This window comes from Lygodium microphyllum, chromosome 21, assembly GCF_053477565.2.
Source record: "Lygodium microphyllum isolate KBCC chromosome 21, Lygodium_microphyllum_v1.1.10, whole genome shotgun sequence".
In the NCBI taxonomy this organism is placed as follows: domain Eukaryota; kingdom Viridiplantae; phylum Streptophyta; class Polypodiopsida; order Schizaeales; family Lygodiaceae; genus Lygodium; species Lygodium microphyllum.
In genome coordinates this window covers 85,909,612-86,197,969 of record NC_141155.1, presented here as the reverse complement: position 1 = coordinate 86,197,969, position 288,358 = coordinate 85,909,612, and the positions used below count along the sequence as shown (strand labels likewise).

At 41.7% G+C, this 288,358-nt stretch overlaps 1 protein-coding gene across 1 annotated transcript; it reads left to right on the top strand.

Annotated features, from left to right (window-relative positions):
• The first annotated feature begins 59,288 nt into the window (after positions 1-59,288).
• LOC148018239 (uncharacterized) lies at positions 59,289-164,550 on the top strand. The gene is made up of 11 exons (XM_087661794.1): positions 59,289-59,619; positions 60,448-61,126; positions 61,221-61,293; positions 91,233-91,284; positions 127,855-128,036; positions 141,189-141,321; positions 141,449-141,588; positions 163,382-163,456; positions 163,543-163,640; positions 163,743-163,822; positions 164,125-164,550. The coding sequence occupies exons 1-10, from the start codon at positions 59,490-59,492 to the stop codon at positions 163,813-163,815; spliced, it is 1,635 nt and encodes a 544-aa protein (XP_087517920.1). The 5' UTR covers positions 59,289-59,489; the 3' UTR covers positions 163,816-163,822; positions 164,125-164,550.
• The last annotated feature ends 123,808 nt before the right edge of the window (positions 164,551-288,358 follow it).

Genomic DNA, 288,358 nt, shown 5'->3' with positions numbered 1-288,358 from the left:
AATGACCTGTGCAGAAATCTCTATGTTGTTGATGTAACAAAGCTCTGCTACAATAGGCCGAATCTCTCTCTCTCTCTCCACACTTATGCGGAAGTGCTACTCGAATCCATCAGCTTCTTCCATGGCTCCCAAGAAACATCGAGATGCTGAGCGAGATCATGCTCAGAGAACTCCCTAAAGTGAAGAGATAGTCATTGTTGAAGAGCAAGCGGAAGTTAACCCTAAATCCATTCAAACCAAAGGATGGGTTATTCCACAACAAATTGAGCTTGCAACCATAAACCATAATCAATGATGGATGGCCGAACGGAGATAATCAGATTAGTATATAAGAAAAGGATCACAATTAGTTAGAACTTACTTAAACTTGTAAAAGCATGCTAGTATTATCAAATGCTTTTTAGGTATCAAATGCTTTTTAGGAAGGAACACGAAAATTGATAAAGGGGATAGATTCTATGCATCGTATGCATTGACAACTGTGTTAAAAATGTTTTATGGTTATGATTTCTTTTGGATTTGTGAATGATGAGTTATGGCTCTTATGATTCCAGACTTGCACAGCCAGACGAGTTGTGGATTGTGGTGGTTCAGGACATTGAGATCCCCAACCCAATGATCCCTAACACTCTGCGGAGTGGAGGTCCTACACTCCCAAAGTAGGTAGGTGTTTTGATATTTGATCACTCGAGCACCTGAGAAGGCAAAGGGTTGAGTGATAAGTGCCCCTGTTATGTAGGGCAACGTCGAAGGCTCATGGAAGCTTAGAGGGGCTCTGAGCCAATAAATTCCCTATTGACCTCGAATGGAGTGCAATCACATGCATCCCAATACTGAGGGATTGGAAGGTCCTATCCTAGGCTAGACGGTGTCTTTCTACGGAAAGACAATTTTGTATCACTCTGTGGAGTGATGGTAAAATAAATTATTTGATTTAACACAATATTAGTGAGTTTGGGAATTTCCCGATTCCCATATTTTGAATACTAAAAAGGTGGCACCTGGATAACATGCCCATAAGTTTCTCAAAACCATATGATGTGACCTATCATTGGAAAGCGCTTAAAAAGTGGAATCTATAGAGCTATAGAGCGCTCGATTTGGAGTTATAGTGTTCAAGTTATGACAAATCCAAAGATTTGACCACGTGTCCCAAACTTATGGAAAATTTCCATATTCTCCAATATGGTGTTATTTTTGAATTGTTTGTTATATGCTAAAGTTTAACAAACCCAGTTTAATGGAGTAATAAAATGAAGCTAATTTTATATGTCCAAACAATGTGGTAGTATGCTTTGCTAATTAGAAAACTAAGCAAACCCCATCGAGGAAAGTGGGAGGCTTCAATCCTAACGATTGGATGCCTATGGCTAGGTGGACTTGATAAGTCAGGTAACTTTTCAGTAACTTTCCAACATTAGGTAGAGCTTGTTAAAAAACATGGGATCTAGAGCATGGCAGTGGCTATGGTGGATCAAAGAGGAAGGTTAAGCTCATGATGACATAGGCAAGACTTGACTTGTTACACAAGTGAATTAGGTTCCAAGATTGAGACTTGGACTCATAAACACAATCTTTGTATAAGACAGACACTAATTGAAATGTGAAAATATCATGATATTGCATTCATCATATATCAAAAAGTGGTAGTCAAGTACAATGCTTTATAGTTGTTGGATGGGTAGCAGTTTCCCTTTCTGTGCATATGGGATTCAGTCTACCTACATGTCCTAAGCCTAGAACTGCCTCATACAAAGAGGCCATAGTGGGTGTGATTGCAAATATCTCAACACCCCTCCCCAATCACAACCAAAAAGTACAGAGTGCATAGAGGCTTTAGTGAGAGCAACACCTGCAAAATGTGAGCACACCATAAACATGGCAAAACACTAGAGGCTATCGCAGAAAAGGCTAAGTGTGGGTACCACAAATATGGTGGACATCCAGAGGCTATAACAGGGGCTTCACAAAGTGTACAGAGGCTCTAGTACAAGGCTACATGAGGAGTTTGCAAGCTTACGACAGGAGCATTTTAGGCTAGGCAATACAAGGCTAAAAAAGTCAATAAAAAAGTAGGTCAAGGACCGTGAGGTCCTTGCCATTTTCAACATTTCTTTTTACATAGATCTTCAATTCATTGTAAGTCTTCTTGTCAGTGTAGTCCAGCTTTCTCTTTTTGATCTTGTACTTGTTCTTCACTTTGCTTGCAGCTTCAGTCTTCATGTCCATGTCCCCCTCAAGCAAAGACACCTCATTCTTTGGCATGTTGAGTAGAGTGTCTGGAGCATCTTAAGGTCTTCAGATAAGATCATTGATTGCTCTTTAGTGTAGGCAGCTCCAACATTATTTGCAAGTGATGCAAACAAGACTTCTATGCACTGCAAGTGAGCAACAAGAGTAATGTTGCTTTGCATCCACATTAAGATCTTCTTGTTCGTCATTGTCGTGACCAAGGATCAACAGAAAATCAACTCCAAAATTCTTAGATTTTATCAGTGGAAGAGCATATTACTGTGTGTCAAGAGACACAAGTAATGACAGTGTGAAAACACACTATGTAAAGACTATGTCTAAATTGATGTTGTGAACTTGAATCTTCTTAGTTCAGGGTCGTCGATCCTTCTTTGATCTTTCCCTCCTTCCCCTCCTTGATTTGATGCTAGGACAGCATATTAGAGTGGAAATGGGTTGCTCCAAGTGGCAGGAGAGAGAAAATGATGAGATTTTTGAGCTTAGGTGAAAATGGTTGTGGAGTCACAATTAGGGTCTCTGATAGTGGCCTAGTTTTTTTTTACATTGAAAAAACTATACTTGATGATTTTTGAAACTTTTTTTTATGAAAATGAAGCTGACTTGATGCTCTATCAAAGCCCTGTGAGCATCTTGAATATTGGTTATAGCTCGTCATGCGTAGAAGAGCGACATGCATATTTTTGTCAGCAATCTAAAAAATTTGTAATGCCACGGCCAGGAAGTAGTACTCTCAATGATTTGTGCGATGGCACACTGCACCTTGAGTTGAGGAATGATTCTCTAGAAGAAAGCAAGAGGAGATATGCTTTTTATCGAGAGATCCAAGGGCTCCAAGCAGGGTATGTCCTGCAAGTCACAATTGCAAGCTATGGCTATGACTGAGAAATTCTACAATGCTGAGCCTATGGTTGCCTAATGTCAGTGATTGAGGTGACAAGAAGAAGCTCTGGAAGAAGAAGAACACTTTTCTAGAAGGAAACTCTGAGAGATTTGATCTGTGGAGTGGGATATAAGAGCTTCAAGTTGACAGGGTGCAGCTGGCTATGGCTGCCATGGAAGCTCAAGTGAAGGTAGCGTTGAGAGATGAAGTCATGGGCTGGAACTGAGCTAGCCAAAGTTGAAAAGGGACTGAGAGAGAGTAGAGAAGACCTAAGCCAAGCTGAGCCATGCCCGACTGGGCTCTGATACCATGTTGAAAAACACGGGATCTAGAGCATGGCAGTGGCTATGGTGGATCGAAGAGGAAGGTTAAGCTCATGATGACATAGACACGACTTGACCTGTTACACAAGTGAATTAGATTCCAAGATTGAGACTTGGAATCATAAACACAATCTTGTGTATAAGACAGACATTCATCAAAAAGTGCTAGTAAAGTACAATGCTTTATAGTTGTTAGAAGGGTAGCAGTTTCCCATTCTGTGCATATGGGATTCAGTTTGCCTGCATGTCCTAAGCCCAGAACTGCCTCATACAAAGAGGCCATAGTGGGTGTGATTGCAAATATCTCAACAGAGCTGATTAAATCGTGACCCTCCCAATATGGGTAGGATTATACGAGGTTTAACATCGTTTTAGGGGGCCGGAACTAAGATTTTACCTTATGGGTAGGGGGATCGAGTTACACTCTCCCTCGACTCTCACTCTTTTTGAACCAAATGTAGTGTTAAACCTCACTCTTGCCTTTGATTGATTACAAAGTGGTCTTTCTTATGTGGGTGTTAGATTGCTGTTAGGGGTGACTTATCTAGGCTTCCCCTACGAATTAGAATTGAGATTCCCATGTTCAACTAAGTCCAAGGTTTCCCATAGGGAGATGGGATGGTGATGTGCATGGATATGAATTTTAGTCAACTACTAAGAGGATTCCTTTGGGTCTATTGGAGGAGGCACCTCACATTGGGGCTTGTAGGATTGGAGCTAACGTTAGAGCCTTTTTTAGTGTCTCATAAGCATGCTGTAACATTCCTCGATACACTCAAAGACAATCAACAACTTTTATGGGGGTCAAATAATCAACACATAGTTCAATACGAATTGTTAGATAGCATATTGTGTGGTCGAGAGAAACCACTGAACTCCCTAGTAATCTACAAGTGGAAGTAGGTAGACTATAACCTTGAATATCAAGAAATTGGTAGCTATGCCATTTTGGAAACCATGTGTCCTAAGATACATCCATGCTTTGCCCAGAAGGGGCACTTCGAGGGGCTCAAGAAGAAATCATATTATCTACAATGTCCAAAGACTTCTCAAAGCTTTTCTTGATGCTCTTCTAGTTGATGTGTACGTAGAGATCATCTATGATTGAACACTTCAAATCATTTACAAAGCATGTTCTTCAAGATGACATATGAGACATTGGAAGGTTGTAGGGATGTTAGTTAGATCGAAGGTCATTACTATTTATGCAATACTCCCCACTCCATTGCAAATGTTGTATTGTGCCTATTATGTGGATGAGCTTGCACCACTTGATTGTAGCCCAAAATTCCGTCAAGGAGTATACAACCTTTCCTAGCATATGCTCAGTGTAGGATAATAAATAATTATCTCTTTTTGTAATTGCATTGACTTTTTTATAGTTGGCACATACCATAATGTTTCTATTTTTCTTCAATATAATGGCAATAGGAGAAACCCAATCCATATGCTTAATTTCATAAATGAATCTCACATTTAGACACTTGTTTATCTCTTATTTAAAAACATGTGAATGTTTTGGACTCATTGCATACATCCATTGTTTAATTGGAATCACATCTAACACCATGAGGATGTTATGAGTAGTGATTCTAGGGTCTATTCCCTTAGTATGAACCATGAAAATATATATTTCAACTCCTTTTAGAGGTTCACTAGATTGGTCTTTTCCTCCTCGATTAGGTCATCAACTAACATGCATGGAGGCTTTTTTCTCTCCTTGGATAACTTGACTTTCTTTACTTTGGTGAGACTCTCTATTCACTCATTTTTTTCAATCTCCTTTTTGGGTGAAGCACTTGGTGAGATCCTACAGATTTTTCTTCTTTAGTGTGTAGAGAAGAATTTTATTAGAGTTCTCTTTTTCTACTTTTCAGCTTCCAACTTCTTAGTAGTGTTTTTTCTTTCCTCCTTCAACTTTCTACACCTCAATGGATTGAAAGGTTCCCCTTACAGCATTAAGACCTACGTGGCAAATGGATTTTTGGATCACTATTAGAACTGATTTCTGAATTGGATTTGTAATTGTGCCCTTTGCTAGATGAGGGCTGTCAGGACCTAAAAAGGGCCCAACACTAGCTCTATGGTACTATCCGGGCCTCTACTTTACACCCAAACCACCCCTCATGGCCTCGCAGACAAGAGCATCTAAGGGGTATACTACCCTAACCTCTAATACAAAACTTTGCATTTGTATGGATTGTAATCCAATAGATAACCCTTCCCACACTCCTCAAAGGGAATCCCTATACATATTAGTGTAATACACCACCTAAGCACAAGCAAAGGGAGCACGCCTCGGCTTATTGTTGTGGCCCCGCTATGGCTCTCCTACACCTCGGGGATTGGCCCCAAGATGCGCTATAAACACATAAAGCACATTCTACACATAATCCACTTTTTAATGAATCGATCCAGGAGATAATAGATAGCTCTCCTCTAAATATTCCCCAAGGATCTCTCATCTCAGTCCACCCCCCTCTCTCATACATTAATCCATGGAAACATACAACAACAAGAAAGAGGAGAGAGGAGATAGAAAGACTAGAATTTGATCTCTTGATTTACTACATCATTGTCCAATCATATTGAAGTGTTGGAGAGTATGGAAATTCAACATCATCTTGCTGCCTTCTTCCCTCTACCTTTGATGCCAAAGGGGACAAAATTTGATTTTTTATGCAAAAATTGGGGCGTTGAAAAAACCGATGCCCCCTCCCAAATGATTCATGTTTGTTAGTTTTGCCTCTTTATTGAGGCTTAAGACTTAAGCCTTAAAACAACTAGCTCAAGTTTGGAGTTTTCACACTACGTCAAGAACTGGATTTTTGCCGAACAGAGGCCCAAACGATCTTTGATTCCTTTGCAAACCAACTGGACTGGCATGAAATTTATTAAACTAGCCTTCGTCACGCACTTTTCGGCTCTTAGATCACATAGTTGCTTTATAATGCCAAACCTTGAGGGGATTAAATGGGGGGTCAAACGGACACCGATCGATGAACTGAGACTTATGTTGGTTTCATGGCATCGAACTCCATCTAGAAAAATTTCAGCTCATTGATCCACACTCATTTCATTTTGCATGAAAATTTAGTCTTTCACACCTCCCAGTCACTTTTTTGCTTTGAAAACGGGTCCAAAAATCTAGCTCTCATTGGCGACCAAGGGATAGAGCAACTCAATTAGTCAAATCCCACAAAGTGATCTGCACAAACAACAACCATAAAAGGCATCAAGCTACCACAAAACAGAATACTCAGCAAAGCAAAAGAACAACTCTCACCCTACCCCTTGACTAAATCAATGTCAAGAATCGTGTGGTGGGAGGACTTGCTTGAGCTGCTGCACCAAACACACATTGTATACACAAGACGAAGCTCACTCAAGAACACAAGAAGAGAGATGGAGGCCAGAACATTTTCTTGCTTATTTTTTCTTCTTCTTCCACACATTATACAATGTACACAAAGTATAGATAAGATACAACATAAAGGAAAATGGCCTACTAAGTTAAAAAGTGCATAACAAACTACACTAATTGACTGGCGCTATATCTTTGCCACAACTGTAGGTAGGTGTAACAAACTAAATATAATAAGTGATAAGTCAGTGGCCATGTGAGTATCATAATGACCACCAATGTGCTAAGTGTAGACGTGCGGACCCATCTAGGTGGTCCATCATCAATGACTGCACGTGTTGAGCTTGCCATCTCAACAATCAAGGCATGAAAATCCTCAAGGGATAGGCCCAATATAATCTGATAGAAATCCAAAGCGAGTCACTAACCAACTGCTCCAACATAGATTAGCTAAAAAGAACTACCAAAGAAGTGGTGGTATGAACTATATATCCAACTTACAACAACTGGACCAGGAACTCCTATCAGGCTCTTATAGCCTTGCCATCGTATATTTTCATTTAACATATTTTTCTCTTTTAATATTTCCATACTCGTGCGTGTAAAAAGGAGGGAGCTAAGCATAGAGTAACCCAAGGAGATCAGGGCATCGGCCTCAAGTCCTGGCCTCGGTACCCAAGAACCTACCAAGTCCTCGCAAAGGTGATAATCCTTTTCTTGCACTCACTTTTATTTTCACTCCAACCTTTCTTACTTCTTTCTTCTTCAACTGGATGTCATCCCTAGGAAGACAAAGCATCGGCCCCAAGTCTAACTCATCCCCTGAACTTAGGAGGCCTTCGCAAGGCGATAATCAACTACTCTTAGAATGTTTTTTCCTTTTATTTTCTATTTTAGGGGTTATGACCCCTTTTACACACCTCTCTATTTTGTATATTTCAAATATATTCAAACTTTTCTCTTCTTTTTATTAGGCAAGATTCTCTAAGTGCTACACTCTAGCAAGGACTCCTAGAATAGCTACCTAAGCAAGCTAGAAAAATAGGGTCACTAGAGTCTCCTTCTAAAAATAGGTCTTTCAATGCCTAACAATGTCTTGATATGAGGTAGAAAACTACTCAAACCTCCCCTAGATATGCCTAATCTAACCTAGGACTTCATGCCTTGATTTCTGGTCTCCAACAAAAGAATAATTCTCCCCCAATACATAAACACATAGCATAAAGAAAAGTACTCATAAAGGAAAATCATCACCTAGACTTGGCCACAACAAGCTTCTGTGCAATAAGAGGCTCCCTCCAAGTTCCACTAAATCTGTCTAGCATAGTAGTAAAATAAAACCCATTAACCACACCCATACTAAACTAACACATGGCCCTCTTGGCCCAATGAAATGTGACATTTCACTATAGAATAACTAGCCCTGTTGGCCTAACGAGATAATCCACATAACGACCATTCATCATTATACTGTTGTGGGAACTCTTACTCCACTTGAAGTGGGCTGACTAACTGGAAGAGGAGAAGTACTAGAACTTCCTAATAACAAACTATGTTTGGGGCTAGGGTTACTAAGACCCCTCCCTTGTAGGGACATTAGACCACTCCTTTGCAGATAATATCTCCTAATAATTTCAGCCTGCCGTCTAGTCCATTCAGCTCTTTCTTACTTCTAAAGCTCGGCTTGATGGTATTTTGAATCTATCTCACTACCTTTTGACATACACTAGTAACTAGTCCCTATTGACTGAGATTCGTAGACCGCCACTTATTAGCGGCTCTCAAAAAATGCACCACCTATTTTCGAGACCTAAAAGAGACCTTACATTGGCTCTATAGCACTAGCCAGGCCTCTACTATACACTTAAACCACCCCTCACGGCCTCATGGTCAAGAGCGTCTAAGGGATATACTATCCTAACCTCTAATATAGAACTTTGCATTTATATGGATTGTAATCCAATAGATAACCCTTCCCACACTCCTCAAAGGGAGCCCCTGTGCATATCAGTGTAATACACCACGTAAGCACAAACAAAGAGAGTATCCCTTGGTTGATTGCTGCGGCCCCATTATGGCTCTCCTACACCTGGAGAATTGGCCCCAAGATGCGCCATGAACACATGAAGCACATTCCATACATAATCCACTTTTTAATGAATCGATCTAGGAGATAATAGATAGTCCTCACTGAATATTTCCTAAGAAAATGAATCACTAACCTTACAGCCTAGGGTACCTCACACTTAACGTAGGTCATCATTTATGAAAACAATTGCTATGCATCCAGGATGATACCATATGGTGCATGCAATGCAATTGCGTATGATTTTTAGTACTCAAATAATTTCTTTCTTGGCAACTAGCATTGTGAAAGTTCAAAAACATGTATTTTCATGCCTTTCTTATAAACTGCAATTGCCAATTGCTCCTACTAACGTTACCAATAGCTGTTGCCGCCGCTGACGATCCTTCCAACCTCAATCTATGTTTCTTTACACTCTAGCATCGTCCCATGATCAAAATCTCTCATCTCAGCCCACCCCCTTCTCTCATACATTAATCCATGGAAACATACAACAAGAAGAGAGAGGAGAGAGAAAGACTAGAATTTGATCTCTTGATTTACTGTATCATTCTCCGATCAAATTGAAGCATTGGAGAGTGTGGAAATTCAGCATCTTACTGCCTTCTTCCCTCTACCTGATGCTAAAGCGCACAAAAAAAAAATTTTGGGGTGTCGAAAAAAATGGCGCCTCCCCCCCCCCCCCCCCCCCCCCACTGTTTGTTAGTTTTGCCTCTTAATTGAGGCTTAAGGCTTAAGCCTTAAAACAACTAGCTCAAGGTGGGAGTTTTTACACTGTGCGAAGTGAATTTTTGCCAAACAGAGGCCCAAACAACCTCCGATTCGTGGAAGAATAGATGATCAGCTCTATGACATCGAAATCTATAAATCTAGCCTCCATCATGCACTTTCTGGCTCCCGAATCACAGATGCTTTATAACACCAAATCTTACAGGGATTAAATGGGGGGTCAAATGGACTCCGATTGACAAACAGAGACTTGTGTTGGGTTCATGGCATCAAATTCCGTCTAGGAAAACTCTAGCTCATCAATTTGCAATTGTTTCATTTTGCATAAAAAATTGGTATTTTGTGCCTCCCGGGCACTTTTTCACTTCAAAACAGGTCCCAAAATCTAGCTCTCAAGGGCATTTCACTTGGTGGTTGTAACTCAAATTTAACTCCAACATCGTACAATGCAACTACTTTTGCTTGGCTAATCCCTACTCCTCGTACTCTAACACCTTTAGGTAGTCAAGCCAAGTTTGTTCATAGTCCATCTTGAGTACTCCATCAATACGAAAGATAGATGCTTCTCTAGGCTGATAATTTACAATGATTTTCTCTATCATATGCCCATCGGTATCATAGTTGATTATGTCGATTTCATTGTCTTTTCCCTCTAATTTGCAATTAGTGTAAGTACTTTTAGTGTTTGCTTCATCAAAATATTCATTGACAAAAAGTGCATTGTGCTCTAAAGTGTTGCTCTCATCTACAAGGGTCCAATTATTCAAGAGGTTTAGGTCATGCTCCTTGGTCCACTTTTATTTTTGAGCATCCAAGAGTTCTTCTAAAGGTTTCAATTTTGCATAAGGGTTGTTTCACAATTTTCTCTTTAGAAATTCTAAGATGCTCTTCAATTCTACTTCATTGGCAACAAGTACTTGATAGGTCATACAAGGAGTTATGCTTGCACTTCTAGCTAGCATGCAGATTGAAACCAACATTAAGGCATTGTTTGAGGAGATGTCCACTACCCCATCTTTCTTTTCTATGTTTCTTACTCTATCATCAGATCATTTGTAGTTATTCTCAGTCTTCAAAAAGGGCAAGTCAATGGTGGCAAGAATGTGCATCCAATCTTACTTGTCATTAGGACAAGGGATGTATTTTGTGAATAGTCCATATTTTGGTGTGGTTTTAGATTTACCTTTCAACATAGCTAGTATAGCATCTAGTTAACTAATGAGGTTCTCCATGCCTCTGTCTCCGTCTCAATTTTTATTGCTTTTGTGTGATTGCCAAAGGACATCAAGCTATTTACCTAGTCCTTGATTACACATCCATCCCTCATCCACAGTCCTCATACATGGCCTTCCTAGTAGGATATCACAATCAACTTCCTTCATGACTATGAAGCTCATTAAGAATTGGATACATGCCATCTTAATAGGCCAATTGTTCAACACCCCAAAAGAACTTCCTTTTATTTTGTTGGAAATCTAACATTAAAAGGAGCCATTTTCATCGATGGGTTTCCCCAAGCCTATAAATTTGTATGGTTCAAAACACTAATTCTCACCCTAGTACCTATATTTTCCATTATGGTTGTGTCACCCAAACTAGAAACGAGGAGAATTGCATGCATTTTGGCTCCTTTCTAGAAGGCACTGACTTGAAAAACTCTTGGCATGGGCTTTAGGGTTAGGCTTGGTATGCACTTCAACACCATGCCCCTCATGATTCCTACTTCTAATTGTACTAGTTGTTCTAACCATTTCTTCAATGCTTTTGAAAGTGCATGACTTTACTTCAATAGTGGTTCAAGTGGCAAAGAGACTAGTGTTAATTCTAAAGAGGCCAAAAAATTGACATTCAGTTCTCTATGCTTATACTCTCAAACACCTTATTTTGATGGCTTATTATCTCTATGCTTATACTCTTGAACACCTTATTTTTATGTCTTGGCTCTCACAACTGGTGTTGATCTACATTGTAGCATGACTCTTCATTAAGTTCTTAGAAATTCATATTCGCTCTAATCCAATGTATGTGGGGGACAAAGGTGGGGTTATGATTGAAAGAGTTAGAAATTGGGTGGGGGGCCCTTGTACCTCCCCTTCCTGGGAGGTCACCCATTCTAGTATTGTTTACACCAATGTGTGCATAACTAGAAGTTTCCCATATGCGGGCTAGCCATCTAGTCCCCCAAAACCTTAAGGTGATGGATGACCTCCAGTCTATCCAATTATGGACATCTTCCTTCATTTGGCCTAGGATTCAAACCTAGTCTCAACAGGGGTGGTCTGTCACGAGGACGTGAAAATTTTATTCTTTTCTTATGTTTAATTGACATTTGATTAAAGGATTAATCAAATGTGCAATTAAAAGATGCACATATGTTGCACATGTGAGGTGCAAGCTACTTTTTCACAGTAGAAGGCCGAAGGACCCTGTGAAAAAGATGGGTGTCAAAGGCAAAAGTTGTAACAAGTTACACTTGTTAGATTCTAGGTGAATTTTGGTGTCTGTTTGCCCCTAGGACCATTAATTGGCCATTAAGTGTCAGTGGTGGTGACACTAGGGACTAGGCATTAATTAATGGATTAATTCTTGTCCAAGGGTCAATTAATGCATGGGACCACTTTGGGTTGCAAATGCCCTAGCCAATTAATTTTTGGATGGGCAAGGTCAATTTTCTGGGCATGGATTAAGGGCTGAATTAATTTTTTAGAATTAATTAATTTTGAAAATTAATTAAATGACTGGAAATTACTGAAAATGGATTAAGAAAGTTGCCACTTAGCAAAACTTTCCCTTGCAAGTGGGGGAAAGGCTAAATAGGGCTGAAGGGAGAGGAAAATCTCGCTTTTTCATTTTGGAGTTGTTGGAAAGAGGTGTTGGACTGTTGCTGCCAGCTTTTGGGGCCATTTCCTAGCCATTGGAGACCATTTTGGTTATGGAGATTGCATATTCTTGACCTTGGGAAGCTGCAATTGCTGCTGATGCACTTTCTCCTGAAGATCACAGTCTTTGATGCTCCTATTGTTGTTGGTGCATCCGTTTGGGGCTGGTACAACAGGGCAGCTGCTGTACCACTGCTGATTTTGATCAGTTCTTCGCGACAAATCTCAGAATTTTCTCTCTCTACAGCATTCTCTCATCATTGACATTGCACCGATAGTGAGCTAGTTTTCTCTAGCAAGTGTTGATTGCATTTCCAACACCCCCTCTCAAGCCACACCTTGGTTGAGGTCCTAGTGCCACCCAAGCTTAGCAACCTGAGCCTTGATACCATGTAGAAATTACACAGCACAATGAAAAAAATATGAGTAAGGAGTACAGAATGCACAACAAAAATAAAAAGAATAGAGACTACTTTAATTTCAAAGGAATTGATACAAAGATGGCTTTATCCACCCAAATGCTTCCACTGTGAAACTTAGATGGCGATCCATATAGATGATAGGTGAAGAGCTTAAGGATAGCTAGAAGAACTCTGACTAGGTGAAAGATTGATTGGCGATGGATTTAGAGGGTTCTTCCTTTTATAGCACAAGAAGATAGTTTAGTCAGCATATCCAACCATATTATGAATCTTCTCTAGTCAGTCAGGGAATATTCCTCTTACCATTGGGCCATGGGTGCTACCCCCGAACCCCAAAATAGGGGCCCTTAATAACTCCCACACCCCGCAACTAGATGCATTGTACCTCGAGTTGCTACCAACATAGCTATTCTATCTAATCCAAAGGCTAGATCCACAAAGGTCACCTTCTTACCATCCAATCACATTGACCTCATCTGATATACAAGTTAGAATCCACCCAATGGCCGTGGCTCTCCTCATAGGGGGCTTACAACTTAGAGCACTATGGATCATTAGTGGAACCTTATGAGGGTGGGGCATTGAGCATATCTAACACCCCCCCTTAGTGTCCATCCACAAGTGAACTACATTCTCAGCCCAATGAGAGAGTCTCTAAAGATGAATTCAAAGGAGATCCTTTATAAGAGTTTTGGTGAAAATATCTGCTCCATTCTCCTCTACTTGATAGTAGACCAGCTCTACCATCCCATCCTCAATCAAGTCACACATATACTAATACTGGATCTCAATACGTTTGGTGTGTGTATGAAAAAATAAATTTTTGAAAATGGTGATGCAACTTTGATTGTCACATCTTAGCATTGTTGGATCTTCATCTTGTACTCCCATATGCCGTAGAATTCTCCTTAACCATACTACTTCACATGTAGCAAAGTTGCCTTATACTTGATTTAATAGAAGACAATACCAAAGTTGGTTACTTCTTATTGATCCAAGAGAAGATTCCTAAACCTAAAGAAAATAATATCCAAATTTTGACTTCTTGGAATCATTGTCGCCTACCCAGTCTAAGTCACAGTTCCCTATAAGAGTACTTCCAAAACTGTATGTGATACTATAGTCAAGAGTTCCCTTCAAGTATCTAAGCACCTGCATCCTAGCTTTCCAATGACTTTCTCATGGTTTGTTTGAGAACCTACTCAAAACACCAATGGAAAAACTAATATTTGGCTTAGTGTTACACACGTAGATGAGATTGCCAAGCAACCTCCTATACCTCCCAATGTCTACTAGTGCTGATGTATCCTTCAAAATCAAGACTCAAAGGCTTTCCAGTCTAATGTATCATATCTTCATAGTCACTTGTAATAAGAAGGTCATCCACATATAAGACAATCACTACATACTTTCCACTATCCTCGTAAACATCCAAGTTAACATCTGAGGCACATATTTTGAAATATAAACCTAGAAAGAATTTATCTATCTATTGGTACCATGCTTGTTCTAGGGGCTTATTTCAACCCAAACAATTCCTTCTTCAACTTACAAACTTTGTTCTCATAATTGCAGGCCTCATACCCTAGTGGGGGCTAAGCCACATACACCTCCTCCTTGAGGTCACCATTCAAGAACACTAATTTGATATCCATTTGGTAAATTGGCTACTTCTTATGAGCAGCCACTGCAAGTACTGTGCGAATAGTGGTCATTCTAGTCGGTGGAGAAAATGACTCTTGAAAATTGAATCCTTTAACATATGAAAATCCATGTGCAATTAATCTTGCTTTGTACTTTTCTAAGCTACCATTAGCCTTATACTTTACCTTTTAGACCCACTTAGTGCCAATAATCTTCCTCTTTTCTAGCTATCATACACAGCTTGCATAGCTAATCTCCATCCTAGATTGTTAAGTGCTTCTTCCAAGTCTGTTGGTCCATCTTCCTTTTCCTTAACTATAGTAGGCATAGGATTACTACAATCATAGAGCTACTTCACCCATCATGGCAATGGCTTTTCCAATGGCCTGATTGTAGGTTGCTGAAATTTTTCCTCATCATTTGAAGATGATGCTTCCTTTGAGAGTAAGGATAGCTCTCAGGATAGGCTCATAGTGGACTACTTCTTTGCTAAATGATAAAGTGGAAGAACTTATGTTCTCCTCCTCGAGTCTATGTGATTTGCTCGTTAAAAACCACATCACAGTTTGCTATGATCTTCTTTGCCTCTTGGTCATACAATTTATAAACCTTTTGCTCGTCATTATAACCCAAGAAGATACATTTTGTGCTATTTTGATCCAAGTTGTTTCTCTTATCCTATGGAACATGTGCATAACATTCACATCCAAAAGTTCTAAAATGTGAGACAAATGGTTTCTTACCAGGATAGGCCTCATGAGGGGTTTTGCCCTTAAGAACCTTTGTGTACCTCACATTGAGAATGTAGACTATAGTATTAATAGATTCTATTCTAGGAAATCACTTGCCCTTAAGCATGTACCTTGCCATTTTCACAATGGTGTGATATTTTGGCATTCAACAATGCCATTCTACTGAGGTGTATGAGGTATTGTCCTTTGACGCTTAATCCCTTTGCTCTTGCAAAAGTATTCAAACTCCTTTGAGTTGAACTCACCACCACCATCTATTCTAAATTTCTTACACTTTTTCATGTTTCATTATCAACAATTTTTATCCATTCTTAAAACTTACCAAAAGCTTGAGCCTTATCATGGAGGAAGTACAGCCACATCTTCCTACTGTAGTCATCAAAAATCAATATAAAATAAGATCCTCCCAATGAATTTATAGGAATTTTATTGTACAAGTCAACATGCACCAACTCTAGAGGAACCTTCTCTATGTTCTTAATTTCTTGTGAAAATACCTTTCTTTATTGCTTACCCATCATATAAGCTTCACATGGTTCCTTCATTTCAATTTACTGCAAGTGAGTAAGCAACCATACCTTGCTTATGCATCTCCTTCAACACTGCAAAACCAATTTGACCAAATCTTTCATGCCAAAGTTTACTTGTGTCCACACCAATGGTGGTTGTAAGAGCACTTAGCTCATAAAGGTTGTTCCTCCTTTCTCCTTTCCTGACAACTTTGCCAACACTGTTGATAATTTCTGCACCTATCTTAGTGAAGCTCACCTCTAGCCAAATTTAGTTATAGAAGCAACTAATAGTAATTTCTCTTTATCTTTGGAACATACAATACATTTGAAAGATTCTTGAATTCACCATTTTCTATAACAAAGAAAATAATACTTGTGCCCTCCGCAGGACATTTTGCATCCTTCCCAGCCATCATAGTGATGGATTCTTTTAGAGGCTTTATAAAACTATATAGACCTTTCTTGTCAGTCATGTGACAGGAGGCACCACTATTTGATACCCATGAGTCAATGTTAGATATTTCTTGCACTAAGGAACATACTTCCTTGATGGTTGCCATGAATAAATCTAACTATGCTTTAGCCAAATTGATTGTCTCCTTCCCTTTAGTCTTTAAGAATCCATTCTTTTTATCTGCCTTCTTGGCATGACAATCTACAATTGCATGTCCTTTCTTATTGTGGTGGAAGTACTCTCCTTGAAGCCTTTTCTTACCACCCTTCTTCTTTTTGTCACCATTGGTAGAGGAACCACCTTTGCCTTTCACATTGGCAACGAATGCAACATCTCCACCACTACTACCTTCTCAGGATTTAAACCTCAACTCCTCCTCCATTAGTAGTGCACAAAATTCCTCAAATGTCAAAGCATAGGGTCCCACCTGAGTGTTTAGGGAGCAGTTACCAATCCATCAAAATTTGGTGGACAAATCCCAAGACACCTCTAAGCTAGCTCCTAAATAACTAGTCTATCCTAGTGCTAGCCATCTGGTAGCACAGATTCTTGATCTAAGTGATGAATAATTCAATTGTCTCTCCTTTAGTAAACTTCTCTGTTGCTAGTTGATTCTCCAAGTTCTAAATCTTTGTTTGATTCCACTTTTCGTATTGGCTCTTTAGTATGTTCCAATCCTTTGATGCCTTGGTTGTGTTGAAGGCACACAGTGCATCTACATTCCTTCATTTCCAAGCTCATAGAATATCTACATTTGGAGGAATCATAACACTCAAATTTGATGGGTCGGGGATGGATCGTGGTTCTAGATCAGTCCCCCTAGCATTGTCTCCACTAGAAGATCATAAAAATCAAGGATACTTGTGATTTTAAACTTCCACCAAGTATAGTTTGTACCATCTAACTTGCCTTCACTGAAGGTTGGTGGATGAATCCTTAATATTTGAATTGTCGATACAGTACCACCATCATCTGACGCGCCAGCACCGCTACTTGATGTAGCACATGATATTTCTCCTCTTCATTGTTGAATCCCTTGCCTCTCAAGTACACTTCAGTCCTCAAGCCCCCTAGGCTCTGATACCAATTTAGAAACTAGGTGGGGGGGCCTTGTACCTCCCCTTCTCGAGAGGTCACGTGTTCCAGTATTGTTCACACCAGTGCGTGCCTAACTGGAAATTTCCCATAATTGGGATAGCCATCTAGCCCCCAAAACCTTAAGGTGATGGAGGACCTCAAATCTATCCAATTATGGACATCTTCCTCCATTGGCCTAGGGTCCAAACCTAGTCTCAACACATCCTTACTACACCAATAGTGAGCTAGTTTTCTCTAACAAGTGTGGATTGCATTTTCAACAGAAAGGTCATGTAGTTCATTTTTTAATATGATATCTCTATTGTGAAGATGTACATGTGCTTCTCCCACCTAGCTTTCCACCTTTACCTCTTGCTCTTCTAAAAGCCATCACTAGAACTAATCTAAAGTCCATAAGGATAGGATATCCTTCCTCATCATACACAACATGTGTGTTTATATAAGGTCCTTCTTTGAGTGGCTCTTCTTCCATGATAGCCACTCGACCAGATATTTCCTTTGCAGTTTGTATTGAGGCACGCTATATGGCTACACCTGGCAAGAAGCATTGGGATAATGTGAAGGGTATCACGAGATACTTGAAGGGCACATGAAATATGTGTATTTTCTATGGCAGCTAGGATATAGGAGTTGTGGGATACACACACTCCAATTATGCAAGACATGCAAATAGTAGGAAGTCCACTTCCGGCTATGTATTCACCTATGTTGGAGGTGATGTCTCTTGGATGTCCAGGATTCAAAAGTGTACGGCTCTCTCTACCACTAAGACCGAGTATGTTGTAACCATTGAGGCTTGCAAGGAGGCCATATGGTTGGGCCATTTGGTTCATGACCTTGGGATGGATTCTATACCTACGCTGCATTTGGATTCTATAAGTGTTATTTAACTAGCCAAGAATTCGATCTTCCATACGAAGACGAAACACATTGAGGTGAGGTATCACTTCATACATGGGGTCATGGAGGATAAGTCTGTTGACCTTGTCAAGATCTCCACTGACAAAAATCCTGTCGATCTGCTCACGAAAAGCCTCACTGCTTAGCACTTTGCCTTCCTTAGGAGATTGATGGACATTGGATGAGATGACATTTTTCCTCATCCTATTGTACATGTGTACATTTACTGTCTTTTCTTTTTCTTTTCACTCCTCATTGGGGCTGATTTTCCTTTAAGTGGGAGGTTGTTGGGGGTAAAGGTGCCTCTGCCTAGCCGCTTGTGTATTACTATACTGACAGTATCCACCGCTGCACACTGCAAGTGGGCACCCATCACCTCACTTTATTCTTTATTCTTTTAAAGATATTTTGAATCAAGGAAGGCCCGGTCACACATTGTGACTATTGGAGTTTCCATTTGGTCTCTCTCTCTTTCTTGCTCTTACTCTCCCGCCATAGCTCTTCCAAGCAAGCTTTGATCCTTCTCACCTTTTATGTGGCATTTTGAGATCTTCTAAATATGAGTATCCATGGTCTACACAATAAGGATAAACTAATAGGTTCTTAAGGTGACCTAACTTGCTAGATTCTCAATACTTATTTAGTCAAAGTTCTCTAATTAATTATCTTGACACATGCTATTGACAACAATGAGATATGTATGTAGTTGTGGGATACTTGAATTGAGTGTTCTATTGAGATGTCAAGCTCAACATGAACTAACACTCACGTACTTGGGTGATCGTATCCACATTTATATCACAAACGTGGTTGGTACCTATATCAGGATATTATTCCACTAATACATTACAATAAATTAGTCCACCTACCCAAGTTACGGGATATCTATCTAGTCATATTTTTACTAATTGTGTTCACACTATGGACCGCTTGTATATTGTGTATGTTGTACTTTCTATTATTACTTTGTAGATTGGTATACCGGAGAAGAAGAAAAAGAAGAAGACTATGGTTTTTAACTTTCTATCTTATGTCCATTCTATGTGTGTTGAGTGTCTTGCAAGACCTCAAGCTCCCTCTCTTTCCCCATCTTTTTATGGTATTAGAGTGGCGTTCAAGTCAGGAGCTATGAGCCGCAAGATCAAGAGTCCATAAGAAGGAAGCCTGGCTATGGAGCACACCTATTGAGACATCTATTATACCATTTTTGATTGACTAGAATCTTCAACATGAGCTTGCAATACTCAAGGGGGTATAATAGATCTCTTATCTGATACTCTATAATTAGATTTATGTTTCAGTGCATTTTGGCCTCCATTCAAGAGTTAGAGGCTATTCATGTGTGAATTTGGTAAGATACATGGACTTTGAAAACCTCGTCATTTTTCAAATGGGTTGCAAGTATTAGGTGTGGTAGATGGTATTTGGATACTACCACACATTATAGGTATTGCTCAAGGTATGCTTATGAACTAAGTTCAGTACATGTGATAGTTTACCTGAATTAGTAGATTGTTGAAAAAACTAGATTTTTGGGTTTCATTGTATAATATTTGAGAGATTTAGGTTATTGGGATTGCATTGAAGGAGATAATGCTGAGACTCCATTGTTATCAAAGGAAAATGCCATGCTTGAGCAAGCCAAGGTATTTAAGGAATGGAACCATAGTGCTTGAAAAGTTATGTGCTAGTTTTCCATTAGTGTTTTAGACAAAATTATTTGGCATATACATGATGCAAATAGTCTTACATGTCAAAAATCGTGTGGTGGGGGGACTTGCTTGAGCTGTTATACCAAACACACACCATACACACAAGAGGAAGCTCACTCAAGGACATAAGAAGAGAGATGGATGCCAAAATATTTTCTTACTGGTCTCTTGTTCTTCTTCCTCACACAATACAATATGCACAAAGTATAGATAAGATAAAATATAAAGAAAAGTGGCCTAATAAGTCAAGCAGTGCATAAGTGACTATACTAATTGACTGGCACTATAATTATGCCAGTTGTAGGTAGGTGTAATAAAATAAATATGATCAATGATAAGTCAATGGCCATGTCAAGAGCATAATGACCACCAATATGCTAAGTGTAGATGTGCAAATCCATCTAGCTAGGTGGTCCATCATCAATGTCTCCATGTGTTGAGCTTGCTATCTCAACATTCCCTCTCAAGATCAACTGTATCTCTACAACTCCAAGTAAGCTTTGAAACTTTTGAAGCTTCTTTGCACCTAATTTCTTTGTGAAAATGACAGCTATCTAATCTTATGTGTTGATATATACCAAGTCAATATCTCCTACAAGTACCTTCTCTCTCACAAAGTGATATTGTACCTCAATGTATTTTGTTTTAGCATGGAACACTGGGTTCCTAGCTAACTATATGCTACTCATGTTGTCACAGCGAATGACAACTAGACCATCTTCCTGCACATCCAAATCACCCAATAACTTTTGTATCCATATCACCTCATATATTGTCATAGCAACACCTCCATTCATCCTCTGCACTCGATCTTGCTAGAACATGCTCTAGATTCTTGCTTCAACCCATACAACCATTTTTTAACTTGCACACATATGTGGGATACTCTAAATCCTCATAACCTGTTGGTTGCTTCATATACATCTCTTCTTGTAATTCACCATGCAAAAAGTAATTCTTAACATCCATTTGTTGCAAATTCCAATCTTTTGCTACTAGTGCCAAAGTAACCACACATCTAACAATTGCCATCCTAGTGAGAATAGGCTTTTGCAACCATCCTAGTCTTATACCTGCCAACATAACCATTTGCATTATGCTTGATTTTGTAAACCCATTTACAGCCAATCGCTTTCTTTCCCTTAGGTGATGGTACCAAATCTCGATTCTTATTGGCTTCTAATGTAACCATCTCCTCATCCATTGCTGCATGCCAATGAGCATGAGCAACAACATTCTTAAAAGAAGTGGGCTTAACATCCTCAACCACCTTTACCATATAAGCATAATGGTGAGTTGCATAACCTTCAAACCCAATATTTTAATAGGGTATCTAACCTTTCTAAACTTGTGTACCACTGGATCACTCAGTGGAGTCTTTACATTACCATGTGCTCTCTGTACACCTGGTGTGCTGACTGAAGGAATACCAAGCTCATCATCCAAACTCTCTAAATGATTGGAATTTCCATCAAATCCCAAATGACTAATAGATGTATCATTACCATTTGACACTTTCTTCTTTCCTTTGTCTTTACTTGCAACACCACTTATAAATGTACCTAAAGATGTGGGGATACTCCTTAGTCTCCCAAACCAAGGGCTACCTATAGATGTAGTATCAGATGGTGTTTTTGGTCCACTAAGACTCCATGATTCTTGCTTTTCTTTTTGCACATAACTATCATGATATCATCATCATCTAATGCAATTGGTAATCATGAGAGAGACCAACTCATCAAAATCTAGAAATGGCTTTCATACATATACAAAAGTGACAAATTATTTTCAAGCCTTCTCACTATTAAAGGTTCCCAAAGTAGATTAAACCAAATCATCATCATCAGGCATTATATCAATCGCTACCAAAGCATCTAGATATTTTCCCTTTATTCAAAGTATTCAACTCGTACTTGAGTTGAATATTCTGTGCCTATGTATTTACTAAAAACATGTTCTCAAAAATATACTCATTAAGAGATATTTTTCCTTTCTTCAAAGTATTCAACTCTTAATTGAGTTGAATATTCAGTGCCTATGTATTTACTAAAAACATATTCTCTCCAAGGTGCATGTGAAGTTTCTACATTTCTGATATGTCCCAGCATATTATGGATAGCCAATACATCACATTCTTGTCCTTTGTATCCCATTCTTTCTATGCCTTTAATTCATCTGCAGTCATAGGGTTACTCAACTCTAGCTCCTTTTCTTCACCTGAGAAACGAACTCATAAAGACCTTTTAAGGAAGTTTGTCGCACAAAATTCCATAATGGGTAGTTGTTCTTGTCCAACTTTTCAATGATAGGATAACCATTGTTCTATGCCATTATCACAAAAATGATATAAAACAACAAGCAAGTCTTCTATAGCTTTTAACGGCAAGTGCACAGCAATATGCCAAGCATCCTATACATGTAATTTGCAACTTGTTTGTATATAAAACTTATGTTTTCTTCGTGGAAAACACCTCAAAACTTACAGATTCGAAATTTGTAACTTGTGCACAGCAATATGCCAAGCAACCTATACCTGTAATCTATAATTCTTTGTATATAAAACTTATTTTTTTTTCATGGCAAACAACTCAGAACTTATAGATTTGAAATCTGTAACCTATGCACCCACTTTCGATCAACACAATTGAAATTGCAGTATACCCTGAAGTCGTTGTTTCCAACCTTGCAGCCCTAAAACGGGGATCGAAATGACCTCAGGGCCTATTTGCAAAATATATAGTGCTATGTTTACATACCAAATCTCGCAATAATCTTGAATTTTCACTCTACTCTACTTCCAATGCCTCCACAGGGACTATTTTTAAGAGAAATATGAGAAAAACTGAAGAGCTTCTTACTTCTTACTTGGTTCCTTGAATCCTTCCTTCTTTTCCTTCACTTCAGCCTTCAAAACTAGCCCCTCTCAATGGTGTCTCTCTGATACCATGTCAAAAATTGTGTGGTGGGGGGACTTGCTCAAGCTTCTACACCACCAAACTCACACCATACACACAAGAGGAAGCTCACTCAAGAATATAAGAAGAGAGATGGAGGCCAAAACATTTTTTTGTTGGTTTCTTCTTCTTCCTTCTCACACAATACAATGTACCTAAAGTATAGATAGGATACAACATAAAGGAAAGTGGCCTACTAAGTCAAACAATGCATAACTGACTATACTAATCAACTAGCACTATAAATATGCTAGCTATAGGTAGGTGCAACAAAATAAATATAATAAGTGATAAAGTCAATGGCCATATGAGAATCAAAATGACCACCGACATGACGTGTAAATCCACCTAGGCAGGTGGTCCATCATCAATGTCCACACATATTGAGCTTGCTATCTCAACATTATAGAAGCCTAGAATAACCTAATCAAAATATTTTGTACAAATACCAAAGCTAGAAAGCTAGAGTCTAAGTTTGAGTTAAACAATGTTAAGCGTGGCAATCTATCAACTAATGACCATCCATTGAAGATCAAGAGTATTTTTAAAGCTATTGGGTCTATTAAAGTGCATGTTGATAATGATGATATAGTGGCTGCATGTTTGGATGGCTTGGACAAGGAGCACAAGCAATTCTCAACCTCCATCAACACAAGAGACACTATTCTTGATTTTACAGATCTAATATCTATATTGATATTAAAAAATAAAAACTTGGGGTTTGCTATATCTTCATCATAAAACAAGATTACTTATAATAAGTGCTCTACTCTAACACAAGTAGAGGTAGAGTTTGTAGTGTTAGAGGTCACAATGGCAGTTGTTATAGGCAAAACCAGGCACAACCTCATGAATCATAGAAGTAGTCACATACAAGTGGCTAAGGCCACAATCTCAAGGTTGGGGGAGCCATAGAAGACATGGCAGACAAAATGCAAGTTATGGTAATAGAGAATGCTATAATTATGATCAAAAGTTTATATTTTATGTAACTATGTGGAAATGAGAAGAGGTGAAAATAATAGAAATGGGAGAAGACAACATAATAATTATGCATGAACCAGTAATCAGGTTGATAATGAGAAGTTGTTTTTATGCAGTATGTGATGAATGCAATAAATGCAGATGCAATAGTAATGATTGATAATGAGAAGTTGGTTTTATGTAGTATGTGATGAATGCAATAAATGCAGATGCAATATTAATGATTGATTATGTATGGTATGTGGATTCAGGTGCTTCTAACCATATGATGTCACATGGAGAATGGTTTAGACAAATAAAAAGTTTTGAAATTGCCTAGTTTTATGAAAACATGTGACAATACAATGCATCCTACTGCTCATGTTGGGAGTGTCCCACTCTTTGTGTAGAATAAAAAAGTTAAGTGTTTGGTTAATGTGCTACATGTGGCTAACATCACAAGGAACTTGATTTTTATTGGGCAAATGATTGAGCAAGGATTTCAAGTAAATCTCAATCAAAATGACTATTTTGTGGAAGATTCCAAGAATGGATGCAAACTTATTACAAAAGTCAAGCGGATTGGAAGCATATTTACCTTGGATGTAAATGTATCCAAGCTGAAGACTGCTATGTTTCCACAAGGTGTAGGAGTTGTGGCTAATATTGAAATTTAGGATAAATGTATTATCCATGTAAATATACAATGGTTGAATAATATAAAGTTATGTGAAGTGGTAATTGGCTTGTCTAAGTTCAAAATGGCTAGAATGTAGAAAGTCTTGAACACACCAACTTAGAAAACAAACAAGGTATGCATTTCCTCATTATAAACATATAAGTAGGCATTTAATTGATATTGTACATTTAGATGTGTGGGATCCTACAAATATTGCATCAATGGCTAGATGTAAGTATTATTACGTAACATTTATTGATGATCATACAAGGAGGGTATGAGTGTATTTCATGTAAAAGAAAATTAAGTTATTCTCTCACTTTCAAGATTTTAAATGTTTTATTAAGAAACAAACAAGTATATAGATTGATTGCCTAAGGTCCAATGGAGGGGGAGAGTACCTCTCCAATGAGTTCAGAAATTTTCTGAAACAGCATGGTGTTCAAAGGTAGTTTACATGTAGGTACACTCCACAACATAATGGTATTCCTAAAAGAAAGACCATGCACATTCTAAAAATTGCATGAGCCTTGATGGGGTTGGAAATAATATACTTCATTACTATTGGGCTAAATCTATCTCTACAGTTATATATATTATGAATAGGATTCCAATTGCTACATTACATGATGTGACATCACACGAGAAGTTTTCTAGTAAGAAACCAGATTCGTCACATGTTAAAGTATTTGGATGCATTGCATATCTACATGTTCTTGATAAGCTAAGAAATAAGCTAGATCCTAAAGCTAAAAAGTATGTATCTGTTGGCTATTCCCTTTTGATGAGCAAAGGATTATATGCATTATTAGGCAGTTACCCACAAGTTATAGGTGAGTGGAGATGTTGTATGTGATGAGATGAGTAGTTGGTATGCCACTGAAAAACAAATGATTGTAGATGATGTAAAAAAAAGGCGATTGTTGCAGAGAATGTGATCCACAATCATAAACATTGAGTGGGTCTACAAGAAGCAACCTCTTCTAGTAGGTTTACTAAAAGACTATGGAGTGGCAAGTTCCATGCAAATAGCACCCCTTCAAGTGCAGAAAATGTATCACACAAGGAAATATACAAGTGATCCATAGTATGAATATGCTAAATACAAAGATGACTAGATAGATATCCTCTAACTTAGATAGGTGGACTAATTGATATCCAACTATAAAGTATCACTAGGATGACATACCGATGCAGGTACCAACCATGTCAGTGATATGAATGAAAAAATGGTCATCCAGGTATGTGAGTCAGCTCATGTTGAGCTAGACATCTCAACAATTCCCTTCAAGCTTAATTCCCTGACCTTAACTCCAAGTATAAGCTTCAAAAACACCAAAGTTTTTTTGCTCCTAAGGCCTTGGTTATACTATATGCAACATGCTCCTCTATACTCACATATATGAGATCAATATCACCTGCGAAGGCTCACTCTCTGATGAAATGGTAATAAACCTCAATGTGTTTCATGTGTGCATGAAACAATAGGTTTCTAGCCAACTAATTCTCCTCATGTTGTCACAATAAATGATAACTCTCTTCCCTGTCTATATCTCCAAATCCTCAAAAAGTAGCTTTCACATCCAAGCTACCTCACATGCTACTATATAGAAACACCCTTGTACTCTCCCTTTGAACTCGATAATGCAATAGTGGGTTGTTTCTTACTACTCCAAGTCATAGCTCTAGTCCTAAAGGAATACACATAGCAATTGGTTGACTTCCTATTAACGCACTACTTGCACAATCTGCATCAGTATAACCAAATAACTCCAGAGGAGATCAATCATAAATATATGTATGTATCACATGAGTTCAACATAAGGGATTTTTAAAATACTATTTTTACACATTTTTTACATACAAAAGGATCCCATATAAAGGGGTTACTTATAGATTGAATAGAAAATGGTTATGTTTTATTAGAGAAAAATTCACAAATAAGGATATTTATAAATAGGCCTTGAATGCACATGATATAAAGGGTATACATATAGTGAATTCCCTGGGAAATAATTGTACCACCAAATTAACCTCATAAAATATAGCATAATCTAATGTAGCCTTAAGGCATGTAAGAAGGGAACCTTTGTGATCTATCTTAGGAGTTGTGAAATTGATTTTTTGATCCCTATTAAAATGCTCAAGATTATTAGAGTTGTAGCACAAACCTAAGTTTTAGGTTGCTTAAGTCAAGGCCTATCATTCAATTGTACTTCTTCACCAATGCATCAACTAGTCTATGGCCCTTTGCTTACCGTCTCCCAATTATGCAATATGCTCACCCGTGACAAATTGATATTCAAGTAGGTCAACTAGAGAGGGGGCCATGATTGGCAAGGTTATGGTTCTGGGACAACCAACTCATAATGGCATAGATTGGATTGAACAAGACAAATCCAAAATTGTTGAGTCAATGAGCATGGCCAAGCATCATCCTCCTTAAGGACAAAGGCCTTTGAACAATTCTCCCAAGCCAAGTGAGGGTCAAATGGCATGCATCGAGGTGAAAAGGCCATTTAAGGATGGATCAAGGTCAAGACCAAATAGTCTTTAGAGTATTCCTCACAACCCAAAATTATGGCTATCTAAAGGCATCAATCATGGCCGTCTAAAGGAGTCAAACCCAAAATTATGGTTGTCTAAAGGCGTCAACTCATGGCCCTCTTTACACTGAGTTAGCAAATAGTGTTTGACCTTTCTGGCCATGATATGTTAAGGCCAAGTCCCTTAGCCCACTTTATACAAAATTGTCAAGTGGAATGCTTTGAGGCCTATTGTTAAGACTAAAAAGCCTTCTGCCAATCTTTGGGCCAAATCGTGGCTTAAATGGCCTTTAAATCCTTTTATCTAAGGCTCTCTGCACACTAGGTTGAATCATGATTTCAAAGGCTTTTGTTAAGGACCTCGACTCGTTAGGCCAAAATGGCTAATAAATGGCATGTAAGGCCTTTTTTCAAAGGACCTCAGCATGTTAGGTTGAATTATCAATTAAAAACCCTTTAAGGCCTTGTGCTAGGTTTGGCACAAAGGCCTCTTAACCTATGTTGGGGAAAATCATCAAGCCCTTAGCACACATTGGGCCAAATCGTAAAATAAATGGCCTTCTAAGCCAAGGAAAAAGCCTATCAATCCCAATTTTGAATCATCAATCACAAGAAAAAAGGCTTTTGCATTGAATCATGGCATAAAAGTCCATTAAGGCCAAATCTTCAAGTTAAAGGCCTTAAAGGCCTAACATAAACCTTATTGCGATCACTTCATCCTTCCATCCTCTTTGCTCCAAACTAGAGGGGATATGAACTCAACAAGGGCCACATAAGAAATTGATTACAAATCCTTAGTCTTGGATTAGTCCCTCTTCAATGGTCATCATTGCATACCTTTTTGTCCCCTAGCCCCCCTATATTCCTAGGCTCCACCCACTTTTTGTGGTGGACAATACCTAGAAAGGAGGGGGTCTCCCTTTCGTTTCACCTTGGTAACTAGCCCATTTCATCCTCCAAGTTGGAATCACCAATCTTCCAAAAGTGCCACATCAGCAACTCAGATTTATTTTTGCTCTAAAATTTTACTTTTAAAAAATTCATAAAATTTGGATTTCTTTTTCTTAAAATATATCCTATTATATTGCAAGTTGAAATACTCATTTTCTTTATTATAATTTTTTGAATTAAAGGCTCTCTAAATCAGTTCATCCTCTAAGTAGGGGTCACCACTCTTCTAAAAGTGCCACATCAGCAACTCAAATTTATTTTTTTCCTTAAAAATGACTTTTAAATTTTCACAAAATTTTCCTTTTTTCAAAAGGCACCCAATCATATTGTAAGTTGAAATATTCATTTTCTATACACTTTTTTGCATTGAATTCCCTCAAAATCAACTCATATTTTTTAATACCCACACATGTGATACCTTGACAAGTTATTGAAGTTGTATATCAATTATATATACACAATGAAGCCTCCCTCCAGATCTGAAGTAGCTATTAAGAAAGTCAAGGAGCTATTAAATTCATTAAGTGTACATGGAGGCAAGGTAAAAACAAAAAAAGACTAGAAAACATCAGGCCTAACTTATGACATAGCACATAAAATATGAATGAGTGGATTGAAGGCGAAGATATTCCTTAGCAATATGATTGGCAAGCTAGTAGTGTTAAAGTGGAAGTTGTGAAAAGATTTATGCAAATGCACTATAGATTTGGAAAGAGACCCTACTCTTAAGAATATCCAAGTGGCATTCTTTTAATAAGCTAGTATGTATAATTCTAAAACCATCAAGAGATCGTTCCACTCAACTTCAATTTCATACAATGGTCAATGTTTTTACAAAGCTAGTTGCCAATGCATAGGGAGAAACCAACATCACCCACTACATGGTACACCTTCAACTCTACTACTTGCATGTTCTTTAATATTTGGAAACGTTGATGCGCCAAATCTAATGTTAATGCTCCATACCTTTGCAGCACATATTGTATTCTCATGGATCATATTTTTTAGAGAAATATGGATCTTTGGAAATGTGGAGGATCCAAGGTATGGACAAGTCTTGTTACTAAGCCAATGGTACATATTTCAAGAACACTTGTCATGGAGGTGGTCACATCAAGAAAAGCTACCTTGTAGAAATGTTTGATTGGCTTTATAGATACACCATTACATTGGAGAATGCTAAGGCTACCACATAAGCTAAATCTCTCAAGCAATAAATCCATGGTAACCCTAATACTAGGTTTTATATAAATAGAGCTCTTTTAGTTTATTTCCTATTTCATACTTCTATTGTTATCTTCTCTTATTTTCTTTTAATCCACCTCATGGCCTGTAACACGAGCAAATTGTGCGATGGCATTCACTATCAAGCCAAGGCCAAGGACAAGTTTTCACTTCTCCATCATGGTAAGACAAAGAGATCCCCAATTTTAGTCTCGATAGGATGACTCCAACAGTAGCACAACCTCATCATCTCCATGTCCCCCCCCCCACCCACCCCCCCTCACAATCCATCCAAAGGCTCAAGGACCCTCCCTCAATCGACCTTGGAGACTTTGAAAATAGCTCGCAAGCAAGAGGACTCTTTCAAAGAGGAAAAATCAAGTGAGGATGTGGAAGTTAACAACAAAGATCTAGAGAACAATGAGGTGATGCCTCTATGGATCAGGAATGTGAAAATAATGATGATGACGGCAACATTGAGGGAAACATCAATAGGCCCCAACACAAGATAGAATGGCCTAAGGCTAGTGTAGATGCAACAAAGGGGTGGTCAATAGGTGGTAAAGGTTCCATTTGATGCCCCAAGCTAAAAACAAAGTGAGTGCTACAAAAGCATACCCTATCACCCTTTTTGAGGACGCATATCTATACATGATTCATGTCAAGCAAGTGACCATCATGCTCAAAAACATATAGTTAGGTAGATGGATCAAAGAGGAGAGAGATTAGAGCTCTCGAGGACCTAGAGTTTTTGTAACACATTGCAATGTGATATACTTTGTGAGCTTTGACATGTAATTAAAAATTTTCTTTTTATTGTGCCTCAGATAAATTATATTTTATTTATACATGAGGGTGTAATGATTAAATTTGCAACGTCAATTGAAAACTCAATGATTAAGTAGAACAAGCAATCAATTATCGAGCCAATGGCCTAGTTAACCTTTCTACTTTTCTGAATGACAAGTTAGCATATATTTTTTTAAAAAAAATAGTCAAAAATTTGTCGTTTGACAAGCCAATTTCATCCTACCTATTCACACACCGTTGTGTCTAGGGCATCCTGCACTACTCAAATCACCTTTGGATCTCATTTTTGGGCTTTTAGAGCCAAAACTAAACACTTTGGCCTATCAAACCACAAAATTTTTATCGATAAACTTTTAATCATAATTTTTACATCTATCATCACTTGAAAATATTACATATCATGTAACATTGGTTCATGAAATACTTCAATCCTAGCACAGTCGAATGTTAAAAAATGGACAATATGCTCGAGACATAGATTGCAAGAAAAAATAATTATATTATAATGCAAAGTACAAATGATTTTTTCAATACAGGGCTATGATTAGAATATTAAAGCTCAATATAATTTTTAGGCCATTTTCAGGTGCTTGATTTTCTCATGGGCCTCCTTTTGTCTCTTCATGGCCTCTAACAACAATCCTACATTGACGCTCTCTTGCATGGTGACCTAGCTAGCTCCTATGGCTTTGCCAATCCCCATAGTCTATGGTATCCTCCCGTGTAAGTGCTTACCCAAAATGTGCTTCACTAACTCCTTTTTCTTTAGAAGAATGAGAGAGAAATAGGTGTCAAGATTGTGGGAGAGAAGGAAAGAGTCTCACTTGAAGCTTTCTTGCTTGCACAATGGGGGAATACACACAAGGGTGGAGGCTGAAAACAGTTTTCCTCTTCTTAGTTGTGTAAGCCAAAAGAACTCAAGTACAAAGAAATAGAAGAACCCTATATATGGGTCTCAATCCAAACTCAACTAACTAAGGTGGCATACTAACTGAGCCACGAACTAGAGTAGATAAGGATAGCTATCATGTAGCTATTATTCATGGGTGGTGTACCAACCACGTCTGCAACTGACAAGTCAGTGACATAAATACACAACGGTCACCCTGGCATATCACGAGTGGAGCTCGATATCTCAACAATAGGGGCAATAGAGAGACATCTCTCAATATTCATCTTTATTATTCAAAATACTCAAAGTACAAAGTACATCTAACTTAGGTCTAGAGACTAACCACCACTGACTAAGTCTAACTCTAGTTAAGTCAACTATCAACTTATTCAAGACATCAACATGATTGAAAACTACACACACCCAATTGTCATGCCGATAGGTAATAGGTAAACTAAGCTTCCTCCCTCTCAAGCACAAGTCACTTCATGTATCCCAAGCAGTAATCTAGAATGAGTGAACTTCTCTCCACCAAGTGATTTGGTAAAGATGTCAACCACTTGGTCTTCAATCTTCACATGTATGAGGTCTATGCTACCTCCAAGCACCATTTCCCTATAATGAAATGATAATAGATCTCTATGTGCTTTTACTTGACATGATAGATCGGATTGCTTGTCATGAGCACACTGCTTATGTTATCACAATACAACTTGACTAGTTTATCCATACGAATCTCCAAGTCATCCATCAACTTAACCAGCCAAGCAACCTCACATGCAACTAATATTGTACCCCTATATTCTACTTGTGTACTTGAGAGAGCCATAGTAGGTTGTTTCTTATTACTCTAGCTAACCATGCTACTTACTTCCAAGGCCAAATGTATATCCACTGGTTGATTTGCTGTCATACACACAGCCAGCCCAATTTGCATCACTATAACTTGTAAGTGCAATAGGCTTACCATGCTCATAGAACAGCCCATAAGACAATGTATCCTTCACATATCTCAAAATCCATCTCACAGCATCTAGGTGAGGTTTCATTGGCTAGTGCATAAACTGGCTTATCAAACTAATTACATAACTCAAGTATAGGCTAGTGATAATCAGTTATATCAAACTGCAAACCATCTATCAAGGCTAAAATAGCTCTTTGAGAAAGAGAAATCCAAGACAATTAATAGTCTCAAGAATAGCTCAAGGTAGCTTGTGCCAAACTCCAATAGATTGTTGATACAAGCTTGATTAGAGCCATTAGATAGACCAAAAATGAAGTGGAAAAGCCTTTGGAGAGGCATTGACAAATCTGATTAATGAATTGGCAACTTCACTACACTAAGAAGTCAGCTTAAGGCGCAAGCAGATGTAAATAGGTACATAACCTCATAACAATAGAAGCTATATAGCGAGGCCATACAGATAGCTTCCACCTCTAGTACTGAGGATGTAACTAAGTTGAGAGCATAGTTGATCTTGGCCAATGCACCTCTAAATTATCTAAATTTTGGCCTTCATGTGTATAAAATTTACCTCTTTTAAAAATATTAGAATTTTGGTGAAAAATGGGAATGCATGCAAGTGTAAGATTGAGAGTTTGGCTCTCTTCCTATACACATGGTACAATGGGAATGCCACAAAGTCCTACAAGCATTGAAAATGAGTAAAATGTTAAGAAGAAGGATGAAAGACCAATTTACACCCAACTTTTTAAAAGTTCAAATGGAATATAGAAGAGTATTTTTGTGTGTGCAAACTTGGAGGTTCTGCCTACTATATAATTGTCCTATACTCTCTCCATAAATTGAACTTCAACAAGAGAGTGTTGCTTAGTGATGAGTGTTCTTGAGTGCTTGAGTGTAAGAGGGAGATTCTCCTCTCCTCTTGTTAGTTCTCTATTCTCTTCTTCTCGTCCCTTCCTTGCTTGTAGTAGAGACTAAATTTTTGGCTCAAAGCAGTGCAAGTCAAGGGAGCACCACTAAAGTGCATGCTTAAAGCAGAGTTTAACTAGATCCTCTCCTCTTTGGTCTAAAATAAAATGAGGGAGGAAATTCCTTTTGTCTTATGTTCTTAGAGTAAAAGGAGTACAAGGGTAGGGAAGAAACAAGCAGGATTTGAGTATTTTAGATGAGAACAAGAAAAACCATGGGATGAGCAATATGTCTTGAAGAAATAGGAGGTCCACCCATTCTTAAGCTTGTGTTGGCATGAGACAAAGATGGAACATTGTTCATTCTTAAGAGCTCAATTTAATACTATTTTAATGGGATAGTGAAGACCTTTGTTGATAATATTGCATTATGCTTACTTTCTCTAGTACACTAAACATATTATACCCAAAATGCATAACATCTAGTTTAGTTTTAGATATATAGGGAAATGTAGATTATGAGTGTTGAATCAAATTAAAGAAAGAAAACCATGACATTGGATAAGATTTAGGTTTCGTACAATCATTATTACTTTCTTTTCATCAATAGCATATTTTGGCATCGTTTGAGAAGGATTGGAGTGGAAGAATACTTTTTCTTTTAATCATATTAAGATAAAGTCACTCTTTATTGCATTTGAAGTTGAAGATCAAACTTGGGGGTGAAAATAAAACCAACATTGTAGAGAAAACTATAACTTAAGAGACTTGAAGGCAATAAAGGAAGTCAAAGCATTAGAATCTATTTTTGGAAAGAAATAACCTTTTTGTACCTCATGCTATTAATTTAAGTACCACTTGTCCACAAGGTGCATTTTAGTTTATCCCATGTATTAGTTGTGGACAAGAGACCATCATATTTTTTTAGAAATTATGTATAGTTGGGCTCACCCTTATGCAACTTGCAATATCTCGAAATGTTTATTCAAAAGACTCATAACCAATATGAGGATTGCACACAATCTCTATTCTCTTTTACTTAAACTAGGTCCAAGTAAGCTAGATTGTATGCATAAATTGATATGACTAGTCAAGAGCCACAAAAAGGGGTGGGCTTCCAGTTTTAAGAGGAAATGTTACAAGGCTAAGTTTACTTGTTTTTTGAGTTGATTTTTGTTGTTTTTGTGAGCTAAATGGTTGATTTTGTGATGGATTGATTGATTTTGGATGTGTTGAAAGTGTTTTGAAGAGTGTTGGGATGCATTGAGAAGGTTTGAGAAACTCATGATGGTTTTTGGTTGAGATATAATATTCTAATAGGTTCTATGATGCATCTATTTGGTTTTGATAGGGCCTATTTCGCCCCTCTTTTGGTCTGTTTTCTTTTTATTTGTGAGGTTGAGATTGTGAATGAGTCTTTTGAGGAATGATTGAGAGAGTACTATAATGTTTTTGATGGTTTGAAGTGATTTTTGCTTGATTTTTATGGTTTTTATACCTTCTATAGACCTTTTGTATTGTTTTGTAGAGCTTCTATATCTCTTTTGTAAGCCTATGTTTACTTATACAAGTGTTCTAATAGACAAATGTTCTTGGGGAATGTTTGGTAATCTTGTAATAGGAAGAATATAAGCTCAAAGCATCTTGATGAAGTAGTAGAAGTAGCTAAAGAAGACTTGAAGTGAAGACTGAAGTGATAGTAGTACTAATGAGCTTCCAAGGGACACTATAGTGGCTCTGGTGACTCTTCATATCAGGTATATCTCTTAGGAGAGATATCCATAACCAAGAGAGAATAATTGAGAGAATTATTGATTATTCCAATGTAGTATTAAGAGAAATCATATGTGAGAGAGATAGAGTATGAGAGATAGTCAATTTTTTATAATAAACATTGTATCTATAGGAGAGAGATGTGATGCCAGGAGGCATATTTCATGGTGGATTCCGTGCCACGGTGGATTCCGTGAGGTTTTACGGTGGATTCCATAAACTTTAATGACCAGGGCTCATACACAAAGTGGATTCTTTGTGTAAGAAGTTGATGGGGACGCCTGTCCTTTTTGGGTGTTTCATTAATTTAGTGTGTACATGGGTGATTCCATAGCGGGTGATTCCGCAAAATGCATATTAAATTAATAAACGTTTATGAGTTTTGAGTGCGCACTCGTAATAAATTAAGGTTAGGATTTATTTCTAACTAGTTGATTTATTTATGTAGCTGAAGACTACTAGGTATTCACTTTTGTCGGTTTAATTGTATTATTTTACTAACGATTGTGAATGCTTCAATTGATGTGTAGAGATAGCAGCAGTGGCGGAGGAAAGCATTGAAGGATAGCGAGTATTTGATTTATGGATTATATTTTGATAAGCGCCATGCCTATATTTTTTCATGCCTATTTATTGAGGCATTGATTAATTATTATTATTTTGTATGCGCATGGGCGCACGGTTATGTTATTTCTATTTGGACATTGTATTGGGCGTGCCAGACTCTTTGGGCACCATCCATTAGCTTTATTCCTATTTTTGTGTAAAAGCAAACTCAAAAGCTAAAAGCTTGCTATTTAGTAATTTGGGCTATTATTGAGCATGAAGATGAAATATACATAAAATACATGCTTTGTGGAGCGCTTACACAAGGCATGGGGGGAGATTGCACCCAATTGGTCTGTTGCTCTTGTCGTTCATGCTTTTTACCTTGTAATTTGTGCAAAAATTAGAGCTCATTGTTCTTGGGGACCTTCTAGCATTCACTACGTGAGCATACAACGTCCGATCTGCACACCAAGATGAGACAAAGACTAACAAGACTATGAAGATGATGAAAGAAGAATACTATGTGATAAATTTCATTCAAAGTTGATCTTTCCTTTGTGACATTGTGGTTCTTTGGTGGTTTCTATGAAGAATATGTTGAAGATTTGTTGTGATAAATCCGTGGAAGATTTACTATATGATATTGCGTGAAGATTTGTGAAGATTGATGTTTATTTTTTTCTTGTGGTTGATTAAAATATGAAGAACATGCTTTTTGGTGTAACAAAGATTTTCTTACAGTAGATCCCCTATTTTTTTTGTGTTTCTCTCCATGTTTTTGGTGCATAGTGGAGGAATATTGCCATCAACAAGCGCCAACAGAGGTTGAAAGTGTAAGAAGTTGCACTATTCAAGAGAAAGAAAAGTAATGGAAGATTGTAGAATTCCTATTACTATTGAAGAATTGGAGATCTTCATTGCCAAAGCTACTTTCTACAAGAAGTGCATCCCTCAATGGCAAAAGCATGTCACTATCCTAATGCAGGATCTATGTGAAAAATTGATCCCACTGTCTTCTGAAGCTACTAAAAGATGGATCACTATAGCCAATTGTTTCCGACAAAATTGAAGAGTAAAGTAAAAAAAAATAGAATACCCATCCATTGTAGATTTGGCCTTCATTGAACAATTTCCTGACATCATCAAGTGGGAGATTGTGAAGAAGCTTCAAAAGTCATGATTAGAAGAAGTTCACAAGAATAAGAAGAAAAAGAGTTGAAATTTGTTCGTGGATGCTTAACAACAAGATACATGGGATGCTTGGTACACTAATAACCTTCTGTTTGTCCAATTGGTAACTCATTAGAAGCTAGTAGACAGAGTGTTCGTCACAACCTATGCTATTGAAACCCTTTGAAGTTGGTACTATCAAGGCAATGGCACTATGGCAACCCTCACAAGAATGAATGTTGATACCTTTAGAACCAAATATCTTGCCCTCTACAATGGAATGAAATTTGAATTCAAAGATGTTGAAAAGAAGGAAGTAGAAGAAATGTTAGCAATATAGCCCTCCAAAGACTAAAGCCCTTCTAATTCCCTTTTGTTGAGAGTACAAACAAATTGGGTGGATCTAGCTCCTTGATGAATGACACAATCAAGAGGCAAGCACTAGAACAAATCCAAAGGTATGTGAGAAGAGAGAAGGCAAAAATCAAAGCTGAGAATAAGCTAGCAGTAGAAGACTTCTTTGATACCCTTGTGGCACTCTTTACAGAAGTCCCAATGGCAAATTAAGGTCCACTTCCTAGCCGGATCCATCTTGCAAATATTGATGTGATAGGCCAACAAATATAGTCCCATTGCCAATCTTTAAGGGGGAGTACAACAAAGGCCCTGATCTTCATGTAGCTAAGTTTATGGTAGTGTGTGTAGCTAACAATGTTAGAAACCATTGTTTGGTGATATTCCCTGCCACTTTCAAAGGCACAACATTTCAATAGTATGAGAGACATGCACAACATGAACTTTTGGTACATGGGACGTAACCTAAAGATGACTTTCCTCACTAAATTCGATCATGAAGGTTTTGAAGAGTAGATGCGAGAGAAGTTCATGAACTTAAGTCAATCCTTTGGTGAATGGGTGGAAGCATATATATCTAGAATGGAATCCATAAATAAGAAATAGACCAAATATCACTTGCATGAAGCCATCTAGAAGGGAGTTTTTCTTACAGGCCTACAACCAAAAGTTCATAAGTTTATGGAGCTGACAAGACCAATCAACCTCCAAGCTACAATGAAAGATGCAAGACTATATGATGAAGTTGAACCAAGGCTATCAATGACCTCAAGAAGAGGAGACTTGCCTTCTTCCGTGCGAGGAATGATATACCCACCAAATGGAGTCCCAAGGATTGTTCCCTACCCCACCTCAGATGCAAATAGTGTTGCAATACAATGCACCGAATCCATTGGTTCAACCACAACAATAGTGGCCTCAAATAGTTCCCCAATGGCAACTCAATAATAATAATGGAACCATACCAACAACTGAAACCAACAACCACCAGTCTCAATAGGAGCTCTAAATTAGAATTAGAACAATAGAGGATCCTCAACTCAACTTGTCTATGCAGTGATTACATAGACTTTCCAAAATCCTACTATGAGTACTCCAAGAGGAGAAAATTTGAAGGACTATTTGTCCAATTCAGTTGCAAGCATCAAGAAAGAGTTGATGGATGTGATTATAGAACAGTTGCAAACACTAAAGGTAAATACCACCAACATATCCAATATTGTAGGATGTGGAAGAGATGTGATATGATCTAATACATGGTGCAAAAAGTGCCATCAAGCAAGACATCTAGCCACTGAATATACCCGAAAACCAACTACTTGTGAAGCCTTCTATTCGTACCGTTTAAGAAAGAACCACACAGAGGATATCTGCTCTCTGAAAACGAGATGCATCAAAGAAGGAAGCAAGATTCAACTTTTTGGAATCCAAGATAGCAACTCAAGATATTAGACCAAAGCCTAGAGAGGTCATTCCTACTTTTGGCCCAAGGAGGTTTCCCTCTCAAAGTTATAGAGGATGACAGTTTGGCAGTGGCTAGAGATCAGAAGTGAAGTGTTACAGATGCGAAGAAAAGAGACGTATCTCACCAAATTGTCCAAACCCTAAAAGGTCCATGGACTACAGGCCCTTATGCAATTGATACAAAGGAGAAGGATACACTACAAAAGACTATCCTAGTCTAGCCCTTGTGAAGGCTAGTGCTACTGAAAGTCGGACAAAGACCCCTAACTTGGTAGAATTCAAAGTTTCTACAATCACGCAAGCTAAGAAAAAGGAACCACTCGTACAAAAAGAAAATAGTCCTCTTGCTAAAACTATGAAGTTCAATCTTCCAAAAGACAAACAGAATAGTGTAGTATAGAGTAGTCCAATATTATAGAAGGATATAAAGACAATCCAGGAAGTAGGACCAAAGGTTCGAGAGATAGATGATGTAGAAGTACACCCATTAATTGAAGAAGTTCAAATATTGCCACTACTAGAACAAAAAGGAAACATGAAAGCCAGTGTTGTCCCATTCTCTAACTGGCTAGAGAAGCCCATAGATCTTATCAAAGAGTGTGACTTGGTCAAAGACATGGACACCTTCAAACCAAACCTAACATTTCAATAGTTGTCACTTATATTGTCTCCCAACTGTCGAAAGAAATTTAAAAAGCATACTGACAAGAAGACATAGCCTAAGGATTACCCCCACATCTACCATCAAGTCCAATAAGGCCCTAAAGCTTGTGAAAGAAGTGGATGTGGTTAACACCATCCTGGATCTTGGTATCCCAAAGATTGGTGTTTGGATTGAAGGATATTTTATCGCAGATACATTGATTAATGGCGGCTCATCAATGAACATAATGATGAATGTGACAATAAAGAATCTAGGCCTGCAAGGCATGCAGCCTACATAAAGGCTTATTAGACTAGCAAACTAGAGTAGAATTAAGCCTTTGGGCATTCTCCCATATGTAAAGACAACTCTCACGAAAGAGACTATTGGCTGACCTATTTGGTGGTGAAACTAAATTCTTATGGGACTTCATATCCTCTTTTGTTGCTAGAAAGACCATTGGTTTTTGAAGCAAGAGCATGAATAGATTGGTTCAAGGGGACCCCAATCCTAGGTAGAGGATCCAACAAGGTGGTAGTAAAGTTGTATGGCTGGCAAAAAGGTAATCGGTTCACTTCTATTTATGTAACGTGTCGCCCACGAGCTTTCCTTGGTGGTACGCTCTTAGTAGCCCATCAAGAGATATCCTAGGAAGCGCCATCCAAGATTTTGATAAAACCCTCGAAGTTTGCTAACTACTCTCACTTGAGTCTACCCTACAGTGGAAGTTTCGGCCCCTCCCATGAGGATCGACTTGAGTTTTTTTTGTCAAATCTATTACTAGCGGCTAATTAGTATTAGCGGATTCTAAAGTGCCGCAAGTCAAGCTTTCTAGTTTCTAATGGTCCATCAAGTGTGATTTTTATCCCTTCTTAGGAAAGCTCTTGGCTTACCGAGACCACCCAACCATAGGCCTAGATCCGTCATCCTCCCACTTCCCTCGAGAGAGTAGTTTGAGTTATCTAATTACCTAACCACTTTAGGTTCAACATATAAAAATAGCTTCTTTGAATTATCTCCTAATACAAATTTGTTACACACCATTAATTTACGACATAAAAACAAAGTAAAGTAATTCCTTCTTAATAGTTCCTTTCATTTTTAAAACATCAGAGATTTCATTTGATCAACACATACCTTCCTTGTACTCGCTTAGGTTCATCTTGTGCAAACCCAAGTTACCCCTTGGAATTCACGATTAAGAATTTCTCAAAGAGATTATATGTAGGAATCGAAAAAAAAAATCTTATTTTTACGCATATAGCTTTTGTTGCCTATTCATGGGATAAAGGCCTGCTAGCTATTTTTATTTAAGAAAAAAAATAGTACATGAAGATCCATGATGGGTGCTTGGTTGATGGTATTTGTGGCTTTGTTTGTAATCGCGGTACTTGCCATTCTGTTTATAGCAATTTTGTCCACATCATTATTGGCAGTTCCTGCCTCCACGACCTTTGTAACTTTCTTCGCCGGGGCCATGGTCTTTAATCACGAGATCACAAAAAATATGAATTTGGCGAAGGAGCTTGGGAGTAGTTAGATTGTCAAAATTTTGATTGACAAGGGAAAAGGTGATCACCAAGAATTTCGAGAAATCGAGAAGAGCCTTGATTCCACATGGGAATAAGATAGAAGTGATGGAGGAATTTAATTTGAGAGCTTGTGGAGTGTCCTCCTTGTCTTCTTAACGAGAAATTCCAGTGCTCGCACTTCTCCTGCACCACTCCCTCTTGCTCTATACTCCTAAGAAGGGCCTTTCCCCTCTTGCTCGAACTGTTCTTAACGGCTCCCCATGCCTTGTATTTATAGCTAAATTGAATAAGAAGGGTTGTGGCTAAGAAGAAGAGCTCTTTATGGAGGGGATCTTGGCAAAATCAGTAATCTAAAGCTTCCAAGATGCAATGTGATTCTAGCAATTTGATCTTGGAGGTCGAGATAAGTTGCCAGAGATAACACGACTAATTCGCCTGGCTCTCAGATGCTCTTGCTTTGTCCCAAGCCTCTCGTCGAACTGAGAAGAGGGGGAGATTGTTGAAGTTAATTGCTAAATCTCTGGAGTTGAATTAAGGCTTTTAGGTACAGAATCAGAGATGCCGAATTGGGAGGGATATTGCGCTATTTTTTCCCATTAAAAAAGGGGGGGAAGGGGGGGGTGGCAACATAGATCATCGTTATCTTCCTCTCTTCCTTCTATTTTCTCAAGTTTTTTAAGCTTTAAGGCTTAAAGCTTTTGTGATTTCTCTCTACTTACCAAGTTTTAAATGTGTGTAGTCAAATTTGACTTATGGCTCCTAACTCTCATTTGCGCAGTCACTTCTGTGATGGATGGTTACTGTCTTTGTTAATTCAAAAAAATTTCGAGTTACAATCCTTGGGTCTTTTTGTTGCTCAAGATCTTCTCTATTTAATGATTTTAGAGTTCTTCAAGTCCATTTCTATGAGAAGTCATTAAGATTTCAAATTAAGGTCAAGATATCACATCCTGATTCGTGGTCTATCCAAGTGGCATCCTCTTCAGGGTAGTCTTTCCACTGGACGAGATATTCTCTAAGGGTTTTACTTCTTAGATTCTTCTCTTGCATGTCAAGTATCTTTTTATGTTGAAGTTCGAGGGCTCCTTGATTGGGCATTACAATTTGTTGGTCATTTAGCACATGGTCTAGGTTAGGAACATATGCTTTCAATAGACTGACATGAAATACATTATGTACTTTCAAGTTATTAGGGAGTTGCAGCTTGTAGGCATTTGGCCCTAGACACTTCAGCACCTTATATGGCCCACAATACCTAGGACTTAGCTTCTTGAATTCCCCCAACGATAAGGAACTTTTCTTTGGGTGAACTCATACAAAAACCATATCACCTTCTTTGAAGATGCGTTCTTTTCTTCATTGATTTGCATATGCCTTCTGTCGATCCTTGGTAGCTTGAATATCTTGCCTTATAGCTCTCACCTACTGGTCCATTTCTTCCAGCATTTGCCTATATGCTTGTATCTATAGGGTAGGATCAAAATAATGTAATTGTGTAAGACAATCTTGCCCATATAGTGCCTGAAAAGGAGTCATTTGAATACTTTGATGGTATGATGCATTGTAGGCAAATTCAACTAAGGGTAGGTATTGGATCCACCATTTGGGTTCCCTATTATAATAAGCCCTTAGCATGTCCTCAATAACTTGGTTGACCCGCTCTATTTGACCATCAGTATGGGGATGGTAAGCAGTAGTGAAGCAGAGATGGGTTCCTGGAGCTTTGAACAAACTCTTCCAAAAGTTTGAAGTGAAGAGAGAATCACGGTCACTGATGATTCTTTGGGGTAATCCATGTAACCTAAAATTTTCCTTAATGAAAAGCCAAGCGATATTGGAAGCCTTGTAATTGGTTTTTACAGAAATAAGGTGTGTAACTTTTGTTAGCATATCAATAACTACCATTATGGAGTTATATCCTCCTTGTACCAAGGGTAATCCAACTATGAAGTCCATGCTGATATACTCCCATTTCATTTGAGGGATATCAAGTGGCTAGAGCTTTCTTGGAAACTTGACACAGTTGTCCTTAATTCATTGGCAATTTAGGTACTTAGTGACATACTTGAGTACATCACCCTTGAGTCTTTCCCAGTAGAAGCTTCTTCTAACTGTATTAAGAGTCTTAGCATAACCAAGATGGCCCAAAAATAGGGAATGGTGAGCTTTGTAGAGTATTTTTCTTTTGAGTTTCTGACTTGCAGGAATACATAGTCTTATCCTTAATAGGCAAGCTCCTCGTCTATGGGAAAATCTTGATACTTAGTCTTAAGTTTTGGATTTGAATCCTTGACAAAAATTTATCTTAACAAGTTCTGATAGCTTGGATCCTTCGTTGCCTCTTCTCTAGCCATTTCTATGAGAGGGTTAATGGGCATTGAAATCATTATGGCAAGAGTTTCACCCTTAGAGGGTTCTTCTAGGATTAGAGCATTAAGGAATGATTTACTGCTTAGAGCATTTGCAATCACATTCTCCTTTCATGTTCTATACTTGATTTCAAAGTCAAATTCTTGCAAGGTCTCAATCCATCGTGGTTGTCTCATATTGAGATCTAGCTGAGTAAAAATCTACTTTAGTCTTGTATGATCAGTGACTAGAGAAAACCTATTACCAAGCAAGTAATGTCTCCATAATTTAAAGGCATGGATTACAACAAGTAATTCTAGATCATGTGTGGCGTAGTTTCTTTCATGGAAGACTATTAGATGTCCTTCTTGGATAAGCACACAACCCAAAGTGAGAGAGCTTGCATCAATTTTATGACTTTGAATTCTTTGCTAAGGTCGGGTAGCCTTAAGATAGGGGCAGTTACCAAACTCTACTTAAGCTTCTCAAAGCTAGATTGTTAGGCAGATGAGCATGTAATGGAGAGCTGCTTTTTGAGAAGGTCAATGAGAGGTGCAGTGATTGAGGCATAGTCTTTAATGAAGACTCTATACCACCCCGTTAGCCCTAGAAAGCTTTGCACTTCCTTGACCATTGTCGAGGGTGGCCAATCTTGTACTTCTTGGACCTTGGCAAGATCCACTGAAATGCCATCTGTCGATACTATGAATCCTAGATATTCAATCTGCTTCTTGAAGAAATCACATTTCTTCTTTTTAGCATATAGTTTGTGGGCCCTCATTGTTTCCAAAACTATTCGTAGTTGTGGTTCATGGTCTTTTTCATTCTTGGAATATATTCGGATATCATCAAGGAAGACGAGGATAAAGTTGTCAAGGTAGGGCCGGAAAATGTCTTGCATCAACCTATTGAAGGTGGCAAGAGTATTTGTTAACCCAAACAACATCACAATAAACTCATAATGACTTTACCTTATGTTAAAAGCAATTTTAGGGATACCTTCCTCCCTAATTCTTCTTTGATAATATCATGATCTGATATCAATATTTGAAAAGACCTTTGCTCCCTGGAGTTGGTCAAGCAACTCATCTATCCTAGAAATTAGATATTTGTTTTTCACTGTCACCTAATTTAATCCATGGTAATCGATACAAAGGCGGAGTGTTCCATCTGAAATAAAACTGGGGCTCCCCATGGTGAATTACTTGGCTAGATGTATCCCTGGTCTAATAGCTACTTGAGTTATTATTTCATCTCAATGGCTTCAGGAATTGACATTCGGTAAGGTTGTTTGGCGATGGGGGTAGTGCTTGGAATGAGTTGAATTTCATGATCTACTTCCCATGCTGTTGGGAGCTCTATCAGGTCTTCTAAAAAAACATCCGCATATTCTTTTAGCCAAGATGGTTGTGATCCTTCACTTCACTATCCTACTCAGCCTTGTTGAGCTTAATTAGATAGATGAGTAATCCTTTCTTCGATCCCTTTACTATTCGTGCAACTTTAGCCAGTCGAACCTTAGGGTTTCTTGCTTCTCCCTGAGTGGTTACTTGTTCTCCCCTTGAGTTATGGAATGTGATTTGGCCCTTTCTGCAATGGATATGGGCATTATTTGGAATTATCCAATCCATTCCTAACAAACACTCATAAGCCCCGAGGTTCATAATTTGGAAGTTCATCTTGGAAGAATTGCCACCCAAGCTAAATTCTACCTTGCTAGTTTGTTGTGTTGATAGAACTTCTTTGCCATTTGCTAATTCCACAGGCATTCTAAGTGCGAGAATAGTGTTTATACCTAGTTTTTTTGCACATTTTGGTGATATGAAAGAGTGGATACTTCCATAGTTGATTAAAATTCTAAAGGGTTTACCTCGATAATCTGTTGGTGTTTGAATTACTGAGAATTGGCGATTTGGACCCTTCTTATTGAGAGTGTAGTGTACTCTAGCTCTTTCCTTATCAGATTCCATTGTGGGATCTTTATTATTACTGATCTCCTTTGGGTTTATTCTAGCAACCTTTCCCCTGGCATCTTGGCTTTGCCCACGAAACTGACCTTGGCCAAAAATTCGAGCACTGCCTCTTGAAATGTCCTGGTTCCTTGCAATAGAAACACCTTGGAGTATCATTGCTCCTTCCTATGGGTATAAATCTTCCCATGGCATTTGATTTGGCCTTCTTCACTTTGTTTGGTCGGTACTGTCCTTGGGCTCTTTTTGCATATCCTTGGAAGTTGCCCTTATTTTGATTGTTTCTGCTCCAAGTTTTTGTATTTCTTGGCCTTTTGTTCAATCTCCTGAACTGTTGGAGCTACTCGAATCAATTCATCATGTAAATCCGATGGTCTCATTGATTCAAGATGCGTATTCAAGGTTGGATTTAGACCATTGCAAAATTTAGATACTTGATATGAAACATCCATCGCAAGTGCATATTTTAGAAGTGTTATAAATTTGGAGTAGTAGGCTTCTAGGCTTAGGCTTAACTGCTTTAGATTGAAGAACTTGTTCATCTTCTTGACTTGATATGTGGGTCGAAGATATCTCCCACGTACCGCATCCTTAATTTTGTCCCGAGTGATAGCGCCTTTGAGCATTCTTTCGTCCTTGCACCATTGTAAATTAACACAATGCACTTTTCTAAATTTGTAACTAAAATGAACCCGATCGTTAATTGTAAAAGGAACCCTCACCATTGCACGAGCACTTTGGCTCAATAACTCACCTAATTTTCTAAAAACAATCCACAGTGCACCCGCACACACGCTACAGACACTATTAATCTTTGTAATTAAAAATAAACCCCTCAAAGTTATGCATGCACGCACTTTGCACTAAAGATCATGTAATTTTTGACAATGAACTGCATTTTTTAGAGACCCCTAGTCCAGTCAATCAAATCAATCTGAGTAGGATTGGGATGCAAATTCAATTCCCCATGCATTAAGGGTTTAATTACTAATGAATTGCAACTTAATTTATCACTGGTTAAAAGGAATTTGGTAGCAATCACCCATTCAATTCACCGCACCTTAGGTATACGCCCAAGTCTACGGGGATTGGGATTTCTTAATCAAAGATGACGGTCATATTTGTCTACGTTTATTCTGATGGTTAGAATCTGTGATTCTGTTTTGAGTCTAGTTTGTGTCAGGGATACGGTGTGTTTGATTTTTTGTTCTTTTTGAGTGCTTGATTACGAGGTTTCAGGGTGCCTGATTGTCTGCATTGCATGAAGCTTTTGGTCGCATGAGTGAATAAGTCATGTCGAATTTTTTACGTAGGATGTGGATTGCTTGGGGAAGTCTAGTCCGGTCCTGTCTGTTCCTTTGTTTCTTTTTCCTGATATTTTTCTTAGTGGTGGCTTGTTTGGGTCTTGCAGAAATTTTCCTATTTTTCTTGGTTACGTGTGTGTGGATATCCTGTGTAGTCTGAATGGCATCTTCCTCAACTCTCCAAATTGTGGTCTAGCATGTGCCATTGCCAGTGCATGACTATTCCCTTCTCTTGGAGGTAGATTATATTCGCTGTGCTAGTCTCCGTTCATTTGTAGTGCTTAAGTTTCCACCAGTGGACAACAAGCTTTGTTACTCTTTCTTGGCGTCATACAAAAAACAAGTTGGGTTGGTCTATGACTACCGGTCTATGGATGGCTATCCACTACCAATATCAGTGAAGCATTATGTCTGCCTCTTTCAGCTTCCTTTGTACCCATTGGCAATCAGTTTGCCGTTGAGGAGATCCCTTTACTTCTTCAGAAGGAGACATCTATCCCTTTGGTGTCTAGCAAAGTTATTACTAGTTCTAGGGTTTCTATTGCTCATATCTCCTCTTTGGTGTGGAAGCAGCTATGCTAGTTCCTCCAAGATAGGTTCATGTCCGAAAATCGTGCTTCCAAGTGTCTATCTCAAAGGAGCTTTTCACTGCCTCTGATGCTAGGAGGCATATTTCATGGTGGATTCCGTGAGGTTTTACGGTAGATTCCGTAAACTTTGATTACCGAGGCTTATACACAAAGTGGATTCTTTGTGCGAGAAGTCGATGGGGACGCCTATCCTTTTCGGGCGTTTCGTTAATTTAGTGTGTACATGGGTGATTCCATAGCGGGTGATTCTGCAAAATACATATTAAATTAATAAACGTTTATGAGTTTAGAGTGCGCACTCATGATAAATTAAGGTTAGGATTGATTTCTAACCAATTGATTTATTTATGTAGCTGAAGACTGCTAGGTATTCACTTTTGTCGGTTTAATTGTATTATTTTACTAACGATTGTGAATGCTTCAATTGATGTGTAGAGATAGTAGTAGTGGCAGAGGAAAGCATTGGAGAATAGCGTATATTCGAGTTATCATCTATATTTTGATGGGCGCATACCTTCTGCATGGCGCCTATATTTTGTCGCGCCTATTTATTAAGGCGTTGGATATTTATTTATTATTTTTGTATGTGCATGGGTGCACGATTATGATATTTGTATTTGGACATTGTATTGGGTATGCCTGACTCCTTGGGTGCCCGTCTATTAGCTTTATTTCTATTTAGCACTAAAGCAAACTCAAAAGCCAAAAAGCGTGCTATTTTGTAATTTGGGCTATTATTTGAGCTTGAAGATGATTAATACATAAAATACATGCTTTGTGGAGCGCTCACACAAGGCATGGGGGAGATTGCATCCAATTGGTCTCTTGTTCATGTCGTGCATGCTTTCTACCTTGAGTTTTGTGCAAAAAGTAGAGTTCTTTTGTTCTTGGGGACCTTCTAACGCTCACTACACATGCTTACAGCATCCGATCTGTGCACCAGCCTCTGTTCAGATCCTTGAGGAAGCCAAGTTTAATTGGGCCACTTTTATGATGGTTAAGATGGATCAACATTTTCAAAGAGTCAGAAAGGGTCAAGGTAGTAATGTTTCTTATGGTGTTTTTCTTCAAAAAATTATTACCTTTGCTCCTCCTCATGGTGGTGTGCCAGTTGGATGATCCTGCTCCTCTTCTGAAGCAATCTCCACCTTTTGTTCCATCTCCTCCTCCATGAGCCCCCTCCCAGGTTTTTTCAAACTAAACGCAGACGTACCACTGGGCTGCCTAGTCCCTCTTCAGCTTCAATTGCAGATCCTCCTGTATAGGACACTACCCCTCATGTTTCTAGCAGTTTCCTCCCTTCATTCATGTCTTTTCCTAACTTATTTGTTGCCCAAATGGATGGACAGCTAGATTAGTAGATTCCATCTTCATTACAGATGATGCTAGCTGGACCTATGCTTTCCCATTTGATTTTTAGTGTCCAGTCTACATTGGAGACTTCCCTTACTTCCTATCTTCAGTCTCTTTACACAAGGGTTTATAAATCATTGTAAGATAAGGTTGATTCCTTGACTAGTTAGTTGAGCAAAGATTTGGTGGACTTGGCATCTGAAAAAGCTACCCTCAGTGACATTCATAAACAAATGATTGAAGCTACTACTTTGATGGATTCCCAGAAATCCCAAATCAAAGAGTTAGAAACTAAAGTAGCTACCTTGGAAGTTAAGACCGTGTCTTTAGCTAAAGAAAATATGCAACTCTTGAGGACATGATAGAGTCATCTCATAAGTTGGGTACTTGTGAGGGTCAGTTGCAGCATTCCCAAGTCATTGTTGCATCTCAGAAGAAGCTTATTGAAGAGCTTAACTAGAAATTTACTACTCTCTCTATTCCTCCTCCACCTCTTGTAGTTTCTTTTGTCTTATCTTCTAAAGAGGAGCTTGACTAGTTGCAGCAGAAGGCTAAGTTGTGTGATGGGTTTTTTGCTAAGGTCGACTGCCTTCAACATTGAATAAACTGTGTGCAGGATGACTTTACTCACTATGCTGAATTGGTGTCACCTCCCCCCCTTCTTTTGGATTAAGTATAGTCAGCAGAGGTTTGCCTTACACATTTCCTTACGCAATGTGAACTTGGATCCTCTAGAGGATGGGTGGTCAAATCTATGGTTTGTAGTCTTGCTGAGAGCTGTCTTTGATAGATTTGTGGATGAGCTAGTTTCACATGAAACCCAGTTATTGTCTTTTATGTATTTCATAGGATATATGCAAATTCATGAGATGAAGAGGATCTAAATGTTTATGTGGGGGATGTGTCATGTATGTTCATTCAATGGAACTCTTGTTAGCAGAAAGCTTGAAGACTTATCATCAACAAACGTCCTGGTGTAGAGGGCATGCTTGGCTTCGCCTTTGGAGGATGATGCTTTAGAACCTTGTTGTTTATGAAGTATCTTTCATAAGTCTGATATCATTGCAAACTCAATTGTTGAGCTATATCGTTGATCATCCATTGTTTATTGATTCCTTTTTCCAGGCCCTTAATTTTCATTATTCTATTTACCCGTTGGATCCTACTAATCTTCTTTCCTATTCTCTCATGTCCTATCTCTTTCCATTATATGTTTCCCTTCTTTCTTCTAGCTCTGATACTATTCCTCTTTTATCCTTTACTCCTTTTGGATCCCCTCATATTCTTGTTTTTACTATCTGTCCTTTTATTTGCTGATCCTACATTGTCTCCTACTCTTGTTGAATCTTCTCCTATAGTTCCTCCTATTCCTTCTGTTCTCTTGGTGGAATCCCTTCAAACGTATTTGATGGATTCTCTATCTTTTCCATCTTCCTTATCCCCTCACTTACCTTTATTTTATGATTTGTCTTATCCACCTTTGCAATGTTCCCCTCTTATTCCATTACCATTTCTATCTAATCATATTAACCTTCCTCTCCAATTAGTGCTAAATACACCTGGATATGACAGTGACATTCTCCATCGAAGGCAACAGACATTGCATGATTTTTTGATAGGACCGATGTTTAATTGGCCTTTTATTCCAAGGTCCTGGGAGACATCTGCTACATATTCGACTTCTTATCTTCATTTTGCTCGAGTGCATGTTCATTATGAGGATATCTCTGTACACCTTGCTGCTCACTTTTGTTGGTATCTTGCTTTTATGCATAAGCAATCTCATCTGAATACTCAGAAGAGTATCCCACAATTAATCATTCATAAATCCAAATGTGGATGTGACTATTGCTCAAATGGATGTCTTGTATTACTTTGCACAAGATTTCCCTACCAAGTTCATTATTTTGCTAAAAGAATGTGTTGTTTATAATTCCCACAAAATGTCCCTCAGTATTTTATAGATGACAGTAAAGCTCTGGAGCGTCTCAAGCTTAGCATGTAGTTTAAAAAGAAATATCTTTGTCCTACTTCAAAGTGAAGTCTTTTCTTGCTTGTATAACCTTTTCTTAATGGAAAATTTTTTCTTTGGTCTCCATTTTTTGGGGGCATTTGCCATTCAAACTATTTGATATTGTGTCTATATGAGTTTTGTGTATGTTCTATGATGTATGTGTGGTGTAGTATCCTTTACGTGGAGTTGAAGTTGAAGATGGACTTGATTATGAGAAGCTTCTAGATGGTGATTCGTGATTCTATCTGATAGATGGACGAAAGCAACCTCTTATATCCTTTATGAAATTGTCATGATTTTCTGTTGTTTATAATATGTGTTAATGGATAAAGGGTTTTCCTTTCGTTGTATTCTTATTAGATGCAGGTTATAAGTTGGGGTCATGATTGGATAATGTTATTGAAGATGCTTAAGAAGATCGATTTGAGCTCTTTGATGAACTTTTATTCTCTTTTTGGTAGGTCGTGAGAACGCTCCCTTATTAAGTGTGGGGATATGTTGAATGTTGAAATGATCTGTATTTTTTGGTTCATTTTTGTTGTTTTTGTGGGTTGAATGGATGGTTTTATATGATGATTGAATGTTTTGGAAGTAGTTTAAGAGTTTTTTGGATAGGGTGGAATGGTTTTGATAAGCTCATGATATTTTTCAATAGAGATATGAGGTTCTGTGATGTTCCATTGAGAGTCTATTTGGTTCTAATAGCTTTTGCTTTGCTTCTATTTTATTTTGTTTTTCTTTTGTATAGAAGGATGGAGTAATGATTGATGAAGTTTGAAGTTGTTTGAGAGCTCATTGAATGGTTTTTGATTATGTTGATTGGTTTCATTTGAGCTGGATACTTTTGTTGACCTTCTATAAACCCTCTATTAAGCTTTTGTAGAGCCTCTATTCCTGTTTTGTTCTGTTCTATATGTCTCTGTAAGTGTTCTATTGGATGAGGGTGTAGTATGGGAAAGTTTTCTAGCTTTGGAAAGAGGTGAATGCAAGTTCAAAAGAGCTCAAGGAAGTGGAAGAAGTAGTTGCTAAAGACTTAAGAGAAGGCTAGAGTGAAGTGACAGTAGTGAGTTGTGAAGAGTCATTGTAGTGGCTCTGGTGACCTTTCATATCAGGCATACCTCTTGGGAGGGGCATCTACGAACAAAGAAGGGTTATTGTGAGTGATTATTGAGTATTGTAGTGAGGATATGATGTGCTATTGAGAGAGAGAGAGAGAGAGAGAGAGAGAGAGAGAGTCAAAGATAGCCAAACAATGTATCTATCTATGAGAGATTGTGAGAGAAAGCTATGGAACCTTTGAAGATGAATCATATGTGATACCTTTCCATTCAAAGTGGGGTATTATTTTGTGTTTTCAATGTCTATCAAAGAATTCTATGAAGAATATTATGGATTCTATTAAAGTTAAAGTTGTGGGAGAATTGTTTCTATGAAGCTGCGTGAAGATTTCTTGTCGGTGGTGGTGTTTTTATCCTTGTTGAGATCATTTCAAATATGAAAAAGATGGTTGTTGGTAGTACAAGATAGATTTTCTTACAGTAGAAACCCCGTTTTCTTGGTGTTCCTTTTAGGGCTCGAGAAGCTTATAATCGTCAATTTGTTCTAGGTCCATCAGTGCCTTCCCTTGCTTATTACCAACAAATGGCCCACAGATTGGATTCTTATCTATCCATACTTCAAACGACTCCCCATGTTATTTCTCATCTTCTTTTTCAACTACAAGGTGCTCTCCAAATTTCTATACTCATCATTCATTTATTGTAATTTGTGTTTTTTCTCCTACTCCTCATCATCCTCCACCATCTAACACACTTTTTTAGTGTATTTCCTAACCCTTTTCTTATCCAATTTAATCAATTTACCTAAATCTCAATCTTTAATTATTTATTCTTTTTATGATTTTTCCTATCCATCTACATCTTTTATTCCCAGCCCCCCTCAGTTGGTTAGTAGCCATTCAAGTTTTGATTTGCAGATACAAAGACACAGAGGGTGGAGCCAAATTGATTCATTGACAAGACCTCAAATTAATTGGCATGTGATTCTAAGGAATTGGAAGACTCTATCCAAGCTTATTTGAATTATTTCTAGTTGATCAGTTAGATTAAGTACTCATTTTGCTTGATACCTAGCATACATACATCGTCATTCTCATAATGATTAGAAACATGTATCAAAGTTGTATCTAAATGCCAATGTGGATATTGACCACTATCATTTTGATATCTTGTATTTCCTTTATCTTTTGAGCAAATATATTGTCCTTGTGGAGAGAATGTGATGTTTACAATTCTTTCAAAATCCTCCCAAGATATTTGTAGATGAATCCCTTTCCATAGATAGGTTTCAAAATCATTAGACCTTTAAAAGAGAACATATTCATTGATGGTTTCTTTATGGATATCATTGGTGGACTAAGATTTAATGGAATCACTTTTCATTCTCCCTTATTGGGACGTCTTTCAAATATCTTTGTGTTTTGTGTTAGTGTGTGGATGTGTTTGATTTGTGCCTATCTGGAGTTATGGTTCGAGAAAGCTAAAAAGATTTGAAGATTCTGAATTATGAATTTGGTTAAAGATTTGAAGACTTGCGATGGAATGGAAGAACCTTTTATATCATTTACTAAATTATTTGGTTGTAAACTAAGAATTGATTTATGATTTAAGGTGCTTTCCTTTCATCAATCTTTTTTATAGATCCAAGTTATTTTGGAGATTGATGGGTATTGAGGTTGGTTCATGGATACTGATTGAAGTTCAAGAAAGAAGTGTTGAGCTAGTTTTTTGTCTTAATATTCTTCCTTGTTTCAAGGTTGAGGACACTTCCTGATTAAGTGTGGGGACATGTTGAAGGTTGAATTGACTTGTTTTTTGAGCTGATTTTTATTGTTTTTATGAGCTAAATGTTAATTTGTAATGGATTGATTGATTTTGGATATTTTGAAAATGTTTTGAAGAGTGTTGGGATGGGTTGAGAAGGTTTTGAGAAGCTCATGATGATTTTTGGTTGAGATATAATATACTAAGAGGTTTTGTGATGTGTTTGTTTTGGTCTGTTTTCTTTCTATTTGTGAAGTGGTTGAGATTGTGAATGAGTCTTTTGAGGAATGATTGAGAGTATGTTAGAATATTTTTTATGGTTTGAAGTGGTTTTGGCTTGAGTTGTATGGTTTTTATGCCTTGTATAAACCTTATGTAGTGTTTTGTAGAGCTTTTTTATCTGTTCTGTAAGCCTATGTTTGCTTTTGTAAGTGTTTTGATGGATGAATGTTTAGTTTGGGGAATGTTTTATAATCTTGGAATAAGAAGAATAATAGCTTGAAAAAGTAGAATAAGTAGCTAAAGAAGACTTGAAGTGAAGAATGAAGTGGCAATCATGACATTGATGAGATTTCAAGGGACACTCTAGTAGCTTTGGCGACTCTTCATATCAGGCATTCCTCTTGGAAGGGGTATCCACGAACTAAGAGAGGATTATTGAGAGTAATTATTGATTATTCTAATATACTATTGAGAGATAGCAAATGTGAGAGAGATAGAGTATGAGAGATAGTCAATTTTTTATGAGAAACATTGTGTCTATACGAGAGAGATGATAGAAAGACTATGAAGACTATGAAGATGATGAAAGATGAATACTATATATTGAATTCCATTCAAATTTGATCTTTCCTTTGTGTCATTGTGGTTCTTTGATGGTTCCTATGAAGAATATGTTGAAGATATGTTGTGATAAATCTGTGGGAGATTTACTATATGATGTTGCATGAAGATTGGTGTTTATTTTATTCTTATGGTTGTTTAAAATATGAAGAACATGCTTGTTGGTGTGATAAGATAGATTTTCTTGCAATAGATTCCCTGTTTTCTTGGCATTCCTCTTGGGGCTCCAGGAAAATACTAAATTTACAAAAGGTGAAAATGTGATTAGAGAGCTTTCTTGTGTGTGCACTTTGTAGGAACTTTGCATTCTATTCATTTTCTTTTCTTATTTCCCTCTTATATGTGAAAATTTCATAGCATCCATGTCCATTTGAGAGAGAGAGAGAGAGAGAGAGAGAGAGAGAGAGAGAGAGAGAGTGTGTGTGTGTGTGTGTGTGAGGGAGAGTGAGAGAGAGAGTGTGTGTGCACGCGCAAAGGAGAAGCTTATTCTCCTCTTTTGCTTTGTCTACATCTTCTTGCTAAAAGCATGGACTAGAGCATGGTAGTGGCAAATCAAGAGCTTGGTGTATGAGGAGCATGCATTTGAATCATGAGGCCATCTTTTGCCTTACTTTTGATTGATATTTGAGAACTCTCGAAAGAGGAGAGCCTTACTCATTCTAAGCTTCATCGAAGGGTTTGATGTATGAGTGGATCACATCATGAGACACCCCCATGTTGAGCCTAGGATAGAGATAGAAACCTCTATAGCCTACCATTTATGGACATTGGGAAATCCAAGAGTGGATTTACATAGCTCATCCAACTCATCCCAAGTATCTTGATCAATGCCTTTGGACTTTACGCTCTTGGTTTGCAATGGCCTAACCTGCTTCTTTTGAATCAATATCTACCATATTTCCATCTTAGAATAGGTGAAAATTGTGCCATAAAGTTTTTCAATATTAAAGCTAGCACTATCATTTGAAGAACTAGCCATAATGAGAGTATATCAATGCAAAATCCAAGAGAATGGGCTATAGTAAATGACTACAAAGCTACCCCAAAAACTTCGCCAAAACAAGGGCAAAACAAGAGGGAATACCAAACTATAGAGCTGTTCACCAATTGCAAGCAGTAAATTACTAAAGTACAATGTTTGCTCTCAAAGACAATGTTGAAAATTGTAATTACAGTAATACTAAAACAAAGATAAAAGTATATGTCAATCCAACTATGGGCAAATAGCCATGAAAGGAAGCTCCCACTGCTAGGGATATTTGAGTAGCAGATTGGGATATAAAGAGTGAAACGAGCAATGATTGAGCATAGACCAATAGCACCAAAGACTATCACGAACTCAAATTGTCATTAAGCTATACATCCCATAAGCATATACATCATTAACAAATTGCTAACATAGTTAAGTGCCAATGTCCAAAGCATAGGGAATCAAATCATCCCCCACAAGTGAAGGTAACTGTGTCCACTAGCATACAAGAGAGCATATACATGAACCAAGAGTCTTGCATAAATAATCCAAAGATTTAATGCCAAACGAGCAATACAAGCTTAAAACATCAAGTATATGACCATTTGGAATCCAAGATACATCTGGGAGCATGAAACCCAAGTAAGTGTTCAAATCTATAATGTCAATGACTTAACTAAGTGAAGCATAAATCCAAAGCTCCAAAGTATCCAATATAGCTCAAATCCAAGTGTTAAAGCAATCCATAATCATATATGGGCCCAAGTATCAATGCTAGACATTAATGCTTGTAGGTGGCATACATGAATATCATCAAGCCTTAATAGACATACAGTTATCGTTAATAGCTTGCTACCCAAGCTATTATTACATCAATGAAACTTTGTAAAACTGAGTTAATCAAGCTATAAACAATCCAAGAGCATCCCAAAGCATAATCATAATATCTAGGCACCAATATAGCATCACCGAGGTATTAAACATGCATAATGAAGCTCATTGTTTGTTGTCCAAACTAAAATTGTTTTGTTCAATGTAGAATAGAGAACTAAAAACTACATAGAATTGTCTCTATGAGTGCTCAAATCTATAGATATCATTGTGCTCTTCATTTTTAGCTCTAGAATGCTAGAATCTGATATCATATGCAAAAGTTATGGCTAAAATATGAAAGTGTTGTGAAATTGCCACAATTGTCTATGATTTTGTTGCATACTTTGTATCCACTCAAAATAGATAGAATGTTTGCTTTTTAGCTTAATAAGCACTCAACAAGTCTCAACTAAGCTCTAGGAAGCTCCTCGATAAGCTGGTAGAAGGGAAGACTCAATGTATACCTCAGGAGCAAGAAACAATGGCTGCCATGAAACCTTAAGCTGAAGCTTTGAATCTGGGTTGAAGCAAAGGATAAAGAAACTCCTCAAATGCCTGGTCTAATAATAGTTAAAAGGTAGAGCCCAAGTGGAAGCACACAAGTGAAAGCAAGAGCTATGGTGGATGGAGCAAGAGAGCAATAGAGAGAGGCACTGTATGTGGGAACTCCAATCGTCACAATGTGTGATTGGCCTTCCCTTATTCAATAGTCAACAAAAGAACAAAGAATGAAGTAACATTGATGGTTGGGTTGCCACCTACAGTGTATAGGTGTGTGATCACAGTGTGTGTAGTAAATGCAAGGTGGCATAGTCACATGTTCATTTACCCCCACCATAGATGTGAGTATATGTTATCCTTAGTGGGATATAATGTATACTCAACATAATTTACTAACATGACATCTCCTAAAATGTTCAAAGATCCTACAAGTACTAAAACTAGTGCGTTCTTATATTCTATATATTTCTAAAATCAAACTATGAATAAAATGTGAAATTCTTTATGGATATGAAAATAATGAGGGTTTATCTAAACACATGAAGAAACACAATAAAGGAGGAGCTAAAAAGAGCAATGGAAGCATTCATGGGTAATGAGCTCTTGGTAGAAAAACTAAATGCTATGGAAGGTATTCTATATTGTCATAGAACAAAAGCAAATGAGTGAATTCATGCCAATGGGGTTGTGGTGTAGTGGTTTGGTGTGGGTTGAGTTTGAGGGGTGTGTGAGTTCAAATCACATGCCCTGCATCCCTATTGGCACAATATATATTCAGTTCAAAAGAGTGAATTCATACTAGTATGGACAAGTTATGCATGAAGTCCCTCCTAAAGGCTAATCAAAACATTAAAATGCCACCACAATTAAGAGCTAGGATTAATATGAAACTTGTGAGATTAATCATATCATTCCATGGTGGCTAATCAAAACATCATAATGCCACCACAACTAAGAGTCATGATCAATATTAAACTTGTGAGATTTAGAATAATAGTAGCATTGCTTGGAGATTCTCTTCTCTTCATTGCATCCATATTATAGTTTGGAGTATTAGGATTCCCCTTTCTCTTTTTGTTTATGTCATCTCTCTCTCTCTCTCTCTCTCTCTCTCTCTCTCTCTCTCCCATGATCTCATTTGCATTTGACCTTGCAAAGAAGATCATCATATCTTCTCTATGCCCCTTCTGTGGTAGAGTTGAGGAAACTAAGAAGCATTTGTTTTGGGAATGTCTTCATGTCTCCCTAGTTTGGAGTAGTCAAGAGATGGCTGAAGAATGCCAACTTGACTAATTATGGCAGTAGTAACTGCCCCAATCCAAAAGTGTGGCAATAAGCCTACCTGACTAAGCATACTACAAACACACTCACAAATCATCCTATTCATGTCTTAGCCATACCATTATGGGGTGAAGTGTACGAGGTGGTAAACTAATGTTTAATATCCCTTTTATCACAAAATTACTCAAAGACTCTAGAGACATACTCTCCTTCATTGTCAGAACGTAGATATTTCAGTCTATACTCAAACTAGTTCTCAACAAAAGCAAGCCAACACTGAAATGTAGCCAAGACTTCCAATTTCTACTTTATGGAATATGTCCTAATCTTATGCAAGTAAATATCAATGAAAGTAACAAAATACTTCCTGCCACCTAAAGACTTGTAGAGCATAGGTCCACAAACATCAAAATGAATAAGAGCTAGAGGCTCACTCATGCACATAATGCTAGACTTCTTATATGAATTATAAGTCTATCTTCCATAAAGACAATGATCACAAGAATCAAAATGCTTATAGTCAAGGGGCAAAAGACACTACAAACAGGTAAGCATTCGCATTCCCTTTAATGATATGTACCTAAGGTGGCAATGCCATAATGATATATGTGGTACTGCAGTCATTGCCAAAACATGGTCAATAGGTCCAAATACAAGTCAGAGTTAAAGAGTCCTAGAATTAGCACCTCATTCCAAAACAAGATTTCCACAAGTAAGCTTTCACGAGGAATCACCAAAAGAGAGATTTTGGTTAAGGCTAGAACATGGCATACATAATGCAAAGTAAACATACTGCTTGAAGAAAACTAGAACTAGACATCTCTAATATAAATAATATCCAATGTAAGGTCATTACCTAATTTTAATATGGTGGTAGCCTTTTTTGCTAATCACTTGTGATGATAGCAGTTGGAAGTTTGTTAGTCTAATATCAACAATGACCATTAGATTCATATGGCATAGGAGAAACATTTTCATCTCTGGTAATAATGATGCCTCCAAATCGGATCATCTTATAGAATATGGATATGAGTGCTTAGAGCCTTAAGAACTAAGCACTGGATCTTCAAGTTGTTTCATAGGAAACTAAGATATATGGTCTAGGGCCTTGTTGCATTAGTTAGATGCTATAACTATTTACATCTTTATTAATATAATGTGCATCACACACGCACACGCCCCCGCCCCCCCCCCCCCCCCCCCCCCCCCCCCCCCCCCCCGGCGTGCCCACACCAATGCCCAAGCATGCCCTTTCAGCCGTGCTTGAGATAATCACTGCCATTGAATCGAGAGGCAGTTGTCACATCAAAATCACCACCACTTAGTTGTTACAAGTGATGTGGAAAGCCACCACAAACTACTCTAGGCTGCCACTAGTCTCGCTTTGCATGCTTGTTGTCTTCTTCTCATCTATGCTTGGGTCCTCAGGCTCTAAAGTGTTCTCATTTGATGAAGCTAATAGCACTACGTATCAAGGACCAACACAACAATAGCCTCCCATGTCAACATGACTCACAAAAGTAGCATTGCATCAATGTACCTTTACCACACACCCCTACAAACCCCTTGCTCCCCCCACACAATGTACACATCCACACATATATATGTATGTGGAGAGAAAGAGAGAGCATTGGACCAAATAGATGTAGCTTAGTTGGGTAAGCTGAATGAGTGGTGATTGGAAGGTGTTTGGTTCCACTCCTATATTTCGAACAATCATTTAGTATAAGTACAAAAAAAGAGAGATTTGAACCCAAGTCAATGGGTTAATTAAAAAGTGGCTTACCACTAGGGTAGCGATGGGCGAAGAACTTTCAAGATAGAAATAAAGAGTTGATGAGAAAAATTCAAGGTGAGAATTTTTTGGTTGGTTATGGAGATTTGACTTACGAAAAGGTGTGTCAACTTGTTCAATCTCATCCAATCAGCACGTGAGAATAGGCTTCACCCCACTAGCATTGTCTTGGGAACCCTCTTATCTTGAAGGTGCTAGCAAGGTGAGTATGGGGTGAAATTCACCCCACTCCCCTTGCACCTTCCGAGTGCGACCAAGGGGTGTCCCACTCCCCCTTTCGACCCCTTGGTGCGACCCAGCTCTAAGAAATTCGAAATATTCATCCCTTTCTCTTTTTTTTTCTTGGGTGGAAACTAGAAAATTAGCCATTTCTGCCTCCACCACCCTTCTGACTTGAGAGAGAGAGAGAGAGAGAGAGAGAGAGAGAGATCAGAGTCTCGATGGCAGTGGCCGTTGCGAGCTCGGGTGGCGAGGATCAGAACAAGTCCATCGTCCTTCACCCTCTCGTCAACCTCTCGTCGGCCCATCCTCCCGTCTTTGTATACGACCTCAAGCAGAACTTCATCCATGGTAAGATCACCTCCTTCCCTGATGCGCTCTTTCATTCATGCATGCATGCAGTTTCCATGTCGCATTCAGAAGAGCTCTTATCTGCTCCCCAGCACGGCAGACGTTCGGAGCCTTCAGATACTATCTATGATAAAGCAAGGCTTTCTTTCATATGCCATTCCCGCAGCCATAATCGAACTTTGCAGTCAGATTCTTGGTTTTTAAATTCTGTGCATACACAAGCAGTTCTAGAAAAATTCCCCACTATAATTCCTGCATTGTGAATCACGACAACATCATCGTGAGCTTCTGCAAGGGAGGCGCCGCATGCCTAGCTTGGTGCGGTTTGCGGCAGGGGGCTGCCGGCCCAGTGACAACATCTGAGCTGCTGCGAGGGAGGGACCCCATGCTGCCAGCAAACCGTTGCTACCAACCGCACCTAGCTAGGCATGTGGTGCCTCCCTCGCAGAAGCTCATGATGTTAAACACTAAAGGGGAAAACAAGGGAAAAGAGCACCTTTTCCCACGTGGAGAAAATGTCTAAAACTTCTTGTGATAGGTTCAATAGATAAAACCTCTGTTAGTAGAACTCCTGCATGCACATGCTTCACGTACATCAACACTCGTTACATGCACAGACAGGATAATCTGCACGGGGCTGATTGTGTTGGCCTGGATTTGCTGCACGTTAGGGTAGGCTCTGATGAAGGCTGTTTTGTTGGATTCTCAGTGGGATATTGATCACTGAGGTGTCAGTTCATGCTTTTAAAATATTAAAAAAAAAAGCAGTTTGGTGTATTTCTCCTTCATGCAAGCTATCTTTTTCTTTATTTGTGCAATCTTGAACAGGAAAGGGGAAGTCCACAGAAAAGTTCCATGCAATCCGTAAACAGGTCATACAAGCATTGCCCACAGCAGCACTGCCTGGACCTGCCACATTTGTAGTACGCTGTTTGGAGGCTTTAAGTTTGATTGAAGCACCGTATAATGAAGGCCTGAGCCATATCCTGACTTCTGCGATGAATCGCATTCGCTTTGAAGATCGGGAACCAGAAGACTCATTGCAGGCACGAGAGCTGGCTACCGTGCTCTTTGTTAGCACATTGAAAGGGGGAACAAACATTGAGGGTCGTATTGCTGTAAAAATAGCAGAGATTTTTGATGTTAGACTTGCAAATGTGGAAGATGCTTTAGGTTATCAGGGACATGATAGAAGCCACAGGGCTGAAACTCTTGTAGGCAGATTTATTCTGAATCTTATTAAAGGGCGCTCATTCAATAGTGCCAAGTCTGCAATTGAGCATTTCCACCTGTGCCAGTATGCTTATAGAGATTTTCTTGCTACTATGGTCACTAGTGGCGAGCATCGGTTGGCAGGACAATGGGCACATCATCTTGGAAAAGACAGAGTCTGTACCCTTGTTGAGTTCTGTTTGGATAGTGGCATGCATGAGCTGGCTTATTCATATGTACAACATTATCAGCTCAGCAAAATTTTTCCCAATGCTCGATATCTGTACAGATGCAGGTGAACAGAGTGGCTAATGCATGATGTGCATTGTGCACATATTGCTAACCACCATTTCTGAACTTACTTGTTTTATGTGTGGACTGTTTTGCAGCATAGCACCAAAACTTGTGGTGGAGGCACACAATATCCAGAGACATTCTGCTCCAATCGAAAATCCTGCTTCGGTAGAGTGTTCATGCTTTTTTTTTTGGGATTGTTGTCAAGTTCTCTCATTATGTAAAGCAGTGTTTTGTTTCCAAGAGAAAAGTGAAAATTCTATTAACACACCTCAGAACAAAGTGTCCCAAGGCAAAAACCAATTACAAAGCAGCTCTGTAAGGGACTTACATATCAACAATTATATAACAATGGGAAGTCTATTACAAAGCTTGAGTGCATAGCCAGTTGGGATGGCTATAATGCCAAACCATGTGGGTCTGGAAGAGGTAAAAGGTGCTAGAATCCCATGTTCTGAGAAAAGCATCTCTCTTCTTCCTCATGGTCTCCGAGCTGCCCTGTATTCTCTCTCATCTCCCATGAAGAGTATGCACAGTCTCTCTCTAGCTCTTGGAGAGAGTCTTTGAAGTACATATGTCCAAAAAATCAATAGTCTAAAGCTGTTCTCCAATCTCCTCCATAAGTGTGCCAGAAAAGGCTGTGATATACCTTGGATAGTCCAATACTTAGTTGTAGTTGGCACCACTTTGGTCCTGCTTATTTGTATTCTCCTCCCCAACCTAGTGGTATAGCCAAACAAGGGGACATCCGGAGTAGTATTTGCAAATGGATCTCTCATACCCACTCCCTGGGATTCCACTAAAGCTTCTATAGCAGCCTCTTCCTATATGCCCAATGTCTCCATCCATCTTCCATACAAGTCTAAGGGTTTGGGTCTAAGTACCAAGTCCTATAACAATGAGCCACAATTCTAATCCTTTGTTGAGAGCATCCTGTGAACTCTAACTGATCTAGATCCTCCCACCTAAGTCTACCATCCATCTCTATTGAAAAAATAAACACATTCTCTCCATTGGTGGCTACCACTAAAAGAAGGATCTCTTCTTTGGTAAAGAGCCCTATCCATGTCTGATCTATCATTGTGTCATTCCTCCATTCAAGTTATACCACCTCCACGATGCTCTCCATTATGACTCTAGCCCCCTTGATACCTCGAAGTCTCTCTGTGTATATGGGCTAGTAGCTCTAGAAAGGCAAACCACTCCCCCATTGTACAAGCTACTTGTGCAAAGAATCTCCCCCAAGATAGGAGGGTCCCCTCTCCAATGGTGTGGCCTTTCTTTGTCTTAAGTAGCTGACTAAAAAGAAGTGGTGCCTCAACCTCTCTTCAACACTTTTCTGGGTCAATCTGATGAAGTCTTGTAGATATTGGTCTCCATGCCCATATAGTAGACGCAACAAATCTAACCTAAAAAATGTTTCCAAGTCTTGTAGCTTGGATATGTTGAAATAGCCAGTGTGTGCTAGGCTGCCATGGCCCTTCATGAGTGGGAACAACCCTCTCTAATCTCCATAATAGTAGCTTCTTCCATGGTTCCTCACCTGGAAGAATACCCCTCACAATGAGCTCTACCATCAGTGCTCTACTTTGACTATCTGGGTCAATAACCCTCAAACCACCCCTAGATCTAGGTTGGATGATAACATCCCAAGCTACCTTAGCCCTCACAAGTAGGACTGCCATCTCCATTTGACCAAATGAAATTCTTGATGAGCTGCTTCACTTGGCCAATGCATAACCTAGAGAAGACCCAACAAGATGCTTCACTTGGCCAATGCATAACCTAGAGAAGACCCAACAAGAAGTTATGTATTGCATGGTGGCTAAGAGAACTAGATTTGCAACTACCACCTTGCTTGCTAGTGATAGTCTTGTTGTGCTCCAATGCAGTAACTTTCGTCTTATGCTAAGTGATAAGAGTGCAAGCTACTACTTTGAAGAAATATCAATGCCTACATGGCATCCTACGTATCTCACAGAAGTGCCGAGTATCGCAACCCAAAAGCCATAGGATTTGTGCCAGTTAATAAGAGCTTCTGAGCCTCCATAGAAGATCTCCATTGCAGCTACAAAGGCCCTAAAATTCTCCTCATCCCCATCTAGGTAAATAGACATGTCATTTGCAAACTCTACATCCAACAACTCCTCAAACATTGGAATGGGAAGTTTAGTGCCTCGAATACACGTAGTCTTGTCCCTCAAGAAGGAGCTCACAGTATTTGCAACAAATAAGAAAAGAAGAGGTGCAAGGGGGCATCCTTGTCTCATTGGCCTTTGAATACTGAATTTGGCACCTTTGGTCCCACCAATGAGGACCAGGCTACGAGTTGATGAATGTAGAGCTGATATATCTCTAATCCACTGCTCTAGGAAACCCATCCTCAACATGGTGCCCTCTAAAAACTCCCAATCAACTCTATCATAGAACTTCTCGAAATTGAGAAGCAAAACAATGAGATTTTGTCCCTTGGATCATGTAAGAGCTGTGAACTCTGAGGTGAAAATATTGTCAAGGATGCTGCACTGTCAAACAAAACCAGTCTGGGTAGGGTGAATGAGGTTTGGCATCAAGAGAGAGTTTGAGGCCGATCATTTTGGCTAGGATTTTATATGTTGTTCCAAGCAAAGTGATTGGTCTCCACTAGGTAATCTCCAATCTATCTCCCCTACCCTTTGGGATGAGGTGAATCTATCCTTTTGATATATTTTTGGGCATATCTCCTAATGCCATGATCTCTTGAAATGTTGCTAAAAGTCCTATGTTGCTCACGTTCCAATAGCCAAGGAAGAAATCCCTATCCAATCCATCATCCCCTAGCTACTTCCCTGATGGTAGTGCTAGCAAGGCCTCAATAATGTCCTCCTTTGAGAACGGGGTCATTAAATCTATCCTCATGCTCTTTGTGACCATTGTCTTGGTACTCTGCCACACAATCTCTCTATCCCTCTCCAATCTTGGAGGCCTTGTTGCTGTGAAGCAGTGTAATAATCTGTGGCCTCCTGACCAACCTCATGTGGTCCTTAAGCAAGGGATCCATTTGCTCTTCTAAGTCCCCTAACACTCTATCTAGAGTGTCTAGGACCTATGGTGCGAAAGAATTCTTTGTTCATCCTATCTCTTGCACGTGTCCAAAAAGAGGCCCTCGCATGGTACTAATACTCTAATCTGGCCTCCTCCATAGTATCTATTTCCCTTGGCTGCATACATCCTCTCTACTACCCACTACATCCTGATTGTCTTTGCTCCTCCCTTTGAAGTGCTGCCAATGAGGCTCTAGCAGCCCTCTCTTTCTCCAAGAGACCTTCCCTCTTTCTCTCTTTAAGAACGAAGCTCACCTCCTGCAAACTCTCATCCAAATCCCTAGAAACCTTGCTTGCTGAAGTTTGAAAATGACTTGGCCCTCTAAATTGTGGGAATATCCTCCCTTAATTCCTCATCATAATACAAGTGTAGAGGAATTCTAATGCTGGTAACTGCTTTTGTGGCTGCCTCCATAAGAACTGATTGTATTGGTGCATGATCTTATAAAGTGATTCTTGGAACAATACCAACTAGACCCCCCTTGTCACAAGCCCAGTCATCTTTTTGCAATGGAGTTTCCATGCAAGATGTACAAGAGACATAATGGTTGTGAGAAAACTTCCTTTATCTTAGCTGATCCCCAATTGGCAATTCTCCCATATTGATCTTGAAACCGGTCTTCCTTCTGTGGATGGGTGGTAATTCCCTAATTACAACTTAGTTATAGTAGTAACATTTATTACAAAACTGAGAAATGCAAATTAACTTACAATCTTGGACAATGGACACCTTGTTGGTCCCAAAGTTGGCGTCCCTTTCAGTATTTATTTAACTTAATTGAAGAAGAAGTTGATGTACAAGGGGATTCTCCCAATCCCTTTCGGTATTCCAACTCCCCTTGCTGTCCAAAATGACCAGCAAGTTTTCAATCTGATTTGCCCCTTGATTTGGGCAATCAATTGGCCTTCATTCACTTTGATGGAGATGGAAAATGGCCCAAATTCATTGATTTGCTAGTCCCTCCACTTGAATCCGACTGAAAACAACTTCAGCCCTGTTGAATCCAAGTCTTGGAGCTTCCAATTTTTGCCATGCTTCCTGAGGTTGCTACTAAACCTTAATTTTTGCTGCTGCAAATTAGGGTTTATAGCTTAGAAATCTGAAATTTCTTAGCCTCTGGTGATTTGAATGCTGTAACATTCACAACAAGACTATAGAAAGGCTGGGAGATGAGAGAGAATGTTGAGGAGAGAGAAAATTCAGACTTTCTTCACGCGAAGAAGTGAAGAAAATCAATTATTTACTGTTGTTGCCTTGTCTCAACAACTTGTAGATGCAAAGAATTGAAGAAAATCAGTCATTTACTGCTGCTGCCTGATCGGTCTTCTCCTGCCCCTGGCTGCCTTAGAAGATCCCCCAATGGCTGCAAATTAGACCAGCAGTATCTCCTCCCTCTCTCTTGTAGGCTGAATACACTAAAAATGCCTCTCTCTAGCCTCTAAAGATGTTTTTTAGTCTTGCATGGGCGTTTTTGACAAGTATCAACCTTTCCAAATGGTTTTTCCAACATTATCCATAATTAAATATTAAATTTCAGTCTTTAAATACTAAAAATTAATCTAATAATTATTTCGGTGCCCTGAAAAATAATCTAACTGGCCAATAATTAAATTGGCTAGGCAATTTCCATTCCTGAGTGTCTCTACGCCATCTTTGACCATCAAATTGGCATTAGGTACCATTAAACACCACTTCTCTAGTGTCACCAACAATTGATACTTATGGACAAATGAATGACCTAGGCCAATAATTGGCACCATATACCACCAAATATTTGTGTGGCATAACTTATAATAACTTTTGCCTTTGACATCCTGTGATTTCCTTAGGCGTTGGGCTCATAAATTTACTTTAATCCCAGTTACACCTCGCATTTGCTACATTTACTTAACCATGTGATTAAAAATTAATCCACATGTCAAGTGAGATTTCAAGAATACATGTCCTCATGATAGATCTTCTCACTTGTAAGCTAGATTGGTTAAGAAGATTGTTCGGGATGCTTGCCTTATTATTATCTTCATCACAAAGAAGATAATGATATTGGATATCTTTCATGCATACAGTGATGTGGGGCTAAAGAAGTGGCTTTGGTCAATAAAGTCCTTTTGGAGAGATGTATGGGCCTTGGCCATAGAGATTAGCATTTTGTATAGAGTATTGTGTAGGAGAAATATCGAGGATACTACCTTGGACCTTTTTGTTAACTTCACTAGAGAAGCCATTGATGAGACCAAGGCATGTAAGGTTCATGATTCCAATGCTCCAAGGTAACTAAACAAAAGTCTCTTTTTGTATTTGCATGCATGTATGTGTGTGTGTGTGTGTGTGTGTGTGTGTATGTGTGTGGGGATGAAGATGTATTGTAAATTTTAGTGTTGATATAATGGATGTTATACCCAAGAAGCAAGATGACAACCTTTATCTCGTGGAGAAAAGGTAAAAGTGTATGAAGAGATTCATCCATTGACTTGTTGTTGAGCTAAAATTGCATTAGCTTTATTTAAAGTGCCAAAACTCAAATTAATGAATTAAACCCTTTTATTAAAAAGAAACATGGTCCCAGAGAGTTTGTGTCCCACATGCAAATCCTGATTTGGGAGGCCCAAACTTTCTATGAATTGATAGGTTGCCATCCATTCAGCCCAATCTTGTTTTTGCATATTGTAGGTGCTAGAGCTTTGTTGTCCACACCCTGTCCGTGGAGATCTCAATGGGAGCTGCCCACCATTTCTGTCCATCAACTGGCATCTAGTGTCTAGCCTTCTCTCACCATCTCTCTTTCCAACCATTCTCTCACTGCTGTACAACAGGGTACTAGCTGCGGCTTGCTGCCTTCAGCCCTAGAAGCCTGCATTTACTACTCAGTGCAGCCTGTGTTTACTGTAGAACAGCCTGCGTTTGATATTGATGTCATCTGCCAGCTCAGCATTTTTCTTTTTCTGACACCACTAGTGCTGGCATGTCATTAACACACCTGGGTGTTACTGATTTTGCTCTGATCCAGCCAGTCTTGAGCAGTGTTTGCTGTTGCTAGATACCTTTGGAGGCTGCTTGCTGGATTTTAGGATCTGTCAAGAGTATGACACACTCTTTAGCTTATTATCTCTGCCCCCATCCTTGAGATATGGGATTTCGAGATTTGGTATTCATCAGTGCAAAGTGTGTTTGCTGCATTGAGCATTGTATCTTTTTCAGACTCATTGATTTCATTATTCACCGTGTTCATTGTCTTTGAGTTACCCTAACCCTAACTACGTTTTTGTATTAGTCTTTGTGTTTATTAGATGACTGTGTTTATTTTCTGTTTTTGTGTATTTCTTTACATGGTATTAGAGCTAAGTATTCATTGAAGAGACCTAGGCTCTAGTTCAGAGAGCTCGTCTTTAAAAACAAGAACCACAAAGAGAATATGACTTTAAATACATCGATATCAATTCAGTGTCTAGAACCATTTATGCCGAGCATGGAGTTGTCAGAAGTGGTGCAGCAATGGAAACATAAACAACATGCTGAAATAAACTGCTGAAACACAAGACGAGAAAGAAAGAAAGAATGAACACAAATACAGATGAAAACTCAGACCGGCTCCTCTCTCTCTAGAAGAATGAAGTGATGGGGCTGAAGTACACAAGAGGAGGAGGAGCCTAGCAATATAAAGGCATAAAACGGGGGGAGCAATAAATACAGTTAGCTAGCATTAAATGCTCCCCAGCCCTAAAAAGGGCACTAGAAAATGCCAGAAAAATACTACATGAAATGCCACGGCCTCTGCAGTGTAGACTCACACGTGAGCTGACTAGTTGACTAACACCCTCTCTCAGATTAGGGGTGATCTGATACAATATAATAGTATAATGATGGGGAATCATAAACTAGACAACATAGAACCACCAGAAGAACCATGGATATGCAAGCAGTGAGTGGCGAGCCAACCACCAAGATGCCTCGGAGAGTATTTGACGTCGATGCCGATCATAACAACACCGCCTGAAAATAGAGAAGAATCATAGTAGCTCTCTGTTGTTACCTATGTTAATCAAGACATACAAAACCAATGTGCCAAACATGTCTCTGAACATGTGACCATGGAATCCCCGCCTTCGGCCAAAACTGCCAAAGTGTCCCCTCATGTGAGATCTAGACGAAAGCCTCCCACTCTGTCAAGTAACCAACCCATCATGAACCTGGATATCAATCCCAGCTCCAGGATTTGTCCCTACTAGACTGCGGTCGATGCATCAGGGATGTCCCTCACTGGATCCTGTGCATCGATATAGACATATAGACGAGGCGTGGCTGTCCCATCTCACCACCCTCTCACACTCCCTCTTTGGCACTGGAGAGTTGTGAGGGATGACCGCATCACCACCACTAGAAAGCAGCCGAGGAAGGGGCCACTAAGCCCTTTCCACAATCCGAAGAAGAGGATCCCTTCTGTGCCTTGGACTTCGCCTTGGCCGGAGGATCAGAATCGGAATCTGAGGCAGATGATGACTCGTTGGAGGAGTCCACATCCCGCTTCGTCTTCTGCTCCTGTTTCTTCCTGGAAGTTGCTAATGTTTTGCAGTTCTTCCTTAAATGACCCTTCTTGCCACAATGGTAACATTGGGCCTTCGAATTCTTTACCTTGGAACCCCTCCCTGAAGCTGCAAGAGCCTCACCCGAACCTCCATAATGTGACGGAAGCCTCCCTTGTGGTCGCAAAGTAGCCTCATGCTCAAGTAGCATGGATGACATGTGAAGAAAACTGATAGGAGTCATAGATGTCTGTGCCCGTTAAGTATTCGCCACTCCATCAAACTTTCGAGGAAGCTTGTAGAGTACCATACCAACAAGATGTGCCTTTGATAGGGCAGACTGCATAGTGCGAAGCTGGTCCTGGAGTTGGGTAACACAAAGTAAGAAGGATTGAATCGTATCTTTGGATTCAAACTTCAGTTGTTGCTGGAGTTGGCCATAGAAAGTAACGGCCCTCATGGTGGAAGGAGCCTCGTACATCAACTGTAACTTCGACCATACGTTTGAAGCTGTTGTATAGGAAGTGACCGTTGGTAGGCCAAATAAGCACGGGCATCATTCGAATCCCATGTAAGCACTGCCTCCTCATGGTTGTCTTCATCAAAATCAGATGGAACATGAGAAGGTTGTTGAGGACGTGCCACAGCTCCGTTAACCACGTACCATAACTGCTTCTGAATAAACCAAGCCTTCATCACTACATTCCACATGTAATAATCAGGTCCATGGAGCTTGTCATCAGTGGATGTGCATGGAGGAGCCATTTGGAGAGGATTTAGAAAAGAAGTAGAGAAAAGAAGGGATTGGGAGAGGGAACACAACCAAACCACGAGCACAGATTGTCAAAAAGCAAGAGTTCACATGCAGTATAACCCAAAATTTGATCAAAATAAGACAAAGGCTGCTGTAAAAAGTCAAGAAATCAGTCAAAAACTGTTAAAAACAGCAAAAACGGCCTGACGATGTAAGCGCCCAGCCACCAGGAGGAGATGAAAAAACACCACAACATAGGCTGAAGTGGATGCGCAGGCTGTACGGATGCTGACGTCAGCAAAAAAACGCAGGCAAAACTGGTCGCCTGATTGGAGCAGCCGCTGCCTGATTAGCAAGAGGGAAAACAGTCCTGAAATCAACAAGAAAACACAACAGAAACACAAATCCTTAGCTCTGATACCATGTCAGAAGTGGTGCAGCAATGGAAGCATAAACAACATGCTGAAATAAACCGCTGAAACACAAGACAAGAGAAAGAATGAATGAATGAACACAAATACAGATGAGAACTCAGATGTATGCTCAGGAAACAGAATCCATATCAAACATGAGACAACAACATACAATAGTGAATCGCTGGCTATGTGGCACCCTAGCACCAGCTCCTCTCTCCCCAGAAGAATCAAGTGATGGCTGAAGTACACAAGAGGAGGAGGAGCCCAGCAATATATAGGCATAAAATGGGGGGAGCAATAAATGCAATCAGCCAGCATTAAATGCTCCCCAGCCCTAAAAAGGGCACCAGAAAATGCCAGAAAAATACTACATGAAATGCCACAGCCTCTGCAGCATAGACTCACACCTGAGCTAACTAATTTGGTAACAGGAGTGGGATTGGATTGAGTAGCTTGTCCCACAAGGTTTCGATATGGGTAGAGACACCTTTGACTACATGGTAGAAACTAAGCCATATTAGCTCACTCATGAGGAGTATAAAGTAATTATGGCTTACAAACAAAAGGAGATTGAGGAGCTCAATAGGACTGCGGGTGTCATGATGGACTACACAATGGCCTACTACAATCCCAAAGGTGATATCTCCTTTAAAGTAGTGTAAGTGGATGGGTTTTTAAAAAAAGGCAAATAATAGACAACAAGATCCCCCATTAAAAAGCAATAATGTGGGAAAGGTGCTAGTGACAAAGTATGAAGAGGTAAAGGGATAGATGAGAGTAACTACCACATGGAGTGTGATAGTTATTCAAGATCTTGGGTGTGCAAGAAGTGCTTGAGAATGCTCCGCATGATAAGGTAAAGAGAATCATGCTACACAATGTATGGGTTTATATTTCAAGGGATGCCTAAATGGTAGGTTTTCATTTGTTCCAAATGCCCAGTCCATACACATGCAAATGCAAATGGGTAATGTATAACATGCATGCTCATGCAACAAGGTATCACTTGGACAATGCCCCCATAGGGGAATTCCCCACTTGTCCTAAATGCCTTTTTACAATGATGGAATGATGTAATGCAACACAAAGGGGAGATATAACAAGGAATTATTGCCAATGTGGAAAAAGCAACCCCCTCTTAAACCATGACTGTCAATACTGAAGAAGAAAAGGAGAAATAGGAGCCGAAGTCGATTCAAGGTGTCTAAAACATGATGAAGAAGTCAATGTCAAAGAAGCATCTCAATTGAAAGAGCTGTTAGAAAAGTAGATTGTAGCTGCCATGGTAGCATCAAGAGATGCTTGAAGTTGGGCTTCAAGGAGAAAAGGCTCCATGCTGATCGAAGAAACAAGGCTCAACAAAGAGAGAACATACCCACCAAGGAACATCCAACAAACCATGTCTCCAGCCTAGTTATGACCGATGGATACCTATAATGTTAATTCTTAATTGAAATACAAGCCAAACAATGTAAGTACCACAAGAGACCAAAACCTTCATAACAATTATAATCAGATGCTTCAATGCTAAGCTAAGGAATGCAAAGATAACCGAGTTAAAAAGTAGTTAAAGATGAAGTAAGAGAGTTGAAAAGTAGTAAAAGATGAAGCAAGAGAGTAAGTGCAGTTGAAAGGAAAGTCTTGAAGGTATTTAGCAAGAGAGTAAGCACAATGGAAGGCCGGGGGCAGGGGGGGTCTTACAAGTACTTAGCCTAAGGACAAAGTAGCCTATGGGCCCAACTTGATTAGCCTAAAGAGCTGGCAGTAAGATAAGTGTTGGACTAGGCTGATTGACCCTAAAATACCTAGAAAAGTCTATGTACGGGAAGGGCTACTATTGTGCACCTCCTTTGGCAACTCATTGCCAATGGAAATTGTGAGAAGGGTTAGAAGCTACATCGATAGTAGACTCCTCACAAGTTCCCGTCAGGGTGACTAGATGCCATGATGGAAGCATGTGGTCCACAAGACTAGTCAGCCAAGACTTCAGCTATTGTGAATCAGCCTTAATGAAGTAGGTTTTCCATGAGCCACATTACCAGTAAGTCACAATTGGGTCGTGTTGTAGCAGCCATGGAGATCTTTAGCAAACCATTTTGTGTTTTAATTAATTGGCACAAGTAGTATGGCTTTTGGACTATGGGACTAGACAGCCAGACAAGAGACCTCATGAGGACTTCACCTAGGTTCCCCATGAGACCATGTGTGTTATCTTGGATGTCATGTGGGGATTGACATTACTTCAAAGCAGAAATTGGTAGCTCTTCTCTTCAAGATCACACAAAAACTTCTTTACTGGAGCTCCACAGGGCTTTCTTTAGCAAGAAGAGTGGTGGTTGCTGATCATGTTCTTTTCGTGATCATGTGGTGTATCACTTTTTGTTGAGCACATTTTCTAGGTCATGCATTGGCCAAGTGAAGCATCTCATCAAGAATTTTATTTGGTTAGGATATCATTTTTCAGCCTAGTTCCAAAGAGGAGGCTTAGGGAGCATAGATCTAGATAGCTAGAGCAAAGCCTTAAAACATTAAGTTCAACATTGGGGATCTTTTAGGCAAGGAGCGTGGGAAGAAACTTCTACTATGGAAGCTATAGTTTCCTACACCGACACTCCAAGAACCATGGCAGCCTAGCATTCATTGGATATTTTAGGAGATTAAGACAGAAGGCATATGAAGGAGTAGTGAGGTCAGGCTTCCAGCTACCATCAATAGAGCTTGGAGATCGTCTTTATTAGCTACCATTGATCATAGTTGAAGTAAGAGGAGGCAACCTCTTCTCTTCAGTCACTACCTAAGATTAGAGTTTGGCTAGACTCTTGGATATAAAAATTATCTTTCCCAAAGGAGGTTCTCCATGCAAGTTTCTTTATCAATGGGGGAAACTGGTTTGCTTTTTAAGAGCTACTAAAGAAGATACACAAGGAAAGACTACAAGGCTTGAGACCATGATAGAGGATATTCCTCTCAAGTGAAGGACAAATACAAGGCTTGCTAACACGTGCAAAGTCATTCAACGGCAAGAATCTCTAGCATGTGATGATGAATACCATCTTTGAGTCATATGATTTGACAATGCTTGTGATTGAAGCCATTGATTGTTTGATGATCAAGGGGACTTCACATTCACTCGTTCTTATTCTCATGTACACCAATCATCATTGATCACATCAGGCATATGCCATCTAGAGTCACATGATTTGGCAAAGCTCGTGACCAAAGCCATTGACCGTTTGATGATCAAGCAAACCTCAAGCCAATAAATCATAGTTACAGTAAGCCTAAGCATATTAGGACAAGTTGAATCCTCACATTTGCTTGTTTTCATTCCTCTCGTATACACCAACTGTCACTACTCACATCAAGCATATTGTTGGCACCTGTCGGGTTTGGCTGCATCTTGACTAGTTGTGTAATAGGATGATGCTTGTGAAGATGGTCTCCTTGGCGATATAAATGCGAACCTTGGACTTGAACAAGTTCGTGCCGATGAGGGATCATATCAACAAACTCCAACAATTGTAGATGGAGGTTCAAAATGTTGGAAAGACAATCTCCTGAGAAAAAATGGCAATGATGACTCTTTTGTCACATTTACCTCCCCAGTATGGTGGTTTCTACTCTTCTTTGATCACCTCGGGGCATATAAACACCATCAAGTGGAAAGAGCTAGTTTCATGATTTTGGACCAAGAGGAATGGTTCAAAACCCAACACCCTAAAAAATCTCATTCAAAGGCTCTTACGGGTCAACATGCAAAAGAAAAAAAGAAGCACAAAGACAAGGAGAAGAATGACAAGTCCAAGAAGAAGAAGAAAACCTCTTGCTATACACGTGACAAAATTGAACATTGAAAGAAGGATTGCCTAGACAAGGACAAGAAGGAAAACAAAAATGAGAAGACCAAGAAGGACTTTGAGTCATCAGGGGCAATCATTGTGCCATCTTCATTTTGGAGGTGATAAGAGACACCTTCTATATCTGAAGTGACATTGATGGCCCCTCAAGTCGAAAGTGGATGTGCATAGTGGCTTCCCACCACATGACTCTTTCCAAGGAAGGCATTGCCTGCTTGCAAAGGGCATATTCTTAGGATAGAGAAGGTAGTAAAATGACACCTAACTTGACTACATCACTTGATACATAGCTGCAATAATTTGAAGAAAATTTTCCTACCTTTGTGCGTTGATGCCTTTTTATTATCCTACCTATATGAATATCAAAGCCATGTTTTAGAATTAGTTGAGAAGAAAGGACCTTTGAAGGTTCACGAAGGGGAGCCTTCTTTTAAAAGATTGGAAGAGCCAGTAATTTGATGGATTTGAACCACTGCCAAAAAAAATTGTTTCTTTGCCATGTCACATAGACCAACAAGTCAATAGCTTGATTGTGAAACTATATTGGTCCCATTATATTATGTTGTCAGGCCCCACTAGTACTAAAAATGTGCCTTCCAACTAGTATCCATTTTTTAACTGGCATCTTTACCCTATAGTGCTAGAGCTGGACAGCTGAACATTCCCTGAGCAGGCAGGAGCAGGTGACACGTGGCAGGAAGCAGCTGATGTAGCAGTTGGACAGGCCGGTTGGACTGATTGCTGACCAGTCTGGCTGCATTTAATGCAGCCGACCTGGTATTTTTTGGCGTTTTCTGCTGGCCTATTTATTGGCCCTGGTTTTTGCAGTCATCCTCAGTCGTGCTCTGAGTTTTCAGGTTGCAGACCATGGAGACTGCCCTCGGGGCTGCCAGAGACTGAGATCTTTGAGGTGGAGACATTCTCTCTGCACCTGTGTATATTTCTGCATCCATATACAATATTCTTCACTGCAGATTTTCTGTGTTTCACTATCTCTTTCTTTCTCTCTCTTCTCTCTTTGTTCACTCTTTGTCTTGGTTATTTGCTTCCGCATTGCTTCACTCTGACATGGTGTTAGAGCATTGAAGGATTGAGCTAGGGTGGATAGTGGAGCTTCCCACCACATGACTCTTTCCAAGGAAGGCATTGCCTGCTTGCAAAGAGCATATTCTTAGGATAGAGAAGGTCATCTTCTATGTGGGAGCATATTAACAAGCTAAGGAAGCTTTAGATGTAGGTACAAAATATAGGGAAGGTGATCACTTTTGGAGACATGGTGATAACTCTTCTTTCACAGTTACCGCCCCGTTTCAATGGTTTTTATTCCGCCTTGATTGCTTCAGGGCGGTTTAAGACACTTTGATGGGAAGAGTTGGTTCCTATGGTCTTGGACCAAGAAGAGAAATTGAAAGGGACCAATGCTTTTAAATCTGAGGCTTTGGTTGGTCAGTCCTCTTAGAAGAAGGGGAAGGACCAAAAGAAGGAGGATAAATCAAAGGACATATAAAAGGAGTCTACTTGTCACATCTATGGCAAAATAGGTCACTGGAAGAAGGATTGCCCCGACAAGGAGAAGAAGGAGAAGGAGAAGAGTCTTGCGTGTCCCAGGCCTTGGCTACCATTGTCTCTCGGTGGAGCGAGATATGTGGACTAGGTCTCAATGTGGAGTTTGATATTGACTCCTTCAAGGTTCTAGATGGCCAAACTCAACAAGTGGGGTGTCAAGGAAAGGAGGACACTGGTATCTACAAACTTCGGAGCATAGTGGGCTTCACTTCTTATCTCCTTTCTTTTTAGTCATAAACCAAGCTTTGGCATGCTTGGTTTGGTTACACCTCTATTAAAGGTTATTCATCCCTTGGACTAGCATTTCTCAGGTTACCATTGGTGCAGTCAATTCTCTCGAAGGTACTCTTGGAGGGCGTTATTCATTATTCATGTTAGTCAATGGGCATTTTCAGCAGACACAGTGTATAGGCAGTTTGTCAAGTAGGCGATGGTGCCACGTGGCAGTTGAAGGACTTATCATTGATTATTTTATTCATTTATGTTGTAGTCGGCAGTTTTTTGATTAAGTCGGCTAGTTTCTTGCTAGATGACTGCATTATTTTATTGCATTCTTTTCTCCTATTTTAGCCCACTTGGCAGCTTGTCCCACATACTTTTTCTCAAGCGCTGGTGGGAGAGATTCTGGCTGGAGGGGATATGTCTACAGCCCTTGTATATCTGCCCTCTTCATTCAAGCATTCATAGATTGCAGATTTCTGCGTTCTTCTCCCTTTTCTTTCTCCCTTTCTCTCGTGTTCATTTTCTTTCAATCCGGTCCATATGCTTCTACATTCGCTACACTCTGACATGGCATCAAAGCAGCGTAGAAGGGATGATTAGAATTGATTGGAAGGATTCTTCGTGACAAAAGTTTGAGTTTTCAGCCTTTGGAGGTTGTGGTGAATAGGTTATGTAGGGAAGGAACAATGTTGCTGTTTTTTGCAGGTCTTCGCTGTTTGTGAAGGAGGAAAGGCTGCATTTTCAGCCTTTTGATGCAGTTTTTGGGTTTTCATTGCCTCCGATAGGTGGAACTCTTTGAGAATGAGCGGAGGAAACCCTAGCAGGCACTGGCACTGTGCATGGTTTACAATGTCAACCGAAATTGATGTGGAGTTTCAGGCTATTATGGACCATAAGATCCTCGTGCTACTCACTCTTCTTGCAGATCAAAAGCTTGATGGGGAGAATTACCGCATTTGGCGTGTAATGATGCTTGCCACCTTGGAATCTATGATTTGGTAGAGCTTATGACCGAGGCTATAGGTTGTCCTATAGCTCGTGATTCCTCCAAGCTTTCTTTAGATGAGAAAGCCGAGTTGATGAAGGTACAGGCGCATTGGGACAAATTGAATGCTCGCATCCATTCTTTCCTCTTTCTCTCCTATACTCTAGTCGTCATTGCTCACATTGAGCACTTGAGTGTGGCTCGAGACATATGGTTGGAGCTTGATCAGATGTACAATCCGATGACCGTGATAAAGTGGGTGTCCGTGGAGATTCAGATAAGGACTTTCAGTTCTAACAAGTCTTCTTCTATGCGGAAGGATGTTAATAAGCCTTGACAATTGCAAATACAGGTCTAAAACGTAAGGAAGGCGATTACCTTGTAGGACATGGTGATAACCCTTCTTTCTTAGCGACCACCCTAATTCAGTGCATTTTACTCCACCTTGATTGCCTCAGGGCAGACAAAGACTCTTTGTTGGGAAGAGTTGGTTCCTATGGTTTTGGACCAAGAGGAACAATTGAAAGGACATAATGCTTTCAAATTGGAGGCATTGATAGGTTAGTCCTCTTAGAAGTAGGGAAAGGACCAAAAGGAGGAGGATAAAATCCAAGGAGGACAAAGAGAAAAATTCCACTTGTCACATCTGTGGTAAGACGGGTCATTGGAAGAAGGATTTTCCTGACAAGGAGAAGTCTTCAAAGGATTCAGAAGTGGTGACTGCTCCCTCATCAGCTACCTTCCTCTACTTGGAGGTGGTTGAGGCATCAATCCCTAGGGATTTTGATGCTGCATTGACAGCTCCACATTCTCATGAGTGGATAGTTGACAGTGGTGCCTCTCGGCACATGACTCCTTGTGCACTAGGTGTTGCACATTTGCAGCCTTCGCATGGATAGATTTTCATTGGTGATAGCTCTTCTGTTTCTATTCAAGGCAGGGGTAATATGTAGCTTATTCTAGATGGGCAGGGTAGTGCTCATACTTCAAGGGTGCTTTATGTGCCAGACTTGGGTTACCACTTGCTTTCGGTACACAAGATTTGTAAATTTGGCCTCTTGGTTGTGTTTGACGAGGATTCCTTTTGGATTCTTGATCATGGATCAAGATAGGTACTTCTAGTTATGAGGAGAATGAATTCTACAAGTTAAGGTCTCCTTTTTCCTTGACCTCTCTTCTTCTTACCTCTCAGACAGAGTCCAAGCTTTGGCATGCTCAGTTTGGCCACCTAAATTCTAATTACCTTCGGAAAGCTTCTAGGGGACAACTTGTTTGAGCGAGCAGCCATGTGTATCTTGCATTCGTGGGAAACAACATCGTGATGCCATTCCCAACAAGGCTTCAAGGCAGTCTTTAGCATCCTTGGAGCTTGTCTCTACAAATCTGTGTGGACCTGTGAGGACAGAGTCCCTTAAGGGGAGCTTGTATTTCATGCTTATTGTGGACGATTTTAGTAGGATGACATGAGCTTATTTTTTGCAATTGAAGTCAGAGGTGTTTTCCCACTTTAAGGATCTGTTGCTCTTTGAGGAGAACCAATTAGTCTGGAAACTAAAGACATTACAATCAAATAAGGGTGGAGAAATCGTTTCTAATGAGCTTGCTAGGTTTCGTGTCGATCATAGTATCGACCAGGAGTTTGCAAACACAAACATACCTCAAGAGAATGGCATATTGGAGTGGAAGAACCAAAGTGTAATTGAGATGGTTCGCATCATGATGGAGCATAGATAGCCATCTTAGTGCTTTTGGGCCGAGGCTATGGCTACTATAGTCCACATCCTAAATCGATCTCCCACTTCGGCTGTTGTTGGTATGACACCTTATGAGGCGGTATTTAGGGTCTAAGCATGATGTTTCTTATTTTAGGGTTTTTAGGTATGACACCTATGTCCACATTTCAAAGACAGCATGATAAATTTGAAGTAGCTTCCCAAAGATAGGTGTTTGTGGGCTACAGCTCGTAGTCCCACGGTTATTGTTTGTATGATCTCGTTAAGTGGGATGTCTGCATGAGTTGAGATGTTCAGTTCGTGGAAGTTCCAACCTTAGAGGGGGTTGAGGAGCACCTTGTGCTTGGAGATTCAGGAGATGGGTGCCAAAGGTATTGTTGTCTTGTGGAGATGCTTCATTTCGAATGAGGATACCACTTCCCCATCGGCTTCCCCACTTGCGCCATCATTGATGGATGTTCCAGAGACTTCAACAAATGGTGCATATAGAGGAGCAATCTGGCCTTCTCCTCTTTAGGCACGAGACACACTTCGTGATTTAGGGATTAGGATGTCCCTAAGAGGAGTGGCAGCCGCAAGATGGATTGCGTCGGTCTCGGAGGAACTAGACACATACTACTGAGCTTGTTTGTACTAACTATTGTTTCATGATCCGCGCCATACAGAATAAGGAGCCCATCTCCATGAAGGAGACTTTGCAGTCATAGCATTGGAAGAAGGCTATGGAGTAGGAGTTGGATGCTATTGAGCGGAATGGCACTTGGGATCTTGTGTCTCGGCCCGTTCATAAGTATGTGATTGGTGTAAAATAGGTCTTCAAGACCAAATATCATAGCGATGATAGTCTGGATAAGTATAAGTGCGGCTCGTTGCAAAGGGCTTCGCAAAGCAGCTAGGGGTGGATCTCCATGATACCTTTGCACCTACTGCTCGGATGGCTACCATTAGAGTCATTCTTGCCTTAGCTAGCCATAAGAGATGGCCGATTTATCAACTTGATGTGAAGTTTGCCTTTCTCAATGGTGATTTGAAGGAGGAGATCCATGTTGAGCAACCTCTTGGATTTTCCTCATCAAATGGATAGGTATACAAGTTGAAAAAGGCCCTTTACAGTCTAAAGCCGGTTCCACGTGCTTGGAATAAGAAGATCAACTAGTTCCTCCAAGGGAAGTTGGGGTATCGACACTCCTCTTTCAATCCCTAGTTGTATATCCACACCTTAGTTGGAGGGCATGTGTTGCTTGTGCTTTATGTGGATGATCTTATTTTGATTGGTGACCATGCCCAAAAGGTCAAGGAGACTAAGGTGGCACTATATGAGGTGTTCGAGATGATAGATATGGGCACTTTTCATTTCTTTTTAGGACATGAGATCTATCGGACTTCGAGAGGGATTTTCATCTCCTAGCAACGGTATGTGCAAGAACTTTTGGCCACGTTTGAAATGGAGTGATGTAAGGCCATTTCTTCTCCTATGGATCCGAATTGGAAGGGTACATCCCATGCAAATTCTTCGGCAGATGCTACCTGCTATAGGCAGTTGACTGGGTCCTTGATTTGGGTTCTTAACACTTAGGTTGATTTGTGCTTTCCTGTAGGTTTGCTGGCCAAGTTCATGAGTGAACACAAGATGGTATATTGGAAGGCTGCTATGAGGATTTTGCGGTTCCTGAGGGGGACCCCCAATCTCCAATCTTGGTATTGATTATCCAACAGATACTCAAGATTACTTTTTGTCTCTTATAGGTTGGACAGATTCTAATTGGGCTGGAGATGTTGACCACTTGAGGCCAACGACAGGATATTGTTTTACTTTGGGTGCTAGTGTTATGGAATAGCAAGAAACAGCCCACCATTGCCCTTTCTTCTATCGAGACGGAGTATAGAGCGGGGTCTTCTACCACATGTGAGATGGTATGGCTTTGGAGGTTACTAGGAGAGCTTGGCTGTACTTAGACAGGTTCTACAACACTTCCTTGAGACAATGAGAGTTAAATTGCTTTGGCAGAGAACCGAGTGTTTCATGCTAGGTCGAAGCACATTGAGATTCAGTACCATTTCATTTGGGAGAAGATCTTGGATGCGACCATTGATGTGGTTTATTGCAAGACAAAGGACAATCTTGAAGATTTGTTTCTGAAGGTGGTTCCTTAGCTTCTTCTACGACACCACTCTAGATCCTTGAGCCTTATGTTGCATCCTGATCTGAGAGGGGGTGTTAGATATTATTCATCCTTGGACTAGCATTTCTCAGGCTACCATTGGTGTAGTCAATTCTCTCAGAGGTACTCTTGGAGGGCATTATTCATTATTCTTGTTAGTCAGTGGGCATTTTCAGAAAATACAGAGTACGGGGGCAGTTTATCAGGCAGGCGATGGTGCCATGTGGCAGTTGGAGGACTGATTGCTGATGATTTTATTCATTTGTGTTGTAGTTGGCAGTTTTTTTATCAGGTCGGCCAGTTTTTTGTCGTCCGATTGCATTATTTTATTGCATTCTTTTCTTCTATTTTAGTTGACTTGGCAGCCTGCCACACACACTTGTTTTTAGGTGCTAGTGGGCGAGATTCAGCTAGAGGAGATATGTCTACAACCCTTGTATATGTGCCCTCTTCATTTAAGCATTCATAGACTATAGATTTCTGTGTTCTTCTTTCTCTTTTCTCTCTCCCTTTCTCTCGTGCTCATTTTCTTTCAGTCTTGTCCATACACTTCCACATTTGTTGCACTCTGACAACCTCAACCACAAGTTACTTCAAAAAGCATTATAGTAGGATGACTTGGGCTTATTTTCCATAGGTCAAGTCACAAGCCTTCTTGCATTTTTGAGACTAGATCATCTTCGAGGAAAACCAGTATGGGCAGCAGTTGAAGACCATTAGGGCTGACAAAGGGGAAGAATTCACCTCCAATGAAATGGATCACTAGTGCATGGAGCAAGGGATTCATTATGGGTTTGCGAACTCGAATACCCCACAAGAGAACGGTGTCTTGAAGTGGAGGACCAAGATCGTGACTGAGATGGCAAGGGCTATGCTAGAGCATTCATTACGAGTTTGCAAACACGAATATCCCACAAGAGAAAAGTGCCTTGGAGTGGGGGACATGATTGAGATGGCAAGGACTATGCTAGAGCATCCAAAGGTGCCCGAGATTCTATTGGCAGAAGCGATGGCCATATCTGTCCATATCCTTAGTAGATCACCCATGTTGGCCATTCTAGGCATGACTCTATTTGAGGTATATGTTGGTCAAAAGCCCGATGCTTCTTACTTCAAGGTGTATCTACATGTGATAAGATGGAGCCGAAGTCCACTGATCATGTATTTGTGGGCTACAATTTTTAGTTAGTGGAATATCGGCTTTATGATTTGCTTTGTTGTCTTGTTGCCTTCCATCCTATAGTTAACACACACACACACACACACACACACACACACACACACACACAGATTTTCATGCTCATTCATTCATGGCTTGTGCATTGACATCATCCACACGCAAATATCGGATCAATGTCACAAATAGACACCATTCACCAGTTAGGTATTTTATATTCATTTAATTGGAATTGTTTTTTCTCATATTTATTAGTGGATTTAGAGTATACTTTTTTCTTCTTCTTTTTTGCTATGCCATAAACCCTTCTAGACTCGAGCCAAAACTTTAGAAGCTACCTTTTGAGTCTAAGGTTTCATACTTATATATTAAATAGAATCAAAATATCTAACTTACACCTAGAGACTTCTAGGGGGTAGATGGACATAGGTGCCAATTCATGTAAAGTTGAGAAAGTCCAAGGCTCCCAAGGAGGAGACTGCTTCACTACGGGATTCACAATTAGTGGCTAATCTTGAGGCTTCATCAAAAGTAAGATACCCGAGGGGGGAGGGGGGGGGGGGGGGGGGTTCTCAGCCTCCTTTCTTACGGGTTTGTGAGATACTCCATGATGCACAAAAAGATGGTATTTCTAAGGAGCGGAAGTTGCAGAATGAATTGAAGCATTCTTATTTACTTGGAGAACCTATTCACCCTATTTTAAGGTGAGTATAACATCGTATGTTCAAAGCTTGTTTATTGAAACTACCACATGAATCCAAAGTAATAGAGGAAAAAGACATATGAACAAGCTCTAGATTATTTCTCCATTCTCCAACATGTATCATACATTGTCTACATCCACCTAAGTAGCCAACAAATAGAGAATAACCATTTAACTTAGACCAAAAGAATTAAGAAAAATAATATATTTTTTATGTCAACACAATACATAAATTTTAACATCATGCTCAAAATATCTTAGAGAAAGTTAGGATTAGTAGAAACTATCCCTACGTGTGATGCCACACTTGGTTGCCATTTCCTTTGAGCCAAAATGACGTGCGACTCATGCTCTTGTCTTCTCTCCTCATTGTTTGTGGTATCTTCATCATGGAAACCAAAAATTGACTGGAAATACCCGATTGCATTGTTTGTGAATTTTCTTCCTCATCTATACACAATTCATCTTTTCTATCAATCCATCAATGGAAATTTATTCTCTCATAGTTTGATAAGATTAGCTTATATTCATATGCATTTTCCATGCCTCATAGAAGGTGGGTATTTCATTGACATATTTGATTTGAAAAATTTTTTGCAAGTAGATATATTGATTTAATGAAAATAGTCATAGAAAGAAAGTAAAAACATGATTTGATACAAAAAGGAATGAGCACTTGGAGGCAACTTTACTTGTTGACCCCACAAAATTTTCGGCCACTTTTCCTTGTTTTCCTCTTCTTTTCCGTCTTCCATTGGACACAACACCTAGGTTTTCTCTCTATACTCAAGAAGACAAATTAGAATAAATTTTCAATTAACATAAAGTAAAAGTTTCCAAATGTAAATTTATCGGAGCATTACTAGTGCTATTAATAGCAAAGAAGAAAAACAATGCAAAATAATATGCAAAAACAAAACAAGACTTAATAAAATAAGGAATGGATTTATATCCTTGCTCCAAATTAATAATATAAATGACCCAAAGATGGTTGAGCATAAGATATCAAGAAAAAAATTTGAGTCAAAAAGTTTCTTAACAGAAGTACCAAGAAATACAAAGGATCTTTTGTCTCCCTAGATGTTTAAATGAACCAATTTTCTAATCTTTGAAATGCAAAAATACAATAAAATATTTTATTTTCCAATAATAGTTACAAAATCCAATTACCTATTACACTTAGCTCACTCAAAAAAATTGAAACATAAGCTAGATATGCCTTTTTTCACATTCCTACCAATGTCAAGGACAAATTTAGTCAAGTCATCAATGCTGAAGACATAATAGAGGAGGCACATAATGATTGTGCATATAATATCAACAAAATTGAGGTACTTGGATGCATAAATTCTTCCTTCAAGTCAAGCTACTATAGTGAGTCATGTAGCCCTAAGGATTAGATGTTAAGGAATGTCATGAGAGTATCTTGCATATGCCATGGCTAATATGGATGCTTGCAATGTGATGCACACAAAATATGTTAAGAGCCAATATTAATCCGTTTTCCAACAAATAGGCCAAAAGAGTGGATACAAAAGTGACTTCCCTTGTGCATATATTTTGGATCTCCTCGACCTTAAATGTGGCACTTGGACACTCTTTATCAAATCTCTCAACCTATAACAAAGGAAATGAAAAATGAAATTAACTCCTCACATATCTTTGGGGTGCAATGTGCTAAGTATGAATGGTTGAGAGTAAGGGAAGTTGTGATTTCAACAATGGTCCACACATGGGAGGACTTTAGCACATTGATATCATTAAGTGTTTTTCAAATGTGCACATGCAAGGACTATTAGAAAATGTCACTCTATCTCAAGCACACCACGTCTTGCAAGCACCATACTATATTATGTGCATCATTTGTGGTTGGACATGGAAAAGACTATATCCTACATTAAGCCATTTATGTCTTGATAGTGTGATGATGACATAGTTAAACCATGAACCCCAAGCCCTAAATTGTGCACCTAATCTCTAGACACTAAATCCTAAACCCTAACCTCCTATCCTATGATTAAAGAAACACTAAAATGAATGATAGTTATTAGAATAATTTATGAAGAAAACCCCAAACTCTATAACAAAAATCGAAGAAAAAAAACTACATTCAATTCTACGAGAAAGTCCCTCAAGGTAGTCCATGGTTTTAATGTAAGTGCATAAGCTATGAAAATATTACCAAAGTTACTAATATGGTCATAGTTTTCCTTATTATTGAATCAATAATATTGTAGTAAGGAGTTAGAAATGTGAATCCCTTGATTCTTTGATAGGTCAATATTTGCCTCTAATACTATTGAGATATCAAACTCTACATGAGCTAGCATCCATTACGCACCTTAGTGATGTGGCATGATATTACTCACTAGCATGTTAGATGACCAATATAAGGATATGCCTACCCTATGATTGATTTTGGCCTTGGCACTTAGATCTACACTTCTATCACATGGATGTAAAAACATCTTTTCTACATGGGGACTTGCATGAGGATATCTAAATATTGTAGCCTAAGGGGTTTATGGAAAAGGCCAGGGAACACCTAATGTACAAGTTAAAAAATAGTATTTATAGCCTGAAGTAGGTGCCTAGGAAATGGTACCATAAGTTTGATGATTTCATACATTCATAGGGATATACTCATAGTAATGTAGATCCATGTCTTAACATGAGGAATGCTTATGATGGTTGCCTTATTATCTTGGTAATTTCTATCAATGATATGCTACAAGAGCTCATGAGATGAGCTAGATGCTTTCAAGACTCAACTCAAGAAGAGCCTTGAGATGAAGGACATGGGGAAGGCCTCATATATTCTTGGTATGTGCATCACGCATGATCACTCTAAGAGACTCCTTTACTTCTCACAGCAGAAGCAGGTGTATATATAAAAGGTGCTTGAGTGATCCCATATGTAGGATGTTAAGCGTATTGGCTATCTTTTGCCTTCCCATGTGAAGATCAACTAGGACAATCATGTCCAATAAAATCAATAGAAGACCGAGATGGCCAAGATCCCTTATGTATTTGCTATGGGTAGTTTGATGTATACCATGATAGCCAGTTGCCTTGACATAACATTTGCAATGGAGTTGTGGCATGCTATATGGCTATACCTAGCCAGTGATATTAAGTCACTGTGAAGGATATTATGAGATACGTGAAAGACACTGTAGATATGTGCATTTACTATGGTGGTCAGGATATTATGGTCATGGGTTATACTACTGACTCCAACTATGCAGGATATGTAAATAGTAGAAAGTCCACCTCTGGGTATGTCTTCACATTTGCTGGAGTGTTATTTATTGGATGTCTAGGCTACAAAAATACACAATCGTATCCACTACCAAGGTAGAGTATATTGCAACCGCCATTGAGGTTTGCAAGGAGGCTCTATAGTTAGGTCATCTAGTGGTAGACCTTGGTATTATTGTTACTTCTACACTACATTCAGATTCTATGAGTGCTATTCAATTGGCTAAGAATCCAATCTTCTATGCAAAGATGGAGCACATTGAGTTGCGCTACCACTTCATCGAGGAGGTAGTAGAGGATAAGTCTATTGATGTGACTCGTAAGAATCCTGTAGGTATGCTCACTAAAAGTCTCTTAGCAAAACATTTTACCTTCCCAGATGTATCTTGAATTCTGGATGGTCATGTATTTCGTGTCTTGAGCTTGTATTGCTTATTTGGCATTCAGATTTGCTTCAATGAGATATACTTGCTATTGGCATTAGAGCTTTGGATTCTTTATGCATTAGAGCTTTGGATTCTTTATGCAATTGAGCTTGGTTCTTTGGGACATTGAGACTCTTGGTTCATGTATATGCTTCCTTGTATACTATTAGATGCAATTACCTCTACTTTTGGGCTTATTTGATTCTAATGCTTTGGACACGGGCACTTACCTATTATAGTAGTTTGTCAGTAATGTATATGCTTATGGGATGTATGGTTTACTTGCAATTTGAGTTTGTGATTGTCTTTGGTATCGATGGTCTATGCTTAGTCATTGCTAGTTGCATCCTTTGTATCCCAGTTGCTACTCATCCTTGCTAGTGGGGGCTTTCTTTCTTGGCTATTTTCCATAGTTGGATTAACATATATTGTTGTCTTTATTTCAATATTGTTGTATTTACAATTTTCAACATTCTTTATGAGAGGAGATACTTGGATTTGATAATATGTTACTTACAATTGATGGACAACTCTCTACTTTGGTATTCCCACTTGTGTTGCCCTTAGTTTGGTTGAATTTTGTGGTGAATTTGCAATCATTAATAACTCATTCTCTTGGATTTTGCATTAGTATATTTTCATTATGATTGGTTCTTTGCATGATAATGTTATTTTCAATCTTGAAAATATTGATGGCACTAATTCTACCTATTAAAATATAGATATGGTAGGTACTAGTTCAAATGAAGAAAATTAGACCATTGAGAATCAAGATACTTGGGATGAGTTGGATGAGCTATGTAAATCCACTCTTATATTATCGTTGTTTAAATAGATTTATTTTAGTTGTCGCACTTGAGGATAATGCTTGGTAGTTATGGAAAAAGATATGCAATCGTTATGATAAGAAAAGTCTTGCTTGACTAATGTATTGGTTGAAACAACTCATGAACCTTTGCATGAAGTAAGGGACTAGTGTATCCATATATTTGAATGAGTTTCACTCAATTTTCAACTAGTTGACTTCGCAAGGTATCGAGTTTAAGGATGATCTCCCTTTCTTGTTCTTGCTTGTGACACTTCCTGAGTCATGGGACACTTTTTGTACTACCATGTGTGCTAATATGCCTCAAGATGGTTTGAAACTCCAAGATCTTGAGGGAGGGTGAATTACTTAGAGAGAGGAGATAAACAAAAAGAATGTGAATGCAGCCTGTACTTCTCATGCATTGAGTATTAGGGATAAGCATGATGATAAGAGTAGTAATGACTGGCATGGTAGAGACTCATAAAAGGTCTCAATCTCCCGAGAAGTCTCACAGTAAGTCATGTGGTTATAAGGCCTCTCTTACATGTCATTACTATGGGAAGCTAGGTAATATTAGGCCACATTGCCATACGATACACGATGATAAGTGCAAGGAGAAAGTCCATGTCAAAGTGTAGAATAAATCTAATGATTGCAACATTCTTTATTTTGTCTAGTAGATGTGTTGTAGATCAATCAATAGTATTTGGATCTACACTCCTTACTCAACCCTATCCAAGTGCTAGAATCAACCTAGGACTAGAATCATGATAATCCAACAACTCAAAATCTTAACTTCGAGGCAAAAGTAGCTCAAGCTATAGCTAAAGCCAATTTCAAAATCTTGGATGTACTCTGACAAAAAAGAGAATTTGAAGCTCCAATGCAAAAAGTCACAAGAGTCAAGGAGGATGCCCTCACCATCTTCTATCTCAATCTGGAAGAAACCAAGCCTGTCAAAATCAATGCTTACATATGTAGCACAATTTTCATGACCAGTTACTTGCCCTCTTGATAAAATTTAGAGATAGTTTCACTTGGTATTACTCTGAAATGAAAGGATTGGATCCCATACTTTACAACATCAAATTCTCCTCCTAATAAGTCTAGCATGAAAATTAAGGAGATAACTGCCTTGGAGCTTGAGTTTGATTATAATTATATCTTGGTAGCTTCTTTTGATGCTAGTTAGTTAGTTGATGTCTCATCCACTTTTTCTCAATGTTAGCTGCTTGATATGGAGGTTTCCTTCCATGTTACCCTATATAGGGATCATTTTCATTCCTATCACTATATGAGAGGTTTTGTGAAACTAAAAAATGACTTAGCATTGGTGATGTGAGACTATAGTTAGCTTTAAGTAGCACTTTTGCTTTGCATGATGTCCACCATGTTTTGGCTTTAACCAAAGGCCTACTCTTTGCTGGGACAATTGGATGATACAAGATATCATGTATCTTTCTGTTTTTCAATGTGGAAGATTACCGAGGGAATCTTATCTTTTCTCGAGGTGCCAAGGCTAGCAGCCTCTATCTCTTGCTTGTATTTGGGTCTATTAACAATGTTTTGGATATGGCTGACATAGCACATGGAACTAGGCATGTAGAAGGGAGTCGTTACATCACAATTATAGATCGCTATTACAAGTTGATGACTTGTGCCATGAGAGACAAGGAACTTACACTAGTTGGTGTGGCTTTGAGGTATGATCATTGGCGGAAGGCCATGGGATAGAGATTGGAGGCTATAGAGAAAAATGGCACATGGGAGCTTGTGTCAAAGCTCGCTCATCACAAAGTGAATGGAGTGAAGTGGGTCTTCAAGAATTTAGAGTGATAGCATGCTCGACAAACGTAAGGCCCACTTGGTGGCCAAAGATTTTGCTCAAAAGCCAAGTGTAGATTTTGACAACACATTTGCTCCTACTGCATAGATGGCCATTATTCATACTATACTTGCCCTAGCCAACCATAGGAGATGGTTGCTCTACCAGCTAGATGTGAAGCTACTAGTTTTTGATTGGAGATTTGAAGGAGGAGATCTATGTTGAGCAATATTATAGGTTCTCATCTTCAAATGGTAGGGTGTACAAGTTAAATAAGGCTCTTTAGGGTCTCACAAACTCCTCACGTATGGGATGAGAAGATTGACAACTTCCTTAAGGGCAAGTTGGGGTATCAAAGGAAAAACTCCAATCCAAATTTTTATGTCCATACTTCAGCCGTTCGTCATGCAATGTTTCTACTCTATGTGAATGACCTCATACTGACTAGATGATCAAGCAAACAAAGCATGCCCTTAACGAGAAGTTCAAGAGATGAGCTACATGGATCTTTCGTATTTTTTCTTCAATCATAAGATAGCAGGCCGAGAGATGATCACATATTGTCCCATCTCCACTCCTATGTATCCTAATTGGAAGGCTTAGCACATGCAGATTCACTCTTTATTGACACTTCCAACTATCAACGATTGATTGGATCCCTTATTTGGCTACTTAACGTCAAGACCAATCTTTGTTTTTTAATTGATTTGCTTGCAAGGTTTGTGAGTAAGCCCAAGAAAACTCACTAGCACGTTGCTTTAAGGATTCTCCATTTGCTCCAGGAAACTAGCATCTTCTAATCTACAAGTTCAAGAGGACCCCAAAGAGGCACAACATCGAACAAAGGGTGCACGTTGGCTTCTGAGTGGCCTAGTAAGTCTTGTAGAGACAGATGGAAACACAATGGACTTTCTCCTTCTCTCTTTTTTTTTTTTGGGTTATTGGTGAGCTCAAGGTTGTCTTCGTATGTAGTACGGATTGATTCGTACCATATGATCCATACGATCCATACGGATTTTCCAAGTGGCACCGTTGGATAACATTTTGAATAAGCATGATGATTTGCATTCTCTTGCATAACCCCATTTATTGGCATTTTGTTATTGGAAACATGCATTTGTGCACATTTATCCTTTTCAGTCTTTTGACGTAGTCAACTCCACCATATTCATGGCAACTCACATGGTAGTCTCCTAGGGCAGTCTCCCTTTGCTACTATCTATCTTCTTGCTTCACCACATACCTTCCATAACATTCTTCATCACCATCACTTAGTGGTGGTTAGGATAGCTCGTTTGTTTTTTGTGTGATGATCTTGGATCTTATCATCGCTTTATTTACCCCTAGGGGCACAGATTAGTCAATAGGATGAACACTGATTGAAATCTCACACTTAATGCTAAATCGAATCAATTTTAAAAGCCCTTTCCCCCCCCCAACACAAACACACACACACACAAGAAAAGTCCATCGTGGATCCATCCACCTTTGTAGGTGTTGGAAGGCTGCTAGGAAGTCGATAAGTACCCTTTGATGGATTGCTTGGTCTCTCTGGGGTGATCATTGGGCCTTCCTTGGCAAGATAAGCATTGCCTTTCTAGTGTTGGTGGGTCATTGGGCAACGTTGTGCAACCTTGGCCCAATACCCTGGCTGCTTTGGGGTGGAACACCTTGGGTAAAAGAATAGAAAATATGGGCTTAGGCTAGTATAGTCTCTTTTTGGTTCCAATTTTGGGCGTGAGAGGGATTGTTGAGCTAAAAATGCATTCGCTTCTTGTAGCCCCAAAACATGCTTAATTAATGAATTAAACCTCTTTAATAAAAAGAAATGCATACCTAGAAAGTGTCTATGTCGGGGGAATCCAAACTGTCTATAAATAGACAACCCACCACTGAGCCCGAATTTCATTTTTGCAACTTATAGGTGCCTTCTCATTGCTGCTGTCCACACCCCGTTCATGTAGGATATCTTAGCCAGTCTGTCCACCATAGCTGTCTACCATTTGGTGCTTGCTGTCCAGCCCCTTGTTGCTATTTATGGAGGATTCTCAGCTTGTTCAGCACCTACGTCTCGGGATTGATCACTTTATGGCACAGCCTTCTGCTTATGCACTCTGCCCCTTTGGACATGTTGGGGGGTCAATTTTTATGTTGATACTGTGTTTGCTGCATTGAGCATTGTATCTATTCATTCATTATTCAGTTTCATTATCTTTTGTGTTCATTGTTTGTGTTACCATAACCTTAACTGCATTCCTTCACCAGTCCGTATGTTTGTCAAACGATTGTGTTTGTTTTCCATAGACGAGGAACTTTGTTCTTATTCTATATTTGAGTTCATTTGTTAATTAGGTAGTTGTTTGTACATTGTTGATTTGCTTTGCAAAACCTCATATGGTTCAATGCTTGTACTCAATTCTCATGCTGTGGATTTTCTTTGCAAAACCTCAATTGCCTTAATGCTTGTACTCATTTCTCCTTTTAACTCTAATAAGGAAAATAGATGCTATATTCCAACTCATTTATGCATTTCACAAATTAGTTCAAGCTTCCCAAAACAAATAAATCTGTTTTTGACCTAGTGTTAATATATGCGTTTTTGATGGCAGATGAATCTAAGACATGATCACAAGACAACTGTTAAGGTTCTTGAGTTGCAAGGTAATAAAAATCCTCTATTTTATATGACCTTGAAAAATGCAAAGCAATCTAATTCAGGATCGAGAAATTGGAGGAAGGCCATCCAAAATAGATGATCTTTTTCTGCTTTGGATATCAATTGTAGTACATATAACTAAGGTGTTGCATAGTGTTGTTTGGGACACAATGTATGTATCTCTCAATTGGCACATTGATTCTTGCCTTCTTGTGGGAAGATACTCTTGTATTTGAGGATCTGAAAATGATTAATTCTGTTGGGAAAATAAGCTCACCAATTTGTTTTGTTCATGCATTAGCTTCGATACTTATATTTGCTGTAAGAATCAAGCATTTAATCTAGTTAACATAGTGGTCACTAAAATTTAGCAACTTCATTCAAGGCCTTCATTATCTGATGTAGACTTTAGATATGGTTGAAGTATATCGTACATTGCGTAGGAACATTGCATATGAGTTTTTTGTGTAACAAGTTTTGAGCTGTATTTCAGACTTGTATACAACAAGTGTTCAAGTTGTACTTCACTTTTGTATATAGCATAGAAACAATCCTTTGTTATTTTATCATGTGCAGGGTAGTTTTAATTTTCACTCTCGTCACTTGTGTGACTTAATATTTTTTTCTTGAGACTTTTTGCTTGGAGACTTTTTGGACTTCTTTGGAGACTTTACTCAATTATGATGCATGCAATCTCTATTTTGGTTTTTCTTTACCTCTTTTTGAGAAGTGAGAGAGGACTGGATACTTGGCCTCTTGCTTGGGCAAGTGTGGCTTTCCTCTTTAGCATAGGTGCCGCACTTGAATGGCTTCTTCTTGATGGGATAGAGGATGTGAGAGGTGGAGAGGATCGAAGCTCAGTAGACAATATGGAGAGTGAAGCATGACACCCAATACAATAGACTGAAAGTGTAGAATGGATGTACAAGGTACAACCCTTAAATCTTAGGGCTGTAAGAGGTTGTTTACACTCGTAGTGTGTGCAACACGATAAGTACCCGAAAATGTGTAACATAGGCACATAAAATAAAGATAATAAATTTGGGGGGAAAAACCTCTCGTACAGACAGGTAAAAGTGCTCCAGTGTCCTATTGATCACCGACACTCCTTTGTGAGCATAGGCTTAAGTGAAACCCAACAAACCCCCCTGGAGTAAAGTGTGATCAAAATACAAGGGTCATCCTCCACCAAAGGAGATAAAATTTAAAGCATTGCGAAATGTTGCAAATTTGTCACGAGGAAGAGCTTTGGTGAAGACATTTGCCACATTATTGGTGGTAGGACAATAGGCAAGGCTGATATCTCCTGCATGTAGCCTCTCTCTAACAAAGTGATAATGGATCTCAATGTGTTTCGTGCGTGCATGAAACAATGAGTTCCGTGCCATTGCAATGGCACTCTGATTGCCAGTGAATAAAGGAGTAGGCTCCGTGTGACAGATACATCTAGATCAGCTAGCAAGTGTCTAAGCCATACACATTCAACAGTGGCAGTGAAAGCTGCCTTGTATTCAGCTTCACATGACGATGTGGCTAAAGTGGACTGTTTCTTGCTAAGCCAAGATATGCAAGATGAGCCAAGAAAGAAACAATTGCCACTAGTGGAGTGACATGAATCATAATCACCAGCCTAATCAAAATCACTGTAAGCATGTAAGTGCAGTGGTTACCCCTTGGCGTAAAGCAATCCAAGAGATCTAGTACCCTGCAAGTAATGGAAAGCATGCTTGACAGCTTGCTAATGTGACATGAGTGGCTGATGCATATATCTGCTCAGGGCTGAAATTGCAAATTGTATGTCTTGCCTGGTGTTGCATAGGTAGATAAGACATCCAACTGCTGGAGCATATGTGTGTACATCAAACAAATCACTGTTATCATGCAATGACAGCTTCAGTCCAGGTTCCATAAACTGATATCTCTAGTATCATAAATGAACTAAATGCCCAAGTAATAAACCGATATCTCTAGCATCATGAATAAACTGAATGCCCAGGTAATAATGCAAAGACTCCAAGTATGACATCTCAAAAGTTTGCTGCAAATTTTGTTTGAATGCTGAAATCTGGTCAGCATGCGTCCTTGTAAGCAAAAGATCATCAACACATAGAAGCCCCCTCTTTATATATGTAAAGAGTAGACTCCGATGAGCTGTTTATGAACCCTTGGCTGAGTAAAAAGGCATCAATCTTTACATAGCAAGCTCTAGGAGCTTGTTTCAAGCTATATAAAGCCTTTTTTGACTTGCAAACCAAGTGTTCGGATCCCTCAACTGCAAAACCAATGGGCTAGTGTACATATACTTCTTCATGAAGTTTCCCATGTAAAAATGCAGTCTTTATATCTAATTGATGCACAACCCATCCATAATGGGTAGCCAAAGCAACCATAGACCTGATGGTAGTCATGCGGGAGGGAGAAGCACATGTCTCCTCATAGTCAATGCCTTTCTTCTGTGCATAGCCCTTCTCTACAAGCCTGGCTTTATATTTGTCAATGGATCCATTTGCATTTCTTTTCATCTTGTAGACCCATTTTGTTCCAATGGCTAGAGCGAGCAAAAGAAGTGGATGTGGCTAACGCCTTCCTAGATCCCGATATCCTAGAGATTGGTGTTTGGATTGAGAGATGTTTTATTACAGATGCATTGATTGATGGCGTCTCCTCAGTGAACATAATGATGGATGCGACAATGAAGGATCTAGGTCTGCAAGGCATGCAGTTTACATAGTGGCTTATTAGACTAGCAGACTAGAGTAGAATTAAGCCTTTGGGATTTCTCCTATATGTGAAGACAACCTTGGTAATAGGAAGAGATTATTGACTTACCTATCTAGTGGTAAACCCAAATTTCTACGAGACCTCAAAACTCTAGCAGAATCACCAAATGAAATGGGCAGTAGCCCTTCAAATACATCACTGGCAGCTTGATATGTTTCAAAATCAGCAAGGGATAATTCTGATTTTTCATCGAAAAGTACATCCCTACTAACAAATACCTTTTCAGAGACAGGATCATATAGTTTGTATCCTTTGCTCTCACTATTGTACCCCACAAAAACACATTTGATAGCCTTGTTATCCAACTTTTTTCTAAGTACCTTGAGAATGTGTGCATATACAAGATACCCAAAAGCACGAAAGTACCCAACAGAAGGTTTCCGGCTCTTCCAAGCCTCAAAAGGTGTGATATTCTTTAATGCTTTGGTGGGGTATTTGTTCAAAACATGGCAAGCAACATGGCAAGCACACGTAATGGCTTCCATCCAAAAATTGTGGGGCAAGCTCTTTGCTTACATCATACATTTGCCCATCTCCATGAGTGACCGATTCTTCCTCTTTGCAACCCCATTCTACTGTGGAGTATAAGCAATAGTGAGTTGATGAACAATACCCTGATGCTTTAAAAAAGAATTCATCATAGAGGACATATATTCCCCCCCTCGGTCCGAACGGAGAGTCTTCACCCTACAACCAGATTGGTTCTCAACAAGTGTTATAAAAGCCAAAAATGCATCATACACTTCTAAATTTTTCACTAAAGAATAGACTCAGCAGAAGCGAGTAAAGTCATCAATAAAAGTCACAAAATAGTAACATCCATCCAATGACTTTGTCTGCATAGGGTCACATACATTTGAGTGCACTAATTGTAACTTGACTGTGGCTCTAAAAGCAATATCACGGGGAAACGAAAACTGATGCATTTTTCCCAAAATACATCCCTCGCATAAGTGCTCAGGAGGTCTCTCCAAGAGAGGTAATCCATCTAGAATCTGGGTACGGTGTAATAGTATCAAGCTACCATAGTTTACATGCCCCATGCAAGCATGCCATAACTCCACCTGTAACATAGTAGGAGTAAGAGTGGACGCTAAATATGCTGATTGATCAACTGAAAGAGCATCCAACTTATATAACTCATGACATAGAGTGCCAGTCAAGACCAAAGTCATGTGTTTCTTATCTTGCACCATACATTTGTCTTCATCAAAGGTGACTTGCAAACCACACCGTGCCAAAGAAGAAATAGATGACAAATTCTTCTTTATACCGGGCACAAACAAAGTATCTTGTAGGCAGAGAATAGAGCCATCAATTGCTGTGAGCACAATCTCCCCAATACCTCTAACAAGGTATGATGCATTGTTGGCACACTGTACAGACTTGCCAACTGGAGCTGCACCAATAGAAGCAAACAAATCTGTGCGAGATGTGATGTGCCGAGAAGCACTAGTGTTAAAAAACCATGTGCTTGCTGCATCCTTAGTAGAGCTAAATGCTCTATCAGCCCAAGAAGAGTCATAACTGCATGTATAAAAACAATAGTCCCTGTTTGGAACAAAGGACACTGACTCAATAGCAATGGAAGGAGCATCAGAAACAGATATCCTTAACTCCTTCTCCTTGGCTATGCACTTTCTACACTCAGTGATGTAGTGGCCTGGCTTTTTGCAATAATGGCATTTTCCCTTCTTGGCTTGCATGCCCCCTTGTTTCCTATTATCTTGTGAAGTGCCTGAAGTCCTAGAGCTTTACGGAGCATTCTTTGCTTGGCTTCCCTTGCCCTTCTCTTGTGCCATAAAAGCTTGCTCACAGGCTATAGCATCCACACCACTGTTTCTTCTTGCTTGCTCCTCCTCTAAGAGCAAACTAACAAGTTGAAGAAAAGTAAGTGGTTGGCAATCCTCATGGTGAGGTTAAAGGCCGTATGAAAGGCCAAGTACGAGAGTGGCAATGAATTCAATGTAGTAGATATTAGTTGTGCATCTGAGTGATACTCATCGACATTCATAAGTTGCTCACGTAAGTCCTGAATTTTGTTTAGGTGATCCTGCATAGAATCACCCTCATCCATCTTCAGTGTCTCAAGCTCTTTCTTTGTGGGTCTCATTCTTACCAGCAAACATCTGCTCCAAAGTTAGCCAGGCTTCTCATGAAGAAGCTGTAGACCCAATGTGAGGGATAATAAACCGCTGAACTACCAATGCAATCAGCGACAAAGCCAATGCATCCCGTGTATCCCATGCCTTTTGAGCTGCTGATCTTTGGGGAAGTGGCTGAAGTGGAACAGAGTGAATAGGTTGAGTTGCCCGCTGTCCACGTCCTGTTGGAGGAGTAGCAGGAGCCACAACTCCGGGCCTAACTTCTTCTCCGCTTACGTAGTCCCAAATATTCTTCGCAATCAGCACATTCTTCATCATGAAGGACCAGAGTGAATAGTTCTTACCATCCAACCTGTCCTAGCTAGACCAACTTGGAAATCCCAAAATTTCCAGAAATTTCCCCAATAGCTTGTTGCAATTAGCAAACTGAAGTACACTCTGTCAAAACTGTTTGTAATGCGCGCAATCCAAGGTGCATTTAATGCTCAGCAACACTGTAGAAGCAAAAGCCCCAAAATTTCTTGCCCCAAAATGCTCAAAAATAGTCTATTTCAGACTGAAACTGCTTTGTATATACCAATGTCTTCACAAAACCCAAAAGCCCCAAAATTCTTGACTTATTTGCCAAGAAATTTCTTGCATCAATCATGTCCCAGACATGTATCCAGATTGCTGTGCCTGCCCGGGCAGAAGCCCCTTTTCCAGAGATGAATATGGAACAAAAAGTAATTTATACCTTTAGAGAAAAAATTGTACTTTGTACAGGAACCAGTGATGGGAGTAGTTGGTCTTAGTCGAGCTGAGCTGGTGGCAGACTGGTGGCATTGGGCACATGGGCAAAGGTGGGCGGTAGTCGCGGAGACAGGGCGGCGCAGGCTGGCGGCGCTGGCCACAGGCGGGCTGAGGAGATTGGTGACGTAGGGCAGAGGAGGGTGATAGAGGGCCCAAGCAGGCGACACAGGGGCACAGGGAGACGTAGGCGGGTGTAGCGCAGGATTGCACAGCTGACGGACTGTGTGACGTAGGTAACGGGTAGCCTGGTGGCGGATTGGCCACGTTGCTAGAATTGGAAATTGTTCAATCTGAGGGAAGTATCTTTTTGTCACAACAGAAGTATGCCCTATAACTAGTGGAACCATATTGCACCAATCAAACACGGCCACTGGCCATGCATCTTAATCTTGAGCACTGTGTTCAAGTGACATGTTGCATCGCATTCTACATGAGTATGAAAACTTGCATCTTTCTTTGCATTATCCCATGCATTGGAATTTTATTCATGAAAACATGCATCTGTGCGTATTTATCCCTTTTCAGTTACCCTTGGAGTGGTTGACTCTGGATCCATCATACTTGTGGCATTGCACATGGTAGTCTCCAAAGATAGTTTTTTCCTATGCTCGCATGCTCCAAAGATAGTTTTTTCCTATGCTCTCATGCTTTTGTCTCGCTTGCTCCCAAGTCATCTTGATTGTTTCTCCACATATTCTCCATATGCTTGGCACACGCACCCACTTAGGTAATCGCTAGACACTTATCCTAGTAGTGTGTGGGATAGTTTTGCTTGTTTTGTGAAGGTAGTGGTGCTTCCCATCCTTATTTCTAGTACCTTGGGGCACAATGTCTCAATGGAACAAACATTGATTTGCAAACTGCACTTAATGCTAAATCTTGTGACAAACTAAATCAAAGCCCTTTGAAGAAAAAATTCTATTGTTGATTTCATCCACCTTTGCAAAACTTGGTAGGCTCTTGGGCAGTCAATGTTCACTCTTGGTTTGATGCCTTGGCCTCTCTAGGGTGACTACTTGGGCTCCCTTGGTAAGATAACCATCGCCTTTGTAGTCTTGGTAGGTCATTGGGCAACTGATGCATACTCTTTGCTCGATGCCCCGATTGCTTTGGGGTGGGATGCCTTGGGGTAAAAGAACAATAACAGATAAGGCTTGATTGTCCTACTTCTCATGCCTCAGTTTTTGGCCTGAGAGGGGATGTTGAGGAAAAAATGCATTACCTTGACTTAAAAAACCCCAAACCACGCTTAATAAATGTAGAAACATTATTTTAAAAAGAAACACGATCCTAGAGAGTAATTGTGTTCCACATGCCAAACCTTGATTTGGATGCCCTGAAACTTTCTATAAATAGGCATGCTATCTACCACTCTCCCTTGATCTCGTTTTTGTAGGTTTCAAGAGCTATAGCTTTGCTACCCACACCCCGTTCGTAGAGGACATCTCAGCCAAGCCTTTCCCTTGCAATCTGCATCCATTTGGCACTTGATTCTAGCTTTTTCGACCATCTTCTGACTATCACCTACCTCTTGGAGCTGTCGCCATCACCAAAGTGCTTGTGTTTGCTGTTGTCAGGGCATCTACACACTGTTGCCTTCATGTGCATCCTGTTGCCATTAGTAGGAGCTCTTGCCATCATCTAGAGCATCATCTGAAGTTTGCGTCCAGTCGCTATCAGCCTTGTGCCTACATTTGGTGTCGTTTGCACATGTTGCCCAACATCAATTAGCTTGCATTATTTGTTCCTTTCTTTTGCACAACCACCAGGTACTTTTTTTGCTTGTGTTTTGCATTTGCTTCATCATTGCACACTGTTGTTTGTATTACATCCAATTGTGGCAGCTATGTTTGTTAGTGTTTGATACACGGAGGCTGCCTTGTTGCATTTCAATATATGGCACACTCTCTAGCTCATAACCTCTCCATAGTGTGTTTGTTGCATGAGCATCATATATTTAGTAGTCATTCACTTCATTATTCTTTGTGTTCATCGTCTTTAAGTTATCCTAACCCTAACTATGTTTTGTGTTGTTAGTTTGTGCTTTGTTGTACGATTGGTTTTGTGTTTTCTATGTATTTATAGAAAGTTTGGGGCCTCCACAAGGTTGTCTATTTATAGAAAGTTTGGGGCCTACCCAATTAGGTTTATATGTGGGATACTAAAACTCTCTCGATCTGCTCCTAATTTAGAAGAACGTCTAAAATTCATTAATTAACTTGAGTTTTGGGGCTGTTTTATGAAAGCTAATGGTAAGTTAGTTCAATGGGGTTGAGATGTAGGGTAGGAGAGCATAGGGCTTGATTGGTTTTAGAGGTGGATACATCACACTGGACCATATCCTCATACTCAAGGCAATTATCTTTGTGGATTTCCACGAGGCATTTGATACAATACCTTGAGCACATTTCATGTAGAAATTATAGGAGATTGGAGTGTCAAAGGTTATGCAGTGGGACATTTATACATTGTATGAGAGTGACAGGCCGTATGTGCACACCGAAAGGGATTTCTGAGAGGATTGTAAAAGAGGGATGCCCACTTTTACCCATACTATTTGGACTATACATAGATGAGGTGTTTGATTACATTGGTAGGGGAGGTGGAGCTAGATCTAGTATGGTTGGAGTATTAATATCAATACTATTCTATGCCGAGGATATTTTATTCATTTAAAATGACCAGAGGGCTTGCAGTGTCACTTGGATACACAATATACCTTTTGCAGAGATAGAAATCTCAGAGTGAATCTTGGAAAAACCAAAGTCATAGTATTCAAAACTTAGGTAGTATGGGTGACCCGATCTAAGTAACAATTCACATTTGGGGAGATGTAGTGGAGCATGTGAGAGAATATATATACTTGGGAGTCACTTTCTCTGGCTTGAGATTTTCCATTGGGAGGGGCAGCTAAGGTGTGGAAAATCATAGTGGAAGCTAGAGAGTGTGCACAAGAGGGAGAGAAGAGCACACAAGTATAAGAACAAGTCTTGTTTATTCAGTTGCTTATGAAAGTACAACTTGGGTCACTCTTACTCAAAAGCTGATGTAGACCCCTGGGCTGTTTATATAGCCCCAACCGGCCAGGGTTAGGGTTTTCCCCTCCCTTAGGACCATTCACACTTGCCTGCCCTTATCCACTCCTGCATAAGGAGGGTTTATATGTCTATACTCTCAACACCGCCCCTCAATGCTAAGTGGCATTGGAATACAAAGCATAAGGGAATGCCCCCCCTACAGGCTTACAAGGATGGTTTCAGGCAAAAAGGATACAAGACGTAGAAGAGTCGATCATTTGTGGATTGGGAGGCAAAGTTGGCTTCCAATTCCTTAGGTACTTCTAAAACACTGGGACACTTATTGGTGATATGCCCAGTCTTTTTTCATTTATTACACTTCATTTTTTTAGGATACTTCTTCCAACAATTACTTACAATATGCTCTTTTTTATAACAGAAGGAGAACTTTGTAGAAGTTGTATGGACTAACACTTGCTCACGAGAAGTAAATGCTGAATAGCCTTCATTATAATTTCTCTTCTCTTCATCTAGGCATGACTGAATGGTACTTGCCAAAGTTGGGTTTGGGATATTAGTAAGGGTAGTAACAAGGGTTGGAAATACCTTCTTTATAGATTTCAGAAGGATGGCAACAGCATCTTCATCATGAATTGGTGCTTGAACGAAGGCCAGTTGTGCCATGAGCCCCTTCATATGTGAAATATACTTACTTAGATCCTCCTTGCTTATACTCCAACCTAAAAAATTCAATCTTTAGAGATCTTGGAGTTCTTCCTTATAGCGCCATAGAGCCTTTCAAGCTCATCCCACGTATCCTTTGTAGTGGAGAGTTGGTCAATATGATGAATTAAAGATTCATCCAAATGAAGTATGATGATGGCCTGAGCTCTTTCATCATCTTTTACATCAAGGGGATTTGATGGGTCAATAGCTTTGGTCCCTTTTATGAAGGGCCAGTAGCCTTGTTCCATCATTTTATATTTTACCAGGACTTGCCAAGGATGGAAGTCTTTTCCATTGAACTTGCGAATTTGAGGCCTTACATTTGCATAGGCTATGGCCATTATAGGAAGGTCTTACCTATTGCCTTAGGCAATGGCAGTGTCTAGTCCTTTACAGGTGGCCAAGTACGAACCAAATAACAGAATTGATAGCCCTACAAATGATAACCAATTTTAAAGCTTTAAGGATGAAAAAGGTTGAAAATCATACATATGTAATATCTCAAGGTAGGATTTTGGCGGTCCCGTTCTTCGAACAACCCTTGATTTAAGTTTTACCATTTTTCTAGGTTTCAATGAGGTGAGGACTTTTGGCTCCTCCTAATAATGTGGCCTATTAGAGGAGTTCTTGGCGGAACACGGCTTATCAATTAACTTTACGCTATGGGATGAATCAGAAGAGAGTACAATAACACTCATTTCTTTGATTTACCAGCAGCAAACAGTAAGAGACATCAGTTGAATGCATCAGTAGTGCTAAGAAGCACTCTTACCAACTTCTATTCTTTTACTCATAATGTAGGTCGATCTTTACGAGTTTAATATTGCCCATGGAATGAGAGGAAACTCTGCATTTAAGCTCCATAGGGTAGTAACAAATCTTAACAATGGTTTTTCAGTGATTAAAATCACTGTTGATAATGCCTAGATTGAAAAAAAAAGAGAATGAGAGAGCTTGAAGCTTCCTAGCTATGGCTGCCAGGAAACCCACAGTTAGGGTTTTGCTGATTGTGGGCAATAGAGAGGGAATGAGGTCAAACCCTCTTAGAGGGAGATGGCCCACTAGGGGGGCTATGAAAGCCCTATGGTGGCCGAGAAGAATGCGCCACCTGTAGATCACGCCACACTCAAAGATGCCACGCTGCCCAGACTGCGCCTTTTCTTCCTCTTTCAGCAACGTTGCCCTCCTGCACCCACAATGTTGGGGTTTCTCATGCCATGCTGCTGCGCCTTGAGTTGGGAAGGAGTTATTCAAAAGAAATCAGGAGCTGAATGCTCTCCTTTGCTCTCCCCAGTTCCTGCAAAACAGAGGTGGGTCAAGCTGGCTATCGTGGAAATAAGGGTAAATGAGAGGACAAGATTTCTTCTTGTGCACTTAGGTGTGTAGAGAGGTTGAGGGAAGCTGAAGGATCAGAGATGGCTCTGATACTGTGTGGAAAATTAGAGTGGAAACTAGAGAGTGTGCACAAGAGGGAGAGAAGTGCACACAAGTACAAGAACCAATCTTGTTTATTCAGTTGCTTATGAAAGTACAACTTGGGTTACCATTCACACCTGCCTACCCTTATCCACTCCTGCATAAGGAGGGTTCATATGCCTATACTCTCAACATAAGGCGCAGCCAGCGTAAGGCTATGCAACACTAGGGACTCTCGAGAGCCACTGTGCCCACATACAATTTCAAGAACCTCGCACCAAACTATGGTTGCTTGACACTCTACTCAAATATCACAGGTGATTAGGCTTGCTCATTGACCAAACCAGCCCAAAGAGGGACCGTTATGATGGGTGGGATCACACAGAGAGACCATTGATGATGATATCATGCATGATCAAGAGTAAGCCTTCCATTGCACACCCTATCATTAGAGTAGTGTTAGGGTCAATACCTATGGTTATGGAGGCATTTTTCAGAGCAGTGATCAGGATATGGGAGCTCTTGCACCATAGATATCGAAGATTGGCATTGACCTACTCTAGATAACTATCAGACGCAGCTGAGAGGGAATGTTGGTACTCATAGATGGTGAATTGGATGAGCTTATATGGGCTGGCTCCTGCCCTTTAACCATTATCTGGATTTTTCTACACTCTCCCTCAGTCAATCTGAGCTGAATCTAGTTGTTAGTGCCAATGTTTGGAGTTGAGGTAGGGAGGACTTGGATCCAGCTAGCCACCACTCCCTCTAGGATCAAAACTGGAGTTTTATTTGAGCCACTTCCTATCTCTCTTTGGGGATGGATTTATAGTATATAGACAGGCACCTCTCCCATGGTATGCAGGCTGCTATTGAACAGATGCACATCTTCTCTCATCAACTGAGGTCAGAGATATGCAAATTGATAGATATTCTAGTAGAGGGTAGGATATGCTAGCTTTATGATAGAGAGCATGAGATGGAGGAGCACTACATATACGGATGTATAGTGTGCTATGACATATGGGAGAGGTATTAATGCTTCTTCTGTAACAACTTCAGATCTCTCCACGCTGTCATGGAGTATTTGATCCAGAGATGTCTAGGGCTTTTCCTTTGGAGCTGTAGAGGCGCCACATGACACTACTACGAGGCAAGAGAGCAGCTCACCTAGAGGGACCCAGATAGAGCGTAGTGTGACGGATTTCTTCTATGGATTAGATTCCATAGGCACTAGTTCAGCAAGCATAGAGTCATTCCTCTAGGCTACATCTATCCCACGCCATGGAGCCACACTAGACAGGGCCATTGCAGTTTGCCAAGCATGATGACATTGAATATCTAGTCAACAATTGAGGTCCCATACTATAGTTAGATCAAATCCATCATTACGTGGCATAGGAGACTCACCCCTTGACACATCAATAGAGTTGCCTCAAATCACGTCATAGCTGGGATCATCTACTGACCTGGGGATTTAGAGAGGAGATTTTGTAGCTAGATATCTTGTACATACAAATTTTAGACTTAGAGATATCTAGATGTTAGCCTTATAATACTAGGATATATTTTTTCTTTCACTTTTCACGATGAGGTGACATGGTCACATATGTACTTTGGTTTTATCTCATAGTCCACATTGGCCTTTTGCAGATGTTAATATATCTTTGTTTGTTTGTTTGTTTGTTTCTTTCTCTCTCATTCTCTCTCAATCTCTCTTCTTGGAGTGATCAATACATTTTGAATTTCAAAGTTGAAGGTAAAATTTTTGTTATTGTTGTAGTATGCTATGTATTTTTGAATGCCATCCCAGTCCTTGTTCTCTATGCCCTTGTCTCATCTTGTCCCCATCACCATTCTCATCCCTATCATCGTTCTTGTCTCGGTCCCCCATAACTTGCGAATATGCAGGTTGCCCATCCTTGAGTTTGAGGAGCTCCTTGTTGTGGAGTTTACATGTGACACAATAATTTCTTTAGGTAGAAATGAGAGAAATTTTAGAACCTTTGTTTTAGTTGGGGAGGTCTTCAACACACCATCCGGTGCTTAAATCGATTGGCACAAGTCATATGACTTTTGGGTATGTGACATTAGACAATGGGACTAGATATCTCATTAGGACTTCACTTGGGTTCCCCATGCAACTGTGGTGAGATATCTTAGATGTCATTCGGGGATTAACATTACTTTATAGTAATAGTTGGTACCTCTTCTCTTGAGCATTTGTAGAAGCTCATGTATTGGAGATTTGTGAGGCTTTCTTTAGTAGAGAGGGTGGTGGTTTCCAACTAGGTTCTCATGACCATGTGGTATGTCATGTCTTGGCGGGCATTCTTTAGGTCATGGATTGGCTAGGTGAAACGCCTCATTAGAAATTTTATTTGGTCTCGAGGAGATTGGAGCCCGACCAACACAAAGGTTACTTGGGATATTTTTATTCAGCTTAGATCTAGAGGAGGTTGGGGATTGAAGATCCTAATAGCTAGAGCAGGGCCTTACTAGTTAAGATCATTGTTACCCTTCTTGGAGGCAAGGAGCATTGAAAGAAACTTTTGCTATGGAGATTGTAATCATTACATCTATACTTGGAGGATCGTGGCAAGAATTTTTCAAGAGATTAGGACTAGAAGAGTGGGTTTGAAGAGATCCATTTCTTGACAGAGACTGTATGACATAGCTTTCTTTAGCCATACAAGTCAAGGAGGAGGATTCAAATGAGCAGGATTAGAGCAGTGCTAGCAGCCACTCCTCATTGACACAGAGAGGGTATCTTAGATCCCCTCTTGTTAGACTTTCAGAGGAGATTGGATGACAACTGGAGGCCTAGAAGATTGTTCTCTTTCTGCGATGTTGGGGGGCCCCAGTGGCATGTGGAAGATGTGGCAAGTTAGAGGAGACTCAAAGGCATTGTTTGTGGAGTATTTCTGAGCTTCGAGAAGAGCCCTTAGGATGGTCTTTGATGGCAAAACTGAGACTAAGGTTGTGACTTGGGGAGTAGTAGCTTGGGTCATAGATAGAAGCTTCTAAATGTTGATATGATCCTAGGATAGCCTTGGTAATACAACCTTATAGATTTGGTGGATCATTATGCATACCTCATGCTCATCCATCATGAGGTGTGAAACCTTGCAACATTGGTGGTCTAGCAATTGGTAGTCAATTCTCATCTCCAAGTGAATAGGGAAATTTGGAAGGGCTGCTGAATTATGGTGTATATGTCACCATGTGAGGTAGACTCTTCTTTTGCCTCTTAGTAAGTTGTTCAGATTAGATGTGTGACTTTCTCTTTTCCTAGGAAAACAAGAAGAGACGTGTATGACTTGCTGCTAGGGTTTGATTCTCTCTTCTAGGATGAATTGACAGAGGAGGAGTCTCCTCCATCTTAATAGGCTTCATCATAGAGCTAGTTCTAGCAGTGGAAATCACTCTTGAGGCACCCTGTTGCATGAGCCAGGAGTAATTTTCAGCAAGCTAGACTTACATAGCTAACACCAAATAGGGATTGTTCCAAATGACATCCACAAGATGGTGTTCAAGACACTGATTTTGACCTTTCATGTTATGCTGTTTATGATGCTTCCTTTTTGGCTATTTAATGTATTGGTGTGCTTTTTGAAGCTTGCAGTGGCATAGGTGTTGCAGCCTCCTCTTGTGTTTTTCTTGATGATAGAGTGGTTTACATGAGCTAAATGACCATCTGCAAAAGTTGCTTCAGCTTTTGTATTCTTGAACCAGAAGAAGCGCATGCTCTTCGTGGTGTCTATTTTCTTTTTTGGGCATGTTATTTCTGCAAGGGTCATCAATATGAATCCTAAGAAGCTGAAGGTGATTACGTAGTGGACATGTTATGTTCTTGGGATTGACAATGCTCTACAAGCTGTCTGGAGCTTTCTTGCTTGAATGCAGCCCTTGCTGCTGCCACAACTGCCGACAGCTGTGTTGTTATTGTTCCAGAGACACGATGGCTGCTGCCATTGTGAAATGCAGCCCACTACGTCATCATTTCTGCCAGATACAATTGCATTTTAGCTGCTTCTTCCTGACAAGAGCTGGTGGGCACCCTTCACACTAATTTTTGCAGAGCCCAACATCTGACTGCTGGCTGGTTGCTCTATTCGGGATGTTGAAATATGATGTCTCAACAGCACCTTGTCCTTGACCTCACCTTGTCCACACCATTGAGTGGTAGTGGCCTAAGTGCACCCTTCTTCTCCACCTCTTCTTTGAGCTTGTGCCTCCACTTTGGCTACAGTGTAGTTAGCCTTCCTGCTGCCTTAGCATACATTATATTCTTCACCTTGCTTGTTTGTTTCTGAGCATTCTTTTGTTAGTTACATTGTTTGTACATCTCTATGCACTCCTTGCATTCTTACACTCCCAACATGACATTAATCTTTGTGTGTCAAATGTCACTGCTTGATCATTAAGTGGCATAAATTGGGCAAGCATACGATTAATGATATGGTTCGTGTTTCTACCAAAAAGCAGATGCCTTTTGTTGTCCTATATAGGTGCATGGTTAGCAATTCTTAACACAGCCTTTGAGATTGCTACAGGGAACTCTCTTGCATATCCATTGATTCTAGATATGGATTGGTTGTTGAAGTAGATTCAGGAGGACATCGAGAAGGTGCAGCAACAGTAAAAGATGGAGATTGATAAACACAATTGTGAGTTGGCTCTTAGGGAGGGCTAATAGTGCTACCTTAAGACCTGAAAGTAGTGGTTCAAGTGCTTCCGGGAAGTTGTACTTAATTCAGCTCACTGAAAGAACGGGACATTTCACAGCAACTTGAGAGGTGATATGACTTAATAGCTGGAGTTGACCTCTAATCGGACGATGCAACCATAATTCATGTTATCTAGGTTATAAAGTAGCATTGTCTTTTTCCCTCTTACAATTTGCAACCATAGTCATGAAGTCAACAATAAAACAATATACGAACAACACAAGGGAAGCTAGGAAAGCTAGAACTCTCATACTTAGGGACACAAAACAAAAATAGGCCCCAAAATTTGGCACCCCTTGTGGTACTTTAAGATTATTGAGAACTGCCCTAGTTGGATACAAAAGAACCTGCAACTACTTTGAAACTTAGAGCTTCAGCACTAGCAGTCCATAACCCGCAACTTATTCTCCAGTACCTACTCTCACAATGCCGTGATCACTTTGCCACTAGTTGTTCTCACTAGTCACAACTTTTCTGATGACCAGATTTCCCATAAAAAGCATGCAATCTTTGCACAGAATTGGAGAAAGGACCTGTACGCAGTCCAAAGCAGTTGACCACAGCAATAGTGACTATGGTTGCACTCTCTCTTATGCAGTGACTTTGATGAGTGATATAATGGTTGTGAGGGAATAGTGACTGTCATGCTAGAGTCACATTTTATGGTGCAGTCACATTGACAGTTTATGATACACTGACATTGGCCACAGGAGACAGATGCCAAGATGCCTCAGCCACGCAGAGAACAGCCATGCAGGGATATATCTTCTTAGAGGATAGACATCTCATTGATGGAGAGTTGCCTTTTTCTACTTTTACTTCTAGATCATTGACATGTTTTTTTAAATAGGACACTATTTCACTTTTCAGTCTTATAGGCATGTTTTTTATATTTTCTCGTTCCAGACACCATCATAGTATATATTGCTTTGGTCTCATAGGCCACATTGGCCTTTTGGAGACATTAATATACTCTTTCTTTCTTTCTCTCTCTCATTTTTTTGTGAAGATAATTGAATTAAGTAGCAATATTTACATCAGACCATCAGGTTAGCTAAGAAAAACAGAGTTGACACAAATCAAGCCGAAAGGCCTCTAAGACCATAACACACAAATATCACATAGAAAGGACAGCTGAAGTGGAGCAAACAATATCCAACCAAGGAGCAACAATGTCATGAAGAACCAGGTCAGCTAAAACCATATTTGCCAAAACCATAGAGGAGATTTGCTATAATACCAAACCACAAACACGGGCCACATGACCATGGATGCCTGAGGAAAAATAAAAACTGAAAGTATTCTGAGTATGCCAAATATGCCACAGAGCTGTCCATCAAAGGAAATACAAAAGGCAAGAATAATCTGATTGCAAGGCGAACGTAGAATAATCTGATTGCAAGGCTAATGTAGAAGCCATCCTTCCCATAATCCACGAATGAGCTGATATCCATTGCTGAGTCGGTGAGTACCACACATGGGAAACAAAACTCCGAATCCGCCGAGCAACGTGGCAAGAGATGAAGAGATGAAGCAATGTCTCATCGCATGTAGGGCAAAATACATAGTGACCATGGGAGATCTTGTGAGCACACATTATATCCCCAGTTGGAAGACCCCCAATAAGCAACCTCCACATGAACACTTTACCTTGATAAGGAACCTTAGACTTCCAGAGTTGGAGATTTCTCTCTCTCTCTCTCTCTCTCTCTCTCATTTTCTATAGCAGTTAGGGATCACATATTAGTAGAGTAGTTAGGGATCGCATCATAGTTGAGATTATGTGGAGACCTTGAGATCATAGCCTACAATCCGCACCACAATTTTCTATACATTGTTCTGTTAGATTTGGGTTTCTTTTTCTCTCTATCGATGGGATAATCCTAGACATGTTTTTACTCTAGCATAGTCCCATTGTAAAGTTATTTCTTAGCATTGTTTCATAGGCCACTTATTTTAATGTTATCTTCACCTTATTGATAGATGGCATTAGACATGAATGTACTTTGGATTTTGTCTCATAGGCCACATTGCCCTTATGTAGACGTTATTATATCTTTCTTTCTTTCTCTCTCTCTCTCTCTCTCTCTCTCTCGGCCTCCGCCCCGTAGGAGGCACATGTCGAGGATACAAGGGATACTACGCTGCCATTGGAGGGCCTTGCCCTGCCGATTCAGCCTCTCGATGTGAGATAGACCCATGTAGGACATTTTAGGATGACCAAGCTCCATGAGCAGTTCCACACCACATAGTCGTTCTCTCTCGCATGCTGGTTTGAATGAATGCAGTCATGAGCGGGGTCTCTCTCGCATGCTGGTTAGCAAGGAAGGCAGTTGTGAGCAGTCTCTCGCACACTGGTTTGAATGAATGCAGCCGTGAGCAGGGAATGCAGTCGTGAGCAGTCGTGACGAGAGAATGCAGTCGTGAGTAGGTCCCTCTCGCACGCTGATCTGAATGAATGCAGTCATGAGTAGGGAATGTAGTTGTGGCCAATGTGGACTAGGCACTGATACATTGACTTTGATTTTGGTCATGCCCTGGAGTATGCAGTAATGCACTAACTGGGGCTGCAATTTGTATCTCTGCAGTGACTGAAAATAGTGTGAAGGCATTTGGGCTCGTAAAAGATTACTGGGCTTGCGAAAGTTTAGTGAGGGGTTAGGGAAAATCTGGAAATTTGCAGGAATCACAGAAATTGCTCTGATTTGAGAGTACAAAGTACAATCTGAGTGGCTTTGCACGCAGTGTGTGAGAGATGGATAATGTAGACAAATGCAAGCATCAAACCATGGAAAATGAATATCTATGAGACGAATCTGATCAAGAACTAACACAACCGTCCATGGAAGCAATGTTCAACACCCCTTCTAAGAACACACGGTATAAGACGGCCGTAGGGTCTGTGATTGGACCGTCCCCCCAGCATCTGACAAGCATGGAGAGACTTCACGCACCATGAATGAAAAGAAATACGAAGAAAATCATCTCATGATTCACTCTGATCTACGAATTATGAGGCAAGAATTGGAGAAAGAAATACGAGAGTAGGTCAAAGCTGAACTGATAGCAAATCAGAGGGCAGAAATGCAAGACATGCAGATAAAGATTAAGAATGACTTACAGGCACAAATGCTGTCCGAAATGCACACGTTGAAAACTGAAATGCTAAAAGTGGTAGATGCCTACAAATCTGAAATCTTAGAACTAGGGGAAGAATTGAATACATTTAAGAAAAAAGAAATGAATGTACAAGAAGAACTACAAAAAGAGAAAGAGGCTTTGAAGGCATGTGAAAGGAAGGTTCACTTTGTTAAGAAGATTGCTAGGGTTTGCACTAAGGACACACAGAGTGTACGACCACGATAGAAACACAAAGACACAGACACAGACACAAAGGGCAAAACTCAAACCCTAAATGCAAAACTCAAAACTCAAACACAAACAGAAGAAGGGAGAGAGAGAACACAACTCTGAAGTGAATGAATGCTGTAAATGAATGTAAGAGTGTACAGTGTGCTTAAGGGCAGAGCAATGTCGGAGTGTGACGTCCACCGAAGACGGATCCCAAGTCTGTGACCACCAGTCAGAGTATAGGAGTGCTGAATAGTGAATGGCAGCAGGCTGGTCACCAAAACGCAGCAGTTTGGAGGCTGGAAACTGGTAAACGCAGCAGTGTACCACTAATCGGGGGGTTGGAAACTGTGCACAATCTTCTGTAAACAGCAGGCTGAAATAGTGTCCGAGAGTGTCAGGGCCTGCAATGCTGAAAACGCAGGCTGGCTGACCTTGGAGATGATGGACAGCAGGCTGAACAGCAGTCTCGGACAGTTTGGAGCAGTCGCCAGCAGCTGAGAGCTGTTGCCTACAGCAATGGACAGGCTGAAGATGATGTGGCTGCAGTCGATGATGGCTGGACAGCAGATGGAGGCGGGCTGCAGGCTGGAAGCTAGGCGCCAACAGCAGTAGAGGGTGTGTGGGCTGGTGTAACCTGCAAAACAAGGATGATGGCGGAATGGGGGCAGCCTGTCTATTTATAGATGTGGAAGGGCGCCCCGAAAATTAGGGTTTCCACTAAACTTTCTCGAACTGCTCCCCATTTTAGGGTTTCCACTGAACTCTCTCGACCGCTCCCTGTTTTAGGGTTTTACTCTAAAAGAGCATTTTTAGTGTGTTTTGGGGCTGTTTAAGAGGCTAATCAGCAAGTAATGCATATTTTAGCTCGACACCCCCTCTCAGGCCCAAAACTAAGTCGAAAGGTTTTTTTCTTTGCAAGTAAAATGTGGCTGATTATATTATTCAAAAAACTGATTATAACAGAGTGCTCATGCTCCACAGAATAAATTGGAGCTGATGCAAAGTCACCACTACATCATGTATACAAGCCTCTCAAGGCGGTCTAGGGGGGATGGGGGCAAGGAGCCATGGGGGAGGGGTATATCCTCAAATGGGACTGCTTGTCTGCATCACAAAGAATAGGCCCTAGTTGCCCTAGGTACGCATGAAGTGACCACAAAGCTCCTGACGAGCCCTGGACTCGCCCTGCACCTGCTCCCATCGGCCGCGGAGGGAGTGAATGATGGAGGTCCATAGCTCTGCTAAGGTCGCAAGTGTTGAAAGTCTCTCTCCACCGAAAGCCACCTGGCATTGCGCCTTCCAGATATGCCATCCAGTAAGACTCCCTATGATCTTCCATATCTCTGAGCGGTCTGCTGTGGGTTCCAGTACCTGGCGGATGGGTAAAGCCTCCAGACCAACCACTGCGCATGACCCTACCTCGATCATGAAAATCGTGTCCTGCATCCCGGCCTCATATAGAAGGTGACGGCCCTGGCTAACTGCCTGCAACAGAAAGCTCCCTATGAAATACGCCCGAGGCTGGGGGCTATACGTCGAAGGATACGACATGCTCCTCTCCACACAAGCTGCGCCTCCTCACAAGACCAAAGGCAGTGCCTTGGGGTTTCTGGAGACTGTTGTGTGCAGCGCTTACAACCTCCCTCCTTCTGCATTTGGGCAAGCCAGCTTCCCACCGCCAAACCTCCATGTGCTACCAGCCATAAAAAATACGACACCCTCCTCGGCCTCCAGCTATCCCATAGGCGGCGCCAGGTCTGTCGGAAGGGCTTCGTGATGCTGTGCTCCGCCCAGTGCCTGCTATGTGACGGCGCCTAGTCCATATCCTCCTGCATCGGTACATGTCTGCCAATCCTAGCAGTGTATTCTAGGAACCTGGGTGGCTTTTTGGCAACCGTAGAGGCCGGCCATAGCCATTCTCCTGGATCCCACTCTAGCTCATCAAGTGGTTTACCCTCCCATATCCAAAGGCGCCACTCCTTGAGCTCCATCCAGAAAACATAGGGGTCTAGTCGCTAAGTCTTTCCCTGAAGACCCACCACCCGAATCCTCCTCCATGAAAGGGTGGCAATCCCCTCATCCTGTTGCCCTCTATCAAGGGCCAGATGTCCCCCCTCGTGAACGGCAAAAAAGGTCCCCTGGGGGGCGCCACCCACTCTACCTGCCATCTGAAGAGGGATGCCTGTTGGAGAGAACCTGGTTGCCCATACCTCCCTGGCCTCTATTGATTCTTGTATTGGGGGGGGGGGGGGGACAAGCCACTCCGGAGGTATTGCTGCGTCTATCTCTCTTCTTCTCAACTCCACTCCTCTCGTGCACCCTGATACTCGTTGTAGCACCTCCTCGTCTACCATCCTGTACACCTCCCGCCATGTCTTGCTGATGGAGCAAGTTGGGCCAGCCTCTCACCCAGCCCACTGGATGTGGAGGCGCTCACCTATCTGTGCCCCTTCCCTATCTTTGACCTGGAGGTTCCAGATCACCGGCTGACGGTCTATTTTCTCCTAGCAACCTGGTGGGCTCTGGATTAGGGCCTTACGGAGGCCTTGCCACATGCGGAGTAGGCTCTGCAAGAAAGGTGATTTGGGCGGGGTAATCTGTGCTGAAGTGAAGATCCATCTCAGGGATGGCCTCCACTCCCCGCCAAGCCTCGGTTTACAGTCTTGAAGGCCCTCCTGCAGTAAGACCTTCCAGGTCTGCCTGCCTGGTGTGAGACTGCGGACAACTAGCTTGCCCAAGAGAGCCATACTCTGATATTCTTGGTCTATGATTCCAAGCCTTCCCTCTGATCGATGTCGAATGATGGTCGCCCACGCCACCTTGGCCCTGGAGTCTTTGGAGCCATCAGACCCCGACCAAAGGAAGTTCCGCACCAGGCGGTGAAGCTGCCCTACGCACGATGAGGAGAAATACCAACATGAGGCGATGTACCAGGCCGTCGCTAGGAGGACTTGGTTAACCACCATGGACCGGCTAGTGAGAGGCGAACCGTGCTCCAGTAGGTCAGTTTCCTCCTAATAGAATCTAGAACAGGAAGAAAATGGTGGGCAGGAGTGATATCAAGTCCCACCTGGAACCCTAGGTATCGGACGGTCTGCCCTCTACTCACCCATCTAAATCCCAAGTGGACTCCCCACTCTGTGCTAGAGTCCGGGTCTGTGAGGAAACCAACCGACTTTCACGAGTTGATTTTCGCACCCGCTGCAACATAGAATACATCAAGAGCCAGCCTCATTCTTTCCAACATTACCTCATCATCCTCTATGTAGAGTCCTGTGTCGTCTGCGTACTCTGAGTCTAACAACTCAGTCTTCTCTCTCACTGGAAGTCGAAGGCCGCGTAGTCCGCTCACACTGACCTGAGGAAGTGAGACATCGCCTCTGCGAAGAGTAGGAACAGGTATGGGGCCAAGGGACAGCCCTGTCGGACCGATCTCTCCAACTTCTCCCCTTGCCTTCCGCCTACGAGAACCTTGGTGGTGGCTGATCTGTACAGGCCGGAGACCCCACAAATCCAAGCGTGGGGAAATCCTAACTTCACCATGGTACCCTCTAGGAAATCCCAGTCCACCCTGTTATAGGTTTTCTCGAAGTCCAAGAGTAGTATTGCCAATCTTTGCCCACTTTGCTAGGCCCACTCTATCGCCTCAAAGAATGTAAATACATTGTCTAGGATGCTCCTATCCTGGACAAAGTCTGTGTGTGTGTCATGAATGATATCTGGAAGCACATGGCGTAATCGTCTACCAATCATCTTTGCCAGAGCCTTATAGGCCACTAACAATAAGGTGATCGGTCTCCCCCTTTGGGAAGAAGATTGATAAGGCCTGCCGAGAGCCTCCCTGGCATCTGTCGTGAGGTGAATATCTCCTGGAAAGCCCTCAATAGGGGATCCTTCACCACCTCCCAGTAGGTAGTGAAGAAGGCCTTAGAGAGGCCATCCTCCCCTGGGCATTTTTCCCCATCCGCTGTATGGAAAGCCTCCTCTAGTTCCTTTTCTGTGAAGGGGACTAGGAGGGCGTGCCCTGTCTCCTCTGTGACAAGGGAGGGGTGTGATCCCATACCTGCTGTCTGCATCTCTGTCCTCTATCTGAAGCTGTCTCCTGTTGGAAGAGGCACGTGTAATAGTCGGTGGCAATTTCCATCACCTCATCAGGGCTAGAACGGGTCCTCCCATACTGATCCCTAAGGCTGCGTATCTGCTCGTCCGCGGTGCGGGGCTGGTGCACCTGGAAGAACTCCCTGCACATCGTGTCTTTGTTCCGCGCCGAAAAGGCTACTGAAGTGCAGAAAGAGAAGTCCGGGCACGTGTCCTCTAGGCCAACAATGGCTGCACGTTCGCACACCTCTTGTGCGTGGAGGATGGGGTCCCTTGGTGCCTCCTGCAACAATCTCTGCGTAGCTGCCAGGTCCCGTCGGAGTGGTCTCTCCTCCTCCTAGCACTGCTGCCTGGCCTGTAGGGCTGCCTCTTGGCAAATTTTGCTTGACTCGGCTAGGATCTCTACAACCTCCTTTGCTATCCTGTCCCTCCTGACCCACTCCCTGGTCTAGATCTGCTCTATCTGTCTCGACACCTTCTCCCTCCTATAGATTGATTCAGGGATCCGACAGGATCCTGTACCTAGGGCGGATGCTGGGGGATCAAGTGCTAGTGGAACCGGGTAGTGTTCGGATAATGTGGTGCTTGCGAACTACTCAATCTGGCCTCCACGAGAGCCTCCCCACTCTCCCACATAAAACCTGTCCAACCACTCCAGCAATGCTCCACCTAGCCGCATGTATCCCCAGGAAAAGTCCAACGACCTCTCCCTCCTGTGGAAGGCAGGGTCTTTCTAGGCATCTCGTGCTCTACGAGACTGCAAGCAAAAAGACCTCCCATGCCTCCTGCTCCTCCCCAGCCATGCCCTGGTAGTTTCTTCCTCTGCCCTGTTGGTCCTCTAAAGCCTCCAAATTGTTGAAATCTCCTCCAACAATCTAGGAGTCCACCTCTAGGAGTCCATCTACAATCTCCACCCAGAACTTGCTGCGTGCCCTAACCTCCGTAGAGGCATAGACATTGACGACTCCAGTACACGAGTCCCCAATATCCAGTCTGATCCATAGAGCCCTTCCCGTGGTCTTGTACACAAGTGGTGAGACTCGGGCCAATAGAGGTGCATACGTCTCCGCTCCTGCCGTGGGCACCTATGGCTTGCTCCCAGTAAGTACGCGAGCTGCCCGGAAGTACCTTCCCAACCCGCTGAGCCTGGGCAAGGGTGAGCTTGTGCTCTTGCAGTAGCAAGATGTCTATCCGTCCGGCGAGGGTAGATTGCAGCTCCTGCTGGACAATCAACTTCCTTGAGCCACGCTCCCCACTGTAGTGGAGACTGTTCACATTTCAGGATGCAAGATGTAGACTCATGGGGAAACCTCTGACTAACCGAACAGGCATCTGTTCGGTGTGGATGTTGCAGATGAGGAAGAGAGACTGTGAGGCATGCAGGTACGTCTGGCTGCCGGTCTGGATGGTGAGCTCCAGTCCCCCATGGTGGCCCTCGGCCAGACCATAGGGGTGATAGATACTTCAGATGGTACTATCAATGCATCTATTAGCCATGCTGAAAAAAGCCTATCATGTCTACTTTCTATGAATTTGAGTGTCAGTTGTTTGATTAATTTCATATGAACTCTTCCTCAGAGGGGGCTCTTGTTGCTCATTCTCAGAAGGGGCAACAAGGGAAGGACAAACAAAATCAAACCTCCTCTTAAAAAAAAAAATTAATCCAAGGAATCACAACGAAACTCCTAGTCACAACTCAAACAAGGGTGATAGAATGTATCTAAAAAGAATAGGTATTTTCAACATTGTCAAAAGGCAGGTCATTTTGAGGACGAGTGTTGCTCAAAGGCCAATGGCATAACACCCAAATCTAAGTCTCAAACCCCCGCCCCTCAGTCGGGGCAACCCCCAGCAGGGGAGGCAGTGTGATGGCAAGGGGCAATTTAAAGGTTAGACTTATACTGCCACTGCTCAGCCATCTGAGTCCACAACATTCTCAACTCTAGAGGGATTGTCTAGCTAGTCTGCAGAGGCCCACATTGTCTCCATAGAGACATCAGATGCGAGTCTCGTCCACATCTATGAGTTGCCTCCCGACAAGGTTACCGCAGAGGCCCACTCGTCACAGGCGAGCACTTCAGCTCCTGTTTGGATCGTGGACAGTGGAGCTACACATCATATGACTCCTATAACGGACATTTTCCGTTCCCGAGCCCCTGCAGCCAGGTGGGTTCGCATAGGAAACAACTCCTCGGTCAAGATTCAGGCTCAAGGTAGTGTCAGTTTTGCCACTGACAAGGGTCTGGATTTGGCTTCACTGGACAATGTATACCATGTCTCCGAGCTTGGGGTGAACTTGTTATCTGTTCAACAACTTTGCCAGTTGGGCAAGTAGTTTTCTTTACAACGACCATAGTCGAGATACTTGATTCTCAGATTGGTTTAGTGATTGCTCGTGGTGAGGCATAACCTAATGGCCTTTACCACATGACACACTTTCTGACCGAGCCGACAGGTGAGGGCTCCATGTTCCACAGCTTCCAGGCATTAGCCACATCTCCAAAACCAACAAACAATGAGTGTCTTTGGCACTTTCGCTTAGGGCATATTGGTTATGACTCTCTTTATGAGTTATCCCACAATCAGTTGGTTGAGGGCCTTCGCCGCCTAAAACTAGCTCACGATGTCTGTAAAGCTTGCCAACTTGGAAAGCAGCACCATACACCATTCCCTCAGTAGTCCACACATTGTGCTGAGGAGCCTTTTAGATTGATTCATGTTAATCTTTGTGGGCCAACATCCACTGCTGCCTTGAATGGCACGTTGTACTTTTTGATAGTGGATGATCATTTTAGATACATGTGGGTGTACTTCATCAAGCATAAGTCCGATGCTTTTACCTATTTTTCTGCTTGGGTGCTGCTGAGTTCATAACCAGACTGGTTGTTGTGTTGGTTCCATGAGGAGTGATAGTGGCGGTGAGTTTATCTCCCACAAGTTTTCCCAGTTTCTACTGAAGCATGGCATCTCATGCCAGCTCACCACTACTAACTCCTCTCAGAATGGAGTCTTAAGAGCGTAGGAACCCAATAGTCGTGGAAATGGCACACTCTATGTTGTTCGCAGTAGAGCTTCCTGAGCACCTTTAGGTCGAGCTGTTAATACTTCGGTGTACATCCTCAGATTGCGGCTCTTCTTCAGAAAACCCTATATGAGGCATTTCTTGGCTCTTGGCCTCTCATTTCCCACTTCAGAGTCTTTGCGTGTTGTGCCTACACACACACACACGCTTGATGATACGATAGAAAAGCTCACTCCTCGAGCTGATCTCCTTATTTTTGTTGGATATTCCTCTGAAGCTTATTTTTTGGGGATGGAGGTAGTTCGTTCTAGGGGATGTGTTTTTGTGTCACAGTAGAAGTACGTACTTCGCCTAGTGAAACAATACACTTTAGATCAAACACAGCCAGTGGCCATGCCTCTTGATCCTCCTGTCCACTTGTTGAAGGATACCCTGGGACAACCCTTCGATGTCCATACCTATTGCTCTATTGTAGGAAAACTTCTTTGGTTAATTTATACTAGGCCAGATTTAGCTTACTCATCCAGCATACTCAAGTCAGTATTTCACAGCACCTAGGATGTCACATTGGATTGCATATCTTTGTGTGCTGCGTTATTTATGGTGTACTTATTCTTATGGCCTAACTTATGGTTCTAGTTTATGTTTGCAGGGTTACACTGATTCTAATTGGGCATGAGATTCCGACACTCGACGCATGGTGGCTACCTCTTTACCTTAGGCACAGCTCCCATTTCTTGGTCAAGCCATAACCACGAGACGGTGAGAGCTTCCACAGTCGAGGCTAAGTATCGGGCTTTCTTCAATGGCACCATTGAGGCCATCTGCTTGAGGAGTTTACTGGCGGCACTTCATTTCCCATGTGACTCTCCCAGCGTTGTCAATTTGATCATTACACCATGGACGCGGCATGTGGGAGTCCACTTCCATTTTTCCAAAGAGCAGGTTGAGCTAGGCACCATCTACCTAGAGTTTGTGCCTACATTCAACAATTTTGCAAATATTTTGACCAAAGCGGTCAACCAGCCGGTTCTTCAGTACTTGTTACCCAGGATTGGTTTGGATACACTGTCCCCTACTTCTTCAGCTTGACAGGGAGAGGGTGCTTTCCTCTTGCTTTCCCTTCCAATTTGAGAGGGGGTGGCTTCTACTCTTGATAGTGACAGTGATGATGCTTATAGTTTTTAGACATTCATTCTTTTGTATTGTATTATGGATATTTGTAACTTCATCCACACTGTCAGGATGACCTGATTGTAAAAGGGCGCTTGGGCAAGTGAACAATTCCCCTGCGAGGGCACTGTCCAAGTGGCACAGTTGCATTGCATCTTGCGTGAGCATGACATCTTGCATCACCATTTGCATTACCCCCATGCATTGGTATTCTATTTATGTAAACATGCATCTTTGCGCATTTATCCCTTTTCGGTCTTTTGGAGTGGTCGACTCTAGATTCACCATATTTGTGGCATTACCCATGGCAGTGTCCAAGGCAGTTTGTCCTTAGCTTGCTTTCCATATTTGCTATATCTGCACCTTAGCCTTATTCTTCTTCATCGACATCTAGTAATGGTAGGGATAGTATGCTTGTTTTGTGAAGGTCTTGGGTGTGACCATCCTTTATCTTTCTCCCGTTTGGGGCACGGATACTCAATAGGAGAAAAACTGATTTTAACCCCCACTAAATGCTAAATCTATCAAATTCAAAAAAAAGAAAAACACAAAGAGCAGTCCATAGCTGATTCCATCCACCTTTGTAGGGCTTGATAGGTGTGGGCAGCCGACGTTATCCCTTTGTTCGATGCCCTGTCCTCTTTGGGGTGATCACTTGGGCTCCCTTGGTAAGATTACCATCGCCTTTGTAGTCTTAGTAGGCCCACTGGGTAGCCGACGTGCACCCTTTGTTCGATGCTCTGGCTGCTTTGGGGTGGGATGCCTTGGGGTAAAAGATCTTTCTCGTGGCACAGTTGTTGAGCTTGAGAGGGGGTGTTGAGCTAAAAATGCATTAGCTTTACTTAAACAACCCCAAAACTTGATTAATTAATAAAGAAACCTAGTTTATTTAAACGAAACGCGATCCTAGAGAGTTTCTGTGTCCCATAAGCACAAACCCACTTGGGAGGGCTCAAACTTTCTATAAATATGTATGTTGCCCCCCATTTAGTCCACAATCTCGTTTTTGCAGATCTCAGGTGTTTCAGCTTGCTGCCCATACCCCGTTCACGGAGAACATCTTAACCGAAGCTATTCATTGCTATCTACATCAGTTGGCGCCTAATTTCCAGCCATGTTCTCGCAGTTTGGAGTTGATCCCAGCTAGGCGTTTGCTGTTCCTACATAGACCTGCTGCCGTACTGCCTGCCACGTCATTTGCAGCCTGCGTTTGGCAGTTTTCTCTCTCTAGCTGTCGCCCAGCTTCTACACGCTATCGCCAGGCTTTCCAATCTACGTTTGGCAGTTCTCTCTTTCGTGCAGGCTGTCTTGCCTACGTTTTTAGTCTTTCTTTCTCCTACAGCCTGTGTTTTTAGTCTTTCTTTCTCTTGTAGGTTGTCCTGTCTACTTTTTTAGTCTTTTTCTCTCCTGCAGGTTGTTCTACCTATGTTTTTAGTATTTCTCTCTCCTCACTGCTGTTTGCATCAGATCCAGCTTCTCACTGCTGCGTTTGCTGGTGTTCGACATCCGGTGGCTGCCTTGCTGCGATTCAGGATTCATTCAGAGTACGACACACTCTCCAGCTCATTACCCTTGCCCTGATCCTTGAGATACAGGAGTTCGAGGTTCAGTATTCATTCACTGCATAGTGTGTTTGTTGCATGAGCATTGTATATTTAGCAGTTATATCACTTCAATTATTTTTTGTGTTCATTGTCTCTGAGTTACCCTAACCCTAATTGAGTTTTTTTATCAGTCTGTGCTTCGTCGTACGATTGTTATTTATGTTTATGTGTCAAAGTATTTCTTTACACCCTTCACCACCCAGATTTAGTAGATCTTGGGTCTCGTAACCCCCGCTATATCATCGGCCTTTTCTACGGTGAAATTCTAGTGCTGCCATCATAGTTGTGGTGTGGGATTTGGGATTTAGAAGGGCTTTGCACATTTGATAGGACTTGTGTACAGTTTTTTAGTAGTTTTAAGGAAAATGAGATTAGATTAAACCATAGGAATAAGACATTGTGGCTTTGAACAATCTCTATTAATATAGAACGCACGCACACACACACACACACACACACACACACACACACACACACACACACGTGCATGCATGCATGCATGTATGTATGTATGTATGTTTACATGTGTGTGTTTGTGTGTGTGCATAGGATTCTCTCTCATGTCAGGCCAAGCATGTTCAAGTTGCAATCTAAGAGCACCTAGAATAGGGCAACATAAGAAAATTTGGATGAGAGAGCTTTGAAGAGGGGTGTCCTCTAATATTCTTGTTCATCTTCGTCTTCTTTATTTTTCTTCAAGAAGGTGAAGACGAAGAAGAAGAAAGGAGGAAGAGGGAGAGGTCAAATGCCTTTCTTCCAAATTCACCCCCCTTCTCTCTCTCTCTCTCTCTCTCACACACACACACACACACACACACACACACACACACACACACACACACACATGTTAGGTCAAGCTAATTTGGACAAGGAGCAGGATTGGCAGAGGAGCATCGCTTCTGTGTGTATGTGTGTGTGTTGGTGGATGAGCCCCATGCTATTAGTAGTGTAGCCTATGTAATTGTATGTACATGTACACATGCATATGTATGACTATATGTGTAAGCATGTGTCTATACATACATGTATTGTATGTGTAGAGAGAGAGAGAGAGAGAGAGGCTCAAGAGAGGCATGCTGTGTATACCAAGAATAGGCCTAGGTATAATGTACCTATATTTTATTTAGATTCGAGCCAAACAAATGGTAGAAGAATTTGTAACGTTGGTGGAAACATCTTTTAATGTGCCTTTAGAGGGGCACAAAATCAACATAGACATGGACAAATAATCTATTTGGCATGTAGAGATTGAGGCAGGTGGGTACTTCTTTAGGCAGCAGGTCATTGTGACTGGGCAACCAGGGCAGTGCCTGCGCAGCCAAGACTTTGGGCATCAAGCAGTAGTTTGTACGCGTTTCGGAGCCAAGGCGGCTCCGCCCACAGGTCCGCAGGTGGACGGTGACGGTTTCACACAGGTCCAGAGGCGACAGAGAGGGAGACAGCAAGGGGGGGCGCAGCCAGCTCCTTAGATCCAACCTCGCCAACAGGGTGCTGGCGGGTGAGTGGCCCCCTCTCGGCAGAGCACTCCACAGCCCCCCCTATCCACCCCACCCGACAGGACCGCAGCCCCCCACATTCTCCACATGTGCCACAGACTGCGTCGCCTGAGTTCCCACAAGCCCCTCTCCCCCCCCCCAAAACACCCGCCATGCATCTCTAGTTATCCCACCATATCTCGATTCTCTTCACCCCCATCACCTACCGAGCACCCCCCCTTGATCCACACCCAGGTTAGGTGAGCCTCTCTAGACCCATCCCCCCTTCTCCCATAGGAGGTGATGAGCCACACACACCTACCTCCTCTGCACACTAGCAATCTCCCCCCGTCCACACAGCCACTAGCTCATCTGCCCTTGCCACCCGCCATACTTTCCCGAGACAGGCACAGCTGCTGCCACAAGAGTTCTTCCGCAGTGGCCCATGGTCCTACCTGCGAGTTGCGGAGCGCGGAGAGTTCCCACTGCCTCTAGAGGTGGGGATCTTCGTGGTTTGTAAGTCAAGGAGGGGCAAGGTCCACCTACTAGCACCACCGGATGGACCAAACTACGCCTTCTTTCTTCAGTCATCTTACTCAGAGGAGTGGACGACCACACAGATTGAGGAGTTGAAGAGTCAGGTGGCGGATCACATCTCCCAGTGGATGGGAGATGAAGGATTAGCACTGTTTGCACAACAGTGGCCAGGTTGCATGTTGGACATTAACTGGTGTGCTGGCGCCGACGTCCACACTTGAGCATTATCTTTCGAGCCCCCCCACAGTGGAGAGCGCCAAGGGACGTGATTGAGTGGCCCCCGGCACAGGTGGCCTGCTTCTACTAGTGTACAGAGTCGCATTTTCAGCATGGATGATAAATGCATTGATAGTACCACCTGGAGCATCTATCACACCTATGGTTCGACCGAGGGCCACCATGGGGGACTGGAGTTCACCATCTAGAGTGGTGGCAAAACACACTTGCATGCCTCACAGTCTCTCTTTCTCATCTACAGCATCCACACTGAGCAGATGCCTGTTCGGTCAGTCACAGGTTTCCCCATGAGCTTACATCTTGTATCCTGGAATGTGAACAGTCTCCACTATAGTGGGGCACGTGGCTCGAGGAAGCTGATTGTTCAGCAGGATTTGCAGCCTGCCCTTGTTGGACGGATAGACATCTTGCTTCTACAGGAGCACAAGCTCACCCTCGCTCAAGCTCAGCGGGTTGGGAAGGTACTTTCGGGCAGCTCGCATACTTACTGGGAGCATGCCATAGGTGCCCATGGCAGGAGCGGAGGCGTATGAACCTCTATTGGTCCTAGTCTCACCACTTGTGTACGAGACCACGGGACGATAGTGGCAGGAAGGGTTCTATGGATCAGACTGGATATTGGGGACTTGTGTACTGGAGTCCTCAATGTCTATGCCCCTACGGAGGTTAGGGCACGTAGCAGGTTTTGGGTGGAGATTGCAGCTGGACTCCTAGAGGCGGACTCCTCGATTGTTGGAGGAGATTTCAACGACCTGGAGGCTTTGGAGGACTAGCAAGGTAGAGGAAGAAACTACCAGGGCATGGATGGGGAGGAGCAGGAGGCATGGGAGGTCTTTTTGCTTGCAGTCAGAGCACGGAATGCTTGGAAAGACCTTGCCTTCCACAGGAGGGAGAGGTCGTTGGACTTTCCCTGGGGATACAGGCTATTAGGTGGAGCCTTGCCGGAGTGGTTGGACATGTTTTATCTGGGAGAGTGGGGAGGCTCTCGTGGAGGCCATATTGAGCAGTTGGCAGGCACCATGCTATCCGATCACTGCGCGGTTCTCCTGGCACTTGATCCCCCAGTATCTGCCCTAGATACACGATCCTATCGGATCCTTGACTCGATCTATATGAGGGTGGAGGTATCGAGACAGATAGAGCAGACTTGGACCAGAAAGTGGGTCAGGAGGGACAGGATAGCAGAGGAGGTTGCAGTGGTCCTAGTCGAGTCAAGCATAATTTGCCAAGAGGCAGCCGTACAGGCCAGGCAATAGTGCTGGGAGGAGGAGAGAGCACTCCGGTGGGACCTTGCAGCCATACAGAGATTATTGTAGGAGGCACCGGGGGACCCTACCCTTCACGCACATGAGGTGCGTGCGCGTGCAGCCATTGCTGGCCTAGAGGACAGGCGCTCGAAGTTCTCTTTCCGCACTTCAGCAGCCTTTTGGGCTCGGAAGGGAGACACGATGTGCAAGGAGTTCTTCCAGGTGCACCAGCCCTGCACCGTGGGAGAGCAGATACGCAGCCTTAGGGATCAGTATGGGAGGACCCGTTCTAGCCCTGATGAGGTGATGGAGATTGCCACTGACTATTACACGCGCCTCTTCCAGCAAGAGATAGCTTTAGCTAGAGGACAGAGATGCAGACAGCAGGTATGGGATCAATCGCGTCCCTCGTCACAGAGGAGATAGGACATGCCCTCCTAGCCCCTTTCATAGAGAAGGAACTAGAGGAGACTTTCCATACACAGGATGGGCAGAAATGCCCGTGAGAGGATGGCCTCTCTAAGGCTTTCTTCACTACCTACTCGGATGTGGTGAAGGACCCCCTACTGAGGGCTTTCCAGGAGATCTTCACCTCAGGACAGATGCCAGGGAGGCTCTTGGCAGGCCTTATCAGGCTTCTCCCCAAAGGGGGAGACCGGTTGGAGCTCTCCCAGTGGAGACCGATCACCTTATTGTCAGTGGCCTATAAGGCTCTGGCAAAGATGATCGGTAGGCAATTGCGCCATGTGCTTCCAGATATCATTCATGACACATAGACAGGCTTTGTCCAGGATAGGAGCATCCTAGACAATGTATTTACATTCTTTGAGGCGATAAGAGTGGGCTCAACACAGTGGGCAGAGACTGGCAGTAGTACTCTTGGATTTCAAGAAAGCTTATGACAGGGTGGATTGGGATTTCCTAGAGGGCACCATGGTGAAGTTGGGATTCCCTCACGCTTGGATTCGCGGGGTCTCCAGCCTGTACAGATTAGCCACCAGCAGGGTTCTCATAGGCGGAAGGTGAGGGGAGGAGTTTCGGCTGGAGAGATCGGTCCGACAGGGCTGTCCCCTAGCCCCATTCCTATTTCTACTCTTTGCAGAGGCCATGTCTCACTTCCTCAGGTCATGTGTGAGCGGACTACGCGGCCTCTGACTTCCAATGAGAGAGAAGATTGAGTTGTTAGACTGAGAGTACGCAGACAACACAGGCCTCTACATAGAGGACGATGAGGTGATGCTGGAGAGAATGAGGCTGGCTCTTGATGTGTTCTGCGTTGCAGCGGGTGCGAAAATCAACTGGCGAAAGTCGGTTGGTTTCCTCACAGACCCGGACTCCAGCACGGAGTGGGCGTCCACTTGGGATTTAGATGGGTGAGCAAAGGGCAGATCGTCCAATACCTAGGGTTCCAGGTGGGACTTGACATCACTTCTGCCCAGCAGTTTCTTCTTGTGCTAGATTCTATTCGGTGGAAACTGATTGATTGGAGCAGAGTTCGCCTCTCACTAGCCCATCGAGCCCTAGTGGTTAACCAGGTCCTCCTAGCGACGGCCTGGTACATCGCCTCGTGTTGGTGCTTCTCCTCATCGTACGTAGGGTAGCTTTGCTGCGTAGTGCGGAATTTCCTTTGGTCTGGGTCTGATGGCTCTAGGGACTCCAGGGCCAAGGTGGTGTGGGCGACCATCATACGACATAGATCAGAGGGAGGGCTTGGGATCATAGACCCAGAATATTAGAGTATGGCCCTCTTGGGCAAGCTAGTTGTCCGCGGTCTCACACTAGGCGGGCAGACCTGGAAGGTCTTATTGTAGGAGGGCCTTCAGGACTGTAAACCGAGGCTTGGCGGTGAGTGGAGGCCGTCCTTGAGATGGATCTTCACTTCAGCCCAGATCACCCCACCTAGATCACCTTTCCTGCGGAGCCTACTCCGCGTGTGGCAAGGCCTCCGTAAGGCCCTAATCCAGAGCCCCCCAGGTTGCCAGGAGGAACTAGATCGTCAACCGGTGATCTGGAACCTCCAAGTCAAAGATAGGGAAGGGGCACATATAGGTGAGTGCCCCCACATCCTGTGGGCTCGGTGGGAGGCCGACCCGGCTCGTTCCATTAGGACATGGCGGGAGGTGTACAGGATGGCGGACGAGGAGGTGCTACAGCGAGTATCAGGGTGCATGAGAGGAGTGGAGTTGAGGAGAAGAGAGATAGACGCAGCAATACCTCCGGAGTGGCTTGCCCCCCCAGATACGAGAGCCGATAGAGGCCGGGGAGGTATGGGCAACTAGGTTCTCTCCAGCAGGCATCCCTCTTCAAGTGGCAAGTAGAGTGGGTGGGGCCCCCCCAGGGGACCTTCTTCGCCGTTCAGGAGGGGGGACGTCTGGCCGTTGACATAGGGCAACAGGATGAGGGGATTGCCACCCTTTCATGGAGGAGGATTCGGGTGGTGGGTCTTCAGGGAAAGACTTGGCGACTGGACCCCTATGTTTTCTGGAAGGAGCTCAAGGAGTGGCGTCTTTGGATCTGGGAGGATAGACCACTTGATGAGCTGGAGTGGGATCCAGGAGAGTGGCTATGGCCGGCCTCTGCGGTTGCCAAAAAGCCACCTGGTTCCTAGAGTATACTTCCAGGGTTGGCAGACATGTACTGATGCAGGAGGATATGGACTAGGCACCGTCACGCAGCAGGGACTGGGCGGAGCACAGCATCACAGAGCCCTTCCGACGGACCTTCTGGTGCCGCCTATGGGATAGCTGGAGGCCGAGAAGGGTGTCGTATTTTTTATGGCTGGTGGCACATGGAGGCTTGGCGGTGGGAAGCTGGCTTGCCCAGATGCAGAAGGAGGGAGGTTGTAAGCGCTGCACATAGCAGCCTTTGGTAACCCGAAAGCATTGCCTTTGGTCTTGTGAGGAGGCGCAGCTCGTGTGGAGAGGAGCATGCCGTATCCTTCGACGTATAGCGCCCAGCCTTGGGTGTATTTCATGGGGAGCTTTCTGTTGGCAGGCACTCAGCTAGGGCCGTCACCTTTTGTATGGGGTCAGGATGCAGGACATGATATTCATGATCAAGGCAGGGTCATGCCCAGTGGTCGGTCTAGAGGTTTTACCCATCCGCCATGTACTGGAGCCCAGAACAGGCCGCTCGGAGATATGGGAGATCATAGGGAGTCTTACTGGATGGCATATTTGGAAGGCGTGATGCCGGGTGGCTTTCGGCGGAGAGAGAATTTCAGCACTTGTGACCTTAGCAGAGCTATGGACCTCCATCATCCATTCCCTCCGCAGCCGATGGGATCAGGTGCAAGGCGAGTCTAGGAGCTCCGTGGTCACTTCATGCGTACCTGGGGCGGCCAGGGTCTGTTCTTTGTGATGCAGGCAGGCAGCCCCAGTTGGCAATATACACCCTCCCCCCCCACATGGCTTCTTGCCCCCATCCCCCCTAGACCGCCTTGAGAGGCTTGTATACATGATGTATTGGTGACTTTGCATCAGCTCCAGTTAGTCTGTTGAGCATGAGCACTCTGTTGTAATCAGTTTTTTTTGAGTAATATAATCAGCCACATTTTACTTGCAAAAAAAAAAGTCACATCCCCATATCCTATTCACTTCTTCCTTTATACATTTCTATGCATGCATGCCTTGATTCTATTACCTATAGATAACCAGGTCCCTTATATGCAAACTGATTGCATGCTTGTAAGACCTTTTTCCTCTTTGCTTTCACTCTTCTGCTACTGACTACCCCTTTTAAAAGGCCTAACCATTTCCTCTAACTACTTAAGTATTACTCATAATACCCTAGCTATACCCTAGCCTTCCACTAGGCCCCATGTCATTATTTGCACTCCAGATTACCTCTACCAACCATGCATGGGTGGCATATCAATTTCATGCATCACTGTCATTGTCTATGGGATGGTGCACCTTAGGGCCTCCTTGTCAATGTGTAAACTGGCCTGTTTCTTGTAGAATGATCATTGTATCTATTGGAAGTACTATCACCTAGGATTGTCTTCCGTTCCTCCCCTGTTTCATGCCCCTTGGCGTTTTGTAGATATCTAGTTACCCAGCAAGGGGTGTACTAGTTTTCTATTACCATTCATTGTACTACTGGCTTTTAACTATTGGAAGGACCTTTTACACAAAAATAAGTGTTGACTATGGATTTGCAGTTCTTTTTTTGCAAAATTGCATCTCATTTGACCTTCGAATTTCAGTGTCAGCTTCTCTACATGGCACTACTTACCTACTATACTTTCTCATGAAAGCAGCTCCCAGGGATGAAAGGAAACACTTTTTGCAGCTGACTGATGTTATCTCAGCAGACAATATTGTCTGGGTTGCTTCTTTGAAAGAACTAGCATTGGCTACATGCCATTGCAATGAAGTTAGGGAGGTTGGGATTGATACAGAGTGGAAGTTAAACCGAACCAAAGGCTCTCATCCCAATAAGGTAAGTCATTGTCTTCATGGCTCAACAATATCTAACTTGCATGCATTGCATGAAAGTTTGTAATTCTTCAAAAATGTAATTCCAAGATTTACATTTCAGAGAAAGGTCATGTTGGGCTGGTTCATATGTTTATTGCTTTTGAATTTTCTGATTAGTGATTCCCTCATACAGGCATTTTAATGTTTGTACCTTGTGTTAGAATAGAATGTGGTGATGCATGTATTCACGTGGACATGACAGAGTCTAGCCAGACACTTGGTGAAGCAGCAAGCCTGGGTGGCTAAGATATTGCAGTGGCAAACTCTGCAGCACAATTCATCTATCAATCGATCACATAAAAGGGTCAAGATTTAAACTCTACCACCCATGACCATGTCTATAGTGACATGTGGGATCTAACATTCAGCCTTTTGTGATGAATTGAGAGTTATACAACAGAGCATATACACTTTTAGTGAACATTGGTGTGCGAAGTGATTCCTATAGTTGATCTTTACATGTTTTTCTTGGAAAGTGAGGTGTATAAGGGTAATTTTGAAGGCTTCCTCCTTAAGTTGAACTCAAACATGTTTGCTTTGAGCCAGATGTTAACAATTCTAATGCAACGTGTCCTTCCCCCTTGGCTGTATGGTTTGGAGCATACAATGGCACTATCTCTTTTTGCTGCCATTCGCTTGAACATTTCATGAGGTTAATCTGCACAAAGTCTCACATTATGCAGCCCTATTTGTGGCCTCCCTGTTTCCCACAACCGCTTTGCAGGGCCCCTTTCTTCTTCGACATTTCCCCTCCTTAGCATGGCACCCACTCTCCACCTTTCTGTGCAGCGCTCTGCCTGCTCTCTTCTTTGCCTCTCCACCAGTAACAAGGCAGGCTGCAGAGCATGTTTATTGCTGATTTTGTGATCCAATTAAAGCCAGCTTGCAGCAAACTCTACATTCAAAAGCTCCTCAAATTCTAGGATGGATAGCCTAATGCTATCAATCCTTGTTGCTCCATCCCTCAGAAAGAGCACGTGGCCTTTGCTATAAAGAGAAAGAGAAGAGGCACAAGGGGCTAGTCCTATCTCACCAACCTTTGAATGCTGAATTTGTCTCCTCTTGAATGGACTTGTTTTTTAGAACCAGACCCTGCAATATGCATGATGGATTGCTGGAGGTATTAGACATATGGGATGCCGCCTCTCAAGAGATTATAGTGGGACCATGGGGTGTGGGTCAGGAGGGATGCACACTGAGCATTGGAGCCTGACTGTTGGCACTTGGCTTGAGTACGGTAGATATCCTGTCACTTGTGTTAGATGTAGGGAGCCACAAGAGACAGAGACTTTGTACATGGGATTTCCCTGGGGCTTAAGAGGTATGGAGAAGAGCCCCCAAGATGGTGTTTCACAGCACAATGGAGACTTATGATTGTGACATGGGGGACAGTTGGATGGGTTACAAACAGAGGCCTAGCTTATGGTTATGAGGACATGTATGGGACACACATGGGTTGTTTTCAGGTAGCATTGGTGATAGTAGAGGTGGCTCTGGCACAATAGGGGCAGTGTGCTTAGTAGCGGAGTTGGAAGATGTGGCGAGTCTAGTGGAGTAGGTTGTGCCATGGTAGGTGAGAGGAAGATCAAGCAAGGGGGAGAGGGATTGGCAGGAGGATAGCAAGAGGGAGGAGTGGGATGATGGTAAGAGGGACATGTGGTGGGTGGGTGAAAGAGACAACATCAGCCACTTGTTAGGTGGGGATCTCTCCACAATTATTCACGCCGACATGAGGAAGGTTGTCCACTTCTCCAAAGAGCAGGTAGAGATTGGTACTACTTGGTTGATGTTTGACCTTTGGCAAATAGGTAGACTGGGCTCCTCACAAAGGTAGTCAATTAATTGAAGCTCAAGCACTTGCACAAGGAAATTGGTCTTGGTCCACTTGCCCCTTAGGCATTGACATGAGCGGAGGTACCTTGACTTCTCTTCTACACGTGGCATGGACATGGTAAGGGGAGGTTGCATTTAAAGATTGGTTTGTCATTTTACATACTCTTTGGTATCACTCCCATTTGTGCATTGATGGTTAAATTAAAAGGGAACTTGGGCAAGTGAAGAATGCCCTTGGAAAGGCACTACTACAATGGCACTTTTTGTACTAGCATATTGTATTTCGCCTTTTATGACCCTTTGCATTTGCATTGTGTTTATAGAAGACAAGAAAGGGGAATTTGATGCTTCCAAGCTGGCTGCTGTAAATGGGGGAGAAAAGAGTCATTAGTGGCTTGTGATGTCAATGTATCTCTCTTCCTTTGAGGAGAAAGGTCCCATGTCGATCAATGTATCTCTCTTCCTTTGAGGAGAAAAGTCCCATGTCGATGTATCTTGTTTCCTCTGAGGGGAAAGATCCTAGCTTGTGTATGAGTGAGATCCAGTGAGCCAAAGGAGACATAGAGACACTACCTATGGGAGTGTCCTAGAGCTCTAGAGATATGGAGGAGAGCCCCTAGTATTATATTCCATGACACAACAGAGACCATGATCACCACTTGGGGGAGTTGTAGCTTGGGTCACAGACATAGGCTCAACATGTAGCCATGTGTATCCATGGCAGAAACTTTTTCAAGGATTTGGATAGAGATCATCCACACTCTCCCATGAAGGTGGGAGAGGATACAAGTTGGCTTTGAGAGGACGAGGAGGAGAAGAGTGTTGAGCTAAAAATGCATTAGCTTTACTTAAATAGCCCAAAAACATGCTTAATTAATGAAGAAACCTTGTTTATTTAAAAGAAATGCAATCCTAGAGAGTTTTTGTGTCCCATAAGCACAAATCCACTTGGGAGGGCCCAAACTTTCTATAAGTACGTATGCTGCCCTCTATTCAGCCCTCAATCCCGTTTTTGCAGATTTTAGGTGTTTCAGCTTGCTGCCCACACCCTGTTCGTGGAGGACGACTCAACCGAAGCTGTCCATTGCTGTCTCCATCAGTTGGTGCTTAATTTCCAGCCCTCTTCACGCAGTTTGGAGCTAATTCCAGCCTGGCGACTGCTGTTCCTGTGCAGACCTGCTGCCGTACAGCTTGCTACGTCATCATAGTCTTACAGTCTGCGTTTTTAGTCTTTCTCTCTCTTGTAGGCTGCCTTGCTTGCGTTTTTAGTATTTCTCTCTCCTCACTGCTATATGCATCAGATCCATCTTCTCACTGCTGCATTTGTTGGTGTTCGACATTCGGAGGCTGCCTTGCTGCGATTCGGGATCTATTCAGAGTACAACACACTCTCCAGCGCATTACCCTTGCCCTGATCCTTGAGATACAGGAGTTCGAGGTACAGTATTCATTCACTACATAGTATGCTTGCTGCATGAGCATCATATACTCAGTAGTCATATCACTTCATTCATTCACTGTGTTCATTGTCTCTGAGTTACCCTTACTCTAACTATGTTCTTTTATTAGTCTGTGCTTTGTCGTACGATTTGTGTTTATGTTTCTGTGTTAGGATATTTCTTTACATGGTATTAGAGCCTAGTACTCTCTGGGAAACCTAGGTCTTTGATCTGAAAGCTCTACACAAGAAGCAAGAACAACAGTAGGTTCAAATGACTTCGAATACAACAATACCAATTCAGTCTCCAAAATCAACTATGCCAAGAATCGAGCGAGAGTGGGCCGATTAGCTTACTCCACAAAGTTTCGACATGGTGGAAGACACTTTTGATTACATGGAAGAAAAGCTAGGTAAGGTGACATCTGAAGAATACAAGCTGATCATAGCTTATAGACGAAAGAAGATTGAGGAGCTCGATCGAAGGATTGCTCTTCAAGAAAAGCTTCTAAATGAAGGTATGCATGAATTTTTCTCTTCACACGTTGCGCATAAATCTGATGATGTTGCAGGGCCGTTGAGACTTGCATCAGGGACGGGTCTCTCTCTTGGAGAACAAGACCGGAGTATGTTCTTTTCTTTCATCCTTTTCCGTCCACTCTGGTGCAAGGTACTGTAGATTTGTCTTTTGTTTCTTCTTCTATCTCTTTGCAATATTTTAATAGAGATCATGTGGAAGAAAGAGTCCAGCTTGTTGACTACAGAAAAGGTCCTCTTGAGGACTAATTCTTGTATGTTAGCACACGTCATGGGGATTATAAGAAAAATCCAGGTACCTCTTCTTCTGACCTTTCTTTTTTTAGTCTACTTTACACAATCAGAATGAATTTGGTGTTTCTAGTGCGGGGTGTCCGTGCAAGTAAAACCAGGAGTTAGGTCGAACCTCAAGAAAGAACCTTAGGAAAGCCTATGGTATTGTTCCACACTTGAGGATCCAGTTTATGTACAGGGGAGGTGCTATGGGTGTGACTTAAGGAGACAGGTCTAACGAGTGCAAATTCCATAATGACTGAGGCCGTTGGACACATCTAGCTTGAGAATCCCTAGGTGCAATGTTTGTGGTACTTTGATATTAAATGGGAAAGCTCGTTGTTCCTTTTCTTTTTCTTTGTGTGGATCTTTTCTTTGTTTTCTCTTTTCTTTTTCTTTCCCTTTTTCTTTGAGATATATTGGGAGGAAGTATGCTAGCCATCATCCTGATGCTCTTCAAGAGTCACATTTTGAGGGGGCCTAAGAGATTTGCCAAGGAATGTATATCTTGATTGCCATCATCAAGGAGGCATTGGGGGAAGCACAAGGTAAATAAGAAGTTGGTGAGACACGGAACAGGTCACCTCCCCACCATGAGTAAGAACAATCTAGTGAGAGAACTTTGAGTGATGAAGAAGGAGAACAGGAAATACAGTCTAGCCATGGAGAGGCCAAAAAGTTCAAGAAGAAAACCCCCCAAGAGAAGGTGGAAGAAGAGAGAAGGAACAAAGAGAAAGCTGACCTGCAAAAGGCACAAAGAGAATCCAAGAAGGCTGATGAAGAAAGGAAAAGAAAAGAAAAAGTTGAGTTGAAGAAGATAAAAGAGGAGTCCAAGAGAGCCGAGGAGGAGAGGAAGAGGAGAGCAAAAGAAAAAACAGAAGAGCTATGGAGGAAGCAAGAAGAGGACATAGCTCATGCCACATACATGTCAATAGAGTAGTAGTCCAGGCAAGAGGAGCTAGTTGCCATGAGCCCATACAGATAAGAAGGCCCAAGAACAAGTGTCCCAAGTGCCAGAAATCATGCCATCCCCAGTTAGCAGAAGGCAAGAGCAAGGGCTTGATTGATCCTATTCCAGCTATCCTACTACCTACCACCCCAGTCTCTGCACCCACCCAAGGCACTTCAACCACATTGGATGCCAGTAATATTATGGCCTAGGTGCAGTTCTTGGTCAATAAAGAGATAGCTCAAGATGCAAGTGGAGGAACCCCAGTGATCACACTTGCATTTAAAATCATTAAATGTTAAAAATAAACAAAATGCATCTGCACATCACACACCACATTTTCAAAACCCACCCATCCCACCATATTCTTTCGTTGCTTCTTCACTTCCATTCACATAATTTATATTTTCATTTCAGACACCTCATATTGCACTGAACATCACACCGAGGGGTTATGGAAACATAGGCACATCCTTTAGGACCTCATCCTTCCCTTAGCTGGGTGGTGTTCCACCTACTTCACACACATTTTCGGGATCATTGTAGCTTGGGTATCTCTCCAGTCTCTCTCGAGTGTGGATTAGTTGACTCCACGGTTTGCCTCCATGGGTTTACCTAGTGGACCTTCTAGTCATATTGCTGTGCCCCAGTCTCACTTTGGACAGAGCTTCCGGTCCCAGTGCCTCCACCTACATCAGCACCTTATGGAAACATTCATGTTCCAGTGCCTCCGCCTTAATCGGCACTCATTGGACACTCATAGTCTACTTCTGACTATCCACCTCTACCCCCTCCTTCTACCTATCAGGCATATCTACCTCCACCATCTTACACCCCACCATTTTATCCCTCACATCCATCTTACCCCACCTACCTGACATCTCATGATTCTAGCTCATCTTCTACCAAGCATGCATTTAATGACAAGACCCGTTTTAACGGGTCAAACTTGACGAGACATGTCATTGACTCCCAGAACCTATGGGATCTTGTGCAAGGGTTGGAGTCCCAATCCGATCCCGCACCTGTCCCATACAACGTTGTCTGCTCATGGAAGGTTACGAATGCCTCTGCTATTGTCAAGTTGATATAGGGCTTATTGCCTGAGTTTCATTCTCAGCTTCAGCATTTTGACTTAGCATTTGAGCGATGGGCACACTTGATTGACCGCTATGCGGCTCGGAACAAGACCCGTCGTATCAATCTTGACCATGAGCTCTAACTCTTGAAAATCACTAATCGGGATGATTTGAAAGTCAAGTTAGCTGAGTATCGGCGTCTTCTTGCTGAATATTTCAATTCTACGGGTACTCCCATGTCCTCTGATGATCAGGTCACATTGTTCTTAAATAAACTCCCCAGGAAATATTTCAATTTTGTGGAAGGTATAGTTTCAAAGTCTACCATGCCTGCATTCTACGAATTTGAGTGTCAACTGTTGCGTTACACATGGTTGTTTGATTAGTTTCATATGAATTTCTCTTCAGAGAGGGCTGTTATTGCTCATTATCAGAAAGGGCAACAAGGGAAGGGAAAATAAAACCAAACCTCCACTCAAAATCAAAATCAAAAGCAAAATCAATCCGGGGAATCACAAGGAACATCCCAATAGAATGCACCTAAAAAGAATAGATATTGTCAACATTGTCAAAAGGTTGGCCATTTTGACAACGAGTGTTGATCAAAGGCAAGAGGCACAATATCAAAATCTAAGTCATAGACCCCCGCCCCTTAGTCGGGAAACCCCCAACAAGGGAGGCACAATGATGGCAAGGGGCAGTTTAGAGGTCAGACTCATACTGCCACCGCTCAGTCATCTTAGTTGACAACATCCTTAACTCCAAAGTGCTTGTTTGATTGGTCTTTGCAGAGCCCCACATCATCTCCATAGAGACATCCGATGCGAGTCTCTTCCACATCTGTGAGTTGCCTCTTGATGAGGTTACCGCAAAGGCCCACTCGTCATAGCCGAGCACTTCAGCTCCTGTTTGGATTGTGGATAGTGGAGCTACACATCATATGACTTCTATAGCGGACATTTTCCTTTCCCGAGCCCCTATAGCCGGACAAATCCATGTAGGAAACAACTCCTCGGTCAAGATTCAGGCTCAAGGTTACACCAGTTTTGCCACTGACAAGAGTCTAGATCTGGCTTCGCTAGACAATGTATATCATGTTTCTTAGCTTGGGGTGAACTTGTTATTTGTTCAACAGCTTTGCCTGTTGGGGTGAGCAATCTTCTTTACAACGACCATAGTTGTCGAGGTCCTTGACTCTCTGAGTGGTTTAGTGATTGCTCGCGGTGAGGCATAGCCCAATGGCCTATACCACATGACACATTTTTTGACCGAGCTGACAGCTGAGGGCTTCGTGTTCCATAGCTTCCAAGCCTTAGCCACATCTCAGGAGTCTACGAATAATGAGCGCCTTTGGCTTTTTCGCTTAGGGCATCTTGGTTATGACTCTCTTTATGAGTTGTCACGTCGTGAGCTGGTTAAGGGCCTTCCACGGCTGAAGCTAGCTCGAGATGTCTGTAAAGCATGTCAGCTCGGGAAGGAGCATCGTACCCCATTCCCTCAGCAAACCTCACATTGTACAAAGGCACCTCTTAGATTGATTCATGTTGATCTTTGTGGGCCAACATCCATTGCCGCCTTGAATGGCGCATTGTATTTCTTTTTGATAGTGGATGATCATTTCAGATATATGTGGGTGTACTTTCTTAAGCATAAGTCAGATGCTTTCATATATTTTTGTGCTTGGGTGCTGCTAGTTCATAACCATTAGGTCCTCGTGTCAGTGGCATGAGTGATAACAGTGGTGAGCTCATCTCCCATGAGTTTTCCGAGTTTCTATAGAAGCATGGCATTTCCCGCCGATTGACCTCTACCAACTCTCATTCTTAGAATGGATTCATAGAGCGTAGGAACCGAATAGTCATGGAAATGCCGCGCTCTATGCTGTTTGCAGCAGAGTGCCTTTGGGTTGAGACTGTTAACATTGTGGTATAAATCCTCAACTGGTGCTCGATTGCGGCTATTTCTCAGAAGATCACGTATGAGGCATTTTTTGGCTCTCGGTCTGTTATTTCCCACTTTAGAGTCTTTGGGTGTTGTGTGTAAACACACACGCCTGATGACAAGATAGGCAAGCTGACTCCCCAAGCTGATCTCCTATTTTTGTGGGATATTTCTCTAAAGCGAAAGCCTATCGTTTGTTTGATCCTTGATTCCTTGGACAAACAAGGTGATCGTTAGGCGGGATGTTGTCTTTGACGAGAGGGATATTGTGCAGTCCTCTGCAGAGGTCTCGAATCCGATTCCTTTTTCCACATTATTAGAGATCATGCCTACTGAGCTTGGTCTACTTCCCGCTCTTGACATTTCCGTATATTCTTCCACTCCTAGGCCCCCTCCTCGAGACCCGTTACCTCACTGGTACCAGCAGACCATGCGGGATTCGGGGATCCTACCATTGGATTCCACTCCGGAGGGGCCTAGAAGATCTGCCTGGTTTAATTCTTAGGCGTCATTTGCATCGTTGTTTACAGCTGATTATATAGCACATTCTGAGCCGGATACATGGCAGGAGGCTCTTTAGCATCCTCAATGGTGAGAGGCCATGGAGAAGGAGCTAGAGAGTATTGATCAAAATGAGACTTGGACATTGGTGGATCGTCCGAGCCACAAGAAAGTCATCGGGACACAGTGGATTTTTAGGACCAAGCTAAAAGCTGATGGGACTTTAGACAAGTACAAGACTTGCCTTGTCGTAGAAGGGTTTCGACAGAAGCATGGCATTGATTATGAAGAGACCTTTGCTCCTACTGCGCGGTTGACTTCCTTTTGGTTGCTACTCTCGCTAGCCGCTCACCATGGTTGGCCAATACATGAGATGGATATTAAGAGTGTCTTCTTGAACGGTTTCTTACAGGAGGAAGTCTATGTGGAGCAACCACTGGGCTTTTCTTCAGGGAACCCTAGGGATATGGTATATCGTTTGCATAAAGCTCTTCATGGGCTGAAGCAAGCGTCGCAGTCTTGGTTTCATAGGATGGATGAGTTCTTGCAGACTCACGGATACCATTCTACCCCTTATGACCCAAACTTATATGTCCGCGATCTAGTGCAGACGGGGTTAGCTATATCCTGCTATACGTTGATAACCTACTTATCACAAGCTCAGATTCTGCTACCATAGTGGAAATCAAGGCTAAGCTTAAAGCTACATTTGAGATGACAGTTGTCCTATTTCTTAGGGGTGGAGATAGTTCGTTCTGGGGGATGTATTTTTGTGTCACAATAGAAGTACGCACTTCAGCTCGTGGAACAGTACACTCTGGATCACATACAGCCAGTGGCCACGTCTCTAGATCCTACCTTCCACTTGTCGAAGGATATCCTAGGACAACCCTTCGATGAACATACCTATCGTTCTATTGTAGGAAAAGTTCTTTGGTTAATTTATACTAGGCCAGATTTAGCTTACTCAGTTAGTATACATAGTCAGTATTTCACAGCACCTAGGATATCACATTGGATTGCATATCTTCGTGTGTTGTGTTATTTGCGGTTTACTTATTTTTATGGCTTGATATATGGTTTTCGTTTATGTTTGTAGGGATATACTGATTCTCATTGGATAGGAGATCCTGACACCTGGCGTTTCCATGGGGGCTACCTCTTTATCTTGGGCACGGCTCCCATTTCTTGGTCCAGCTGTAAGCAAGAGACGGTGGTGGCTTCCACGGTCGAGGTTGAGTACCGGGCTCTCTTCGATGGTACCACTGAGGTCATCTATCTATTTGAGAAGTTTACTGGCGGTACTTTACTTGCCATGTGACTCTCCCATAGTTGTCTACTGTGACAACCCGAGTGCCATTGCCCTTGCGGACAATCTGATCATCATACCACGAACACGATATGTGAGAGTCCACTTTCACTTTTCTAGAGAGTAGGTTGAGCTAGCCACTATTTGCCTGGAGTTTGTGCCATCATCAGATAATTTTGCAGATATCTTGACCAAAGCGGTCAATCGGCCGGTTCTTTAGTATTTGCTACCCAGGATTGGCTTGGGTACACCCTCCTCTACTTTTTCAGCTTGACGAAGAGAGGGTACTTCCCTCTTGCTTTCCCTTCCAGTTTAAGAGGGGGCGGCTTTTACTCTTGATAGTGATAGTGATGATGCTTATAGTTTTTCTTACACATTACATTCATTTATTCTTTTGTATTGTATTATGGACATTTGTAACTTCATCCGCACTGTCAGGATAACATGATTGTAAAAGGGCACTTGGACAAGTGAACAATTCCCCTGCGAGGACACTGTCCCAGTGGCACCGTTGCATAGCATATTGCATGAGCATGATATCTTGTATCTCCCTTTGCATTACCCCATGTATTGGTATTCTGTTCATGTAAACATGCATTTGTGCACATTTATCCCTTTTCGGTCGTTTGGAGTGGTTGACTCTAGGATCCACCATATTTGTGGCATTGCACATGGCAGTTTCCAAAGCAGTCTTTCCTAGCTTGCTAGCTTGCTTTGATTGCTTAACATATTTGCTATACACACATCTTAGCCATTTTCTTCGTCACAGACACCTAGTAATGATAGGGATAGTATGCTTGTTTTGTGAAGGTCTTAGGTTTGACCATTCCTTATCACTTTCCCATTTGGGGTACGGATACTCAATAGGATTAAACTTGATTTGCAACCCTCACTTAATGCTTAATCTATCAAACCTAAAAAGACATTTCAAAAAAAAAAAGCCCACAACAAATTCCATCCGCCTTTGTAGGGCTTGGTAGGCCATTGGGCAACTGACGTGCACCCTTTGTTCGATGCCCTGTCCTCTCTAGGGTGATCACTTGGGCTCCCTTGGTAAGATAATCATCACCTTTGTAGTCTTAGTAGGCCATTGGGTAGCCGATGCGTGCACCCTTTGTCCAATGCTCTGACTGCTCTACAGTGGGACGCCTTGGGGTAAAAGATAAACCAAGAAAGGGCTTGGCTGGCCTCTATTCTCGTGGCACCGTTGTTGGGCCTGAGAGGGGTTGTTGAGCTAAAAATGCATTAGCTTTACTTAAACAGCCTCAAAACATACTTAATTAATGAAGAAACCTTGTTTATTTAAAAGAAACGCAATCCTAGAGAGTTTCTATGTCCTATAAGCACAAACCCACTTGGGAGGCCCCAAACTTTCTATAAATACGTATGCTGCCCTCCATTCAGCCCTCAATCTCGTTTTTGCAGATTTTAGGTGTTTCAACTTGCTGCCCACACCCCGTTCGCAGAGGATATCTCAGCCGGAGATGTCCATTGCTGTCTCCATCAGTTGGTGCATGATTTCCAGCCCTCTTCATGCAGTTTGGAGCTGATTCCAGCTTAGCGATTGTTGTTCCTGTGCAGACCTGTTGCCGTACAACTTGCCATGTCATCACAGTCTTGCAGTCTGTGTTTTTAGTCTTTCTCTCACCTGCTGCCTGCATTTTTAGTCTTTCTCTCTCCTCACTCTGTTTGCATCAGATCTAGCTTCTCATTGTTGCGTTTGCTGGGGTTCGACATCCGGAGGCGGCCTTGCTGCGATTCGGGATCTGTTTAGAGTACGACACACTCTTCAGCTCATTGCCCTTGCCCTGATCCTTGAGATATAGGAGTTCGAGGTGCAATATTCATTCACTGCTTAGTGTGTTTGCTGGATGAGCATCGTATATTCAGTAGTCATATCACTTCATTCATTCATTGTATTCATTGTCTCTGAGTTACCCTAACTCTAACTGTGTTCTTGTATCAGTGTGTGCTTTGTCATATGGTTTTTGTTTATGTTTCTGTGTTAGGGTATTTCTTTACAAAAAGAAGCCTTCTCACAGAACTGGCACTTGGGCACCTTTTCCATATTACACCTTAGATGGTTTGGCATTATAGCCCACCAATTCGGTTGTTCACACAACCATTGTATTAGTGATATACTTAGCAACCCTTGTAGAGTTCCTTGTATTCTGTATTTTACCTTTGGGGGATTTCCTTTGATGTGTTATTAATATAAATTTTCTTTTTTTGAAAAAGAAAAAGAAAGGTTCTGGTTCCCAGTAGCGGAAAATGTCCCTTGAAATTTCCTCACTTCCTTTGATTATGTTGTAAGAGTATCGAATGACTTTTATGGACCAAGATAACTTTTAACCATGTTGACTAAAACTTCAGTGACAGCTTGTCCACTGGATGTTTGCTTGCATCTTGCTGTCAAGATCACATACCAAACTACATAGCTGCTAATGATCTGTTATTTACAAGTTTGTCCTGTCGACTCACATTACTAGAAGCGTGGAGTGGTTTCAAAAGTTATAGCTTGTCTAGTACCACTGATACCCAAGCAACCTAGAAGAATTTATTTTTTATAATATATTGCAGCATTCCAACTGAGTATCATCTCTTCATCTGTCATGACAGCCCTCTGCCACATATTGTTGACCAAACCTAAAACCAAGAGGATTTGAAGGGGAAGACCTTGTGCTGGCCAAGTGCGTACAGAGCCCAGTCAATCCTCTATGGCCTTTTGTCTAGATGATAAGTGCCACCTTAAACTGTCCCAATGTTTTTTAAATTGTCCTTGAACAAAATGGGAGTATAGCGCGTCTTCCAAAGCTCTCCAGTCTGCGGCAACTGGAGTGCTATCAATGCTGGCCAGCTGAATCATCCAGTACCTGAATGAACATTTCATGCTCACATTAAAAAGACTTACCAAACTTAATGTCTACTTTGACATTCTGATTTTTCAACTTGATTTCCTTAGCCATACACTTTTTGGATTTTCAACTTACTTAGATCTATCAAGTATGACATTCTGATTATTTACTTGATTTCAGTAACCACACACTTTCTGTAAATGTTTATGTTGACATTCTGATTATGTACATGAAGCTAACACTGCACTTTCAGAATTTTCAACTTATCTAGATTCGAGACTAGTTTGCAGATAGATGGTTCATTGTTTGCTTCCTGTTTTCCAGGGTATGCTGTTTTACATACATTCAGATAAACTGTTTCAGTTTGTGAGATTGTTTTTCTGAGAGTATCTTCTACAGGTGGCCATATTACAGATAGCTACTTCAAAGTTGGTGTTTGTTTTTGACTTGATAAGTCTGTCAAGTCAACACAAAGAGGCATTAAATAGGTGCATCAGCTCTATATTCCATTCCAAAAAAGTTCTAAAGCTTGGTAAGCCACATTGTCAAAGCTGATAGAGTCTTTGATACTCAAAGTTCATTGCCAGCCAATTTTCTTTCTAGAAATACTATCTAGAGCACTTACTTCAATCATACCTTTTCTTCTCTGAACATTTTAGGGTATGCTGTGTATAATGACCTGGAGCGGCTTTTAGAGTCTTATGATGGCATGGACTGCTTTCACGCATGTGAATCAATTTTGGACTTGCAACAGGTTGCTGGCAAAGGCATAAAAGGAGGGCTCTCTGGCCTTGCTAAGGTTTAAAACCACACATTCTGTTTACAAGATCAGCCACCAAGTTTTTTTTTCTTGTGTTGGAATATAGGGAGATGAAGAATCAAACATGGAAGTAGACTCATAAAAAAGTTTCCTAATTTGATAGAAGAAAAGAATCAGATACAAGGCTCCTGTTTTTGTAGGTCAAGAGGTACAGTTTCTAGCTTGATCAATTAAATGCGCCTAAAACACATTCACATGGTTTAAGGCACAATCACTTACTGGTGTGTTCGCATACATGTGGCTTCAGACACATGAGTGGGTCCATACACAGAAGTGTGCTCAATAATAACATGAGGTTATTTCCAACATTCACCCTCCAGTTCATGGGTGACTGAACCTATGACATAAGCTTTGCAAAACCTAATTGAAAGATCTTACTCAGAGATGCCATGTCTATTACTGTACTTTATGCAAATGAAATTGCAAAGGTCATACTTTATAGAGGAATGGTGTCTAGTTGCATCACAATAAGAAAACATTGAAAACAATTATATGGAGGTTTAGCAGGATGGTGGAGTTTTTTTCTTTTTTCAGTACTTGTACAAAAGTAATCCCTTGGTGGATAAGCACTGACAAAACCTCAAGGAGTACACGTGCTTACTAGCAGGAGCTGAATGCAAACCTAATCATATGAATACGAGGCTGCTTACGGTGGTCCCATAGTGTGAAAAATAGGTTATGGTAGCCCCATGTATTTAGGAATGGCCATTAAAGCTCCTGTTGATGCCAAGAGTCCCCCTGAAGCTGCTGCTAGTAGCCCTAGAGGGACTGGAGGATGGAAGATTAGATCCCTGCCAAGGTGACATATACGAAAATGTGCTCTCTGCTGAAGGTTAGCTGGCATTGGGCCATGCAAATTTGCAACTCTGCTAGGCTCCCAATAAGCTCCCACACCTTTGACTGTGCAAGGTTTGTAATTCCACTGTGGTACATGAGTACTGTCTTAATGTTAAAGATTGTATCATGCATCTCCACCTCATAGAGTAGACAGCCTCCCTACTTGATTGACTGCCAGCATACATCGTCCTAGGTACTACACCTGAGGCTCAAGCCCCTTGAATTATAGGTGATGGGTTTACCAATGCAGTGTACAGGATGTTGCACCCAAAGTAAGACGCCTGTTAAGCATGCAGACAACCTAGTTGAGCACCTGTGATAGTGTCAATACATATCAAATGGACCACATGGATTGACCATGTGACCCAAAGCTCCAAAGGGTGATACTGGTGAACTTTGGTATGTGATAACTGTGTCCCTTTGATAGGTCACAAAAGTCTCTACTAGAAGCACATCTTTAATACTATGACATGTGCAGAACTGTGTGATCTTGATAGGTCACAAGAACCTCTATCAGAAGCACATCTTTAATTGGAGGCATTGCCACAAAATCGTCAATGGCTCACTTGAAATGGAGTGAAAATAATTGTTTGGTCCTTTTAAACAGTGATGTCTTCTTTTGCTCCTACATGTTGTTGTTAGTGCTGTATTTCTAGTCAGACTTGATCCAATGGCAGACTGCTTTGTATGGTAAAAGGATTGCTATCAGCATGTGCAACAGATGCAGGGATGGAAGATAAAGAATTGAAGATGTCAACCATTTGAATGACCTCATTTCTTAAGAAGTCAAAAGTAGGTTTTGGTAGGAGAGCTGTTCGGATGGTGTTGGATTGCACTATAGACTATGATTGTTACATGGAAGATGGTCACTTGGATCACATATAACGGCCCAGTTTGCAAATACGAGAGGGTATAGGGGTGTCATGCTTACCTTGTCTTTGGGAAGCCTGCGAGCACAATCACCATGCTAGATTTCTCACAAATAGTGTAGACCTAGGGGCATTGTCATAGATGGGAGATCATAGCTAGCATTATCACTTAGTACATAGGAAGAAAGAAAGATGTACTAATGTCTGCAAAATTGAAGTACATCGGTGTCCAATGTCATCTCATCATGAAAGTGAAAGACAAATGCATCCTAGTATAGTGTAACATGTAAAATCTAAAGATCTCAATGTCTAAAAATGTCTCCTAGTATAGTCTAACATCTAAAATCTAAAGATCCCTAAAAATGCATCCTACTATAGTCTAACATCTAAAATCTAAAGATCTCAATGTCTAAAAACTGTACGTACAGAATATCTAGCTATAATAGCTCCTCTATATATCTCGAGGTTAGCACATGATCCCAGCTATGATGTGGCCTTGGGTCGCTCTGCTAATGTGTCGATGGGTGAGTCTCCTATGTCTCACAATGGTGGTTCTGATCTGTGCTCCTCTTAATTGTTGACTGAGTGGTTGAGCTCACCATGCTTGGCAAAGTGCAATGGCCTTGTCTAGTGTGAATCTGTGTCTGCTGAGCTAGTAGTGCCTATGGTGTCTAGTCTATGGAAGAAATCTGTCACTGCTCTTTGCCTGGGTCCATCTGGTTGGTGGTCTCTTGTCTCATAGTAGTGCTGTGCGGCCACTCAAGCTCTAGGAGGAAAAGCCCTAGACATCTCTGGTCCTCATATTAAAGCCCTGATGGAAGAGGCAATGACATCTTCCCCATATGTCAATGTACACTGTACATCTACATATATTGTCAGGGTTGTCTTCGTATGTAGTACGGACTGATCTGTACGGTACGGTACGATCCGTACAGTACGTATCCGTACGATTTAGTATGAAAAAATGGGCACTTTTTGGCCACTCTACTTTAAGTCTACAACTTTCTTTTTTTCTTTCTCCTTTCTTTTTTTTTCTTCTTTCTTTCTTATTTCTCCCCCAAGCCTCTCTCTCTCTCTCTCTCAACCTTCTCTCTCTCTCTCTCTAGCCTCTTCCTCTCTTTAGTTGCACTAGTACCACGTACGAAAGGTTTGATACCATACCTTCAGCTCAGCAGAGATCATGGCCACCACCAATTGAGCCGCCACCTGCAGTGATAGCAGCTCTAGTCCCACTAGCAGCAGGTCAGCTCCCAGGCAGGCCTGCTCTGTGCGCCACCTGTGCTGCCCCAGGCATTGCTAGCCTCCAGCGCTTGCCTGTCTGTCTAGCTTGCTAGCACTATAGTTGACATCACTTGCCAGTCCTTGGTGCCACCTGCCTATACTGCAGTCTAGATGCTTGGGCTGCCCTGTCTGCCACCAGGACTGCACCTCCAGCTCAGCCACCGCCAGCTTGACTGTGCTTCCAGAAGTCCTTTGTGCCACCTGCTGTCCGGCTAACTGTGTCCGCCAGTCTGCAAGGTGCGCCACCATAGCCCCCAGTTCCCTGGATTGCTCTGCCTCCAGTCGCCTCCACTGCTAGAGCTGCCAGCTCAGCCATCCATATCAGAGGTAACAAAAGGTAAAATTTTGTAAACTTTTTATTCAGATTTAATCTTTTAGTAGGGGCTTGTGGCCGAGTAGCATATCTTTGTTTGTGCAAGTGTCAGGGACACATTTATTGCAAAGATTTTGCGAATTTTGAGTTAGAAAATTGGAGCTTTTAATGTCAGCTCAAACATTGGCAAATGTACATCAGTGATAGTCTGTAATAGACTGAATTTGTGCATTTTGGGACAATAAATTTTGGGGCTTTTTCATTTTTTGTGCTGCTGAGCTCTGTTTGTACCTTGGACAGCCTTCTGTACATAAGACAGTTTTTGACCAACTGTGATCAGATTCGCTAATTACAACAAGGTGGTCGCTGTAATTTTTGGAAGTTCTCAGCTTTCCAAGTTGGTCTAGCTTGAACTATTGCTCTTGTGCTCTTTGATCAGTGACATTTACCATGGCCAATCAGGGACAAGGTGATGTATTCACATATGTGTCCAAGGAGGATAAGTTGAATGGCAACAACTATTTTATATGGTCTTTTATGATGAAAAATATGCTGATTGTAAAGAATCTTTGGGATTATGTTAGCGGTGAAGAAGTTCAGCTTGAAGTTGTGGTCCTTGCTACACTTCCTCTAGGAGGACGTGGACAAAGGCCCACTCAGCCCGCTCCAACTTAGTCACTTCCCCAGAGATTAGCAGCACAAAAGGCTTGGGACACACGGGATGCTCAAGCATTGTTGCTAATTGTTACCAATGCCTTTGCACCAATCCACCAATTCTCATTCAAAATACTACACCTGAATATAAGAGCCTTTGGAGACTCTCACTCACTCCACACAAGCTACTCTTGATATGCAGCAATAGTCCATATCAAATTTGTGGACCCATATAAATCTCTCTAATATAATAAACATATAAGCAAATCTAGTGGCAAAGGGCTTCAATAGCTCAAGGGTGCTATTGAATTGAAACATACTAATGAATGGATGACATCTTTTTCACAAATCTTACCATGCTTCTTATTGTCTTGAAGATATCATCCACCCAAGATATTTTTTCAATATCTTCAATGTTCTCACTTCTATTTATACTATCTTATGTAGGCATCATTATATCGAGGGAAATACTTTGGGCCTTCTATACAATTTTGCAATAGCTTCTTATTGCAAGACAAGTAAGTTATTGTTTAACTTTTATATATATAATATGGATAATTGTTTAGTGTTAACAACTCATTGATGATTGTTGTAACTTGATTTATCTATGATCTATTATCCATCGATCTGAAGGATTAATGAGATACGTGTAGTGTAGAATGCACGATGGGATTAGCTCCATATTTTGGTGTAGTGAGAAGCAGTATATTAGTAAGGAGTTAGAGGAGGGATTTATGGAGTAAATGAGATACAAGGGGTGATCTAGATACACTGAGGAGAGCAAGGGATGATTTATTGACATTTTGCAATTATTCTTTAAGAGACGTAGCTTTAGGCCATCTGTTAGTGGGAGAAATACGGCAATTGTATTCCTACTTTAGTATGTGAGTTGTGACTTTTATATTCTGATAATCTTATACATTATGCAACCCATGTTCTATAATCTATTATCTACTTAATTATTGATTTTGCGCCTTGCTTATTACCTAACCTTAATCTCTTAAATTTGAATAGAAACGGATTGATATTCATGTTCTCTCATAAGATTGTGGTTCAAGGCCTACCGAGAGGAATTGGAGCACATAGGTCCTCTTTCATACCAAAAAGAGAAACAAGCTCACAATAGCCCAGATGAAGCGTTTAGTGTTTTATCATTGCAATCTTTAGCTTCTTAAGAGGACCGCTCTGATCCTTGAGTCTCCACATGTAAGTATTATATTATGCTTGTAATAATATATACTCCGCTGTAATGAATTTTTTAAAATAATATAATCAGCTACATTTTATTTGCAAAAAAAAAAACCTTGTAATTTTCTTTTGAAAGTTGGATTGTAAATTGTAATATATTGAGCATTGAACATGTTGAAACTTTTCTCATATCTTTCTCTTGTTTAGCTTTATAGATGAATGTTGACAAAATTAATATAGAGAATGTGTATGATATCTTGAAGATACCATAAGAGAAGCGGAATATCTACTCTATGCCTTATGAGGAGCTATTGGTACTAGTCCATGAGACTCATGCATAGAGGAGAGCTAGTGCAACTAGAGCGAAGACCACACATGGTTGCAACATAGTCAGAGTCAACATTAGAGTCAGAGAGATTGAGGCTGAGGCTATTTCATCATCTTCTTAATTAGGGTTCTCAGAGTTGGATGAGAAGATGTTCACAGATCCTCGGAATTCGAATGAGTCATGGACTTTGGAGACTGGAGTCATCATATCTCAAGAGTCAATTCAGCATTGCAATTACTAATCACCAATGGCATTACATATACATATGATGATATCACGATTATTCATTAATCTTGATACTCAGTAGTTACTAGTATTCATTGGACTTAAGACAGATTATTCACATGATATAGTAGAGACTAGCGGTAGTACTCTTGGATTTCGAGAAAGCTTATGATAGGGTGGATTGGGATTTTCTAGAGGGCACCATGGTGAGGTTGGGATTCCCCCAGATTTGGATTCACGGGGTCTCCGCCCTTTACAGATCGGCTTCCAAGAGGGTTTTCATAGGCAGAAGGCGAGGGGAGGAGTTTCGGCTAGAGAGATCAATACAACGGGGTTGCCCCATGGCCCCATACCTGTTTCTACTCTTTGCAGAGGCGATATCTCACTTCCTCAAGTCATGTGTGAGAGGATTACATGGCCTCTGACTTCCAGTGAGAGAGGAGACTGAGTTGTTAGATTCAAAGTATGTAGATGATACATCACTCTACATAAAGGACGATGAGTTGATGCTAGAGAGAGTGAGGCTGGCTCTTGATGTATTCTGTTCTGCAGCGGGAGCGAAAATCAACTGGCGAAAGTCGGTTGGTTTTCTCACAGACCCGGACTCTAGCACGGAGTGGAGAGTCCACCTGGGATTTAGATGGGTGAGCAGAGGACAGACCGTCTGGTACCTAGGGTTCCAAGTGTGGGACTTGACATCACTTGTTCCCAGCAATTTCTTCCTGTCCTTGATTCTATTCGAAGGAAACTAACGTACTAGAGCACGGCCCACCTCTCACTGGCCGGCCGAGCCCTAGTGGTTAACCAGGTTCTCCTAGCAACGGCCTGGTACATCACCTCGTGTTGGTGCTTCTCCTCATCATGCGTAGTGCAGCTTCGCCGCCTAGTGCGGAACTTCCTTTGATCAGGGTCAGATGGTTCCAGGGATTCCAAGGCCAAGGTGGCATGGGCAACCATCATACGGCATTGGTCAAAGGGAGAGCTTGGATACATAGACCCAAAGTATCAGAGTATGGCCCTCTTGGGCAAGCTAGTTGTCTGCAGCCTCACACCAGGCGGGCAAACCTAGAAGGTCTTATTGCAGGAGGGCCTCTAGGACCATAGACCAAGGCTTGGCGAAGAGTGGAGGCCGTCCCTGAGATGGATCTTCACATCAGCCCAGGTTACCCCCCAAGATCACCTTTCCTACACAGCTTACTCTGCGTGTAGCAGGGCCTTCGTAAGACCCTAATCCAGAGCCCCCCAGGCTGCCAAGAGGAGATAGACTGTCAGTCGGTGATTTGGAACCCCCAGGTCAAAGATCTGGTTAGGGCACAACACAGATCGATGAGCGCCCCCACATCCAGTGGGTTGGTTGGGAGGCCGGCCCAGCTCGTACCATCAGGACGCGGCGGGAGGTGTACAGGATGGCGGACAAGGAGGTGCTGCAGCAAGTATCAGGCTGCCAGAGAGGAGTGGAGTTGAGGAGAAGGGAGATAGACACAACAATACCTTTGGAGTAGCTTGCTTCCCCGATACGAGAGTTGATAGAGCTCGGGGAGGTATGGGCAGCTAGGTTTTCACTAGCAGGCATCCCCCTACAAGTGGCAGGCAGAGTGGGCGGCGCCCCGCAGGGGACTTTCTTCATCGTTCAAGAGGAGGGGCATTTGGCCCTTGACAGAGGGCAACAGGATGAGAGGATAGCCGCCCTTTCGTGGAAAAGGATTTGGGTGGTGGGCCTTCAGGGAAAGACATGGCGACCGGATCCCTATGTTTTATGGAAGGAGCTCAAGGAGTGGCACCTTTGGATCTGGGAGGGTAAACCAATTGATGAGCTAGAGTGGAACCTAGGAGAGTGGCTATGGCCGGCCACAGCGGTTGCCAAGAAGTCATCCAGGTTCCTGGAGTACACTGCCAAGATTGGCAGACACGTATTGATGCAGGAGGATATGGATTGGGCGCCGTCACGTAGCAGGCACTGGGTGGAGCACAACATCACGGAGTCTTTTCGAGAGACCTTTTGGAGCCACCTATGGGATAGCTGGAGGTTGAGGAGGGTGTCGTGATTCTTATGGCTATGAGATTGAAGAATCGAGGTGCAACCGGAATTCAGTAGACAGTGTGAGAGTGAGAGACAGAGTTGAAGCACGACACCCAAAAGAATAGACTGAATGAGTGTAACCAGAAAGTACAAAGTACAACCCTTAAACCTTAGGGTTGTAGGGGGTGTTCACACCCGACACACACTAAGTTCCCAAATGTGTGTAACATAAGCACATAAGTACATACGACAATAAGACCATAAGTCTGGGGGAAAAAACCTCTCCTACCGAGAGTAAAAAGTGCCCCAGTGTCCTACTGATCATCGACACTCCCATATGAGCATAGGCGTAATACCCATGAGATCGAAGGATCGAGGTGCAGCCGGAATTTAGTAGACAGTGTGAGAGTGAGAGATAGAGTTGAAGCACGATACCCAAAAGAATAGACTGAATGAGTGTAACCAGAAAGTACAAAGTACAACCCTTAAATCTTAGGGTTGTAGGGGGTGTTCGCACCCGACACACACACTAAGTGCTCAAATGTGTGTAACATAAGCACATAAGTACATACGACAATAAGACCATAAGTCTAGGGGAAAAAACCTCTCCTACCGAGAGTAAAAAGTGCCCCAATGTCCTACTAAACACCGACACTCCCATATGAGCATAGGCGTAATACCCAACAAACCCCCCTGGAGTGAAGAGTGATCAAGAGTACAAGGATCATCTGCCACCAAAGGATATCAAATTTAAAGCATCGCGAAATGCTTCAAATTTGTCACGAGGAAGAGCTTTGGTGAAAATGCCTACCACATTACTGGTGGTAGGACAATAGACAAGGCTGATATCACCTGCATGTAGCCTCTCTGTGACAAAGTGATAATGAATCTCAATGTGTTTCGTGCGAGCATGAAACACTGGGTTCCGTGCCACTGCAATGGCACTCGTACTGTCAGTGAACAAAGGAGTAGGCTCAGTAACAGATACATCCAAATCAGCTAGCAAGCGTCTAAGCCATACGCATTCAACTGTGGTAGTGAAAGCTGCCTTGTATTCAGCTTCACATGACGATGTGGCAACAGTGGATTGTTTCTTGCTAAGCCAAGAAATGCAAGAAGAGCCAAGAAAGAAACAATTGCCACTAGTGGAGTGACATGTATCATAATCACCAGCCCAATCAGAATCACTGTAAGCATATAACTGCAGTGGTCCCCCCTTGGCATAAAGCAACCCAAGAGAACGAGTACCCTGCAAGTAGCAAAAAACACGCTTGACAGCTTGGCAATGTGACATACGTAGCTGATGCATATACCTGCTCAAAGCTGAAACTGCAAACTGTATGTCCGGCCTAGTATTGCATAGATAGATAAGACATCCAACTGCAGGAGCATATGTATGTATATCAAACTAATCACTGTCATCATGTAATGACAGTTTCAGTCCAGGTTCCATTGGAGTACAAACTGGCTTGCAATCCTGTAAGCCAAACTTCTCAAGAAGCTGCCCAATATACCTTGACTGTGATAGCCCAATACCTCGATCATTATGTATGAACTGGATGCCCAAGTAGTAATGCAAAACTCCCAAGTCAGACATGTCAAAAGTTTGCTGCAAATTTTGTTTGAATGCTGAAATCTGATCAGCATGTGTTCCAGTGAGCAAAAGGTCATCAACATAAAGACATATAATCAGCATAGATCCCCCTTCTTTACATACGTAAAGGGTAGACTCAGATGAGCTGTTTAGAAACCCCTGACCAAGCAAGAAAGCATCTATTTTTGCATACCAAGCTCTAGGAGCTTGTTTCAAACCATATAGTGCCTTTTTGAGCTTGCATACCAAATGTTCTGAGCCGTCAACTGCAAAACCAATGGGCTGCTGTACATAAACTTCCTCCTGAAGTTCCCCATGTAAAAATGCAGTCTTGATATCTAGTTGATGCACTGTCCAACCATAATGTGCAGCCAAAGCAATCATAGACCTGATGGTCATCATACGGGAAGTAGGAGCAAATGTCTCCTCATAATCAATGCCCTTTTTCTGTGCGTAGCCTTTAGCTACCAGCCGTGCCTTGTATTTATCAATGGATCTATCTGCTTTTCTTTTCAGTTTGTAGATCCATTTCGTTCCAATGGCTTTCTTCCCAAATGGCAAGGACACCAAATCCCAAGTTTGATTCTTAGTAATAGAATCTAATTCAGCTTGCATAGCTGCCATCCAATGCACACTGTGTTGTGCATCCTCGTAACATTGAGGCTCTTCATTATCAAAAGTACTTGCTGCCATAATAAACTCCATGGTATGTGCCGAATCATGCAAACGAGTTTGCCTTCTAGTACGACCAGCCATGGGTGCATCCAAAGGACTATCTTGCATAGTCTGCAAATACCATCTAGGTAGTTGTCTAGCATCCTGACTGTGTGCAAGCTCTTGCTGAATTTCAGTTTCAGCATGATGCTGAATATTTCGAGCAGCCAATGGCTGAATTTCTGCACTTTCCATAGGAGCAGCTGGCTGAACATTAGGTTCATTTTCTGAACCTCCAGCTGAATCACCAAAAGTAATGGGCAGCAGCCCTTCAAAAACATCACGGGCAGCCTGATATGTGTCCAAACCAGCCAAGGATAATTCTGATTTTTCATCAAAAACAACATCCCTGCTGACAAAAACCTTCTTTGTAACGGGATCATAGAGTCTGTAGCCTTTGCTCTCATTGCTATATCCCATAAAAATGCACTTAACAGCCTTGTTGTCCAATTTTTTTCTAAGTACTTGTGGAATATGGGCATAAGCAAGACACCCAAAGGTACGAAAGTGACCAACAGAAGGTTTACGGCTGTTCCAAGCCTCAAAAGGTGTGATGGTCTTCAAGGCTTTGGTAGGGCATCTGTTTAAAATATGGCAAGCACACATGACTGCTTCCATCCAAAAACTATGAGGCAAGCTCTTTGCCTTCAGCATACATCTGGCCATCTCCATGAGTGACCGATTCTTCCTCTCTACTACCCCATTCTGCTGTGGAGTATAAGCTGTAGTATACTGATGGACTATGCCTTTCTGCTGCAAAAAAGAATTCAGCATAGAGGACATGTATTCCCCCCCTCGGTCCGAACGGAGAGTCTTAATCTTGCATCCAGATTGGTTTTCAACAAGTGCACTGAAAGCCAAAAATGCATCATACACTTCTGACTTCTTTTTCAAACAGTAGACCTAGCAAAAACATGTAAAGTCATAAATGAATGTCACAAAATAATAACAACCGCCCAATGACATGGTCTGCATAGGCCCACAAACATCTAAATGCACCAACTGCAATCTGGTTGTTGTTCTGAAAGCAACATCACGAGGAAATGAGAACCGATGCATTTTTCCCAAAATGCATCCCTCACACAAGTGCTCAGGAGGTCTCTCCAAGGGAGGTAAGCCATCCAGCATCTGAGTATGCTGCAAAAGCATCAAGCTTCCAAAGTTTACATGCCCCAAATGAGCATGCCATAACTCCGTCTATATCATAGCAGGAGTAAGAGTGGATGTCAAGTATGCCGATTGATCTACTGAAAGAGCATCCAACTCATATAAACCATGACACAAAGATCCTGTCAGGACCAAAGTCATCCATTCTTTTTCTCTAACCATGCAACGGTCATCATCAAAGGTGACCTGCAAACCACAACGCGCCAAAGAAGAAATAGAAAGCAATTTCTTCTTGATTCCAGGCACAAACAAAGCATCCTGCAGGCGGAGAATAAAGCCATCAATGGCTGTGAGCTGAATCTCCCCAATACCACGAACAGGATATGATGCATTATTGGCACACTGTACCGATTTCCCAACGGGAGGTGCACTAACTGAAGTAAACAAATCTTTGCGAGATGTAATATGTCTAGAAGCACCACTGTCAAAGAACCAAGTGTCAGCATCCTCTATAGAGCTAAGTGCTCTATCGGCCCAAGAGATGTCATAACTGCAGGTGTAAAAACAAATAGTCCCTGTCCACAACAAAGGACGCGGACTCACTAGCAGTGGAAGGAGTAGTAGTAACAGACATTCCTGACTCCTTCTCTTTGGCAATGCGCTTCCTGCACTCGGTGATATAGTGGCTGGGCTTCTTACAATAATGACATTTTCCTTTTTTTGCTTGCGTCCCCCCTTGTGTCTGATTCTGCGATGTGCTCGAAGTGCCAGAACTCTATGGAGCATTTTTCACCTTGCTGTTTTTGCCTTTTTGTCTTGCCACAAAAGCCTGCTCAGAGACTATAGCATCCACACCATTATTTTTCCATGTTTGCTCCTTCTCTAGAAGCAAACTAACCAGCTGAATAAAAGTGAGTGGGTGCTCAGCAATCCTCATGGTGAGGTTCAATGCAGTATGAAAAGACAAGTATGAAGGAGGTAAGGAATTCAAGGTGGTGGATATCAACTGTGCATCCGAAAAATACTCATCTATATTCATGAGCTGCTCCCTCAAGTCCTGAATCTTATTAAGTGATCCTGCATAGAATCACCTTCATGCTTTCAAGAAAGAGATTCGAGTCTCATTCTTTCCTGCAAACATATGCTCCAAAGTCAACCATGCATCTTGTGAAGAAGATGCCGAACGGATATGAGGTATGATGGACCGCTAAACTGCCAGAGCAATTAGTGACAAGGCATGTGCATCACATGTATCCCAAGCTTTTTGAGCTGCAGTTCTGGGAGGAAGTGGCTGAGGTGGAGCGGGCTGAGGTCCCCGTTGTCCACGTGCGCCATGGGGAGGAGGAGTAACGGCAGCTACAACTCCCGGTCGAGTTTCCTCTCCACTGACATAATCCCATAAATTCTTGGCCACTAATACATTCTTCATCATGAATGACCAAAGCGAATAGTTGTTTCCGTCCAATCTGTCTTCCTTGGATACATACGTAAAGACATCACCTCCCTGATTTGCCATGATGACAAATTTCCAAAGACAAAATGAGCAATGTCAAAGCAATATGAACTGGAAACCTGCAAATTTCCATAAATTGCAGCAAACACGTTTTTGCAATTAATGTGCAAGGGCGTACTCTGTCAGAAAATTGTCTTTTAATGCATGCTTCCCAAGGTGCAAACAGTGCACTGCAACACTATTATATCAAAATCCCCAAAATTTTTGCCAAAATTTCTGTCAAAACAGTCTTTCTGTGACTGTACCAGCAGTTCAAATGCAACTGTCCCCAAAATACACAAAAGCCCCAAAATTTCTGATGATCCAGTTCAGAAATTTGCATGAAATTTATCCCACACCTATGCTGTGCTTGCCACGTATAAACCTCCTCTTCCATAGCTTTGTTCTGGGCCGAAATTAAAAAAAATATATATTTTTTTAAAAGAAAAACACACCTGACGTGGTCAGGGCGGACAAGCAGACTAACAGGTTTGACGTGGACTTGTCAGACGGCGGGCAGGACAGTCGTGAGTTGTGTGGCTGGTCGTTCGGCGGGCGGGCGGGCTGGCTGGTCGTCAGGCAGGCGGCAGTGCTGACGTGGACTGCAGCAATGAATGGCGCGCTAGCAAACGTCGGCGCCTACTGCTGACGTGACGTCTGACGAAGTTTGACGACAGGCAGCGTCTGACCCTATGCGCTGGCGAACGAGCAGGCTGATGCGAGCTGCTGGCGAGTGGAGCTGACGTTGACTCTGTCAAACGGGCGGGTGGCTCGCTATGCTGAGGAAGTGGCGCCTGCAGCTGGCGGACTTGCTGGAGGCAAACTTGCTGGACGCAAACGTGCTGGAGGCAAGGGGCGCCCTGGCCAGCTGGCAACTGCACAGGCAGTTTAGGGAGAAACTGACGGGGACTGGCGAGCAGGATCAGGCGGTACTGGCGGGCAGACGAGCTGCAGGTCGAGCTGCTGAACTGGTCGACTGGGCAGAGCTGGCGGGGGCTACCGACAGCAGACAAAAGACTGCTCTGATACCAAATGTGAGATCGAAGGATCAAGGTGCAGCCAGAATTCAGTAGACAGTGTGAGAGTGAGAGACAGAGTTGAAGCACGACACCCAAAAGAATAGACTGAATGAGTGTAACCAGAAAGTACAAAGTACAACCCTTAAACCTTAGGGTTGTAGGGGGTGTTCACACCCGACACACACTAAGTGCCCAAATGTGTGCACCATAAGCACATAAGTACATACGACAATAAGACCATAAGTCTGGGGGAAAAAACCTCTCCTACCGAGAGTAAAAAGTGCCCCAATGTCCTACTGATCACCGACACTCCCATATGAGCATAGGCGTAATACCCAACAATGGCTAGTGGCACATGGAGGCTTGGCAGTGGGAAGAAGTTGGCTTGCCCAAATGTAGAAGGAGGGAGGTTGTAAGCGTTGCACACAGCAGTCTCCGAAAACACCAAAGCATTGCCTTTGGTCATGTGAGGAGGCACAACTCATGTGGAGAGGAGCATGCCGCATCCTTCACCATATAGGACCCAGCCTTGGATGTATCTCATGGGGATCTTTTTGTTGGTAGGCAATCAGCTTGGGCCGTCACCTTCTATATGAGGCCGGGATGTAGGACACAATATTCATTATCGAGGCAAGATCGTGCGCAGTGGTCAATTTGGAGACTCTACCCATCCGCTAGATACTAGAATCCACAACAGATTTCTCGGAGGTATGGGAGATCATAGGGAGTCTAATTGTTGGGTATTTCACTCACTACTCACTTACGCCTACGCTCACATCGGAGTGTCGGTGATCAATAGGACACTAGGGCACTTTTTACTCTCGGTAGGAGAGGTTTTTTCCCCCAGACTATGGTATTATTTTGTATGTGCTTATGATACACACTTACGGGCACTTACCGTGTTCGGGTGTGAACACCCCCCTACAACCCTAAGGTTTAAGTGTTGTACCTTGTACTTTCAGTTGACACTCTTTCAGCCTATTGCATTGGGTGTCGTGCTTTACTCTCTACTATCTATTGTTTTCTGTGCTGAGCTTCGATCCTGACCTCCACTCTCACATTTGATATCAGAGCATTGGCTCTATTGAGCTCAGTTCCGTTCAGCATTCGGGACTCTCTGCTCAGTCTGAAGCGCCAGATGTCAGCTCCTGCCCCGCCAGTATCCAGCTCGCCAGTGCTGCCCGTCAACAATCGTCAAAAAGCCACCAGACGTCAGCTGCTGCCCCGTAAAACAGTCGCTGCCTGCCTTAGCCCTCGCCTGCTGCACCGTCCCTGTCCAGATGCCCCGACAACTGCTGCACGCCCCGCCAACTGCAGCACGCCCCGACTGCCAAACGCTGCACCCAGCATCAGCAGTGCTGGTGCACCAGACGTCACGCCTGTCAGTCGCCAGTGCTGCGCGTCAACTTGCCTGCGAACGACCAGCCCGTTTGCCCTCACGTCAGCAACGTTGACCACTCCCGCCCGTCGTCAGCAACGATTCGTTATTTTCAAGGTAAATTTTTAAATTTTTTAACCTTTTTTCTACCAGAATTAATTTCTGGAAGAGAGGGTTCCCACAGTCCAGGCACAGCATTCAGAAACGTGTCTGGGACACATTAAATGCAATTTCTGGACACAGTCATCAAGAATTTTTGGGGCTTTTATGTTTTCTGAGGACATTAGCATATGTATTGCAATTACAGTCATTGATAGACTATTTTGAACAAATCTGGGGCAATAAATTTTGGGGATTTTGCTGGTACAGTGTTGCTGAACACTGATTGCACGTTGGACTGCGTGCATAACAAAAAGTTTTGACAGAGTGCACCTCTATACACTAATTGCAGAAAGTTATTTCCTGCAATTTCTGGAAATTTTCAGATTTCCAGTGAAGTTCTACTTCAACATTGCTCTCTTGCATTTTTGGTAATTGAAAAATCATGGCAAATCAGGGAGGAGATGTTTTCACCTATGTATCCAAGGAGGACAGATTGGATGGAAATAACTATTCACTTTGGTCCTTTATGATGAAGAATGTACTTGTGGCAAAAAATCTTTGGGATTATGTCAGTGGAGAAGAAGCTCGGCCTGGAGTTGTGGCTCTAGCTACTCCTCCTCCAGGAGGATGTACACGACGGGCACCTCAGCCTGCTCCACTTCAGCCACTTCCCCAAAGAACAGCAGCTCAAAAAGCATGGGATACACGGGATGCACAAGCTTTGTCGGTCACTGATTGCATTGGCAGTTCAGCGGTCAATCATCCCCCACATTCGTTTAGCAGCTTCTTCACGAGAAGCTTAGCTAACTTTGGAGCAAATGTTTGTAGGCAAGAATGAGACTCGCATCTCTTTCCTAAAGAAAGAGCTAGAGACATTGAAAATGGATGAAGGTGATTCTATTCAGGATCACTTGAACAAAATTCAGGACTTGCAAGAGCAATTCATGAATGTTGATGAGTACTATTCGGATGCACAGATGATATCCACCACTTTGAACTCATTACCTCCTTCGTAGTTGGCTTTTCATACGGCCTTAAACCTCACAATGAGGATTGCTGTGCAGCCAATCACTTTTCTTCAATTAGTCAATTTGCTTCTAGAGGAGGAGCAAACACGGAGAAATAGTGGTGTGGATGCTATAGCCTCTGAGCAGGCTTTTATGGCTAGATAGAAGGGCAAAGGCAGCTAAGTGAAGAATGTTCCACAGAGTTCTGGGACTTTTGGCACATCCCAGCCAAACAAAAAACAAGAGGGCATGCAAGACAAAAAGGAAAAATGCCATTATTGCAAGAAACCAGGACACTATATCACTAAGTGCATAAAGCGCATTGCCAAAGAAAAAAAAAAGGAGTCAAGAATGTCTGTTTCTGATGCTCCTTCCATTGCTACGGAGTCCGCATCCTTTGTTGCAGACATGGACTATTGTTTTTACACATGCAGTTATGACACCTCTTGGGCAGATCGAGCATTTAGCTCTACTGAGGATGCAGGCACTTGGTTTTTTGACAGTGGTGCTTCTAGGCATATTACATCTCGCAGAGATTTATTTGCATCTATTTATGCAGCTCCAATTGGCAAGTCTGTACAGTGTGTCAACAATGCATCATACCCTGTTAGAGGTATTGGGGAGATTGTGCTCACAACCATTGATGGCTCTATTCTCTGCCTACAGGATGCTTTATTTATGCCAAGCATAAAGAAGAATTTACTCTCTATCTCTTCTTTGGCACGTTGTGGATTGCAGGTCACATTTGATGATGACCGATGCATGGTGAGAGACAAAGAACACATGACTTTGGTCTTGACAGGCACTTTATGTCATGGGTTGTACGAGTTGGATGCTCTTTCAATTGATCAGTCAGCATATTTGACATCCACTCTTACTCCTACTATCAGTTGATCAGTCAGCGTATTTGACATCCACTCTTACTCGTGCTATGATACATGCAGATTTATGGCATGCTAAGATAGGGCATGTGAATTTTGACAGCTTGATCCTCTTACAGCATACGCAGATGCTAGATGGATTACCTTTACTGGAGAGACCTCCTGAGCACTTGTACGAGTGATGTATTTTGGGAAAAATGCATCGTTTTTCGTTTCCCCGTGATGGTGCTTTTCAAGCAATAGCCAGATTGCAGTTAGTGCATTCAAATGTATGTGGACCTATGCAGACAAAGTCATTGGGAGGATGTTACTATTTTGTGACTTTTATTGATGACTTTACTCGATTTTGCTGGGTCTACTCTTTGGTCAAAAAGTCAGAAGTGTATGATGCATTATTGGTTTCTCTTGCACTTGTTGAAAACCAGTCTGGTTGTAAAATTAAGACTCTCCGTTCGGACCGAGGAAGGGAATACATGTCCTCTATCCTGAATTCTTTTTTGAAGCAAAAGGGCATTTTCCATCAGTACACTACTACTTATACTCCACAGCAGAATGGGGTTGCAGAAAGAAAGAATCGGTCATTCATGGAGATGGCCGGATGTATGCTGAAGGCAAAGAGCTTTCCTGACAGTTTCTGGATGGAAGCCGTCATGTGTGCTTGCCATGTTTTGAACAGATGCCCCACCAAAGCATTGAAGAAAATTACACCTTTTGAGGCTTGAAACAACCAGAAACCTTCTGTTGGACACTTTCGTATCTTTGGGTGCCTTGCGTATGTACATATTCCAAAGATACTCAGGAAAAATTTGGATAACAAGGCTGTTAAATGCATTTTTATGGGATATAGTAGTGAGAGCAAAGTCTATAGACTCTATGATCTTGTTTCTAAAAAGGTGTTTGTCATTAGGGATGTACTATTTGATGAAAAATTAGAATTGTCCCTGGCTGGTTTAGATACATATCAGGCTGCCCGTGATGTATTTGAAGGGCTGCTGCCCATTACATTTGGTGATTTAGTTGGAGTTTCAGCAAGTGAACTCAATGTTCAGCCAGGTACTCCTTTGGAAATTGCAGAAAATCAGCCATTGGCTGATCTGAATATTCAGCAAAGTGCTGAAACTGAAATTCAGCAAGATCTTATGCACAGTCAGGAGGCAAGACAAATGCCTAGTTGGTATTTACAAACTTTGAAAGATAGTCATCTGGATGCACCCATGGCTGGTCGTACTAGAAGGCAAGCTCGTATGCATGATACTGCACATACCATGGAGTTTGTTATGGCAGCACGCACCCTTGATGAAGAGGAGCCTAAATGTTTTGAGGATGCACAACAGAGTGTGCATTGGATGGCAGCAATGAAAGCTGAATTGGATTCTATCACTAAGAATCAAACATGGGATTTGGTGTCTTTGCCATTTGGGAAGAAAGCTATTGGAACAAAATGGGTCTACAAGCTGAAACCGAATGCAGATGGATCCATTGACAAATACAAGGCAAGACTTGTAGCTAAAGGCTATGCACAGAAAAAAGGCATTGACTATGAGGAGACATTTGCTCCTACCTCCTGTATGACGACCATCAAGTCTATGGTTGCTTTGGCTGCTCATTATGGATGGACTATGCATCAGTTGGATATTAAAACTACATTTTTACATGGGAAACTTCATGAGGAAGTATATGTACAACAGCCCATTGGTTTTGCAGTTGAGGGCTTGGAGCACTTGGTATGTAAGCTGAAAAAAGCTTTGTATGGTTTGAATCAAGCTCCTAGAGCTTAGTATGCAAAGATAGATGCTTTCTTGCTTAGCCAAGGGTTCATAAACAGCTCATCTGAGTCTTCCCTTTACGCATGTAAAGAGGGGGGATCCATGCTGATCATTTGTCTTTATGTTGATGATCTCTTGCTTACAGGGACACATGTTGATCAAATTTCAGCATTTAAATAAAATTTGCAGCAAACTTTTGACATGTCAGACTTGGGGTCTTTGCATTATTACTTGGGTATTCAGTTCATACATGATGCTAGAGGTATTGGGTTATCACAGTCAAGATACATTGGTAAACTTCTTGAGAAGTTTGGCTTACAAGATTGCAAGCCAGTTTGTACACCAATGGAACCTGGACTTAAACTGTCATTACATGATGACAGTGATTTGTTTGATATACACACATATGCTCTAGCAGTTGGATGTCTTATTTACTTATGCAACACTAGCCCAAACATACAGTTTGCAGTTTCAGCCCTGAGCAGATATATGCATCAGCCACGCATGTCACATTGGCAAGCTGTTTAGCATATCTTCCGTTACTTGCAGGATACTAGATCTCTTGGATTGCTTTATGCCAAGGGGAGACCACTATAGTTACATGCTTACAGTGATTCTGATTGGGCTGGTGATTATGATTCATGACACTCCACTAGTGGCAATTGTTTCTTTCTTGGCTCTTGCATATCTTGGCTTAGCAAAAAACAGTCCACTGTTGCCACATCGTCATGTGAAGTGGAATACAAGGCAGCTTTCACTACCATAGTTGAATGCGTATGGATTAGATGGTTGCTTGGTGATCTGGATGTATCTGTTACGGAGCCTACTCTGTTCACTAACAGTCAAAGTGCCATTACAGTAGCACGGAATGCAGTGTTTCATGCACGCACGAAACACATTGAGATATATTATCACTTTGTCAGAGAGAGGCTACATGCAGGTGATATTAGCCTTGTCTATTGTCCTACCACCAGTAATGTGGCAAACATCTTCACCAAAGCTCTTCCTCGTGAGAAATTTGAAGCATTTCGCCATGCTTTAAATTTGATCTCCTTTGGTGGTGGATGATCCTTGTACACTTGATCACTCTTCACTCCAAGGGGGTTTGTTGGGTATTTCATTCACGCCTCACTTACGCCTACGCTCACATCGGAGTGTCGGTGATCAATAGGACACTGGGGTACTTTTTACTCTCGGTAGGAGAGGTTTTTTCCCTTAGACTTATAGTATTATTTCGTATGTGCTTATGACACACACTTACGGGCACTTACCGTGTTCGGGTGTGAACACCCCCCTACAACCCTAAGGTTTAAGGGTTGTACCTTGTACTTTCAGTTGACACTCTTTCAGTCTATTGCATTGGGTGTCGTGCTTCACTCTCTACTGTCTACCGTTTTCTGTGATGAGCTTCGATCCTGACCTCCACTCTCACACTAACTGGATGGCATATCTGAAAGGCGCGGTATCAAATGGCTTTCGGCGAAGAGAGACTCTCAGTACAGATGACCTTAGCGGAGCTCTGGACATCCATCATCTACTCCCTCCACAGCTGATGGGACCAGGCTGCAGGGCGAGTCCAGGGCTTGTTAGGACCTCCATTGTCATTTCATGCGCACTTGGGGCGGCCAAGACCTGTTCTTCGTGATGCAGGCAGGCAGCCCCAATTGGCGATACACCCCCCCCATGGGCTTCTTGCCCCCATTCCCCCCAGACCGCCTTGAAAGGCTTGTATACATGATGAAGTTGTGACTTTGCATCAGCTCCAGCTAGTCTGTCGAGCATGAGCACCCCATTGTAATCACTTTTTTTAAGTAATATAATCAGCCACATCTTACTTGCAAAAAACAATAGATAAGGCAGTTCTTTGATCTTTTGGCTGACTTTTGGAGGAGATTGAATGACAGCTACAGGCAGGCAGCCCTAGTTGGTGATACGCGCCCCCCCCCCCCCCCCGCCAATGGCTTCTTGCCCCCATCCCCCCCAGACCGCCTTGAGAGGCTTGTATACATGATGTAGTTGTGACTTTGCATCAGCTCCAGCTAGTCTGTTGAGCATGAGCACCCCATTGTAATCAGTTTTTTTTAGTAATATAATCAGCCACATTTTACTTGCAAAAAACAATAGATAAGGCAGTTCTTTGATCTTTTGGCTGACTTTTGGAGGAGATTGAATGACAGCTACATAACTAGGAAGGTTACACTCTTCCTGTGGTTAGCAGCATAAAAGAGCTGGGCATTTGGCACTTGGCAGGCTTGCTTGTGGTAGGTTTCTAGTAGCTTGCTTTGCATGTGGAAAGCTAGAGGAGACATGTAGGCACTGTAAGTGGGACTGCCATAGGACCTAGGCAGTGGAGAAGAAGCCCTAGGATGGTCTTTCATTTTATAAATGAGATTGATTGTGACTTGGGGACAGTAGGTTGGGTTAGGGATAGAAGCCCTGCATGCGGATCCACAAGGATATTTTCAAGGGAGCCAGTCCTTTCTCATTTCTGGTCAACAATTGAGCTTGATTTCCGAGTTGGATTTTTTGTAAACAGGGTGAGTTGAGGGCATTTTCACAAATGGGGGCTGATTGCTAGCATTATGGCTTCGTTCATTTGGACAAGAAGAGGCATTCATGCTATTGATTTACATGTCATACCTACTGCAAAGAGACTCCAGGATTTGGACAGAGATTGTCGAAACAGTCTGCTGGAGATAGGAGAGATTACAGGGAGAGTTTGAACACATCATGAGGAGAGGTGCTTTTCTTTGTATTAGGGTCACATATGGTTTGGCATTAAATGCTGCTTGATTGGCTGTTCATTCTGCCCTTTTCTTAGACTTCTTACTTTACTACTTTCTTTTGATATATCAACGAGAAAAAGACAGAAGTAGAGAAAATTACAGTACTTACAGTGCCAACGAAAAACGGTTAGGCCTATGAGACCATGGTTAAATTTCTCAATTAGAGTGTATGGGGAGTTTGAACTGTTTTGTGGCTGCATAACTTATGCAGCTGGTCTTTGGACAATATATGGATAAGCGCACACGACTGAGTGATTGGGAGTGCCGGCCACTTTCCACTGAACAGGTTTTGCCTTTAACTTTTCTTCAAAAGTGGATATATTCTCTCTTATGTCAAAGTATGATGATGCATATGTTCTTTTCTTGGGTTAGCTTCACTATGCAGCATTAGACGCAGCTGTTCTTCTACCAATATTTGATTACTTGAAAGCAGTGGGAGCATCAGTAGCACCTGCAGCACAGCCCATGCAGTACTCTAAACACAATCTGCCCGTTGTCTTTCTTTCTATTATTGTATCATTAAGCCATGGCATCGTTTTAAACAGCTGGTTCTGAAATTTCTTCATGAACAGTTTCAAGGACATTCAAAATTGGAGCAAACATGGGATGCGGCCCCCTCCACCAGTTCACAGTCTCTCTCCTTGATCAATCTGTGAGTTCCCTGCTCCAGTCTTACTTGTGTCCTAGCCTATAAGTATGGTAAATCATGCTTTGGAAAACTGTTGTTTCCTTCTCTAAGATAATGGAATTATGGTTATTAAGAAAGGCCTTGTTAGCTTTATTTGCCTCTTATATTGATTCAGTCAACATATTAGAAAGAAGCAAAAAGCTTGGAGAGATGGGGGGTTTGGAAAAAAAATTGGCTATTGGTCTTAATGACAGTGCAGAAAGTTTAATTGGCGAGCATGAGACTATGGGCAAAGAAGCTAACATTTGATGGTCTTCATGGTCTAGATCCAAGGGTGCTGTCAAGTATCAAAATGGAGATAGGGTCTGGAAGTCAAGCCACACAACAATGTTGGTGGCATGCCAATGGTTAGATATGCAAAGTCCCATTCCAATTGATGTCATTTCTATGGAGAGGGATAGTGGGGACGTTGCCCCTTTGGTGAATGAGTTGAGGAAAAGAAGAATCATGTGAAGGACAATCTACTTAGCCATCAATGTCTGTGTGCGTAGACCACAGCTCAAATCCCGAGGACAACTTGCCCTTTCAATATAACTACACAATTTTCACGAAAACCTTAGGTTTTTTCAAAGTGAATTGTTAGATTTGAAACAAGACAGCTCTTTTGGAGAGAAGGTTTTTTAATTTTAAAGTCTAAGACTGTTTTAGTCATGACATGATCCTTATAAAATTTTAGAAAAACTTGCAATTGTCAAGGGTACTAGATTTTGTATTGACTTTCAAAAATGCTTTTCATGACCATTTTTAGTAACCTATATGGGGCATTTTGGCACCTTTCAAAATAAACATATTTTTTTAAAAAAGTATACAAGGCAACCAAAATTTATACAATAGCTAGGAGGTTATAACATAGAGGAAAGAGGACACATTCATTGTGGTTCTCCTGCTCCAAATAAACACTCGAATTGTGCTCCACTAAGAATCGGTCTTGTTGTTCAAGCCACCAAGAATGGCCGTAGAGCATCCCATGGTGCCATGTGATGCACCTTGTAAACTTGTCCCAATGAATTTTGAGCATGCGGATGAGATCTAACCATGTACCATTTAAGATTTTTATGCTAAGTAAGATTGGCCAAAAGGTCCCACCTTGAAGATGTTGATTGGGTTCCTTTAAATATCTTTAAAGATATAACAAACAATGGAAGGGGGAATAAAATAAGGATTAGGCAACCACCTTTCCTACCCTTGCAAGGAAGTGCATTTGATGATTTTCAATATATTCCCACTACTCCATGTCAATTAATCCAATCCACAAGTGCTCCATCATAGAGAGGAAATGTAGATTAGAAGTGTGCCGACCTCAATCTCATACTCTACCTCTCAACCTCCAATCTATAGGAGGGAAAGAAAAGAAAAAGGCAATAAGAAAGAGAAGCTTTTAAGATGCTAAAGTTTTCTCCTTTGTCAATTAGAACTTCAATGGCATGCTCTCTTTTTGCGAGCAGTTTAATCTGAAGATACACTACTGGGATCAGTTCTTCCTTATGGGGATGATGTTGAAGTTTTCTCCTTTGTTGATTAGAGCTTCAATGGCATGCTCTCTTTTTGCGAGCAGTTTAATCGTAAGATAGACTAGTGGAATCAATTCTTCGTTGTGGGGATGGTTCATGGCTTTGACTCTTCTAATGCTAGGTCATGTAGACCTAGATGGGGTATTGCTAGACACATAAAAACACATTATGTTCTAGACAATGTTGACACATGTGAGTGAAGCCACACTCCATGCATCGGGGTCAATCATGGTGAGACTATTGGTTCTCATCCAGTCTGCTAGCCTTGGCCTTGGTCCTTGTTTTCCTAGCTTTGTCATCTTATTTGTTGATTGGATTGGAATATGCTCTAATCTATGGTTACTCATGTGAATTCAAGACTTCGTAGGGATTCAAGGAAAAGTCTTCTCTCTAAGCAATCCAATGAGGTATCATCCACTTGATAGCCAAATGAAATCGTTATCCAAGAGGGGTTTCCTTGTATGTTTACGCTTATAGGGAGTTCCACTCTTGTTTGCCTAGTTGCATTATCTTCTACATGTGCTTGTGCCTTAACTCCTATAGCTCGTAGGCACTATCTTGGCCTCTCTCAGATCTCTCTTTCAAGTTCTCATTTGGCCTTGCCCAAGGTGTGAATGTTCTTTGCAAATTTTCTTGCGCTTGTGCCTCGTGTTTGAATGATATACTCACTTTGAATCTTGCTCTCAATAGCTGTTGGCTTCTTGTATGTTGTTGGCTTCTCAAATTCTTGGAAGTTGGAAACTCTGTCCTTTTTATAGAACAAAGACACATACACAAAGATTTTAGTTACAATGCACTTTGGGTGCATGAAGCTATAAAAACTACTAAATACATCACGACTCTAAAGCAAATTAGTGTTTAGGCTTTATCCACTTCTTTATGATGCATTTATGCCTTGATAAATTGGTCATTTGTATAGTTGCCTTCATCTTGTTGATTTCACTTAGTCATGTTGTATGTTGTGCTCTTGAATTATATTTATGGTCCATATTTTGTTTCCCTTGACACATTTTAATTGTTGTAATACTTCAACATTATATTATTGCATCTTTAATTTCTCATCCAAATATTGAATTTAATATTCAAGGTGTTTTAAAATCTGAGGCATTTCAACCATATTAGGAGTGTCAAATATTCTTGTACATGGAATTTGCCATCACTATGTTGGAGCTCTTGAGGAGTGGGAGATTGACCAGGTATCATGCCCTTCAATGGACATAACAATAGGAACCAAGTGGATCCCCTATTCCTTCAAGAGCTACTACATTACTCTTGATTTTCTTATCTCTCATTAAATATGCACATATTTCACTTTATCCCTCTTCTTCATTTCATTTGGCCATAGCCATGCACACAAGATAAGAGAAATGAAAGCTCAAGAGAATGATAAAAATCTTGTGATGCATTTCTCTTTGTTGTTGTGGTCTATTAATTCAAGAGAGAGCTTTGGTAAAGCTCTCGAGCCAAGTGTGGCCTCTAATGGCACTCCTTTGTTTCAAGTATTAGATTCTTTTGCAACAAGAGAGGAGAAGGGAAGGAGAAAAGCTTAAGAATTAGCGATGGATTCCTCTAGCACTCTCTCACACTCACACATGATTCTCTTACTCTCAAATTCTTATATTAAACTAAAGAGAATAAATAAGGGATGAGATAGAGTAAGGGAGCACACAGTTGGCACTCTTAATAATGAGTCTCTTTCAATCATTTTGAACTTAAATGCATAGAGTTTTAGTTTAGGGAATTCATCCTTGTAGTCACCATATTGTTCATTTGCAATATATGTAGGCATGTGCAACATGTCTCACTAAGTCTTTGCAATGTGCATAAGGGAGATCCCAACTCTCTTATATATATTTGCATGCACATAATTTTTTGTGCATAATCTTTTTTTGTTGGATTTTCAAATAAATGAGTGATAGTTGATTTATTTAAAAGTAGTTCACAATTGATGATTAGAGAAATAGATTATAGCTAAGACATTAGAATAGAAGACTTTATCACAAATTTTTGGGTAATACACTGAAGCCCCATGTTTCCTTTTTGGATGATGATGAGTTTGCATGCAAAAAAGGAATGATTTGCAAGGTAAGAATTTGTAAAGAACATGTTGATGTGAGTAGAGGTGTTGAAGTCCTTCAATTTCTTGGATATATGCAATTGAAAACTTCACATGCATCCACTCCCCATGGAAAAGTGCTAGTCTTCTTGTGCACTTGACGTATAAATTACTGGATCAAGAGATGGGTGTAATGCTAGGTAGATGGTATACTCTCCTAGGTAATATTGTCCAATTAAGGACCCATTTATGTATAGATTAAAGTGTGAACAGCATTTGAATATAGAAGTAGAGGATTGTTTCTTTGTGATTGTTGTTTAAGATCTTCATTCCTTGAGGGTTAGAAAGGATTATGCCAATGATGAGTAAAAGAAACGATTTTTTTATTTTTATTTTTATTGGAGTATAGTTTTGAGGATTGCCTATGGAAATGAGTCATTGATATGCATACCTCTACATTGACATAGCCAACGAATCAAAATAGTTTTGAGGATTGTCTATGGAAGTGAATCATTGATATGCATACCTCTACATTGACATAGCCAACGAATCAAAATAGTAGTTGTTAGAATGAAAGCCTTGTTTTTTAAAGGCGCTCTTCCTTGCCTTGCTAATCAGGGATTGATTTGTGGCACTTGGAAACAAGAGAGTTTTCTATAGCGGAAACAATAGTGCAATGAGACTTGGGGGGTCAAGTCTAATACTATGCAAGCTAGGCTTATTACGTATATCCTTGCTTTCATGTGCCTTGAGTGCATTAAGATTTAGAGAAGGGAGCTTGAGGTTAATGAAGAAGCTAGTTGGATCATTACGTGCAAAATTTTTGTATTCTTCCTTTTGTTGCATTTTTCTTCTTTTTGGTTTTTAAGTGTCATCTATATAAAATCGCCTATTGCTATAGCCTTGATTACCTCTAAATGTGCAGTTGAGAGATCTGTATGTTAAGCATGATTGGCTCCCTTGATTTGAGATACACATAAGCATATGTAAAACAATGAGAACCAAGATCATTAATGTGTTCTCTAAGACAAGATGGAGTTGTCATTGAACAAGAGAAGCTCAACACTAGAAGCAAATTTGCTAAAGTCACAAAACCATGATGGTTCACGCTTGACAAGAATATCTTATTAAGGGTGGCATGGAATACTACTAGAGGGAGGGATATGCACGAGGAGCACGTGTTATGGGTGATGGATATGAAGGCAATGTATGTTTCGTATCTGGTACTCATGCTCGGAATTTGTGTTGGGTTCATGCTTGTGCACAAGAATTTTCGATGGTAATCTGGCCTTGTATCCCAACTTGGGGCATCCAAGGGTACTTTTGAACTTGTATATCCACTTGCATAGTAAGCAACTCTTGCCACTAGGGAAAGGAACCAAATCCCATGTGCTATTTTTTTGTAGTGATTGTGTCATTCTCTAACCACATGGCCCTTTCCCAAGAGTGACTATCACCTCTACGCATGGCCTCATTATAAGTAAGAGACCCATCACCATCTATCACCATAACATTATCCATAGAGGACTCAAATCGTATAGGTTGTCATCTATCTCTAGTAGACTGCCTCAAGAGGCTTGGGACCTATACATCCTGTGGAGCATCAGGGACTTGGGTCCTTGGGGCATCAATTGGTTGTTACAGACTATCTAGCTAGCTATGCAGTAACACGAGGTTCCTCTTGAAAGATCGCTCTACGGACCTCAACGGCATGCTGAGGCTGCTTATGCATTTTCTCCTCATGGAAAACATCATCATAACTACATATAACCGTCCAAGTCTACGGATCCCATAGACAATAGCCCATCTCACTTAGATCCCCATAACCAAGAAAGATACATTTCCTAGACTTAGGATCCAACTTATTGTGCTTGTCCTTAGGTACATGGCAGAAAGCCTCACAACCAAAGACATGCAAATGAGCATACGAGGGAGGTTTTCCAAACCATACCTTCTCTGCAACCTGATAGTCAAGAGCAGTGCATGGGAACTGATTTATCAAGTGTACGGCAGTAGTAACTGCCTTAGGCAAAAAATAATGTGGTAAGATTTCCTAGCTAAGCATATTGTGAACTCGCACTTGAATTGTCATGTTTATGCGCTCAGCCATACCATTATGGGATGGGTATACGAGGTGGTCAATCGATGCTTAATATCCCTCTCATCACAAAGTTGCTCAAAGGATTTAGAGACATACCCCCATTATCTGACCTTAGGCATTTCAACCTATGCCCAGATTGGTTCTCAACCAAAAGCAATCCAACGTTGAAATGTAGCCAAGACTTTTAATTTCTGCTTAATAGGATATTCCCAAACCTTATGCACATAGTCATCAATGAAAGTGATGAAATACTTTGGACCACCTAATGACTTGCAAGGTGTGGCATGAAACCACATACATCCGAATGAACAAGAGCTAATGGCTCACCCATACATGTTATATGAGACTTTTTATGTGTATTATATGTCTGCTTGTCATATAAACAATGATCACAAGACTCAAAGCACTTGTAGTCAAGGGATGAAAGCTACTACAAACAAGTAAACATTTTCATTCCTTTCAAGGATATGTGCCCAAGGTGATGATGCCAAAGAGATATATGTGGAATTGCATCCCCACTACCAAAATATGGTCAACTAACCCAAATACAAGCAAGGGGTAGAGAGTATTGGACTTAGCACTAGGTGCATCGATAAGATTCCCATGGATAATCTTCCGTGAGGAATCACCAAAAGAAACCACGTAACCTGATTCATTCAAAGTGCCAACAGAGATAAGGCTCTTTATGAGAGCCGGTACATGACATACATCATGAAGAGTAAGCATGCATCGTGAACCAAACTATAGCTGGATATCACCAATGCCAACTATCTCCAATGCCAGGTCATTATCCAAACTGACAAAACAAATCCAGTCAAATTGTGATAGGAGTGAAACCACTCTCTATAAGGGGTCACATGAAAAGAAGCCCCTGAATCTATCAAGCAACATAATTGAGTATACCCTGACAAAGAATCAGTTAGCTTTGAAGTATCAAGAGAAGAGGCTACAAGTATGAAATCATCATCAGAATCAATCTACACAATATTAATCTCTTCAATCTTGACACTAGGCTTGCTAGGGACAATGCGGTGATCATCATTTTTGCCATATGCTTTACCCCGGCCCTTTTCTTTGCACTTGTCCTCGTGCATTTCATGGCACTATGGTCAAATATGCCGTGCTTTTTTACAGTAATGACAAGACAAGGAGGACTTACAGTCACATGTGTTATTGTGAGACTATCCACATGACTGAGAGTGAGACTGTTAAGAGTCTTTGCCATGGTGGTCATTACCACCCCTATCATTATTGCCTCTAACTGTCAAAGCATGAGAGGTGAGGGAAGCATCGATGTTCTTCTTATTAATCTCTTATGTCAAGAGTGCACCCTCTACATTCTACAACTGTAACCCATTGATATGTATGTTGGCACACATAGCAATATGAAAGGTATCCCATGATTTAGGTAGTGTAACTAGGAGGAGCAAGGGAATAAAACCGCCCTTGAATTCAATCCCCTATGGAGACAAATGACTGATAATGGAATGAAATTCATTTAAGTAAGTAGACATAGAGGTGCCCTCCTTCATGCGAAGGTCCATGAGTTGATTTAGCCAATACATCTCAGAAATGAGGCTCTGTTTGTCATAGACATTGTGAATATTTTTCCATAATTCCCATGCAGATTTTCCATTAGAGACAACATTATAAAACACCTACTTAGAGAGGAATAATATGATGGTGGACTTACATAACTCACCTAATTTAGCCCAATCATATGCATCAATAAGTTCAAGCTTGATATCCTTATGTTTCAAGGGCCTAACTTCCATTTTCTACACTAAAACTTTGCCAAATTTGGGCCTTCTAGTAATTGTAGTTAGTGCCATCCAACTTGTCAACATTAAAGATAGCACGATCCATAATGAAGGTAAAGAATTGCACAAACTGCCAAAACAAGCTATTATAATCACCGTAAGTAGCCCTAAAACCACTGCTAGATCAAGCTGAAAACAAGGAGTACTGACCAAATAATGAACTATCCACAAGCTCAATACAAAGAATTGTCAAATGAAAGTGACTACTCGCATAAATAGTGCAGTAAACTGCAATTAGAGCATGCTGAAAATGAAGTACATCAAGAAATCAATGCAAAAGAGAGGCAATCACTAATATAAGACAAACTACAACTACCACACCAAATAGCTCCAACTAGCAGTGAGTGAAGATGTGACTAGCACTGAGAACTATGAAAGAATCATTGTGTCAAACTGATGTACATCCCATAGGCATAACCATCATGCATAGAGTGGGTCTCATGGGTAATAGAAGAGACCAACTAGAGGCACAATAGACTGAGCAAGGTAACAGAAGCTCAATACATAACCGACCAAGATGCATACATAACCGACAATGTTGTGACAAAGATAGGTGCCAGCCCAAAAGTAATGTCAGATTAGCCCACTAAGTATCAACTATGTACATAAAGGATGACAAGAGCATGTACATATCACCAATTCCTGCTGTCTCACTATAAGACCCTCAAGCTCAACTGCATAACCAAAAGCTCAATGTAATCTCCAAATGACAAGAAGTGGATCCCACTGGAATGAAAGTCGAATGCTAGATAAACAAAGAAAGCTCAAAACATCATGTGGAAGGCATCCATACATCCAAGATCCAAGTAGCATACATCTGGGAGCATCCAACCCAAATATCTTGCAAAGCTCTTACAAGAACATTAAATAACCATACACAACAGTGAATGACAAGCAATGGCAAGATTCAAAGCTCCAATCTCAACACAAAAGGCAATCCGAGAGCATAACCAAGCATGTAATATGAACCATAAGCATGTATATCACTTGGAATAATAGATAAGCACCCAGGAGCAATAGATATATGTTTTCACTAATAAAATAGCATTCAACTTTACTAATTGCAATGGTAAAGAATGTATGTAAAATTGAGCAAAAGAGTAAAGAGTACTCAAATCAGTCCCAAAACATCTTAGCATAACATTCCTAGATCATCCGACATCAAATAGACATCTCAAAAAGCATAGATGACCTCCAGATAATGAATGAAGTGTCATTCTGAACTGTATGATAGCAAATTGTCACAATCTGTGAAGTGGCTAATCCTAAGAGCTCCACAGAAACCTAAGGTAAACGTATCATGCTCAATGCAATCTATCAAGGTCAATTTTCACATATTAACCTTATAGGTCGATTTTCACATATTAACTTATAACCTTTAGGTAGTAACAAATAAAGACCACGTGTTTAGATTATATTGGTTATCTCTCAAGAACATGAAGTAATCATCACAAATGATTTGCCCATGGTTTATTATCCTAACTGGAATCTGAGACTAATTGTTTCTATAGGGCAGTCAACATCAAATGTGTGGTAATGGATACTTCAATGGACTCAAGGGATGGTTCTATTTAATGAACAAGCATGAATGCCTTAGTCACCCCTCCCCTTTCCTTTTTTATAATACACGATTAAAAATTATAATTGATTACATATATCAATCATGCCATTTGAGGTCCATAACCCATAATATGCATGAGTTTTACCAAGTATGACTAGTTAAGGTGATCAAATGCTTTAAACACCATATTGGGGAATATGGGAATTTCCCATACATTTGGGACACATGGTCAAATCTTTGGATTTTTCATAACTTGAATACTATAACTCAATAGATTCCATTTTTCAAGCACTTTCCAATGATAGATCATAATCATATAGTTTTGAGAAACTTATAGGCATGTTATCTAGGTGCCAGCTTTTTAGTATTCAAAAAATGAGAATTGGGAGTCCCAAACTCACGAATATTGTGTTATTATCACGATCAACTTGAATAGTAACAACTTCTCCTTTGGATGCCTTGGTATAAGTAACATTATGTGAAATTTCTCGTCCCTTAATAAAACCATACTATGTCGTATGAATAATCCTTGGCAAATGCTTATGTAGCCTATTAATAACTTTCAAAACATTTTATGCACTCCCATCCTTCATGTAAATAATGAATTTCATAGCCTTGGTTTAGTTAATTAGCTTATTTTAGGCTAGGGTATAAAAGGCAAGAGGGTGCCAATGTAACATATATTTTGCATGATTCATTTTTAAACTTCTCCATTCTTGAAGCTTGAGGTTTTCATACCTCCCCACCAATATTGAGGGTGGATACTCAATGCCCACCATTGCAAGAGGTGGATTTCTTGCAACAGTCTCTTATCTTGATTCAATTAAGATATGGCTACCTTGTACTATAGTTTAATGCAAAGTTCAACTATGGCATGGCTATGGCTAGTTATTTTACATGTGTTTTCTTGATTTCTTGGTTATTTTAATTCAAGATAGACAATATTCATTTCAATGGTATCAGAGCCTTACTTTTAATCCAATGGAAATGTCGTTTTTAAGCTTTGATCTAGTTAGTAGCACCATTACAGGGTAACTGGAGTTAAATCATGGTCAGAGATCTTGTTACAATTCAAATAGTGACTAGTTGGGGTTCTCTACAATAAGTCGTGAGACTAACTTTGAGGTTCTTGGAGATGATTTGGATAAGAATGGGGGTTTCTTTGGCATTTTGACCAGCTCATGATCAATAGGAGGCCCATTTTGAAGGTTCTTGGTCGAATTGGAGTTAATGGAGATTAGAAAAAGCCTAAGTAGATTATTTTTTGCTAAACAAGGGTTTCTCTTTTCTCTCTCAAGCTTGTTTCAGCTTCCATGGTTGATTTCTTGGACCTGATAATCTTAACTTGATCTTCCTTATCTGATGGCACAACCTCATTCCTCTCATCTCCAGAAGCCAAAAGAGCACCATATTGATCAGCTTTGGGGCAACTAGTATACGTGGAGATAAAGGACAGTTCAATGCATTTTGCGCTAAAAATCATGAGTAGGTTTGCAACACTCATCATCAACTTATGTCTTCTCTCTAATGCATCCATTGTTGATTCTAGCAACCCCTAGTGAGCATTCAACAAGCTAGAGCCATTTCTTCAGGAATTTGAGGTCAGTTATGGTGGATTTCTCTCTCCTCCTTGCTATGATTTCAAGATAGCAATGTTTTCTTTTCAATTTCTTCAAGATTTCATGGGACTTCTACTCCATTAAGCTTTAGGAAGCTTTCTCATACCTCAATCATCCAACATTGAGTCATTCTTTACTCTTCAAGTTTCATTCAAACCCTAGCTATGGAGTGTGTGGATAGCAAGCAATCTCTTGCTTGAATCTTATGAATTTTCAAGGGATTTCTATTTAATTTCTTCTTAAATAATCTCCTTAACCTTCAACACACATCAATGAGGAAAGATTGAAGCATCTTGGCAAGATTTGGAGTACTCTTATCTTTTCAATTTCAGGGAAAATAGGGCAACCATGAATGTCTTTAAATTTATGGTTAAGTTAGATTCAAATCATGGGGATTATGAATTAAGTTACTCAAGGAAAGTAAGAGCATGGTCACACCATGAAGAATTGACTAACATTGAAGCAGATTTGTGGCATTTTTCTCTTCTTAGATTCTTGGATAGTAAATAATGTTTTGAATCTTCTTGAATTTTTTATTCTTATCAAGGATTGGTGTTTCATCATGGAGTATGAAAGGGTCAATAAATTACTAGAGGCCTATTTGAGACACTTTTGTCATGCTATACAAAATGCATGGAATCATTAGATTCATCATGCAGAGTTTTTTACAATAATACTTGTCACTTGAGTATATACATGTCAACACTTGAGGCATTATGTGGTTACAAGGTCTTAGTACCTTCAGCATTGTTTCATGATGAAGTAAATCATCTTGCTCGAGAAGAGTTAGAAAATATGGAGGCCTTAAAATATTAGAAAGGCATAAGAGACTATGAAATGCGGATGATAAATGAAGGCATGTGGATTTTGAAGAGGGAGAATGGGTATTCTTGAAGATATCTAATTCTCATTATGTATCTCTTAAGGGAGGATATAATAAGCTTGCTCATCGCTATTATAGTCCATACCAAATCACAAGTAAAGTTGGAAATCTTGCTTATCAACTTATTTTACCTTCAACCACATGCATTCACAATGTCTTTCATGTCTCTTAACTCAAGGAGAATATTGGCCCTAACATTCAAGTTCTTGAAGAACTACCTCTCCTTGATGAGGATGTGTTGATCATTTATGAGCTCGAAAGGATTGTTGGCAAGAGGGAGAAGGTTCTAAGGAACCTTATTATCATGGAATATCTTGTTAAGTAGAAGGGTTTGCCCATGGAAGAGTCTTCTTGGTAACATGCTTCATATTTGAAACAATTTCCATGGATTGTTCAAGAAGATACTTAGTTCACTAAGCAATGGACAACTTGTTATAAATTTTTGTGTTGAAAATAATTGGCATATCAAACTTTTGATGATATGGATGGATATCTTATGAAGTATACTTCATTTCTAGATCTCATACGTGCCAATCCAATGTTTCTATCCAAAGTTATATGCCATCTTGTACAATTACCTTGTTTAGGATAGCATTCCAGATTTCCACTTTTTGAACCTTTGATAATGCTTCTACAAGGCTACTTTAATCTTGGACTCTCACTTCTTTATTTCTATCATCCATTTACCATCTTTGTCTTCAAAGTTTTGAGGATAAAACTTTTGGGTAGGGATGGATTGTAATAAAATAAATTTCATACCCTTAGTTTAACTAATTAGCTTATTTTAGACATGGGTATAAAAGACAAGATGGTGCCAATGTAACACATCTTTTGTAGAATTCATTTGTAAACTTCTCCATTCTTGGAGCTTGAGGGTTTCATACATCCCCACTAACATTGAGGATGGATACTCAATGCCCACCATTGCAAGAGGTAGATTTCTTACAATAGCCTCTCATCTTGATTCTCATTGTATCTTGATCAATTCAACTATGGCTACCTTGTTATGTAGTTTAATGCAAAGTTCAGATATGGGATGGCTATGTCTAGTTGTTTCACATGTTTTCTTGATTTCTTGGTTATTTTAATTCAAGATAGAAAATGTTCATTTCACTTCAAGGAGATTGACCTCCATTGCTGGAGAGGGAAAATTTTGGCAAAAACTTAATTAACCTCACTTTCCATGTGTTAGATATACTTTCTGCTTTCCAAACTTGTTGATCCATAACAATCTACATTGTATTGGAGGGGTGAGAATGCTACCACAAGTTTCAAAAGCTGATGAGATATTTGGATCATACCATGAGAATTAGCAGTTGTGTGTAGAATAGAATAATCTTTGATGAATTGTTAGGGCTCGCTCACCTTGGTAGTGTGTCTAGGCTTATGGGGCTAGGATATGTCCAATCTGGATAATGGTTGGGAGGAGATGTAAACTAGTTTGGGGTATTGTGAGCTTTGCCTTGATGATCTAGAACACTTATTGGGAGTTAAGAAATGTCTAATACTCTAATAAGACATGAAACACCCAATGCCATTTTGATTAAGATATGTGAAAGGTGTACGTTTTACCATATGTACTAGAAACTATTGACAAAAAATGGTTGGACAATTTGGATTGAGGATTTTTTCCTCATGACATTACAATTGCTATGATGTTGGATTCTCTTAATAAAACTAATGAAAAAATTAGGACTTAAAAGTGTTGATAACTTCACAAGCACATGGTTTCTAACTTGCAATTGTGAGTATAGTTGTAATTATCCTTATTAGTAAATGTGGCTCATACAAAGTTGTGTCCCACGTACTTGAGCCACATGTTTTAAACTCACAACCATCATCAAAGAGATCATGAGCATACAAGATCTCACCATCCATGATCAATCCGAAGTGTAGAGGCTACGAGCCTATATGTGTGATATGTGCATCATTGCTAGAGTGAAACTATGTAAAGCCTATATCATTGTACCATACATAATAGCTAGAGTGATTGAGGTAAAACCGTCCTTTTCGTAGGGTTCTTAAAAGTTGTAAAGTCATCCACCCACATCTGTAAGTGCAACATCCCTTTCAGTAGAATGCAATGATCCCCTATATTATCATTAAAGTTGCCTTGAGAATTTATTATGTTTGTAGAAATTCACTCCATTGCACTTGTGCCTTTACATGCTCAATCAAGCTACTAGCTTGTTCATTGCATGCTCAACCAAGCCCCTTTTGGGCATATTGGTTTCTTTAACTTAATATCAAACAATCAATTGATGATCTTAAATAAAGTATATAACTTTAGATTTTTCATCTTTAAACACATGTTGCTTTCTTTTGGTAGTAAGTAGAGACCATGAATTCACAACCATCACTTTATACTTAGGGATTGTTTAGTAACTTGGAACAATTCTATACGACATCAATTTGATTTGTGTGGTTGTCTACTACGTTTCTTAGTGTCATTGTTATCTTGTTATTAAGATGGCATCTATGTATTTTGATGGTCCTCAAAAGTGGTCTTTTTTTAGATGGTTAGGTTAGTGGCAATGTGATCCCCTTTCGAAGGTCAAGATGTTTACCAATGCAATTTATTTACACTCAATTGATGTAATTTCTTCTAAAGCTCAACTTTTGTGCTAGAGCAAGTTTCATAAACATAGCAATTTGAGAAGTATGAGATTGCATTCTACACTTGCATGCTAGTATATATATGTTGAAATATAGAATGATATGCATATAGAACCCACCAAGGCTATCATTGTATTTATTTTCCTTAAATGACATGAAATATTTTGTGGTGCAAGAAGAATGCAATGATCTGCCCAACAGCACTTTAAATAGGTAAATGTTGCAGTACTATGTAGTAAAAATTAGCATTCTACATTGCATTATAAAGTTAAGACTTTGACATAATACTCCATTTTATGAAACTTTTAGCTAGCAAGAATACAAAACATTACAAAATGCATCACTTAATGTAGGAAATGGTGAGGCTAAAAATGCTTAATTCATGATAGTGAGTTTTATGGTTTATACTTGACTCAATGCAGTTTGACATAAGAATCTTAAGTGGGGTTGTTTGTACAAGTATAATGCTTAGGCAACTTACTTGTATCTCCTATATTTTAATAAGGTTAAAATTTCCAAACATACAAAACAATGAATGCCCAGTTCTTTTAGAACTTGATCTACTTTGATCAAAGTGTTATTGGTAAAAGGAAAAAATTATCCAATGTATAATGTTGCCTTTAGTTTTACATTTTCCATCAAGTGACTTATTGCATATTAAACTCTCTTTTTTCTTGGGAAGCTCATTTCTCTTTAAAATATGATTTACTTCTATAGTAATGTGTGTACATATGCAAGCATTTATACATGTGCATGTGGTGTGCACATTGAGAGAGAGAGAGAGAGAGAGAGTGTGTGTGTGTGTGTGTGAGTGTGTGTGTGTGTGTGTGTGAGTGTGTGTGTGTGTGTGTGCGTGTGCATGTGCGTGTGCGTGCGTGTGTGTGTGTGCGCGCGCGCGCGCGCGCGCGCGCGCGTGTGTGTGTGTGTGTGTGTGTGTGTGTGTGTGTGTGTGTGTGTGTGTGTGTGTGTGTGTGTGTGTGTGTGTGTGTGTGTGTGTGTGTGTGTGTGTGTGTGTGTGTGTGTGTGTGTGTGTGTGTGTGTGTGTGTGTGTGTGTGTGTGTGTGTGTGTGTGTGTGTGTGTGTGTGTGTGTGTGTGTGTGTGGCATTAATGTCCTTTAAAATGCCCTAAAAGGCTCATAGAACAAAGAGACACACATTAATATTTTAGTTACAATCTACTTCAAGTGCCACAAGCACAAAAATAAAAAGACGACTAATGAAGTTATAAAAGTTACTAAATACATTATGACCCTAAAACAAATTAGTGTTTAGGCTTGTCTCAACTTTTTAATGATACCTTTTCACCTTGATAGACTAGCCATTTGTTCAATATTCTAATTGTTTTCCTTTAGGCTTGTCTCAACTTTTGTATGATACCTTTGCACTTTGATAGACTAGCCATTTGCTTTATATATTGTAGCTATTTTCCTATTTTGATTTCACTTGGTCATGCTTTAAGTTGTACTCTTGAAATTTCATCTATGGTACACATTTTGTTTCCCTTGAGACATTTTAATTGCTATAATACTTTAACTTTATATTGTTGTATATTTAATTTATTATCCAAACCTTGAATTTAATATTCAAGGTATTTTAAAATCTTTGAGGCATTCCAACCATATTTATTGGATCTCTTAGGGAGTGGGAGATTGAGTAGGTGTCATGCCCCTTCAATGGAGACTCGACAACAAGGACCAAGTGGATCCCTGTTCCGTCAACAACTATTACACTACTCTTGATATTCTTATCTCTCATTAAATATGCACACATTTCACTTTATCCCTCTTCTTCCTCTTATTTGGCCATAGCCACACACACAAGATAAGAGAAACGAAAGCTCAAGAGAATGATAAAAAGCTTGTGATGCACTTCTTTCTATTGTTGTGTTCTATTCTCACTGAAGATAGGAAGTTAACGAAGCTCTCAAACCAAGTGTGGCCTCTAATGGCACACCTTTGTTTCAAATACTAGATTCTTTTGCAACAAGAGAGGAGAACAAAAGGAGAGGAGCTTAAGAACTAGTGATAGATTACCCTAGCGCTCTCTCTCACTTTCACACATGATCTCTCTTACTCAAGTTTTTACATTCAAGCAAAGAGAATAAATAAGAGAAGACATAGAGTAAGGGCTTTGTTTGCACACTTAAGAATGAGTCTCTTTCAATCCTTTTGAAATTAAATGCCTAGAGTTTGAGTTTAGGGATTTCATTATTGTATTCACCCTATTGTTTATGTACAATGCATGTGGGCCTTCACAACATGTCTCAATAGGTTTTGACAATGTGCATACGTGAGATCCTATCTCTTATATTTGGATTTACATGTACATAAATTGTGTGTGCATAATCATTATTCATGGTACTTTTAAATCATTAATGGAAGTCTATTTATTTAAAAAGACAATGAGAACCTATACCGTCGACGTGTTCTCCAAGGCTAGATGTACTTGCTGTCATTGAAGAAGAGCAACTTAACACTACAAGCATTTTTATTGGACATATATGAGCTCTTTGAGAAAGCTTTGGGCACTTCCCTTGTATAAGTGGAATGTGGGATGATTTTTGTTGGCAGCAGTACCATGTCAAGTAGTAGATCATTGTCTTTTAGCTTGAATGATAAAGTAAAAGGGGAATATGCATAAGCATCTTCATTACTTTATTATAGCTAGAGGATTCCTAAGGTCGGGCCTACTTGATGGTTCTTGATTTCCATTTGTATGAGTTGTATGGATCAAGTGTTGACAAAGATGATGATGCCATGCAACTGTTATTGATGAAAAATGTGAGGGAGTAAATGACCTTGCTTCCTGCTAGTTGCAATCATGATTTGAAGTAATCAAGAAAATGTTCACTTTAATATCTTAGTGATGTTGAACATGAGAGGAGAAGGGATTTGGAGAAAAGGCGAGGCTCAAAGGGTATTGAGATGGGTAGCATACCCTTTATCAATGTGGATACTAACTTTCATGAACCTTCCATGCCATGTGTGCTCAGTGCAAGTTGTACATATTCCTCCCTTTAATTAGACAACCCAAGGTATAGTGTTTAACCCAAATAAGGTGCTTAATGATTCGTGACCCTTGAGAATTGTGCTTGTTATGGTCAAGAGTCTTGCATTTCTAGTGTTGTTTGCTTATATCAATGTTGGGTCTCTACAAACTTGCCATTTTTTATTGCCATCTAGAATCAGTAGATCCTTTATAAACAACTACAACAAGGCTGTGTTGAGAATGGGTACAACTTAGCAAGGTTTGCATATGAGGTTACACATTGTATCTTAAATCTCATAAAAGTTTTTAATATTGAGATAAAATTTAAATTCCATCCATCCCAGCTTGGTAATCAATGATCATTACATTATTTTAAGTGCAAATTTGTCCCTAATTTGAGCGTGGAGTCAAAAGTTATAGCATGTTGAAAGTGTAGAAACTTGCACACCTTTAGGTATTATTTTCATCTCGAATTGCTCTTTTTCAGTCTAATTTCATCTTGACGTCTTGGATCTTCATTTTGCAATCTTTACTTCTCATTCCAATGTCTTTTTAACAACTCAAGGCACCCAAGTTGGGTACCTTTTGCAAGTTCGCGATTGATTTTCTTAGTTGAGCTTTATTGAATCTCATATTTCTTATATTTTTAATGCTTTTATTTTCTTTCTTTATATTAATTGACAAGTCCTACGAGGTACCATTCATAAAATTTCAGGTTGTATTGGAACTTTGCCATCACATTTAAGTTGTTCAATCATGATGCTAGTAGCATTTTGTACAATTACTACTGATTTGATCATGTTAGAGTTTGCAAAAAAATTTGAGATGTGTATTTCCTCCTCACTCAAGACTATGTAGCAAGGGATGAAATTTATTTGTGACTCAACTCAAGATCCAATTGATCTATTATCGCAAGCTCACACCAATTCCCATTGGATATACCTAGATGATAAAATATGTGACCATGTGGAATAATTTTACCTTACAAAACTTATAGCAACCTTGAAGTAATAGCATAAATGAAGATCATGTGTTTATTATCATTTCTAGATTATGGTGATCTCTCAAGAACATCAATTAATCATTAGCAAAATGCTTGCCCCTTAAGTTATTATCCTAATTGAAATCTGAGACTGATTATTTCTATAAGGTAGACACCATCAAATGTGTGGTAATGGAAAGTAGTAACGAACTCAAGAGATGGCCATATCTAATGAAGAAGTAAGCATGAATGGCTTAGTCAACCCCCACCAAAATCTTTATAATACATGACCAAGAACTATAATTGATGATGTATATCAATCATGCCATTTGAGGCCCAAAGCCCATAGAATGCATGAGTTCTACCAAGTATGACTAGTTGAGGTGACCAAATTCTTTCTCTTATCATTTTCCAAATGTCTCATGAACCAAGGTATTGATGGGCTGCTCTTTGTAAAATTTGCACAAAAGTTGTTCATGCATCACTCCATGAACAATGGCTATGGAAGAAAGGTTCCCCCCCCCCCCCCCCCCAGACTAACTCCCCTCTAGATAAGTGGCATGCTATTAAGGTTGATATTTTGGCCTTTTGTAAAACCTTTGCAAAAGAAGACAAAGCTTTATGAGTCTTATATTTTGCCTTGAAAAGAGCTTGAGGGTTCCCAACCCTCTGAAAATGCCACCCTTTGGCACCCTGTACTTATTTTATCATCTATAATTAATATACTTAACCTTAGTATATAAAAAAGGTATTGAATATTGACCCACATACTCTTAAAAAGGTAGTGTTTGAGAAAGGAGTTATTTAACTCAACAATAATCAATACAAAACTTGGTGATACGAATGCATTATTTGATACAATATCTCAAGCATGATAAAAAATGGTTGCAATATCTTAAGTGTAATCATTGGATGATAAGATAAAATATGTTCTCTCTCTCCAATGATATAAGCAAGACCTTAGGAAGAAAGTTGTCATCATGCATAATTGCAGTATCTCTAGTACAATTAAAAAATGATAAGATAAAATATGTTCTCTCTCTCCATTGACATAAGTAAGTCCTTAGGTAAGAAGTCACCATGCATAATATATGTCTTATCTAGTCTACTCCAAGTTATTGCATGTTGAGTAGAATCAAAAGTGAGACATGGATATTATGGGTTGAACCAAATGCATGCATCTTATCTTGTTTTAGAACAATCGAGGCTAGTGTCATCCAATCCTTTTTCAATATTATCTTTCAAGTTCATCCATCATGATGTGATGTGATGTAGATTGCAATCACCCATTATGCTAACCTAGATGACTCAATGACGTCTAGTACATGGAGTTTAAAATGTAACCAGCCATAGAGACTCATTCTCATATATGATTTCAAATTTCAAATAGCTTCCATGCTCATTATATTTGATCATTGTAGTTGCAAGCATTCATCTATTATCATTAAGACTCATAGTTTCATAGAGGGGATTTTGAGAGTGAATAGTATGCACATTAGCCTTTATGTTGAAAGAATGAGTTTGCTTGACATTGCTAATTTTTGTTAACCTAAAAGCGTAAGCCTTTTTTCTTCAATATTGCAAATGAAGTAGCCTCCTATGACACCCTTTTTCAAAGATTTAGTAGGGATCAAATGGCTATAATGATCTATATATATTACCATATTTTGATACTGATGTGTGTTAACACATTCACGACCATTTGTGCACTTTTTCTTCTCTCTTTAGGAGGCTTCTTTTCCCCAGCCTTATATATACACCTATTCATTGTTAGGGTATAGTTATTCTTGTTACCTCCTCTCAATGCACTTAGAGTTGTGCTCTCTCAAGCTTTTTCTTCTCCAAATTGTTTACTTACCTTTGTGTAACCCTAAATCCAACAATTGGCATGAGAGCACTTCGATCTCTTGGGAAAAGTTGTCAGCACATCCACTTGATTTTCTCAAATCGGAATGAGATTTGACGAGCATTCATATGTTAAAACTTATTGTGGGTGAGCCCTAAGGGCTTGGTATCATCTGATTTTTTATTTGCATTATTTCGGCCTTTATTCTACTATTGACAATTCTACACATATTATTTTAGGGGATTTTATTTTTGCAAGATTTCCTTTTCATTATTTTGCAATCAATCCTTTTGTTTCGAGCTCTTTCGTGCAACATACACATTCTATATATAAATATCTCTATGCAATATACCTACACATGGAAATATCCTAGGTCATGCATGATTTGCATGCATACATTCATAGCACAATCAACCAAAGCAAAAAAAAATCCTAGCTCATGAATTTCATGTATACAAAAAGAGAATAACATTTTTTCACTATTATTAAAAGAGTATGAAACTTTACATTTAGTCCAAAGCTATCCAAAAAACACAAAAACAAAACCAACATGGCATACTCTCAACCTAACCAATCGGTTCATGGTAAAAGTATTTCTTGCTTGTGTCCAATATATGAACACACATCAAGAAAACATAACCAACATGGCACATTCTCAACATAGCTATATAGTCACATGGCATAGTCATCGATCAAACTATAGTCGCATGATGAAGTATATGATAAATGCATAAAGTAGCAATAAATATGAAATGTCTAAAGTCTCTTAAAAAAACAATATCCCTTTGTTGTGGGAGCTCACGCTCAATCTCCAAGATCCATGGACCGCTTATTGCTTCAAGTGTTTCAAGTGAGCTCTAATGGCTATCTCTCACCTAGCCGATGCGTCGTAGATCCTATGAGCATAGTGAGCTTACCTTGATGTCGATGTAAGTAGCCTCCTCCCTCGCACACCTCGGTAGCTCCATGATTCTTGATGCTAGCTCAAGCCTCCTCCCTCTCCAAGCTCCATCCTCCATAGCCGTACGGGTGAGAAAAGAGAAGAGAAGATAAGAGAAGAAGAGAAGAGGAGATGGTGAAGAGCTTCACCCTCTTGATCCCTCACTCCCACGCACCCACTCCCTCACACTCTCATACTCCCTCTCTCAAGAGCACACACAAGCAAGAAGAAGAGAAGAAGAAGAGAGCTCTTGTTAGCCACACACAAAAGAATGAGCTTCCATTCACTTTTTGAACTTTATATACAAACCCTAAAACCCCATGGGCACCCATCCCCTTTTTTACATGACCGGCCATTGTGGCAATGTCTTTTTTCCATTTCTCTCTTCTAGCCTTATCCCTCTAGCCTATGCATGTCTAATATTTTACAATTGGCACAGGAGGGAGCCTGGTGCTCTTTTACAAGAGTTTTCTAAGTTTTTTGAGGCTCCTTTCATTTAAAATTGTGCCTTTGGTCTCAGCTTAGCTTCTAGAGGTCGCCTACATGTCTTTGCTCTTCTTCCATGCTTTTTCCACTTTTTCCTTCATTTTTCACCATTTTCCGCCATCTTGACTTGGGGTTAACATTACCCCCCTCCAAGACGGGTGTCAGTCCCATGGCACTTCTGTGTTGTTGTAGGGTGGTAGGCACTTGGGCAATGATGGTGTAAAGGGAAGGGCCACATGTAGATTTAGGTACGTGTGGAAGCTGATGTTTGTCGGGGAAGCCAGATGGATAGCAAGTGGTTGACGGGGGCCTCTGAAGTTTGTGGTTTGTCGCGTGTGTGATGTGTAAAAGGAGAAGGTGCGGTGCTCTTCCTAAGGGGAGTGTCTACCTTACTATGTTAGTGCAATGTGCTCCTGCTAGTGGAATGGGGAGGTGGGTCTAGCCGTAGGCAAGCCTGAGTGATGTCCCACACTTGAGGACCCCATTTGTGTTAAGGGGGGTGCGGTGCAAGTGGCTTAGGGTGACAGGTCTAACCCTAGGCGAGTGTTAGCTCCCTAGGTATGTCTTGCCCTTGATGTGCCCTAAGCATGAAGTGGGGAAGCAAAAAGGGCTAGGGGATTAGAAGCGGAGCCAGCCAATCGAAGCCATCGGACACACCTAACTTGAGAACCCCTAGGTGCAGTGATAGTGCTCTATGTGGTGTTTAAGTGCTTCTGCAAGTGAGTGCTTGTGTGCTTTTTCTTTCATGTTATTCTTTTCTTTACTTTGACCCCCTTTTTTTTTGCAGTTGTGGAATGACAGTTAGGCCTAATTGTCTTCATCTGAATGAGGAGGGGAAGGGGGTCAGATGGATTTGCTAAAAAACTAGTGACTTTGCATGTAATCTTTCATATTCATGCGAACATGAAGAGAAGTGGTGGAGAGGAAAGGGTGATTGCACCTAATGAATTGGCTGTCATTCATATCTTCTAGGAGGGCTGGGCAAAAAGAGAGGAGGAGACTAGCCCTCATCATAAGACGAGCCATGGCGCAGCTATCAATAGCGTTAGGGTCAAAGAAGAGGGGAGGTAGGCCATGCTCTTGTGGAGTCGGGTTTTGCTTAAGGAGTAGCTTAAGTAACCTAAGATAATTACAGGTTGTTACAAAGGCAAGGTCAGGGCATGAGGAGAAATCCGCAAGAAAGCATGTCATAGAATCATCTAGGCTTTCGGAGGTAAAGAGAAGGGCATGCTTGAAGGATACTACATTAGAGTTATAAATAATAGGGAAGTTGTACCGCCCGTGGAGGGTGGCATCAAAATCTACACCTACCCTTCGAGGGTATGCTATGTAGGTGGGGTTGTTTCGCTCGAATGGCAGGGTGTTACAAAACACCATCCAGGCGAGCATACTGATGTCCCATACTCGCCTCCTCCACAAGGGTTGGATTTTGTAGCCCTGTACAGTGTGTGGGACTTCAAAAACTTTGTTTTACCAATAATCAGCCACTTCTGTGCCCCAAGAGATCGGGGTTTTTTCTCACTCTTCTAGCCATCTTTGCCCTAACCGGCCACCGATCACGATCACCTCATCCATCACCTTGAGCGGCAAGACCCTCCGTAGACTGTTGGGTAGGAGAAAACTAAAGGTGAATGGATCCTTTCCTTGTTCTTGTATCTCCCACAGCACCAGTTCTGCGTGGAATCCCGCGGGGATATCATCAAGGCAAGATGGGAGAGGTGCGGACGGTAGCACGGCTGGTTTCACTCTCAGTTGTTTCCTGGCTTCCTCTACTAGCTTTCTACGTCTTTCCCTAGATGCGGCTTGTCTTTTCACATATGGGTCCTCTTATGGTGGCTCTTGAGACTACGGCGAGGGGGATTGTGGGACTACATCCTCCTTGAATCGGTTCATGTCGATCTCAAGTTCTGCTTCCTCCCCCTACCGTTCTCCCTGTGGTGCTTTCTCTTTGAATCCAAGGGCGTCAATTTCCTAGGGGGTTAGACCGGCCAGCAATGGGTATTTTCGTTGCTCGTCTAAGCTCATCCTAACCTCCACAGGTAGAGGTGGCATTTGCAATCCGGCATGTAAGGCTCTGCGTGCGATGCTGAGCTTTCTTTGCATCACCTCCAACGACTCTCCTTGCGCTGAGCGGGTGGTGTCCAGGATGGTGTCAAGGAAGGCTTTTTGTTGGGCACCAAAGGCCACTTGGGCGGATTCTGCCTTGCTCTCTACAATGATTTTCTCCTTCTCTATCAGAGCAAGGCACCGTGCCAGTGTCTTCACTCTCTTTTCATTGTGCACAGCCCACTCCTCTGCTCTTTTGTTCATCTTCTCCATGCTCTCTCCTTGCTTTAGGGTTAGTATCATGAGTTTTTTCTCCTGGTCCTCCAACTCCCTGATCAGTCTCTCTTGCTCTTCTTTTTCAGAGTATAGTTGCTCTGTCAGCTGCTCAATTTCTTCTTGCTGCTCCTCTATGTCTTGTTTTCTCTCCTCGTCTCTGGCATTCATCTCAGCCACAAGCGCATCCACTTGAGCAAATTTCGTAATGAGCTCCTAGTATTGCACTATCAAGAGCTTGTGCTCTCTTTGCATTTTCACTAGCTCATATGTTTCGTTCTCAAGTCTCTGTCTCCAGTGCTCCTCCCTGTCATCCTTAGCCTTCATTTCTCGTTATGTCTTGTTTTCTCTCCTCGTCTCTGGCATTCATCTCAGCCACAAGCGCATCCACCTGAGCAGATTTCGTAACGAGCTCCTAGTATTGCACTATCAAGAGCTTGTGCTCTCTTTGCATTTTCACTAGCTCCTCTGTTTCGTTCTCAACTTTCTGTCTCCAGTGCTCCTCCCTGTCATCCTTAGCCTTCATTTCTCGTTTGATATATGCGATCTCCCTTTGTTGCATGGCTATTATCCTCGTTTTATCCAGCTGGAAGGTAACTAACTGGATTCCTTCTCAGCTGCCAACTCAGCCATGGCTATCTTGCATTCCTCCTTAGCTTTCTCCAATTGGGAGAGCAGCTCGGTGACGTACTCGTCATAGTTAGCCGATGGCGTCATCATTGTGTGGATGGGTGAGGTTGAGGCTTCTACCTTCTACCTTTTAGGATCTTACCTAGAGTCCGCATCAATAGCTGGCCTCTTTTGTCCTATGGATGTGGTTCCTATGCTTTGTCCCTGGGTCATCTCTTTGTTGATGAAGTATTGCATCCATGCCACGAAATTTGACATGTCGGCACTGGTCGGGATGCTAGGGATGATGGTGGCGGGTTCAGTGGAAGGCACCAGGAGGGTAGGAATTGGATGAATTGGGACCTTGCCCTTGCCCTCAGTGTGACTGCAGGTGGCACGATCTCCAGTACATGTGTGCTAGATCCTGGCCTTTCTTCTCTCTGTGGGCTCTAGTTTCCCAATTCATCAGCTCGGCTTTGTTGCTCGATGGACTGGTGTGTGGCTTCAGCCAGGTCCTCTTCCTCCTTCCTTCTTAGTTCTTCCTCTTCCTTATTCGCCTTTCTTCTCCTTTCCTTCTCCGTTTTTCTCTAATCTTCCTTCTTTTTCTCTTTTTCTCTTTTTCTTCTTTTTCCTTTCTTTTCTTCTCCTCTGCTTCCTGTTTCGACACCTTCTTTGATTTCTGTAATTCTTCTTTTTCCTTCTCTTCCTCCTGTCTCTTCTTCCTCTCTCTCTCCTCGGCCTCTTTTAGGGACTCTTTCTTTGCCCTTTCCAAGTCTTCTCTCTCCTTCTTTCTGCCTTTGTCATCCTTCTTCTTTCTCTGTGTTGTCTTCTTCTTGGGCTTCTTGGTTGTCTTTTTGCTTGTCTATCCTTCCCCTTCTTCCTCTGTCTCAGTTCTATCGGTGGACCTATCCTTGTCCTGGTGAGGAGGCGACCTCTCTGGCGTTTTTCCTTCTCCTTCTTCTGCATCCTGTGCTTCCTTCACTACCTCCTGGATGAGCGCAGTCAAGACACCTCCATACCCGATGAAGGAGCTTTGGAGGAGGCTTTCTTTCTTTCTGTAGCTTTAGCGGCTGGAGATTCTCCTCCTGCTGCTGGCACACTTCCTAGGGCCAATGCTTTGGCTACCTGGTCGATCGTTTTTCGCACGTACCCATTCTAGTCTACTTTGTCTAGGGTGTGGGCTGCTACATTCTCCAGCATAGGTATGCTAATTCGATGCATCAATGAATTATAGCATTGACTGGAGAAGAGCACATGTATCAGCTTGGCTTGCATCCTAGCTTATGCGTCAGGGATATCCTGGATGCTTATGCGGTCATTTGTGAGAACATCTTCCTTCTTCATTTTAAGCATAGCATAAACATCCCTCTTATGTTTCCTCTCCGTCTTTGACACCAATCCCAAATCCTTCTCCACCAAGGCTGGGTCTAAGCTGACCTCTACCTACTTTGCATCTTCTCCTCTGCCCACTGTCATAGTACCACATTCTCGATCTGGGTTGTAGATTCTAAGGAACTCCACGCACTTTAGGTTGTCTGGCTCCTACGAGAATTTTTCAAGATACTTCGTGAGGTTGCATTGTTCAACCACCCTCCTAGCTGCTTCCTCCTTGGCCACCACAACTTCTATGTTGTGGATGATTCAAAATTTAAGCTGGATGAAGGCGTGGTTCTCTAGATGGATGCGGTATTGCTCCCTTTCCTTGTCTATGAAGGGGAGTCGATGGGCGCGGTCTTGCTGCGACATTTTATGCTCTTGCCATAAATCGTAACTTTCATTAGTGCTTTCCACATGTTAATTCTTTGATTGCTAGAAAAGAAAAACTCTATGATTTTTGAATGAATTCATTAAGAAGCAATGTAGATTTTCCTTTTTAGACTTGGACTTTTTTCCCTTTACTTCAAAGTTTTCATGCCCATTTTCCTACCCCATCCATTTTTTCATAATACATGTTTATGATTTTCACTGATTTTACTTTGATTTATCCCCTTTGATTCATTTCTCCTCTGATTCATTTTACCTTACCCCTTTCTCATCTGATTCATTTCACCTTACCCCCTCCCCTTCCATCTTGAGAAGAATCCTTCCTAGGATTGAGGGTCAAAAGGTCAAGGGCTTTCGACATGTTGGTGTAGGAGTTACTTGTGAAGGAGCCAAGTATAGAAATTTGGATTGTACTCCAATTGAGCTTCGCGGTCCAAATCAAAGGGTCGAATTCCCACGTGCGTGATGTATGTGAGAACGTCTGTGAGGAAGTCACCAGAGTCGACACCGCTAGCAATGTGTAACTCTTCCTCAGTCAACAAGCGATCGAGGTAGGGGTGTCCTTTGATGTGTTCTTCTATGGGTTGGCCTCGAAGAGTGGTTAACACTCTATATGAGGTGGGCGCGATGAAAGTGGGATCATCCTCTACTGTTTTGATGGCACGGCGTTGCTCAGCGTTGGTCTTTATGCGACATCCTTCAACTTCCCATTGCAACCTAAGAGCGTACCACTGCCTCAAGAAAGGTGATCCAATATCAGCGAGGTGTGATAACTCCACGATTTCTTGGTTAGTGATAGTAGAAGTGGTTCGTGGATCGTATGACGTGATAAGGTGTTGTTTGATGGCTTGCTCCTTGGAGATTTTGTTGTTAATCAACTCAGCAACAGAGTGAGAAGCTTTTGCGAATGCGAATTCAAAGGTTTTCCAAGAGCAAGGCATATTTTGCACTTCAGTTGCAAAGGGTTCTTCTAATAGACCTAAGTCCAAGCGGTCATAGCTTAGCGTGAGTGACACGAAAGTATCATCTAGTCTTTTAATACAATCCACCACATCATCCCCCGTGTCCTCAACGAGGTCAGTGCCTAGCACTAAAAAGGATTTTCATTCATAGGAGGGCGTAAGGCCAACAGGTGGTTGAGGTTTGATAGAACAAGAGCTTTTCACAACGAAGATGGGCGATTAGGAGGGTTCGGGACTTTGTGGTTTGGCTGCTTGGATGTTGAGTGGATTAGGAGCAGCCACGACAGATGGACTGCTAAATTTAGGTTGGAGTTGGGGAGGCGGATTGACTTCAGTGGGTGATGACTCTTGTGACGGAGCCTGCGGTTTGGGCCAGTAGGTTTTGTAAAATATTACATGGCGCAGCGAACAGAATCTAAGAAAGAGATAGAGAGTACACAACAGATAAGAGGAGAATCAGTAAATTCTTTAACTTCAAACAACTGATACAAAGATGGCTCTGTCCACCCGTGCGCTTCCACTATGTGAAGCTTAGATGGTGATCTAGACAGAAGATAGGTGAAGAGCTTAAGGCTAGTTGGAACAACAACTCTGACTGGGTGAAAGATGGATAATGGATAGCTATGAAGGGGTTTAGCTTTTATAGCTTGTGAAGGGGGTCATGATGGATGACCTTCCATATGCACTTGTGTCTGTTGACCTTCCATGTGCCCATGTGTCTGTTGACCTTCCATATGCACATGTGTCTATTGACCTTTTATATGCACATGTGTCTGTTAACCTTTCATATGCACATGTGTCTGTTGACCTTCCATGTGCCCATGTGTCTATTGACCTTCCATGTGCACCTCCACTAGTTGGCTAGGTTCCCTTTACCATTGGCTAGGGCCCCTGATAACTCTCTTACCCCGCAACTCGATGCAATGTGCCTCGATTTGCTACCAGCTTAACTACTCTGTCTAACCCAAAGATTAGACCCACAACAGTCACCTTTTTGCCATCCGGTCATATAGACCTCATCTGACATACAAGTCAGGGCTCCAACCATTGTCTGGGCTCACATATGGCTTCTCCTCATAATGGGGGCCTTACAACTTTGAGCACCATGGATCATTGGTAGCACTTAATGAGGGTGGGGCATTGATCATATCTAACACCCCCCCTCAATGTCCACCCATAGGTAAACTATCTCCTCGGCCCAATGCCGAGTCTCTGAAGATGAACTTGAAGCAGATCCTTCGTAAGTGCTTTGGTGAAGATATCTGCTCCATTCTCCTCTGTTGGACAGTAGACCAATTCCACTATCCCATCCTCCATCAAATCACGCACATAGTGATACTGGATCTCTATATGTTTGGTGCGTGCATGAAACACTGGATTTTTGGAAATGGCGATGCAACTCTGATTGTCACATCTCAGCACAGTTGGTTCTTCATCCTGCACTCCCATATGCCATAGAATCCTTCTCAACCATACGGCCTCACATGCAGCAAAACAAGTTGCCTTGTACTCTGCTTCGGTAGAAGACAATGCCATTGTTGGTTGCTTCTTACTAATCCAAGAGAAAATTCCTAAACCCAAAGAGAAACAATAACCAGAAACTGACTTCCGGGAATCAATGTCTCCTGCCCAATCTAAGTCATAGTTCCCCACAAGAGAAGTTCCAAAACTGTATGTGATACCATAGTCAAGAGTTTTCTTCAAGTATCTGAGCACCCACATCCTAGCCTTCCGATGACTCTCATGAGGTTTGTTTGAGAACCTGTTCAAAACACCAACAGCAAAACTGATATCTGGTCTGGTGTTACACAAGTAGATCAGACTGCCGACCAACCTCCTATACCTCCCAATGTCTGCTAGTGCTAATGTATCCTTGATGGATAACTTTGCATTCACCTCCATAGGTGTAGCTATCTCCTTGCACTCGGTCATGCCAAATGCCTTCAAGATCTCCCATGCATACTTCTTCTGAGAGATGAAGATCTTTCCTGGCTCTTGCCAGACTTCAATCCCCAAACAATAGTGCAGCAAGCCCAAGTCTGTCATTTCAAACTCAGAACTCAAAGCCTTTCGAGTTTGGTTGATCATATCTTCATAGTCACCTGTAATAAGAAGGTCGTCCACTTATAGGACAATCACTACAGACTTTTTTACCATCCCTGTAAACATACAAGTTAGCATCTGAGGCACATCTTTTGAAGTTTAGGTTTAAAAAGAACCTATCTATCCGCTGATACCATGCTCTGGGGGCTTGTTTCAGCCCATACAATGCCTTCTTCAGTTTACACACTTTGTTCTCAGAATGGGGGGCCTCAAACCCTGGTGGCTGAGCCACGTACACCTCCTCCTTGAGGTCACCATTTAAGAACGCTGACTTAACATCCATTTGGTACACTGGCCACTTCTTGTAGGCAGCCACTGCAAGTACCGTGAGAAAAGTGGTCATTCTGGTAGTTGGGGCAAATGACTCTTGAAAATCAAACCCTTCAACTTGTGAAAATCCTTGGGCAACCAGTCTAGCTTTGTACTTTTCTAAGGTACCATCAGCCTTGTACTTTACCTTCCAGATCCACTTGGTGCCAATAACCTTCCGCTTTGCTAGTCGATCTACTAGCTCCCAAGTGTCATTCTTCATTATGCTGTCATACTCCACCTGCATAGCAGCCTTCCATGATGGATCTACAAGTGCTTCTTCTAAATCAGTTGGCTCCTTTACTTCTCTCATAATCTCAACCATCAAGGCCATATTGACTATGTGAGCAGAAGCCCTCCGTTGCTCCTCTATTCTCTGAGACCTCCTTGGTCCGTCTGCCTTCTCCTCAACAAATGCAGGCATAGGATTATTGTGGTCATAGAGCTGCTTCACCCAGCGCGGCAATGGCTTTTCCGATGGGGTGATGTCAGGTTGGTGAACTTTTTCCTCATCATCTGACGATGATGCTTCCTCCTCCTTAAGGATAGGGATAGCTCTCGGGACAGGTTCATAGTGGACTACTTCTTCACTTGATGATAAAGTGGAAGAACTTGCCTTCTCCTCCTCCACTGTATGCGGCTCCTCCTTGAACACCACATCACGGCTCGCGATGATCTTCTTTGCGTCTTGGTCATATAATTTGTAAGCCTTCTACTCATCACTATAACCCAAGAAGATACATTTTCTGCTTTTTGGTTGTAACTTGTTTCTCTTCTCATCTGAAACATGTGCATAACATTCACATCCAAAAATTCTGAAATGTGAGACAGATGGTTTCTTACCAGTGTAAGCCTCATGAGGTGTTTTTCCCTTGAGAGCCTTTGTATAGCTCCGATTTAGAATGTAGACTGCAGTATTAACAGCTTCAGTCCAAAAATGGTTAGGTAATCCCTTGCCCTTTAGCATGCATATTGCCATCTCCACAATGGTGCGATTCCTGCATTCCACAACACCGTTCTGCTGAGGTGTGTGAGGCATTGTCAATTGACGCTTGATCCCTTTGCTCTTGCAAAAGCCTTCAAACTCCTTTGAGTTGAACTCACCACCACCATCTGTTCTAAATTTCTTCACACTTTTCCCTGTTTCATTCTCAACAAGTATTAGTCATTCTTTAAACTTACCAAAAGCTTGAGCCTTATCACGAAGGAAGTACACCCACATCTTCCTACTGTAGTCATCGACAATCAACATAAAATAAGAAGATCCCCCCAAGGCCTGTGTAGGCATCTTACCACACAAGTCAGCATGCACCAACTCTAGAGGAGTATGTGCTCTATTCTTGCTTTCTTGTGGAAATGCCTTTCTGTGTTGCTTGCCCATCATACAAGCTTCACATGGTTCCTTCAATTCAGTTATTGTAGGTGGGTGAGCAACCATACCTTGCTTTTGCATCTCCTTCAATACTACAAATCCAATGTGTCCAAACCTTTCATGCCAAAGCTTACTTGTGCCCACTCCAGCGGTGGCTGTAAGAGCACTTAGCTCGTACAGGTTGTTCATTCTTTCTCCTTTGCCAACAATTGTACCAGCACTATCAATAATTTCTGCACATGTCTTCTTGAACCTCACTTCATGACCAAGATCAATTATGGGAGCAAACTGATAAGAGATTTCTCCTGATTTTGGGAACATACAACACATTTGAAAGCTTTTTGACTTCACCATTTGCAGGAACAAAAGAAATAGTACATGTGCCCGCAGCAGGGCATTTAGCATCATTTCCAACCGTCACAGTGATGGATTCTTATAGAGGCTGCATAGAACTGTATAGACCTTTCTTGTTGGTCATGTGACGGGAGGCCTCACTATCCAACACCCATGAGTCAGTGGTAGATTCTTCTTGCGCCGAGGAGCACACTTCCTCAATGGTCGCCATGAATAATTCCAACTCTGCTTCAGTTGTATTGGCTGTCTCTTTCCCTTTACTTTTAAGGGTACCATTCTTTTCATCTGCCTTCTTGACACGACAATCTCCAATTGCATGTCGTTTCTTCTTGCAGTAGAAGCACTCTCCTTGAAACTTCTTCTTGCCGCCCTTCTTCTTTTTGTCACCATCATTTTTGGTGGAGGAAACACCTTTGCCTTTTGCATTGGTAGAGAATGCAGCATCTCCATTGTTGCTTCCTTCTCGGGCTTTCAGCCTCAACTCCTCCTCCATTAATAATGCACAAAACTCCTCAAAAGTCAAAGCTTGAGGTCTCACCTGAGTATTAAGGGCAGTTACTAGTCCATCAAACTTTTGTGGACAAATTCGAAGACACCTCCGAGCTAGCTCTTCGCTAGTCTTTTGTATCCTAGCGCCAGCCATCTGGTCGCACAGATTCTTAATCCGAGTGATGAATGCTTCAACTGTCTCTCCTTCACCAAACTTCTCCGCTGCTAGTTGATTCTCCAAGTTTTGAATCCTTGTTTGGTTTCGTGTTTCATACTGACTCCTTAGTACATTCCAAGCCTCTGACGCTTTGGTTGTATGCTGAATCAAAGTCAAAACACTGTCAGAACAGCTTGTAACTAAGGCACACAATGCATCTGCATTCCTTCGTTTCCAAGCTCGCAGAAGATCTGCATTCGGAGGAATCATCACGCTAGGATTTGATGGGTCGGGGGTAGGTTGTGGTTCTGCGTCAGTCCCCAGCACAGTCTCTAGAAGCTCATAAGAATCAAGGATAGTTGTAATTTTGAACTTCCACAAGGTGTAGTTTCTACCATCTAACTTGCCTTCGCTGAAGGTTGGTGGACGAATCCTCAGTATTTGAATAGCCAGTATAGCAACACCACCTCCTGCACTGCTTCCGGAAGTCGACATAGTTTCTCTTTGCTGTTGAAGCCTTTGCCTCTTGCACGCTCTCCGATCTCTAGAGCCCCCTGGGCTCTGATACCATGTAAAATATTACACGGCGCAGCGAACAAAATCTAAGAAAGAGATAGAGAGTACACAACAGATAAGAGGAGAATCAATAAATTCTTTAACTTCAAACAACTGATACAAAGATGGCTTTGTCCACCCGTGTGCTTCCACTGTGTAAAGCTTAGATGGCGATCTAGACAGAAGATAGGTGAAGAGCTTAAGGCTAGCTAGAACAACAACTCTGACTGGGTGAAAGATGGATAATGGATAGCTATGAAGGGGTTTAGCTTTTATAGCTTGTGAAGGGGGTCATGATGGATGACCTTCCATATGCACTTGTGTCTGTTGACCTTCCATGTGCCCATGTGTCTATTGACCTTCCATATGCACATGTGTCTGTTGACCTTTCATATGCATATGTGTTTGTTGACCTTTCATATGCACATGTGTCTGTTGACCTTTCATGTGCCCATGTGTCTATTGACCTTTCATGTGCCCATGTGTCTATTGACCTTCCATGTGCACCTCCACTAGTTGGCTAGGGAATATTCTAGGAAATATTCCCTTTACCATTGGCTAGGGCCCCTGATAACTCTCTTACCCCGCAACTCAATGCAATGTGCCTCGATTTGCTACCAGCTTAACTACTCTGTCTAACCCAAAGATTAGACCCACAACAGTCACCTTTTTGCCATCTGGTCACATAGACTTCATCTGACATACAAGTCAAGGCTGCAACCATTGTCTGGGCTCACATATGGCTTCTCCTCATAATGGGGGCCTTACAACTTTGAGCACCATGGATCATTGGTAGCACCTAATGAGGGTGGGGCATTGATCATATCTAACAGGTTTGTGGGACTCTCTTGGGTCTAGGCATGGATGAGGCATATGGTTGTGGTTCAAGAGAGCACTGCGGCTTGTGGATTTGAGGGTTGATGGAGTGCGGTTTGATCAAGCTTGAGGGCGGTGTATGAATGGTGCCCTTGGCCATGTGGGCCTTAGGGATCCACAACCAGGTATTTTCCTCGTAGTAGCCTTGCGCACGTAAGAGGGCTTTCAGGACCCATCTTTGCCTGATCATGCGGCGCTTTCTGTGACTACGTCTTGGCCGCTCAGGTTTAGATTTTTTGGTCATATGAGGATAGGGGCGTTGACTCCTAGGCGGCGGTTGCAGCTGCTTAGGCTTCCATTGAAATCTAGGCTATTGAGCTTTATGTTTTGCTACTATGGGCTGTGAGTCTTGAATTCTAGGAGGTGGCAGCCGCGCACTACCCCCTCCTTAGATTTGGTTATGGAGAATTCTATCGGGGGCTTTGTGGATGGTGATGAAGTCGCGTAGCCCTTTGCTGAAAGCTGTGACAATGCGAATGTTGCCTATTACGAGGTGAATGCGCTGCAACTCATAATCAACATTGCAGTGAGTCTGCTTTTTGAAAGTGCGCCCTAGTAGTGACTCCGTGCCTACATCTTTAGCATTTGGCAACACGTAAAAAATCATTGCGACAGTCTCAGACTCGATAGAAATGGCTACTTTGCACTTGTCGAGGAGTGCATAGGAATGGGCCCCATAGGGGCTTAATTTAGCATTCGTGGGCTGAAGTAATGGCCTGCCAAGTTTGATCCAATGATCGTGAGATAGGACATTGAAGTCTGCTCCCTCACATCGATCAAAGCGTTGAAAGCGCAGGTTTGTTTTACAGTGACCATTATATGGAGGTATGCGGGCTCTACGACTTCCTCAACCTCGTCATCAATCTCAATGATTGTGGCCACTCATACCTTGACAGGGGGTTCTAACATCAGGGGCTCGTGCAAAGGATGGGTGGGAGGGTAGTACTTCTTGACACGACTGCCATTGAAAAAGCATATTCCCTCACCGTCTAAGGTTTCGAGTTTGACATTGCCTGTGTGACTGATCGCATGAACCTTGAAGGGTTCAAGGCCTCGAAATTTCATTTTCTATTTATGTCCCTTAACGGAGTAGAGGAGCACTAAGTAGCCCTGTTCAAAGTCGCACTTCTTGACATGCTTGTCAAACCAACTCTTGCGACGGGCCTTCTCACATATAAGTGCATGGGTGGCTAGAAGACGGGTCTCTAATAGGCGTTCGAGCTTGACCAAGCATTGTGTCCATGCCTCCCTCCCTTCCCATCATTCGTGAAGGGCTATTATCAGGCTAGGAACAAAGAATTCTAAGGGTAGAATTGCTTTTGTTCCATAGGTCAACCTGAACGGGGTTTGACCGACAACCGTTTTATAAGCCGTACGGTAAGCCAACAAAGCTACCATAAGCTTGTTGTCCCAGTCCCTACATGAGGCTGAGACTACTTTAGTCAAGACATTGATGAGAATCTTATTCATTGATTCTGCCTGACCGTTCGCTTGAGGGTAGTATGGCAATAATTTGCGATGGATAATGAGAAAGGTGGACAAGAGATGTGCTATCACTTCGTTGATGAAGTGCGTGCCTTAGTCACTAACCAGTTTGATGGGGCAGCCGAATCGCGAGATCACTTGCTCCCATAAGAACTTGGCAGTCATCCTAGCGTCGTTTTTACGTGTGGCTCTTGCCTCTATCCATTTCGTGAGGTAATCCGTGGCCACAATGATGTACTTGGCTTGTGAGTACTGCACCACAGGACTGATGGGTCCTATGAAGTCGATTCCCCATTTTTCGAAGGATTGTCGAGCAATAATTAGAGTCAACTCCATCTGATCCTTGCAAATCGGGACTTTTGTCCGCTGGCACTCATCACAATGCTTGACAAATCGCGTGGCATTGCGGAAAAGCATGGGCCACCATAGTTGAGACTGCAGCACCTTCCGTGCTGTCGTGTCTCCACTAAAGTGTCCTCCCGCAATGCCGATGTGTGCCTCTGAGAGCACATCGTGCATCTCATGCTCACATACGCATCTACGCAGCAATCCATCTGCCCCAGCCTATAGAGTTGGCCTGCAATCAGCTAATAGGGCTGAATCTTAAGGATCAAGTGCCTAAGTCAGACTTTTTCTATTGGTCGCTCAAGTAATCCGTGCTCAAGCACTTGGACTATGTCATCCGCCCAGTATGGCGTTAGATCAGCCTTAAACAAATCTCTCTCGTTGGACAGGTGGAATAGATGGGCATCGGGTAATTCATCAATGATGCCTTGTCCAGCGACTTCTCCCGTGGGAATGCCTTAACATATGGTCAGCCATGTAGTGTTGTTTTCCTTTATGCACAACCACAGAGAAATCGAATTCCAAGAGCAGAAGGAGCCATCGAGCTATGTGTCCTGTAGCACAAGGTTTGTTTACTAGATAGAGCAGGGCTTGATGGTCCACAAAAAATATGAAGGGTGTGGCCAATAGGTAATTCCGGAATTTCTTCACAGCTAACACCATGGCTAATCCCTCTCTTTCCGTTGTTGAGTAGTTCATTTCCATCTTAGTGAGTTGTCTGCTAGCAAAGCTCACTAGATAATCTAAGTTGTGCTCACCAGGTTGGCACAACACTGCCCCCACGACAAACTTAGAAGCATTAATGTGCACGTGGAAGGTAATGGTCCAATCTGGGGCTCGTAAAATTGGTGTCTTGGTTAGATCCTTTTCCAACTCTTTGTACGCTTGTTGGCGTTCCTCGATCCACTCGAAGACAATCAGCAGCTTGTACAATGGTCTGGCGAGATCAATGCATAGTTCAGTACAAACCACTGATAGTACCCCATATGGCCTAAGAAGCATTGAACTCCCTTGTAATTAATTGGGGGTGGAAGGTCAAAAATAACCCTGACTTTCGAGAAGACAGTGGCAATGTCGTTCTTCAGCACCACATGCCCTAAGGTGCATCCATGTTTTACCCAAAACTAGCACTTTAAGGAGTTCAAGGAGAGATGATATAAGTGACACCATTCAAAGACTGTGCGGAGTTTGTCTAAGTGTTCGATCTAGGTCGAATGGACACACAGGTCATCGACAAAGACTTCTAACTCCTTACGAAGCATGTCCTTAAAGATGGTGCACATGAGGCATTGGAAAGTGGCAAGGGCGTTAGTCAACCCAAAGGCGGTCTTGTGCCTGTCCGCAGGATGCACTTGCACCTGGTTGTACCCTGAGAAGCCATCCAGAAAACTATAGGCTTCCTTGCCTGCCACCCTCTCAAGCATGTGCTCGGTGTATGGCAATGGATAGTTATCCCTCTTCGTAGCATCGTTCACCTTCTTGTAATTGACACACACTCGGATTTTTCCATTCTTTTTCATCACGATGACTATGGGTGATACCCAGTATGTGTGCTCAATGTCATAAATGAATCCCGCTCTCATCAGCTTGTCAATTTCCTCTTTGACAGCATGAGCATGTTTTGAATTCATAGGGTATGGTCGCTGCTTGACCGGCATTGCGTCTGGCGTCATGGGTATGTTGTGAGTCACGACACTCGGATCTACCCCCTTAAGCTCTTCCAAGGACCAGGCGAATACATCTATGTATTCTCGCAAGAGAGCAACAAGACTAATTTCTTCTTTCTCAGTCAAGTTGTCAACAATGAAGACTGATCGGGGTGTTTCCCATTCCTGGGCCAGATTCACCTCCTTGGCTTGGCTGGTCCCTCGATCGTTTTGTTGGTTTGTCCTTGACATTTGGCACCTAACACAACTACTACCCTATCCCCTTTTTTGAATTTCATGAAGCGCTTAGGAAGGTCCTGCGGTTTTCGTTGTTCTTCCGTTCGCGTATCCCTGGGATGTTTTACCTTTTCCTGCCTTAACCGTCTGCGCCTCAGGTGGACGGGTAGGTTCCCCTTCGTGCGTCTAGTCATACGCGGCCTAGGGATTTCTAGATCACTGTCCAAACTAACCTCCGACTCAGAGTCGAACTCCCCGTCTTTGCTAGAAGAGGTAGTCTCTCCTAGTGGATGTAGTTCAGATGGTGATTCTGTCCTGAGGACTGGTGTCGTCCCTGGCTGGGCTAAGCCTACTTGTTCGAGGTCTATGGCTCCTACATGTTCCAACCAGGCGCGATCACATTCCATACGCATGACCCCTTGCTCTATCCTAAATATATTTCTTTTCTACGGCTTGGAGTCTACTCGTATTTTCTCTATTTCTTGTCCTTCAGTGTCATACTCTACGATATCCACTTCACCCTCAGTTCCATCACTAAACGATTGGCAGTCTTCGAATTCGTCGTTAGAATCCCCTTTATCAAACTGCTCGTCATCTCCTAGGGCTTGGTACACCCCTTGTCGTTGGTTAGGGATTAGGGCCCAGTTATACATGAGGTTTAAGTCATGCACTCTGGTCCATTGCCACTTGGATTCACCTAAGAGATCCTGTAATGGTTTGAAGTTTGCAGCTGAATTGTCAGCTAGCTTGTCTGTCAAATATTCGAGCATCTCCTCGAGTTCCCTTCTGTTAATTGGGACTTGGAAGTTGACAGGCTTAGGCTTTCCCTGAAGGGTTCCTGCCATCATGCAGATTGGTATGGAGAGTGTATTACTAGGCTTGCCGATCGTTTTCATGGTTTGCTCATACGCCTCACGGTCTGAGAATGGCACGTCGATTGTAGCAAGAACGTGCATCCAATATTGCTCATCCTCTAGACATGGGATATACTTGGTCAAGGGCCCATAGGACTCCTTGACTTGAGTGTTACCCTTAAGCATAGCGGAGATGGCATCTAGGTCGATTGGTGAGGTCTTCCAAGTATCCATCTCTATCCTTACGGCGTCCAGTCTATGGCCAAGGAAGATCAAGCCATTACCCCAATCTTCGATGACTCTAGCATTGCGCATCTAGGGTCGGCCTAATAGGATATTGTAGTCCACTCCCTTCGTGACTATAAAGTCAACAGAGAACTGGACGCCTGCAATCTTCACTGGCCAGTTCTTAAGTACCCCGAATGGCTTTACTCTCATACCGTTCGCTAGTGTGACATTAAACCTAGTAGTTTAGACACGTGGGTTTCCCAAGTCTGAAGCAATGCATGGCTAAGCACACTAACCCCATCTCCTGTGTCTACGATTCCCTTTCTTGTTGTGTCGCCTAGGGCTAGGACCAATAAGACTGCATGCATCTCAAAACCTTCCCAGAAGGCATTGACATGCAAGGATTTAGGCACAGAGTGCAGCGTCAAACTCGGTATTTGTGTTTCTGTGTCATGGTCTTGAGGGTCTACCATGACGTGCTCTCATGACCCTTTGACCCAGTGCTTAAGATCTTGCCATAGGGTAGGATGCTGCCTAAGCAGATCTCCCAGGCTAAGTGTTACATGGGTAGTCACTAGCATGGTCAAGAGATCGTTGGATACTCGTCTCTCCCCTAACCTGGATTGTCCTGGCCAATGGCCGTGACTAATCTGCGGCTCTATAGCACCAAGGCTTGGTCTTAGCGGCACTACTTGTGGTGCGGTTGCTTCTACCGACTTAGGTTGAGGCAGTAATATTGGCATGCTTACATCGAAGAGATCATCAATCTCGTCCTCTATGATGGGCTCAGCATCCTTGAGATGCTCTTGAACCTCCTCCACCCATTCCTTCACCTTCTCTATGGTCTCTAACTGTCGCTTTGGATGCAAGTATTCCCCTACCTTAGCGCTTCCCTTTTCGGCCATCTTAGGGGCTGAAGTCTCTACCTCTACGTCTGAAACCTTCTTTCCAGCAAGCAAAGTCGTAGCACTCTCAGTTTTTAGTGTGACTTTCACTTTCGATCTCTTCTTTTTCCTCCTACGGCTTTTCTTCCCCATCGAGGCTGCGTTAAGATTGCTAGGTCCTAGCAGAGAGATGTTGGCCTGCTTCATTTGGGCTCGGGTCATGACCCGCAATGGGATAGGTGTGGCCTCCCCATCAAGGTTCTCGACACCAAACAGCCCCAATGGGACAGATGGTACGTTGGTTGGGCAGTCTACGAAGAGATGGGTGATTCCGCACTCTGCGCACCTTTGGTCAGCCTTGTCTCTGTTTTGCTGCTCTCTTTCAGGGCAACGTGACGAGACATGACCAGGGTGACCACAAGTCCAACAGATGATTGGATCCTACATCTGCCCTCCTAGGCCTCTATCTTGTCCTCTTCCTAACACCACCACCGGCACGAGTTGATAGTCCATGAGGACAGCGTTGCCCTCCTCGCATGCAAGACGTAAGGATATATGTAAGCTTCTTCCTCACTTGGCTCTTCCACGTAGTGGACTAGAGCATCTCTCGGTAGATGGGTCACATAAGAACCAGGCAGTCTAGGGATGCCTATAGGATTTATTTCCATCCTAGGAATAGCTGGCTTCATATTATTAGGCACAAGAAGGGCCAATGGGGCTCCCCTTCCAAAGAATGGCTGCGACCTGTTTGCCAGGTAAGGCTGGCCGTAGGGTTGCAAGTACAAAAATCTTCTTGGTAATCTACAATGCACAACGTCATGGCCAAACCTACCGCAGTTAGCACAAGGTCTTGACCTAGGGTCTTGACACTCGGCTGACAAGTGGTTTCCGCCACAATACACGCATTGGACATACGGGCGCATCGGTCATCTCAACATGTCTTGCAACTTAGCTAATTCCATCTTGATATCAGCCAAGCCTTGGTCTGTCTCGGTGGCCTTCCCCTTATATTGGGATGATGGGATTGATCACTCACTAGAGGGTGACGCTCTCTCTGAACCTTGCGAGTTGGTCTCCTCTATGTTCAAGCTCCTGGAGCTCCACTCCTTCAGCTGATCATCGACTCTGATGGCTTCCTCAAACACTCTAGCTACCGCGTCTCGCTGCAAGCTTGAATTGCCTGCCAAAGCCTTATATAACTCCTCGTCTCGAATTCCGTTGATGAATACAGTTGAAACTGCTCTTTCAGTCGGTCGCTCACCCAGAGGGATTCTCTTGAAGAGACTCCTCACATGGGTTACGTAGTCACAGATGTCCTCCTTCTCTTTCTGTTTGACGTTCATCAAGCGTACTAGTAGGTTATCAAAGTATCCGAGCTTGGCGAATCTCTTGATGAAAAGATCCTGGTCGTTGAGGCCGTTGGCTTCACAGACTTGCTCAAACTGCTCAAGAAAGCTGTATGGGTCGTCATGGGGTTGGTACTTGTTGAGTTGCTTGGCAAGGATCGGTATTTTGGACTGGCTCTTTGAGCCTTGGTTCACCCCTAGTCCTGTGAGCAGTGATGTCGCTAGTGCCGCGGCACTTTGTTCTGCAGCCGTGTTATCCAGCAGTTGCTTCATAAGAAGCTCGCTCAGCATCAAGTCCCCCTCTAGGGCTCTCTCATGATCTGTTCGATTCCTACCTGCTAAGTTCAACACTCGTTGCACCTTGTGCAACTCCGTACTTTGCCTTTGGCTTCTAGCCTATTGATCCCGATTGTATTCGGCTATGCCTTGCAGGCTAACTTTCTCTCCTCTTCTAGATCTGCGATGATAGCGTCTGCTGTCCTACTGCGGTGCTCACACCGGGCGTGTGCATCGTAACTGCTTACCAGCTACTGCTGAATAGCATCTAGGAAGACGTTCAAATCAAGTTCCTCATTAAACCAGTGGTCTAAGCTTTCCTTTGCCATTGTCGAGTTGTCTTACTCCACCAAACTGTCGATCAAGTTCAGTAGACTTGTTAAATCCATGTCATTGGCACTCCTTGCTTGGTCCTAATCTGCGCTTTGATGATTTGTCTATGTCTTGAGTCCTCTCCTATTGGTGGGTTCCTTGAGTGGTTTATCTGAGTGAATTCCTTTAGTTATTGAATACAAACCTTAGTTTATGATCACTCAATGCGTGTGTCATTTCTCGTGCACTTATGCTCAATCAAGCTTTCAAATTTCTTAAGTGTACTTCAAGTGCGAAAATTCAATGTGAGTGCAGCAAGCAATTCCTCAGCATCTTACGCGCTCTCGCTTGTTTCGGGCCTGATAGGCTTGTAGATCAATTTTCTGGCCATTTTGTCAAGGTTTAGGGTTTTTCTCGTATGTCGCCTTATTCGCTTTCGTTCAATCAGGTTTTACAACTCAACGGTTCGTGTCTAATTCCTTGGGTCTCGCAACTGCCCACTTCTAGCTGCTAAGCGGCTGCGTGCTACAATTTTTTCCTATTACGTATGCCAGAATCAAGTTCTGAGCGCCCAAAGGGTTTCGACTATTTGCGCTGCTGCGTTTTAGCTGGGTCAGGTCAAATTTTTAAAAAATTTGATAAAAAGTTGCACTCGGACCAACTGGTCTGAATTGCAGGGTCCGAGTAGGTCACTCGGACGAGCTGAGGCACAGGGCCGAGGGCCGAATTTCAAGGTTTGACTCGGATGGGCCGAATGGCAAATTCAGACAAGGTGATTCGAATGGGCCGAGGGCCGAATATGAAAAGTGGCCAAGGGTCGAATTTGAGGCTCGGATGGGTCGTTTGGACGAGCCGAGGCCGAATGTGCCACGTGGCCGAAAGTTTGGCTCAGACGGGCCAAATGGGTGGACTCAGACGGTTTGAGGGCCGTGGGCCAAGTGGGCCGAGTGACAGGGGCCAAGGCCCAATTCTGGGACTCAGCCCAGGAAAGGCCACTTGGACGGGCCGAGTGCGATGCGCGTAAACCGCGCGAATACAAATTTGATCAATTCACAAGATGTAAGCAAGCATAATGGCCATGCACTTCCAGATCCTATCTAGGGGAGTAGAGGGAGAGATTCATATACCTGAACGGGCCGGTAAGCGTGTCGGTGATGCGATCGAATCGATGCAGGTTGGAGCTCTCTATCTATATATATATATATAAACATATACATATATAAACATATATATATATATAAAAACATATATATATATAAACACACACGCATATATATATATATATATATATATATATATATATATATATATCCTCTCACTGAAATGGCACAAATGAGCTCTCCCTTGGCCTCCTGGCTCTTATACCCCTTCCCGGGTGTAGTCCTGATGCCCCCAATCACTCACTTGCCGATCTTAGGTATCACTAGCGAGCATTTCACCAATTTTTGCACGATTTTTGCCTTGTTTTGCCATGTTTTGAAACAGTAAACCCTACCCTTCTCCGGTTCGATTTCCTAATTCTAACCTACGCTAAATGCAACAAAAATCGAAGGCAAAAAACTGAAATAGATTCTCCATGTTTTCCAACCATCAAACAACCAAAATATCCCAAAATACTTACTTGTTTTGAAGATCAAAAACACCCAAACTTCCTACCTATCTCAAGCTCCGTTTCGGGGATGAATCCCCTACTTCGATGCTCGATATGAGGCACACAAGTGCTCAAGCTTGAATATATTGGTCTCGACAACGGAACCAAAATGTTGAGGGAGCTCACGCTCAACCGCCAAGACCCACCGACTGCTTATTGCTTCAAGCGTTTCAAGCGAGCTCTAATGGCTATCTCTCACCTAGCGATGCGTCGTCGATCCTACGAGCGTAGTGAGCTTACCTTGATGTCGATGTGAGTAGCCTCCTCCCTCGCACACCTCGGTACCTCCATGATTCTTGATGTTAGCTCAAGCATCCTCAAGCCTCCTCCCTCTCTAAGCTCCATCCTCCATAGCCGTGCGCACGAGAAAAGAGAAGAGAAGAGAAGAGAAGAAGAGAAGAGGAGATGGTGAAGAGCTTCACCCTCTTGATCCCTCACTCCCACACACTCACTCCCTCATACTCTCACACTCCCTCTCTCAAGAGCACACACAAGCAAGAAGAAGAGAAGAAGAGAAAAAAAAGAGAGCTCTTGTTAGCCACACACCAAAGAATGAGCTTCCATTCACTTTTTGAACTTTATATACAAACCCTAAAATCCCATGGGCACCCATCCCCTTTTTTACATGACTGGCCATTGTGGCAAGGTCTTTTTTCCATTTCCCTCTTCTAGCCTTATGCCTCTAGCCTATGCCCGTCTAATATTTTACAATTGGCACAGGAGGGAGCCTGGCACTCTTTTACAAGAGTTTTCCAAGTTTTTTGAGGTGCCTTTCATTTAAAATTGCACCTTTGGTCTCAGCTTAGCTTCTAGAGGTCGTCTGCATGTCTTTGCTCTTCTTCGATGCTTTTTTCGCTTTTTCCTTTATTTTCCACCATTTTCTACCATCTCGACTTGGGGTTAACACCCTTAGCATAATGTTGGTCCACACATTATGGTGGACAAGCATTCCCTATATATCACATCATCTAGCTCTAGACACATGCAATGTCTCATTTCCTCTACATTGGCATGTGCCAACTAAATACTCTTCGTCAATCTGCACACTAGGTGTTCCCTACCAAGCTCTACAAAGCCCTTAGGCTACTCCATGTATATCTCATCATGCAAGTCCCTATGTAAGAAAGTCGTCTTGACATCCAACTGATACAAGTCCAAGTCAAGTTGTGCAGCCAAAGCCAAGACTACATGTAGGGTGGTCATCTTAACAACAGGAGAGAAGACCTCATCAAAGTCAACACCATTCTCCTGTTTAAAACCCATTGCTACCAATCTAGCCTTGTATGTTAGCCTAGTTGTCCAAGGGTACTTTTCAACTTGTACACCCACTTGCAAGCCAAAGCCATCTTGCCACCAGGCAAGGAAACCAAATCCCACATACGATTCTTATGCAACAAGTCAATCTCAGGCTCTGCATAGCCCTTTCCCAAGAGTAACTTTCACCCCTGTGCATAGCGTCATCATAGGTGAGAGGATCTCCTACATCTATAACCAATATATAATTTATAGAGGACTCATAACGGTCAGGAGGTCATCTATCTCTAGTAGAATGCCTCAATGTAGGCTACATGTCCAACATCATGTCTAACATCCTGGCCAAGAGGACCGGCTACTGGTCCAAGTTGTCTACTTGGCTATGCAAGAGCAGGGGGCTCCTCTTGAAAGATAACCCTACATATCTCAACAACTTTCTCAGGCTGCATATGCATTTTGTCCTCATGGAGCACAGCATCATGGCTACAGATCACTTTTCACACCTATGGATCCCAAAGACAATATCCCAACTCACCTACATCTAAATAGATCAAAACCACTAACAAAACAAGTTGAAAATAAGAGAAATCGCTAAAATGACCAGTTGTCTACCAAATAGTATCAAAAGTACATCAAAATGACATGATTAAGCTCAGTAAATAGGCAGCTTCAATCCTATGGGGGTGTAGTGAGCTTACCTTGATGCCTGAATAAGTGGCCTCCTCTCTCAAGAAAACTGGTAGTTCCACGATTCAAGATGCACTCTCAAGCAACCTCAAGCCTCCACCTCCAAGCTCCATCCTCCATAGCCACGAAAAGAAGGTGCATTGATATGTCTACCTTACCGTGTGGTGCATTGTGTTCGTGCTAGTGGAACTGGGAGTTGGGTTGAGGCAAGGGTGTTGTCCCACACTTAAGGACCCGGTTATTGCCTAAGGGTGGTGCAATGAGTGTGGCTTAGGGAGATAAGTCTACTAACCATAGGCAAGGGTGACCTCCCTAGGTATGTCTTGCCCTTTTGATGTGCCCTAAGTGTGATGTGGGGAATCAAATTGGGCTAGGGGGTTAGGGATGGATCCGCGGCTAACCAAAGCCACCGAACGCACCTATCTTGAGAGGACCCCTAGGTATATTGAATGTGGCCTACATATAGTGAGATGATTCGTTTGCTTTCTCCTTTGATTTTCTTCTCGTGATCTCTTATCCTTTTTTTTCTTTTCTCTTTTCTTTGTCTTTTCTTTTAAATGCTTTATTTACTTTCTTTCTCTTTTTTCTCTCTTTTTTTGAATAGATGAAAATCTAATCAGAGTCATCAGAGTCATGAGAAGGAGGAGTTGGGGGCTTAAGATATTTGTTAAGGAATCTCCAACTTTGCATGTATTTCATAACCCTTAGATGAACAAGGTGAAAATTTTGGAAAATCTAAAGTAGAAGACAAGGCCAAGGCAAAAGCGAAATGAAAGATGAGGGCGCGCTAAGAAAAATATGAAAACACAAGAAGTACAAAAATCCTAAATCAAGGAGAAAGTCAGACAAGAAAAAGCACAAGTCAATACTTTTGTAAAGGAGCGCAAGGTGCACCATGATTTATTTTAAGAGCATCGGGCTCTCACCTGTGGAAATTGCAAAGGTAGATGGGTGGTAGAAAGAAAACTAGGAAGATAGGAGGACAATGGGAAAAAGAGCCACAGCCAGCTGTGTAAAAAAGGGGATAAGGGGATGACCGCCCAAAAGGGATTTATGGTTTTGTATATAAAGTTGAAAAGTGATGAGAAGCTCGTTCTTGTATTTGGCCAAAAGTGGCTTTCATCTTCTTCTTCTTATTCTTCTTACTTGCTTGATCTTGTGCTTGAGAGAGGGAGTGTGAGAGTGTAAGGGAGTGAGTGTGTGAGGATGAGGGACCCTCTCCATCTTCTCCTCTCTTCTTCTCTTCTCTTCTCTTTTCTCGCGGAAATGGAGCGTGGAGCGTGGAGCATGGAGCATGGAGCATGGAGCGTAGGATCGAGCTCGCTTGAAGCTTGCAGTTGGATCGTGAAGCTACTAGAGTGCTCAAGAGAGGAGGCAACTCAATTGGGCATGGAGGTAAGCTTACTACACTTGTAGAGATAGATAGTGCATCAGCTATGTGAGAGGTAGCCATTAGTGCTCAGCTTGAAATGCTTGAAAGAATAAGTGGTTTGTGGGTCTCGGCGATTGAGCATGAGCTCCCTCTACATTTTGGTTCCATTGTCGAGACCAATGGATTCAAGCCTTGAGTGTTTATGCACTCCGAATCAAGCATTGAAGTAGGGTTCTCCCCAAACCGATACTTGAGCTAGATAAGTAGGAATCAAGGGAGTCTGAATAGGTATTTGATCTCCTTAGCAAGTAAGTTTTTGGTTTTTTGGATTTGAAAAAGTAGATTGGAGTAGTGTAGGTGTTTACTTTGTGATTTGGATGCATTAGTGTAGGAAAAAACAAAGAAAAAAAAAAGGAAAACGGGTACAGGGTTTCTGTTGTCATAACAAGGCAAGAGGTTTTGATTTGTTTGCCAATTTGCATTTTGGAGTTTATTTGCTATTCTAGGTATATGCAACTCTTCTCCTCTATCCATAGCTTTGATCTAGAGTTGCATGTGATATGTCATGATCTAAATCATGTGATTTGATCGATTCATCATCGCATTTTCCAAAAAGTGTGCCACATTCAGCCCGACAGCGATTCTGAGGACGAGTGCCAAAATTTGCCCTTAGCCCTCTTGTGTTCGGCCATTCGGCCCACCACCATTCGAATGCTCATCCAAATCAACCATTCGACCCATCTTACTCAAACACTTCAAAATTCAACCCTTGGACCTGTCAAGTCAACCCAACCCTACTCAAACAAGCTGACATTCGGCCCTACCAAATTCACCATTCGGACCAACTTTGCATTTGGCCCACTTGACTCCATTCGGCTAGAACCCATTCGGACGAACCATTCGGCCCTCAGCCCCATCGATTCGGTCCACTACTGTTCAGCCATTCGGCCCTCAACCAACCACATATGAACTGGCCGAATTTGACATTTGGAGCAATTACATTAGGCCCTTTCTCATTTGGCCCTCAACCATTCAATTTGGTCCTTGCAATTTCGACCTGTTTGGCTGAATTTGGATTTTTTCAAAATTTTAACTTATAGACCATGAAACCAACCCAGAGACCATATAGAGCCGAAAGCACATCATAGATCTATCACTGGGGTGAAATCTAGGGCAAGTAGTTCAAAACTTGGCTATGAACGGCCCTTCAAATCACGCATCCTATTTAGCGTAACGGCCCTGCGGGTCGGGGGGGACTATCCCCCCCTCGGACCCCCATAGAGAGGGGCTCTGCCCCCTCATCACCTCCCCCAAGTAGGTTGGAGAGAAAATGTGCACTGTGATAGGTCCTCAAAATTAGATCCTAGTATAGTAATGGCTCTACACAAGCATAAATTCTCACTTGCAAAACAGCAACCAAAAGCCTATACGCGAACAAAGACAAACAGAGACCCTAGAACCTCAATGGGCCAATCTAGCCAACAAGGATAAAAATGACACACCATAAAAACATATATATATTGCATTCGGACTGCATCTAGTCAAAGCGGAATGCAACAACATCTAGCTATAATTGTGAGGATGACCAGATATGACAGTCCTAACAATAGATGCACTTTGAATGGCACTGCACAGACGACCCAAGACATCAGTAGAGAATCCACATCTAGTTGTGCAATTGGGGACTCAAAGGCATATATCAGAAGGATTGAATTTATAAGCCAAGACCCAAAAGATGAAGACATAGTACCACCTGCAGTCAAACTCACGGTAAAATTAGAGCATAGTGTCAATGCTCTCATCAACTAAGGAGTTGATTTTAATATCTTGACCTATGAAGCATGAACTCTGAAAGCTCACACCAACTAATGTAACTCTTAATCCTTACAAGGGAAGTCCATAAACACTTATAGGGAAGTGCAAAATCCTTGTAACTATTGAAACTGAAAGCTTGCCTATCCTATTCCATGTTCCTCCAAATAGTGCTAATTGTGGAAAGGAAATCCTCCTAGAAAGACCCTTCAAAAGGGCAATGAAGTGTGAGGCCGATTCTGTAGCATAGAGGATACACTTGACACTACCAGGTGTAAGGATAATCACAACCTTTAGTAAGGGTGACTTCATCAAACCTTGAGGGAAAGACAAGGAACATTCTCACATACCAAGCACGCCTAGTAACAAGAGCAAGGACTTGTTGAAAGAGTTGATACAATCGCATGTTGAACATAGAGAACCAATGAGTGAGGCCATTCTTGAAACAAGAAGGTCAAGAGACAATGCCAAGGATAGGCTTTGGACTTACAAATATCGTAGAAGACCACAAAAGAAGCCCAAGCCTTATAAACGAAGGTATCAATGGTGGAGAACCAGTAGAATGCCGTGATGGATATCCAAAGCATTGCTATGTGCTCAAGGGTATTACGTAGGTAACTGATGGATTTGGGTGCCAAAGCCCCCTGATAAACCACCTCTATCAGCTAAAGATCAGATTGTATCAAAAGTAAAGAAGCATAGGGGGAAATCTAAATCAAAATCCAAGTCTCGAGTCAACAACATCGTAGACTGAGCCCCTCACGATTGAAATCAAGAAACCAAACATGACTATTTGAAAGGTAGATCCTCAGCCTAGCATGCCTAACAAGTAGATGTCATATATAACCATCGAGTGTGCACAAAGACCACTATTGCCCAAGGATCCTTTGACTTCTCAAGAGGATAATGAGCACCACATGCACAATGCTAATAAGGCTGATTGCTCAACAAAGCAAATGGTAGAATCATCTAATAGCCATGAGCAAATCTTTCAGCCATTGCCAAGTCCACCTAGGAGTCCCAAATCTCCTACACCCTCTTTCCCTAAACGGACACAGGAAGCACAACAGCAGTCATCAAATTCAGGTGCTCAATCTATATCTCTATCTCCATCAAAGTTTCCAAATGTCCAAGAGGTGGAACATGACACCACCCTTAGCTCTCAGCCTAAGGATGTGCCTGTTCAATCTGCCGTGACTAGCTCAAATGATGCTCAATCTACACAAGTGAAAGTGCAAAGGGCAACAAAATACACAACCACTTCTAATCTTCTTAAGGACTTGACACTGCAATCTACCAATAGTGGCGATTCCACTACTAACATACTCGCTACTACTTCTAATCAAGAATCACAGCAGTCACAGCCTTTGGCTGATGACGCCCCTTGTGGAACGTGTCCTTAGCAATTACCTGTGGAAGAGGTTGCGTAAACAACATCCTTGACACCTCCAGCACTTCCGAAGTACCTAAATACTAGGCTTGAGGAGAAGTCTCTTGAAGATTTGGCCAAGGAGATGGCACATCTAACCAATGAACCAAAGATAAAGTGTCTGATGAAGCTTGATCACAAGACATCACACGTGCGTACATCCATGTGGACATTCAAAGGCCAATACCAAAGCACACAAAGCTCATAGCCGAACCCCTAATTTGGGACGAGCAACAACATGTTTGTTCCCACTATGTAGCTATTGCTGAGAAAGTCATAAAGGACATCCCAAAGGCCGCAGTTAGAGAATTGAGCTTGATACCTCACTCTATATTTCTCAATGTGAGACAAACAAGGAAAAGCTCGAAGCAATCATGTTTGCTCCCACTATGTAGCTATTGCTGAGGAAGTCATAAAGGGCATCCCAAAGGCCATAGCTAGAGAATTGCACTTGATACCCTCACTCTATACTACTCAATGTGAGACAAACAAGGAAAAGCTTGAAGCAATCAAATGTAAAGGAAAAGGACAAGGTAACTTTGTGCAAAAATGGTACTCCTGGCGGCCAAAATTGGCGATTGACTAACGACATTTGTTGACAAAGGAAAGCCATTTGGACATCAATACATGATCCGATGTAAATTGCCTCGACCTCATTAAGAGTGTTAGAAATGGTCCATGAGGTCTAGTTTTCTACAACTATCCAAAAACATCCGTTGTACGATAAATTGCTTCTAGAAGAAGATCTACACGTGGCTAGCAGGCTAGGAGTAGGGAGTATGGTGCTTGATGTTAGCGCATATGTCTTTTGCCTCACTCAAGACCCTGCAATCCTAGATCTCTATCTTCTGTGTATAGATAATACTAAAAGAAGCAAAGCCAACACGCACACACAAGCAATGATAATCAAGCGTAGGTGATATGCATCAAAGTCAACACTATGGGATTCAAATAAGTGATATCTTTTTTAGCTTCACTTGTTCATTATGATTGAAGCATATGACTTACATGTACTCTCACGAGTTGCCAAGTGAATACAGCATGACATAGGTCTCTATATGAAGAGTCCAATGTCCAAGTCACCACAAGACCACCAATCCCACAAAGATCCATTACGGAGAAAGAAGCAGAAATACCAAGAACAAAGAGCCATGACAAAAGCCCTGCTTGCTGGAAGAGAAAATCACCCCTGCAGAAATCACACATTACATTTGAGCATGGCCCAAAGCATAGTCATTGGCTACTCTCTCTTTCTTGGCCAAACTCTACATCTGGGTAGGAGCTACACTCTCAACAATGATAAACATTTCTTCATCAACCAGGATTCAATTTGCCAAATTCTCTATCCCTTGTCCATGCACAACTAACTCTAGTTGCTACCTCAATTGTTCTGATATCTCATATGTTTCAAAGAGGAACCTAAAATGGTAGGGCAATATTAAAATAGCAAGCTCCTATTCACAGCAAAAGAGGAAGAAAAGTATGGCTTGATGGTAGAAACGAGGGGTTTCAGCCAGTTCATGTTCAAGCTTACCCTAAACCTAGAAGACTCCATCATGGAGGAGCTAGCCGTAAAATAACTCATGGACTAGTGCAGTCTCCACAAGTATGTAGAGAAGATTGGGCATGTTGTCGATTATAGCAATTGCCAGAATTTTTTAGGAGCTTCGATGCGAAAGAAATTGTGGCATGGTGATGATAAGAAGAGGAGAAGAAGCTCGCTAAGTAGAGGTGGAGTTGAGCCCTACGATGGTGGAGAAGCCCCTGGGTTTAGCCAGCAGTAGGGTTGAGAAACGCCCAAGGAGGGATGTGTATAACATGTGGGGGGTGAGCCGTCACCAATCTGAGAACAAGAGGGAGACAAAGTCCACAAGGAACAATATGACAACATGGAGATAGTTTCTCATAAAAAGGAGAATGGCCAACCATCTCAACAGCAACACTGCATAGTGAGGTAGATGCACCCCTAGGTAGTGCACTTCCTTGTTCTTTTGTTAGGTATACTCAACAATGGCAATCAACCACGGACATTGAAGGCCTCCACTACCCAATCAAATCTAATCTCAGCCTTTGCCATCTAATCTCGATGTCAATGAGCTCAATTATCCTACATCGTGTTGACAAAAGCACAAATAATGTCTCAAGAAGCCTTCAAGTGTACCTCCTCAACATCGACAATTTGTTCCACCCTATTGAACCCTCACTTCATCCACACATTGCTACGAGGAACCAGACTAAACTACATTCTATCTAAGTATGCACGTGCACTCACATAATATATGTACCATAATCTATACATAGTTTGGGTCCTCAAGTGCACAACAATACTCTCGACTTGCTTAGAGTTTGGCTTAGAGTTCAACATGTCTCCCAAACTAATCAAATTGTGTCTTGTATATGATCAGAAGACTAGCACTAACCCCTAGGGAGAGACTATATGAGAGGTTTTTAATTGCAAGTATTGAAGACTCCAACGAAAGTACTATCAACTCTTCATCAACACTCAACTCTGACATCTTGTTCATTATCATCATGCAACCCCACCAAAGAATCGTCACACACAGAATCCCTAGAAACCAACACCTGTGCCAGTGAGGAGTGCAACTCCCAATAAAAAATAGCCCTATCACCAACTCCAACAACCTTATCGCCGGCCAATCAATCCAACAACGTGCCCCCAATGATCTTCATCCGCACCACCACCAAAACTCCTCCATAGCAAACCACAGCAATCCCTTCCACCCACGTCTTTAGTGCATGCCAAAGCTTGTTGCCTACAACAATGAGTGCCATGGGACTGGCACTCGTCTAGGAGTGGGGTAATGTTAACCCTCATATGAAAAAGGTGGAAAATCTGGAAAATCTAAAGAAGAAAACAAGGCCAAGACAAAAGTGAAACGGAAGACGAAGGCACGCCAAAAAAAATATGGAAACACAAGAAGTGTAGAAAAGTCCTAAATCAAGGAGAAAGGTGCACAAGAAAAAGCACAAGTCAACAATTTTGTAAAAGAGCACAAGGCGCACCATAATTTATTTTAAGAGCACCAAAGCTCTCACCCGTGCAAATTGTAAAGGTAGATGGGCAGTAGGAAGGAAGCTAGAAAGGTAGGAGGACAATGGGAAAAAGGGCCGGCCATCTAAAAAAGGGGATAAGGGGATGACAACCTAAAAGGGATTTAGGGTTTTGTATATAAAGTTGAAAAGTGAATAAGAAGCTCATTCTTGTGTGTTGCCAAAACTGGCTCTCCTCTTCTTCTTCTTCTTCTTCTTCTTATTCTTCTTCTTCTTCTTCTTCTTCTTCTTGCTTGCTTGCTTGCTTGCTTGATCTTGTGCTTGAGAGAGGGAGTGTGAGAGTGTGAAGGAGTGATTGTGTGAGGGTGAGGGACCATGGTGGGGAAGCTCTCCATCTTCTCCTCTCTTCTTCTCTTCTCTTCTCTTCTCTTCTCTTCTCTTCTCTTCTCTTGCTCATGGAAATGGATCTTGGACTGTGGAGCTTAAGGATCAACTTGGATCGTGAAGCTACCAGAGTGCTTGAGAGAGGAGGCAACTCAATCAGCCATGGAGATAAGCTTACTACACTCATAGAGATAGATAGCACGTCGGGTATGTGAGAAGTAGCCATTAGTTCTCTGCTTGAAACGCTTAAAACAATAAGCAGTCCATGGTCTTGGCAGTTGAGCGTGAGCTCCCTCTACAATATCCTTTGAGGTTCATTCATACCTGGGGATGAGTAGTGGAAAGAAATGCATGATTACATCGAGTGAAGCAACTATCATTCATATCTTCTAAGAGAGCTAAGTAAAAAGAGGGAAGGATGGTAACTCACATCATCACCTTAGTCATAGTGTAGTTTTCTATGCCATTTGGATTAAAAAAGAGTGGCGGTAGGCGGTAAAGTTAGCTATTGAGTGATAAGTCTTGTAGCATGAAAGTGAGGGCTTCCTCAAGCTTAGTGGCATTGACATTGTATATTCTGGGGAAGTTATATCGACCATGGATGTCTAGATTGTAATCCACTCCTACCCTTCTTGGATATGGCGTCAAAGTAGGGTTATTTCTTTCGAAGGGTAGGGTGTTACAAAATGATATCCAAGCATCCGTGTTGCCTTCCCAAATGCACATCCTCCAGTTCGGTTGGCACTCATAGCCCTTCACTGTTTTGGACACTAATTCATAGACTTTGTTCTCCCAGTAGTATGAAGCCTTTGTTTCCCATTGGGTAGGATTCTTCTCTCTTCCACCACCTTGGTTGATAATACCCTGCTCAATGCAATGGGAAATCGAAAATCAAAGTCAAATGATTCACTGCTATTTTGTCTCTACTCCCAAAATATGAGTTTAGCATTATAGTTTATCAGGAAGCAATCTTCCCTCAGCAAGATGGGCACTACTGGCACCACTATCAATTGAGTATTCAGCCTTCTTCGTGCTTACTCTAGCATCTACTTCCTCTTCTTTTTTAGCTCAACTTTCCTATCAGAAGGGGTGTCCACCTGCTATTGCACTTCAAGTCATGGGGAAGGAGGTTGTAGGACTAGCTCCTCCTCTTGTTGTCCCATTTCAAAGTGCTATACGTCTTCCTCCTCCCTATGTTCTTGTGGTTCTCCTTCGATGAATCCTAGGGCATCCACTTCTTGCATCATCAAGCTTGCCCTTAGCAAATAGTTTATCTAGTCTTGTAGGCTTAGGCTAACTCCTGCCACCATAGTTTCTCTAGTCTTGTAGGCTTAGGCTAACTCCTGCTACTTGTGGTGGCACATGCAACCCCTATCTCAAGGCCCTACGGGCAATCCCTAGCTTTCTTTTCAATGAATCAACAACCCTCCTTCTTCCATTTGGGTGATGTCCATAATAGTGTAGAGGAAGGCACGTTGTTGGGTCTCAAAGCTCACTTGTGTGTCCTCTACCCTACTCTCTATGAGTACCTTGTCCCCTTTTTCATGAGCTAGATGGCGCGCTAAGTTTTTTACTCTTCTTTCACTTTTGGTTGTCCATTCTTTTGCCTTGTTTGTCATTTCTTCGAAGCTTTCTCCTTGCCTTTGAGAGCTAGGATCATCAGCCTCTACTCTTGTTCCTCAATTTCCCTTTCTAATCTCTTCTACTCTTCTAGCTCTAAGGCAACCTTCTTCTTCAAATTTTCTATGTCTTCTTGATACCTTTGGGCCCTCTCTTCTCTCATTGCTGCCAACAACTCCGTGATGTCTTGGATATTTTTCATCTCCCCTTGCAACTCTTTGCGCAGCACTACTAGCTCTTCATTCAATTGTTCCATGCTCATGAGAGCCTGTGTTTCTTCAGCAAGCTTTGCTTGCCACCTTTATTCTCCTCCTTCCTTGGCCTTGAGCTCATTTATTACTTTTGACACATGGCCACTTGGTGGGTTTTTTCTAGTTGAAAGGCTGCCATAGTCTCCTTTTCAGCCTCTAACTCAGCAATAGCTATTTATTTTGTTCTTTTGCTCTCTCAAGCTGTGATAGAAGTTCCTTAATATTGTCACCATAGTTTGTGGATGACGGCAATGCGGTGGAGGTAGTGGTTGTGGATGTTTCAATTTTCTATCATTTAGGATCCTGCCTCAACTCGACATCTACCTGTTGAAAGAGGGGAAAAGAGATAGGGATAGAGCTAACAGAGAACCATCGGGTTCTCTTCTTCTCTTTCATTTATTCAACACTAGAGTCATACTCACACTACAAAGAGTAACCTAGTGTAAGTGTAACTAGACTAACTAACTCACTGACTAACTCTAGTCAGGTCACCGACTAGCTAAACCGACTTATTCAATGTAGTCACATGCAGGAGGCTACACACTAGCTGTCACAGATGTCGGTCATACATAAAGATGGACAGATGGGAGAGGTTGACTTCTAACACTACCTACTGCGAGTCTCTTCGTCCCTATCACTAGAACTCCTTTACCTCCACCCAGGCCATGATGTTGCTAGCATCGACTTTAGGTGTAGATCGTTGGTGGTTGTGGTTGTTGGGGTGGTTGGCACTAGGCTAGCTAGAAGTGGGTGCAATAGGCCTTTATCCTTGCCCTCTGTAACTAGCAATGCTACAGCTTCTAGCACTTGGGTGCTAGAACTTGGGCCTTTGTATTTGGGTGGGCTCATGGCAACCATCTTTTCTTCCCTTCAGGATGCTCCACTAATAGGTGGATGTCCATGGCTATTTCTTATTCTCTCCTCCTAAAATCCTCAACTTATTCCTCTACTTTCCTCCTTCTCTCCTCTTCAGCCTCTTGGATTCCTCTTTTATCCTTTTTTTCTCCTCCTTTTCTTTTCTCTTTCTTTTTTCTTCGGTGTCTTTGGACTTTCTTCAGGCTCTTTGCAGGTATGTTCTCTCTTTCTTCCTGCTCTCTTATTCATCACTCTCCATCCTCTCACTAGATTGTGCTTATTCTTGGTGGGGAGGGGACCTGTTTGGTGTTTTTCCAACTCCCTCGTCTTCTTGTGTTTCCCCCAAATCCTCTCTCTGATGATGGCCGTCAATATCCCTCCAAATCCAATTGTTGAGGCCTTCGATGATGACTTCTTCCTTGCCTTGGAGGCCAAGGATTCTCTACCCGTGGGTCTTCCACTTATGGCGAGGGCTTTTACTGAAGTTTCTATTGTATTTCACACAAAGCCATTTAGGTGCACTTCATCCAAGGATTTGGCTACAATGCTTTCCAACATAGGTACGTTGATCCAGCTCATCAGTGCATTGTGCCTATGACTAGAGAACAATGCATGGACCATCTTCACTTACAACTGGACTTTTGGATCTGGTATGTTGGCGAGACTGCTTTTGGGCCATCTCTCGACCTTGTTGGGCAGGTCCAATTCTCTCTGCACCAACTCGGTCAACCTCCACCTGGCAGGTTTCCTTTTCTTGACGCATCATTACGCTACCATGGTTCTTATTGAAAGTTCGGAGGAATTCTGCACACTTCTCATAGTCCATGGCTTGCCCAGCTTTCTCTAGATATTTTTGCATATTGCATTGCTTCACAATCTATTTTATGGCTTGTTCTTCCATGGCCATGTCCTCCAAGTTCATGACATGCATGAATGTAAACTAGTTGAAAGCCCTCATCTCCACTGAGAGGCCATATTTAGCTTGTTCCTCTTCCACGAACTAAAGTTTGCTACTCTTCTCTTGACCTTCCATTGTGGGTCCCTATCATAACACCACAACTCACCATTAGTTTTCTTAAGTTAACGAGTAGAGAGTGATTGTGCGCTTATAAAAAAATGAAAAGTGTAAGTACAGAAATGGAAATTTTCTTCATTATTCTCACAATCCAATGAACAATTTGCATAATCCAATGAAGGTCCTGAGAATTTTCTTATAACTATGTTTTTCCACCTTACCCCCCTCCCCCTTTCGAAGTGAGAAAAATCCTTCCAAGGATTGGAGGTTGAAGGGTTAAGGCCATTCAACACATGCTCACAATGTTTCACTTTTTCATGAGCCAAGCATAGAAGTTCGGGTTGTACTCCATGTTAGCATAGTGGTCCATGTCGACAGGTTGGATGCTTACATGAGTGATGTAGGTGAGGACATCCATTAGGAAATTACTAGGAGTCTATTCTGTTGGCAAAGTGTAACTCATCTGTCAAAATGTGATGTAGATAGGGGTGAGTCATGATGTGCTCTTCAAGGGGCCAGTTGAGAATGGTGGTCAATACCCTATAGGAGGTTGGGGCTATGTACATTGGGTCGTATTCAGAGGTATTGATTATACATCTCTTCTCATCATTGGTCATGATTTGGTATCCCTCTTGCTCACATTGAAGTCAAAGAGCATACCATTTTCACAAGAAAGAGGATTCATTGTTGGCAACCAGCTGTTTCAACTCCTCAATTTCTTGGTCGGTGGCAAGGACCGTACCCTTGTTGTAAGACATAATGAGGCATTGCTTACATTCTTGTTCTTGGGAAATCTCGATGACAATGAGTTTCTCAGCTACTTGGGGAGCCTTAATGAATACAAATTCTGATTCTTCCCATGAGCAAGGTAGTGTGCATACCTTCATTGCTAAAGGCTCATCTAAAAGACCTAGGTCTAATCGGTCATAACTTTTAGCAAGTGTAGTAAATGTGGCATCCAAACACCGAACGCAACCAACCAAGTCATCCCCTCTATTTTAGACTAAGTATGTGGCTAAGGTAAGGATTGATCATCATTCGTAAGAGGGTTTAAGACCTATTGTAGGCTTGGACTTGACAACTCGGCCGGCTAACGTCTACAATTGCGGCTGCTCCTAAGTTGGTGGTTTAGCCTCTTATGCGCTAAGCATGGTTTGAGATTCTAACAGTGTGCTGCCAGATGTTTGTGAAGCTTTAGGGACACTAGTAATGCTAGGTTGGGTCAGTTTGGGGTTGGAAAGTTGCAGTTTTGATCGATAAACTCGTTGAGGTGCTACAAGCTTAAGAGTGTTGGGTTCTATGGGCTTCGCAACTTGAGTTTTTTGTAGCTTTAGTGAATAGTCTGCCATGGGGCTTTGTATGGTGAAGTTTGAGGGTCTCATTTGAATAGTGCCGCTAGCCCTCTTGGTTTTAGACACCCATATCCCCCAAGCATTGCCCTTGTAATAGCCTTGTGCTTGCAAAATAAGATCTTGGGGATCCATCTCAACTTAACTGTTCATCAATGTCTATAGTTTCTTCATTGCCTCCTAGGTTTCGAGTATGATTTCCTAGGCTTGTGAGGTTGCCGTTGTATGCTCCTAGGCAGCAATCCTTTTGATATTTAGTCACCCAATTGAACTATGTTGTTTCAAGGGCCTTAGCTTGGATTTCAGCGGTTTGTTGGTGGTATGGCATGGCGAATTGTGACAAGTATCAACCCCCCTCCTTAGACTTGGTGGCAGGTTTCTCTATTAGTGGCCTAGCAAGCTTTGATGGATCTGTGCTGCCCTTGCTGAAAGTCGTGACTATTCATACATTGTCGATAGCAAGGTGAATACACTATGACTTGTAGTCCACATTACAATGTGCTTGCTTTTTAAATGAGCGTCCTAACAACAATTCCTTACCAGCATCTTTTGTGTTTGATAGCACATAAAAGATTAGGGGTATGCTTTCAAACTTGATAGAGGCTGCAACTTTGCACTATCCTAAGAGGGCATACGATCAGCCCCCAAATGAGCTAAGTTTGGTGTTGGTGGGTTATAGTTGTGGGGTCAGTCGATTTGAGTCCAATGATCATGAGTTAAGATATTAAAATCGGCTCCCTCATTGATCAATGGATGGAAGGTATGTGTTTGTTGGGCAATGACCATTATGTGCAGGTAAGCAAGTGATATTACCTCTTCCTCCTCCTCATCAATTTCCATTAATGTAGCAACTCGGACCTTCATAGGGGGCTCTAGCATGGGAGGTTCATGTAGTGGATATATGGGAGGGTAGTATTTATTTATGCGACTACCATTGAAGAAGCCTATGCCCTCTCCATCGAGGGTCTCGAGCTTTATATTTTCGATTCAACTGAAATTATGGACTTGAAAAGGCCCTAACCCCCTAAAGTTTATCTTCTATTTATCACATTTATAGACAACAACACTAAGTCACCCTGCTTGAATTCTCGCTGCTTGATATGCTTATCAAACCAACTCTTGTAGCATGCCTTTTCACAAATCAATGTATGGGTGTTAGGCCAATTCTTCCATGCCTCATTTTCATCCCATCTCTCTTGGACGGCTACTCTTAGGCTCCAGACAAAGAACTCTACACATAGAATGGCTTCAGTCCCATAGGTTAACTTGAAGGGAGTCTGTCCTACCACTGTTTTATAGGTTGTTTGATAGGCCCATAAGGTTGCCATCAGTTTGTTGTCCCAGTCACTATGTGAGGCAAAGACCACTTTGGTGAGGAAGTTCACTAAGATCTTATTAATAGACTCAGCCTAGCCATTCACTTGAGGGTAGTAGGGTGAGGATTTTTTATGGATGATCAAAAAGGTTGACAGGAGGTGAGAAATCACTCCATTAATGAAGTGTGTGCCTTGATTACTAACTAGCTCAATGGGGCAACCGAATCATGAGATCACTTGCTCCCAAAGGAACTTAACAGTGGTTCTAGCATCATTTTTCCTTGTGGCTCATGCTTTTGCCCACTTTGTGAGATAGTTTGTAGCAACAATGATGTGCTTGGCCTGTGAGTACTGTCCCGCAAGACTACTTGACCCAATGAAGTCCATTCCCCATTTCTCAAATGGTTGTCTTGCAATGATTGGACTTAGCTCCATTTTGTCCTTATGCAAATGGGTATCTTGGTCCATTGGCACTCATCATAATGCTTTACAAATCGTGTTGCATCTCAAAAAAGAGTAGGCCACCACAATTGAGACTGCATCACCTTGTGGGTCGTCGTGTCTCCATTGAAGTGCCCTCCTGCAATTCTATTGTGTGCTTCTGCAAGTACATCATGCATCTCATGTTTCCACACGCATCTATGCAGTAAGCCATCTTTCCCTAACCTATAGAGTTATCTTGCAATCAACTGATATGGTTGTATTTTAAGGATGAGTCGCCTAAGTCGAGGCCTTCTCGATGGGTCTTTCAGGTAGTCTGTGCTCAAGCACTTGGACTATGTTATGTGCCCAGTATGGCATCAAGTCAGCTCTAAATAAGTCCCTTTCGCTAGACAGGTTAAATATATGCGCATTAAGCAAGTCGTCTGTGATGCCCTATCCAATGGCTTCTCCTGTGGGTATGCAAGACATATGGTCAGCCATGTAATGCTGCTTCCCTTTGCCTCGCGGGGTCCACTAGGGTTTACCATATGGCGCCACGTGAGCATAAGGGAAGGGGGTTATTTAAGGGAAGGAAGGTACATTTTATAAGGTAAAGTCCCATAAATAGGGGGTAGATAAGGGGTATTTTCATATATTTCTTGCACACAGGTGGCATTTCCTTCTTACTACTAATGAATCCCCCGTGCCCTTTGCATACAACCACAAAGAAGTCAAGCTCTAGAAGCAAAAGTAACCATCAAGCAATGTGTCCCGTAACATGGGATTTGTTAACAAGATAAAGCAAGGATTGATGGTCAACAAAGAAGATGAAAGGTGTACCCAAGAGGTAATGCCAAAATTTCCTTACAACAAACACCATGGCTAACCCTTTCCTCTTTGAAGTGGAGTAGTTCTCTTTAGTATCCGTGAGTTGTCTGCTAGGAAAGCTCACTGGATAGTCTTAATTGTGTTCACTAGCCTGGCACAATACATCTCCCACTTCATACTTTGAGGTGTCAATGTGAACATGGAAGGTTATGGCCTGAGTCTAGGGCTCTTAGGATTGGTAATGTGATTAGAGCCTTCTTCAACTCTTCTTATGCACGTTGGCATTCCTCGATCCATTCAAATATCACCAACAATTTGTGTAGAGGTCTAGCAATTAATGCATAGTTCAACACAAATCGTCAATAGTACCCTACTAGGCGCTCCGCGCCTAGACTCCCCCCGGCACTTCGCGCCGGGGCGGGCACAATTTTTGTGGGGAGGCGGGTGCTGGACGAGTGGCACCTGCCCCCTCGTTCTCTTTTTTTTTTGTGGGGGAGGTGGGGGGCTGCCACATGGCACCTTCCCCCCACCTCTCCTTAACTAATAGTATAGATATGGCCTAAGAAGCACTAAACTCCCTTGTAATCAGTTGGTGGTGGAAGATCAATGATAACCCTAAATTTTGAGAAGTTGGTAGCAATGCCATTCTTTAATGCCACCACATGCCTTAGAATGCATCCATGCTTTACCCAGAACTGGCACTTCAAGGGGTTCAATGAGAGACAATACATTCTACATCTTTCAAAGACTGCTCAAAGCTTGTCTAGGTGTTCCTTCCAATTAGAGTGAATACATAGATCGTCAATGAATACCTCTAACTCTCACCTAAGCATATCTTTGAAAATGGCACACATGAGCCTTTGGAATGTGACTGATGCGTTCGTCAACCCAAAGGGCATGACTATGTAGGAAAGATGCCCTACTCGGTAACAAATGTGGTCTTGTGCCTATCATTAGGATGCACTTGCACCTGATCATATCTAGAGAAGTCATCCAAGAAACTATAGGCATCTTTATCAGCTACCCTCTTGAGCATGTGCTCATTGTACGATAGTGGATAATTGTCTCTCTTCATCGCAGTGTGGACTTTCTTGTAATTGATGCACACTCTGATCTTTCCATTCTTCTTCATTACAATCACTATGGGTGACACCTAGTCCATTGCTCAATTTCATAAATGAATCCTGCTCTTAACAGCTTATCGATTTCCTCTTTGACAATGTGAGCATGTTTGGGGTTCATCAAATATAGTTGTTGCTTTGAGTGGAGTTGCATCGAGTGTCATCGGGATGTTATGAGTCACTACACTCAGATGATCTACCCCTTTCAGCTCATCAAGGGACCAAGTGAATGCATCTATGTACTCTCGCAAGAGAGCAATAAGAGTTGCCTTGTCTTCCTCGGTCAAGTCATCGGCCATGAAAATAGGTCGAGGCATCTCCCCTTCCTTAGCTAGATTGACTTCCTTGACTTTGGTAGGTCCTTCTATAGGCTCACTTGCTTGCCCTTGTCTTTTGGCTCCTAGCAAGACTACTATCCTATCTTGTTTCTTAAATCTCGTGAATCATTTTAGCAGGTCTTGTGGCTTCCTCTACTCCTCAACTTGTGGATCCCTAGGTTTTTTCCTTCTTTTTCCCTTCAACCTTTAGTCCCTTAGGTGGACTAGTAGGTCTCCTTTGGTGTGTTTGTGAAAGGTGAGAAGGATCGAAGCTTGCACAAGAGAGCTATGGCAAGAGCAAGATCAAGAAAGAGAGAGACTCACAATGTGGAAACTCCAACAGTCACAATGTGTGATTGGCCTTTCCTTTATTCATTTGTCACCAAAAGAATAAAGAATAAAGTGACTATGATGAATTGTTAATGTAGTAATACATGAGCAGCTAGGCAGAGGCACCTTTACCTCCAACAACCTCCTACTTAAAGATGAATCTGCCCTAGTGAGGGGTGAAAAAGAAAAAGAAAAGACAATAAACATATACACATGTACAACAAGATGAGGAAATACGTCATCTCATCCCACGCCCATCAATCTCTTGAGGAAGGCAAAGCGCTCCATAGAGAGGATTTTGGTGAGCATATCTACAGGATTCTGGTCAGTCAAGATCTTGACAAGGTCAACAGACTTGTCCTCGATGACCCCATGTATGAAGTGATACCTCACCTCAATGTGTTTCATTTTTACATGGAAGACCAACTGAATAGCACTCATAGAATTCAAATGCACTGTAGGATAGCATCAATACCAAGGTCATGAACCAAACAGCCTAACCATATAGCCTCCTTGTGCAAGCCTCTGTGGCTGCAACATACTCAATGTCAATGGTAGAAAGAGCCATACACTTTTGCACCTTGGACATCCAAGAGACAACACCTCCAACATAGGTGAACACATAGCAAGAAGTGGACTTCCTACTATCTGCATATCCTGCATAATCAAAGTCAGTGTGTCCCATGACTTTTGTATCTTGTGACTACCATAGCATATGCACATATTTGCAATGCCCTTCAAGTACTTCATGATACCCTTCACAGTATCCCAATGCTTCTTGCTAGGTGTAGCCATTTAGCATGCCATAACACCAACTACAAAGGAAATATATGGATGAGTAGCTATCATGCCATACATAAGACCAACTACAAAGGCAATATCTAGACGAGTAGCTATCATGGCATACATAAGACTACCCACTATGGATGCATAGGGAACCTTGGCCATCTTAGCCCTCTATTCATCTATCTGCAAACAATCAGCTTGTGATACCTTTACATAAGAAGGCAATGGGCAACCAATAGGCTTCACGTCCTGCATGCGGAAGCACTCAAGGAGGACATTATGAATGTATTCCCTCTGTGACAAGTAGAGGAGTCCTTGATCCGTGTTGTGTCTAATGCGCATACCAAGTATGTGAGAGGCCTATCCCAGATCCTTCATCTCAAAGATCTTCTTGAGCTAAGCCTTAAGAGCATCTAGCTCATCATGAGCTTTCCCTACTAATAGCATGTCATCCACATAGAGTACCAAAATAAGTAAAGATCTATCATGGGTTTTCTTCGTGCTAAGCATGGATCCATAGCACTACGGCTATAGCCTTGTGACTACATAAAAGCATCAAACTTGTGGTACCATTCCCTAGGTGCCTGCTTTAAGCCATAAAGACTTTTATTCAACCTACATACTAGGTGCTCCCTACCAGGCTTTGCAAAGCCCTTAGGCTCCTCCATGTAAATCTCATCATGCAAGTCCCCATGTAAGAAAGCTATCTTGACATCCATTTGGTACAAGTCTAAGTCAAGTTGTGTAACCAAAGCCAAGACTAAGCACAGGGTGGTCATCTTAACCACAGGAGAGAAGACTCATCAAAGTCAACACCATGCTCCTACTTAAAACCCTTTTGTAATAAAGCTAGATTCCACATCAAGCTTTTTAATTGAAAATACAAGAAATAGACATAAAATGCCAAGAAGCCATAGCCAAGGTGGCTTGGCAAGAAATGATATTACCAATGTTGGTTGAGAATCAAATGATGAGAGGCTGCAGCAAAGTATGGACCCCATGCTATGGTGGCCAAGATTATTCACCCTCTTAAATGATGGGAGGTTGAGACCTCAAACAAGTAATGTTTGTAAATGGCAGAAAGATGCTACACATGTTACACCTCCACCTTTTATACTTACCCTAGGCTAAAGCATTTATGCTTTATTACAAGCCATCCCAGCCTAAAAAAGCTTTGTCCTCAAATCTAGAATTGGGATAAGTGATGAAGAAAGAGTACACATATAGCTTTGTAAATGATGAATCCATGTTGTAATGAAACTCCAAGCTGAAGAATATCTCATATTTCAATGAAGTATAGGTATGAAATTTGAATATACTGCTAGAAACTATCCAAAACAAGCTATTGCACAAAAATGGCCATAACTTGAAGAAGAAATGTCCAATCATCATGTATGAGCTACAGAAATGTAAAGGACAATCCCTAGTATCCAATCATGCCATAAAAATGCAATTTTAATGACCATAGAGTAATTATTTTTATGACAAAAATTTAATACTGCAAGCTATCATGTTTAGATATTACTTTGTTTCCTGTAAAAGCCATGAAAAAGAATCAAGATATGATGATGGTTTCCGAGTAGACTCCTCCATGGATAAACCCCGCCATTTGATAAGGTATTCCACCACATCGAACGATTTCTTAAAACATTTTCTCTTTTGCCAATAACCTTTTTAGGTTCATAAATGATAAGGCCATCTTCATCCATGGGAGGTAACTCTCCTAATACCTTTATGGATGGACCCACATATTTCTTAAGTAGGGAAACATGGAAGGTATAATGAATCCTTGTTGAATAAGGAAAATTAAGCTTATATGCAAGCTCACCAACTCGTTTGAGATTTTGATAAGGCCCATAGTAACAATGAGCCAACTTATTATGACCGCATTTGAGAGAGGCATACCTAGATTTAGGCACTTTGAGGAATACCCAATCTCCTTCTTCAAACTCCAAAGGTCTCTGCTTTTCATCAACATAAGCCTTCATAACATCTTGTGCCTTCCTAATGTTTTCCTTGCATTGATGCAAAAGAGCTTCCATTTTCTCAACTTCAGCCTTGGCTTGTGGATTCACATCTTCATGAAAAAGGGCTGAAGGTATTTGCACTTTGTATCCATGAAGCGCTTCAAATGGCGACATGCCAATGCTCATATGATGAGTGTTATTATAACAAAATTCAGAAAGATGTAACCAATGATCCCACAAAGCTTGAGTGTCATGGCTAAAATGACCAAGATAGACTTCCAACCATTTATTGACACACTCTATTTGGCCATCGATTTGGGGATGATATGCCATGCTAGGAGTCAAAATTGTGCCCATAGAAGTGAATAAACTTCTCCAAAAACTACTTGTGAACTTAGTATCACGATTGGATACTATTTTCAATGGCATACCATGAAGCTTAAAAACACATTCCATGAATTGTTCAACCACTTGCTTTGCTGTAAATTGAGCCTTGGTAGGGATAAAATGAGCTGGTTTAGTCAACTAGTCCACCACCACATAAATGCTATTCCATCCATGCTCTTTGTTGTAGGTAAGCCCACAATAAAATCCATTGTAATATCAGTCCATAGGAAGTGGCAGAAGTAAACCACCGGGTAGAAGAGCGGAATATTTATTTTATTGACATGGAAGACATTGCATAACATAATCCTTAACATCCCTCCAAATGCCCTTCCAATAGAAACTCTTATGGATATTGTCAAATGTTTTGAACAACCCATGGTGTCCTACTAAGGAGGGTGAAGAGTGTATCTCATGCAAGATACGGTCTTTGAAAGAAGATTATGGTGTCAAGAATACTCTACCATGATACCATAAAAGACCATTATGCCATTTGAAATTTGAATATTCTTCTCCTTTGCCTTGCTGAAATTCCTTCATCATCTTTGATGTTTTCTCATCAAGCAAATACTCCTCTTGAATGTCATGGATCCAATCCTTATGCACGGTTGAAATGGTAGAAATGGAACGTGCCCACATTCTTGATAAGGCATCTGCCACCACATTGTCTTTTCTAGCCATATAAGATATTTCAAAGTCATATCCTTGAAGAGTAGCTAACCATCTTCGTTGCTTGGGAGATAAATTTGGTTGTGAAAGAAAATATTTCAACACACGATGATCTCTTTTGACCTTGAAATGGCTGCCATAAATGTAATGATGTCACTTTTTGATAGCATGCAATATTGCTAACATCTCTTGCTCATAAACATGTAATTGACGCTCCTTGTCATCAAGCTTTCGGCTCTTATAAGCTATGACTCCATGATCTTGACATAAAACAGCCCCAATTCCTCTTTCACAAGCATCCGCACATATGATAAACTCCTTAGAGAAATCTGAACATACAAGGATGGGTGCTGAAATTAGAAGAGATTTTAGCTCATTGAAACTTTGATCGGCAATGGAGCCCCAAAAGAAAGCTTCCTTTTTGAGCCTATCTGTCAATGGAGCCACCACATGAGCATAATTCTTGATGAACCTTCTATAGAAGGATGATAACCCAAGGAATCCTCTCAAAGAGGTAGCATTCATAGGAGTAGGCCATTCTTTGACACATTTTACCGTATTAGGGTCCACTCTAATCCCTTGTTCTCCCACAACATGACCTAAGTATTCAACTTCATCTTCTATGAAAAAACACTTCGTCATCTTGATAAAGAGTGTGTGTCTTTGTAAAGTGTCAAAGACCTCTCTCATATGCTTCCAATGCTCATCCTTGGATTTACTATAGATTATGATATCATCAAAGAAAACAATGACTATTTTGAATAAGAAGGGCTGCAATATTTTATTCATGAGGGCTTGAAAAGTAGCGAGTGCATTGGAAAGTCCAAATGGCATAACCAAGAAGTGGTATAACCCTCTTTCAATCGTAAAGGCTATTTTGAACTCATCTCCTTCCTTCATTCGAATTTGATGATAACCCGATCAAAAATCTATTTTGGTGAAGACCTTTGCATCTTTAAGCTCATCTAAAAGATCATCAATTCGAGGAATAGGATATCTATTCTTGACCGTTGACTTGTTTAAATCCGGATAATCAATACACATGCAAAATGATCCATCCTTCTTTTTTACTAAGAGCAAGGGAGAGGCAAACAGTGATAGACTTTGCTGAATTAAACCCATTTGCAGCAATTCTTTGACTTGACGCTCCACTTCTTTCCTTTAAACTTGGACAAGCGATAGGGAGGTTTGTTGATGGGCTTTGTATTGGGCAACAAGTAAATAGGATGGTCAATCTCTCGCTTTGGAGGTGAAGATGATGGTGGTTGAAATAAATCATTGTATTCCTCCAATAGCTCTTCTAACCTTGGATTCCTTTCCTTTGAAGAAGAAGATGGATGATTTGTTGATTGTCATTCATCTACTTTCGCAAGCAAAAGAGTGAAGATGCATGACTTTGCGTTGATTTCTTTTCGCAATTTCTTCATGGAGATGAGTTCTATTTGTTTGTGGTCTATGCCTTTCAACTCTATGTGATGTCCTTGCCAATTAAATCCCATTTTCATTTGCTCTAAGTCCAAGGTAGTTTTTCCAAGTGTTTTCAGCCAATTACAACCAATGACAATGTCAATAGGCCTCATATCCAAAGTGATCAAATCTACTTTTATTGTGCAAGAGGGCAATAACTCAATTGAAATACATGGACACACTTCTTTATTAGACTCATATGCACCATTGGCAACTTATATCCTCAAGGAAGAATCCATATCAACGGGTAGCAACTTCAACCCATTCAAAGATTTGGTGTTGACGAAGCTATGAGTGTTGCCCATATCCACTAGAATATGTGCAACCTTGCCATTAATGAAACCTTTGAGTCTAAGTGTATTTTTTCCTTTGCAACCGATTCATGCATCATGTGAGATGGTATACAAGGAAATATGAGAATCATGATTACCACTTGGATCAAAAGGAAATCCATCCATGGGATCATAGAATTCTTCGTTGGTGGCATGCTCTTCTTCATGAATCTCTTCAACCATTGGATATGTATCAACATGCAGTAAATTTCCATCTTGGTATTCTTCTTCTTCAACTTCCACTTCTTGAGTGATCTCACCATGTTGATTTTTGAGTTCTTAGCTTTACACTTGAGCTTATGATCTTGTGACCACTTCTCCCCACATTTGAAGCATAATCCTTTCGCATCCATTTTCCTAAGCTTGTCATGAGGAAGGAAGTTGCTGTTAGAACTATTTTGGGACAGTTTAGGAGCACTTTCAGCTCTTGAGAAAGTACTTCTTGGCTCATCCACATTTCTGAAAGCTTGCCCTTGTTTTGTCCAAATTTCCACTCTATTTAGAGGCATAAACAGTGAAAAATGTGGGCACTTTGCTGTTATAATTGTTTGGATTGTTATAGCCTCTGTTTTCTTATCTAAAAGAGTCTCTTGATTGGCTGAAAACTTCATACTTTGTAGGTTGATTGGAAACATTATTGCCCATACTTCTTTGTTGAAAATTTCATGCATCTCTTTTGTACTTCAAAAAGTATCTCTCAGCCAATTGTATGGCCTCATGTAATGTTTTTAGTTGTTGAGCTCCTACCTCTGATAATAGGGCAGGGTCAAGACTAAAAATATATTTGTTCAACTTAGCAAAATCTGAAATACCTTCAACATACATGGAAAGATCCAAGTAGGCATTGGAATAGTCTCTAACAGACATTCCTCTTTGAGCGCACGCATACCATCTTCTTTGAAGCCTTTCTTTTTCCAAAGAAGACACAAAGACATCAATCATTGCTTGCTTGAACTCCTCCCAAGTGTCAAAATTTTGCCCAATCTTTTGCATGTGACGCCACCAAGTATGGGCATAACCTTCAAGATGAAGAGCTATGAAATAAATTTTGGCCTCTTCACTTCTAGGGTAAAGGGTGAAGTACAATTCAAGCTTATTGATCCACTCCTCCCATTCCGAAGGTGAAGCATTATCTCCTTTGAAATTAGTGATATTGATCTTCTCTTTATATTCTTTTTCATTGTAAGATGGTTGCCCATGAGATTGTTGTCTCCATGAATCTTGATTCCATGAATTTTATCTAAAAGTAGGTGGCCCAAAACCATGAGATGAAGGTTGTCCATTTGAAACACACTCTTGGTTTGGGATGTCATGGGCTGATCTTCACTCATCATGCCTTCCCCCTTCATGAACTCTATTGTTACCTATATTCCCTTTTTGTGCATTGGAGGGCTGATGATAAAAATTCTTATAGAAGGGATCGTATCCATGATAATCATTATCCCATCGAGTGTTGTCTTGTTTCCCTTCATGTCTAGGATTATCCTTTTGACTGCTAAACTGAGGCCTTGGGATATGAATACCATGAATTTGTGAAGGATGATAGTTGCTCCTCACTCTAGATGGTTCTTGCCTTTCAAAAGTGTGCATTACTGGCTGAGACTTTTCTTTGCTTGGATGGGAAGGATTACCAACAAAGGGAATTGAATGGGAGTCTTCAATATTTTGAGGTTATCTTTGTGGTTTGCTTCTTATTTCCTTTATGGCTGAGATGAGCTCTTGGAATAAGGATTTATTGATTTGCTGCAATTTAGAGATTCCTTGGTTTACCTGTGCAATCCCTTGCAACAAACCTTGATTCATATGGGTTAAACCTTCATTCAAAGCCTTCAAATCCTTAGAGAGGCCTTCATTGGCATGTCCCAACTCTTTTGACAGTAGGAGATAATCATTCCCTGCATGCTCTTCATGTATGTCATGTTGTCCTTGATGTGTGCTATAAGCAATCCCAATGCTTAATTCTTCATCTATTTGATCAACATTATGGGCTTCAATTGTGTAAATTTGATCTTTTTGGAAGACTTGACACCACTATTCAATGCCTCAGCAATAGGGTCTTTCTTTTTATTCCTGGCCATTAGGAAACAGCCTTGTAGTAGTAGAGAGTTTGTCACTTAACCCCTTGTTTCTTTTGGAATATGGAACCAATCCCAATTCTTAATAGCTCTATGGAAATCTTATTACTTGGGGATATACCATATTCAATAATATCTCAGCTTGCAAGAAAGTATATGGGTAGAATGAACTCAAACAGTGTATCCCAGACAGCCTATTTAGGTGCAGTCCACCAGACCCCCTGTCAGTTAATTGGCCATAACTTTTGCTGCCAATGTCAGATCAACAAAATTTTTTATTCAAATCAGATCTTAGGATCCCCTCTTCAAATCAAGCTATTAAGATATCAAATTAGATCATGAAAGAAATTTCTGTAATAGGAAGTGTGTACCTGTTTAGAGAATTCCTACAACTTGTTAACACCCTATGGAAACCCTGTTTAACCCTATAGGAATACCATGAGTGAAGGAAACCCTTGTAAACCATTGTAGCAACTAGGAGAGGATTATGGGGCACCTATAGGGCTCAAGAAAAACCCTTATATTGGTATATACCTGCCATTTTATTTGTCAAAACTTTGTCAAACACTTGTAGGTACCCTGAAAATAGAAGATGCTCTGTCCCTCTTCCAATGGTTCATCAACCACTTATGGAATGCTAAATATTATTTATCAATGTTGTACTTGTGCCAAACTCTGATAATGGGAAATGTACTTGCACCTAAATTTGAAAATAGCATGGGATCCGAGACAAGAGGGGTGTGCAAAGTTCCACCTCAAGCCGAGTTGTGCACCCCTTCTTCAGGGTCTTAATCGGGAAGGGAGGGTCGCCTCTCTTTTGTCTTCCCGGCTCGCTTAGCATCTGCTTTTCCTTGCCAGAACCAACATGGCAAGTCCATTCTAATGGCTAATCAAAAAAGGATACTATGCATTGACTAAAAAATCCTTTGAACTTTTAATAAAATGCAAGTGGATATTGGGAAATGACTGAATTGAAAAGGCTATGGATAGGGCATTACCCTTTTGCAGTGACTCACTGCTTTTACAATGTTCCCACTTACCATTTTCATCATTGTTTCAATTCTATAGCATCAATGCTCAGTCATCCAACAAAAATCAACAAAAATCCAAGTCAAATAAGTAGTGAGTAGCATTTATGCAATCAATTGAGCTTCAACATTTGAATGGGCAGAAAGAACTCATCAAGCAATCATAATCAGTTATGGACTGAATTCTACATGCCCTCAATAGGAATTAAGAGGTTCTATTACACTCAATCTCTCTTATGAACAACAGGACTGGTTCAACAATTGGATAAAAGAGAGATTAAGCTGAAAGTACTAGAATTACCTCTTTAATGTTGATGGAAAGTAGTAGATGAATCCAATCAATCAACCTTCAACATAAGACACCATCAATAGACTAAGATTTTAGATCAATAAGACCAACTTCAAGAAGAATTTGTCCAATGTGATTGGTTCCAAGTAATCTTCAGCTCCTAATTAATAAGATTGCTCCAATGCAATCAAAAGAAGTTAATGATTTGATAGAAATCCGCAATAGCTTGTTGGAGAAGATCCTTTGAGCTTTGATGCATGTAAATTCTCATTAGAATCATGGATTCCATGAATTTTCAGACATTGCCATGTTCAAGAGGTTGAAAATTATTTCAAACATTAAGAATTTCTTCAATGTAAGCCAAATCGTTGAAGAATACCTTTAATTGAACCTTCCCAAGGTTGTAGACAACAAAAGCCCCATGAAATTGAAAGAGAAAATCCGAGAATTGGATTCTTGAAGCTTGCTGCCTGTTTTGACTCCATAGCCACCATACTTTGAAGCTTCACGTCCAAGAAGGCTTCAATGTCAGTGCCTTGAGTGTTGAAGAAGCTCCAGGATATTGTTAAAGCAAAAACCCTTTGATCTTTAAAGAAATTTCAGGAAAAGATCACTGTTGTCCTGAATCTGCCATAGCTAGGGTTAAAGAGAAGGGAGTTTCTAATGGAGTTCATAGCTCCGCCGACGGTGATTCCATTCTGAGTATTGGTGTAGCACTTGTTTGGGTAAGACCTACTTGTTCATAATTGATCACTCCTATGTGCTCCAACCAAGTGCGATCGCAATCCATTTGTTTGACTCCTTTCTCGATTCTGAATATGCTCTTCTTTTGCACTTTGGAGTATGCCCATATTTGTTCAATCACATGCCCCTCAACGTCATACTCTATTGTGTCGATCTCTTCTTCACTCTCATCATTGGAGAATATCAATTTTTGTACTCATCCGACTGCTTGTCATCTCCTAGGTCTTGATACTGCATTTCCTTATCATAGGTAACTAAGGCCCAATTGTACATCAAGTTTAGATCGTGCACCTTGGTCCATCGCCACTTGGATCCATCCAAGAGACCCTTGAGCGGTTTAATATTTACAACAAGGTTATCAACCAATTTGTACATCAGGTACTCTAAGCTCTCATGGAGGTCTCGTTTGTTGTTCGAGACGTGGAATGTGACAGAGCTGGGTCACCCATGCGACCTTCTAGCCATCATGCAAACTGGTACTAAGGGCGTGTCTCTGGGCTCACTGACTGCCTTAGCAGCTTGCTCGTATTTCTCCTTATCCGAGAATGGTAGATTAATTGTGTCTAGTACATGTATCCCATCTTGCTCATCCTCAAGGCAAGGGATATACTTGGTTAGTGGCCCATAAGATTTTCTAATTTCAGCGTCGCCCTTCAGCATAGCTGAGTTGGTGTCTAGGTCGACTAGTGTAGTCTTTTAAGTATCCATCCCCACTCTTATGGCTTCCATCCAATTTCCTAAGAAGATTAAACCGTTCCCCCAGTCTTCTATGACTCATGCGTTGCACATCAAGGGTTGGCCTAACAGGATATCATAGTCCACTTCTTTCATGACTATGAAGTCCATAGAGAGACTCTTGCAATCTTCAATGGCTAACTTTTGAGCACTCTAGATGGTTTACTTTTGTTTCGTTAGCTAGTGGGAAGTTGAACCTAATCTCCTTGACAGGTGGGTTACCCCAAGCCTGGACTACTATTTGGCTAAGCACACTGACTCCTGCCCCCATGTCTACAATCCCTTTTTTTGTTGTATCACCTAGAGCCGCAAGACTGCATGCATCTCTGTGCCTTCCCAAAGGGCATTAATGTGCAAGGACTTGGGTGTTGAGTGCAGAGTTAGGCTCGATATTTTCATTACTGCATTATGGTCATGCAATTCAACTCTCATTTACTCTAGCGATCCTTCCACCCATTGCTTTAGCTCCTGCCATAGCATCGAATGTTGCCTAAGCAGATCTCCTAGGCTTAGAGTTACAAGGGTGGTCACTAGCATTGTGAGGAGATTGCTAGCCACTTTCTTCTCTCCTAATTTTGTGCTCCTTAGTCAATGACCTCAATTAGTTAGCTCGGCTATGGCATTCAAGCTCTATCTAGGTGGCACAATTTGAGGTGCGGATGCATCTCTTGATCGTGTGGGAGAGACCAGCATGCTCATGCTAGATAGATCATTGATCTCATCCTCCAATATGGTCTTAGCATCCTTTAGCTATTCCTAGGCTTCTCTCACCCACTCCTTGACCTTTTCTATGGCTTCAAGTTGGTGCTTCAGGTTGGGATACTCCCATACCTTAGCAATCCCTTTCTCAGCACTCTTTGAAGCGAATGTTTCTGCCTCAGCATCCGTGACTTTCTTTCTAATAGCTAGTGTCGTGGCACTCTCGATTTTTAGCGTGACCTTTGCTTTGCTTTTCTTCTTTCTTCACCTATGACTTTTCTTTACGATTGAGGCTGCATCTAGGTTACTAGGCTGCCCTGGCAATTATATGTTAGTCTTCTTCATCTGTGTGGGGGTCATAACATGCAATACGATAGGCGTGGCCTCCCCGTCGAGTGTCTCGACACCAAACAACCCCAATGCAATCGATGGTACAATTGCCAAACTAAAGGATGGTTTCCACATAGGGTAATTAGCAAAGAGGTGGGTGATTCCACACTCAATGTATCTAAGATCGGCCTTATCTCGATTGGCTTGCTCCCTCTCAAAGTAGCGTGAAGAGATGTGTCCTGGGTGACCACAAGTCCAACAAGAAATCAACTCTTGGGTCTACCCTCCTAAGCCTCTACCTCTCCCTCTTCCTAACACCATCCCCGGCACTGGTCGATAGTCCATGAGAACTGGATAGCCCTCGTCACTGTACAAGACGTAAGGGTTCATATAAGGCTCCTCGTTGTTTGGCTCCTCCACATAGTGAACTTGAGCATCACTCAATGGATGGGTTATGTAAGGTCCAAGTGGTCTAGGTGTGCCTATGGGATTGATTTCTATCTTAGGGATGGCTGGCTTTGCATCGTTAGGTGCCGAAAGGGCCAATGGGGCTCCTCTTCCAAAGAAATTCAAAGGCATATTTCCTAGGTAAGGCTGGTTGTAAGGCTATGAGTATGGGAGTCTCCTCGACAGTCTACAATGCATGGCATCATAGCCGAGCCTACCGCAATTGGTGCAAGGTCGAGACCTAGGGTCTTGACACTCAGCTAGAAGGTGGTTTTTGCCATAATACATGCATTGGACATGTGGGTGCATAAGTCTTCTCATCATCTCTTGTAGTCTAGCTAGCTTCATTTGCATCTCTACTAGCTCCTAACTTGGGTCAATGCCCTTCCCTTTGTCTTGGTTGCTTGGGCTTGATCGTTCACTAGATGTTGTTGCTCTTTTTGAGGTTCTAGAATTGGCTTCGTCTCGATTCGAACACTTGGAGCTTCTCTCTTTGAGCTAGTCATCCACTCGCATGGCCTCTTCAAAGACCCTAGCTAGTGCATCTCTCTGCAAGCTTGAGTTGCCTGCCAACACCTTGTAGAGTTCCTCACTGTGTATTCCATTGATAAACACGATAGACACCACTCTCTCTCGCTGGGTCATTCCTTAGTTGGGATTCTCTTATAGATACTCCGCACATGAGTGACGTAGTCCCTGATGTCCTCTTTGTCCCTCTCCTTGACATTCATCAGCCGCACTATAAGATTATCTGAGTACTGAGCCTCCGAGAATCTCTTAATGAAAAGACTCTTGAGGTCATTGAAATTATTGTGCTCCACAGCATCTAAGCTTGTGTACCACGTCCTACCCTTATTGCCCAAACATAAGTCAAAAAGTTGCAAGCACTAAGTGAGATCAGTGAGGTCGTTAGCCTTGCAAACCTACTCAAACTGCTCTACGAAACTATACGGGTTGTTGCTCAGCTGGTATTTGTCTAGCTATTATGCAAAACTTTGGGGATTTTTTATTGGCTCTTGGAGCCTTGGGTAACTCCTAATCCCACAAGCAATGACGTTGCTAATGCTGCTGCACTTTGTTTTGCCGACATATTATCTATTAGTCACTTTTTGTGAGAAGTTCGCTCAACATTAAATCCGCCTCTAGCACTCTTTCCTTCTCTGCTTTTGATCCTATCAATTTCTATTTGCTAGGGCTTGGACTTCTCACATTTCTTTCTTCTGCCACAATCTCCTAGTTTGATGCTGCTAGTTGTATGCCATTATGCTTTGCAAAGCTTTCTGCGCCAGCTTTCTTTCCTCCTCGAGGTCTGCTATGATCTCTTCTATTAGTCTACCCTAGTGATCCAACCTAGTTTGTGAATCATACTCATTCACCATCTTCTGGATTTTGATTAGAAAATCCCCCAAGTCGAGCTCTTTATTTTCACAGTTTGTACTGGGTTCTACCATATCTGTAGTCTCTTGCTCCACCAAGTTGTCAATGAGGTTGATCAAGTCGTGGAGTGTTGCGCTCCTAATGATGCTGCGGCTTTCCATGTTGCATCTCTCACTTGGTCCTGCCCATTAGGGTTCTTGATCACCCGTTTGAGGGTTTTCTCCTATTGGTGGATTCGTTTTTTTCATTAAGTTTGAGTGTGTTCCTTCTTATTCATAGATAATCCTCAAATTATGTTCACTCAGTATCTGCATGGTACTCTTTTCTATACACTGTGTGAAATCAAGCTTTCAATTTTTTCAAGTGCATTTCAAGTATTGAAAACAATGTGGGTACAAACACGAGATGATCAATTCATCTTCCACACTCTGGTCTAAGTTCTCTACCAAATAAGGATTGAGACTCAGTCTCACTAGCTGCCCTCACTGGTCTCTAGGGTTTGTGCTACATTATTCAACTCAATCAATGTCAATTGGAGCCTAGAGGTCAATTTATGGCTCTAAAAGGGACTAAAAGTTGGCATGATTGTCAATGGTTGTATCTAGCCGTCTGGCTATGATTTCTAAGGTCAATTGTGCATGTAAGGCTTTCAGAGCCTTCTCAGTTGTTGCAGGAGGTGTTCTGCTTCATCCAGGATGTGCTAAATTTGTCAATTTTTCTCCTACCAGATTTTTTGTCTGATTCTACTGTGTCTGATCCCCATAATTGAATGTTCAATTTTCAACCATCCAATTTCTGTGCATCTAATTCAAACTTGTCCGATTCGAGTGTTCGATTGTGATGTGTATGATTTGTACTGGTCCGATTATTGTTTGTCTAAGTAGCCAGTGGCCAAGCATCCAAATCCGATTTTGGAGGTGTCCGATTGTAGGCCGTCGGATCATCCGATTTCAATTTTTGGAATCGGAGGGGTAAAGTCCAATCAAACAAGTCGAGGTATTCCGAGCATTCAATTGCCCAAAATTGGACATTCGAGTGTCCAATTCTGGCAAAGGACCCTGCAAGTCCTATTCAATTCCAGTAGTGCAAAAACAATGATGTTGAAAATTTGAATCGTCGCAACAATTTTCATCACACAAACACACAATGAGCTCCAAAATAGAAGAATGGACACAGAGGAAGGTCTCTATATACCTGGTATGCAAAAAAAACTCTTGTGGAAGTCGATTGATTTGCTCGAAGCTCAAGGTCTCTCTTTCTCTCTCAAGCTCTCTCTCTCACTACTGAAGGTGAAAATGAGCTTCCCCCTTACTCTTTGGGGTCTTAAACCCTTGTTGTGCTCCATCTTGACCTCTTCAATCACTCCCCTTGTGGAATTAACACATTCAAGTGCTCTTTTTCTCCATTTTTTTCTTTTTTTTTTCCCTGTTTGAGTCTATTTTGCAACAATAACCCTAAAGCATTTCGCTTCGATCTCTCAATCCTATCCTACCCTAAGTGCAACAAAAATCAAAGTCCAAATACTAAAATGATTTATGCTACTTGCCTGCTCATCAAAAACCCAAAATGCTTACTTGTTTTAAAGATTACAAAACCCCAAATCTCCTACCTATATCAAGTACCGATTCGGGGATGAAAACCTCCTTCAATGCTCGATTTGAGGTGCATAAGTGCTCAAGCTTGAATTCGTTGATCTCGACAAAAGAACCAAAATTTAGTGCGAGCTCATGCTTATCCGCCAAGACCCATGGACTGCTTATTGCTTCAAGCATTTCAAGCGAGCACAAATGGTTATATCTCACATAGCCAATGCACCTCCGATCCTATAGGGGTGTAGTGTGCTTACCTTAATGCCCGAATGAGTAGCCTCCTCCCTCAAGAAAACCGATAGCTCCGTGATTCAAGATGTGAGCTTAAGCAACCTCAAGCCTCCACCTCCAAGCTCTATCCTCCATAGCCATGCGTGAGACAAGAGAAGAGAAGAGAAGAAAAAAAGAAGAGAGGAGATGATGGAGACATTCTTCTCCAAGATTTGTCGCCCTCACACACTCACTCCCTCACACTCTTACACTCCCTCTCTCAAGCACACACAAGCAAGAAAGAAGGAGAGAAGAAGAGAAGGAGAGACCACTTTAGCCACATACCAAAGTATGGGCTTCTCATTCACTTTTTGAGTTTATATACAAGCCCTAAATCCCTTGGGTACCCATTCCCTTTTTTACATGAACGGCAAACTTGCCAAGGTCCTCTTTACCTATTCCCTTCTAGTTGCCTTATCCCTTCACCTATGCCTATTTAGACTTTACAATCTACACAAGGGAGGGAGCATGGTTCTCTTTTACAAATTTTTAGTGGTGCCCTTACATTTTAGGATGAGCCTATGTCTTTGACTTGGTCTTTGAGGTCGCCCTTGCACTTTTGGCCTTTCTTTTCTTATTCCTTTGCCTAACTACCTTTTTCTGCATTATTCCATATATTTTCAAAAAAAAAATTCACCTTGCATCGGGGTTAATAGAGAGGACCATGTAGTCAAAGTATGACTCACTACAAAAAAACCATATGTGGGATTTGGTCCCTTTGCCTAGTGGCAAGTGTGCTTTGCTATGCAAGTGGATATATAAGTTGAAGAGTATCCGTAGACGCTCCAAGCTAGGGATAAGGCTAGATTGGTTTTACTAAGGTTTTCAAGTAGAAACATGATGTGGACTTTGTAGTTTTTTCTCCTATTGTGAAGATGATTGCCCTATGCTTGGTATTAGCTTTAGTTGCTCAACGTGACTTGGATCTCTATCAGATGGATGTCAAGATGGCTTTTCTTCGTGGAGACTTGTATCATGAAATATACATGGAGCAGTCTACGAGCTTTGTAGAATATGGTAGGGAACACCTAGTGTACAAATTGCAAAAGAGTCTTTATGGTCTTAAGCAAGCACCTAGGGAATGGTATTATAAGTTTGATGTCTTTACACATTCATGAGGATATTATTGTAGTGAGATGGATTCGTGTTTATACACAAACAAGGCTTGTGATAGTAGCCTTATGATTTTGATCCTTTATGCCGATGATATGTTGATTTTCAGGAATACTCATGATGAGTTGGATGCCTTTAAAGGTTAGCTCAAGAAGAGCTTTGAGATGAAGGACATAGGACAGGCCTCACATATTATTGGGATGCGCATTATGCACGATCGCTCTAAGGGGCTCCTTTACTTATCACAAAAGGAGTATATCCAAAAGATCCTTGAGTGGTTTCATCTGTAGGATGTTAGGCCTATTGGTTGTCCTTTACCTTCTCACATGAAGGTTAGTCAAGTTTATTGTTTGTAGTCCATGAGAAAAAGGCCGATATGGCCAAGATCCCTTATGAATTTTTAGTGGGTAGTTTTATATATGCCATGATCACCACTCATCCTAACATACCATTTGCAATGGGAGTTATGATACACTATATGGCTACACCTGGCTGACAATGTTGGAATGCCATCAAGGGTATCATGAGGTACCTAAAGGGCATAGCAGCTATGTGCATCTATTATGGTGGCCAAGTTACATGAGTTGTGGGATATACTAACTCTGATTATACTGAACATGTAGACAATAGAAAGTCCACCTCTATCTATGTCTTCACCTTTGCTAGAGGTGTTGTTTCTTGGATGTCTAATGTGCAAAAATGCACAACCCTATCTACTATAGAGGAAGAATATGTTGAAGCCACTAAGTCTTGAAAGGAGACTCTCTAGCTAGGCAAACCTTGGCATTACTAATGGGGTCCCTACATTGCATTCATATTCTATGAGTGCTATTCAATTGGCTAAGAATTCAATCTTCCATACTTAGACAAAGCATATTGAGGTGCATTACCATTTTATACAAGAGGTCATTGAGGATAGTTTTTGAGCTTGTCAAGATCTTGACTAACCAAAATCGTACATATCAACTTACTAAAAGCCTCTCAGCTGAGCATTTTTCCTTCCTTAAGAAGTTGATGGCCGTTGGATGAGATGATTTTTTTCATAATCATGTTGTACTTATGTATATTTTTACTTTGTCACTTTTTTCTTGTTCTCTCCTCAATAAGGGCACATTCACCTTTAAGTATGAGGATGTTGGGGGTAAAGGTGCATGTGCCTAGCTGCCCATATATTAGTTACACTGACAGTACCGCACATCTGTACACTATAGGTGGTGAGCGCCCATCACTATCACTTCATTCTTTATTCTTTCAATGACATTTGAATAAAAGAAACTGTCGGTTACACATTGTGATTATTGGAGTTCTCTCTCTCTCTCTCTCTCTCTCTCTCTCTCTCTCTCTCTCTCTCTCTCTCTCTCTCTCTCTCCAACCATAGCTCTTGATTCCGCTCCATGCTTCCACTTTAGGGCTCACCTCCCTCTAATATGACAAGCGGGATACATAAGAACTAGGGGGTTAGACACCCAGTCACACTGACCAGGGTATATAAGGTGTAAGACTCCCAATTTAGGGCAACCAATTTTTATCAAGAACATACTCTTCAGCAGCTTTCATGGCTTCCTCCTCCTTTCTCCTCTCTTTTCTATCTTTCTCTCTCCTCTTCTAGTCTTTCTTTCTCTTCTTCTTTCTCTTCTTGAGCTCATTCTCCTCTCTCCTCTTGGCTTCATTCATTACAAGTGGTATTGGAGCATCAAGCTTTGGTCCTTTTCTTCTTTTCTCTTTCTCCTTTTTCAAATCTCAAACCCTAGACTTACTCTAGAATAGGTATAGTGTTGAGAGTGGAAAAAGACTGAATTTTTTACTGATTTTTGTTGTTTTTGAGAACTGAATGATTGATTTTTGAAGGATTTAGAGTGATGTATAGTTTTTAAAGGAAGTATTTGAGAGTGTTTTGAATGATATTGATTATGTTTTGGAAGTTCATGATGATTCTCAGTGGAGATATGAAGCTCTGTGATGTTTTGATAGGTTCTGTTGAGCTTCTGATTGGTTCTGTATAACTTCTGTTTTGTTCTGATTTTCTTCTATATAAAGAAAGCATGGATTGATGATTTATGAGGATTGAGATCTTTTTAAAACTTATTGAATAGTTTTGGATATTTTGGAATGTTTTGAGTATGAGTTATGAGGTTCTAATGACCTTCTGTAGACCCTCTGTAGAGCCTATGTCTCTACTCTATCTCTGTATTGTAACTGTATTGTAGCTATTCTGGTGTTGTACTATAACTGTTCTGTAAGTGTTTTGTAGAATGTATGTGTGACTTTGGAAAAGTTTTCTAATCTTTGAAAATGATGAATCTAAGTTCAAAAGAGCTAAAACTAGTGGAAGAAACAGCTGTTGAAGACTGAAGAGAAGACTAAGTGAGAGTGAGAGTAGTGAGCTGTAAAAGGACACTGTAGTGGCTCTAGTGACTCTTCATATCAGACATACCTCTTGGGAGGTGCATCCACGACCTAAGAAGGGTTATTGAGGGTTATTATGAGAGTATTGTAGTGAGGATATGATGTACTATTGATGGAGAGGGAGAGAGAGAGCCAAAGATAGCCAATTCTATCAAAACAGTGTAACTGTATATGAGAGATTGAGAGAGAGAACTATGAAGACATTGAAGATGAATAATATGTGATTGATTTCAATTCAAAGATAATGTATTTCTTTGTGTTCTTTGTTCTATTGAAGAATTTTATGAAGATTTTGAAGATTTTGGTTGATTTTATCAAATCCGTAGGAGCAATCTACTATGATACTGCGTGAAGAATTGTTGTTTTCTTTGTTTTGATTATCAAAAGAATGAAATAAAAGCTTGTTGATGTTACAAAATAGATTTTCTTGTAAGATAATTCCCTTTTCCTTTTGGTGTTCCTCTTGGGGCCATATGTTTTTTGTGCATAGCCGGGAAAACTTGTCATCAACAAGCACCAGAAGAGGCTGAAAATGAAGGAAATGGCATTGCCAAGAAGAGGAGAATTCAATGGATGTTTGCGAAGTTCCTTCTTCCACTGAAGAGTTGGAATTTCTCATTATCAAAGCCACTTTCCACAATAAGTTCATCCCACAATGGCGGAAACATATTACCATCATGATGCATGCTCTAGGTGGTGGACTGTTTCCTCTTCCTGTTGAAGCAGTAGAAACTTGCATATTGGTGGCAAATTGTTTGGGAACAAACTGAAGAGCAAAATCAAAGAGAATGACAATTTATGGAAGATTTGGCATTCATTGAGAAGTTTCTAGACATCATCAAGTGGCATATTATGAAGAACCTTCAGGAGTCTTGGTCTGTGGAGGTTCACAAAGACAAAAAGGAAAAGAGTTGGAATTTGTTCATGGATGCTCAACAGCAAGATACATGGGATGCTTGGTGCACTGACAATCTTCTGTTTGCCCAATTAGCAACCCACTGGAAGTTGGTAGACAAAGTGTTTTTCACAACATACATTGTTGAAACCCTCAAAAGCTTGCATTATTATAATGACACAACAACGATCTTAAGAAGAATGAGTTTTGATACTTTCAGAACAGACTATCTTCCCCTCTGTAGTGATTTGAAAGTTGAATTCAAAGATGTTGAAAAGAAGGAAGTAGAGGAGATGTTGGCCAGAGAATCCTCCAAAGACTGAAGCCCTCTCTAATACTATCCTGTTGAGTCCAAACCAACTGGTTGGAGCCAACCCCCTAATGAATGACGCAATAAAGAGGCAAGCGTTAGAACGAGTCCAGAGGTACGTAAGAAGAGAGAATGCAAAAATCAAAGCTGAGAATGAGCTTGCAGCAGAAGCCTCCTTTGATGCCCTAAAAGCACTATTTACAGAAGTCTCAATGGCTACTCAAGGTCCCCTTCCTAGTCAAATTCATCCGTGAAATATTAATGACAAGCCAGCAAATGTAGTCCCATTGCCAGTTTTTAAGGAAGAGTACAATGAAGACCTAATCTTCATGTAGCAGAGTTCATGGTAGCTTGTGTGGCTAACAATGCCAGAACCCCTGAGCATTGGTTAGCAATATTCCCCACCACTTTCAAGGGTGCGGCATTTCAGTGGTATGAGAGGCAAGCAACAGAAACTTTTGGCACATGGGACGACTTGAAGTTGGCCTTCCTCACTAAATTCAGGCGTGAAGGTTTTGAAGAGCGGATGCAAGAGGAGTTCATGAACCTAAGTCAGTCCTCTAGAGAAAGAGTAGAATCTTATGTCTAGCAAATGGAATCCATCCTGAAGAGATGGACTAACCATCATTTGGATGAAGGCATCCAGAAAGGAGTGTTTCTCAGGGGCCTACAACCAGAAGTTCGCAAGTTTGTAGAATTGAGAAGACCGGTCAATCTGCAAGGTGCAATGGAAGGTGTAAGATTGTATGACGAAGTTGAGGCAAGGTTGTCAATGACTCCAGGAAGAGGAGTCTTACCTCCTCCCATGCCTGGAATGGTATACTCACCAAATGCAATCCCAGGGACAGTTCCCTACCCCTATCCCCAGATGCAAACAGTGCCGCAATATAATGCACCTAATCCATTGTGGTCGCCGCAGACAACAATTCCTCAAATGATGGTTTAACCACAACAACAGTGGCCTCAAACAGTTCCTCCAATGTCGACTCAACAATAGTGGAACCCGACCAATTGGAATCAACAACCCCAAGTCTCAACAGGAGCTCTAAATCAAAGTCAGAACAGAGGACCTTTTGGATCGACCCAACCAGTTTATGCAGTAATTACAGATGCTTTCCAAAACCCTACTACAAGTACTTCAAGAGGTGAAAATCTAAAGGACTATCTATCAAACTCAGTTGCAAGTATCAAGAAAGAGCTTTTGGATGTGATTACATAGCAGTTACAGACGCTGAAGGTGAATACTACCAATATATCCACTCATTCGAGAGTTGGAAGAGATGTGATGCACTCTAATACATGGTGTGGAAAGTGTCATCAAGTGGGACATTTAGCCACAGAATGTACCCAAAAACCAACCATTCCTGGAGCCTTCTATTCCTACTGTTTGCGAAAGAATCATACAGAGGATATTTGCTCTCTAAAAGAGATGCATGAACAAAGATAGAAGAATGAAAATGCAAGATTCAACTTGTTGAAATCTAAAATGACAACACAAGATATTGGACAAAAGCCTAGGGAATTTGGTCCTAATTTCGGTTTGAGGAGGTTTCCCTCTCAAAGTTACAGAGGACGACAGTCTGGTGGTGGTCAGAGATCAGAGGTGGAATGTTACAGGTGTGGAGAAAAGGGAAATATCTCCCTGAATTGTCCAAACCCTAGACAATCGGTGGATTACAAGCCCTTATGCAGTCGACGCAAAGGAGAAGGCCACACTGCAAAGGACTGTCCCAGTCCAACCCCTGTAAAGGCCAATGCCACTGATAGCTAACAGAAGATACAAGAGCCTGCTTCCAATTTGGTAGAGTTGGAAGTTGCTGCTATTACGTGCACCAAGGAGAAGGAACCAATGGTTCAAAATGAAAATAACTCACGTGCCAAGAATGTGAAGTTCAACTTACCTATAGAGGGACAGAGCAGTACAGTACAGAGCACTAAAGTGCCACAGAGAGTTACAGAGATAGTCCCAGAGATAGGACCAGAGGCCCAGGAGATAGAAGATACAGAAGCACTTCCAGAAACAGAAGAAATGCCAATGCAGAAATTATTAGAAGAAAAAGAAAAAATAAAAATGGGTGTAGCCCCATTCCCCAGCCGGCTAGAGAAGCCTGTGGATCCTATCAAAGATTATGACTTGGTCAAAGACCTAGATACTTTTAAACCAAACTTAACATTCTAAAAGTTGCTGATGATGTCTCCTAGCTGCCGAAAGAGATTCAAAAGCATCTTGACAAGAAAACGTGGATTAAGGATCTCTCCTTCAACAGCAACCAGGATCAATAAGGCCCCAGATCCTGTAAAGGAAGTAGATGTGGCTAATGCCTTCCTAGATCCTGGAACCCTAGAGATTAGTGTATGGATAGAAGAATGCTTCATTTCAGATGCATTGATTGATGGAGACTCATTAGTAAACATAATGACAGATGTCACAATGAAAGACTTAGGGTTGCAAGGAATTCAACCTACACAGTGGCTTATCATATTGGCAGACCAAAGTAGAGTCAAACCGTTGGGCATCCTCCCATACGTAAAAACAACCCTTGCAGGAAGAGACTATTGGCTTACATATTTGGTGGTCAAACCAAATTCTTATGGGACCTCATACCCTCTGCTGTTGGGAAAACCTTGGCTTTTTGAAGCAAGAGCCAGGACGGATTGGTTCAAAGGAACCCTAACCCTAGGCAGAGGAACCAATAAAGCGGTGTTAAAGTTGTATGGATCGCAAAAAGGCAATGGATCCACATCCATTGAAGTCATAACTGACTCCTCTAACGAGGCAACAGATGGTACATCAGGAGATGAAGAGGCTGTTAAGCAAATCTTTCCTAAGAAAACAAAGGCACAGTCCCTAACAGTGGGCACTGTAAGCCAACTGCCAAGAGAAGCAAAATCCTTGTCCATGGGTGAATATCTCCTGTCTCAACTAGAATTAACTTCTAAAATCACCTCTAATAGTGAAATAGAAGCATGGATGTATTGTTCTCCCTGTTACATGATAGTCGTAGAGACAGAGCAGAGGCAGTACAGAGACAGTACAGTTACAGAGCAGAGACAGTAATACAGAGGCAGAGCAGATACAGAGCGGCTACAGAACAGAGACAGAGCAGATACAGAGACAGTAACAAATACAGAGCTAGAGCCAGAGCCAAAAGCAGAGTCAGAAGCTGTAACAGAAGTAGAAGCAGATGCAGAGGCAGAAGATCTGTTCTTCTCTTACAGAGCCTCTATAGAAGTAGAGACAGAACCTCCAAAGGAAGAGGATGAAAATGATGAGGAAGAAAACGAAGCAGGTTATGAAAGTGTAGATGAAGAATTCTCTCTGATTGAGGATGATCTTGTTGATGTCCCTACAGAGACCTCAGAGGGCGAATATCTCAAGGTACTAGATGGAATGACCATGGTTCCATTTGGGTTGGCCAATGGACCACAAAGTATGCAAAATCTGTATAAGCAATGGATTAAAAGCATAAAGATTAAATTCACCAGTGGCTCCTTTTACTCCTGACCATTCAATCCAAAGAAAAGATGATGATGATGCCCCCTACCAACAGAAGCCAAAAGCCTCAAAGTCCCGGCCTCTAGCAAGTCCGTGCTATGTGACATTCCTAGACGCATCCTCTGAAGATGAATCCCTAAGTCCTGAAGAAATTACCACTTACACAAAAGCAAAAAAAGCTTTGATACTCTTCCAGCAACCCAAACAAACAAAGGAGTCATCTGTACAGAAGGAGGACACTGGTTCTAGTGGAATATCAGACGAGGATACTACTCTCTTGAAAGAGTCAGACCTCTATCCAGAAGCAATCTGTGGGACATTTATCCGTGAAGTGGAAGGTGAAAGACAAGTGACATTCCTAGATACTAAGGATACTGAACGTCACTTGAAAGTGAGTCTCAATCTTCCAGAAGAAGAATTAGTGGTCCTGCGAGACCTACTCAAGGAGAACTTAGATGTGTTTGCTTGGTCCTACAAAGATCTAAAGGGGATTGATCCCACAGTATGCCAACATCACATTAACCTAGAGCCTGATGCCAAACCTATAAGGCAAAGACAAAGACGCATGAATCTTAATTATTATGCTCTGGTGAAGGCCGAATTATTGAAACTTCTTAAAGCAGAGTTCATATATCCCGTGGCTAACAGTGAATGGGTTTCGCCCATTGTGGTAGTACCCAAGAAGAACGGGAAAATCCAAATATATGTCGACTTTTGAAAGCTTAATTCGAAGATGAAGAAGGTTCATTTTTCTATCCCTTTTACAGGCCAACTGTTGGATACAATGGCAGGCCATGAGCTTTATTCCCTCTTGGATGGATTCAGCGGATATAACCGAGTCCAAATCGCAGAAGAGGACCAATCCAAAACAACCTTCACCACAAAATGGGGGACCTATGCCTACAGAGTGATGTCATTTGGGCTCTGTAATGCTCCTGCCACCTTCCAATGAGTAATGATGGCTGCCTTCCAGAATCAACTGCATGATTTCATTGAGGTGTATCTTGATGACTTTTGTGTCTATAGTTTGATCCGAGAGCACTGGGGACACCTAGAGCAATGTTTTGACAGATGCCGAGAGTACCATGGGGATTTCTCTCAACCCTGACAAATGTGTCTTTGGCATCTCCTCAGGAGTTCTGTTGGGCCATATTGTCTCTGCACAAGGGATTGCAACAGACCCGGCAAAGATTGAAAAGATTGCCGCCTTAACAGCACCAACAAACCTCAAGAAATTGAGAGGATTTCTTGGCCATGTGGGCTACTACAGGAGATTTATTGCACATTTTGCAACCAGGGCAGCCCCTCTGCACAAGCTCCTAAGGAAAGAAGTTGATTTCCTTTGGATGGATGGTTGTGAAGAGGCCTTTAATATCCTAAAACAGTCCCTAATCCAAGCACCTATTTTACAGCCTCCTAATTGAATGAAGGAGTTCCATGTGCACACAGATGCATCAGTTGAAGGGCTAGGTGTTGTCCTATGTCAAAAGAGCCCCTCTAAATTAGATCAACCAATATATTATGCAAGCCGAAAGGTCACTGATAGGGAACGGAACTACACAGTGAGACAGAGCTTGAGTGCTTGGCAATGGTGTTTGCATTGGAGAAGTTTCGACATTATCTATTGTCAACGCATTTCAAGTTCTATGTGGATCATGAAGCCATGTCCTTCCTGATGAACAAACCGTATGTTAAAAGACGACTAATGAGATGGTTGCTCCTATTCTAGGAGTTTGACTTTGAAGTGGTCACTAAGCCTGGCCATTCCCATATCTTAGTCGATCGGTCAGGATCCCTCAAACAGAAGAAGAGGAACAGGATGATCCAGACCTTCCTGGTGCTTCTTTGTTTCTAGTTGAAACAGTTACTCCCTGGTATGCAGACATAGCCAATCTCCTAGCAACTCAATAGTATCCTCCTGGCATCTCAAGTCGTGAGAAGAAGAAGCTTCTATTAAAATCAGTCCCCTACACCTTGCTAGGAGGTGCACTGTACAAGAAAGGCAAAGATGAAGTGCTGCGAAGATGTGTTGCAGGAGATGAAATCGGCATAGTATTGAAAGCATGCCATGACGAACCATGTGGTGGATACTTCGCAGGAGAAGCGACAGCCAGGAAAGCTCTATTAGCAGGATACTGGTGGGGCCGACCCTCTACAAGGATGCATATGATTACTGCAAGAGATGTGATGCTTTTCAGCGAATGGGGAAACCCACCAAAACAAGTGTCATGCCACTACAACCCATTCTTCCCCTAAAGCCGTTCGAGAAGTGGGGGATTGATTTTGTGGGTCCCATTAATCCACCTATCAGATGGAAGCAGAACAGATACATCCTAGTATGTATGAATTATGTCACAAAGTGGTGTGAAGCTAAAGCCTTGAAGCGGGATGATGGTAATAGTGCCGCCCTGTTAATGTATGAGAATATTATCACCCGTTTTGGTAGTCCCCTTGAGCTGGTAAGTGACAGAGGTACTCATTTCCTTAACAAAATCATGGAGGAGTTGACGGAGCTGTATAAGATCTACCATTGTAAGTCCACTCCCTATTACCCCAGAGCCAACGGCCAAGTTGAAGTCACCAATCGCATCCTTTGCTCGATTCTAACAAGAACGATTGCTGCACATCATCGCGACTGGGACGATCGACTTACAGAGCCCCTCTGGGTATACAAAAACTCTCATAAGGCAGCTAAAGGACAAACCCATTTCCAAATAGTGTATGGTACATAAGTTAACTTCCCTGTTGAACTGGAATTACCCTCTTTGCGAGTGGCAGTTAAAGAACGCTTGGGAGATAGTGAGGACATACCCATTTTCAGCTAGTGTATGGTACAGAAGTTATCTTCCCTGTCGAACTGGAATTACCCTCTTTGCGAGTGGCAGTTAAAGAACGCTTGGGAGATAGTGAGTCACTGCAACGTCGTCTCCTGCACTTGGAATGCTTGGATGAGATACGGTGGATGGCCCTACAATGCATGGAAACCACTCAAGCACGATGCAAGGCCTATCATAACAGTTTCATCAAGCACAAGGAGTTCAAAGAAGGTGATCTTGTTTTAGCCTATGATTCGAGATTTGGCAAGTTTCCAAGCAAGCTCCAACAATGGTGGATGGGCCCGTACAAGGTATTGGTCGTCAATCCTAACGGCTCTGTTCAAATACAAACCGTTGATGCCTCTGATGATCCTTTCGTGATCAATGGCTATTGCCTGAAGAAGTACTTCCCTCCCTGGGGATCTTGACAATCACAGTCAACCTACCCTCTCCCTTTTGGGCGTTGCACTGTCCTTCTTGTCGTGCTGCTAATAGCCCTTATGATTCTCCTCATGAGGCAGTCTTGTTCTGCTACCCCCTCTCGCAGAAACATCTCAATCCGACATTGTTATCTTCTTGTCCGATCCAACAACGGTGGCGAGGTTGGTCTTGACATATGGTATTTCTACCATTCTCTTTCTTAATGAAAAAAAAACAAAAGAAAAAAAAAGGGAAAAGAAAAAGAAAGAAAGAAAGAAAAAACAACAACAAAACTGTTATGGGAGAAAAGGAAGAAATTCCCTGTCATAACAGACCTCGTTCCAAGAAAAGGTGGAAACACCCTTGGGCGAGAAGTTGACTGTGGAAAAGGTGGTAACACCCCACAGTTCAGGATAGCTGACTCACCAGCAGAACCTCTTCAGCAAGTAATTTGAAGCCACCTCCCTTGGTGTGCTGCCTTTGCAATATCAGACCATCTGCCCTTCTTAACATACGACTCTTCTTACAAGTCATTAAAGTATGAGATTTGTAGGCTGCCTCCCTGGGTACGCCTCGTCCTCAAGATCCTGATGACACCAACAGTCGACATGATCTTCATCACCAACCCCTTGAGTGATGCGAGCTTTCATCTTAACAGGATGGGGATGTGAGTATGGGCTACCCTCTGTATCTATCAATAAAGCGTGAGACAGAGGGTAGGCTGAGTGACCAGTCTTTCCCTTCAAATCAAATGAGAGGTGAGAAGTGTGAATGGAGTGTTGCACGCACGGGATGGGCCTCTCAATGCACAAAGCAAGATCTATTTCTGTGCACTGCACTATAAGGCTCCCTCGCCTTCCTTCTTGCATTGTATGCCGGCATAGGGTGCGATGCACCGTTGCACCAACAAATGCGCACAAGGCATACAATCTCTACACAAGCGACAGTGAGGATTACATCAATGGGTTTTAGGAAAGGGCTGCCCTCTGTATCTTTCAACCGAGCGTGAGACAGAGGGTGGGTTGAGTGTGACTGGTGTTTTTTCAATCAATTATCGAGAGGTGAGGATTGAGGGACGTTACAACCTTTGGAGTCAGGTATGTTTCCATTTCCCTATGCACCTACGGGCTAGGTTTCTGCCATCAGCACAAGACACATCACTCTGCTCTATACACTGCACTGCAAGGCTCTCTGGCCTTTCTCCTTACACATATGCCAGACACGGTTGGACGCACTGATGCACCATCAATTGTGCACCCTGGCATACTCTCTCTACATCGTTCCCTTGTCGATTCCTAAACCAAGTGTGAGCTCTGGGTTTTCATCCATATTTCCTCGAGTGATATTAGTCATGGGGCGAGTGCCTGCTCTTTCAATCCATTTGAGTGATCATGAGTTGAGTGCAATATTCCTCGCTATCGATGAATTTTCGGCGATTCCTCCAATCAACTACCTCCCTGGGTGCTGCCGCTTGGTCCCTGCAATGAAGAACGAAGAACGTGTGTTGTGAAGACACCTTGTTACCTCCTGCAACCAACACACAACGATAGACACAACCTCGATAGTTGACATTTCTCCTCGGCAATATGGGCCAAGTTTTTCTAACCCTACACTTTCTGCTTCTCAGTGATGGTTATGTCTTAAGTGTGAGGATGTTGTGGTTGGTCTGATGTGAGGTACTAGGTTCTTGATGTTTGGTTTAACCTTCCTATTAAGGTTTTAAGTGTGGGGACGCGTCCCTGCGCGTCTATGTTGCATACCCCCATGCATATACCATGTTCTTATCATGCATCTATGCCATGATTTCATTTTGCATTGATAGGTTTCCTTCCCCACCCTTACGTTCTATTTCCCCCTGTCCTAGGGGTTGTTCCTTGATCGTTTGTCCTTATTCTTTGTTTTGCGCTTCTTTCATGTAAACGGACCTTACATTCACCGAAAGTTCAATCCAACCTTACAGCCCTATTCTTCCCTTCGAACTGCCTATTTTTCCTTTCTACTAACCCTTGTTCCGACAGACGATTCTCAAGTTATTAATTTTTGAAGCAATTCCTGTAAATCGATCATTTTTCCATGTGAACGCATCTTTATTGCTTCGAAACCCTAATCTGATGAGTAAGGCCTATCCTATCCATCCTCCCTCACATTTTTCCTTTTCACTCCATGTCATTTCAATGCACAGTTCATCTGTTATTAATTTTTATGAGTTTTGGAGTCTTTTTCGTGCCTATTTTTTGCATTTTTTCATGTGAACCTGCCCTATTTTCACCAGAATTCTGGTTTGATTTGACAATCGTGTCCTGCTAGCCCTTCCCTCACTTTTCCTTTTACCTCCCCCCTCTTTCGCCTATCGTATTTTTAGTTATTAATTTTTTTGAGCGTTTTCGGATGCATTTTTCATGTTTTTCCCACATGAACCCATCTTTATTTTTCCCAAACTGCATTTTGATGTGCCAATCCTATGAATTCCTTTTTTTGGCCATTTTTCCTTTTTATTTTCCTCTATTTAGACGCACGATTCTTCCCGTATTAATTTCAGAGTCCATTTTCGAACCCATTTTTTGGATTTTTACCATGTGAACACATCCTATCTCGATCGAAACTATGTTTTCTCATGATAAGGTTGTCGGACACATTGTTTTTCACACTTTTCCTTCTTTCTGCACTTCATTTTAATGTGCAGATTTTCCAATATTAATGTCTGTATGTGTTTTTGGGTTTGTTTTTTGTGTTTTACCCATGTGAACACCCTGATTTTTCCCCAGAACTTGTGTTGCATGTTTTCAACATTTTTCCCTCGTCTCTCGGTCCATTTTTCCTTTTTAAGGATTTTTTATCCGACAAATGGTTTGTCTTGTATTAATTTTTCTCTATTTTTTTCGTTAATCGTGTTTCTTGCCTCGCGCGTGAATGCACCTATTTTTGGTTTTACGCACCTCGGGACGCCCTCTGGCATCCGTGGCTCATGCATCCCCGTCCCTACCCGTTTGACCCCGTCATTGCAAATTTTTTTACGCCTGCCCATGCATGCACACGGGCCAAGGAAGTATTCTTCTATTTTATTATTTCTTTTATTTTTCTTTTTTTATTATTATTTAAAAATATATACACACACAATTTTTTTAAAAAAAACAAAACAAATCAAATCAAAAGAATAGAGACAAAAAGACTAAGGAAAACAAACGAAAAAAAAACAAAAACACACCAAAATCACAAAAGAAAACACAAAAGAAAGGAAACAGAAGAAAGAAAAAAAAAAGAAGAAAAGAAAAGAGAGAAAAGAAAAAAAGAAAAAAGAAGAAAAAAAACCACCTACCTACCTGTCGGCCGAGGCATCCCTTCTCTCCTCCTCTCCTTCTCCTTCCTCTTCTTTCCTCCCTCCTTCTTCCTCCCCTTCCTCTCCTACTCCTTCTTCTTTCCTCCTCCCCCTCCTTCCCTTCTTTCTTCTCCTACTTCTTCTCCCCCTCCGAACTTCACTTCACGGTCCTCCGCCTTGACTACACCTCTTTTGCCATCGCTCGCCTCCTCCCTACTGCAGCTCCCCCAGACTTCGAGGCCGCCCTCCACCTCTTGCTCCTCTCCCCCAACCACCATCATCATCATCCCCGCCTCGTCCTCGGCTCTGCCTGCAGTCAACCGGCTCCGCCCGCCGCGCCTGCCATCTCCCTGACCTCCACCCAATTGGCGCCACCGCCTACAATCACCCGCCTCCACACGCCGCGCCTCCCCGACAGTGTCCTCCTAGGCCCCTCCACATGCCACCTCATCAATGAGCTCCACCTACTACTCCTCCTCCTCCTCCTCCTCCTCCCCACCACCTGCACCTACTCCGCTGACTCCTCCTCTTCCTCCTCCTACCCTCTAACCATACCCAGGTTAGAACCTAACCTGAGTTTAGTTACCACTAACCTAACCTAAGTTAGAACCTAACCTCAGTTAAGTTAGCCACTAACCTAAGTTAAGTTAAAACTAACCTAGGTTAGGTTAACCACTAACCTAACTACAATTAACCTCTAACTTAACTCAAGTTCAAAACTAACCTACCTAGGGTTAGGTCCCACTAACCTAACTAGGGTTAGGTTAACCCTAACCTAACTGTAGTCAGTCAACTAACCTAACTCAGGTTAGTCCTCCCCCCACTAACTAATCCTAGGTTAGTTAGTCTCACCTAAGTTAGTTAATACTTGCCTAGACTCACTTAACTTGACCTAACTGACCCCAGACTAACCTAATTGACCTACCTAACCTAGACTAACTTAGACTAACCTAATCAACCCTGACTAACCTGACTACACCAGACTTGACTTAGCCTCACTCACCTAACTTCTCTAGACTAAATTGACTTAGTTGACTTAACTTGACCCTACTTACCTAACTAACCTGATTTACATCATTTAATTGATTTAGTTAACTTTAAAATTTCATTTAAATCCAAAAAAAAATTATAGAAATTTTTCTAAAAAATTTTCCATATTTCTCCGATTTTTTGGAATACTTTTCAGATGGAAATTTAAACAAAAAAAATATAGAAAATTAAAAAAATAAAAATTCATTCAAAATTACCTAAAAATGCTTAAAATTCATTTAAATTTAGTAACAATACAGAAAAATTTCAAAAATTTTCCAAAAATTCCCCCCCACCCCCTTGATCTTTTTCCACTAATTTCTCACTTCAAAATATTTTTATACAATGTACCAATATTCTTTGAAAAAAAATAGAATAAACATAAAAATAAAAAAGTTATTTTCATAACATAAATTGTGGATATTTTCTCCATGACTGAATTTTCATTTTTTTCCTTCATCACATATCCATGTGCTATATATCTTGATTTGATTATTATTATTTTCAAAAAAACAAAAACAAAAACAAAACCAAACCACATATAATTTTTTAAAAAATAAAAATAAATAATCAAACAAGTTAACCACACCACACTATAAAAACAAAACAAACACCCCTAAAATATAACCCAAACACAATCCAAAATTAAAAATTAAAAATACACTAAAAATTAACAAACCCACTAAGGTGTTTTCTTTTTTGTTCAATCAGTGGTCTTTGATTTTGTTTGACTGGATTCATTGCTTTTGGGAGACTCTTTCGTACACCTTCCGGCCATCGCATACACACCCCTACCAAGTATTTATTTTGTGAGATTTATTTATTTTCATTCCCCCTTAATCATAATTAATTACTAACATGAACTATCTCTTCACTCACATTTTTCATCTGCATTCGCGCTAAACACACAATTTAATAATTTAAAAAATGAACCATCCGTTCACTTTGCACGCGCTACATGCGCTTAAGAGGCACTTTAATTTTTAATAAAAATGAACCAACCATCACAAAAAAACATGCACTGGCAAATAAGCGCTCCACATCACTCTTAATTTTTAATTAAGGAATTTGCATTTAGAGACCCAGTCTGGGATTCGTAGTCCGGGTTGCGTTAAAGCACCGTTTCAACTTAATAATTTGTAATTAAATTTTTAAGAAGGAACCGCCGTTTTCTTATTAAGGTTTATCACCTAATAAAATATCACCCATTGTTAATAATTTCTTAAAATGAACCCTTCATTAAAATAATTCCCCCTCACTGCACTTTTTTTCCCTTTTTAATAAACACGCTTCATGGGATGGGTGCGTAACAGTCTTTTAGTTGACACTGATGGTCAAGGTTATGGTCAAGTCTTGATGTACAATTTTTATGGTAGTCTGATTTATCTATGTGTTACGATTACAGGTACGGTGTGTAGTTCTTTCTTTCTTGCCTAATATGGGGATTTGGGTGCTTGAATATTGCATCGCATGAAGCTTTCGGTCGTATATGTGTAGAGGTCATGCCGAAATTTTTCTAGGATGTGTATTGTCTAGGGTGGTAAATGGGTTAGTTACGTCTATGTACGTATGAGTGTCCTTCTTTTTGAATTAATTCCTTTTTTATAGCCCTTTGGTTGTTTTGCAGGCATTCTTTGTGACTGTCTGTGTTATGGAGTGTGTGTTTTACATCTGAATGGCGCCTCATGCTCCTCCTCCTATCCAGTATGTCCCACTGGTTAGTAGGGATTACTCTTCCCTACTCGCTTTTGAGCCTATCACGAAGGCAAGACTTGTGACTTTTGTGGCTACCTCCTTCCCTTTGATTCCAAAAGATCCATCCATGTGTAATGAGTTACTTGCCTCATACAGCAAGAAGTAGGGACTGGTCCATGGTACTTCCATGACATTAACATCCCAAGGGTTAGGGAAAGCGCTGTCTCTTCCCTACACAGGAGAGCCCTTTGTTACAGCTCGCCAGCTATTCTCTAACGATGAGATTTTGAAGCTGTTACAAAAACAGACCAAGGAAATTTTGGATATCAAGAAAGTGATCAACACTTCAAGAGTTTCCTTTTCCATGATCACTGATCTTGTGTGGAAATTGGTCTGCCACAACCTCCAAGACAGGTTTATGCCTGCAAAAACACCATCCCATTACTTGTCCAAAGAGCTCTTTACAGCTTCCAGGATGGTGTTAAAAGGAGTAGCTATTGATTGGAGCACTTACCTACTCACAAAGGTAGATCAACATTTTGTCAAAGTAACCAGGGAAAATGTCACAAATGTCACCTATGGATCCTACCTGTCTGCTTTCTTGACCTACTCAGGTTTAAAGAAGGGTGTGGCTCCACCTCCTCCATCTGATCCAATACCTCCTCCTCCGCCTTCAGAAGAGTCAGAACCTATTGATATAGAGGATCTGGATTCTCCTTCTCCATTGGTCATATAGCGCAAATGCTTGAAGCGAGTGGTAGATAAGGCTCCTTTAGTTCTTCCTTCAGTTACAATTCCTGCTACATCTGGCAGTGACCTTCCTGCTTATCTCACCTATAACAACCTGTTGAGAATACATAGAGAAGGTTCCTTGGACATATCAGTCCCTTCACTAAACAGTCTCGTGTCAGGAGATGCCATTCCATTCCTATGTAAAGACATCCAAAGTTCAATTGAACTTTTAGTGATGGCTTGTGTTCAACAACTATATGCTTCCTTTTATGAAAAATTGATGCAGTCCAAAGACCAGTTGCATAAGGCAACATCAGAGTTAGTCTCTGCCAAAGACACACTTGCAGATCTGTTTAAGCAGATGGAGCAACAAACCCAAATGATTGAGAACCAAAGAGAAAAGATATCTTCTTTGAAGATTCAGTTAACAAAAGCTCAATTAAAGGTCACTAGAATCTCCAAGGAGAAGGAGAGGATGTCCAAAGAAGCGCAAGAGTTTCAAACTCTTTTAGATGTAAAACTCTTAGCCTTACAGACTGCTACTAACACAGTGGAATCACAAGCTTCCCAAATCAAGCAGTTGCAAGACCAACTGGCACAGTCACGATTTGTTCCTCCAAGCTCTAATATTCCCCTGATCCCTTCTCTCTCAAAGCAAGACTTGGCAGTTCTCCAAAGGCAGGCTACCTTGTGCCCTTTATTCCAAGATAAAGTGGACAGATTACAGTCCAAGATGGATCTGTTATGGTCTACATTTGAGCACTTCCAGGAATATGTTCCTTCGGACCATTCTTTCTTTATCCACTCTATCAATTGCAAAAGTTGGCCTTTTACATGAAGCTTTCAACGATAGATCTTCCTCTTCCCGAGGATGGTTGGAGTGGGGCTTGGTCTCCTGAGTTACTGACAGAAGTGGTCCGTATGGTGTTTGAAGATTCTATGACAACGGATACCATGTTGCTATCATATATGTATCTACGGGGTGATCTGTTGATTCCAGATGAAGTAGACATGGCCTGATATGTGGGAGATGTAGTTCTACAAGCTGTTTTGTATGTCAACTATTTGGAGTTGCGAATAGATGACATGTTCCAAAGTTACTCCTCAAAAGTGGCTACTTGCCCTGATAATTCCTGGCACTCCATGATTGATTCTATGGTCCTGAATCAACAACAGAACACAGCTTCTACCTATGTACAGAGCACTAACCAACTAAGGGTGGATCTCTTAGCTCACCTTTCCAAAAATAATCCATTTGATTCAACCTTTTTTTATGCCTATCAGAGAATATCTATCTTAGGTCCCTCTGTTCCTAGCCTACTGTACTACCAACAAATGGCTCACCATTATGATACATATATTTCCCTCTATCAAACCAATTCAACCACAATCTTACCCCTTCTTTTCCAACCTCAATCTTTTCCTCAAATTCCCATATTTACATATTGCTCTTTTATCGAAGATAGAGTATTTTCCCCTTCTCCACCATGCCCTTCTCCATCCATTCATGTACCTTCTACCTTTCCTATTTATCAATTAACACCCTTCCTAACTAATTCCCTAAAATTTTCAACCACTCCTTCTTTAACCTATTTCTCCTTTTATGATTTTGCCTACCCATCTCTTCATCCACTTTTACTTATTCCACTTCCATCTCCTGTCACTTCTATCTCTCAAGCCCCTCAATTGGTAGGTGAATATGAAGGGTTTGATCAGCAAATTCCCAGAAGACGAGGATGGAGCTCGACTGATTCTCTTACGGGACCTCAAATCAACTAGCCAATAATTCTAGGAGATTGGACAACTGCCAGTCAAGCATACCAGAACTACCTTCATTTTGCTCACCAATATTCACAATCTCTAGATCCTTCAGTGAGATTGACAGCTCATTTTGCTTGGAATCTAGCATACACGCTTAGGCATTCCCATAATGATCAAAAGGCCATTCCAAAACTTTGTATGAATGTCAATGTGAACATTGACTCCCACCAGTTGAATGTCATGTATTTTCATGCCCTATGTCTCCCTAGCAGATACCTTGTTTTGCTAGAAAGGATGTGTTGCCTGCAGTTCTTTCAAAATCCTCCAAAGACAATTGTAGATGAATCCTTCTCCATGGATCATTTTCAAAACCACCAAGCCTTCAAAAGGGATCATCTTCATTGATGCCTTTGTAATGTATCTTGGATGATTCTCAATGATATATATCTCTTTTTAGAGGTGTCATTCAGATGGTTGTGTTAGTATTTGTGTATGTATTATAATAATTGTATGTGATGAGTTCATGCTGATTGAGAATAACTTGTTCGAGAGCTCTTCTCAAATGATTGATGGTGGATGGAAAGCTTATGGTGGAAAGCTAAACAGAACCTCTTATATCCTTTACAAATTTGTTTTGCTTTTTAAATGCTTAATCAAAAGAGTTAATGAATGATGGAAATTTTCCTTTAGTAGTATTTTCTATCAAATACAGGTGATAAGTTGGGGTCGTGTTTTGGAGAGATTATTGAAGATCTGATGGAAGATAAATTTGAGCTCTTTAGTGAACTTATATTCTTCTTTTCCTTAGGTCGCGAGGACGCTTCCTTTCTAAGTGTGGGGATATGTTGAGAGTGGAAAAAGACTACATTTTTAACTGATTTTTGTTGTTTTTTAGGACTGAATGATTGATTTTTTATGGATTTAAAGTGATGTATAGTTGTTAAAGGAAGTATTTGAGAGTGTTTTGAATGATATTGATTATGTTTTGGAAGTTCATGATGATACTTAGTGGAGATATGAAGCTCTGTGATGTTCTGATAGGTTCTTCTGTTTTGTTCTGATTTTCTTCTGTATGAAGCATGGATTGATGATTGATTGATGAAGATTGAGATTTTTTGAAAGCTTATTGAATAATTTTTTATAGTTTGGAATGGTTTGAGTATGAGTTATGAGGTTCTGATGACCTTCTGTAGAGCCTCTGTCTCTCTACTCTGTCTCTGTATTGTAGACCCTCCATAGAGCCTCTGCCTCTACTCTATCTCTATATTGTAACTGTACTGTAGCTGTTCTGGTGCTGTACTATAACTGTTCTGTAAACCTTCTGTAAGTGTTCTGTAGAATGTATGTGTGACTTTGGAAAAGTTTTCTAATCTTTGGAAAGGATGAATCTAAGTTCAAAAGAGCTAAAACAAGTGGAAGAAACAGCTGCTGAAGACTGAAGAAAAGACTAAGTGACAGTGACAGTAGTAAGCTGTGAAAGGACATTGTAGTGGCTCTGGTGACTCTTCATATCAGACATACCTCTTGGGAGGTGCATCCACAACCTAAGAAGGATTATTGAGGGTTATTATGAGAGTATTGTAGTGAGGATATGATGTACTATTGATAGAGAGGGAGAGAGAGAGCCAGAGATAGCGAATTCTATCAAAACAGTATAACTGTATATGAGAGATTAAGAGAGAGAACTATGAAGACATTGAAGATGAATAATATGTGATTGATTTCCATTCAAAGATTATGTATTCCTTTGTGTTCTTTGTTCTATTGAAGAATTTTATGAAGATGTTGAAGAATATGGTTGATTTTATCAAATCCGTGGGAGAAATCTACTATGATGCTACGTGAAGAATTGTTGTTTTCTTTGTTTTGATGATCAAAAGAATTAAATAAAAGCTTGTTGATGTTACAAGATATATTTTCTTGCAAGAGAATTCACTTTTCCTTGGTGTTCCTCTTGGGGCCCCATATAGGTGCAACAGGAAGGACCACAATTAGTCTCAATTTTTTGGAGCAAGCAAGAGCTATGGCTAGAGACTTAGATATATTTGGATGTAAAATGGCTAACTTAGTAGGTCATCACTTCTTTTCATGCAAAATTTAGGGATTCTAGGGCAAGTTTGAGATTTGAGAGTTTAGAGGAGGGAAAAATCACCATTACTTTTTGCTCTAGACTTCTCTCTCTTCTCCAACAAGCTTTTCCCTCAAGCTCCCATGGTGAACTACCCCCAAATCTCTTCCTCCTACTACAAGCAACCTTCAATCCCAATCTCTAGCTACTCCACAAGCCTCCTGGAGTGATTCTCCACCTACCAAGCACCCTTGTATCCAGTTTCCAGTCTATGTGGATAGTAGGCAACAATCCAAAAAATGCAGTGCATTTTGTGCTGAGTTGCCTACTGTCTATTCCTCACTCTATGCTCCTCCCTTCTTGGTCTTGATGCAAGGAATCCCTGGGGCATGCAATACTCCCCCCCTTGGTAAACTTAATCTCCTCCTATCCCCACTTGCTGGCCTTCTTCTTGCCAAAGTAACCTACTATACACTGCTTGAGAAAAACCATTAAAGCTTAGTCCAAGCTCTTAATTCAACCCACAACCTCTCAAAGCTTAGCCCTCAATGGATCCTTCAACCCCTTTTGCCCCCTTCTACCTGGATTGAAGATGTAAAGCTCACATGCATGGAATTCTTGGGATAGCCATGAAAGCTCCATTTTAATCCTTCCATCTTTGGGATTCAAGCTTGGGAACAAACACGAGAGCCCCCATCATCAGGGGAAGCATTCGAATGTTTGAAGATTTCGTCCATTGGAGTGCCCCAACCGATTGGGCTTGCTTCATGGACAAAGTGGCATCATGGGGGATTATTCTTCAACTATCTCCCCTCTCCCAAACATTGAAGAGGTATGTCAATCTAATCTTAATCTCTCATCTTAATACACCTGCTGAGTTGAACTCCTTTTGTTGGAGAGATTAAGGTTACAAAGGTTTTATTAGTTCAGTCCTTCATTGTATGCATATGCCTACTCAAATCAATATCTTGTTTACTTTTCGATGCATCATGATTAATCCTAGCTCAATTGCATTTGTTAAGATTAACTCCTTCTTGCTCTTGTGTACTTGGATTAATCCCAAGTGAGTAATAAGCCTTTGTAAGGAGGTAAGTAGCAGCCAATGGACTACCAAGGCAATCCCTATCCAAGCTCTTGTTCATCCTTGCATCTCATGAAAGGACCCGATGTTTCCTTTCCAATGTATCTCATGCTGATTGCTTAATAAAAATGTCTATCGTGTATAATCTGGCTAAGAAAAAAGGATGATGCCAGGCAAGGTATTAAGACAAAAGAAAGGTGACCCTCCCTTACCACTTAAAATCTTGAAGGGGTGCACAACCTAACTCGGGGGGAACTTTGCCCACCTCCTGATGATCTGGATTCTGATACTTATATGCAGATGTAAGTACTCTCATATGATCACCACCACTCCCAATGAAATAATCCCCTTGGGACACCTCCAGTTAGGCCCTCTCCCACCATTGGTAGTAGAAGCTTCCTCATTTTCCCCCCTTGAGGCCCCAATGGAACTTACATGAATCATGCCCATCATGGAAAGTATTGTATTAATGGTCCAGCATAGCAATCATGGGCAACATGGCAATAATGGACGGCATGTGATAAATGCACAGCATGGTATGTATGGGCAGCAAGGTATGTATGGCCATCATGATATGTATAGACAGTAAGGGTTTCATGGGCAACAAGGCCCTCGTGATCTCTATGACAAGATTCTACTCACTAAGTACAATGGGCAATCCCCCTCTCCATCAAACTTGGAGGAATGGATATCCAAGTTAGAGTCCTATTTCAATATATTTGCTTCTCTCCACTTGGAAGGATTTGCCTATACATGGTAGCACTATATCAATCGAGAGAATCATCAATCCATTGATTAGAAAGACTTTAAAATGCATATGGTTCAAGTATTTGTATCCCTTGTGGAAAAAGAGTAGTTGGCAAGACGATGGTACACTCTTGGCCAACATAATCTCATAGTGCGAGAGTACACAAATTAGTTTATGAACTTGACCATGTATGTGGAGAGTATTAGTGTTGAGTGTTGAAATGACCTGTTTTTTGGCTGGTTTTTATTGTTTTTGAGAGCTGAATGGTTGATTTTATGAGATGATTGATTGTTTTGGAAGTGGTTTGAGAGTGTTTTGGATGATATTGATTATGTTTTAGAAGCTCATGATGTTTATTAGTGGAGATATGAGGTTCTGTGATGTTCTGATAGGTTCTGATTCGTTTTGTATATCTTCTGTATAGCTTCTGTTTTGTTCTGTTTTCTCTCTGTAAGGAGGGATGGATTGATGATTGATGAAGATTGAGATCTTTTGAAAGCTTATTGAATAGTTTTTGAGAGTTTGGAATGGTTTGAGTATGAGTTATGAGGTTTTGGTAACCTTCTGTAACCTTCTGTAGATCTTCTGTAGACCTTCTGTCTCTGTACTGTAACTGTACTATAGTTGTTCTGGCACTATACTGTGACTGTTCTGTATGCTTCTATATGTGTTATGTAGAATGTATGTGTAGCTTGGGAAAGTTTTCTAACCTTGGAAAGAGGTGAATACAAGTGTAAAAGAGCTAAAAGAAGTGAAAGAAGTAGCTTTTGAAGACTCAAGTAAAGACTGAAGTGAAGTGACAGTGGTGAGCTATGAAAGGACACTGTAGTGGCTCTGGTGACTCTTCATATCAGACATACCTCTTGGGAGGGGTATCCACGACCTAAGAAGGATTATTGAGAGTGATTATGAGAGATTGTAGTGAGGATATGATGTATTATTGATGGAGAGAGAGAGAGAGAGTCAGAGATAGCCAATTCTACTAAAACAGAGTGATTGTATGTGAGAGATTGAGAGAGAAAACTATGAAGATATTGAAGATGAATATTATGTGATGTATTTCCATTCAAAGATGGTGTATTCATTTGCTTTCTTTGTTATATTGATGGATTTTGTGAAGATGTTGAAGAATATGGTTGATTCTATCAAATCCGTGGGAGATCTACATGATGCTGCATGAAGATTTGTTGTGACTGGTGTTCTTTTCTTCATTGTAATCATATAAAACCTAATAAAAAATCTTTTTGATATTACAAGATAGGTTTTCTTGCAAGAGAATTCTCTTTTCCTTGGTGTTCCTCTTGGGGCTCCATGTTTTTGGTGCGCAGCCGAGAAATCTTGCCATCAACAAGCACCAGAAGAGGCTGAAAATGAAGGAAATGGCATTGCCAAAAAGAGAAGAATTCAATGGATGTTTGTAAAGTTCCTTCTTCCACTGAAGAGTTGGAACTTCTCATAATCAAAGTCACTTTCCATAAGAAGTTCATCCCACAATGGCGGAAACACGTCACCATCATGATGCATGCTCTATGTAGTGGACAGTTTCCTCTTCTTGATGAAGCAGCAAAAACTTGCATCTTGGTGGCAAACTGTTGGGAACAAACTGAAGAGCAGAAATAGAGAGAATGACCATACATGGAAGATTTGGCATTCATTGAGAAGTTTCCAGACATCATCAAGTGGGAGATTGTGAAGAAGCTTCAGGAGTCTTGGTCTGTGGAGGTTCACAAAGATAAGAAGGAAAAGAGTTGGAATTTATTCGTGGATGCTCAACAGCAAGATACGTGGGATGCTTGGTGTACTGATAATCTTCTGTTTGTTCAATTGGCAACCTACTGGAAGTTGGTAGACAGAGTGTTCTTCACAACATACACTGTTGAAACCATCAGAAGTTGGCATTACTATGATGATGGCACCACCACAATGCTCAGACGTATGCATTTTGACACCTTCAGAACCGAATACCTTCCTCTATGCAGTGGCATGAAAGCAGAATTCAGAGATGTTGAAAAGAAATAAGTAGAAGAAATGTTGGCAAGACAGTCCTCCAGAGACTGAAGTCTTATGTTAATCCTCTGTGGAGCACTAACACCATAGTGGAGCCAACCCCCTGATGAATGATGCAATAAAGAGACAAGCATTAGAACGAGTCCAAAGAAGTCCCAATGGCACATCAAGCCCTTCCTCCTCCTACTGGAGGTCCACTTCCAAGCCAGATCCATCCTGGAAATATTGATGGTGTGACAGGCCAACGAATGTAGTCTCATTGCCAGTTTTTAAGGGAGAGTACAATGAAGACCCCGATCTTCATGTAGCAGAGTTTATGGTAGCATGTGTGGCTAACAATGCCAGAACCCCTGAGCATTGGTTAGCAATATTCCCCGCCACTTTCAAGGGCGCGGCATTTCAATGGTATGAGAGACAAGCAGCATAAACTTTTGGCACATGGGACGACCTGAAGTTGGCCTTCCTCACTAAATTCAGGCGTGAAGGTTTTGAAGAGTGGATGTGAGAGGAATTTATGAACCTAAGTCAGTCCTCTGGAGAAAGAGTAAAAGCTTATGTCTCACGAATGGAATCCATCCTGAAGAGATGGACTAACCATAATCTAGATGATGGCATTCAGAAGGGGGTGTTTCTCAGAGGATTACAACCAGAAGTCCGTAAGTTTGTGGAGCTGCAAAGACTAGCCACACTGCAAGCTGCAACAGAAGGTGCAAGACTATACGATGAAGTGGAAGCTAGATTAGTGATGAATCTAGGAAGCGGAGTCTTACCTCCTCTGATGCCAAGAATGATGTACTCACCAAATGTAGTCCCAGGGACAGTCCCCTACCCCTACCAACAGATGCCCCTAGTATCACCGTACAGTGCACCGAATCCACAGTGGCCACAATCAATGCCTCAAATGATAGTTCAACCACAACAACAATGGTCCCAACCAATTTTCCCAATGCTAAATCAGCAGCAACAGTGGAACCCTACCAACTGGAGCCAACAGCCAACAGTTCCAACAGGAGCTCTGAATCAGAATCAGAACAGAGATCCCTCTGCACCAGCCCAACCTATTTATGCAGTGATTACAGAGACTCCTCAAAACCCTACTACCAGTATCTCAGGAGGAGAAAGCTTGAAGGATTATTTATCCAACTCAGTTTGCAAATATCAAAAAGGAGTTGATGGATGTGATTACAGAGCAGCTACAGACGCTAAAAGTGAATACCGCTAGCATATCCAACGTTACAGGAGCAGGAAGACATGTGATGCGGTCAAATACTTGGTGTGGTAAGTATCATCAAGCAAGCTATTTAGCCACTGAATGTACACGAAAACCAACCATTCCTGGAGCCTTCTATTCCTACTGTTTACGGAAGAACCATACAGAGGATATTTGCTCTCTGAAGGAGATGCATGATAGGAGAAGGAAGGAAGAAGACGCAAGATTCAACTTGTTGGAATCTAAAATGACAACACAGGATATTGGACCCAAGCCTAGAGAGTTTGGTCCTAATTTCGGACACAGGAGGTTTCCTCTCAAAGTTACAGAGGAAGACAGTGTGGCGGTGGTTAGAGATCGGAAGTGGAGTGTTACAGATGCGGAGAAAAGGGACACATTTCACCAAATTGTCCAAATCCCAGAAGGTCAATGGATTACAAGCCCTTATGCAGTCAATGCAAAGGAGAAGGCCACACTGCAAAAGACTGTCCAAGCCCAGCCCCAGTGAAAAACAGTGCTACTGATAGTCCGGCCAAGGCCCAAGAGCCTACCTCCAATTTAGTGGAATTGGAAGTTGCTGCCATCACGCGTGCAAAGAAGAAGGAATCCCCTATCCAGAAAGAAAATAATACTCCTGCCAGAACAGTGAAGTTCAATCTTCCACCAGAAGAACAGAACAGAACAGAGCCTGACAGTGCCATACAGACCACTACAGTGCCACAGAGAGTCACAGAGACAATTCCAGAGACAGGACCAGAGGTCCGAGAGATAGAAGAGGAGGAAGTGCCACAAGTGGGAGAAGAAGGCCCCATGATGCCCCTATTGGAAGAAAAAAGGAAAATGAAAATGGGTGTTGCCCCATTCCTTAACCGGTTAGAGAAGCCAGTGAATCCTATTAAGGAATACGATCTAGTCAGAGATCTAGATGCCTTTAAACCAAACCTCACATTCCGATAATTATTGATGTTGTCTCCCAGTTGCCGAAAAAGGTTCAAAAGTATACTGACAAGAAGACGTGGCTTAAGGATTGCTCCCTTAACAGCAACAAAGTCCAACAAAGCTCCATAGCCTATAAAAGAAGTGGATGTGGCTAACGCCTTCCTAGATCCCGGTACCCAAGGGACTGGCGTGTGGATAGAAGGCTGCTTTATTGCAAATGCACTGATTGATGGTGGTTCATCAGTGAACATTATGATGGATGTGACAATGAAGGATCTAGGCCTATAAGGTGTGCAACCAACCCAATGGCTCATCAGACTGGCGAATCAGAGCAGAATCAAGCCTTTGGGCATTCTCCCATATGTGAAGACTACAGTGGCTAGAAGAGATTATTGGCTAACCTATTTGGTGGTGAAGCCAAACTCTTATGGTACATCCTACCCTCTGTTACTGGGCAGACCATGGCTTTTTGAAGCTAGAGCAAGGACGGATTGGTTCAAAGAAACCTTGACCTTGGGTAGAGGACCCAAGAAAGTGGTGCTAAAGCTATATGGTGCTCAAAAAGGACATGGATCCATCTCCTTGGAATTATCTTCTGACTCCCCTAATGAGGCTACAGATGGAACATCAGCACAGACGAAGATGTTATCAAACAGATCATTCCCAAGAAAACAGTGGCGCATTCCTTAACAGTGGATACTGTAAGCCAACTCCCAAAAGATGCAAAGCCATTATCAATGGGTGAATACTTCCTGCCTGAACCAAGAATGATTTCTGAAATCACTTCTGACAGTGAGATAGAAGCATGGATGTACTGCTCTCCCTGTTACATGGCCATAGCAGAGCTAGAGACAGAGGCAGAAGATGAAACAGAGAACCTGTTCTTCTCTTACAGAGCTCCTACAGAGCCAGAGACAGAGACAGAGCCAGAGACAGAGACAGAGACAGAGCCAGAGCCAGAGCTAGAGACAGAGACAGAAAAAGAGACTGAGACTGAGACTGAAGAGGATGGAGATGATATGGACGAAGAAGGTTATGAAAGCGAGACGGAAGAATCTATTCCATCTGAAGAGGATATATATGAAGAAGAAGTTCCCGAAGCATCAGAAGCAGACGAGCTCATGCTGTGGGACGGAATGGTGATGGTAATATTTGGTCTGGTAAATGCATCTTCTCATATGCAAAATCTTTATAAGAAATGGTTAAAGAAGACTAAGCCGTCTTTCAGCAGTGGCTCTTGCCATCCGCAACCACCTTTGCCAAGAAAAGATGATGATGATGCACCATGCCAACAAGCACCAATCCCACAAACCCAACAAAAATCAGAGGGTCCCTATTATGTGACGTTCCTGGACGTGTCATCCGAAGATGAGTCTTCAAGCCATGAGGTAACTAATCTTGAAACCACACCCGAAACGGCTCTAATCCCATTTCAACATCTCAAGGAGCAACCTAAGTCTCTACCAAAAGAAGAAGTTGGTTCTAGTAGGACATCAGAAGAGGACACCACTCCCTTGAGGGAGTCGGATCTGTATCCAGAAGCAGTCCATGGGACCTTCATCCGTGAAGTAGAAGGTGAAAGGCAGTTATTTGTGGATGCAGAAGGCACTGAACGCCATTTGAAGTTGGGTAGCAGCCTCCCAGAAGAGGAGTTGTCAACCTTGTACAACTTGTTGAAAGAGAATTTGGACGTGTTTGCATGGTCCTACAAAGACCTAAAGGGGATTGATCCCACAATATGTCAGCATCATATTGACTTGGAGCCTGATGCCAAGCCAGTACGGCAACGACAAAGGAGAATGAACCCGAATTATTCCACATTGGTGAAAGCAAAGCTGCTAAAGCTTCTGGAAGCCGAGTTCATCTGTCCAGTGGCAAATAGTGAATGGGTTTCACCCATAGTGGTGGTACCCAAGAAGAATGGCAAGCTTCGAATATGTATTGACTTTCGCAAGTTGAATTCAAAGATGAAGAAGGATCACTTTCCTATCCCTTTCACAGACCAACTGTTGGACACAGTGGCAGGACATGAGCTTTATTCCCTTCTGGATGGATTCAATGGATATAACCAAGTGCAAATATCAGAAGAGGACCAGTCCAAAACAAACTTCACCACAGAATGGGGGACCTACGCTTATCGAGTGATGCCATTTGGGCTCTGCAATGCCCCTGCTACTTTCCAGCGAGTCATGATGGCCGCATTCCAAAATCATCTGCATGACTTTATTGAGGTATATTTGGATGACTTCTGTGTCTATAGTTTGACTGGAGACACCTGCAACAATGCTTTGACCGATGCAGGGAGTATGGGATTTTCCTCAACCCCGACAAATGCATCTTTGGGGTCTCTTCTGGAGTTCTGTTAGGCCACATTATCTTTGCACAAGGGATATCAATAGACCCTGCAAAGATTGAAAAGATCGTAGCTTTGACAGCACCCACCAACCTCAAACAGTTGAGGGGATTTTTAGGCCATGTGGGTTACTACAGAAGGTTCATAGCCCATTTTGCAACAAAGGCAACCTCCTTGCACGTGCTTCTAAGGAAAGATGCAAAGTTTACTTGGACGGAAGAATGTGACAAAGCCTTCAACACTCTAAAGCAGTGTCTGATTGAGGCACCCATTCTGCAACCTCCTGATTGGACGAAGGAGTTCCATATACACACTGATGCATCTATTGAAGGCTTAGGCACAGTTCTATGCCAGAAGGGCTCCTCGAAGCTGGATCAACCGATCTATTACGCAAGCCGAAAAGTCACTGATAGGGAACGAAACTATACAGTGACAGAGCTGGAGTGCTTGGCAATGGTATTTGCCCTAGAAAATTTCCGGCACTATCTGCTATCTACCCATTTTAAATTTTATGTGGATCATGAGGCCCTGTCCTTCTTGATGAACAAAGCAGACGTGAAAGAACGAATGATGAGATGGCTCCTTCTATTCGAGGAGTTCGACTTTGAGGTAATTACCAAACCTGGCCATTCTCATGTTCGGGCTGATCATCTATTGCTTATCCCTCAAATTGCAGACGAGGAGCAGGATGATCTAGACCTCCCTGATGCTTCCCTATTCTTGGTAGAAACTGTAACCCCCTGATATGCAGACATTGCCAATCTGCTAGCAACCCAACAGTACCCTCCTGGTATCTCTAGTCGGGAAAGGAAGAAGCTTATGTTGGAATCGGCCCCCTACACCCTGCTAGACGGTGCACTATACAAGAAAGACAAAGATGAAGTGCTCAGAAGATGTGTTGCAAGAGATGAGATTGGGATTGTTCTGAAGGCTTGCCATGATGAGCCATGTGGAGGCCACTTTGCAGGAGAAGCCACAGCCAGGAAGGCTCTACTAGCAGGATACTGGTGGCCTACCATTCATAAGGATGCCTATGATTACTGTAAAAGATGTGATGCTTGTTAGAGAATGGGGAAACCTACCAAGACAAGTGCCATGCCACTGCAACCTATCCTTCCTTTGAAGCCGTTTGAGAAGTGGGGCATCGACTTCCTAGGCCCAATTGATCCTCCTACCAGAAGGAAACAAAACCGATACATCCTCGTATGTACAGATTATGTCACAAAGTGGTGTGAAGCTAAAGCCCTAAAGCGAGACGATGGTAACAGCGTGGCCCTGTTCATGTACGAGAATATCATCACCCGTTTTGGTAGTCCCCTAGAGCTGGTAAGTGACAGAGGCACTCATTTCATTAATAAAGTTATGGAAGAGTTGATAGAGCTATATAAGATCCGCCATCGCAAGTCCACTCCTTACTACCCCAGAGCCAACGGCCAAGTCAAAGTCACCAATCGCATCCTCTGCTCGATCTTGACAAGAACAATTGCCGCACATCATCGTGATTGGGACGATCGACTTACAGAGGCCCTCTAGGCGTACAGAACCTCCCATAAAGCAGCAACAGGATAGACACCCTTCCAGCTGGTGTATGGTACAGAAGCTGTTTTCCCTGTTGAACTAGAATTACCCTCTTTGAAGTGGCTATCAAAGAGTGTTTGGGGGACGATGATTCACTACAACGCCGTCTCCTACACTTGAAATGTTTGGATGAAACTCGCAGGATGACTCTACAGTGCATGGAAGCCACGCAAGCTCGACGCAAGGCTTACCATGACAGCTTCATCAAGCACAAGGAGTTCAAGGAAGGTGATTTGGTCCTGGCCTATGATTCACGATTTGGCAAATTTCCTGGCAAGCTCCAACAGCGGTGGATGGGCCCATATAAGGTACTTGCCATCAACCCTAATGGCTCTGTCCAATGCAGACCGTTGATGCCTCTGATGATCCCTTCCTGATCAATGGATATCGCCTGAAGAAGTACTTCCCTCCTTGGGGATCTTGACAATCACGGTCACCTGATCCTTTCCCTTGTTGGCGTGGCACTATCACTCTTATTATGCTACTTTTGATAGCCGTTCTTCAGCCACTCCTGATGAAGTGGACACAACCCTCTGTCCCCTCAGTTCCACCTTCCAGCCACTATCTCTTATCCTCTATTTTCCACCAGCGACAGTGGCGAGGTGGGTTCTGATAAGTGGTATTTCCACCATTCCCTTGCTTAATTCGAAGAAAAAAAAAACAACAAAAAAAATATACATATCGGTCATGGGAGAAAAGGACTTAGGTCCCTGTCATGCTGACCTATTCTTCGAGAGAAGGTGGAAACACCCTCGGGAATAGGGGAAAACAAGAAAAATAAGAAAAACGAAAAAAAAATTGTTATGGGAGAAAAGGAAGCAATTCCCTGTCATAGCAGGTCTCGTTCCAAGAAAAGGTATTTAACACCCTTGGGCGAGAAGCTGGCTATGGAAAAGGTGGCAACACCTAGCAGTCCAGAAAGTGGATTCATCAATTGATATCCCCAGGATCCAGTTCCGAAGCTGCCTCCCTTGGTACGCTGTGTCCTGGGTCTCTCTACAGAGTGTCTAACTGTCCTCTAGCAAACGCCATGTTCCTATCCAACACAACGTTTGATCTGATAGCTGCCTCCCTAGGTACGCCTCTTCAACAAACTGACGATGTGATCTTCATCGACAACCCCTTGAGTGATGTGAGCTTTCATCCTAACCGGATGGAGAAGTAAGTATGGTTGTTCTCTATAACTATCAATAGAGTGTGAGATAGAGGGTGGGGTGAGAGACCAATCTTTCCCTTTAAATCAAATGAGAGGTAAGATGTGTGAATGAAGTGTTGCACGCACGGGATGGGCCTCTCAATGCACAAAACACAATTTGTTTCTGTGCACTGCACTATAAGGCTCCTTGGCATTTCTTCTCGCACCGTATGTCGGCACAGGGCGGGATGCACAGTTGCACCATCAAATGCGCACCAAGGCATACAACCTTTGCACAAGTGACCGTGAGGATTACATTAATGGGTTTCAGGAAATGGTTGCCCTCCTGTATCTATCAATAGAGCGTGAGACAGAGGGTGGGCTGAGTGTGACTGGAGTTTCTTCAATCAATTACCGAGGGGTGAGATTGAGGGACATTACGACACTTGGAGTCAGGTATGTTCCCTTTTTCCTATGCACCCCCGGGATGGGTCTCTATCATCATCACAGGACACGTCACCCTGTTCTGTACACTGCACTGTAAGGCTCCCTTGCCTTCCTCCTTGCGCTTATGCCAGATGGGTTAGATGCACTAATGCACCATCAACTATGCACCCTGGCATACTCCCTCTGCACCATCCCCCTTGTCGATTCCTAAACCAGGTACGACATATGGGTTTCAATCATTATTCCTCGAGTGATATTAGTCATGGGGCGAGTGACAGTTCTTTCATTCCATATGAGTGATTGTGAGTTGAGTGTAACATTCCTCGCCATCGACGAATTTCCTGCGATTCCTTCAACCAGCTACCTCCCTGGGTGCTGCCACATGGTCCTTGCCATGAAGGATGTGTGTTGAAGCGAACCTTGGTACCTCCTACAACCGACAATGACACAGGACGTGCCATCGACAATCAATCTTGATTCTCTACAATATGGGCTAAGTTTTTCTAACCCTACACCTTCTGTTTCTCAGTGACGTTCATGTTTTAAGTGTGGAGACGTTAGTGGATGGTTTGTTATGTAGTCCTAGATCCCTGTTGCTTGGTTAACCTTGTCCGTTAAGGTTTTAAGTGTGGGGACGCGTCCCTGCGCGTCTACACTGCATACCCCTTTGCATATGCCTCAACCTGCTAATGCATGTATGCCATGACTTGCTTTTACCCTAATGGGGTCCCTCCCCACCCATCCGTTCATTTTCCACCCACCCTCGGGGCTGTTCCCTTGCAGTTTTCCTTCATTCCCTGATTTTGCGGTCCTGCCATGTGCATGCATCCTACGTTCACCAAAATCCACATCCAACCTTCTAAACACATTCATCCCTTTGAACTGACCATTTTTCCTTTTTATCCACCCCTATTCCGGTGCCCGGTTCTCGAGTTATTCATTTTTGAAGCATTTTGCGCACATTAGCTGGTTTTCCATGTGAACGTGCTTTTCTTGCTTTGGAACCATGATCTAACATCATAGCCCTGACAACCATTTTCTCCTTGACATTTTTTCTTTTTACTCCGTGTCGTTCCGATGCATGGTTTGTTCAATATTAATTTTGTGGTTTTTTAAGACTTTTTCGTACGTCTTTTTGACATTTTTCCATGTGAACCTACCCTGTTTGCATCGGAATTCCAATTTGATTTGACAGTCGTGTCCCTCGTGCCTTCCCCCACCTTTTTCATTTTTCCTCCACCCTCTTTCGCATTATGGATTTTTAATTATTAATTTTTCAATGTGTTTTTTGTGTTTTTCGCATGTGAACCCCTCCTACTTCAGTCGGCACTGCATTTTGACATGACAACCCTGTATCCCCCCTTCTTGTGGACATTTTTCTTTTTTACTGTAGGACATTCCGGCCAGCGGTTTGTCCAATATTAATTTCCGATTGCATTTTCGGATCTGTTTTTTTGGGTTTTTCCCATGTGAATGCGTCTTATCTCAGTCGGAACCCTGTTTTGACGTGATAGGATTATCGGGCATGTCTTTCTCACCTTTTTCCTTTTTCCTGCACCTTGTTCTGATGCACGGATCTTCCGATATTAATTTTCATTTGTGTTTTTGGATCTGTTTTTTGTGTTTTTTGTATGTGAACGCCCTTTACCCCCCTCGAAACTCCCGTTGCACATTTCCCCTGTCTTCCCCCTGCCGTCCTGCCCCGAGTTTGTTTTTATAACATTTTGTTTTGATGCCCGGATTTGGAGATATTTATTTTTCTTTATTTTTACGTGTTTTCGATCGCCTCGTCCCGCGCGTGAACGCGCCCGTTTTTTATTTCACATGCCTCCACACGCCCTGGTCGCGTCCGGGTGTCCCGTACCGCCATCCCGGCGCTATTTCGATCTCGTTACGGCAAATTTTTTTACCCCGCCCCGCCGCACGCGCGCGGGACAGGGGTACGCTTTTCTTTCATGGGCCCCGCCCATTCCCCTATGCCCAGCCACACCTATGGGCCCCCACCCCTTTCCTCCCTTGGGCACCTTCTTGGGCCCCCACCCACCTTCTTGACCATCCCCCCCCCCCCCCCCCCCCCCCACCTACCCCCCGGGCACCCTCCCATGCCCTTCCCTATCCCCCCCACCCTTCTCTCTCCCCGACCCCTTCCCCCCCCAACCGCCTCCCTCCCTCTCTCCCTCTCCCTTCCCTCTATGTGTCTGCTCCCTTCCTTCTTCCTCCTCCCCTCCTTCTTCTCCCTCTCCTCTCCTCCTCCTCTGCTCCTCTCCTCCCCTCCCTACTCCACGCCTCCTCCCTCTTCTCCTTGCCCGCCATCGCATGTGGCCTCGTGGCCCTGTCTCCCGCCTCGTGGGCCGCTTGCCACCTAGGCACCCAGCACCTCTGACGTCGCCCTCTGATGCCCGCGCCTGCCCACAGGTACCCTGCCTGCCGCCGTGGAACTGTGGCGGCCTCCCCGCCGTGGAGCGCTCCTCCTCCTCACCTCAGGGCCCTGCACCCACGCCGCTGATGTGCCACCTCCCTGCTGCCGCCCTGTGCACCCCTGCTCCACGCCGCCGTGCACCCCTCCTCTGACGCCGCCACCACGTCAAGCTCTGCCACCCGCGCCCGCCCTCTTCACGCCTGGGTCCCCTGCCCACTCCTGCTGCTTCACGTGCCCCACCCATTCCTACCCTCCAAGCCCCCCTTCCCCCCCACCATTACACATTCCCACCCTACCCCCACCCAAGCACACCCAATCAAACATCTTATCCCCACCCAAGCCCCCAGTCCCACCATCAAACCCCCTACCCTCTCTAAGACCCCCTTCCCCCCCCCCACGCAAGCCCCCCTTTCCCCACGTCCTACCATCACACATAACCCCATACCCCACCACACCCCTCCATAAGCCCCCCATCCCGCCGAACCCCTTCCTAAGCCCCTGTTCCCCCCCCCCCCGAAACCCCTCCATAAGTCCTATTCAGAGCCGCAGAACCCCACACCCGCCGAATCGCCGAACCCCACCCAAGCACTGTCCACATCCCGCAGAACCCGCAGAACCCGCAGGACCCTTTTCTCAGCCCCTGACACACGCGCGGGTGTGTACGCATGTGGCTGTGTTCGTGTGTTCGTGATCGTGTGCGGGAGACCGCTAGCGGATGTTCCCGCACGGGGACGCGCGTTAGCTGGTCCGTGAGGTGGTGTGCAGCCGGTTGTTCACACGCAGCTAATACTTAAAATTCACCAAATAATTACATAAAAATCTTGAAAAAATCCTTAATCTTTCTGTAGTAAATTGCATAATTTTTCTAAAGTGCAAATTTCAGTAGAAAAAATTCAAACCATTTTAAAATTCAAAATTCTTTTAAAAATACCCAAAAAATGAAAAAAAATCATTAAAAATGGTAAAAAATTCCAATTTAATTACCAAAAAATTCCTAAATTTTCCATTAACATTTTTGTTTATTTTTGGAAGATTTTTTAAGCTGAAAATGATGTGTCATTTTATTCCATGATTATTTTATGGTAAACCTACTTCATTAAATGCTAAATTTATCAAAAAAATCCTCTTTCATTCAAACCACACACTGAAAAATCCAAAAAAAAAATCCTGATTCCTTGGTTCTTTTTGGATTGCTGACGTATATTTTGGATTGAGAAGAGCGCATTCATTGCATTCACACACACCCACTATCATGTATTTTTTCCTTTTTTATTTTTTTCCCGCCACCCCAAAACTCCACAATTTTTTTTTTTAAATGAACCCTAAACACCAGCATGGCACGCGCGTTCGCTGTAAACACACGATTTTTTAATAAAAATGAACCAGCCGATCACTTAGCACGCGCTAAGTGCGTCTAAGAAGCACTTTAATATTTTTAATTAAAATGAACTAGCCATCACAAAAGCACACGCTGGCAAAAATGCGCTCCACATCACCTTAATTTTTAAAAAATAAACTTGCATTTAGAGACCCAGTCTGGGTATCGAAGTTCGAGATTCGAATTAAGCACCGCTTTAACCTAATAATTGGTAATTAAATTTTTAAGGAATCGTCGTTTTCTTGATAAGGTTTATCACTTAATAAAAATTCACCCATTTCTTAATAATTCATAAAATAAACCTTTCATTAAATTAATTTTCCCCTCATTGCACTTATTTTCTCTTTTTAATAAACTCGTTTCGTGTGATGGGCGCGTAAAAGTCTTTAGTTGCCACTGATGGTCAAGTTATGGTCCAGTTTTCATGTCCGTTTTTTATGGTAGTCTGATTTGTCCATGTGTTGCAGTTAAGGGTATGGTGTGTAGTTTTTTTTCTTTATTGCCTGATACGGAGAATTGGGTGTTTGCATGTTGCATAGCATGAAGCTTTCGGTCACATATGTCTAGAGGTCATGTCGAATTTTTTTTCTAGGCTGTGATTTGCTTGGGGATAGTTGGTCGAGTCACGTTTTATCGTTTTGGTTGCTATCTTTTCCTTGGTTTTTGTATTTTGCTTTGCATGCATTCTCCTTGTTTGTTTGTGTTTGTGGTGTGTATGTAACCATCTGAATGGCGCCTTCTCACGCTCCTCCCCCTATCCAGTATGTCCCACTAGTCAGTAGGGATTACTCACTTTTGAGCCTCTCACGAAGACAGGACTCGCGACTTTTGTGGCTGCCTCCTTTCCATTGCTTCCAGAGAATCCATCGATGTGTGACGAGTTTCTGGCCTCCTACAACAAGAAGTCGGGACTGGTCTAGGGTACTTCCATGACTTTGACACCTCGAGGCCTCGGGAAGGCTCTGTCTCTTCCCTCCAAAGGTGAACCCTTTGTTACAACTCGCCAGCTTTTCTCTAACGAAGAGATTTTGAAGCTATTACAAAAACAGACCAGGGAAATTCTGGATGTTAAGAAGGTGATCAACTCTTCAGGAGTTTCCTTTTCCATGATCACTGATCCTGTGTGGAAGTTGGTCTGTCGGTTTCTCCAAGACAGGTTTATGCCTGCAAAAACGCCATCCCATTACTTGTCCAAAGATCTCTTTACAACTTCAAGGATGGTGTTAAAAGGAGTAGCTATTGATTGGAGCACTTACCTACTCACTAAGATGGATCAACATTTCGTCAAAGTCACCAGGGGCAATGTAACCAATGTCACCTATGTATCGTACTTGTCTGCCTTCTTGACCTACTCAGGTTTACAGAAGAGTGTGCCTCCACCTCCTCCATATGATCCAGTACCTCCTCCTCCACCTTCAGATGAGTCAGAACCAATTGATATAGAGGATTTGGATTCTCCGCCTCCCCTGGTCATACAGCGCAAACACTTGAAGCGGGTAGCAGATAAAGCTCCTTCAGTTCTTCCTTCAGTGCCCATTCATGCTACCTCTGGTAGTGATCTCCTTGGTTATCTCACATGTAATAACTTGTTCAAAGCACATCGAGAAGGTTCATTGGATATATTAGTCCCCTCATCACTGAACAGTCTAGTCTCGAGAGATGCCATTCCTTTCTTATGTAAAGACATTCAGAGTTCCATTGAACTATCAGTGACAGCCTGTGTTTAACAGTTGTACCCTTCCTTTTATGAAGAACTAATGCAGTCTAAGGACCAGTTTCATAAGGCAACATCCGAGTTAGCCTCTGCTAAGGATACCCTAGCAGATTTGTTTAAGTAGATGGAGCAACAAACCCACCTGATTCAAAACCAAAGAGATGAGATATCTTCGTTGAAGATTCAGTTAATAGAGGCTCAATCAGAGGTTACTAGCCTCTCAGAGGAGAAGGAGAGGATGTCCAAAGAAGCACAAGAGTTCCAAACTCTTTTAGATGTCAAACTTTCAGCCTTACAGACTGCTAATGACACAGTGGAATCACAAGCTGCCCAAATCAAGCAGTTGCAAGATCAACTGGCAAAGTCATGATCTGTTCCTCCAAGCCCTCATGTTCCCTTGATCCCTTCTCTCCCACAGCAGGACTTGGCAGCTCTTCAGAGATAGGCTACCTTGTGTTCTCTCTTCCAAGATAAAATCGAAAGATTGCAATCTCGAATGGATTTGCTATGGTCTACATTTGAGCAGTATCAGGAATATGTTCCTCCAGACCTTTCTTTCTTTGTCCACTATCAATTACAGAAGTTGGCCTTCTACATGAAGCTTTCCACGATCGATCTTCCTCTTCCAGAGGATGGTTGGAGTGGGACTTGGTCTTCTGAGTTGCTGACAGAGGTGGTTTGTATGGTGTTTGAAGATTCTGTCACGACCGATACCATGTTGATGTCATATATGTATCTATGAGGAGACTTATTGATTCCAGATGAAGTGGATATGGCTTGGTATGTGGGAGACGTGGTTTTACAAGCTGTTTTGTATGTCAACCATTTGGAGTTGCGAATAGATGACATGTTTCAGAGTTACTCCTCCAAAGTGGCTACTTGCCCTGATAATTCATGGCATACCATGATTGATTCTATGGTCCTGAATCAAAGACAGAACATAGCCCCTACCTATGTCTAGAGCACTAATCAACTGATGGTGGATCTCCTAGCTTATCTTTCCAAACATAATCCATTTGATTCTACCTTTTTTTATGCCTATCAAAGAAGATCTATCTTAGGTCCTTCTATTCCTACCCTACTGTATTACCAACAAATGGCTCACCATTATGATATATATCTTTCCCTCTATCAAACCAATTCCACAACCATCTTACCCCTTCTTTTCCAACCTCAATCTTTTCCTCAAAATCCCATATTTACATACTGCTCTTTTATCGAGGATAGAGTATTTTCCCCTTCTCCACCATGTCCTTCTCCATCCATTCATGTACCTTCTACCTTTCCTATTTATCAGTTAACACTATTCCTAAGTGATTCCCTACAATTTTCAGCCACTCCTTCTTTAAATTATTCTTCCTTTTATGATTTTGCCTACCCATCTCTTCATCCACTTTTCCTTATTCCACTTCCATCTCCTGCCACTTCTATATTTCAACCACCTCAATTGGTTAGTGACTATGACGGGTTTGATCATCAGATTTCCAGAAGAAGGGGATGGAGCTCGAATGATTCTCTTACATGACCTCAGATAAACTGGCCAATAATTCTAGGAGATTGGATAGCTGACAGTCAAGCATACTAGAACTATATTCATTTTGCTCACCAATATTCACAGTCTCTAGATCCTTCGGTGAGATTAACAGCTCATTTTGCTTGGTACATGGCGTATATGCATAGGCATTCTCATAATGATTCAAAGCCTATTCCAAAGTTGTGCATGAATGTCAATGTGAGCATTGATTCCTAGCAACTGGATATATTATACTTTCATGCCCTTTGTTTGCCTAGCAGATACCTTGTCCTGTTAGAAAGGATGTGCTGCCTTCAATTTTTTCAGAATCCTCCCAAGACATTTGTAGATGAATCCTTGTCTATGGATAGTTTCCGAAATCGCCAATCTTTCAAGAGGGATCATCTTCATTGATACCTTTGCCATGTATGGTGGATGATTTTTAATGATAAAACTCTCTTTTTGGAGGAGTCATTCAGATGGTTGTGTTGTGTGTAGTGTTTGTGTTGTGGGTTAATTTATGTAATAAGATCATGGTGGTTGCCTATTCGATTGGTTTTCGTGCGAGCTACATTTTTGGAGAATTGTGGTGATGGTGTTGCTGGTTGGAGAGTTGAAGATGCTGATGAAGAAGAAGAAGAAACCTCTTATATCCTTTACAAGTTTGTTGTGATTTTCAGTTTGATAAGAAGTGTTAATGTATAAAGGGTTTTCCTTTCGTTGTATTTTTATATTAAATACAGGTGATAAGTTGGGGTCGTGGTTGGATGGACTGTTTTTGAAGATTTATTGAAGATCAAAGTTGAGCTTTTGAATGAACTTGTATTCCCTTTTTCCTGGGTCGTGAGGACGCTTCCTTATTAAGTGTGGGGATATGTTGAGTGTTGAAATGACCTGTTTTTTGGCTGGTTTTTGTTGTTTTTGAGAGTTGAATGGTTGATCTTATGAAATGATTGATTGGTTTGGAAGTGGTTTGAGAGTGTTTTGGCTTATATTGATTATGTTTTAGAAACTCATGATGTTTATTAGTGGAGATATGAGGTTCTGTGATGTTCTGATAGGTTCTGATTCGTTCTGTATAGCTTATGTTTTGTTTTGTTTTCTCTCTGTAAGGAGGGATGGATTGATGATTGATGAAGATTGAGATCTTTTGAAAGCTTATTGAATAGTTTTTGAGAGTTTGGAATGGTTTGAGTATGAGTTATGAGGGTTTAGTAACCTTCTGTCTCTGTACTGTAACTGTACTGTAGCTGTTCTGGTACTATATTGTGACTGTTCTGTATGCTTCTGTATGTGTTCTATAGAATGTATGTGTAGCTTGGGAAAGTTTTCTAACCTTGGAAAGAGGTGAATACAAGTGCAAAAGAGCTAAAAGAAGTGAAAGAAGTAGCTTTTGAAGACTCAAGTAAAGACTGAAGTGAAGTGACAATGGTGAGCTATGAAAGGACAGTGTAGTGGCTCTGGTGACTCTTCATATCAGACATACCTCTTGGGAGGGGTATCCACGACCTAAGAAGGATTATTGAGAGTGATTATGAGAGATTTTAGTGAGGATATGATGTATTATTGATGGAGAGAGAGAGAGAGAGAGAGAGTCAGAGATAGCCAATCTACTAAAACAGAGTGATTGTATGTGAGAGATTGAGAGAGTAAACTATGAAGATATTGAAGATGAATACTATATGATGTATTTTCATTCAAAGATGGTATATTCCTTTGCTTTCTTTGTTATATTCATGGATTTTGTGAAGATGTTGAAGAATATGGTTGATTCTATCAAATCCGTGGGAGATCTACATGATGCTACATGAAGATTTGTTGTGCCTGGTGTTCTTTTCTTCATTGTAATCATATAAAACCTAATAAAAAAGCTTGTCCATGTTACAAGATAGATTTTCTTACAAGAGAATTCCCTTTTCCTTGGTGTTCCTCTTGGGGCTCCAATTAGTGATGATGTCAAATTGCATAAGTACATCTATGGGTTGGAACCAAGCCTATTGGTGGATGTCATGTCTCGAAAGCCTACCACACTATTTGATGCAATTGAGTTGGTTGAAAGATATGCAAGGAAGTACCATAAGAATGAAATTTTTTAGCAAGTTTATAGACAAACCCATATCCATTCAAGATCAGCCCCATATGTAGGTGGTTCTAGAGGCAATTCCACGCCTAATAGCAACCTCAAAATACCCACTTACCCCCCCCCCCCTCCATGCTAGAAAAAACAAGGCACTTTTGAGACAGCATTTGGCTCTAATGTTGAGAGTAATTATGTTGAAAATACATACTCCATTGCATCACCCTCCAATAGCTAACAGCTCATCTTATTAGATGTTGTGAAGGAACGCAAGGAAAAAGGCCTATATTTTAAATGTGGAGATCAATACACTACTGATCATGCCTCCAAGTGCCCTTACAAGACTACCAAGGTCAAGGTTATAGCATATATGTAATGGAAGATTGGCACAATGATGAGGATAGCTTACCTGTTAACAATGATGAGCATGTTGAAGATATGGACCACGAGCAGTTCTATGACTCGAAGGATGGGTTCCCCTTTGACTTGGGTGGTTGTCCATCCCATACCCTTGAATTGACATCCCACCTAACTACCACCTCCCTTTGCTCCATCTCCTTGGATGCTTGGATGGGTTCTCGAAGCCCCAACACCCTATGCATATTCAAGGAAATATTCATGGGAAGCATGTCTTTATCCTTTTGGATAGTGGTAGTACTCATGATTTTGTCAAAAAATTAGCCACCATTGACTAGTTGAAATGCACCCCTATGGAATTACAACATCCCTTGAAAGTTCAAACAGCAAATGGAGAGGAAGAAATCAACACACATGTATGTCCTCCAGTCCCCATATGCTTGGTTGAAAATTATGTGGCATTGGTTGACATACATGTGGTTTAAGAAATGCTCACATATCTTTGTCTTGCACTTGAATAAGGAAAATTCAAATCAGCCATCCAAAGCATCTAAGGATTCATCCTTATAGGCCTTACTTGAGGAGTATAGTGATTTATGTCATATGCCTACATCCCTTCCCCCCTAAGAGGCTAGTGGACCACCCACTTGATTTAGAGCTCCATTCGAAGCCAGTGAACAAGCCGTCTTATAGACTCTCCAAGTGTAAACGTGAAGAGGTTGCAAAGCAAGTCAATGAGTTGCTTGAGATGGGTTTCATTGAGCTGAGTTCTTTCCCTTATGCATCTCATGTACCGTTAGTCAAAAAGAAAGATAGCTCTTTCTACATGTGCATCGACTATAGAGACTTGAACAAAATCATAGTGAAGAACTGCTATCCTATCCCATGGATTGATGACTCACTGGATGAGTTAAAAGGGGCATGCTTTTTCACTAAGATTGATATGTGCTCAAGCTACCATCAAATCTCTATGAGAGAGGGTGATGAGATTAAAATGGCTTTCAAGACTGATCATGGACTCTAACATTTTCTAGTGATGCCTTTTGGGTTGGCTAATGCCCCCGCCACATTTTAGATCCTCATGAATAAATTATTCACCCCTTTCTATTCAAGTTTATGCTCATTTTCTTTTATGACATCCTCATTATAGCAAGTCACAAGAGGAGCACTTGGTACATGTCCAAAGGGTGTTTGATATATTGAGAGAGCATCGACTCTTTGCTAAAGAGAGTAAGTGTATCTTCATGTAGACATATGTGGAGTACTTGGGACACATTGTTAGTAAAAATGGCATACAGGTTGATCCCTAGAAGGTGCAATGTGTCAAGGTGGCCCACTCCATCCACCACTACTTCATTAAGTGGTTTGCTTGGTCTCTCATCATTTTATAGACTCTTCATTAAGCATTATGCCACCATTGCAACACCTTTGACTGATCGACTAAAAAATGAATCTTTCTTTTAGGATGCCAATGCTGATCATAGCTTCAAACAGTTGAAGGAAATGCTTACTTTAGCCCCCATCCTCATATGCCTTGATTTCTCCAAGATGTTTACCATTCAGTGTGATGCCAGTGGCAAGGGTATCGGTGTAGTCTTGTTGCAAGAGCATGGTGTGATTGCTTTTGAGAGCCGCAAGTTTGATGACAAGGAGATACAAATGAAGTGTATGACCAAGAGATATTGACCATCCTCCATGCTATTAAGAAATGGCACCACTATTTGTATGGCATGTTATGGCCCCTCAAAACACCATAACAACCCAAGACACAATGATCAGCTTGAATTGACTCGAATAATGTAGGAAACTTCTTGAATAGATTTACCACCATCATAAGCATATATTATTCAAGAAAAGCACTTAGATATAAAACACATATCATATTTAACAACACAAAACTGCTATCCATAGAAATATCGCACATTGTATTATCATCACAACCATTCCTAATTGAATAACTTGAAAGAAAATAGCATTATTACTCAAGAAAAAAGCATAGACTAATAGGATCAAAACATCGGCTTACCCTATCAGGACATTGTCCTAAATCATCTATTATCCATGATCACACAACATCTGATTGAATGCAACTATGCTTGATTTTCAAGTGAAATATCATATGACATATAAAGTTGCTTTACACTTGTTGATTCAAAAAACCTACATACATAAAAGTACTAAGGTACGAAAGAGTACTAAATAGACGATGGAATTTGAGCCCTAACACCTGGCACAACCCAGTGGATGATTGGGACAGTTAGGACCCAAACCCATAAGCATGGAGCTAATTATCAAAAATCTTGGAAACTAAGTATGATGAAGAACAACTTAGAGAACACATTTATGCCTTGCCACAAGCCTTGCACCCCTTGACAAGACACACTGAGTAGCAATGATGACTAGAGTCCCTCTAGGATACTCAAAACTTTCTCATGCAGTTGCATAATTAGCTCTAAAGAGTCACTAGATAAGTAACAACAAAAAGTACAACAAAGCTAGCAGTTAAAAGGAGTTAGGATAATAAATGATGATATCTCTATAAGAAGACAGCTGGCACACCAAACCCTCAGCAACATGATCTTCAATAGAATCATGATCCATAACACTAAAGTCCTCATGAACCTTATGGAGCACCTCTTGGAGCACAACATCCATGTCATCAAACCAAAAATCCCTCTACTAAAGTAAAGAAGCCACATATTCATCACTTTGTCTTTTTGCCTCCAAAGCGTGCTCCAACTTGACATTCAAATCCATACAGTCTCTAACTTTATCACTTTCAATTTTAAGGCATCTTCCTCATGCACCACATCATCATATTCTGCAGAAACAAAAACATCTTGAAGCATATGATATGGCCTGGAAACCATACCATCAAAGAAGTATGGCCTGCATCAATAAACTGCACTTCATCTAGCATATCCAAGCCTAGCCCTACAACCTATTGATGCTATCTTGTGAGGTCTTTCTTGAATTCTCGAGATTGACTCTTGGTAAGAATATGATTGGATAGATAATGGTAATAGTCTGACATAAATGATGCCCATAAAAGGCACCTGATACACCGTCAACGCCATCAGCCTTCCTATTGCCAAATCTTAGAGCCTAATTCCACAAAAATTAGTTCCAGGTCTGCGCCTAAGGTGGTTCCAGGTTTATGCCTAAATCAAGAAATTACTTCCCTGAATCTGGCACGAGCCTAATTCCACAAAAATTAGTTCCAAGTCTGCACCTAAGGTGGTTCCAAGTTTATGCCTAAATCAAGAAATTACTTCCCTGAATCTGGCACGGATTGCCAAAGTGTTATGGCCCCTCAAAACACCATAACAACCCAAGACACATTGATCCACCTAAATTGACCCAAATATTGCAAGAAACTTCTTGAACAAATTTACCACCATCATATGCATATATTATTCAGGAAAAGCGCTCAAATATAAAACACATATCATATTCAACAATACAAAACTGCTATCCATAGAAATATCGCACAGTGTATTACCATCATAACCATTCTTGATTGAATAACTTGAAAGAAAACAGCGTTATAACTCAGGAAACAAACATAGGCTAATAGGATCAAACATCAACTAGCCTATCAAGATGTTGTCTTGAATCATCTATTATCCATGATCACACAACATGTGGTTGAATACAACTACCTGACATTTTGGACCTGTGGCTAACTTTCAGGTGACACATCATATGACATATAAAGTTTCTTTACACATGTTGATTCAAAAATCCTACATACATAAAAGTATTAAGGTATGAAAGAGTACTAAATAGACGATGGAATTCGAGCCCTAACATGGCAATTGCTTTCAAGTAAAGAGTGACCATCTAGTCCTCTAGTACTTCTTGACTCAGTCTACTTTAACTCCTAAGCAAAGGAAATGGGTGGCAACATTGCAAAACTATGATTTTGACATTTCTCACACTCGAGCAAAGATAATATTGTCATTAATTCACTCTCTCATATATGGGCATGTAGAGTATCCTCCATTTCAAAGTTGCATAATGATTGGATTGAGGACCTTCAAGAAGCTTATCTGTTGGATGAGGACTTCAACCACATCTTCCAAAAAATTTCAGCATGGGACAATGGTTAAAACCTCTGAATATCAGCGCAAGCATGGCCTTATTTGGTCCCGTAGCAAGATTGTCATCCCCCACACATCTCCTTTCACAAAAAGATCATGGAAGAGATGCATTCTTGCCCCACTGCTGGACACTTGGGCATTTTCAAAGCATATGATAGGATTGCCAACAACTTTCATTGGAAAGGCTTATGGAGGGATGTTAAGGATTTTGTGAACAAATGTGTTCCATGCTAAGAGAACAAGGATAACATGCTTAGGCCTACTAGCCTCATACAACCC

Excerpts from the sequence above, each read along its gene's own strand:
- LOC148018239 (XM_087661794.1), top strand. The coding sequence starts at position 59,490 with ATGGCAGTGGCCGTTGCGAGCTCGGGTGGCGAGGATCAGAACAAGTCC. Across the intron at positions 91,285-127,854 it reads TAAGGTTCTTGAGTTGCAAG|CTCCCAGGGATGAAAGGAAA; the intron begins GTAATAAAAATC and ends TCATGAAAGCAG. Across the intron at positions 141,589-163,381 it reads GGCTCTCTGGCCTTGCTAAG|CTGGTCTTTGGACAATATAT; the intron begins GTTTAAAACCAC and ends TAACTTATGCAG.